This window comes from Neopelma chrysocephalum, unplaced genomic scaffold, assembly GCF_003984885.1.
Source record: "Neopelma chrysocephalum unplaced genomic scaffold, ASM398488v2 Primary Assembly neopelma1_61b, whole genome shotgun sequence".
NCBI classification, from domain to species: Eukaryota; Metazoa; Chordata; class Aves; order Passeriformes; family Pipridae; genus Neopelma; species Neopelma chrysocephalum.
In genome coordinates this window covers 8,061,612-8,304,323 of record NW_020897717.1, presented here as the reverse complement: position 1 = coordinate 8,304,323, position 242,712 = coordinate 8,061,612, and the positions used below count along the sequence as shown (strand labels likewise).

Genomic DNA, 242,712 nt, shown 5'->3' with positions numbered 1-242,712 from the left:
GTTGGCTTGTTTGCTTGCTGGAGTCCTAAGTCATATAAACTATGTTGAAAATAGAATTAAAACCACAACTCAACATGTGCCTTGCCTCTGTTTAGTTTTTGTGCCTAGTCTGAAACCTAGAATAGCCCATATTACTTGTGATTTCCAAAATGACCTCTGAAAATAAGCAATGGAACTTAACAGTCCTTCTAGGTTTGTCTTGGCATTTTTACTTGTCCAGTTAATCAATACAAGTAAATCTTTGTTGAATCAGCTAGGTGTTACTTGATTTACCTGAAACACACAGGTTTGTGCTATAACTCTCAAAATAGAAGCAAATGTCTAATTTAAATTTGAACAAAGAATCATTATCAAGGAACCTTCTGATGTGCTATAAACTGGACCCATCTTACTTTGCCATAACAAGTTTAGCTATTCTTTCAGCTTTGGACAACATTTCCATAGAACTATGGGGGCTGGCTATAACCAGATTCCATTCTTTGTACTTATCCTGCCAGTTATGAATTGGTCTCCATCAAAAGCACAAAGCTTTAATTTATGTTTCTCAGTTTTCATCATCCTTCTTCTAATCTTCAAGGATTTGAGTATCAAGCTTCCCGGTTTCGAATAACAAATCAAATTACTATTTACAGTATTAAAGCTCAGAATAATTCTACAGGTTTGTCGTGATGTTGTTCAAGAATGATTTGACAGCGATACCTGGCAAGTTGGTGAGCGCTAGGAGCACTGAAGCCGGGGTGAGTCCTGGCCAGGGGAGCTGCCCGCTTGCTGCTGTCAGAAGAGGGAGACCTTGCCCTCTCTTCCCTGCTCGTGGAGCTGGTGGTTCAGCTCATCAAGCCAGAAAACTATTCCCTCTCTGGGTTAATTTCCTGCCATATTGGTGAGCTCCCTGGGAAGTCAGCTGGGTGCCAGGGGCAGCTCAAAGGGAGCTGAGGGGAATGTGGGACGGGCAGGGCCTGCGAAGCCCTGCAGGAAACTAGCAGGGTGGCTCAGCTGCCTCCTGAAGCGTCCCACCACTTAAAACAATGGCAAAGCAGCAAAAGTCGCTCTGTCAGAATTTTGTTAGCAACTAATGCATTTTTATTTTTTTTCTAAGCAGGGGTGTTTTAGAAATGAATTACAGAAGTTTAGAAGGTCTCTGATCATCCTCCTGGTTTATTCCTTTCCAACACAGAATTGCTGTGTCATCATCTTCCCAAATGCCTTAGTTTTTATTAGAAGGCTTTGCCTTGAATTTGTAGGCTTTCCAAGAAAGACAATGCTGAAGAAAACATAGTATGGCTGTGGTAGGAGGCAACATACCTTTCTTCAACAGCTGGAGTCATTAAAATAAAACTACTTAAGACACCTTAATAAATCACATTTATGCAAGTATCTTACTGCTCAAAGTCACAGCAGCCAAAGTATGGATATCCGTCCTATTTCTTGGGTTTGGATGCCTGTTTCCGTGTTGAAGTTTTAATTGTGGATGTTATCTTAAAAAAAATAACCAGACCTTAATTATCCAAGTCCATTGGACAAAACCAATGACAGACTTAGTTTTGTTTTAATGTGGAGTGGTTGAGCCATACAGTGTACTGACATAGGATTTAGGTTTAAAAGCAAGTTCAGTCTCAGAATCCGATATCCAACATAATGTGGACTGTAGTATTTGTAACTGAGGTTATAACCTACTTAGTTAAAGTTTATTTTCCAGGAAAAATAAAAAGTCATTATGGATATTTCAAGAAATGGCAAATATGGCCTTTGCTACCTGTTGTTCTGGTGTAATTACTGATCGTCCCCTGGTTAAATGTTTGACCTTGATTTTTCATTTCAGTTTATGAGTTTTCCAGCTTGACATTGCTGGTTCTTTCCCTTCTAAATTAGTTTGGTATCATCAGAATCCCTTGGCTTTTACCAAGTCATTACCTTTGTCTCTTTCCTGTTGAATGTATAAGACACATTGGGGTCTTACAGGAGTGACACTAGCAGAGTCAGAATAGTTAAAAATCCAAACATGTTTTCTGCTATCACATTCCCTGTGCATCGAAAGGGAAGTAGCCACAGCATCCCACATACCTGAACACAAAGAAAATTAAATTACAGTTGGTGATGGGCTTGCTCAGAGATCAGCAAGTGCATCATTCCAGGTTGTCCCTGTGCTCAAGAAACCGTATCTCTGCTTTGTTTGAAGGTAGTGTTAGCACCTCTGCTCTCGCCTTGGTGCTCCTTGCCTTCATGTATGTTTGAGTATGGTGTTTCTCCCTTTTAGGTCCTCTCACCAGGAAGCTCAGGACACAGAGAGCTTCCAGGATAAAACAGCTTGTGCTCTTTGGTGTCGCTTCTGACCGCATCCATTGTGAATTAGGAAAAATGGCCGAGGTTGAAATGGAGTTTAAAAAATTAAAATGATTTTTCATTGAAATGCATCAGGACCCCAGCTACTGTGAACTACCCTTTGGCCGCTCCTGCCTGGGTGAGAAGAAGGCCTGTGTCAGGCAAGCAGCATCCCACCCTTGCTGGTCCAAGTTGGCTTTTGTCCAGTGAAGTGGCTGCTCTGATCGAAGATGTGAGGTGAAGTCACGGATTTCACCAGCAGACTAATCTGATCTCAGACTGTGCCGCCAACATTTGAAACCTAATCCTGGAAGTAAAACTTTTTCATTTTCTTCTTCTCTTTCAGCCAGATTGGTTTGCTGATTGCATAGCATAAGGAATGGTGCAGGAAATGTGCCGAGGAGAGAAGAGGATGAAAGCATACTGCTGTCACTCAGACTGCTGGTAAAAGCCTTGCCCACAGGGCCCCTCACTCCAAAAAAGGCATTGAGGTCCTGGCATCTGTCCAGAGAAAGGCTACAGAGCTGGTGAAGGGTCTGGAACACAAGTCTTATGAGGAGCAGCTGAGGAAACAGGGGCTGTTTAGCCTGGCGAAAAGGAGGCTCATGGGAGACCTCATTGCTCTACATGATTACCTGAAAGGAGATTGTAGCAAGGTGGGGGTTGTTATCTTCTCTCAAGTAACAAGCAGTGGAGCTAGAGGAAATGGCCTCAAGTTGCACCAGGAGAGGTTTATAATGGGTATTAGGATAAATTTCTTTACAGAAAGGGTTGTCAAGCATTGGCACAGGCTGCTCAGGGAAGTGGTAGAGTTACCATTCCTGCAGGGATTTAAAAGATGTACAGATGTGGTGCTTAGGGACAGTGGTAGTGTTAGTTTAATGGTTGGACTCAATGATCTTAAGGGTCTTTTACAACCTAAATGATTCTATGATTTTTTTCCATGAAGGCTAAAATAAGTGAATTGCGATGGCTAGGGTCCTGCTGTCCCTTCTGCAAGTTATTGCCTCCAGCTGCATGGTTTTGCCTCCTGTTTGCACCCGATGCTGACACTCACGCTACCCAGGTGAGCCAGATCACCTCCCAGTGCTGGCAGAAATGTCCTGTCATTTTTCACATGGGTTGCCTCATTGAATCAGCCAAGCAAATAACAGAAAAGGAGGAAGGAGTGTGTGCCCAAAAGTGGGATTTGCATCCACACAAGTTTGAATTACCTCTAATTGTCACGAAGCCACAGCTGCTATCTCATCTGGAGGATAAGATGCTCGTTAAGATAGTCAGTCCAGGACAAAAAAAAAACAAAACAGGAAAACTGAACCCGCATAGCTGTTTGCACCATGGGCAGCTCTAGGAGTCCACAAGCACTAGTTTTCTCTCAACTCGAACCCTGTCAGTCACTGAGCCACTGAGTTGCTTCTTTGGTGCAGCCTGCAGTAGCTGCTGAACCCCTGGGGCTCTGGCCCAGTGCTGATAGAGATGAGTGGTGATGGATGAGGGATCCTCCTGACAGCTCGTGGTGGGATGTGGCCTTGACTTCTCTGCATTGCTTTGCAGTTGGGAGTGTGGGACCTGTGACACCGCTTTGCAGGATGCCCTGACACAAATCGAAGTCTGTAAAGTGCTTAGGAATGTTTTGGTAAAGAAATTACAGATAGGCAAGTGAGAAATAGTGATGACTTGGAGGTTTTTTTTAGTGACACTATTACTGTTTTGCGACCATGCATGAGCCCTGCAGAGGAAAATGAGCTAGAGACATTCTTGCTTCATTTTGTTTGTGCCAGTTACCATTCCTCTTGGAACAGTCACTTATACTATCATGCTGTCAGGAATAATCTGTGATCATGTATATGTGCGCGCAAGAGATACAGTGACATGGACCGTCTTGTGTGATCATGTCCTAGTGAGCAACGCTCCAGTTTGTGTGGCTTTTTCACATGCCAAAAATGAGGAAATGTTTTATTTTATACAATACACTGATGTATGAAATTATATTACATACATTTGTAAATTATGAATGTGTAAACATGTAAAATTCTTGTATCTTTATAAAACTAACATGAGTGAAAATAGCTTCTTTTAAAAATAATTTCCAGATTTTAAGTTGATGGAGTGGTTTGAGCTATTTTACACTTTAAAACCACTCACTCTGTTACAGCTTTGATCTGAGATGGTCTTACAGTTCGGGGCCAGTAATATGTAACCATTTTACAGATGGGTAAATTAGGGAACAGAGGTGGTCCAATGTAATCCAGGAAAGTAGCTGCAGAGGTAAAGTATGAAAACAAATCTCCTAAGTCATTGCACTTTGTTATATCTTGAAGAGAGATCAGTGTTTTGCAAGTAGATCGTATGCCCAGTTTGCAATGTTTGGAGGTTTGACTGACATGCAAGAAGTTTTATCCTGCTGGCTTTATATGCACTCCCAGTGGTAACAACTGAAAAGTGCTCTATGAAGAAGCACACCTTATTCTAAATGTGCTGCTGTTGTACTACCAGATAGAAATACTGAGTCCTGTTTGCAGACAAGGATTTAATTCAATTACACTATTTAATGGAAATTGCCTTTACAGGGACACTGTCAACTTGAAATCCATTGAAATGCAGTGATAGATTTAAGGTAGTGTCTCCCACAATTTTTGTTGAATGCCCCAACCAATCTTCCTGTATTATTTTCTCTTGGCTTTAAAAATTTGTTATGTAGTAAAATTGATATATACAAAAAAAAAGGCTCTAGGATGGCTTGTTACAGACAGCTGTACTAATTTCTAATGGGTTTGCTGAAAAAGAGAAATCATACTTTTGAGTTCGGGAAGGAAAAATGAAGCTGATTACAGTCAAAACTTTTCTAAAGATAAAAGGTAAACAGTTATGGAAAAGATGTGTGATGAGAATAGAAAGAAGCCTGGAATATTAACTTTAAGTTACAGTTAATCTAAATAGTTTTCTATAACAGAAGGATGATATCTAAATACAGATATGATTAAATCAGTGTAGTTCCCTACCACAACATGTAACATGTCTAAGTTCACACTGACAACTGAGATCAAGATTAAAGTTTTCCAATGTATGCAGTGAATTTCAGTGCAATGTCAGCTGTGTTACTTTTTCAGAATTTTGTCCATTGGAAGTGGATGCAATATTGGCAATAGTACACCACATATTGTGTGGAAGCCATCTCTGATTGGAACTTTGCCAGTCATCGTATCACCCTACTTTCAGCAGTTTCTGTTTTCTATTTCATATTCCTCAGCACAGAAGCAAATTATTACACTGATTGCAGCAAAGCTGAATGTACAAGGGTTTGTTGAAGGAGTTTAAAACAACCATCCACATCTTCTGCTCTGAACTTTCCCATTCAGAACTGTAACCTGAATTTTTATACAAGTCTTTTATAGTCATTTATACTAGTTACTTCAAGGTCTCACTGTGTCTTACTTGTTTGTTTCTTACATATATGACAGTGGGCAGATATGCATTTAAACTGTAAGGATACAGCTGTCAAGATTTAAAAATGCTATTAACCAACATGGCTAGACTCACACTGTATATCCAATATATATACAGTATATTCTGTTTACAGTGATGTAAGGCACTTTACATCATCAAATTGAAATAAGCTGTATTGTTTCACATTTTTACAGTGATGGAAATGCACTTACAGTAGAAGACAAGATCCTTTACATTTCTGTGTTAGTGGTTTTGTTTGATGGCCCCAAAACACTTGAGGAGGTGAGAGCTGCACTAAAGAACAGAAAGCAGAAAATGCAATGGAGTTACTGTAAAACTGCAGTGAGACAGGGAACTGCAAGAGACCCATATAAAGCAGGCTAACAATAGTAGAGGGAAACCAATTTGCTCTATAGCTGAGAGTTTTGCCAGCAGCAGCTGAAGGGCAGCAGATGACAAGTAAATCCAGGAATACCTAAGTATGTGAGGTCTTTCTGATGGACAAATTTTGCTTCTAGAGATGAAGAAACTATCTCTATTGCATTTAAATGGCCTGTGAGTCTCCAAACAAATATGGAAGATGGGAAATTAGGGGACCCCCAAAAATTATCCTGTAGTGCTCCAGATGCAAGTTTAGGTCTGTGAGACCAAAGGTCTCAGACTTTTGGGTCTGTTCTGTTGAGAAGAGACATAATGGTGCAAATTTGGCATGCGATTGTTTTCAGATGTGAAAAAGGAGAGACTTTCTTCTGGGTCACTAAAGTGTGGAATTTTCATATAAAAGCTCTCCAAAGTTTTCTTTAAACCATGGGTAGTACCAACTTGTTCTTCCATATCGGAGAGCTCCCTGTGAACCCATCAATGATGGCTTGATAACCTAGGGACCAGAAGACTCATCTCTTAGTCTGCAGTACCTGCAGCATTGCCAGCTTGCTAGAAAAGCTTGATGAAATACGAGGAGGGAAAAGAGGTTTCTCAAATTGCTTTAGTTGATGTGTTGGTCTGCAGAATCCATTTAACTTTATTCAGAAATTCTAACAATGACAAGGCATGCATTTGTGTTTCTCTGGGTATACATTTTACAGCTTATGTGTCCTTTTATCACGCCAGCATCTCCTCTAAACACCCTTGGGAGGACAAGTACAGCTCCATGGATTTTTTTTTTGAGTCCCACACCATCTGACTAATCTAGCAGAAGACTGAGGCACTGATAATTCCTCTGCACCCCAGAGAGGGGCAAAGGAGCTAATTATATATCAATTGAATATCAGTTGAGGAAATCCCCAGATGAGGAGTTGTGGGTGTATTTCACTTTCTTTGCACTACTTGAATGATGTGCTGGGAACAAAGGAGGACAAAAAAATATATTCAGCCCTAATTACTCATACTGAACTTGTGGCCTTCTTAAAATATGCTCAACCCAGGAAGCAAACCCAGGCTTCTTCCAGACTTGTTTTAAGACTGCGCCATTAGAGGCCGTTCTCTCTGAAGTGTCTGCCAAAAACCTCTTGAGTCTGTGTTTAAGGAGCAGTCCTGCGTGGAGGTCCTTCCCTAGTGGTGTGCCAGTGTTTTCCCTTCCTATTAGAAGACTATCTGAAGATCTTGGACTTGTTCCACACTTAAGCTCCAAGCATCTTTATTGTCTATCTGTCTTTGCAATATGATAGGCCAGAAACTTTTACTGTCTGGCCTTTTTTAAGGCTTGTTTCACAATCTGGGTAACATAGATTTCTCTGTTTCCCACTTCTGTAATGTTTGTTATATTCAATTGTATGTCTGGCTTGGTGTTTATTTCTGCGGCTCCTACCTACATTTCATGCAGTTCTTCATCTTATCTGCAATTGCTATCTCCACTCTCAGTCAGCACATCTCTCTTTATTAGTAATAGATCCAGTCAGTTCACGTTTGCATACACTCTAGCACGGTAATGTTTTGTCTTGCCAGCAGACAGAGATTTTAAAGTTGTGATAACCTATATGCTTGTTTGAGGGATGTGAAAATAGTGTTATGAATGTTGTTTGTGAAAACTGGGGTTTGCAGGTCCTCAGTTGTTTTCACATACTGTAGTTGACTGTCATCAGAGAAGTGACAAGCACAACAGACAGCATTGCAAGCCCATTGTTCACATCTGGTCGTAACTAATTGACCACAAAAATCCTCATCATTTTCCCTCAGTTATCTCTGTGTAGATACCACTTTGAGGACAGTTTTCTTTAAATCACCCTACAGTTTCTTTGCTCCATTTTAAACTTTGATTATACCTTATTTCCTCTTCCTAATTTTTTCTTCTACTGACCTTGCACTATGCATAAATATTCTTCATAGGGAAATCAGTGAGCTATTTGTTGTTAATTTTTTATGTCTTAGATTTTGTGCCCAGTACATAACGATCCAGTTACATCTCCATTTGCATGCAGTAACCCCTGCTTTCCACTTCTCTCTGCTGCCAACAAAGCAAGTTTCTTTTCTAATACCTTAAAGTACCTCCTTTTATCCTTAACTCTCTACAGATGCTTCCCTCTCTCTTTTTTGTTAATTAAGTCAGTTTCTAAGGATCCTCTGCCTAGGATTGTGCTTATCTCCTTCTGTGCCATGTTCTGCTCTGAGAGGGAGGGTGAGAGGTAGCTGCTTCTGTCCCCCTCCCATTCCTGAGCATGGCAGTAAAAAGATGCCAGCTTGCCTAAAAGGAGCTCTCGGCCAGTTTTCAAGCAAGTGTTTTGAAAACTAGTTAGGCAGTTTTCCCACTGTAGACAGGCTTATAGAAGGACCATTAATTACTCAGTGCAGGCTTAACCGTGGGCAGAAAAAGGGGGCTTTTGTGTGATTGTCAAACCCTCACCATTATTTGTACATGTTGGTTTTGTATTTAATAGGATTACATGACTTCTTTGCTCTATATGCCAAAATGGATGGTTCCTTTCAGTAATAAAACAAAGCCAATAACCTGAAAGGAACCACGACTCAAAAGCACAAACTTGACCTCTGAGTGACCTTGACATTTACAGACTAAAAAGAACTTTTCTTTGAACAGACAGAAGAAGTCAGGGAGCCAGCAAGAATCAGGAGAAAATGGTTTTGTTGCTTTCTGATTACATTGTTTAAACCAACATACTACATGGTTTACAATACTTCATTACAATGTATTAGGGCCTGGAGGTGATTTAATGTCTGTTTATAACTGAGACTAATCTCGAAATAAACAAATGAATGTTTGGAAAATGGATGAAGCTGTTCTGCCGGAGACAGCGTTAAATGCATCTCTGAAGAGTAAATCACGGCTGTACAGCACTGAAACGCTTTTTATTTCTACCTCCAGTTGTATTTCAGTAGTTTTATCTAACAAAATTAATCATGGTGCAGTAAAAAATTTCTAATTGGGTAGGACTGTCTAGCAGACATACATTCTATAACAAATCCACAATTTAAAAACTGTTTAGCCCTTTAGAATCAGGGAAAAAGATAAACTAGAAAATGCTGTAGCATTATACTAGGCACCATGGTGATCTAAATTAAATCTGTTACAACCTGTTCTAATTTAAAATTTCTCCGTTGTGTGAATGAAGGGGAAAAGAAGAGTTAGTTCACTTGTTCAAAGCATTTTCATATTCCCAGATAAATCTTTCATCCTCCCTGCTTTTCCTTGTGGCTGTACGTTCCTGTTTCCTTTGTGCATCCCTTGTGTAACTGCACGTAAATGTGGCTTCAGACAGAGCCAAGAACTCTTCCTCCAGAGTTTGGTATCAGTTCTGGTTTCTATCAGCAGAGAACAAGGAATGTCATTGAGTGTCACCATCGGGGTGCCCAGCTGCTCATGACACCCAGAAGCTCCTCTGCAGTGCTGTAAGCAGGGCCTTCCTAGAGGAGGTTGCTCCAGTTTCTTCTGCCAGAGGAAGACTGCAGCACTCATCCTACCATCCATCTCTGCGGGCGACTCCTTCGCCGCTTGTGCTTCTCTCCCTCTCCTGCCTCCCCTACCACCCAAAGCCCTATCCATGGCCCCCAGGCTTCTAACACCTGACTCATTCAAAAAATGTCTTGAATTTCCTTAAGTACCAGCCACTAAGCAGTTAAAGCCTTATTTGAGAGGGGAAAAAAAGAAAAGTGAAGTCGCATGGCTCCTCCCGTCCCACGCCCCCCCCCCTCCCTTCCGGTTGCACACTGGAGGGAGTGGGAGCTGGGAAGGCTGGAGTGGAAGCGGCGGGAGAGACTTCTGCACCGCCGTGCCCGCGCGGCGTGCCGCCACCCAGCGCTGAGAACAGGGAACAGCAAGGAAAAACAAGGCTCCGGCAGGCAGCCACCAGAGCGGGCATGGCTCAGGAGGACTGCTTAACCTGCCTAATTCACCACATCCTACACCCGCTGTAACAGGTTGGAGTCTCCGAACTTTGACAGTGCACTTCCTTGTGCTGCCGTTCATGCCAAATACCCTGACTGCGCTTTCTTAGTGCAGGGGTTTTAAAGGTCTGGTCCTACAGCAACACAGCATCAATAATTACAGTTCATATGTGTGGTTGCCTCTCTTTATACTCCCCTTCCTGTCACTTTGTTTGCCGCACAAACATAAGTGGCAGAAGTCTCAAGAGTAATTAAGTTTGTTCAAGCCTGAAAAATAGTCAACCACATGAAAGTAAGGCCTGCAAAGGGGAAGGTTGCAACAGAAGCCTATATGTTCATCGGCATCAGTAAGTAAGTGAGGCGGAAGGGCGTTAGCTGCAGCATAAATTTCAAGTGGTGCTTGTACTTTCCTAGGTGTCAAAGCTGACCACCCCTGTGTCAAAAGCATAGGCTTTCTTGGTACCAGCTTACCAATCTCTTTGTATCATAAAATCATAGAATGGTTTGGGTTGGAAGGCACATTTAAGATCATTTAGTTCAAACCCCCCTGCCATAGACAGGGACACCTTCCACTAGACCAGGTTGTTCAGAGCTCCATCCAACTTGGCCCTAAACACTTCCAGGGATGGGACATCCACAACATCTCTGGGCAACCTCTTCCAGTGCCTCACCACCCTCACAGTAAAAAGTTTCTTCTTAATATCTAATCTAAACCTACTCTCAGTTTAAAGCCATTCCCCCTTGTCCTATCACTACATGCCCTTGTAAAAAGTCCCTCTCCATCTTTCTTGTAGTTTCCCTTCAGGTACTGGAAGGCTGCAATTAGGTCACCCCGAAACCTTCTCTTCCAGGCTGAACAAACCAAATTTTCTCAGCCTTTCCTCATAGGAGAGGTGCTCCATCCCCCTAATCATCTTGGTGGCCTTCTCTGGACTCCATCCAACAGGTCTATATCCTTCCTGTGCTGGGGAACCCAGAGCTGGATGCAGTGCAGTGCTCAAAGTGCAGTCTCACCAGAGCAGAGTAGAGGAGCAGAATCCCCTCCCTCACCCTGCTAGCCACACTACTTTTCAGCCCAGGACATGACTGGCTTTCTGGGCTGCCAGTGCACATTGCTGGGTCATGTTCAGCCTCTCATCCACCAGCACCCCCAAGTCCTTCTTGGCAGGGCTGCTCTCAATCTGTTTATCCCCTGGCCTGTATTAACTGCTATGTCTAAATACACACTAGCAGTGTTCTGAATTTACAGTGAAAACAGATGAGATCAGACACATTTTTGTGCATGTGGTTTTTTTCCTTTGCTCCCATGTTAATTTTTCCCCCCCGTGCAACTCATTACAGACTATTATCTTAGCTCCTGGTAAATCTCTTTTAGAAGTTGGCATTTTAACTTACCAGCTTGAGCTCTAGACTGTTGACATATTACAATGCAGAAAAGAGTGAAATTAGCATGGACTGAGTTGGCACTGTATTTTTTCTAAGGCATTGCGTGATGAGAATAAATCATTGTTGTCACCCTGACATGATCCACTAATGAAGATGCACATCCTCTTGCCCTGCTTTCTTACTGGATGTTAAGAGAGGACCCTTCCTCTGTCTTTTTTCTTCATTTCCACTGTGGAAGAAGCTTTCTAATCCTGCACATTGGTTTGCTTAGCAATATTGCTGTTGCCTAATGCAATAAAAATCAGTTATGTAACTGCCTTTGCTAGACTTGCAGAGAGCATTCACCAGACGGGAAGATGGCCACAGTATCTTTATGCTTTCATTATGCCTCCTGCGTTCACTGTTATTATGCAATATGCTCTGCTTTACGTATCTTCTTTTTAAATAATTTTCCTTGACATCATGTTTAGAATATTATACACCTATAATCTAAGATCATGCAAAGACAAAGCAGGGAAAAGAAATAAGCTTAATCTGATTTATTGCTAAAAGGGCTGATATTATAGCACTAGTGCCTCAGAGGAACAAAGAATTGCCTACAGTTTGTCAGATAGTATTTTTAATACTCTAATTCTGAACCAAATTCCTAAAATAATCTGTGTTTGCAGATTACCGTGTGCTCTTTTGTTCTGAATAATGTCTTGCTTAGTGAACTATGTCTTATCAATCCACCAAGTACTGGGTGTCATTGTTCACCTCATTCACAATTCATCTTTTAATTAACATTATCACAGGCAAAATTCTATTTTGGTCAGCGTAATTTGTCATTGGAACTGGCAGTACAGAAATAAAAGAATTACCATCTGAATTTATCTTAAGACAATGAAGGAGATGGTAACTACAAACCTACCTCATCCGGCACTGAAGAGGAAGGGAGGGAAACCATGTAAATGATAATGGCTTTAAAAATTATATTTGCTATGTAAAAATCACTACTTTGGCCATTCTGTATCTGCTAAGCAAACAGTTCTATCAAAATTACTGTTACTGAAAATATAAACCTGAATCCTGCACTTAGATACATGCTTTATTTGGTGGATAGGGTTGCTGACTTAGGGAAGATTTAAGAGATAACAAATGTCTTTGCAAAGGGATGATTTTAAATACAGATATGTAATATCAACTTCATGCAGCAAAATGCTGATCATTTGCTTTAATAGTTAAACCTCAAAATTAAGTTACAAGTGCAGCATTGTTTTAGGGAACAGACAAGGAAATGAGTGTTTTTTAAATTTTTTTTAACTGTACTAGATGAACCTTTCACAGAGAATAGAAACATCCTTCTCACAAGACTCACCTTTCATAATGATTGCCAGAAAACTGTTGATGTGGGGAAAATTAAATAGCATTTTATTTTTCTGAGTCTATAAAGAAGACATCTATCCCTGCATTCTAGATATGCAATGTTTTTCTATTTACATTCAAATTAATACAGTGATGTCAAATCGACTGCATCTAAGGTACAGTGAACGTGCCAGCAAACCGGCCACTAAAAATTCACCCTAACATCCTTTTACCTTACGATTTCATCCATTCCTAGTTGCAAATGGAACAGGCCCTGAAGATGATCACATTCAAGCAGTACTCAGCCAAGATGACAATAGTTACTGTAAGCCGAGCACCTCTTTCAAGCATGCTCTGTTTGGAGGTCCTTCCTGTATCAAAACAGTCAGGCTTCAGCTTGGCTGCCACAGGTGACTTCTGTTGCATCAAGAAGAAGTCTTCTAGTGGATGATCCATTAGTACCTTCTGAAACAGTTTTTAAAACAAAGCAATCAGTCTCCGCTGTGAGAATTAATATTTTCTCAGTTGTGCCTATTGTGCTGGTTTTGGCTGGGGTAGTCTTCACTTCACAGTGACTAGTATGGGGCTGTTTTGGATTTGTGCTGAACACAGGGTTGATAATATAGAGATAGTTTTGTTATTGCTGAGCAGGGCTTATGCAGAGTCCAGGGCTTTTCTGCTTTTTGCACTGCCATGCTTGAGGGTGCATGGGAAGCTGGGAATAGACACAGCCGGGACAGGTGACCACAGCTGACCAAAGGGATATTCCAGACTACATGACATCACGCTCCATATATAAAGCTGGGATGAAGAAGCAAGAAGGAGGAACATTTGGAATAATGACATATGTCTTCCCAAGTAACCATTATGTGTGATGGAGCCCTGCTCTCCTGGGAATGGCTGAACGCCTGACTGCCCATGGGAAGCAGTGAATTAATTCCTTGGTTTTCTTTGTTTGTGTGCATGGCTTTTGCTTTCCTATTAAACCGTCTTTATCTGAACCCATTTATCTAGCTTTTACCTCCCTGACTGTGCTGGTGGGGGAGCAAGTGAGTGGCGGTGTGGGGCTTGACTGGTGGCTGGGGTTAAACCACAACACATATTTACATTGTGTTCTTAATGGATGCAGCATTTATTAAAAATACTGGACCTTGATTTAGTTAATTGATCTCCAGTCAAAGTACCAAATTTGGTTTCTTTTTATTTTCTTTTTTTTTCTTTTAATGGCAGAGGCAAGCAGTGCTTAAACAGACAAGTCAGGAGGTGAAAGAGATATAAATGACATATGCATCTTTCATAACCATAGTCTGTAGCATTCTGTGGGCTATCTTGTGTGTTTGAAAGCAAGGTGTTTGAAAGCAAGGTGAGATCCAGAAACCTCTCAGCTAGAGCAGAAAAATGCTATGAAGATTTAATATTAACCCTGCTGAAACATTAAATTCTCTAAATTTCTTTTCTTCAATTTCTATCTGATAATAAACCTGGGAAGAGTTAGACTTTTGGCAGAAGATAAAGACAGTCTCCTCAACCCTAATTATTATTCATGAATTTGAATAATATCTTTGCTTATGAAGTTGACAGCACAGGCTAAAAGTTACAGAAAATTCTACCACAAGTTGTAAAAAAAGATACCCAGGAAGTTGTTATGCTCATATTGAAATAATGGCTTTGCAGTCTAATTTCTGTTTGGGTTGCCCACTTCTCTAAGGTAAAATAAGATGCCTTTCACATTACTAAATCCCAGAATTTTCCTAACATTTTCTTCATGCAGCCCAGAAAGAGAAACAATTAAGTCATACAGCCTTCTTTCACCCTGTGCCATGTTCCAAAGAAGCGCCGTGTTCTGTATTCCTTAGGCATCAACAGCGCATGAATGAGAAGCAGCGTGGGCTTTACTGATCTTCTAAGGAATATATAATTATTTTCTGTGTTTTAAGAACGATTACTTAAAAAGTGACAAACGAGATAAAAATAAATACAGTAAAAATATGTACCCTGCATATAGTAAGGGTACATACAAAAGGAAATTATCCTTATTCTTAGAATATTAGAAGGTGAAATTAATATTCTCAAGGCTATCCTTTTACCATTCTGTGATTCCCTCACAGCACTGGCTAACCCCACCTTTTTTCAGTTCTTGCAATGTCTTTCCAGAAGTATATGTGTTTCCATCATCCCAGAATTCCCCAAAACTCCCAAACCCAGTGTGTAAGTCAATGCGATGATTTATAAACCCTTGAGGTTTCATAAACAAGTGCTTACATGGTGTGAGTAACACAGGAGTGCAGGGTGCTGCCCTCTAATGCACTGAACTTTCAGTCTTCCCAAGAGTAGCCAGGAGATGGCACACAGCCCATCCCCCTTCTTATATCAGTGTATGGCCATAGATGTTTTGTTACTGCTTGGACAGATATAAGGTATCTCCCTTGGGAAACTCAATATGTCAATTATTATTTGAGGGGAGAATGAGGAGAAGGAAGAAGAAAGGAGATGAAAAAGGGAAAAAGCAACTATGCAACTCACTATGAGAATTAAAAATTGTTAAGGAATATAAGACAAGGAGTGGAACTCTCTTTCAATGCAGAGTTTTGCTGTAACTTAGTACTGTTTGGCAAAGGTAACATTTATGGCCGCCTTTGGCTAGTACTGCAGGCAGTTATAATTTGGTTTGGCTTTCCTGCCTCTTTATTCCTCTCTCATGCATTGTCTAGTTTTGGAAGTGTAAATTCTCTGGAGCAGAGACTTCCTCAACAGGATTTGTTGAGGTAGGCTCCTGCTGGGTGGGTCCTTATCCCAGCCGTGAAGGCTGACAGGGGATGCGAGGTGGAAATGGTATTTAGTTTGTGCATGACACTTAGGTCCACACAGAAGTTGCCAGCAAGCAAAGGAAGGTATGTTTTTAAACCTCAGCATGGCTCCAGCCGCCACTCAGGTGCCCCATGGCTGCACACACGGTCAGACACGTCTGCTCGGTTTGGGCTCAGCTGTAATTACAGAGATGCAAGGCAAGCCCGTGGGTATCGCAGTGGTACAACAGGTTTTCGGAAAGGCCTTGTAAGATGCCAAGCCTGTACGAGCTGAAATGGAGGTACAGAGGATGGCTGCTGGGTTTGGTGGTGGTGACTTAAGTCTCAGACCTGGATTCCTACTTGACTGAGGAAGTGACGCTACAGCTTGAGTGGCCCTGTGGGAGCCAGGGCAGGGGCTCGTCTGAGCAACAAAATTTATAGCTTTTGGTGTTTAGTTACATTTGTCCTAAAGCTGTAGTTGCCAGATTGATGTAATTTACTGATATACTTTCTTTACATCTGTGCACAGGGCATGGGGGCCTCCCGGGAAGCCCTTGCCACCCCCTCACCCACGGGCAGTGCTGACACAGGCACTTCAGTTGTGAGGGGCACCCAGCTTTGCCAGCTGGATCAAAGATGCCCCCAGTCCCAGCCATTGCTTTGCAGTGGGGAAGGCTAAGGGGATAACAAGCTGGGGGCCCTGGTGTACAACAAGCTGTCCACAAGCCAGCAGTGTGCCCCTGTGGCCAGGAAGGCCAGTGGTATACTGGGATGCATCAGGAAGAGCACTGCCAGCAAGTTGAGAAAGGTAATCCGTCCCTCTACTCAGTCCTAGTGAGGCCTCACCTAGAGTACGGTGTACTCAGTCCTAGTGAGGCCTCACCTAGAGTACGGTGTCCAGTTCTGGGCTCCTCAGTACAAGAGGGACATGGAGCTCCTGGAGCCAGTCCAGCAGAGGGCTACAAAGATGATTAAGGGTCTGGAGCATCCCTCATGAGGAAGGGCTGAGGAGATGGGCCTGTTCAGCCTCAAGAGAAGATGACTGAGAAGGGACCTCATCAATCTACATTATCTGAAGGGACGGTGCTAGGCTCTTCTCAGTGGTGCTAAGCAATAGGACAAGAGGCAACAGGGAGAAACTGATGCACAGGAAGTTCCACCTGAACATGAGGAAGAACTTCTTTACTGTATGGGTGGCCAAGCACTGGAACAGATTGCCCAGAGAGGTTGTGGAGTCTCCCTCACCGGAGATACTCAATAAATGCAATCCTGTGCCATGTGCTCCAGGATGCCCCTGCTTGAGCAGGGATGTTGGTCCAGATGACCCACTGTGGACCTTTTCAGCCTGACTCCTGTGATTCTGCGAGGCGAGCGGGTCAGGCGGTCCCGCTCAGGCTGGGCGCCGTGTCCCGGCGGAGCGCCGCCGGGGCAGGACCGCGGCCCCCAGAACGCGGGGCAAGACCGCGGCTCCCAGAACACGGGGCAGGACTGCAGCCCCCAGAACGCGGCGCGGCGGGCGGTGACGCGGGGGGCGGGGCGGAAGTGTGTGTTCCCCGGGCTGGGCGGCCGCCCGGGCCCCGTTCCGGCTGTCCCGGCCTCGGCCTCGGCGGCGCGGGGCAGGGGCAGCAGCGAGGAGAAGATGGCGGCGGAGCTGGAGGCGGAGGTGCAGGCCATTGACAAGAGCCTGCTGGAGTGCTCCGCCGAGGAGATCGCCGTGGTGAGGCGGCGGGCCCGGCGCGGGGAGGGAGCGGGGGCTGGGAGGCCGCGGGAGGCACCGGCCTTGGGGGGGGCCATTCCCGAGGCCGGGGCGAGGCCGCTCCCGGGGGCGAGCAGGCTCTCCGAGGGGGGGTGTCCCTGCCCAGGCTGGCTGTGCGGGCACCCCCGGCTGGCAGCGGCGTCCTGCTGTGCCCTCAGCCCGCTGTTGTCGCCGGCGTCGCTATTGCAGCAGCCGAAATCCATGGCAGCGAGCAGCCAGCTTTTCCTGTTGTGCCGGCTGGCGCAGGTGGCTCCCTGGAAGCTGCCTGGCCGTGGCCATCCCCTGCCGGGGGCAACCGGGCATCTCGCCCCTTCCTTCACCTCTTCCTCAAGTTCCTTTCCTCCGCCTCCTTTGCTGCCCTTTCTCCTCTCTCGCCCGGAGATTGTCCTCCGTCGCTGTTAATTTAGGTGCATGTCTGACCCCAAAAGGCTTTACAGCGTTGAGAAGTCATTACAGGATTCTTCCTTCCTCCCTCCCGGTATTTAAGACAGTTCTGGCAAAATCTTGAAGTGGTTAATCTTAGGACCATTAGAATGGGATGTTTGTAGAGAAAATGTTAGAAAAATTAGTGTAGCTTTTCATGGAATCATAGAATATGCTGAGTTGGCAGCAATCTACTTCTGTTGATATACTTTTCCTGCTTTTACGAGGAGTAGTTAAAAGGGAAGAGAAATGCAGTCTCAAGGGTAAAGTTTTCAGAGAAACTTTTGTTTCTGGCATAAATGTCTGTTCATATAGACACTTGTGCATTTGAGGAACTGGACATAGATATTAAAATACAGAGACTGCTCATGTGCATATCTGTAGGCTAAAACCCTGAAGAGCTGTCTGTGTGTATTTCAATGGGAATTACATTGGCTGCTTTCCAAATGAAAATAAAAGACTGTTATAATTCAGATTATCCTCAGATTATGCTGGTATATCTACAGCGCAGACACAGGTATGATTAGATGAGCAAATGTGCACAGTTAGCTATATCCTAGCTAGTTTAGCTCCAGGATTGGTCTTCCTTCCCAAACCAAATAATTCCATCAGGCATTTACGAAGTAGTGCAAATTAAGGCCAAACTACCTTGCCTGTGTGAATAGCAGATGTTTTTTTGGGTCACACTGTAGTTAAACCCAAGCCAAATGTGCACCAAGTGGAATACATCTAGGAATTCACTCTAGTTACAAGTGTCAGCTTAAATATAGTCAGTTCTTTCTCATTTTTATTCTGTCATCACCAGCACAAGCTCCAATTCTGAGATCTATCACTCAAATCTATGATGTGGTTTTAACATTGTTTTTCTGCCTCCTTTGCTGATTGCATTACTTACCTGATAGCCCACTGTTAACAAAACAATACCAGCCCCAAGCAATAGTTGCAGCACTTAAGGCTTTAGTTTTTCCTTGCAACAACTTAATGATAAACTTCCAAAGAACAGCGATCAAAAAAATGCATTGTTTGTAACAGAACATGACGCTACATTGCAAGGATTTGTTTGTGTAGCTAAGAAAAACATAAATTGTTCCTTTTAGCTTTTGAATCAGCGACCTGAGTTTTTTGTGTCTTATTTGTATTATATGTTTTGTTCTGCTAGTATCTCTTACCTAGAGATACTATGATACTTGTGGATTTAATAGAAAAGCTGATGGACCATTAGGTATTTACTTACATAAAATGTTGTTTTATTAGTGCTTTTCGGTTTTTTTTTTTCTGGGGCAGTTAAAAATTGCTGTAGGACAGTAAGTCTGAGGAGGGAGGAAGTGAGGAGGAATACAGTTCCCTTTTTAATAAAAACCTCTCTTCTCTCGGGTAGAACATTACCTTTTCTTGCATGTGACTTCAGGCTAGAAGACAGACAAATAAATACTAATTGAAAACTTGCCTAACTGCAAAATGCTTTTGTTAAAGAACAGATTCCAAAGTTTTGAGTAGTTTTTCTGGAGTTCAGCGTTTCTCAGGTAGCGATTTAGAAAGGCAGTGCAACATAGCTGGGCATATGTATTTATTTCTCTTAACAGTTTTATATGCACAACAGCACTGTGAGTTGCCTTCCTGGTAGCTCTTGGAGTGCCATCTGTTTCCTTGTCCTAGTAGCCTGGATTTCCTTCTAATATTATTTCAGCCAGGTTGTGATTTTCAAAACTGTATGCTTAGTTATGCGTATGGAACTGGTCCACAAAGAGATTTGGGTGTGATGACGTTCAGTGTTGCCACACCTAACTTTCAGACACTACTCCCAGAATTTTTGGGATGGGAAAGCCATTTACTCGAGGAACAAGAATTTTCTCTGGCTAGGTATGTGTCTGAGCTTGTAGTGCAGCTAATATGCACTGTATTTTCTAGATAGAAATTAGTAATGTACTGCTGAATTAAAAGGCTGAAGTTAAAGATATTTTGCTGAAAAAAATGCAGATGTAATAACTAGTATATGCCGAAAAAAGTAATCTAAAAATGAACTTATTAAATGAAAATCATGGAAAAAACTAAGTCATTGCTAGTGTGATTGGGTCAGTTCCTGATGGTAGTAGATATTTGGCACAACTGATGAAAGTTGAGGAAAAGATTAATGAGTTGGGGGAAAAAAGTCAAATTCTTAGTAATGAAAACTTTACTTTTTTTTTTTCTCTTTTTTTTCTGTGTGGAGTTCTCGGAATCCTGGTGGAAATGGTGAGATTATCTGTAAACTTCTAGATTGTTGCCTGTGGCTTTTTGGCAACCTTTTCCCATGTATTTCCTTGGAAAAAATCTGGGCTTTGACCTTCAAAGCTGGATGAATATAGAAAGATTTAGCAGATCAATTATGATTTTAGGAGGTCAAACTTAGGAAAAGAGAAGTGAGGAAAGCACCCTGACAAATTAGGGGTTTTTTAGCTATGGAGTTCTACTTTAGAAAATGTACCTAGTAATTGAAAATACTATAATATATTAAAACAAAGGCAAAAATTCAACCACCCTGCAATGGCACAGATGCTCTGCTGACTCTGTGTGTCTGTATCCTGAAGAACTTCCTACCACTGTGTTGTCTCAAACATAAGTTCTTTAGAGTAAGATATAAATAATTCAGAGTAAATCAAGCTGTAACATTGGATCACTAAACCCATTTATTTTGGTATAATTAATTCTTGGTTTTCATCTACAGTTTTAGGTTGATTCTGAATTCTTTTCCTAAAGTTGCTAGGGGGCATCTGCTTGTCATATTTACAATGAGAAATGGCACACTAAGGCTGTTTATGTAACACAGGATTTAATCAGTGGACACTTGCAGTATGTGCTTACTCCCATTTGTTTATTATAAAAACCTTGCTGTCTTAATTTACATTTTAAACCTTTCCAAATTTGTAATCCACAAGGCAGAAATAAAACAAATGTTGTCCTAGAGGATTTTTTTTTACTCTGTGTGTATATACAAGAGAAAAAGAAACTAGGAGGAGCTGTGAGTTTTTCAGTGGCTTGGGACAGTTCAGTAGTTTGATACCTTTTAAAAACTGTCAACGTTGGTTTTGTACAATTGATTGACTAAGAGACTTGTGGTGGATTGACCCTGGCTGGACCCTAGGTGCCAACCAAAGCCACTCTCACTCCCCTCCTCAGGTGGACTTCTGGGTCAAGATAAGGATAGCAGAGATCACTCACCAGTTACTGTCATGGGCAAAACAGACTCATCACCAGTCAAGTCAGAGTGAGGTTATAAGAGATAAAACCAAATCTTAATAACACCTTTCCCCCATCCCTCCCTTCTTCCCAGGCTCAACTTCATCCACTTTTTCCCTACCTTCTCCCACCCAGCAGTGCAGGGGGACTGGGAATGGGGGTTGTGGTCAGTTCACAAGTTGTTTGTCACCCCTTCCTCCTCAGGGGGAAGACTCCTCACATTCTTTCCCTGCTCCAGTGTGGGGTCCCTCCCACGGGAGACAGTCCTCCACAAACTTTTCCAGCATGAGTCCTTTTCCATGGGGAGCAGTCCTTCATTTCCAGTCCCCTGTGGGGTCACAAGTCCTGCCAGCAAACCTGCTCCAGCATGGGCTCCTCTCTCATGGGTTCACAGGTTCTACCAGGAGCCTGCTCCAGTGTTGGCTTCCCATGGGGTCACAGCCTCCTTTGGGCATCAGCTGCTCTGATGTGTGGTCCCTCAGGGGCTGCAGGTGGATATCAGCTCCACCACAGACCTCCATGCTCTGGAGGGGCACAGCTGCCTCACCATGGCCTTCCCCATGGGCTGCAGGGCAATCTCTGGTGCCTGGAGCACCTCCTCTGCCTCCTTCTGTACTGACCTTGGGGTCTGCAGAGCTGTTGCTTTCCCATATTCCTACTCACATCTCCTAGCTGCTATTGCTCTTTCCCACCTCCCCCTGCCTTAAATATGTCATCCCAGAAGTACTACCACCATCTCGGATGGGCTCAGCCTTGGCCAGCAGTGGGTCCATCTTGGTATTGGTCCATCTGGTATTGGCTCTGTTGGACGTGAGGGAGGCCACTGGCAGCTTCTCAGAGAAGCCACCCCTGTAGCTCCCTTGCTAACAAAACCTTGCCACGCAAACTCAGTGCAAGAATTCATGGATCTAGCATCACACTTGAAATACGAATTCCGATAAGTTATTTTGGAACTAGGAGAAACCAAAACTCCCTCATTTTCACAGGTAATTTGTTGAAATTAAATGAGAAATGGACTCTTACCTGATGCTGTGTTTGTTATTCTTTGTGTACTTTTTGTCTCTGTCTGTTCCTTGCCAACTGAGGCTTCTGCTGATCCTCTGTATCCCCAAATGGCAGCATCTGTCTGCACTCCAGAGAAATGCAACCAACGTAGTCTAGGCCATATCCCAGAAGTCACTGCTAATGTTGGGACATTTTACTGGTTGTGCATCCTGGAAGAAAATTTTTATGATTTTTTTTCTCTTAAATTCTGTATTTTTGAAAAGAATTTTGTATGTGATAAGGATAAAACGTGCAAGCAGGGAAACAAATTATTCCTTTCCTAATGCCTGCCTTTTGTGATCATCTAGATTTAACATTTTGAAGGAAGCATGGCTTTCTAGTTTTGCAATGCCGTTTTAGATTTTTGATTTAGAAATAAAATAATCTAGATGGATATAACTATTCTTGGTATTTTTATTAATGAAGAATTTGTGTTCTCATTCCTTTTAATTTAAAAGAAATGGCTGCAAGCAAATGACCTTCAGAAAGAAGTATACCAGCATCTGGCCTATTATGTACCAAAAATTTACTGCAGGGGTCCTAACCCTGCCCCTCAGAGAGAAGACATGCTGGCACAACATGTTTTGCTGGGACCAATGGAATGGTATCTTTGTGGAGAAGATCCTGCATTTGGTTTTCCGAAGCTGGAGCAAGCAAACAAACCTTCCCATCTCTGTGGTCGCGTTTTTAAAGTGGGAGAACCTACATACTCTTGCAGGTAGTTCAGCTTAACATTGTGAAGTCATGGAACGTTTTTCAGTAAGAATATACTGTCTTAATGAAAAGTTAACACCCCAAATGTATTTTTAAAGTAACCTTGCAGTGTTTCATTCAAGTGGGATCAGGGGAAAATTAACACACTACAGATTTGTAAATGGAACAATATTAATTAGTGTAATGTAGAGTGTTTTCTGAACAAAACAAATGGATGGTTAAGAAAGTAGTTGAGGTGACCTGTCAGGGTGATTTGAGGGCATTAATCACAAGTAAGTGGGCAGGTGTATGTACATGTATTTTGGGTGTTTAATATCAGCTGTTAATGTCAATGATGTATTTTAGACTCTTTCCATGACCTGTTAAACCAATCTATTGGATGCTAAAACAGGCATACCAGCTTCTAGTTCCTTCCCTACCTCTAGCTCTAGATCTCTCTAAAAATACTTTTATTGAAAGAGAACAGGAATTTACTAGCCAACTACAAGTATTTAAAAACATCTTCAGTTTTAAGCCATTGTATTACTAGCTGGAGGTGTGTTCTCATCTTCTCTTTTCTGAACTGTTTGTAGGTTAAGTGTAGTTTGTACCCTCTCTGTCATAGATTTCTCCCATTTTCTATGGTTTCTACCGCTCACTGGGACGCTTGAACACTTGATGGGGTGATGTGGGGGGGGAATTTCTCTTATTTCATGGATTTATTTGTCTGTGTTTCCATCCCCTTCGTTTACAAGGGCAGAATGATTGTGGAAGAATTCTATCTTCTAGTGCTATCATCTTCTAGAAACATAATATCTGACTGGCCTTTTGGGTTTGAAAATGTTTTGAGACCTCTTTATCCTGAGATGGATGAGATTAAACTGATGGGTACTTTACATGCTTTTGACCACTAAGAAAACTCCATCTCCTCTCAGCTGTGCTTAAGTTCTTCCTTCACCCTGTGAAAAAGTAGAGAAATCTGAGTAGAGAGGATGAAGACTATCAGAGGCTATAAATAGAGTTTCCACAGTTACTTCAGTGCCTTTTCACGAAATCTTGTCCCAAAGAACTAAAAATCCAAACGTCAGAACTAGTATTTTAATACAAGTCAAATTGCATTACAACCTAGAAGTAGCATGTTAATGATCAAATACTGTACATATGGACTAATGAAAACTTTGGGAATTCTGTAATTTTCTTCTAAATACTTGCTTTTTCAAGACCAGCAACTCAATATGTAAAGTATTTCCTTGAGAATGCTGTCAGATATGATGAAAATATAAAATAAGTCAATCCATTGGTAGAATTCAGAGAATGAGTGACTGTGCTGTTCGTACCCAGGGTCTCTGTTTAAGGAGAGAAGTTATATAAATGCAGCAGATCATAATGTCATTCAGGTTAAAAAGGGTGTCTGGGTAGGCCAGCTTGTCCAGTCTTCTGCTCAAGTCACAGTCATCAGTGAGTACAGACTTATTTTTTGCTGTTGTGGCTATCAGGATGGAATCTCTGTCATCTTCTTTCAATCAGGAAACATTTGTTTCCTATTGTGTGTTAATTTTCTTTAACTTATAGCTGGTAATGAAGAGTAATGAGAGTTTAATTTAAGCTTTTGTGGAACACGGCAAAGAACTGTTTTCCAAGTCCACAAAATACATTAAAAGCAGTGGATTTTCTGTCCAGTTGTGCAGCTTACAAGTCTGTCTCTGCTTTAGGTGTAAGCACACTTACTTGTTTTAGAAATTACTTGGCAAATAGTACTGAGTTGGTAAGTACACTGCCACAAGTTTACCATTCTGAAAAATCAACACCCAATATTGCAGAACGGATCTCCCAAATCCTGTAGGCACATTGTTGCATTAAGTGGGTTTCTAATATTTTTTTTTTTAATTTTTAAAATTTTATATATATGTATATATAGAGAAGTTTTTAAAATAAAAAATAATGCCATAAACATAAACTATTTGAAAGCTAGAAGACCTTTGTATAATTTTACTTTGACATTTTCACCTTCAGTAGCTCCTCTGGAGAAAAACAAATGCGAAAATGATGCTTTTTGCATAGTAAGTCATGGTTGCCTGATTATCTTTTCATCATTTATTTGATTAAATGAAATGAAAAGAATTTTTGATAACATTTCATGTGATCTCTGGTGTTTTCTATTAAACAAAATAAGTTGTTTCTCTGAATTCTTGTTTTGATAATAATCATCATAAGACAGACGTTCTCTTGGTAGTTATTTTTACATTGCAAGACCTGAGTTCCTTCATCTTGAGGTGCCTTGAAGTCAGTTGCACTACATAAGTTCATGTATTTTCAGTGGTTTTTTCAGGAGTACAGTTAAATGTAGTGCATAATTGTCTCTTTCATTTGTTTACCCTCTTTTGCTAGAAATATTACTTCTGTCTAATAGTGCAATGCTTGTAGACAGGACCTTATTATGGTCTCTGATCTCCTGGTTTAGGACACTGCATCCTCACACCTCTTCAGTGAGCTTGTAAGGCTGAACTTGGAAGCAGAGGTTTGATCTAATCTGTTGTGTGCTGTTTTTCTTTCCAGTGTTCGGTGAAAAAATGTCTTCTCTGGTTGCTGGAGATCATTAATGCTTGTACTGTGTACTTGAGAGAACATGCTTGGGTTTATCCTGTTTGCCTGTCCTGTGTTATGTAATTCATCTGTTTACTTATGTGCTTATCTCACCTCTTAAAGGCAATGTCTATATTACCCAACTAGACATACTACCCACACGATATTTTAAAGCCACTTCTGTTGTAAGAACAGATTTTTTTTTCTAGTTTATTTGTTTCCCTCTCTTTGGAAACCATCGCTTCACTTTTTCAGAATAATATATACGTTAGTCAGAAGGTTCATATTGGTGATATTTGAAAATTACCTGTTGTAAAATGTATAATCAAAGGCAAACCCAAATGTTTAATGCTTTTTTTGTTCTTTCTGTTGTTGCTGTTTTCAGAGACTGCGCAGTTGACCCAACTTGTGTGTTATGCATGGAGTGCTTTCTTGGAAGTATTCATAGAGAGCACAGATACAGGGTTAGTAATACTGCTGGAATATATGACATAGCCATTAGTAATTTTGTATGTGTATGAAACTCCTTGTTTCGAGTTTAAAAATGTATACATAATTTCAAAATGTTGCATGAATACAAAGTTTGAAATTATGTCTGCAGTAATCTTACAAGAATTGTAGTGTTTTGATCTGAGTGTAAGTTCTGGAAGTTAACATTTTGAAATACAGAGCAATTAAAATTTATGCACAACCGTTAAGTTTACAAATTTATGGTTTTTTAACACATACCCTTTAGTGAATTTTACAGCATTAGAGTTAGTTTTCAACTTGCTTTGGCTTTTATGTTTCTCTATTTTTTAAAGCTATTGAAAAACCTTTATTAAGAGACCACTTCTGTTTAATACTTTTTCTTTAAACATCTGAATTGTTATCAAATTATGTACAATACTAGGACCTTTATTTGTTTTTAAACGTAAAGTTAAAATAGAAAACTAAATCTGAAGGTGCTGTTTATTTTAGTGATATACTACTATTAGTAGTACAGATTAGTTAAAAAACCCCATACAAACAAAGCCAAGAAGTCCTTGATGTGTTTTTAAACTAAGAAGTTAAGTGAAAACTACCAGTGCAGCTTTTCTGTAAATCTGTTTTTGACAATACTGCACTGCTGTTAACGTAAATTTAATCACTGCCTGCTTACACTGAGCACTAGGATTCAGAAAAAACCCCAAGTACAACAACTTGGCTCAAGAAACCTAGCCAGATTTGCTGATATCATATCACTTCTATGTAGGTTTTTAGTGTGCAAGCCTAGTGAATTAACAAGTCTAGGTAACATCAAAAAGTGTAAGCAAATGTTCTTTTAAATATTGATTTAATATTGTTGATACTGTAGGAGGTACCTGTATGTATAGAATATACCAGTATGTCAAAAATAGATGGAAGAAGAATTCTTCTGTAAATTGGTTAATAGTTGTGATGCAAAAAGAATATTATTACACTTATTAACTTGAGGTGGTCTTAGCTTTAAAGTAAAATTTATTTTAATTTATATAATAAAATCTATCTATATTTTATATACTATAATGATAATGATTGTATTTTTATTTATTATTTATTATAAAACAGTGTAAATCTATCATTACAATTTTCAAATACCTTTTTTCCCTGCTTACTAAAACTTATGTGAACAATGTAAGTTTTGTCTCTCAATTCCTTTTACCATAAAGCCCATCTTTTACTCACTGTGTAATAGCACTGTGTGAAACGATTTAGCTTTGTTCAAACTAAAAATGTGAGAATTGGGAATAGTACGGATGCCATTGCAAGTAATAGATTCAGAACATCTGAAAACCAGGAAAAATCCATAGCCTTCAGGCAGGGCAGAATGGAGGTCTTTGAAGGTGTTTTGTTGTTTAGGTTTTTTTTTTGACATAGGCACACTGATGAAGTAGGCAAGCTTTCAGCTGTCATAGAAGTAGACATGGTTTCACTGCTATTTTAACAGGGTACTGTCTAAAGCTATCAGATGTTGTGATCATGCTTTCGTAGTTTAGCTGTGACTACTCCTTTCTTAATGTGCATATATGTATATACATATTCACATGAACTGCTTTGTTTTTAAATAATTTTAGATGACAACATCAGGTGGAGGAGGTTTCTGTGACTGTGGTGATACAGAAGCTTGGAAGGAAGGTCCTTACTGTCAAAAGCATGAACTTAACACTTCAGAGACTGCAGAAGAAGAGGTAATTACAAGAGAGGCATCATGTTTCAAAACATGAACTGTGTATATGTATGTGTATATATATAAATCCTTCATATGAGGTTATTTTTAGTCTTGTATACTATGCATGAGAGATGGTAGGAACTTTACTCTTTGAACCACACTGTTAGACAAAAATTAATGTCTAACTTAAGAAGTTAATTAGAATTACGTTTTCTACTTAAAGGCTTCATTTTGTATGTTCTTAGTCATCTGTGCAGCTTTAGTTCTGCTGCTTTGTTTTTCTCTATATTCTGACAGGTGAAGGGATTCTGCCACATGCAGAAAATATCTGTGTGTAATCGTGCACCAAGAAGCCAAATTAAGCTATCTGTGCAACATATGTTCTGATTCTTACTGAAGTACACAGATTTTTAAAATCAAAGGAACTTGCTTTTACAGGAAAGTCATGATGGAGATGTAAAACAGAGGCCTCTAAAAGCTTTTTTGGTATGGAGAAGGTAAATAGAGAACGTGTCTTCACCACAGAATCATAGAATAACAACTTGGACATATTAAATGCAAAAAGACATGCCACTTCTTACAGTATGAATTCAAGCTGTTGGACTAACTGTTGCAAAAAACCATTGTTGTTAAAAGTTTATGTGTGTTCAAAAGGAAATTTATCATGGTTATGGAGGGAAAAATTATCAATGGCCATTTAAAATCTCAGATACCATCTTTGGTGTGTGAAGTATTAGTGTCTTAAGCTACTGGAGACTAGGAAGCATTCTGTCTTCTGCTTATACTCTTTGTAACTCTTATTATATCTCAGGAGTGAGTGTGGCTAATTGGGCTTCTGGTCTAGCCACTCACATGTGTTCTTACATAGCATAAGTACCGTGAGATTTTTCTAAAGGGAAAATATAAGGCAAAGTTTTCAGTAATTTTGCTGATCTGATGGTTTAAATGAAGCAACTGTAATTGTATTTTCAGTGATAGTGGTCCTTCTAAAGTCTGTTCACTTTATCTCAACCCTAAGACTCCAGCACTGCTGCTGGACTCACCACTTGGTCTAAATGCCAGCTTACATTAGTTGGCAGCCTTAGGAAACTCTTGTTCTGAAATCTTGGGTGCACTGCAACTTCTGTGTCCAAAGATACTCACACAGTGAGTGTGACAGAAAAATTAAGGTACCGCTCAGCCTTTGTATTTCTTCCCCATGAGCAACGTGGATTGAGATCTCTTATGTTATGCAGTTATGCTTGAGGTAAATTAAGGATCATTTGTTGAGCATTATTGGAGCCTGTTTTCTACCTTGCCCAGACACATGTCTTTGTTGCAAGTGCTGGGAATGGAGGGAGTACTGCTGATTATGGTTTGCCTTTGCTTTTGGTGACTGATAGTTCTCCATACTCTGTATAAAGTTTTAAATGAAGGGGGAAAAAAAAAAGAGGAATGGTAATTGTTAGCTGTCCTGGAAAGCTTCCAGATAATCCCAAAGAGTCTTGGGGGGTAGGGGATAACCTTTACTAGTATAGGTGAATTACTGTCTGTTAAGAGCCTCCTGAAGATAATGCAGACATAAGTTCTGAAAAGATTATTGTGGCCATTTTTATAAACATAAGCTGTAGTGGAACACAGAATTTGGTATTAGGTAATCTTAAAACAGAAATCGGGCCACTGTTAAATATTTTAGTTGGCTAACAGTTACATATACTTCAAAATACCAAATGATGAATTGAGTCTGTGACCCAATGTATAGCATATGTCCAGGCGACCTGCAGGGCACACAATGTTCCCTTTCAAGCTTTGTAGAAGAGGAACTAGTTGTTCTCAAAAATTTGAAATAGTAGAAGACAACTCCCTTCAGAGAAGAGTTTTTTAGTATTTTTTATTCACAATCCTTGAAATGGATTGAAGGGAAATGACAGCGGTACCAGCACTACCTCATTCAGAGTTGGCAGTGGTTCTCATTTGCTGCTCCAAAAAGCAGTCCGTTCAACTTGGCAGACTGAGGCAGCACTCCTCTTCCTCCCCTTCCTCATTTCTGTTCCTCCACCTGCAGCAGCAGCCATTCTGCTCTGGCACAGAGAGGAGGACGAGTTTGTAGTGACTACTGCAGTTGTTAAATGGAGAGCACAGAATGGCCACTAATGGATGCATGGTCCACAGACAAAAGGGGAACAGCTCTCTGTGAGCAAGACTGAGACATGGACTGATCATTATGAAACACCTCATTACATTTCAGCATTTAATTATTTATATACCACAGCATATGAGAGATGTCCATCATAAATCATGATGCCAGTGTGCTGCATGTTGTATAAGCTGGGATGGATAAGACTGGTCCCTTTAAATAACAGGACAATAGATGAATCGTCATTTGTACTCTGCAGTTTTCTAATATTGTTAAGTGGAACAAAAGATACAGTGATTTGAAATCACGTTTTTGAAGGCATAGCAGAAGAAACAGATTTTATACAGCTGAGGTTAAAACTTTTTCAGAAGAACTATCTTGGAAGGTATGCTGGAGTGAGAACAGGGAGTGAAAACGGAGAACTGTTGTAAATGTCAGTGTGTGAAAATGTCTCCGTAAATCAAAGACAAGTTAGCACTCAGGTATGGTTGTCAGATTAGAGCTTTGGTGATCATCAGTGTAGAACTGGAAAAAGAAAACAGGATGATTATTGACTCTGTTCCTTTCAAAGGAAAAGTCGTTTAAAGAAAGACATCATTAAAAATGCTTACATCATCTTTGATAAAACAGAGGTGCAAATTGGAGAGTTTGTTTTGAATGTTATTTAATTTCTCCTTTGCTATTTATATTTATTTTCCAGGATCCTCTTGTGCACTTACCCGAAGATATGGTAGCTAGAGCTTATAATATTTTTGCCATCACATTTAAATATGCAGTAGATATATTAACATGGGAAAAGGAAAATGAATTGCCTGGACTAGAAATGATGTAAGTATCATATTTGTCTTCTGCCTTTTAAAGGCTTGCAGATATTTACAGTTGAAAGTGCAAATTCTGATTTTAAGTATTTTTTCTGCCTTTCCTAAAATTGTCAGAAGTATTTTGTAGACAATGGGCTACAATAGTTGTAATACATTTATATTTCTCGTAGTTTTTACTTTTGTGATTGTAAAGCATATTTTTCTTCATAGCAATGATGGAACAATTTCTTTCCCATATGTTAATTTTCTTAGTATTGAAAAGGGTCTTTTGATCAAAGTTACTGAAATTCTGGTGGCAAAGGTATTTTGTACTTTTGGTGATCCACTTATTATAAATTTTGAAGTGTTACAGAATGCTTAAGTGTATTGTAGCATCATAGCTCTTATGGATTAACTTCTGACATTTTGTTAGTATCTGCTTTTACTTTGTGTTTTATGAGCAAGAATGCTGTGTAAATAAATGATGTGAATCAACAGATTGAACTGAATCTGTGAGCTTAATAAGTTGTTGTTTGAGGACTGTGGAGTTTGGTTTTTTAAGAGACTGCCAAGTTTTTGTTGTCTAATAGACCTTTATGCAATGTCAGGAAAACAGGTGTGGCAAAATAATGCCAAGACTGCTGAAATCTCTAAGCAGCTATGGGGGAATGTAATGAGCACATCTGCACTGGAAGGAAATGCATTCTCTTTAGTAGGAAACTGTCAATTCATAATCAACAAATGTTCAAAAATAAAACTCAGACTGAAATATTGTCTTGAGATTTTGCTAATTTTGGACTTAATTTGGCAGGAAAGATGCACATTCCTATAGAGGACAGGAGTTACCCTTTTCAAATAATTTGTTGAGATATGTTCCAGTGTAGCAAAGGAAGCCCAAGCTTGGGTTGTCTGTTTGGTGGAAAACTTTGTTAAACTAGAAGATTTTTTTAAATTACATTGCTTTGAATGATATAAATTAAATCCTTGCTTTGAAGTGAGAAGAGTGACACTTACTACTGTATGCTGTTTAATGATGAAGTCCATACCTACGAACAAGTTATTTATACTCTTCAGAAGGCTGTCAACTGCACGCAGAAGGAAGCCATTGGTTTTGCAACAACAGTAGATAGAGATGTAAGTAAATTAATTGCTAGAACTTTTAATTACCTTACCCTAATGTTTATTTTATATGACTACAGTTTGTTTTCCCAAAACATGTGGTTAATGTGATTGAGTCCTATGTGTCACACCACCCTAAAATGTCTTGACTCATTGGCCAATCCAAACCAGACCTGACACTGAATATATGTTTCAATGTAAATGTTTTCCCGTGAGTCTTGTAAGTGTGGATAGCAGGATGTTTCTCACTCCTCTGTCAAGGACAGGCAGCAGCTTTGGCCCATCCCTTACTGTACACCGGGGAGCTGATGTTGAAAGAGCCCCTGTATGTGCTCCAAGTGTAGGAAATGCTTCTCAGAGTAACACCAGTTAACTGTGAGGGTTAAAATCCATAATTGAATGCTTTTGTTCTGGTGCTCATGGAACTATTTGTGGTTTGTGAGGTTTTGTTTTATTAATTTAATTTAATTTTTCATAATTTTCGGATTGTAATGGCAGGAAGAGGTGAAGCATTTCATATAATATTAAGAAAGAACAATGAGTTTAGATTCACTATATGCTGAATATAATTTTAACTAGTACGTCGATTTCAGAAGCTGTGTTTGTGTTGTGGCTCCTGTGTATTTTTTTAAGAAAGGGATGCTTTGTAGGACAACTGCATCCTATTATTTGTGCAATGAGCCTATATGCAGTTGCCATGAAAATGAGTGTCCTTTTCTCTTGGTTTGTTACCTTGTGCTTTTTTTGCTGGGGTGGCATGAGGAGGAAATCTCTTCCAAAATGGCAATATGAATGTGATTTTGGGTGCTTAAAGTGCTTCAAGGTCAGTGGAGAAGGAAATATAACCACTTTATATTACTGACCACTGAACTAGATTTTGGTTTTGTATTATCAGTACTTTATTTTTTAGTGATACCAGTAACCAAAAGATTCCCTAAATATGTGCTGACCTCATACTGTGCATCATAGGATGCACTTAGGTTTTTCCCTGCTGTTAATCCCGTCCTACTTTTAAATACATACAGGAATGCATATATACATGTGCATGTATGTGAAAGAAATGAGAATATTATGCCTGAAGCAGTGATTTGTCATCAGGCCAGATCTAAAATATCAGTAAGCTGTTCTGTGTATAATACATTATAAATTCAATCAACTATCTATTTTGATGTGTGTATTGACAGTACAGAAAGACTGAAAAGCTTCCTTTTGAAATAATGTAAGTACTTTAGTTGTACGTTTAAAAGACCATTGGCTTTAATATCTGCTTTTTAAAGGGCACTGAAATGTCTGAAATATCTTCAAATTCTACCAAAACTGATTGATGCATTCATACTAAAGATAAGTTTTCAGTATTTTAAAATTAAAAAGTATGATGGTTACATCTTAAAAACAATGCCATACACAGAAAATTTAGTATGACAGATGACTGCATATAATTTTATTTTCTTTTAAAAAGTACAGGATGCATTTTGGAAATCCAAGTATGTAACATATACAGTACTTTAACAGTGAAAATAGCATGAAAGAAGGAGTGGTTAATGTGCATCTGAAACTTTTACTGTGTATTTTATATTAATGTAAAACACAGCACTGGAACTTCTTGTTTCGAAGCTGGTGGTAATGATACGTCTTTATGAATTCGCAGGGACGTAGGTCTGTTCGATATGGAGACTTCCAGTACTGTGACCAAGCAAAATCAGTAATAGTGGTAAGTAATGGTGGTAAGTGATATTATCTACTGATTTGCCTCATCTTAAGCAAAAAGAGGCTTTGCTACACAGTTTTCTGATACTGTTATCATAATGAATCTTTATATTTTAATAATACAAAATGTTGGAGATACTATTTACAATATGCACAGAAGGGATATCAAAATACAGATTTATGTTTGGAGGTTTTTTTTTCTTTTTTTTCCCTAGTATGGCCTACCTTGCACCCAAGATAATTTTCTGAAATGAAGTTGGTAGACAACTTTTTCCCTCAGAAAACACAATGTGATCAGGAACTTTAAATGTAATCTTTTAGAATTACATGCCAGTTCAGATCAGTGAAGTTAAACTACTTTAGTTTTTTTCCTATAGAATGAAGTCGTGTCTTTCAAAGCCACAATTATGGAAATTGTTACGGATCGAATCCCAGTTGAATTATGAAACTACAAATACAATTTCATTTTGCTTTTCTGCATTTATAATATCTCTATGTTGCAAGGTTCCTCCATGTAAGAACATGGGAATAATGTTTTCTGTTTAATTTTTCTTAAACTGCTGCAGTGCACTACTTAATCACATGTAATAAATTGTTTATGTGTAATACTGCTACCACTGAAAAACAAATGCTGCAACTGGATTTACTGATCTTAAATGATTTAAGGTATTTTGAAAGAATTAACCTATTTTTAAAGATAAAGTTGTGCAGTATTTTAAACTTAGTGCCCGTGCAGTCAAAGCACAAATGGCTCTTATGTCTAACATCTAACTATTACGGTTTCTAACACAGAGATGAGGGTAAATACTTTCTTTCTTGTTCTAACTCAGTGTGTTTAATTTGTATTTTTGAAAACAGTCAGTTTCCTTGGTGGGCTGCTGTGTGACTTGCATGTCATGTTGGGAAGAACAAACACGTATGGCGGTCTCAGGTTGTGCGTGGGATTGCTTATCAGTAATATGCAGCAGATCAGTGTGTATATTGATAAGAGGCCAAGGGTGGAAAATGGATTGACCTACATATGTTGATATTACATAATAAGGTCCTTCAAATATTAATAGGGTAAACAAATGTCAGGCTTTTTTGTTTTTTTTATAATCACAATATGTATTAATATTATAAATGATTTAAATAATCATAGGAATGCTGTGTTTCTGTATAGAAATATATGCCAGTCCTCACATAAATATGCATTGCCTCCTTTTTCCTTTTCTTTTTAAGAGAAATACCAGTCGTCAGACAAAGCCATTGAAAGTACAAGTTATGCATTCATCTATTGTTGCCCATCAGAGCTTTGGTCTGAAGCTCCTAACTTGGCTTGGAAGTGTTATTGGATATTCAGGTGGGCAAACTTGAACTTTTTTGAGTAAGTTAGAGAATATTTATGAGACAAGCTGATTTTCTGAAGCAATTTTGTCCACTTAGTGCAGATATGTAATGTATAAGGCAAAGCTATTAATAACTTGTCAGACTTCATTCTATTTTCTCTTGCTGGAGTGCTGTTCTGAATTCTAACTTCCATGTGAAAGTGCTACCAGTCTTGGGTAGTCTTTTCTGTTTAGTTGCTGTTGAACAGAAGCTGAGACTCGCTGTCAGATGCAATATGCCAAGAAGCTATTTTTCGGTCCCTGCATTTTTAAATGAATGCAGTAAGCTGAAAATAACCTGTCTGATTAGATAAAACAAAATTATTCAGAAGTAATTTGATGAATGATGATGAAAGTGATTGCTTCAGATTTTTTGCTAAGTAGAACAACAGAGAAAATGCAAGGATGTGTGGAGGGTTTTGGTAAGTATAGAAGCCAACAAAGTATTAATCAGATTTTTGGAAGAGTTTTCTTAAAGGAATCAAGATGCACTGTATCAGTTCTTATGGAACTACTCTGTGCTTGTTTTGACTTGGTTCTTCCTTTGTCCTGGTAAATCTTAAGGTTGTGAAGATAAGAGGGGTATGAGGGGAAATAAAAAGGAAAAGTGTCAAACTGCTGATATGTAGAAGTGTAGATACAGTCCCCCATGCATTTTATGTTCTGTGCATCTGAAAATGTTAGCAAGAAGTATTAGCAAAGCACATGCAGCTGTAATATTGCATATATGTTCTGTGTAGATGCAAGATTTCTTCAGAGACTGTATCTTTTATTACACTGGTAATTGGAAGGCTAGTCAAGATTTTAGGCACAGGGCCTCTACCATGTTCTTGTTTTTGTAAGATAAGTGGTTTATGTTTGTATAAGTTAATTTTTAAATATACATAAATCAAGCATTTGAACAAAAGTTATGGTTGCGGTTTGTTCAACTATTTGCCAATGTTGCTGGGAAACAATAGGCATTAATAAAAAGGAGTTATGAAGATATTTGATTTCTAAGATAAATTTTCCTTTTGGTGAAACACGTAGGCAGGCACTGTCTTTCTAAGTTTTCTTAAGCCCAGTTTTGTGCCATGTCATTTGTGCCAGGTGATACAGTCACTAATTTTCAGCACTAAATGACAGTTGCAAAAAAGTAACTTGAATATGTTAATGATGTCTCAAATTACAGAAGAAAGTATTGAATTTATTTTGACTTGTGTGTGTAGTGTTTCTGAAGTTTGAAGAGTTCACCTCATTAAATGCTGTGTTCTTTATTATTCAGAAGGGCAATAAGCATGTTTGATGCTAAACAGCACACATACGTTCTGTGTGTGACCTGTGCCCTCAAGTACTTGAACTGCCTTACACATCGTGGGATGCAGGATTGCAATGTGCTCCTGAGTCTGGGGTTTTTTTAGCTTTTTAACAAACACACCCAAACAAGTAAATTCTGCTCAAGCTTTCCTGTAACATGAGGTGATAGAGTTGCACTGCTGAAGTGGTTACACTTATATGTCTCTGAACAAAGGGCGAGAGCAAGTAAGGGATCTCCTGCTTTGCCACGGAATTAGGTTGGATGATTGCTGTGAAAGGAATGTTAAATTCTTGTCATGAAAAAACGGGAAAATACCTTTCTATGGAACTTCATCAGAAGTTTGACTTCTACATCCTTCCTAGCAAATGTCAGTTCTTCAGGAGTGTCTGTTTTATAATTGTTGAACAATGCAGTGGTTTCCCTTAATTTGTTATCTTCTATAACACTAGTTGGATTTGAACTTGGTAAGGCAAAAGGGAATAACCCCAAACTGCTCTAGGGGTTCTCAGACTATAGAACTGTACCATGGTATGGTATACACAGCACTAAGCCACTGCACACTCTACCTAAGAAACTGAGAAGGCCAAGCAGCATGTGGAAATAAGGGCTCTGTAAGCCACATAGTTCTTAGGGAATATGCATTATCTGCAGTGCAAAGCCAGGTTGAATGTTCTTAATATGAGCATGTCTGGGTTGTTCTCTGTTGCAGATGCAGGCTCGTCTGCAAGCATATTATAACTTACATGTTTATATAATAACAATTATTACTGCTTTCTGTTAGGAAAAAATACGTAGAGAAGGTTTGAAATGATAGCAGCTCCTAAGTGTAAACAAAAAAGTCATATATGAGTAATTTCATTTATGAATTATATTTTCCTTTTGATAGGGCACTAAACAGGAAAATAAAACCTAGAAAATTAGCCTCCTATATAACTCTTTTTTATATAATAGTAAGTCAACAGCACTTTTAAGGAAACGCGTTTTTATTTGATAACTTTGAAACCGATCATTGTGTTTGGCAATTTTCACAATGTTCCTTATGTTCCATAAAAGACTAGTGTGAAACTTGCAAGGTATGAAATATTTGTGTGTCTACCAGCAAAATATGAGTGGTGTTATTCACTTGTCAGGGAAAAGAAGGATGTGTGATAACTTCTGTGTTTTATGAAAATTTCAGTATGTCAAAATAACATATGTTTGTGTTTAAGCTATGACTAACTTGTATCATTTCTCTTCATTAAGATGGCCTTCGTCGAATATTGTGTCAGGTTGGTTTACAAGAAGGGCCAGATGGTGAAAATTCCTCTCTTGTGGATAAGTTGATGCTGTATGATTCTAAACTGTGGAAAGGTGAGTTTTCTCAAACTTCTGGAAAATGCTAAAGATTGCTGTGCATAAGTTTTCCCTTTGCTATATCCGCTAATGTTTAATCAGTTTTATATAATGGCCAGTCTTCGCGAATGAAGATTTGGGGAAAGGTCTTTTTACCTTTCCAGCCTGCGCAATGGATTTTTTAGGTGAGACACAGCCTGCGCTGAACTGAGCCCACCCTTTAATCCTAAGGTTCATCTGCCGGGGCCAAGCAAGCTTGGACAATGGCAGTGAGGTCCTCAGGACGTAGGTTTGTTTAGAGTGACCTTCTCATAGATGGATGGCCTCACAGGGCTAACGGGCTCCATCTGCCCGGGGGACTGGCTGGGATTCGAACCTGGGTCGCAGAGGTGAGAGTCCTGCATGCTAACCACTAGGCCACCAGGGGTCCCCTAATCAGTTTTACTGCAGTGTGTTATAGATAAATTTGCCTGATTTGTTATAATCCATCTGTCCCTTCATGATACACTCCCAAGTATATTTCAGAACATAGACCATTTGGAGATGAGGTCGGTTTTAGATCTAATTTTTCAAAGTGGTCTGAAATGAAGGCTGACTTGAATATGCAGATGACAGCAATAGTTAAGGGAAACTGAGTGAAAAATAGAGCATTTGGGGGTTTGTCTGCTTTATAAGATCTCAGCATCTGTATCATATCTACCAAAATGCTTCTTTTTAAGAAATAGGGCAGTGGTTTTCTGCTTTGACTTGTGTTCATGAGGTATTTTTAAGTGTTCTGAGAACATTCAGTGAAAACTACTGTTCTGTTATATTAGAGCCCTTGAAAATTTAAAAGCCTGACTGATAAAATGGGATTGGCTAGAAAAGTTGTAATTTTGAGGAAGGGGGGGTAGTGAATTTCTTTTTCCTCATGGATTCTGTGTCTGTTTTGATATCCTGAAAGGGCATGTAGGGCCAGGTGTAAGAAAGAGAAGCACAGAGAAGGTAGAGAATGATGCAATATGTCTGTCTCGGGAACTTCTTGGAGTAGCAATAAAATAAGTGAAAAATAAAGTGAATAATGTATGTAATATAGAGAAAATTATTATTTTAGGTTTTGTTTCTCTAATCTCTTTGTCTTGAGAATGAATTCCTGACACTGCAAATTTTGTGAGTTGAAAGATACTGCTTTTGTGGAGCATTACAACATTTTAAACACAGAGTTTGTTAGGATAATGTCTTTCATGGAAGAAGGAGTAACTCTTGCATTTCTATTTCAACATCTATATTTCTCTACTTTTTCTTGTATTCCATAATACCTCTGCTTTAAGGAAATAGTGTAATAGCTTTTGACTTAAAAGTGACCTACAGAAGGAAATGGTGCATATGTGCATTTGTGTCCATGCTACATACAGAAAAATCACATTCGTATTGATAATATTTTCTGGCATTCTATTCAGACAGACTAGAAATTCAGAGACAGATAAGCTGATTATTTTATGGAGATGTTCACAACTAGCAAAATTTATTGCACACTTCTCATAATAGTGTGCTCTTCTTTTCCCTGGGCCATCCAAATCCCCTGTTTATCCTGAGGAGGAACAGAGTTCTGTTCTTGCTTTGCTGACTTCACTTATATTTGAAGATTTATGTTCCCATTCAACAGTGTTATCTTATACAGGAGTAATAAATAATGCCTCTTGAAGAATTTTGGTTTATGTATTCTTCATCCTTTGCTACCACCTGACAGACTTAATCAAAGCAGCTTCTACTCTGAAATGAACACTTGCCTGGTTCTGTAGATGCTTACTTTTCTAAATGTTTCCATAATATGTTGATAGAATATAGTAACATGCAATATTTCATTCATTTTTCTTGACAGGAGCTAGAAGTGTGTATCACCAGTTATTCATGAGCAGTCTGCTTATGGATTTGAAGTACAAGAAACTTTTCGCTATCCGCTTTGCAAGAGTAAGTATCTTTCTTAAAAAGAGCCATTAAATGCCTAAACTGTCCAGTGAAGAGAGTTTAGTTAGCATACAGTACTTCAAATGAACTGTTACCCGATTTTTTTTCCCTTTTTTGGAAGTGAGAAGTTGAAATGAAATGCTGACAACTTTATTTTAGGTCTTCAAAATATTAGTTATAATGGCATCTCATCTTCTGGGAAGGAAGTGAACTTTCAGACTTCCCAATACTAAAGCAGTTTAGATGTTTTTGTCTTCACCATCAACTGTGCAGACTATCACTTCTTAAGAGCTAATCGCTTCCCAGTGTTGAGGTGTAAGCTGTTACAGTACTGTCAGAAACAGTGCTTACATTTAGTTATGCTGATTAGTATTTCTGCAATAACTAGTATTTGAAATGCTTTAAATCAGCACTGCAAAATTCTGCTCACTCTGCTGCAGACAAATAATTATTTTGAGCAGAAAATAAAATGCTAGCCTTTATTGTGAAAATGAGAGTGAGTAGATCTTACATGTGAGCAGATTAAGTTGTCATATTCTTTGTACAGAATATCCATATAATAATCCTTAAGAGCTACTCTTCTCTTTATCATGGCATTAGAGTTTCCCAGAGCAGACATTTAAATTAAAACATCAGGTCAGTGTGGATTAGAGGTGAATCTCCCCTTGTTGTTTAGAATTACCGGCAGTTGCAGAGAGATTATATGGAGGATGATCACGAACGGGCAGTATCGGTGGCTGCTCTGTCTGTCCAACTCTTCACTGTACCTACTCTGGTGAGTAGTGCCTGTCTTTCTTTTAAAAACTGATAGTTGGCACTCCTTGCCTTTTTTTGCCTCCTTCTTAATAGAACTATGAGCGATTGCAGAGTGATTTTATGAAAGATGACCACGACAGAGAGTTCTCAATTGCTGACCTCTCGATACAGATATTCACAGTGCCTTCTCTTGTAAGTACTAAAAGACCAAAAAAGGAAATCTTTATTTGTTAAAAGCCACTCAAGGTTCATAAATCAAGGCTTCAGATTTCTTTCATGTTACTGTGGAAATGCAGAGCAGTCAGACTGTTTACATACATTGCTATGGGTTTAGAAGTTAAAGCATTAAGCATTGCAGAGTTTGAGTCTAGCTTCCCAGAGTGAGCTGGGTGGTTTTGGTTTTTCTTTTTATGTTTTACTTTTTTTAGAAAGGTACTTTCATGTTTATTTAGAAACATACACACATAACATTTAAATTCCTCATCATACTGAGCCACAGTTACTGTTTGTAGAAATCTATATTATGGTTTGCATATCATGGTTTCAGAGCACCATTCTGGTGCAGTTTTATAAATGATCCACTTTATGTTTTCCAATCTACACAAGTGCAAGTAAGAATTGTCTCGTGATATTCCCTGCTTCCTTTGGTACTTTGAGACTCAGACAATGCCTTCTTTCAGGTTTCCAGGTAATTTTTGTTGCAGTGCTTCAAGCGTTGTGACTTCTCTCAGCTCTGCTGGTCTTTCACCAGCTTAGGCTTGTTTGGGAAGCTTTTTTTTTTTCTGCTCCAGTCTCCAAATAAGTCTGTCTTTTATGAATTAGACAAATTAAACTGTGGAGCTGTACTGGAAATAAAAGCCTGATTTTCATACCCAGAATTGTTTAAAAAATCAATGCTTCTGAATCCTCCCAAATTTAATCAGCTTAATTGAGCTCTAAAATTCAATAGTAGCATGGCAGTCACAATGCTGAGAAAAGTTGTTCCTCAGTCTCCTAGTGGCAGATGTTATTCCTGGGAATTCAACAGGACCTCAGGATTTTGTTCCCATGGTTCAGGGCAATAATATGTTGCCTCTTTTAACTTTGGTGCTTTCAGTAAGAGTTATTCAGACTTAGACTTAACAAACTATTATTATTCAGATGGTTATGATGGTATTTTTTCCTTTGGCAGATGGGTTGGTACAGTATGTGAATCAATACATATTTTTTAAAAAAGTAGTTTCAAACATTTCCTGAAGCGGAATGATTGCAGTGTCCCTTTTACATGAGTTTTATTTTAAAAGCATGCAAAAAAAGTAAAGCAAATGGTTTTTGACTCTTTTTTGAAATGAAAGTAATTATGATAAATTCCTATCATATGAATTAAGTATTATTTTTATATGTTTAGAGCCATTCATTCTTAAGTAAGTTGAAGAATGTAAACCACCCCACTACCCTCCAGTAACATTTTCAAAATGGTCTTAGTGCTTTAACTGAGATTTTTTGGCTTGAGGCTAGATGGGCAGCGGTGTTGGTGATGACTTTTTTGGGGGAAATGTTAATCACTAGATTTTTTTTTCCCGCTGCAGTAGCATTTTAGAAAATATTTCCAAGTATTGTTAGCAACTGTAGAACCCAGAAGCTCTAGCCAAGAACTGCAGTGTCATTGGAGTAGAACAAAGTGGCCAGTCTTCAACAAGCTACCAGCCAGATCCAAGAACTGCAAGGCTCACCCCATTTAACCTGGAGAACCAACAGAATGGGAGAGTTCTGGAAGTGTTCACAAGTAGGAGCAGGCAGTGCCTACTTAGTGCCCCCTCCTTTGTTGTGGAGTTGGGTTAGTTTAGGCTGGGTGTGGGAAGACAATCTTCCTCAGACTTTGCCCGTTGATTTGTTTCATACAACACATGGAAATATGCAGTAGCCCTTGAGGGGAATTACAGGGAATTTCATGTAATTTCCATGTGGAAATTGCACTGTACAGTTCCTTAGCAGTTCAGAAGATGCTCTGTTCACCACAGCTCTTGACAGTTTGTAAACAGAAAACAAAAGAGCTCTCCCTCCCCTAAAGGGCTCATACTTAAATTATATGAGAGGAGACAACGCATACTTAAAGGGAGGTACAAGTTAATTATAAGACACATAATAACATGTGTCATAATTATATAGGTTAACAGGAGCCTTTCCGTAGACAAACTTCTGTACAGAAGGGATCTGAAAAAAGATCTGGATTCTGATAATTTTTGGCTAGCTTACTTTTTCTTTTCCTTCTGTGATTCTCTGAAAAGATTGCCTTTAAATGTTCTGGTTTTATTATTGATATAGCTATTTTGGATAAAAAATAATATATTTTATAAACTTCATGGTGCAGTGTGAAAATCTTGTTAGCTGCGTCTGTTAATTACAGCAAATTTCAATGTACTTTGGCATAGGCTCGAATGCTAATAACAGAAGAAAATCTCATGACCACTATCATCAGAACTTTCATGGACCACTTAAGGCACCGTGACATCCAAGGCAGGTTTCAGTTTGAACGTTACACTGCTCTGCAGGCTTTCAAATTCAGACGTGTTCAGAGCCTTATTTTGGATCTCAAGTAAGTATATTAACTATGTGCTGATTTGATAAATGGAGCTTAAAAAAAAAATCTAAAATTAACGCTTGCATCTTACTCATCTACGCAGGTATGTGTTGATAAGTAAGCCAGCTGAGTGGTCAGATGACTTGAGACGCAAGTTCCTGGAGGGTTTTGATGCCTTCTTAGAATTACTCAAATGTATGCAGGTATGTAAATCTGTGAATTACAAAATTTTGCAAGATTAAAGCAGGAAGTTAGCTATCATGATGTAAAAATGGAAGAAATTTAATATACTTCTCATTTTATAATTTCAGTTCAGTATAACTTTTGGAGTCATGTTGTCCTGAAACATAACATCTACCTCACTTTTTAAAATTTAGTTTGTGGTAGAGGGCAGTAAAGTGGAAGAGCAGTTCAAAAAGAAGTGTAATTTGGGGCGTATTTTGCAGTTGTAGAGGCAGACAAGGCATTTAATTGTGTGAGCAAAATCTGGTCCATCTTAAGTGTCAGCAGAGTTCCTCCTTATGTATTGAGGAATATATTGTTCAAGACACAAACAGACCTCTTCACTTTGTTTTTTTTCCACAGCCTTTTCATGTACTTATCTTAGGAGGAACATTTTAAAAACAATGCAGCTTTTACAAGGGCAAATTGACTGTATGATCAGTAAGGTGTAAGTCAGAATCACTCCCGTTTTTCAGTACTTCAGTAGCATACCTTTCTCAGTACTTAGCTTTCATTAGTTGGTTTTTGATAGTCAATTGAAAATTTTGTAATCCTCAGATAATGCTGGGTTTTTTTCTTCTTATGCTAAGAGCTGATTATGTATTATAGTACCCAGTATTTAATTAGTACATAATTGCATGTAATAGCACAACCCTAGAAAGTGTATTCAGAAACCAAAATGTGTATGTAAGATATTGTATGTATGCAAACATTGTTGGACTGCTCATAATACTGAAATCTCTACATTTGTTAATAATAAACACAGCTCATATCCAAAACCTTTCTTGATATAGTATTCTACTCTCCCAAATCCCATTTAATTTTCTTGTTATTACTTTGATGTGTTTCATTCCCTTTCAGATGGTGTCAAGTTTCTTTTTACCTGTTGCAGCAACAATATGCTTATCAGAGTAGCTAACCACTGTCTCACACTCATGCTAATTTTGTCAACATATTTCAGCGATACATTGTTGAGATGCATACTTCTTTTTGTTTTAGGGTATGGATCCAATAACTCGTCAAGTAGGACAACACATTGAAATGGAACCAGAGTGGGAAGCGGCCTTTACATTGCAGATGAAATTAACACTTGTTATTTCAATGATGCAGGACTGGTGTGCATTAGATGTAAGTTCCTTCTGAATTGTTCTTCTGTGTGAAGGGAGATAAAACTCAAATATTAATACATGTAACAGTTGAGCTAAACACATAAATTCACCATAAGCCAGGAACATCTTCTCTGAGTGACTGCAAATCTTTTCTGTATTTAGGCACATCTTTTATGGCTTGTACTGACCAATTCATGAGAATGTGGTTAAGCCTTTTACAAAATATTTCAGAGAGTTTTGTCACACATCTGATAGTTGTGATCATCACAACACTGTCAGGTTATAATTTTCAGAGAAGAGGAATAGAGGAGGAGACCCTGGATCTACCACATACTGGAGATTATAGAACATGTTTCTACTCCATAAGTATTTCGAATTTTAGGAGTACAGAACTTGAACATTGTAAAATATTACTGTGGAGTAAGTGATCCTAGAATATTTGAACATTCAGGCTGGCTTTAATCTCTTGCTGTTATTTAATGTTCAGGTTTTATCAGCCTAGCCTTATCATTGCTCAGAAAGTTACTAGAACCCAAACCCAAACAACATACTAGTGGGTATTTTTCTAATCAGACATACCAGTATGAGTTTTACAGTCTGTGCCCCCCTTAATTTGACTCTTTTGTTGGATTCCTTATCTTAATTTTGCAGGACTGTTGTTAAAGGTAAAAACTGCCAATCCTTCAGTCTTTTTTACGTTGACTGTATTATTTTTCGCAGCTCTGTTTTTTTCATAATCTCTGTAAACTCCAATCTTTCTTTTAGGAAAAAGTGTTGATTGAAGCTTACAAGAAATGCCTGACTGTGTTGATGCAGTGTCATAGTGGGTTTACTGACGGAGAACAGCCTATTGTTCTCAGTATGTGTGGACATTCAGTTGAGACCATCAGATACTGCGTTTCTCAGGAAAAAGTTAGCATTCATCTCCCAGTTTCTCGTTTACTTGCAGGTATGAACTGGTTTAAAAATATTTCAGGAGATAAAAAACATTGTATAAATGTTATTTGTATTTGTGTGTACATGAAGAACAACGCAACTGTTGCTTAAGGCCTGAATAGGCTTCATTTTGGCCATTTTCTAGCTGTTTGGTAGCCTGTAGGCCAAATGTTCCCAAGCACTGGAGGACTTATCGTTTCAGGCCTGGTGGAGATTGTCTTATGCCTCTGGATTTGTATTGTAGGCAGGTACTGCTGCTTTTGCCACTTGAGCGATGCAAAAGAACTGCAACAAAATATGCACTGTGATTGAATGTTTTGGAATACGTTTAGCTGTTAGAGTGAATAGACTAATCAATATTCTGTTAGAGAATAGATTTATCAAGCAGATGTGTCACCAAAAAATTAAACTATGCCTTTCTCCTTATATTGTGCCTATCTTGTTCAACAGTTGTGTTGAAAAACACTTTTATGAATTTTAGTTTACAGAATCAGCCATATGATAAAACAAAATTCACAAGTAATGAAGTGAAATAGGTAATTCTTAGGTTAAATGCTGTGCAGCTCAGGATCAAATAACTTTGAATATTTGAATCTTTGAGCTAAGTCCTTGTAACTGTAAAACAAAGCAAAGCAGAAAACCCTCATGTATTTTGTAGGAGCCACATTCTAGTTCCTGAGGTATTTTATGAGGTATTTTATCTAAGAATTGATAAAAAGAATGAGGTATCTGTTGTTGATTGTCCTGATAGACCCAGGACTCTTGGCTGAGGGGGTATGACAGAATCAAAAGAAAGGCAAAAATCTTACTTGTACTGCAAGTTTTATACAGATACAATGGGAAAACTTTAATTCTCTCAGAATGTATGCTTTTAACATGTTTCTTCATGAAATAGCTGTGTGGCTCCACGGTGATAACTCTGCAGACTTGTAGGTGTGTCCAGAAAATGGTCTGAGCAAATTAGATGACCTTTTTTGTCCTATTAGAATTATATAAAATATTGTCTGTAATATTCTATATTTTTTTTCCCATGTATTTATGTAGGTTTGCATGTTTTGCTGAGTAAAACTGAGGTGGCATATAAGTTTCCAGAGCTGCTACCCCTGGTATGTAATTAAATGTAGCATATTCATTAAATATAATTAATACTGAACGTGGAATTGGTTATGTAAATGTAGGATATTATTAAATAAAACAAAGGATCTTTTTACCCTAAATCCTACTCAGATTCTCTTTAGCACATGAAATTGTCTCTTAAAAGATTAGTATCTAGATGTTCATGACTGGAGCATAGGCAATCAGTGTTGCTTTCTTAAGTAACTAAGACTCAGGTTTAAGGCTTGTATTTTGTTCTTCATGCATAACTTTCTTTTTGTAGTAGAAACTGTTTTTAGGAACTTTAGGCAGGATCTGATTCCTTTTCGTTGGCCTGGGTTCTAATTTTCTTCCCTAGGTGTTTCTTGCTTCCCTCATGTTCTTCCTGATATACTGTTTCTTTAGGGGAAGTTTAAAAAAGTAGGATAAAAGAGGATAAAACCTAACTGGGAGAAGAATTTCATTGTCTTCTTAAATAAGTAGTACTTAACCTTTGAATGAAAGATAGTGTTGACGTTTTAAAATATGAAACCTACTGTCTTTAGGAATAAACTAAAGCCCTTGTGCAGTACTTTTGTGAGGCAAAGAGAATGTAAGGGTAACATTTGACTGGATAGACTGGGGATAGGCTCATCAAGTTTTCCTGTTGGATTTGCTTCTCTTTTGTATTGCTGAAATATTTTAATTATCACAAATACCATCCTTCTTCATTTCAGTCCCATTTTCTTTTATTTTCTCTGTATATATCAAAATATTGCATTTCCTTAATGCAGAGCGAACTTAGCCCGCCTATGTTAATAGAACATCCCCTACGATGCCTAGTCCTATGTGCCCAAGTGCACGCAGGGATGTGGAGAAGGAATGGGTTCTCCCTTGTTAATCAGGTGAGTACATAGTACCTGCAGAATCACTGTTTTCTGGTAAGTCCCCCAGGATAATTTCAGACCTCAAAACCTTCCCTTTCTGTATTGATGCCAAATGTTACTTATGTAAATCTTACGGCAGTGCGAAGTAGGTGTTTACATCAGCACGCACATCATTTGAATATTTATGCTTTTAGTCTGATCTTTGATTTTCTTTAGTCAGAAGTTGCTTTTTTGTCTCAGGGCTGCTACAGGGCTCAGTGACCTTAGTGCTCTGCATGTAAAGGAGTTTTAGTATAATGCAGTTAATGACTCCTAGCCTTTTTATGGTATAATGTCCAAAAGTAGTATAAAGTGCAGAATTCAATCTGTGCGTCTTCAGTAGTGCATTCATCACCTCCACATAAAAATGTCTCAGATATAAAAATATGCAGCATTAAGATATTATGGCTATTTATATTTATGAAGTAATTGAAATCCTAAGACCCCACAGAAACATTAAAACCAGTGTAGAACTGAGTGTTTCTTGGCTTCTAGCTCTCATACTTATTTTATACTTCTGGAGACTAGCTCCTTTCATCTCTAAACTTATGTTCTCTGTGTTTGTATGAATTAGATGTTTCAAGCATAACAACTATAAAATGGGTACTGTGGTGTCAGTACCACCCACCAGGGTGATCGTCTAAAGTGATTTTCTTAGCGAGACTTACATTACAACAGGAACATGATTTAATTCTGGGAGGTGTTAGCTTGATCTATTTGCAAGAAAATTCTTTCAGTCCCACTAGCCCTCATATTCATTAGATAATTCAGTCTCCTAGTACACATGCACTGCAATTAAGCTGTTGAAACATACTGTATTCTGACACTTCTTGACTCTTAAACGATCTTCTTATAGGGATGTCCTTTATTGTCATTATTAAAACAAAAAGAGCTCTAGTTATGTAAAATTATAGCAGTGCCCATATTGCTGAAGACACACATCAAATCTGGAATTTCAGTGTAGCTTTTGGTGGTAAAAAACACCTCTGTGTTGATTTCCCCTCATTGTCACTATCTTGAAATTAAGAGCATCGTCTGGTTTAGATAATAAGGTTCCCAGAGTCAGCAAGTCCTTCCTCTTTCCTATGGGTATAAGAGCTCATGTTCAGCCAGCTTCTTTTGCGTATTTTGCCAGACAATAGGAATGGGCATCTCTTTGTGTGGATTATTAGGATGGGGAAGAAAGGGAAGGCATGCCTAGTTGTCTTCCATGTAATTCTGGTGAGAAATGGTGTGTCTCTAGAGGAAAGATTGACATGCTGAAGATTGCTCCTGGTGCTAGGTAAAAACTTGTTAGCCCTATTTATTTTTCCTTAATTGTGGTAGAACTAAACTTTCCCACATTTCAGTGCCATGCAGTGTTTGCAGTGTTGCTGCTGCTTGGCTCAGTAGTGTTGAGTTCATTCTCAGGATGGTTTGGGTTAAGTCTAGTTCCATCACAATATTAACATTTTGCTGACACTGGCAATTCCTGAAAGATTGTATCTCAAATAATCAAAGAGCAATTCATGAAATGAAGAAGAAACATTTCTCTAACTGCAAGGGCTTTCTCTCCTGTCAATTTCAAACAGTTAATTGCTAAACAAATAGATACATTAATTCATAAGCCAAGGAGGTCAAAAATATTTTCCTTCCAAGTTTACACAGTCCAGGCATCAGATCAATACAATGCAGCCAGCAACTATTTTGTGCTATATAAAAAAGCTTTTTGCATACAGATACAATTGTATCATTTTTTCAAATCACAGGTTCATTTTTTGTTCACTAACACTGTATAGCAAAGTTAATTTTTTTCAGAATTAAAATCATTTTAGATTAAATATGATCTTTGTTAATGATTGTGGTGTTTGGTTTTGTTTTTCAGATTTATTACTATCATAATGTGAAGTGCAGGAGGGAGATGTTTGACAAGGACATAGTAATGCTTCAGGTAATCACATACCAGTTTGCATTTTTATCAAGCATTTGCAGGATGTGTGTGTGTTTGTTATTAGCTCCATCAGAACCTTTCAATGACAAGGGAAAAAGTCAATTTTTTGTGGAAAGACTTCAATTTTCTTATTGTATCTTTATCATTATGGGATAATTTGTAAAGGAAATAACGATTGTTGTAATCCTTGTTTTTTAACTATACTTTGGAAAGTGCAGAATTTTCTATGTAATGCATATATAATGCTACTACTTCAAGAATGTAATATTTTAACTAGTGGGTTGTGCTGTAGTAGCACTTGTGTGAGTCTGCATGTCTTCAGTCATGTACTCAGTGTATGCATTGGCTCTTCTCCCTCCCTTCAAAGTTGGTGTCTAAAATACTGGGCAGAAAGTGAAACCCCCATGATTTATTTTTTGTCCTTCAGGAGAGATTTTGCAAATCTGCCAGTCTATTTAGCTCTGACACAGATTCAATAAGTCTGTGCTGAGAGCAATGTAAGCTAACATTTGCAGCTCGGGGTGCACAGTTCACATGGACAGCAAAATATTTTCTCAGGAAGTTCCTCAAATCTTACCTAGAGTTAGCAATACCCAGTAGGATACATATGCCGCAAGTTACTTCTGCTTTCAGACGTATTTCACTGAGGCTTGATCTGCCACTAATTTGTAATAATCATCTGCAGCTGCCCATTTGGATAGATATCCTTTAGCTGTGTTGGAAGTTATTGTGTCTTAAAGATGGTCCCATTAGCAATAGTGAACTAAAGCAAATTTTTATAATTGGCTAACTTAGATATCTTGTTTAATAAACAGAAAAAACTTTAGCCAGTAGTTTTCAGAAATGGAAGTCAGTGTTTGTGCTGCATTAAAACATTAATATTTTTCTTTCCAAGAAGGTTTAGGAAGTTTTGCTATAAAATCTTCAGCCATTCTTTTGAGGATTGGAATTTGTTTATAAAATCTTCAGTGCTATATACTAAGTGATATTATGCCTTAAGTTGAGCCAGCAGGAACATGATTGGAGAGAAAAAAACAAACAAGTGTTTCACTGAATTTTATTTAGACTGTTTCAGATAGAAGGAATAACCCTGAGTATTTTTCATGATGCCTTTAAAAGGCCATCGAGAATTATTGATAAAGCATAGGATTCAGCTTGTCAAGTGTGCTGACACTTCTTGTTTTGGAGTCCTGAGAGTGAAAAATTTAAGTAATTAAGTCTTCATGCCCAAGATTGAGAAAGGAATGAATTTCATAAGGAATATGCTGTGGACATCATATATAAATATACAAACACGCTATAATAACATTAAATCTATTTTCTATTTATAATCTTCTTTTCTTTTAATAGACAGGTGTGTCTATGATGGATCCAAATCACTTCTTGATGATAATGCTGAGTCGCTTTGAACTTTATCAGATATTTAGTACTCCAGACTATGGGAAAAGATTTAGCTCAGAAAATACTAACAAGGTATTTTATGTATTACTGCTATAGAAAACCTACAGCTTTGCTTTTCAAAGTGTATCAGATGCTGTTGTGCTGAGACTGAGCAATTTCTTGTTAAAAAAGCAAAACCTGTAGTATTTTAATTTCATTTGGCTAGTTTGAAATATATGTAAATATTTTTACCTGTCAAACTGGTAAATGTCAGAAAGTATTGCATAATTTTTGCACTTATGATTGCAGTTCAGCATAGATTAATTTGGGAGTGCTAAGGGTGAAAACAAGCAATGTTTTGAATCACTGAAAAAGTATTTTCAGTATATGGAATAATTCTTTTAATTGAAAATTGTAAATTCTTTTTTTGATTGTTTCAGGATGTTGTTCAACAAAATAATACTCTTATAGAAGAGATGCTATACCTCATTATAATGATTGTTGGTAAGTTCAGAATGTATTTAATTAATTTTTAAAATTTAGTCCCTTTAATGGTCTGGAGTGAACATTCATCGTTTCCATCTCAAGTTTAGTTCTGTTGTGAACTTCATGTAGTTCTGACTTCTTTCCTAGGAGAAAAGCCTCAAAACTAGCTTAGATTAATGTAATGAACTTTTGAACCCTGGTGTATGAACACAAGATTCCACAGAAGGTGGCCTATTTTCCAGCCTTTAACTTGCAGAAAAAGAGAAAAGAGTGTTTAAAATCCTGAAAAAAATTATGTATTTTATTTCTACAGGTGAAAGATTCAGTCCGGGAATAGGACAGGTAAATGCAACAGATGAAATCAAACGAGAGATCATCCATCAGCTGAGCATCAGGCCAATGGCTCACAGTGAATTGGTGAAAGCATTACCTGAAGATGTAAGTAACTTGGCCTGGAGGAGGGAAGCAACTTTACTTTTTAAGGCTGATTGCTGAAAATTTTCCTTATGCAAGTTCATTTCACTTAATGTGGAATAGATGGAATGGGAGCAGCATGATTGTGCTCAGAGCAAGGTTAGCATGAGTACAGAGCAATAATTCTCCTGGAGAGGGTAGGAAAGAGATAAGGAAGGAATAACATATGAAAAAGGCAGGAACCTGAGAGCTTCTTCAGCTCCATTCTCTTTTTAATACTGTTCCTTATCTGGCCATCTGGCCGGCTGTCTCTGCAGGCTGCTTGTAAACCCTGAATTAGATGTATGGAAGTGGGTTGTTAGAACTGTCCAAAAATATAAGCTGTTATATTTTAATGCCTAACAATAAGTGAAAAGACATGGAATCAGACACAGCATTATGACTTGTGTAACATAAATGGTTCATTTGCATGAACAGAAGCATTTATGTGAATTCTATTAGGAGTGCTTTTGTAGGATAGCAGAGCTTCCTTTTTAATATTTTTGAAGCAATCTTTTAAACATGATTTCTGAAGACAGTCAGAATTCAATAGTTTATTTAACTGTACAGGTAGATTGTGAAATACTTTTCTTTGTTCGAAATATCTTATAGAATTTGAAAAGTTAAATTTTAAAATTATTTAAAAATAATTTAAGGTTGGATGAAAGAGCAAACTGGGATTTAACTTAGAGTTCCAAACTGTATTGTCAGTCTTTTTTCCTTTGCTTGTTAACTGCTGTGAATATGTATTGCATGAAGGGGATGGGAATAGTAAAAGGCAATTTGTGTATGAAGTAGCGTTACATATTTGAGCTAATGTCTCCTGCTGCCTTTTGTGGTTGTTTTATCATTTTTCAGTAACTTGTTTTTTCAGCTTTCCTATATTTATTTCAATTTAAAGGCCTAGAAACCAGAAATACTGACTGTGTATTTGAAAGATAAGCTCAGTATGCTAGCTTCAGGTTTTCTTCTGCTACTGTTACATCCAAGTTCATTATGACAGGGAAAAGCAATAAAAATTAAGCACTGAGAATGGCATGACTTGTTAAAAATGTAAATGCAGAGATGATATTCCTGAATGTATTTTCATGTTCTGTGCTTTAGTGTTCTCTTGGGTGCCAGTAAAATGACTTTGCACTACATTCATTTTGCATGCTTACTGTAGTATTGTATGATATTTGAACGTGTTTAATCCAAGAACTACAGTAACACAGTCTTGCCTTTTCACTCAATTGTAGGAGAACAGAGAGACAGGAATGGAAAGTGTGATTGAAGAAGTGGCATGTTTCAAGTATGTTTCCCTCTATTCTAATATTTCAGCTTTAGAAATGGAATGGCTAAATTAGTGAAAATGAGAGAATAAAAGAAAGGGGGCTGGGTTGAGGCAATTTCTCATGGCTTTATTCACATGCAGAATTCTTAATCCTGTTACTTACTTGTTTTCTGGAATGCCTATTGAGCAGTGTTTTTTAGCTGTTCTACTTAACTGTTTATTCTCAGATGTTAATAACCAATGGACATAAGGTGTTTGGTTTGGTTTTTGGTAGGAAACCTGGATTAACAGGCAGAGGGCTGTATGAGTTAAAACCAGAATGTGCCAAGAACTTCAATCTGTATTTCTATCACTTTTCAAGGGCAGAGCAATCAAAGGTAACTAGTAATTTAATTTTCTGGGGTTTATTTTGTATCTTTTTTTTGTTTGCCTTTTTCCAAAGCTTAGTTTTGGGAAGAAGTGTTATCAGCTACATATTTGAGAATGTTAACAAAATTTGCCAAAGATTTTGCTGTGCCACTGGATTCTGTGCCCTATACAGAGCTATTGAAATCAGTGGGCCTTCAGGAGCTTGTCTGTGGCTTCTCTTACATCTTATGTTACTGAAAGTATTTAAAACAATCTGTATTTTCCCTTAGATTTATGGAAATTGCCACTTTAGCTCAGAGTTGTCTTACAATCTTATGCTAGAAAAAGAGTCCAGGCTGGCTCAGGATGAAAGATTAATTTTGAAGCTGCATGGCCTACTTTACAAGTAGAACATAAATTGAAAAGACATAAAAGCTTTCATGTTTATTTAAGGCTGGGAAAAAGGAGAAAAACCAGTAACAATGGAGTAAAGCATGAATGCTTTTTTTATTAGTTTTATATTTGTACAGGTTTTGAGTAATGCTGGCATTGTTCTTCTATTTCAGGCAGAGGAAGCACAAAGAAAGCTGAAAAGACAAAACAGAGAAGATACAGGTATTTTTTTTGAGAGAAGATGGTAGAAGAAGGAATCACATATTGAGCTGTGTATTGCCCTGAAACTTAAGACTAACAGCCTGTTCCTGGGCTAGAGTAGAAATTGGTCGAAAATGTAGCAATTTCCCTTATGTCTCCCTGGCTAAAGATGGGGATCTCATCTGTCATGGAACCTGCCTTCTGGAGAGCTTATCCCTTTGGCTTTTCTGTTACATGCAAGCCACATGGAATGTTATAGCCTGTTATCAGTAATACTGTTAATCAAGCAATTGTATTCTGCCTTAGGATCATAGAATGGTTTGGGTTGGAAGGAACCTTAAAGATCATGTAGTTCCTATTCCCCTGCCTTGGGTTAAGCTGTTCAGTCAGACATTTTATATGGGTGTTGCAAATCTTGGAGAAATCTCAAATGCACAAATTTCCCTTTCAGCACTTCCACCGCCAGCTCTTCCTCCTTTCTGCCCACTTTTTGCCAGTCTGGTTAATATTCTGCAGTCTGATGTGATGCTGTGCATTATGGGAACTATACTGCAGTGGGCGGTAGAACACAATGGCTATGCCTGGTCAGAGTCCATGCTGCAAAGGGTATGGGTTTTTTGTTTAAAATAATGCTTATGCTAATGAATTAATATTTATTTTAGCATTTTAACGTGGTTTTATGGATAAAAGTTGTTTACTTGGTATCTGAAATATACAGAATACTCTGAACGAGAAATGGAGGGTGTTTGCTGACATACAGAACTAGGGAAACCCCTCTGGCTTCAATGCAATTTATTTTTAAAAGTGAATAGAAGACCCAGGTAAATTTCTAATGTGATGCACACAAGAGGAAAGAATTCTACTTGAATCAGTTGAAATAATGTTTATTGTGGTAGAGAAGCAGTTTATCTGAGTTATTGCATATTAAGTAGACATTGATTTTTTTTCTTGATGTTCATTTGCTTATTTCAGTTTAAGCTAAATCACTTTAAAAAATTCATAGAAGTGCACAAAAGAGTTTTCTAACTTGAAAATGTATCAGCTTTGGGAAACTTGACTTATTTTTCTCAAGGCAACTACTCTTGTCTTGGAAGATCATGCAAAGGTTGATATGAGACATCTGCAAGAGGAAATGGCCCATATCTAATGAGACCTTGTTAAATAGATGTGATAGACTGAGGAAAAATTGACTGTGTAATTAAATTTTAAAAACTTCAAGACTTTCATCAGGTTTTACCAGTTTTTCTGTAGATGCTTAGACTGTTGCGTTCCAGTTCTGTTACAAATTTTCAGGTGATTATCCTTTCCTTACATGGATTTCAGTGTTGATTCCAGGCATTCAGTAATGCTTTATGTGTGGAGAATCCTGCCAATTTGCATAGGGTTGCAAAATGGCTGATTCAGTATGACGGAGTTCACTACCAAGATTGAAGTGTTTCAGCTTTAAAATACCATTCGGACTATTATAGTGCTAAATAGGGAAATTCCGTTCTTTAAGTGGGAAATTCCATTCTTTAAGTGCAAGGGGATTACAGCTTTTCACTGACATAAAAATTAGCATTATTTAAAAATGTGTTTCTAGAGAGAATTCTGTTTAAAATGTTTAAATTTTTGTCAGTAAATTTTGTATGTAAAAAGGATTTAAAGTGTGCATTGTGCTTCGGTCCATAGACTTGAGATAATAACAAGCCATTGCAGGGAGAAAGCTAAGAAACACTGACTTCTCCCTCACTAGTCAGGACAGCAAACAGAAAGATACAAGTAGTACAATGTTGGTTTTATGTGGTAAAGTTCCAAACAAACACTATTGCTCCTGTGTAGCTTTGGAATTCTGTATATAGAAATAACTGCAAATATATTCTTATTATATAATTGTATTGTATGACTTCCCTGCCTCTTCATTAATTACCCAAACTATATAACTAGATTATATGAACTATTTAAGGAAAGAACTAAAATTCATAATTTTTACCTAGGTTTTGCATTTAATTGGAATGGCTCTACAAGAAGAAAAACAGCATCTGGAGAATCTCAGTGAGGAGAATGTTGTAACATTTACCTTCACTCAGAAAATATCAAGTATGCTTTTCTTTTCAAATTTATAGCAAATCTGAAATAACTGAAAATGCCAGAATCTCGTATATTATTCTTCTGAAACGGCATTTACCAGAAGAGTATATTTATTTATCCATCAAAATGTTACCAAGTTAACTATAGGTCCATGCTGTAGATTCTATGATGGTAGCAATACTAAAGGCATTTTCTGGAGAAGAAATCCGGAAGTTGAATAATTCCTACTAAACCTAATTCTTAATATCTTTAAGCAGCATCTCAACAAAGATTGCTGTACAGAATTAGATGCAATTGCAGAAACAATAGTGGCATTCTTAAAGATTCTTTTAATCTTGACTCTCCTTTGTATCTTCTGACTAATAATAATGGCCCATCTTCGCGAACGAAGATTTGGGGAAAGGTCTTTTTACCTTTCCAGCCTGCGCAATGGATTTTTTAGGTGAGACACAGCCTGCGCTGAACTGAGCCCACCCTTTAATCCTAAGGTTCATCTGCCGGGGCCAAGTAAGCTTGGACAATGGCAGTGAGGTCCTCAGGACGTAGGTTTGTTTAGAGTGTCCTTCTCATAGATGGATGGCCACACAGGGCTAACGACCTCCATCAGGCCAGGAGACCGGGGACTCGAACCCGTGGTCGCAGCAGTGAAAGTCCTGCACGCTAACCACTAGGCCACCAGGGGTCTCATCTTCTGACTAGAGCCTCTAGTTTTGCTAACATACGAAAGTTGCTAAGACTCTTCCATTTAAAATAGCGGGAAATAAAATACTGGAAGTTCTCCATAGCAGCTCCCAAGATGAAAACAGCAAGGAAGCACATACAGTGCATTTCTCTTGTAAGAAAATATAGTCCATAAGCAAGACTTTCATGATTTAGAGGTTTCCTCTAACTTTTCAGGATTTAGAGGTTATTCATGAAAATGTTTGCAATGGGGGGAGTTAAAAGTTATATTGTACCTGTTTGCTGAAGGAATTCTTCAGCTACTGAACAAGTGTTGATGATTTTTGTTTGTAATGTTAAGGAATGAATAATTTGTCGGGTAATGGTATAATCAGTTGTCATTGTAATATTTGTCTCAGAACCAGGAGAGGCACCCAGTAATTCCCCTAGCATACTAGCTATGCTAGAAACACTGCAAAACGCACCTCATCTGGAAGTGCACAAGGACATGATCAGATGGATATTGAAGGTAAATGTACTCTATATTACTCCCGAAATTATGGGAGTAAGATTTTTGCAACTTTCCTAATTATATTGTGATGATTTCCTTATTTCCAATGTTGATTTGTTGTAGCTACATTTTTCCTCTTCTGGAATCCAACATTGCACGTTATCTGGACAGCATTGTATTATACACAGTTACATTCTCATGTCACAAACAAATTAAATGTTGTGTTCTTTCTTACAGACTTTTAATACTATTAAAAAGCTAAGAGAAAGCTCTTCTTCAAGTCCTGTGGCCGAAACAGAAGGAAACATTATGGAGGAGGTAAAAACTGTAACAATTAGCTGATCTAGAAACATGTCTGGGTTCTGACTAGCAAAGAACTGTATTTCTAATTGTAGCTCTAAATCAAAGATGGGAAACATCAATGATTTCTGAAATTCTGTCTCACAGCTCAAACCCATTTGTTTGAAAGGCCTGTTGGTAGAGTTCCTGGGCTGGTTTTGTTTGTTTTATATATTGTAGTCTCCAAATCTTCTGCAAGTTTACCCCTTAGAATTATTTGTATTACTCATCAGAGCATGAAATGTTTCTACTCTTCCCATAATCTCAAACTCCATGGGAAGTTGCTAAAAGAAATGGTATCTATGTACTTTTACCATGCAGGTTATTCCAGATAAGCTCTGCCCATTTGTTTAGCTCAACATGACACTCTAGATACTACACAAAGACCTTAGTTAGGAATACAGGTAGTGTGGAGGGAGAGTAACACTAGAGATGAGACAAGACCTGTCACTTTCTTACCTTCTTATGAATGACTAAAGGGAAGAGAAATACAAAATATAGTTAAATGTTGAGGGGAGGAGGTTACCCTTCTGAATCTGCAGTTCTGCCTGGCAATGAACATGAGCTAAAGAAAAGAGGGCACAAAATAACTCTTTGGTAGACTTTTCTTGTGTCTTTTTATGAGATTTTCATTGTTTGGAGATTAGTACAAGTTACACATAGCAGTAGCTAAAATTTGGAGGTTAGTCCATTACACCAAGCAGTAACTAAAATAACTTACCTCTTGCAACAAGATTTTAAAAATGGCTGAATGAACAATACAATTTCAGAGTTCACGTGATAAAGACAAAGCTGAAAGGAAGCGAAAAGCTGAGATTGCCAGATTGCGCAGGGAAAAGATCATGGCTCAGATGTCCGAGATGCAGCGGCACTTCATCAATGAAAACAAAGAACTCTTCCAGCAAACTTTGGATGAGCTAGACACGTCAACCTCCGGAGTACATGAAAATAGGTAAAGGAATCTCATTTAAATTTTTTCCCCCATTGACTTTAACATCAAATTGTCCCATTGTTACTGCTTTAGAAAGCTCTTTTTTTTTTTTTTTTTTGTCTGGATGAAAAACTATTCATAAGTTTTTGAGACAAGAACACAGTAGTAAATAGAATGCTTTCTTCCCCTTCTTTATCAAGATGGTGGGATAAATATTGATTCCTCCCTTGTCGCATCCTCATAGTGCTCAGCATAAACAGGCAAATAATTCTTTGTACAAAATCATCCAGTAAATAATTAATGATACCAAAGAGACTATGCTATTAAACATAGTAAATTGGAAATAGCTGATTATATGTTGGTTGAAGATCTGGAAGAAAATCTGCTTGTAGCTGGAAATATGAACTGAAGTATGCTAATGATTTGTGGGGAAGTGGAAAGTGTTTTCAAAATTCGTGTCAGACACTTAAGGGATGGGGATGACAAGAGGGCTGCACATTTAATTTCTGTGTTAAACTGGAGTGGGTTATACTATTGGGAGGGTGTGAATTTTTTCTGGAAAGTATGTGCTAATTCTGGGAACATAGGAATTGTTTTATAAATGCCAAAACTGTTTTTTGTCAGCATTTATCATAAATCCAGAAAACTCATTCATCACACTTAAATCATGATCTGAATTGGAACGTTTTTCAAATAATTTGCTTACTAATATTCTTTCCATATTCTAGCCCTGTAATTTCAGATGCAAAACTCACAGCCTTGGGACCAGAGCAAACTAGAGTAGCCGAACCCAGGCAGGTTGTTATGTGTATATTGTGTCAGGAGGAGCAAGAAGTTAAAGTGGACAGCAGGGCTATGGTCTTGGCAGCATTTATCCAGCGATCAACTGTGTTGTCTAAAAATAGAAACAAAATTACTCCAGACCCTGGTAAGTACTGTTCATAGTTGTCTTTAATGTTAAAGAATGTTGGAGTCCCTGTGACAACCTCATGTGTTCCTTTGAGACAGTGACATAGCCTTCTTATGTTAACTGTGTGTTTGTGGAAGGCTTCTTTGTAATCAGTAGCAAAACTCCCCATCTTTTTAGTGAGGTAGAAATGTCTGTTCTAAACAATGTAAATCACTGCAAAGCATGATTTAAGTGTTCTGCCATTCATTTGTGACAAATTATTTATAACTGTTAAAAAAACCCTTAAAATCAGAAGTGTTTGTTCTTAAACGATGCCTGTAACATTAGAGAGAGAGGAGGTGTTGATGTAATGCTGTAAAAGCACAAGATGTACGTTTTTTTCCTCTCAGTTATATCCTCTGAAATGCCTCTTAGCAATAATGAAAAGATCGTGGATTTAGGTACTTTGTAAAACAGATCACAGTGAGCAATAGAGTTGTTAGAAAGGCTTCTCTGGATTATGTATGTGTAAACACATAGAAAAATCTCTGCCCTGAATTGTTTTGCACTCTCACTCTGAAAATTAATGTTCTTGGACTCATTATGTGGTGGTACCGAACCACCAAAACTGCAGATAAATCTTGGGAGTTTTATCAAGGCCTCCAAAAGCTTGGTTTGAAGTCTTAAGTACAGCACACACACACACTCAAAACAAAATTACATGATACTTGTAAATGATCTAAATAGTTTTAAGTTGTTGTGGATTACCAATGTGTTCTGTGCTTCATCAAATGAGTTACAATTCTGTGATAAAGTTAAATAATAATGTGATTGTGGTAACATCAATCTGCAGTTAAGTCGTTTGATAAATGTTTATTTCAAAGTTGTTTTGTTTTGTTTTGTTTTAAATACAGAAAAGTATGACCCATTATTCATGCACCCAGATCTGTCATGTGGAACGCACACGGGTAGCTGTGGGCATATTATGCACGCTCATTGTTGGCAAAGGTAAAAGGCTGTATTTAAGTTTTTAGTCCAAACAGCATGTTTGTTACATTATCAGTTTGCCTAATGGCACTAATTTTAATGGCAAAATTACTACCATGTAGTAAACGTAAAAAGTAATTGCATAAAGTGATTAAAACAACTTTCTATTGGAAAAAAGAAGTAGAAATCAAATGCTGTAAATATGTTCAAAATAATTTTCATTTGCTGTCTGTCATCTCGGTAAAGAAGAATCTGAAGCCATACGTGGCAGCTTTCATTCCATTTGCTTGTTTATCTCAATGCATAATTCCCTGTGGTGCACATGTATCTGAACACTGAAGCTCAGATTGCTTGGGGTTTTTTTTGCAGTTCACTGATAGACATGTTTTTGCTGCTTCTTTTGCTCTCTACTGGAGTTTTAAATGACAATGCATCTCTTGCACTCTTAATTCCTCCAATATGTTTAATTTGAAGTAGAAACATCTGCAACCTACTTCAAGTTCATCTTCAACATAAACTCAATTTTGTCCTTTGTTCTTAGTTTTTAATAAAGCTTTTTCCAGTTATTTTTATTCTTTGATTTTTGGAGGTGTATAAACATGCTTTGTGCTGTGTGGGGCCAGTGCCATGTGACAAATGCAAACCATTCAAGCCTCTGACTTTGGTGAGGCTCTTGCTTTGGTCCTTGGCATGGCTTCTGAAGTGCCTAATTTCAAATTCTGCCTTGTGTGTGAAGAGTGTTAGGAGCTCACAGAGATTCTGTGGCTATAACCACACACTGGTTTCATTTGTGGTGTTTGATATCACTGCTCACAGTCCTATGTGGGTTCCATTATCTCCTTAGAGGCCTGTATTCAGATCATTTGGGAGTCATTGTTTGGCATGGTTTAAACCACATCATAGGCTTCTGGAATAGCAGTTGCATTTAGCAAAGCAGTGAATTCAGTTTCTTTTCCATAGAGGATTCAGCCGCCAGTTTTTCCAGTTGCTCCTCTGTTTTGGTTGTGGCCTGTAATGGAATATGCCCACAGATAATGCTCGTGCTCCCTAAACATTTTATGTAAAAACGAGGCTTTTTTTTTTCTTTTAATCCTTCAACCTTCTCTCTACCTTTTCCTCTGGAAATTGCTTAAGTCTTAAACATGATTTTAACAGCCCAGTGAACTTCAGCACTTTGGGGGATTTTGGCACCCAAAAACTGGGGATAGCTGGAGATAGTAATACTTTATCAGTCAGAGGGTAGAGCTTTTTCCTTCAGATAATTCTCTTATTTATATCTGGGAAAAGGCAAAACTGTGTCTTCCTGAGAATTCTTGAATTTTTATGTAAAAGTAATGTTTTATAATTTGCCATTAATGTCTTGCTGTTTTCTAAAGGTATTTTGATGCAGTCCAAGCGAAAGAGCAACGAAGACAACAAAGATTGCGAGTACACACAAGTTACGATGTAGAAAATGGTGAATTCCTTTGCCCACTTTGTGAATGCTTAAGCAATACCGTTATTCCTCTGCTTCCTCCACCAAGAGTGTTGTTCAACAGGTCTGTTTGCTTTATGAATGTCCTTAATAAATGTAAAAAACAAGGTCCCAAACAAGCTACACCCCAGAAAACCCTCCTGAATGTTTATTATCCTCTGTTTTGATAAACTCAAATGGATTGCCTGCCTGCTTATTTTGGTTTATGGATTTTACTTTGTTATTGTGTATTACGGAATTTAGAGCATGAAAGGACAGGAAAGCATAGGACCTGCAGAAAAAGAACTGAATGTAGAAAAATACCTGGGCAGCAGGGAAAAGAGCCTGTTGAGAAACAGAAGAACATGGAATGCCTCTAAAATACTAATTCTGTATATAATTTGTCTTTAATTGTTTGTTGGGATTTTTTTTGACAGGTTAGACTTTTCAGGCCAACCAAACCTAACTCAGTGGATCAAAACCGTATCCCAGCAAATAAAAGCACTGCATTTGCTTCGAAATGAAGACTCTGCAAGTAAGTCTGAAGAAATCTGTATATTTATATGTGAAAATGTTATAATATTCATGGAAAAGAAGCGAGCATATCTGTTCTACCAGAATGGAGTTCAGAGATGATGGCATAAGTGGCAAGAACAGCTTGGAATTTCAGTTTCTGATGTTGTGCTTCTTTACCTTTCTATAATGTAAAAATCATGTATAGGTGAATAATCAGTGATTTACTACTTTTTGTTTGTACAGGTCATTCTGGTCATTCAGAAAAAATGGATCAGCTACAATTACCTGAAGGATTTAGACCAGATTTCAAACTGAAGTATGTATTTATGTCTTAATAAATCATTAAAAATTCATCATGAAATGTTAACATGAAAATAGAATGTAACTTCTGTGCTAGGTCTCAATAATTAAGGCAAATATATGAATTTTGCTTTTATTAGAAAAATTAATTATATTATTATGATGGTATTGAAATTCAACCCACAAGTCCGAAGTAGTGCAGTAGAATTTGAAGAGGTAGATGTGGTAAGTGGTTGTGCAGAGAACATGCTGCACTTTTTTTTCTAGCATGAAGAAAGACTATGAAATGGAGAGTATGCTAATATGTAATTTCAGCTGTTATGGTGTGCTTGTATTTGGTTCTACCCTTTCTTGACTTGAAGAGAAAGTAATAAAACTCATTATGTGGTACAGACAATTGTCTGCCAGGTGCACACAAAGATGTGAGGCATCTGTCCCTGTTGACAACAGATTTAGCTTTCAGTCACACATATTTCTTGTAATTTAGCCTTAACTATATAATCTTTGAAGACTAAATATACTTAACACTAAAAAATGAGATTGGTTCCAATCAAATAATAAAAAGAATAATTAGGAATGTATCCGTCACAAAAAAAGAGGTTACTGAATACCAGATCCAAAGAAGGATATTGGAGTTGTCACTTAAATTTTAAAAATCCAGTATGGGATGAATGCTTATTATTAAAGTACTATGCTGCCAGTGGAGAAAATAATGAATTAGTAATATTGTTTTCTTTGTTTTAGGAATCCTTATTCTGAGAGCATAAAAGAGATGCTGACAACTTTTGGCACGGCAACATACAAAGTAGGCTTGAAGGTTCATCCAAATGAAGAAGATCCCCGTGTACCTATAATGTGCTGGGGAAGCTGTGCTTACACGATACAGACTATAGGTACTGATGTATTCCTTTTGCTCCTTGTTACGACCCGCCCCAGGAAAAGGGGAGGGGGGGTAACTCAGGTTTTTATCAATAATTCCCTTGGGGTGGATTAAAGTGAAACGACACTAAATAATCGGTGTCTGAAAACGTATATTGGTACGGTTTATTTTAACAATCTTGTATCAACAGGTATGTTAGCATTTTGGGATAGGGATAACTTCGGGGGGGAAAATGCATAAGGGAGAGAAAGGAAGGAAAGGAAGGACAGGGTAAGGGTAAGGGAGAGTAAGGGAAAGAAAATATTAGAGTGGAAAGATGCATATAGTCACCGCCCACAGGGTCCAGCGATGACACCTGGCAGTTGCCGCTTCCATGCTGGGGGCAAAGGAGGGAAGCCCCCACACTCCAAGAAGTTATGAGTTATTATATCCATGGATGGTGTCCTGGGCCATGTCTCGAGCCTCCAACCTCTCCCTGGGCCTGCGCAGAATTTCTGAGTCTGGCCTGTTTCCCGCCTTTCAAGATTGGCAGAGGGGGGGGATGGGCCCAATTGCCCATCAGAGGTATAAGGCAAAAGTCAAAAGCCTGCAAACTCCTGGAATGCATAAATCATTAACCATTTCAGTCTCTGACACTCCTTTCTAGGTGATTTTCAAATTTAGTTAAACTCACAAGATTGAATTTTTTTTTTTTTACAGAACGAATTTTAGCTGATGAAGATAAACCATTATTTGGTCATTTACCTTGTCGACAGGTAAGGATCAAATAGCAATTCCTCTTTGAATTGGAAAAAAGAGGGAATTGTGTTTCACTAGTGAAATTTTAAGTTACAGTTATTTGATAGTTTTATTTGTTGGATCCTACTGGTGAGTCGATCTGTACCTGATTTATTAATCTATTTAAAAATCAAATCTAGAAAAACTGTTACTTTTTTTTTCTATAAACACATAATTTAGTAAGGTTGTGGTTTCTCATGGTAACAGTCAAAATAATAATACTGAAAGGAACTTGTGTGTATCTGCATAAAATAAGTATCTGTCATACACTTACACAGTCCAACTGCCCCCATAAACTACAGTTGAGGAGCCTGAAAAAAATGCAGTAAGTCAAAAGGCCTTTCTTTTCATGTTGATGAACTTGGTTGACTGTGTCTCTTATTTTTTTGTTTTTAAAGGACGACTGCCTTACGTCACTAACAAGATTTGCCGCAGCTCACTGGACAGTTTCATCTCTTTCAGCAGTGCAGGGTCACTTTTGTACTCTATTAGCATGTAAGTTCATCACCTTATGCTGGTTTTTTTGCAAAGATACAGATACAAAAAAATGCTTTCAGAATGACTGTTAGTATTGATTAGAAAATTATTTTATGTACCGGTTTTAAGGAATAGACCAAGAGCTGGTATTTCCACCTATACGTACTATGTCATACCATGGAAAAAAGAAAAGAGACATTTCTTTTGGTCTGCAACTGCAAGATACGTTTCAAGGGAAGCATGGATATTTTGCTGTGAAGGATTTCTGTTGATTCCTCCTAGAGCAAAGGAGAAGGAAGTGTGGCCCTTCACGAAAGGGATGCACTGGAAATCTAAATATGAAGAAATTAAGATTGATGTAGTGTGGAAAGGAAATAGGATATTTGCAGAGGTCTGTAATATATCTGCAAAATTTTCTGTCTTTGAAAAGTAGGATCTGTGGGAAGACAGGACTTAGTATGTAATGTCATATGTTCATTGTGAATTTTAATGAGAAGAGCCAAAATGTTCCAAACTTGAAGCATTAGTAGATACAGACAAGCAGTCTGAAGTTCAACCTAATGCAGTAATTGTCCATGAGAGGAGTATTCTGAAAGGGTGTTATAAAATGGGTTAAGTTTAATATTTCCAGTCAGTAGAGCGGGGAAGCTTTTAAAATGCATTCATATACTGAAATTATGGGTAGATGGATACCACCTACTTCAGCAAACAGTTGGCAGCTTTATGGGGAAAAACTTAATCGTCATCAGTTCATGGCAGTAATGGTTGAGCCGTTTTCTAAGTGAAGCAGGGCAGAAGATGCTGCTAGCTATTTGACTGGAACTTAGTGGTGTATGGTGTTTTGCGTGGTTTGGGTGTTCTTGAAAACTTGAATCAATGTTTCTTCAAAGCTCTCCTTCCTTCCTACTGACAGAAGCAACTGTACTGCTTTGATTTGTGTGAAGGAAAAAAGTTTCTGCTATTTTATTTTTCAAGGCTAGGAATAAGGAAAATTATTAGCCTTTGATCTGTCAGTATTCTATAAACTATACATAAAGATGACTTCCTGAAAAGAAATTTGGTTTAGTAAATCCCTTGCTCTGGTCACGTTTTTGATAGAAACATTTATTACACTTTTGGGTTGAGTTCTGTGGCTACATGCTTACAAAAGAAAAACATTTAAAATCTGAGTAGTGATGAAATGTTTAGTAATAGAAATAGATTCAAAATGTCACATCTTCAACTAATTAATTTTTTGGCCAGCACAGCAGTAGTCTTCAACTGAAGTATTTTTAAGTTCTTATGATGAGACTATTTTTTACTGTAGTAGTGTTTTTAAACTTGGCAGCTTAATGCTTATAGCTGCATTGTAAAGCTATACCCATAGCTACAATTGAAACTCTTTTATTATAAATCAGATTTTACTGCTTGGAGCAAAGAAGTCTGCAACTGTTCCTTGATTGTTACTTAAAATATGTAGTAACATTTTCAAAACAATTTATATTGTTTGCTTTTAGATGGAGGTGCTTGGAATTAATTGTGTGTGAATTTTTGTTGTCAGATGGAGTGCTTTAGTTAATAATTTGTGGTTATTGTGAATACTACAGAGTTGGAGAGACCAACATCTCGCTCTTTCTTAATTAGAGATAAAATAATGTATGTATATTTTTGAGTCCAGAAGGCAAATTATTTATGTAGGGCAAGTTCACTGAATCTTGTCAAGTTAAGCAAATTGCATCCTTTGAGCAGCTGTCTAGCAACAATTAGTGGTCCTATTTAATCACTAGTGTTTGAGCTTATTTCTGGGTCAGAGCAGAGTTTTAGATACTGTCTCATTTTATCTCCCACTGGAAACCCAAGAAATGAAACAAAGTTACTATGGGAGTAGCAAATGGCTACTTCGTTTCATTTCAATAGAGTAAAATAGGCAGGAGTCTTTTCCAATAGTGTTGAACAACTCTTGAATTGATTCCTTTCTGTCCAAAACAAGTACATTTGTATTTTTTTAAGCATGTACGTGAAGGAGATGGCTCTCATTTTGTAACTGAAGTACACTAAAATCTTTTCATATATAAATGTTCAATTAATTTTTTTTTCCTCTCCAAAATATTTAGCACTGGTGCCTAATGAAAAAAATGGAAATCTTCCTTGCATACTTGATATTGACATGTTTCATTTATTGGTATGTATTCCATAATATGTATTAATAATGTTTTGATCAAGTAGGCACTATGTAAAAATTATTGAAAACTTTTTCTTTAAGTTAGGAACCTTTCAAAATGTTCAGGTTTTTAATATTTTTTTCACTACTTAATAAATTTTAAAGACTTCTTTAGTTTCAAGTATTTCTATATATATATAAAAAAGGGGTAGAATGAGGCGGAATATATGGTCTTTGGCTGTTAAAAACACCCCCAAAATAAATGAAAACCAACCCCTCCAACAACCCACAAACAAAAAATAGGGGCAAAAAAGATCCCCCAACCAAACAACGAACCCAAAAAAACCAAACGTATTCAAAACTCTCCTGATAGTTAATCATTGTTCTCTTAAATAATGTCTGTGTAATTAGCTTCAAAATTAGCCTTAAGTGTGCCTTCAAAGGGTATAGTTGCAGCATGAGCAGAGAAAAGGGGAAGATTCCAAAGGAGAAGGAATGTACCGGCTTTCTTGTTTTCTTTTACAGGTAAGCTTGGTGCTCTCTTTCCCTGCCATACATTGTCAGGATTTTTCAGGGGTTAGTCTTGGCACTGGAGATCTTCACCTGTTTCATCTTGTCACTATGGCACACATAATACAAATTTTACTTACCTCATCAACAGGTAATGCCACTTTCTTTCAACTTTTATTGAAATGATTCCTCAAGTCTGTACTTAAAAAAAAAGCTACGATGCTGCTGGTAAATGTGTGCAGTTTATGGTTGCAAAACACAGTTGTTGGTGCTCTGTCTTTCTGTCCACAGAGAGTATCTATAAATTGTACTTACGCAAGTTCAGTCATCTTGTCTTTATTGCTCAACACTGGAGGTTGCTTGGAGCATAGCTAGTCATGAATCCTAGCTTTCCAGCCAGTATGTGGAAGTGTTTATGGCAGAGACTTGGCTTAGGCATTACATGATGAATAAGTTGCAGTTAGCAAACTAAGGCATCAATGTATCTTCTGGCAAGAGGAGCTGGATAAGGCATGGTATGCCAAAACCAAGGAACTCCAAGCAAGTACATTGGGAACCCAGCCAATTGAAGAAGTAAATCAACACCTCACTGGAGCTGACAATAGCATAAACTTACCAAATAGGATGTGCAGCAGAAAACTTTTTTCTAGTACATCCTATTCCATTCCAGTGGAATATTTCACTTAGTTTGGGCATTTTTTATCAAAACTTGAACAAATGCATTCTTGTTGTATAATCATGTATATATGAAACAGCTTGCTTATTTATTTATTTCTTCTTCAGAAGAGAATGGCATGGATCAAGAAAACACTAACAGTGAAGAGGAAGTAGCTGTGCTTACACTGTATAAATTTCTCTGCCAGTGTACAGGAAGGTAAAAGAGAAAATTTTCTGATATTTTTCTCCCTCCTCGACTCAACATTAATTACTGACTGAATTCTATGTAATAATGTGGTCAAAGATGACGCTTTTCACTTGGGAGCTCTTGTATCTTGTTTCTTATCCAGTACCTCTAGATTCACTTAACTAACTATTCCTATAAATTTCTCTGTGATCATGAAGATACTTGCTCATGAAGGTTGTTCTCTGGAACAATTTTTTCTTTAGTTAGTTTGCAGAATCTGGAATTGGCAGTGTCTGAGTACAGAAAATTTGTTGGGATAGGAATGGCTTCAAAATGGAAGAGAATAGGTTTAGATTAGTTATTAGGAAAAAATTCTTTACTGTGAAGGTGGTGAGGCACTGGAATAGGTTGCCCAGAGAAGCTGTGGATGCCCATCCTTGGAAGTGTTCAAAGCCAGGTTGGATGGAGCTCGGAGCAACCTGGTCTAATGGAAGGTGTCCCTGCCCATGGCAGTGGAGTTGAAACTAGATAATCTCTAAGGTCCCTTCCAACCCAAACCATTTTATGATTCTATGATCTGAAATGTTCATGCAAAATTATCCTTAATGTACTGTCCCTGTTGGTTACATTTTTATGAATCTCTAGTTTATTGTTTTTCTTGAAGTTTTCTTTGAAATAAACACTTTGCATAATGATTGTTTCAACTGAAGTCAGTAATTTAATATGCAATATGGCTGAAGACTTACTAAATATAGCTCTCAAACTGAAATGATTAAATAAAAGCAAACTTTTTTTAATTGTATTCTCTTAAGTGCCTTGAAAGAAATTTCCTCAGGCTGGCACCTGTGGAAGAATCTAAAAGCTGGAATCATGCCTTTCCTGAGATGTTCTGCTTTGTTTTTTCATTACTTAAATGGAGTCCCGGCACCCTCAGAAATTCAAGGTACTGTCTGCTTTGTATTAAATCAAATATTTAATAAGCTTTTCAAGACATAAACATTAATGATCAAAATAAATTACATTTAAACTCTCTTTTCTGAAGGAACTGATTGAATGAATGTGGACTTGTTACCAGTGCAGAATCATATCAAATCATAACAAAAAAGACAAAAAAAAATAATTTGCTTGTTTTAAAAATGTGTTTTTAATATAGAAGTAAACACTGTTCTAGATTACTTAAATCGGAAATTGATGCTCTTCTGTTAATAAGGGAAATTTTGATTATTTCAAAGCTCCTATAGATTACTATTTTCAAATGAGACCTTTTCCTTGCATTGATTTCATTCAATCAGCATCCGCTAATAGTTAGTATCAAGGCCAGGCTGGATGGGAGTTTGAGCAACCTGGTCATCTGGTCTAGTGGAAGGTGTCCCTCTTCTTGGCAGGGAGGTTGGAAGTAAATTGTCTTTAAGGTCCCTTCCAACCCAGACCATTCTGTGATCTCACTGTGTTATGTTACACCCCAAATAATTGATGTTAGTAACATACTTCACTGCCCTCCACATATGGCAGGGACAGAATGTAAATCTTAAGATGTTAATAATAAGTAGGTTCACAGCACATCAGGACTGCCATGTTTAAAACAAAGTCTTATACTTGGTGCTGAGCTGACATAAGAACAGTGGTTGTCTCTTGTCATGGGTGTGTTTGTGATTTCGTAGTTTCAGAATGTTTCCTTGACAAGTTGTTTGTAAATTGTAGATTTTTTTATTGGTTTTTTTGTTTAACCAATCACAATACTTCATCAGTTACGCCAAAAGAAAGAAACCTCTTTTCCTGAACTTTTGTTTTCTGTAACAAGGTTTCTCAAGTTCATAGTCTGGACCAGTAGAGATCACTTGAGTTCTTTGTTTTATGGTTACTTTAAGGTACAAAGTGCAGATGTACTTCCAGACAGTAGGTCTTTGGGCCTTTAAAGACTGTGTTGTAAGAGAGCAAAAAAGAAAGGCTTTGCTTCACTTCTGTTTTACAATCCTCAAGGCCCTGCAGTTTTCCACCTGTGAGACGTTCTGTTCTGGCAGTGTCCCGTGACACTGGGTGTTTTGTGTTCCTTTCCCACTCCCCTGCTCCTGGATCCATGGATCCCACAACTGGCTTATATTCCTTTTCTCTGGTGTTTTACTGAGGGTTGCAAAACAGAAATTACTTGGACAGGAGAGAGAAGTGAGTGCAGCTTTTATTCTAATTCTCTTCCCTCCTCTATTCAGGAGCTAAAGAGGCTGTTCCCCAGAAGAGGTACTGGTATGCTTTTTCCTGAAAGTTGGGAGAGCAGAGGCCAGGAGAGTCAAACCAGTAGACTAGTGTGATTATGGCAGTCTGGGGCTATGTCCTAGATATTTTAGTAAAGTTTGGCATTGCAGCATTTGCAATTCCTGTATTTCTTCCTAAGGCTGTGGTATGCTGCCTGTCACTGACCGCCTGTCTTGATTCATGTCACAAGAAGCATGAAGTAGCCATTTATTGGGTGGCATTGAAACAAAGACATATTAAGTTGTAAAGGCTGTTCAGCTCTCAGTTGTGGTTCTTATATGACTATGCTTGAAACATGCTTAGAGAGGAAATTTTAGGAAAGGTGCTTTTCTTTATTGGCAGTTTTCCAGCATAGCTGTCTGGTGCCTTTAACACTTTCAATCCTCATGCCATGTTTTGGGTGCTGGAGAATACAGTTTTGAAAAAAAGGAAAAGGATAGCTGTCCCATTACTTAGAGCTGTGTTTAATTTATTGTAGTTAATGTCATTTTTGAAAACATAGTTATGAGAATTACACTTTTTTCTTTTTCAGTAAATGGAGCAAACCAGTTTGAACACTTATGTAGCTATCTTTCCTTGCCAAACAACCTCACTTGCCTTTTTCAAGAAAACAGTGAGATTCTGAACACTTTAATAGAAAGGTAAGTTGTGTTTTTATGCTTAGTTTAAATATAATGAGTCCTGCACAAGATAGTAGTATAAGTATTCTCCCAGGAATGCATATATGGAAGTGAATCGTAGATTTTGAAAAGTGTTTGCAAAATAAGTGTTTTGAAAGAAATAATTCTGGTTGTAGGGTTATTTAATATATGTATTGTGGATTTTTTTCTTACTTGTTTTTTTATCATCCATTGAAGTTAAAATCCAGGTTTTTTCTTTCTTGTAGTTGGTGCAGTAACAATGAAGTAAAAAGGTATCTGGAAGGCAAGAGACAAGCTATCAGGTAAAAATGGGCATATTTCAAGGAGAGACAGGGGAAAAAACTTTAATGTTGCTATTTTCTTTAAATTTTTTTTTGTAAAGGGTGTTTATAACAACATAGCATCAGTTCTGATGAAAATATTATGGGATAAGCAAAGAGATTTTGGGAATTTCATGACAAAAGTAAATATTGCTAAAATTAGTAGATTTTAAAACTGTAATATTTAACTTTGCCTTTGTTTAGACTGACCCACAGTAATCAGAGGCCATAAAATTTCTTCTCACATTTCCTGTTACTTTGTACCTTCCAATTCAAAAGATATGCTGTTGCTATAAGACATACATAACCTTCATTTAAAAATACAGGCATTGAAGAGGTTTTTAATTATCTTCTTAAAGAATCCAGTTCCTTCAGTGAAACCAACACTGAGTCAGTTGCTAAAAACAGAATTCACTTTTCATAAATCTTTTCTTGCTAAGCAATTATTTTGAATTCAAATCATATTTATTACTTTGTGGGTGTAGAAAAGCATTTTGGGTGTTGTTCTTTCTGAAGGCTGGGTAAAAATAGTGGTTAACAATTATTCAGATAGTTATAAATGAATGTGAGTTTCACAGTGCAGTGATTGTAAACATATCCCTGCATTTTAATCTCCTGTGCTAAATACGTAAAGTTAATCTTTCAACATTGTATACAGAACAAGCCTAAGTGACAAAAATAAAAATTAATCACTTCATCTGTTAAACACCAGACTATTAACAGAATCTTATACAATAAGAGTACTGTGGCTGTGTAATTGATTTCCTGCTACTTGTGATTGTTGGGATTTTTTCCATGTTTTACTTTTGCTGATTCTTAACTGCTCTTCCCAAGATTATGTCTGACTTGATAGTGACTTTTTTCCCTCTCAGTATGTTCTTGTACATTGTTTCTGTTACAAACCTCTGTTTACGTTTCATAGACTAATTTATATTATTCCTAGACTTGAAGATTATTAAAATTAAGTGTATAGTATCTGTTATTTTTAAATATATAAATATTTGGTATTAAATAGATCCTTTTCATTGCATGAATGTTTCATTCGCTGCAAGATACAAGTTCTCTGAACTTGAGAGTCAGACTATTTTCCGTTCAGTATTAGTGACTAAAGGAAAATACAAAGCAAACTGATAAGGGAGAACAAATATTTAGTTAAACCTGTAGAGACCTCATAATGAGGTTTTGCTGAAAGTATACATATGACATGTATTTTTCTGACTTTCTGGCTCTTTTTGTCAAATTCATAAAAAATGTGACAAAACAGGAGGTGGCTTAGTTGAGAGACGTGAGTTCCTTTTTAATGTGTTCCCATTTCACTCTGAATGGCAGAGGAAAACTTTAAAAATTTAGTTATTCACAGATGCTGTTTAGATGGATCAGGAAAAGACGAATGAGTTTGAATTCACTTATGTATTATTCGCTTGTGTATTATTCATTGAGATTTGAGTGGTTGATTTGTTTGTTTTATTCTAGCTATGCAAGAGAATCCAACAAATTAATAGACCTTCCGGATGACTACAGCTGCCTCATTAACCAAGCATCCAATTTCTCGTAAGTTGAATGCAATTACAGCGAGGACCCTGAAGTCTTCTGCTCCTTTTAATGAACTGGGAAACCTCTAACCTGAAAGTTAAACCTCTCAGAAAGTTGCATGGAGAATCATAAAGTTAATGGCACATAGCATTTGTCAGCAGAACTGCCCTGTATTTCAGTGAAGTAGAAATTGCAACTGTTAACTTCTGAATCTTTTTACCATCTAGAGTTAATATATACAGTGAATTTTTTTTTGTTTTGTTTTGGTTTTTTTGCTTAACAAAAGGTGTCCGAAATCGGGTGGTGATAAAAGCAGAGCCCCAACATTGTGCCTTGTGTGTGGGACCATGCTGTGTTCTCAGAGTTACTGCTGTCAGACTGAATTAGAAGGGGAAGATGTTGGAGCCTGTACTGCACATACGTACACTTGTGGTTCTGGAGTGGGCATATTCCTTAGGTAAGGAGCTGAATGCCTCTACCCATACTGCTGGGTTAGGTAGTGTGTGTAGTCATGAAATTATTAGTTCTATAAATGTGATTGCAGGGGTGGTTTGGAAAGGTAGTGTTTTGGTAACAATAGGGTTCCCTAAAACTAGCATGTATTCATCTTCCTATGCTTTGGTATAAGATTAAAAGGCTGTTTCTTTGAAGTTAAATTTCATAGAAAATCTGAATTTCATTTTCAAGTGAATTTGTTTTGTCTGTGCATTTATTTCTACGTAAGTATTACAGAATGATGAAGGTAAATACTTTAATTTTGTTATTGCTGCTGCTGCTGTTAAAACCATGAAAATTCACTTTAGCTGTCTTGTTGCATACAAGAAAAGATTAGATAATGTCTATTTTCACTTTGGCAAAGATTAGTGAGAAGTGAAATTGTTTTTTTTCTGGCTGTGTTTTTGTTGAGTATTTTACACAGACTGCAAATAATATGACATGAAACTACCTTGGTTTTAACCGCTATGGAGAAGTTATAACAGGAAGAGAATGAGATCTTTAGTTTAAAAAAAAAAGTACCTTTAAAAATCTGTACATGCACATTATACAGAATGAAAGTAGGTAAGAACTGGAAAAACAGTGTTTATGGAAGTATAGGAAACTAATAATCTAAAAACCAATACCTAAAAACTTCTCTGTGGTTTTTCTCTAGGGTAAGAGAGTGTCAGGTGCTATTTTTAGCTGGGAAAACAAAGGGCTGCTTTTATCCTCCTCCTTATCTTGATGACTATGGAGAGACAGACCAGGGACTCAGGTAAATATTAAATAAATGCATCCTTTAAAGACAGGAATTCTGAAACTATCTGGTTTCTAAAATACACTTTTTATGTTACCACTTTATTTTAATTATATAGGTAACGTTATATTTTGACGTTCCTGCTGCATCTAATATCTTCAAACATCTTAATGCTGACGTGTTTTTACGTCAAAAATATTTAATGGAAGACCTTTTCCAGGTTATAAATGGTTGTCTTGAAGTGTAAAAAATTTAAATCTTTGTAGCATCTGTAAAGTTGCCTAGAAACTAAGGCTGAAAATTATACTTGTATCTAGTGCATTTGTGTGGATAACCTGTGTTAATTTAATACCCAGTAAAAATACTATGGGATTGTTTTATTTAATGAGGTAGTTCTTTGTCTTAACTTCTGTCTCTGCTTCCTATGAGAGGATAATTTGGGGACATGATAATGTTAATGCTTGCTACTTTTGAAACTGGTCAAAAGCAGAAAATGTGAACTGGTTCAGCCTGGAAAGATTGCTGAAAACAAACATTCCGAGGTCTGTGGGCTTTACAGGAGGTTCCCAAAGGCTGGAGGGAACTGTTGAGCTGTAAGGGTGGGACACCAGACAAGGTAGCACCACAGTTTACTAATCGAAATATCTTGATTTGCTCTGATAAGAGAATGATGTTAAAGGGTTATCTAAATATTTTAGTATTTTAAGGGGTATTATCTAATACTTAATATATCACACCTGAGTGTTTGTGCTTAACTGCAGTGTTTTATCATTCCTGATAAGTGTTGTCTCCTTTTCAGACGTGGGAATCCCTTACATCTGTGCAAAGAGCGATTTAAAAAGATTCAAAAACTCTGGCAGCAGCACAGTATCACAGAGGAAATTGGACATGCACAAGAAGCAAATCAAACACTAGTTGGCATTGATTGGCAGCATTTATAATGGTTATCTGCTGAAGACTGGAACTTTATTCAAGATTTTTGTAATTCAGTAAGCTTTTCAAAGGCGGGATGAGGAAAAAAGTCTGAGGAAAAAACCCCAACAAGCTCAAACCTGTTATTTAATCTTTGTTTTACAATGTATTTCATAAAGATACCAGTTAGCATTAATCAAGTAAACTTCTTTCTATGTAAGCAAGTTTTATTAGTCCTATAATTTGCACTGTGCTTCCTTCACAGAAATGTCTTGGGTTATAAACCTGGGCAAATGAACTTGAGTTTCTGATAAAAAAAGAATGACTCTTTTTGGAAGTCTGACTATGATTTTTCTTATAAACTGCAAGAGAAAAAGACTGCTGAAACAGAAACGAGATAGAGCACAATTATGGATTGTGTTTTGCCCCATGCTAGTAATCTGAGCCGGTTTATTTATTATTCTGCATTTTAATACTTAGCTGTGTGTACATGCAATGGAATGAAGTAAGGAAGCAAATAATGTAGCAAATGGATGTTTCTCTCTGCATCAGTGGATAATTCACTCTTTCACTGTAAAACGATTTTGTCATTTGTACTCTTGCAGCTTTCTTGCTTCCAGTTGTTTTTTAACTAAAAAAACTAACACTAGCTTTACAAGTAAAATAATTTAAAGCCTTCTCCAGAGCATTGCACTCCTTAGAATTATGTGGGGTTTAATTTGAATTTAGCTAGGAAACCCTTTCACTTTCAATTAGGTGATTGGTTATTGGTATTCAAGGGTTGACATTGTGCTTTAGAAGTTATTTTAAGATAACAACACATGTAAGTCACAAAAGCTAATTTTATGTTAATTTGCAGAATTGCAGAGGATATTTTCTTCATTTTTGTTAACAGTCAACTTTTAAGGTGCAAATCCCATCTCCTTTTTGTTGCAGACAAAAGGAATAGTTTCCTCTGGCTTTGAAGGGCCACAATCACACTGCCCACATTTTTGCATTGATTCTTTTTTTTTTCTGTTGTCCCATCAAGTATATTTACTTTTGGCTTGATTTAAAGCTCTGTAAAGATGTTTGCATATAGTATATTTTATAAATATATTCTATAACTGCGCAGATTTGCACTTGATATGAGGGTGCCTGAAGGCAGTGAGTTTTCTAGTTGTATGTAATTAGACCTCCAACGTGTCTCTAAAACATCACATTATGCTTACTGATTTAAAATAAAATTCATTACTTTTATCTCTCCTATCTTCTGACAAATTAGTAAAATCTTAATTTACATAGTTCTGTTTCCTTAATAATCTGTGGGGTTTTAGTTAAGTCTTAATTTCTGACTACGTCTTCAGCCCAGATAAGCAATTCCCTTTACTGTCTGCCAGGTCTTCAGTTACACTTGGTCTGACTGAATTGTTCCTATTTTTACAGATTTAATGCTTCAGATAAATTTTGTATATTCATGGTGTACAGGACAATTTTTCAAACATTCAGTAACAGTATTGAGTGAAGATGTGAAGTATGAAATAAAGAAACTTGGCGAATGTGCAGACTACTTTTGTCTCTACTACCTGTTGTAGATTGAATCATTTATATATTGCTGTCACTTCTTATGAAGAGACATGCAGAAATTGCAGGAGCAAAGGATATTAATGCTTTATCTCTGGTTACCCCTACTTAAGCTGGTTGACATATCAACAATTTTCTGTGCATGGTACTTAGAAATCCCACTTTTTTGGTGACGTTACTATTCCTTTGCAGAGAGTCTTGCTTTTTGAACTATGTGCCACAGTTTCAAATAATGTGTAACTGCATTGAAAAACTTTTCCTGTAAGCATAACATTAAAAAGATAATTGATGATACTGATAATTGATTCTCTGTGCAAAGCAAAATATTGACAGTGAGAAGGATTTTTTTTCCCTCTGGGATCAGAGTTGGAGACTGCAACCACAAATAATTGCAAAGTACACAATTTATGATTTTTTTGCAGTTTGGTCATTCTTTACTCAAGACTTCTATTTTCTGATTTATTTTGCATGTATTTATATTAATGTAGAAATATTTATATATAACATTGTTTCAGTATCAGGGAAATAATATCTGTAATAAATTGGCTATAACTTTAATATTTATGAATTATGTGTACAATCTAGAATGTATTATGTGTTTGGGGGGAGGAAAAAAAAAAGAACAGCAAAACCACACAAAATTCCTGAACGTAAAACCATCATAACAGAATACAAAACAAAGCTGAAAGCATCAAGTAAGTGCTTTTCATGTCAGCATTCAATAGGTACTTTCTAAATGTTGTTTTTAGAATTTTGCTGAGCTTGTTCCTTCAAGTGTGCACCTTGTTAATCACAAGCTGACAGAAATACCTGGATGTGCAACATCTGCAGTTCCCTGGCTATAAATGTAAGATGATTATATTATTAGTGTCACTTGCTTCAGTCAGCTAAACCTTTCTTGACCTCTACCAAAAAGTCTAATCGTCTTTTTAAAGGATTGTAACTTATATTTTGTAAAGGGACGAGGGTTGAGGTTCACATCAGTAATGTTTTTTACTCTGTTTGTACTTGAAGATAAACACTTCTTACTCTCCCCAGTCTGCCACAGGAGGCTCTTTCTTATTCTGCTGGAAATACATAACCAAGATAACAAAAACCTGATGCCTTCTGACTTGTGCCAAGAGCCAGTGCTCCCCACAGCTCTCTAACCACTTCATCTGTAATGTCACCAGGAGTTCGTTGGCTGAGATGAAGTACTTGTGGATTCTCAGACTGTTGACATTTAAAGCTCTCCTCTGCTTCTCTACAGCTTCCTCCCATGTCCCTCAAACTAGTCTTCAATGCTGATGACTAAGCAAGTAAATTTCAGGCCTTCCTACTGTAGCCCTGGGAACAACCTGGACTGGAAGGGTTCAATGTGTTCGTTGCACTATACAGTTCAGTTCTTTCCCTGGGACAGTGGTCATGGCACATGCAGACACACAGACCCTTTTCTGTCCTTTTGCATTCAACATTAGGCCCTACCAGCTCTCATGCTCCAGCCCTGGCATCTCGTCTTGGGTGCATTTTATTTTATACTAAATGACTTGGTGTTTTGTTTAGAAGCTCCATCGTTGTGAGAATTTTCCCTATGACCTGAATGTGTAGAGGAGAAACTGGATGCTCAACCTACTGTGCAAGTACCTTTAGCATTAAATCCCAGCTGTTTTCCTTTCTGGAGGATTAAATTGCAGAAGGGAAGTTGCATCTCAAATCTCATGACAATAGTGTCGTGTTGTGATCAACTGAGTTTGCAATCTGCCTCCATTCTGCCCTGGACTCTCCTCTGCTCCTTTGTAGGAATTGCCTTCAGCAGGAAGTGGTGACTTTATATTTCCATACTGCTGTTGAGATTATTGATTTTAGAAGTCAAATATGACTGTCTGAAACAGTTTTGGCTTGAATATCAGCCAGTGGGGAATTCCCTTGTAACTGGTTGGCTTCCAACTGTTCATTGCCACCCTCTGAACCTAAAAATCCAGCCAGGATTCTGTCCACTTTGCGGTTTGCCTAGTTTGCATCTCCCCAAATTGGTTATGAGGATGTTGTCTGAAATCATATTGAAAGTTTTTCTAAAGTAAGACATCTGCTGTACAGAAAAAGTGCTTTACAATAGAAAATGTACAGATATACACAGGGAGGCCACCTCTGGTAACAGCAAGAGATACTGGGTTCATCTTTGTAGGGTTTCTATGGATCTTGTGATCTTAGTATTTTTGCATTACAATCTGCTTGGCTTTTGATGAGCCAGGACCACTACCTGGCCAATCCTGCATCATAGTGGGAGTAGGATGGTGCTTTTCAAATCTTAAATGGTATTAAAGGAAAACTTGGGTAGGGAGGCATCTACTTACATTAGCTGTTCAGTTCCTCAGCTCCTTGCGGTGATTGTCCCAGAGTCCTACTTCGTGCTGCACAGAGAAGGTTGTAGATTTAATAAGAACAACACTGGATTCAGTTATTATCAAGGCTTACCTTCTGCAGGAATGCTTCCAGGTGCTCAAGGAATGATGAAAGGCAGGGAACCTGCCAGCCACACCTCTGTGTGCACAGCTAACACACTGCCATTTGTCTGCTTTCTCTGGGTAACTGGTTCAGGCTGTATGAAACAGCTTCTGTGTATCCTTGGGGACGGGCACAGAGAAAGGTTGCTTAGCAGTGATGGGAAGTCTTACAAACTGTCTTTAGGGAAATGTTTCTCCTTACCATGATTTTTTTTTTTTAATCTTGGGATTTAAATGTTGAGGAATTGGGAAGAGTTGGCTTTTCCTTTTGGGCTATGTTCATGCAAAGGTGGGAAGAGTCTCACAGGAAGAACCTTGCTAATAGGTATTGCTGAAACCAAAACTCCATCTTTTGGTGCCTCATGGAAGCCACGTGGATACATGGATGGCACATTTTCATCTCCAGTTGCTGATAACTTCCAGTTACCATTAAGCAGCTTCACCTTGTTGGGAATGTCATTTGTTGGTTTGGGGAACCAGCAGTAACTGATGGAGGGGCATCACTGTAAGCCTGGGATAACTAAGCAGCCGCGAGCGCGCACGCCGCAGGCAGCTCTGGAGCATGGAGTCATGACCAGGGGGAGCTGGAGCCTCTCTGCCTCTCCTTGCTGCTAGCCAGAGTGCTCACGCAGTCTGGGGTTTTGCTGTCGAGGAAGTTTAAACTGTTGGGCCAGGGACAGGGAAGAACTCCATGTCAGGGGGGTGGTTGGAGATCCCAGGCTTGGCTGAGACTCTTGACCTCTCAGTGCTTTCTCCCAAACCACGCTCTGGAAGCTCATCCACTGGAAAACTCTTAGAGGCCAGACTAAAAGTCCTGCAGAGCTGTGCTTTTCAGACAGTTAAGCAGCTTTTTCCAGTAAGGGGAAGAAGGGGTTTCATTATTTATTTTATTCCAAGGCTAAGGGTTAGGAGAAATAGTTTCCTGGTTCTGTTCTGGGAGTCATCTCACTGTCTGAGGGCTAATTCAGGAGTGACTTTTTTACAACAGTACTGAGCTTGTTTTGTTGATAGTATTTTTCACCTCATATTAGTCAATGTGTACTTTGTTAAACATGTTACAGGTTGATAGAGGAATATAAGCTGCAGTAAAATAGTTCAGGTTTTTACAAAGCAGGGCCCTTGAATACCACACGTTGGATGTGCACTGTACCCGTCTGATCATGTTGGGAGTGTTTTGATGCTGTTCAGTGCCCCTTCTCACCAGCTGGCCCTGAGAAGTAGCTGAGTATTTATGATAATGTGTGAAAGCTTTGTCCTAAAACATCCCCTCACTTCAGCTTGAGACCCTATAGAAGGCCATGGTGATTTCATCTTGTATAAGTTCACTGTATCCACCCACACGCTTGATCCCACAGGCACCAATATGTGTGTCCAAGCAGTCTGGCCAGGACTGTGTGCTACAGAGGACAGGAGCAATGGCTGCTGAGTCCTCCCTTACATTCTGCTTGCTTGGTGATAGCAAGCTGGCTTTTGGATACCTCTTTTGTACCCTTAGGGATTCAGCAGGACCTATGGTCCTGTGTTTTGTCTCAGTATCCTGCTTCACCCTTCATAAATCTTAAATAAGGTTGCCTGTTGTCTTTTCCTGGTTTGGGGTGCCTTGGCTGATATAACGTGAAGAGGAATGGCACACACCACATTGTCCCTCGTGCTACCAAAGTGCAGGTCTGCTGCTGAGAAGGCAACTGTACCATGGCCATTTGGAGCTCAGGCTTCCTGGGCTGGGCGGAAACAACACATTTCTCAATATCTTCCCACTTCTTTGCTGTCAGTCACATCCCTCTTTATCCATATGTGCTGCTCTTTAAAGGCTTGCTCAGTTATTTCTTCTGCTGTTTTATACATGTATGTTTCTATTCATACTTCATTTGTAGCAGTTTTCACATTTCTTCTACCAATCTTTGTTCCACATATAAAAACTGCTTTGCATATTCTTATCTTGAGGCTTTTGCATATTCATCCTCTATTTTTTCCTCATCTTCTGCCACCTTTCCCCCTCTCCTGGCATGCAAACAGTAGATGACCAAGTCTTATATCTTTGATGGAGAGATTTGTCAAATGCTCTTTTGGAGGAAAAAAGAAGAGGGAGAGTATGAGGCATTTCGCAGTGCATCAGGTGTAGGAGCTACGAAATGGCAAGTACTGATCTTGGTCTCCATGACAGCAATGATTAAATGTTACTTTTTCATCAGTTTGTGAATATATATTTTCACAGTCTCTTTTCAGACAGCGTGAGCTCGGAGGTGGTAAGTTTTCCAGCTTGTCCTTTGCGTAGGATCCTGGAAGGAAAGCCAGACTGGGTAGTCAGCCCCGGGCAGGGTGGGACAGCTGAGCTCGGGTTAGGGATGGCATCTGTGCAGACCACTGCGGAATGTTTTAGTGACTTTTAAAACCAGGGTGTTGATTTGAAATCAGCCATGTATTTGAAGAACAATGTGTGAAACATATTTCTGTACTTGCAGCATTCTAAATGTGGAGGATGGTAAAGTGTGTTAATGAATTGGAGAAAAGATTATATAAAAATAACAAATGTGAGGGGATCAGCAATATGTTCACTGATGTCATTCACTGGTGTCCTATAACCAGAGATGTCTGCATTAGAGAGGTAGTGTTTGCTTTTGCTCCCCATAAAGACAGCTCCAAGGAGCCTACATTTTCTTGCAATGATTATAATCAGAGTCCTTTAGAATGAATGTGCAATTCGGCAGAAACTACACTAGAAGAAAAAAAACCTGCAGTAATTGCTGGGCATCTATTTAATGCTGTTGAACTAGTTAGGCATCTCATCTGTGTATATAAATCTTTCCAGGTCAGGTTTTGGTAATTCATAAAGTGGTCCAGTACCTGAAAGCTTGGGACACGGCATGAACTCTGAAACAAAATACTTCATGTTGTATTTTCTTTTTCTGTGTACTACTTTGTAATGTAGGCTTTAAACTCTGCTCTGTCTTTGCTGTCAGCTTGAACAGGATGGAACTGAAAATAAGGAATTTTGAGTTGTTTTTTTTTAACAGAGTGGTAAATGCTCTACGCTAGCAATGTGTGTCACTGGGAGCATGCAGAAGCCCAGGGCACTCATCTGGGAGGCTGCAGGTGACTGCTGCTCATGCCAACATGTGTGAGACACTTAAACATTTCTGTGTGACTAGCATTTCAAATTGTTGGGTGGGTGTGCAGTAACAGTTATTCAGGGCGTTGAAAGGTGTCATGTCCAAGGCAGCAAACCCAAGAGCCAGTGTGGTGGCTTCACTGCACTGGAGCAAAGCGGGTGCTCAGGGCGGGCAGCCCTGTTCCAGGCATGGCGAGGGAGGTGCATGTGGTTTCCCAGGGCTGCAGTAGCAGTGGTTGTAGTGAAAGGAGGATGGGATTGAATCCTGCTCTCAAGAGCTTCAGAATCCACTTGTAAGCCTTCACCAGTGACAGAGGCCTAGCTGTGAAATATTTGAGGAGGGTATGTGGCACTGGGAATGTCTCCCTGTGTGAGCAGCACTCCTGGTTGAGTGCCACCTGCAAACAGGGAGGGGACAGAAAGTTGTTTTATCCCACTGGAGTCAGGGATATGCTGTGGTAGTAATTATTTGTAATCTAGACATACCACTGTGAGTTTTTTCCTGAACAAAATGCTTCCTGAAATGCACTTAATCCATTTTTAACATTAAGTAATCTCAAGAATAATCTAAAGTACTCTAAAAAAAAAAATTAGACAAATAGAGAAAAATTTTGAATTTTAGGTTCTATTACATTTAAAATTCTGGGGTGAAAACAAGAAATGCTGTCATAATTTACTTAAAATATGCCTACAGCAACATTACAGAATCACTTTTACTTCTACTCTTGATTAATTTATGTAATTAATGCAGGATTCATTCATATGAATTTATGAATTCACCTTGCCCTCATTTGTATTTTCCCCCGTGGTTTTTTTGTATCTTTAACCTTAGTCTGTTATTTGTGTCTGAGAAAATGTGTGTGTTAATGGGAAAACTCACATCCATTTGAAAAAGTGTCTAAGGCAGAGCTGTGCTGCCCTCTGAACAGTTACTTGGGCAGGAAGGGGATTTGTAAAAGGAAAACTTTGTGTTTAGGGACTGATGAATGCAGTGAGCATCTCCTTCCAGCTTGTGTATACTGACACTGCCTGGCTGGAGAGTGGGAGGCACACACAGCTGGGAGGGACAGTGGTTCTTGGATGCTGCTGTTAAATTCTGTATTGTCAGATATTTCAAAGTGACTCCTATGGGGCTTTTGTCAAGAATTAAACTTCATTTTCACCCTATTAACAAGACGGTCAGTCTGTGGAATTGTGTGCCTCAGAGTTAGTGCTTTGGTCTCCTCCTTTCGTCGCCCCTCGAGCTGCAGTTGTGCCTTATCACGTTTCACATGCCCAAGTCTCCCCATTTCTGATTTGCGATGCTTGACCCTCCTGCCCGAGAATGTGACGTACAATGCCTGGAGGTTTGGTTGCCTGGTGTGCATCAGTCTGAAGGCAGGCTGCAGACCTGCCCTTTGGTCCTTGTTTTGCTGCTTGACTGGTCCCTCTGATTCCCACGCTGCCCTTTGCTCTGGAAAGGTTTGAGAACAAGCCATGGAAATGCAGTTCATCATGAAGTTAGTAGTTGTTTCATATTTATGGGCTATCCTTCTTTTTACTAGAAACAGGTTAATCAGGCAAGACTAGTTCTGCTAGTTCTGTGTGCTTTGGGAGGAGCTGCTGGGATGGGAGGTGGGAGTCCTGCTCAGCCCTTCATCTGGCAACACACGTGAGGGGAGGACTGCAAAACAGAGGTGTGTTCCCCAGGGAAAGGTGCTGCCAAGACGGTGCAGGTAATGGAGAGCCCACAAAGCTGAGCCAGCGTTTCCCACCTCACAAATGTGCTTTGGATCCAAATTCAGTAACACCTGTGAAATTACATGAGAACAGCAAATGCATCTGCTTTGAGAGAGACATTTATCTACTTCAGTGTTTCAGTCAGTCACTGAACATTATAGGTCTGACATAACTCAGAAAAAGTTCCACATACGCATTACTTCAGATTTGAGATAGCTGCATTGCTGTTGCCAGAAATAAATTTGCCTAAGCTTGTGTCTTCCCCACAGGGGGCTGTTATCACATGGTTCCATTCTATTTTTCTGGCCTTATCTCTTAATTAACTAATCTCTAATAATGCTCTTTCTTTTTTTTTTTTTTTAATAAGCATTTGTGATCTGTCCCCATTTTCCATTGATTATGCTATGAGAAGTGTTGTCTTTTTTTACAAACCAAGCAAGTCGGGTGTAAATAAGTAACTGTTTTGCTGGGATCCTTTTTTCTTTATATCTGCCTTTAAAATCTCCCCAGGCCATTAGCTAGGAAGTACGTGTGGTGCCTGTGAGCCCGATATAGCATTCCCATGCGCTTTGCTAAGCTGCACACATGTATTTGTGTGGTATTACAAAATGCCCAAGCTCATGTAATGCATGGAGGCTAATCTTATCAATTGTATTAAGGCTACTTAAGAACTAATAGCTTTAAGGAAGCTGTTTATATTTCCTCCTTTAAAGAACTTTAGTCAATGTTCTGTGTCCCTTCAAATAAATGTCACCAGTAAAATAGTGTACTTTTTGTCATTTCTTTAAAAAGTGATGTTTCTTAGGAGTTGACACTTCAAGGCCTTGGGCTGGCTCTCAGATCTGTGTACTTGGATTTAAGCTGGTAATCCATATGGAGGTACCTAAAAAGAAGTGGCCTGGTTTGCATGAATTAAGTTCACATCCTTCTGAAGTTTATTAGTTTGAAAATCAGGGCATGGCTCTGGAAGTCGTCGGATTGCTGCAGGCAGATTTGACTGTGGGAGCTTTAGACTTAAATTTAAAATAAGAACAATGTGTTCTTTTGAATGTTCATTGCAAGTTTGATTTAAATGGGGGGCGGAGGGAGGAAAGAGGCTATAAACCCAGCTTAGCTGATTGTCAAAGGTCCTGAGATTGCCAGTGGTTTCACTGGTGGAGCATGACCAGAAGACCATCTCCATGGCTGTGAAGATGTTTTAATTCCTATGTACTACAGAAGGATGCTATTAAAATAGTACAGCAAATTCTGTTTCTAGTAAGAGGCGGGTGATTTAGGAGTCCATTTGCACATCCTGACCTTAGCTGGGTACATGAAAAGAGGAAGGTTTGCTTTCTCTCAGAGCATTATATGGAGGCAGGGAAAACCTTCCCACCCACAGGAACACATAAAACAGGTCCAAAAAATGAATTCAGAAGGAAAAAGTCAGTAGTAATGCAAATTAGAGAAATCTGTATTAAACTGTATATATTTAAACATTTTCTTTAAAGAGATCTTTACTTGCCATACAATTTTAATACCTAAATTTACATTTGCAGTCAGCAGAAATATCTTTATCTAGAACAGCATTTGCAGTGTCACAAGAAAGTATATGTAAGATTGGATGAGTGATATATTACATGATATATTTTACAAAGCAGTCGTATTACAGTCTTGTGGTAATCATGTTACAAAGATCTTCACCAACCAGGAGGCTTTATTTTAGACAGAATTAGCATATACACTGTTTTTTCCCTGGTTCCAGTACTGTTCTTCATAAACCTGTCTCAGATGGTCTCTTTACCTGACTAATACCATTGCTCTGGGAACTGGCTTCTCAGTGCGGTGTTGAAAGAATAATTTGACAATTTGTTATGTTGCTGTAGCAGCAAACTGAAAAAAATAGAGACCACAAATAACTGGGGAGTCCTGTCTAAATTAATGACCTAAACCAGATTTCTAGGGCAGCAATAAATCTAGATCTCTTTAAAAAATCAGATGTCTAGTCAAATAACTGGTATAGATCACAGCATGCTGAAGTCTCACAAGGAGAAACTGTAATTAATCCTTGTAACGCAGCTCCTATCCACACGTGACTCCTCTGAAAAGCTCTTCTCTGATACATGTGGGCCACATTGTGTGCCATCCACAATCCTGCTCTTCTCTAATGGCCCAGCTTGGAGGGCCAGCTGGCCATAGCAACGCCTGACTGAGAAGGAAGGAGTTGCTCTGGTTCGTACGGTTCTGCCATGCAGTGTCCCTCAGCAAAACAAGAGATGATAGGCTGTGGTGAGTAGCAAATTGGCTTTTGTCGGTGCCCATGTTCTAGACAGTCTTATGCACAAAAGAAGAGAGTGACTTTAATTTATTGTAACTAAATTCATTATCATAAGTTTAAAGCTTTGGCCAGCTTTGAAAAAGTGAAAGGACACCACAAATACCTGTCAAAATCAAACCTTGCATGCAGATGGCCTGAAACAGCCTGGCCACTGAGATAGAAACTGTGGCTTGATGTACAGACACGTCCTTACCTGTCCTGCCTTGAACTGGTCTGTCCATCCTGGAAGGAGTTTGACCAAAAGCCAGAGAAGCTGAGCACAGCTGGGGCAAGTGCACAAGTGATTAAGAACGAAAACCAGTGGGCTGTGCAATGATTAGGCAGCTGCAAACATGACTTACTTTGAAGACCAGCCACCAGTCAGATGGAAGGGACCCACTGAGAAACCTCTCTGAGGTACACCCCAGAGCAGTAGAGGGTTTTCCCATCCAGAGTGAAAATAAGTGTGGTGCCTGGCTTGCAGCAGAGAGACTGAGGTGTCTGCAATAATTTGTGCATGACTGGGGCTTGTTCTCTTGGGTTTCTTTGCCTTTAGCTGAAGTAATCTGGCAGCTGAAGAAAAACTCAAGATGATGCTCTGTTGCCTTACTAGAGGGTGCGCACCACAGCAAACCCTTTCCATGCTTTATTCCAACACAGTATAATGAGAACAGGATCCTCCAGCTATGAGAGTATGTTTAGAGAGATGCAGACTCAAAATGTGCCTTCCCATTGATTTAAAAAATATAATGACAGGTACCCTATCACTGATAGAAAAGTAAAATTTGTAAAATTTGCACACTGAGGATTGATTTAAACTTAGTTTTCCCCGGCCTGAAAGTTTGAGGCTTGATGTACTTGTGGATCAATGGTATCCATTTTCTAGGACCCTGAAAAACATTTAAAGTGTGAGTTCCAAGGGGCCTTTTTGGTTTTGGGTTTCTTTTCTTTTCTTGCCTTAAAAATAGTTGGGCTTGAATATTCTGGAGCAAGCTATGAGGTTACATACTCTGTAAAATGTCCAGAGTAACAGTAACTGGCACATGCTCATAGCACGGATTTGACCCACTACAGAAAGAATCTTCTAAGCTTCTATGTAGAATTTAAATACAAGGTGCAGCATAAGTCTACAACACATGCATTCAAGATATACAGCCTGCAGAAACCCCTGAGAAACAAACCCCATGAATCTTACCTTAATGTTGTTTTCATGATGCTTGGCTGCTTCATTAAGTTAGAATTTTTTCTTAGTATATGAATTCTCAGCATAAGTTTGCATTTGTTCTATGTATATCTTAAGAATACAGCAGAAAATACCATTGCTTAGCACATTAACAAAAATCACATTATATGAGAGGTTTGTCAAAATACCTGTATGCTAAGTTATATACAATTCTAGAAATCCTCCTTCCTTTCAATTCTAACGTTACTCTCCAGAAACCCAATCTGTTTGTCTTTAAAAGCTGAAATATAGAAATTGTACTGATAAAACATCTTGAGTGAAAAATATTAACTTTTCAAATTTCACTTTTAATTTCAAAACAAGGTGGAATGGATCACTGTGTGATGCCAGCAATTTTTTTTTTTTTTTAATTTTTAAACTAACTTTCCCTGATACGAGAACACGTGAATATTGTGAGTCCTAGTTGGGGTCGTATCCCCAAAAAGATATGGATATGGTGTACTCACATTGTGGATAAGAGTATTATCCCAAGGTGCACTATGTTGTATGCTCCCATATACAAAAAAGAACATGCACAGAAATGTGTATTCTGATGGTTGATACATAACTTTTAAAATGTAGATATTCACAATTCTCAGTTTGTTTTATTTTTCTCTGAGAAAAAGTCCACATCAATTAGCAGCTCAACTGACCGTTGTGATGGCTGGTGTCTTCCCTCCTTCCTCTCCTTCAGCCCCTTCGGCTCCTGCTTCCACCTGATTGAACTTACCAAGCTTTTTCAAATTCTCCAGTGCGGATTTAAAAGTGTCCTTCAGGCTGTTCTCCAGGACCCACCCTTCACTTTCACATTCAGGGTCTTCGGGGTTGGGAATGCTTTCCAAAGAGGTGTGTAGAAGGCGCAAGCCAATCATCACCGATATCTGTGCCAGGCAATGGAAGACAGAGAGTGTCAGCCAAACATGGATACTCCTCCCACATCCTCACTGTCCTCTGCTATCAGCACTAGCCCTGGCTGGTGGTGTGAACCAAATGCCAAAGGCACCAACTTGCCACAGCTTAAGGGTCATGGGAATCCTCTGCACAAGAGGAGATCCTGAGCAGACTTCCCCCTTGAGATGCCCAGGAGGAAAATGTCCCTTCAAGAGTAGAAAAGAAGGTGGAGTTCTGAAATGGGTGAGCACCATGGGAAGCATGACACTCAGTCAGCAATGAGTGGAGGTATCACCTTATGAAGGAAGTACATGCTGGCTGCTGTGGAACAGCACCTTTGAGGGGCCACGTGCACAAGGGACCATTCTACATGGCCCATCACAGGGTCAGTGCCTCCTGGGAGGTTTTAGTGCAACCCCTGCTCCTCTACACTAGATATCCATAAAGCAGTTTTTATGTGGAACAACATCCTTTGCCACCATCCACTTAATTTTAACTCTAAATGTTTTTACTTTGCATTGACCTTAATATGTTTGGTGAGTATATTAAGCTGATCAAGGAAATATTCATGAATCAGCATCTCTGCAGAACAGAGCAGCATTAGGATTTGAGCCATCACTTTGTCTACTTCAAATTCCGGTTTTGTTTTTATATAGGGATGTGCATATAAGGAAATTAAGGCAGCAGGGGTATCTCTCACTGGTTCCATCTAAAACTCATATCTATTTCCAATTAAATATTACCAAGTCCCAGCAGCCCTGAATAAGGGTTTTTTTCTACTGTATTATGCTGGTGTAACACCCCTGACACTGGCAACACCCCACACCTGCCTCCAGAGAGAAAGAGTGGTTTTAACCAGTCTCCTCCTTTCTAACACTGTTCAGAACAATCTGACCTCCACCGTTGTGGTGCTTATGAAGAAAAGAAATCAATCAGATTGAAATAGAGAAAGAGAAAGAAAAGGCAGTGCCCAGAAGAGCCAGCCTGGTGACGTGGTAGAGCAGGTGGTCAGGACAGGACAGCAGTAAGATTAGTTAGTCTTTCACATGCTGGGTAAAGCTAAGATTGAGAACATTTAATGTTGTCCATGACCTCATAGGATTTGTTCTGTAAGGGAAGTACAATGCCCCCGTTACCCTATCCAAATTACCACAGAACTGATTACTTCTGGTCCTCCTAAACCCTAATGGCTAAAGAGGGCAGCAGATTTGAAGTTGGGATTCAGGCACATAGCATGGCCAATGGCAGTATTCACATCTGGCCTTTGGACTCGAGGGACTGCTCAAGCACGTGCTTCCATGGACCATTCATTAGCCCGTCTACTGTGGTCATCCTAGTTGTGTAGAATCAGTGTCTCCAAACTCTTGGAAGACTAAACTACACTTGGTTACTCTCAAAATTTGCAGATGTTTGTATTTCTCTGCCTTCATTCAAGATCAGAAAGAGAAAAACATTGGTCAAACAAACAAGCTTCATCAAATACTTCCATATCCAAAGGCAAATTTTCATACTTTTTAATATAATGCATGACTTGCCACACGCTGGTCCTCAAGGAAGTTTCTAGTGGCCCTCACTCTGGAAATAATCTTATCTAGCCAATACTATGATGATTTGAATTAGTTGAAGCACTATTCTATAAAAGTCATCAGAATTGACAAATCCCGTCACATTAGTCTTGAGATTTAAAGTCTTTGACATCTTCCTTCTTCTCTGAGTCACAGTTTTCCTGTTCTCAGTCACAGGACTGATATCTTCGAACTTAAATGCTGTTGCCAGTACAAAATAATAGGGCTGGATGCAGAAGGCGGCCTCCATGTTGCTCTCTACTTGTGCTGCCTCACTACATGTCAGCAGGAGCTTTGTTTTGTGATTGACTTGCCAAGTCCCACTATTTGACAGCTGAAGTAGCTGTTCTTGCAGGCTTCCTGGCTGGCTCTAAGTCACTAAATATGGTCCTGCTTTATAAAAGGAATGTGCCTGTGCAGCAGGGAGCAACTGACCAGCCTTCAGATGAGATTTTGTGACATTTTCTCTCTGTTTAAGACATTGTTTTCTTAAAAATCTTACTTAGAAAGATTTGGGGTCCCTGAAGTTGAGATTCCTTAAAAGCAGTGCAAAACGTTTGGGCTCTTGTCACCTCCACTGACCCGAGCCTGCCTTCTCTGCCAGAGAAGAATAGAATCCAGGAAGTTTGAGACAAGTATCTGGTAAATTTTTTTGTCTCCTATATGATCACACAGAGACTTGGACCACCAGTTTTGCTGAAGTCTTGCACCAGGGAAGGCATAACTTGATGCACCAGTATATGCTGGGGGTGACTGGCTGAAAGCAGCTTGGCAGCAAAGGACCTTGGGGTCCTGGGGGACACCAAGTTGTCCATGAGCCAGCAGTGTGCCCTTGTGGCAAGTGGGCAAATGGTATCCTGGGCTGCTTTAGACAGAGAATTGCCAGCAGGTTGAGGAATGTGATATTTCTCCTCTACTCAACCCTGGTGAGGCCACAGTTAGACCTCCAGCCTTAACCAGTCTGTAACTCTGAGCTATAAAGCTGAGCTTAACTGCAATCCAGCAGAGAAGGCTGGGGCATCAGGGCCCCAGCACTAGTCCAGTCTTGCTGAGTGATGATTTCCCTGGCCAACAGACAAACTGTCATGGAAACTCTTGTCATTTTACATCAACTTTAAAGCAGCAGGAAGAACACAGTCACAGTGTTTCTCCAGGGCTAGGGATGGACAGGTCGGGCTGGTGTCTCCCCTGCACCACAGCAGGCTCAGCCCCTCAGTCTGGGCCAACAGAGCGAACTGTGTCCATCTGGAGTGTCCCTGCTACCCGTGGCCTGGTTTTGAAGATTACCAGTTCACTCTCCAGCACAGGACGTGTAATGTGCCTCCTGCTCATGTGTAATGTGCTCTCCTGGAGCTCAGTGCTGGGCTCCCCCTGTGGCACCACATGGGAGGTGAATTGCAGGGTCTTGGCCTTTGCAATAGCTGTGACCTATTGCAACCCATGTGTTTGTACAGGTGAAGGACCTGGAGCATCTCAGGAACGAGCCTCACTCTATTCCTTTTGAAATGCTCTATTCAGGGCACCCTTGAACCCCTCATTTCCTCTTTGCTGGCTGAGATGGGTCGAGAAGACATCCAGGCTTGCTCTGCTTGACCTTCTGCAGCGAAGCCCATCTGTTTGCCAGGGTTTAGCCTGAGGCGCTTAGCTAGAGCAGGGTGTGATCTTTTTTTGTCACCCTCATGACCAGTTGTCACTCACGGGAAGCCTACAGCTTTTGTTAGTAAAAGCAGCATCTAGATAATATATTATCATTCTTTTCAAATAGAAGTTTTGATATTCCCAAACAGGTTCATTCTTTCTTGCCCTTAATATAGAAAGGTTAAACCTGAATGGCCTTCCCTGAAGTCCCTACACGTTTGGCACATTATGTTTTCCTACAACTCAAAATAACAGCTGTGATTAGTGTTTCCCTCCACGCTCTGCCTCCCTCCCCACACCGCAATACCAACAACCCTGCTGGAAGAGTTCTCTGCGGCCCTCAGAAGGGCTTTGCTGGTCTGAATTCACAGTGGCTCCAGGTACAAAGCAAACCCCAGGATGCTCCTTTGCTTCTGCACTTTTCTGTAACTTCTCAGAAAGTCAGTCCAAGGGGAAATGAAAAGCACAGAGCCAGCACAATCACTGCCCACTGGGCACACCCTGCTCAGATCCAAACTTACCTTGGCCAGGATTTGGGACCTCTGCTGCCCTCCTACTCAGTATAAAATTGTTTCCTATCCCAACTGGAATGTAAAGGAAGTGGTAATATTTCAAGGAGAACTAAATTAATGTCTGCTTCCTGCTTGGCTTCCTCCCTTCAGTTTCCCTTAAAAGCAGAGGGAGTTTGAGACCCAAATCTGGACCCTTTATGGAAGACTATCAGGCAAGTCATAAATATTTAGGAGGGCAAGTTATTATAACCCAGGATTGTGTTGTTTCTTTAAAGCTTTGCCCTGAGAGTCCTCTGATTGCCTGGAAAAAAGTCTCATTTACTATTTTGAAAAAGATGAAGAAGATATCTTATTTCTCATTATGCCACAGGTTGAAAAAAATACCCAGATGTATTTTGAAGAGTTACACATAAAATACTGCATTTTTATCACTGCTATTAATGTTAACATATCACTGTCATTAACCTCTTACAACTGAGCAGAGGTATGTTACAGGTGCCTAGTCAAGACTTTTTGCAGCTGGCATTAGTATTTTTGTGCATTTTTCCCCTGAGTTTTTGAATTTCTTCATGATTTTCATATATACCTGAAATACCCTTCTCTTAAAGAACTCTGGCTTTGAATCTGGATTGAAATATGAGCTTCTCTTTTTTTTCTTACCAGGATAACAGCATTACAGGGAGGTAGTGCAGTTCTCTGCCATTCAGAATAGTTATTTTTAAAACAACACAACACAGAGTAACTTTATGATTTTTTTTTCAATTTACAGATTATCTGGGTAGGTGTTTATTTTCTTAAAAAGAATCTCCATTCCTGAAAGGCTGTGGGCCAGTGCTTGTATCAAAACATAGTGCATCTTTTTTCAATTTGCATGTATCTAAATTTTTTAAAAGCCAGCTGAATCATTTAAAATTGGCAATGCCACTTGCAGCAGCCACTTCAAGGATTGGAAAGGGTCTGCTGCACTCTGTGTCGCACAGTGAGCTGTACCCTCACCTCTGTCCTCTGGTCCGGCCTTACCTCCGCATCCAGCACCTCACATGCCAGCTCTTGTGCCACTGCCAGCCCACGCTCCCTGAGTATTAGTATTGATTAAACCCCAGCTAGAAAACTGGCCACCTCCCAGAGGCAGGAGGGCATGTTTTCCTCACACTGAATGAATAGTATTTCAGAAGCAAAGCTGCACTTTGGGTTATGGTGCCCACAGACACCAGCAGTGCCTGCAGACACCAGCAGTATCGGCAGCCGTTTGCATATGCATAGTGGTTTTGAGAAGCAGAATAAAATAAATTTAATCCACCTGCTCTGCCTAAACCACTTTTTCTGCCCAAAAACCTTGGTGGATCTGATGAAAGACCTTAAACCAAATGCTGCCCTGAAGCTGGACACTGTGCATGGCTTTAGGTCTTATTTTCGTCAGCAAGTGAACCCACTGATTGCACTTTCTGTTCCACAAATTACTGCCAACATTTTGTGTATTTGTCATTCCCCACAAATGGTGACACGTGAAATTAATGCATCTGGACAGCAGAGCCCTCACAGTCTCTCCCCTGCTCAGCACCTTCCATTTGGCAGAAAATCAGTCCCTTTTTCCCTCTTGCTGTGGGATGCTTGAGGCTCTGGCCCCTTGCTCTGCAATCCCACACCCACTCCATGCTTCCCAGCTCTGTCTCCAGCCTGAGACCTTTTGGGCCTTACGCAGATGTTCACTATTAGATGTTCACTATTAGAAGTTTTCTTAGCTGGTGATTTATTTTAAATAGATTTGACCTTTAACTGAAAAGTCCACACTGAAAAACACTCTGCTCCGCCAGAGCTGGTGCTTCAGCGAAGTGGGGCTGAGAGGAGAGGGTTACCTCAAAAAGCCAGACGAGGAGGGTGACGGCACCCATGGAGCTCATCATGCCGCTGTAGTAGTTCAGGAGGGCTTCCCGACAGCCACGGTTCCACAGGTTGAGCTCCTCCGTTTGGTAGTCGTAGCTGTAGTGAGCTGAGTTGTTGGTGACCTGGTACTGGATGCAGGGTCTTGGGGAGCTCGGGTTGCAGCAGCTAAAGGGGACGCCATCCACTAAGTACCTTCCATCCACGTTGCTTTTGATCCGACTATGGGCAAGGGCAGAAGGAAGCGTGAATACACACATACAACACACACACCATACAAAGATATACAGGAGCAAACTTGCACGAAGAAGGAAAGCAGAGACAAGGAGAATTTTCCACTGTGCCTCCTGACCATGCCATTCCTTCACATCCCCTGTTCACATGGTGGTGTTTGTCCTGGGTATTTTTCCTCTCTGAAATCCTTTTCTATGTGAAGGCTACACTGAGTCTATAAATAACTCCTCATGATGGAAACGCGTGTTCTTGGGTCACTTCTTCAAAGAAATTAATTTTTAACAAAAGTAAACGGCAGAGAGAAATTGTAGGAGGGGCAGTTAGAAAAGAGTGATCACAGCATAGTTAATGTGGAATGGAGATGCTGGAAGTGACCTGACAGCCTTAGGACCCACCATATCCAGCTAGACCATTGATCCAGCAAAGCTAATAGCTTCTCTTTGATGATAGTAGCTCCAGGGAAGGGTTATGCATTTATTCTTGGCTTGGGAAGACAGCCAGTATTTGAAACATGAAATGTGCTTCAGCAACACGACGTTGCAAAATTTCCCAAAGGCCTTGCAGGAGCTTCCCAGCTATTGTCTATTTGACACTGTGGTTGTTCTGCATAAAGAGTCATTCAGTCTGGTGCCTTAGAAGGTGTTTAGATAAGGGATACCTTAGAAGGCAAATAGTTCCACTGGCACTACAAAAAAAGGCTATAATAAGAGAACTGCAACTCTAACACACACCATTTTCCTTAGGAAATGACAGAATGGAAAGCTCCAGTGATCTAGAAAGGTGAAAAAAATCTGAGTGTTACTTGTAGCTTTCTATATGGATAATATAAAATTGTGTCAGAGAGAGAGTGATGATTCCAACAGTTCAATGAAGGAAAATTCCACTTTGCAGTCATGACCCAAATATATCTAAACATATGCAATTGAAGTTTTATCTCTAGATGGAAAGTGTGCTCTGAATTAGGTCTAATTCACATTCATGTGTAAATGCTGCACCAGTTGCAGAGGGATTGGATCAGGCCTTCACTCTACAAATAATATAAAGATCACATTGTGGGGGACAGACTCCCACCTTCTCTGGAATTAAGGAGCACTTTGCTATTGATTTCAAAGTGGTGGGACTATCCCACCAGGAGTGTGAGCAGAGATTGTGTACCACCACACAGTACAAATCTTGAATTCACTGACATCCATTTGTAGATTTTTAATGCCCTACTTCCTGCCCCAGTAGTACAAAGAAATTACCTTGAGTCTCAGTCCCAAACAAGGTATCAATTATTAAGGACAGTATAACCTTGTTTTCCCTCTGTGCATTGCCCTTCCACTGCTGCTGGATTAAGTTACAGCTCTCAAATCTCCATATAATGCTGGCAAGTTTTTTTCAAGGAGTTATTTATACCCATGGGCGTATCTTCGCAATGGAAATGCTCTGTTATTAAATAGCGAATGTATTTGTTACAACCCTGCAGTGCAATGGGTTAAGTCTGTAACAGTTTTCACTATAAAGTCCTCCCTCAGAATTGCAAAAAAAAAACAGACCACCCAACAAGTCAAAACAACATGCAGAAAGACACACAAGTGAAATACCATTTACACAGTCAGGCCTAGATCCCAAGAGATACACTAAGCTTTTTTTAAAATTAATTCAGACATTTTTGATGCAGGCAGTACATTTAAAAGGCACATTGCTTCCAGTTTACAGGACCCATTGTGCAATCATAGAGTATGAATGTTACAAATAATGTTCCCAAGAACCTTGAGTAACCATCTCTTTCTTTGATGCTTAATTTTTTAGAAGGTTGTGGGTATTTATGCCCAATGCTAATTTTTTAATTTCAAAGGTGCATTTTGTTCTCGTGTTTATTTTCTGCTTGAGCTTACTGCACCTAACCTGATTTTGGGATTACAGCCTCTTTGGGCAGTGACATCAAAGCCATTAAGGTGTTTCTGATCAACAATCTGCTCTGGTTTGTATAGAGGAAATAAGTGCTGGTTTCATGTGAGGTTTTAAAAAATCAGGCACAGGAGAGAACTCAAAATGCATCTGGCTACAAGGGCCACTGTGTAAAGCTAGGAACATCAATAGGTGTTGATGCTCAGTATTATCACAGTGCTGAAGCAATCCATCAAATTAATATAAAAATAAAATTCTAAATATTAAGGATTTAAAACACATAAATTATTGGTAAACTGTTACTGCTTCTATTTATTTCCACTAGACGGCTTCATTGCCAATATCTAAGTGGAGTTTTAGAAGTGGTATCAACAGTACATATTGAGGGAATTCTTTTTTTAGGAAGTTAACAAATCACATTGAAATCTGCCTTAGGACTAGTGAACTTCTGATACTTTCCTATTCATTTTGAGAGTTGGCTCAACGTAATGGCTTTATAATGATGCAAAAGACAGTAAAAAATATTAAGTCTGTTTACATTGCGCTGAGTAAGAATATGTTTTATATTTTATGTTCTGGATAACTTTAGAGGAATTTGTCAGGGGAGGAGGCAATCTAGCTGATCACTTGGGATGCTTTATTATGCAACAGCAGAGAAAGACCTCATTTCATACAACCCCCCCTCCAGTCAGTGCCGGTTGGGACATATATTTCTTGAGGATAATACTGATCAAATAACGATGCTATGTGATACAAACCCAACTAAATCACTTACTCTTTCACTTCTTTGGAGCTGAAGTCCAGATATCTGTTGCTGATCCACTGAATTTCGAACCAATCTTTGTAGCCGTTGTTCCCACAGCATTTGAACTCAATTTGGAGCATGTCAATGGTCTTCTTCATGAAGCATCTTCCAGGGGTGTCTGTGTCCCGGTAGAACTTCATGCCATTCTTGAGCCCTTGGGCCAGTGTGCTGTCCAGAGAGCCCCGCATGAGAAAGCAAATCAGAGCAACGAAGAAAACGAGGATGTTAAAGACGAAGCATAGTGCCAGGTAAGGTTTCAGCATAGGCTTCCACTTGGCAAATTTAGCGGGATCCAGAGAATCGTAACAAATCTTTCCAGCAAAACCATTGAAGGCGCAGGATAATATACCCATCAATATCAAAGAATTGGGCACAAAGTGGCTTTCAGAATTGTCCATCACTTCGCTTCGCTTCCGGAGTTCAATTTTGAGGAACAATCCCATGCTAAAAACAAGGATTCCAGCAAACACCGAAAACCAGTTCATGAGCCATAGTCCCTGCGCTAGTTTTACCCTTTTCTTCTGATTGAATTTGACTTTCAGCAGTGCCATCTTTGTAATGGGAGGTGTTGGAAGATTTCACAGCCTGGACCCCTCTTCTCAGCGTAAGCAACTTGAGGAAGAACCATTCAGGCGTTGGAAGAGACCCCAAACGGCACATCAGTAAGCGAGCCACTGCAGAGTCCTTCCATCTTGAACTCCCCCGGTCAGGATTCAAGCAAGTAAAATATTCAAAGGTCCCAATTAACAATTTCACATTAGTGAGAATAATGGGCAATTAGCACCTACAACTATTTCTGGTGGTTTCTTCCAAGTAAAGGAGAAACGGTCTCAAGGTTTCAAATGATTTGATCTGGATCTGCAAGACGTCATTCTAATACCTTTAATCATTTGATCCAATTTGGAGAAATGTCTGTCAACAGATGAGTGGAAGTAATCCCTCATTTTACTATTTAGTAGATTTGTGCTCTCTTACGATAGGCTGGGCAGAATATGAAAACCCAAGATATAAAAAGATCTTTGTTGCCAGAATATGGATCCTTTGAAGAAAGAGGAAGAAGGCTCTGGGTTAAAAAAGAGCCCTTAAAAAAGGCTGGTCGTATACAAACATATACTCCCCCAACATGATCCTGATTTATTCATATCTACAGCCAGAAACAACTTTCTAGTCCTTATCCTTCTGTGTTGACTTGAAATGACATCCTGTGGCTTATGTGTTCTGAAAGCAGATAAGCGTGTAGTTTACGGTGACCTAAAAAAACTAAGCTTGGCATTTTCTTATACCATCTTGGGTTGTACCATCTCTGGGTCTCGGCAGGAGAGGAGGAGAAAGGAAAAGTGCAGAGAAACTCAATAAATAAATCCTGGGCTGAAATCTAGAGGTGCTTTTATAAAAAGTGAGCTGGTACGAGCAGCTTACTGGATAATCACCAGGCCAGAGAGAAGAGCAGGGATGGCCAAGGAGACCCCCCTGGGAGCTTACACCAGGGAGGAATTCAACTCAGCAGCTGGAGAGGGACCCTTGGGATGTTGTGTCTAGCCAGTCAGTCCAAGGGAGACACCTCAGGGGTCCTTGGGGTCTGCTGAGGCACTTGAAGCCTGGCTCCACTTTCACACTGTAGTGGGCAGAAAAGGATAGGTGCAATCCTCTTCTTCGGCAGTGGCCTTCCTCCTTGTAACATACAGCTGTTTCCGATAAGCAGAGATGCTGGGCTTTCACTCTCCCATTGCTTGAGGAGTTTTCCTCGATTTGAAATATCATCTCCCACTCGCCCCTCGCCCCACAGATGTTCAGAGCTACTGGGAAAATCCTGAGGCTGGCTCACCTCCTGCCACCACAAAGCAAAATTAACCTCAGGCAACCTCCAACAATGGAAAATTAACCTGCAGGTGTGTGAGGACATGGGCGCTAATGCCGCAGGGGAGAAAGGAGCAGCCCAAGGAGGATTGGGAGGTTTTGCTCCAGCCCTTCCACCAGACCTGCTGATGCCACAACCAAATACCCTGGGGGCATCCTCTAGTGGCTGCCAGCAGTATGGCCACCAGCCTTCAAGAAGAGACAGGGGAAGGGGACCTGCCCAGGAGGAAGGCAAGTGTGAAAAATAATAGTAATAATTAAAAAACTCAAGCACTGAAGAATAGTATTTTGATGTCTGCTGCTGTGTGGTACTATGGATGCTGCTCAGTTACCACTTGAGATCCTGGAATGCTCAAAGTCCTTTCAACAAGGACAAAAGCTAGGAAGCTGCTACTTCTTCCTATGCTAACAGAAGGTTTTTGTGGTGGACCTTTCCTGGCCCATCCTGGTGCTATTGGTGAGACCTGCAGAGCAGCTGGTAACTGGCATTCTTCTAAAGCAAGCCTGGTTGTTCACATTGCTGCTGCCCTTGCTGGTGAGCGGTGAGCGTGTAAGGGAAAGGAGGAAGGTGATTATCCATTGAGGCTATTCTCTCTGCTTGCTGTGAAATGAATGAGAAGTGCTGTTTCTTGAGAAAGCCCATTAAATGTTTTTGAGCAGTAAGCCATAGTGCTGAAATAACATCTCTCCTGACTTCTTGGCAAAATATCCCACAACCATGCAGCACATGTTACGTTTTACTGACTTTTCAGGGCTCAGCTAAGAAACTTGAGATAGTTGGAATGTGTATTTATCTGACAGCCTAAAGTTAATTCGAGATAAAGGAACTCGAAACCATTTCCTTTCTTGTCAGTGATGACATAATGAAACTGTAATTAAAAGTGGAAAGAATTTTCTATCAGGTCTGTGGATCATGAGGATACACAGTGAAATATGTCCTACAGGACAAAAAGTATTAAACCTGCCCACAGCTAATATAAGCTTGGTGCTGCTCCGGATATGGGTAATTTGGTATTCAGGAGCACAGATGACAGCCTGAATACCCCCTACCTTAATGATTTAACATTCAGATATCCATGATATGTATGATGCAGCAAAGTCATCTAATTGTATAACTATGGTGTTTCCTATTAATTCAGGAATAAAATATTTAAATAGAACAAGCAGCATATGCTTCAGGCCTCACTCTTCCCTTTACTCTTCTGCTTTAAACAAAGGTAGTGGGAGTGGTCCTAATAAAGCAGTCCTAAATAGTTAGTGTCATCTGGGAGATGATCAGTAATTCACCTGATGTTTAGGAAGGAACACTCAGGGCTTTAAGACTTCGGGTGGTACCTTTAAAGTCATCACAGAGCAATCAGCACAACTAAAACAACCCAGATGAGCTAAAGTGCTGTTTATTTAAGTAGTTTCAATAGTCCAATACCAGCTGGAGATTCAGAGTGGCAAAAACTACCCCACCCATCAAGTTAACTCATCATGCTTGGAAATTTAAGGGGATTGGTGGCAGTAAATCATGTGTAATACTCTGACACTTCGTTCAAAAAATGAAGTTAACACTTTTTAAATTGGGAGTTAATGCTTCCCCACTATCTCAGTCACGGGATAAACCCATGTGCAAGCTTCAGCACAAACCGATCAGCCGAGGGCTGTCTCTGGCAGCACAACCAACCTAAGACACAGGAAGGCTACAGGGGATCACGGAGACGAGGTTTGGGCAGTTTAAAAAAGAAAACTGCTTTTGCCTTGCATCTGCTTTTTTTACAAAAATTTATCTTGGCTGTGGTTCACCTTTAATTTGGCACTTACTGCGGCTTTCTACTTCAAACAGAAAATACTGAAACTGATCCATAGCAGATAAAAGCTAATTGCTGTAAGAGTGTTTGAGTTAATGGTCTCCTCAGCGGTTGCCTATTAAACTCAAATGCATAATTCATATCCCATTTTGGAGAAAAAGAGGTAGAATAAGTTATTTAAATTATTATTGATCTCACCATGACTGTGTTCAAATTCAAAATATTAGTAAAAATTGTAATGTCTATATATAACAATATAATATTGATGCCTTTCAAAAAAGCTATGCCTGCTAACCTAAATATAAACCACAAAATTATCAGTGAAGAGAGAGGAAAAAGTTGATTTTAATGCAGACAATTTAATCTGGTATTTGTTAAACAGTCTGCTGCTCAATCCTGGGCCAATCTTAATCTTTCCATCTTCAGGAACATGAGATATAAAATACATATATGCTTAAACTATGGATATGCCCTTAGCTGATTAAATAATTTCCTGGCCCAAACTGTCTTTCACACTGCTCTGTGATACAAAATGTGCCTTTCTGAGGCTTTTTTTCCTTTTTTTTCCTTAGGAGTGGTGAGGTTTCACTGCAAGAACAACTATACCTGGTTTTACCTATGATGGGCAGCTACTGCGTCGAGAGGTGTGCTCAGGCAACCTAGCTTATAGTTTTGCTTTCATTTGTAACTATGTGGTGTGTACAGGGAAACTCCTGAGGAAAAATGTGATAAAATTGATGCACCACACTATATGACACACAGGCGGAGAAAAAAAGTCTGATTTATGACTTGTTTTTTCCTCCTTACAGGTAACGTGGTAGGCTCCTATTTTTGTGGCATATGAGGTAACTGCAGGTTCTGAGGCTGGAAATAGAGGCAAGTTGGTCAATTCACTGCTGGGACTGTTGTAAACCCTGGGAAGAGTGATTTGGCTCACTGCACCCTGTGGCTCCTAAACTTCACTGGGGCACGCTGTGGAGGTTTTAGGGTGGTTCTGGTCTGGGTAGTTCCCAGCACTTCAGCCATCAATATGCACGTGGTGTGTAACATGTTCAGAAAACACAGCTTTTCTCTGACCTCTGAGATGTTAATTTTGAGCATTTATTTGTATGATTGTGATGGGCTATAGTCTTCACTGCTGAAAGAGTAGGAGTTAGAAATCAGTTTGTACTTGCAGAAACAGGAAAGAAATATGTTGGGAATTGAAATCTTACAAAAGGCTCATGATGTCATTACTGTTGGAAAACATCTCAGCATAACAGGTGGGTCCCCAAGTCAGTCAGATAAATCAGATTACGACATGAATGGAAATGCTGAAATTCCACAAGTTGCAGAGATTCTTTTCTTGGTATTCCTATCTGTCCTTGTATGTGATAAAACTGGCTGTTTAGTAAAACCTGAAGAAATTCCAGGTAAAGCAACTAAGATTTGATCCTTCTCTACATACAGCTATTGCTTAAGTAAGAAGAAACTTAAAAAAAAAAAAATCCAAGCCCTCAAAAATATAATGTATAAAACTGTGTAAGAAATTGTGTTATGTATGTATATTGTACCTGTCTTTTTACACAGTAATTTGGCTGGAGTCCCACCAAAATCTATTTAAATGAAAGAGGGTTGGATAAAGAAAGAAGGCAAATAACTCTGGTTTTGTTCCTGATATTCAGAGAAGCAGGGGCAGACAGAGGGAAATGCCTGGACTCCAGCAGGGGGTATATATTTAGAACTAGAAATCACATTTAGGTATTTGTCTGACCAAAAATTTTCAATCTTGCTGTTCTCAGATTGAATATCCTTGTTTCCTGCTGTGCTTGAGACCAAGAGTCAGTTACCTGTTTTGTATTACAAAGGTAATGATGAATCTTTAAGGGAAAGTAATTGTCTGGAACAGTCTGGAGTCATGTTCCTGAAGAGTACTACCTATTAATTTTGGTTTGACAAAAGTCAGATACTTGGACGAAAGAAAACATTATGAACTGGGATGTTAATAACTTGACTTCTGAAAAACGTCTGAAAAAGGAAGCCACTTCAGAGCGAAATTGAAGCCTAAACTTCCTTGTTTTGACTCATGCTCTGTTTATTCAGGCAATACCGCATGCTATGGACCAACAGCTAATTCAGAACTGCACTTACATGCCAGTGTGAACCGCACTGAGAAGCCTCTGTACCTCTCTGGTATCAGCCTGGCAGGATCTCTCCACTTCCAGATCTGCCAGTGTCCATCCCCACAGTAAGCAAGTGTGAATATTTAGAGCTTTGGGCGAGCAGAACAAAAGTGTTACTGTAGTTCTCACAGGCTGACCAATTTGCAATCCCAAGACCAGAGGATGCTAAAGGGATTTATCTGTCACTACCAGGATCTGTGGAGAAGAATGATAGAATACTAAATCAGGTTCTGTACTAGGATGGATGTGTTAAAACCAAGTTCCCTGAGAGCCTCAACTGATCATATCCCTTTAACAAAGGATATTAATTATGTACATTAAACCAAGATTAAGGGTGTATTCTTTACATCACTTTATGATGTTGTCGTGCAAAGAATGCAGTAAAGGGACAAGTGAAACAATTCTAAACAAATATATTTGAAATGCAAAACTCAATTCAGTCAAAAAGTATATATTAACAGAAGTAAACAAAACAAAGTTGTGAAGAATATAAAAAAAAATCCCTTTCCCCCTCCCCTTTTAAATTAAATATCCTGAAAACAACTTAGATAAAAGGTTTTTCTGCTCAAAACCTGTCACGTGAAGTTTCGGATACTTCTCATGGCAGCAATGCAGTTTTTGATGGTTCAGCTAGCATTTACTGTCTGTTAGAGGCACATTTATGATGGCAGAGCAGCAAAAATATTTTGCAGTTTTAAAATAAAGCTTTATGCAGATTCTAAGGCAAGATAAACAATTACGTCTTGCAGAATGTCACAAGATAAGGAGGGGTTTTAGAAACATAGAACTGCAGTGTATACTTTATGTATGGAGAGTGGCCACTTCACCACCACTAGCAGGGCACTGTAAAGACATTGTATTCCATAATGCTGCTACCTTTTTATTATTATTTAGCAGGAGTGAAGAAGTGGGACTCAAGTCACTGTGCACTTTGTGCAAGATAACATGAAATTCTGGAACTGGAATATAGCACCTCTACTTTAGTGATTCCCTGTCACCACTGTATTTGGGCAGTAGCAGAGTGCTGTAAATTAGGGTCACAGCACACAAAGCCTTTTGTCTGGTAGACAGATGGAACAACTAGTGGGACATACTTGAACATCTCTGCCCTTTAGTTTCAGACTGCAGAGGAGCAGTTTACCTAAATTCTGTGATGTTAATCTACACTTGCTGTAAATGACCCTGAAAGCATACTCAAAGACTCATTTCAAGCTGTTTAGGTAAGATGCATCCTTTCACATAACATTTTCAGATAGTGAAGGTTTAGTATTTATACAGCCTCTACAGATTTGTTGATTTCAAACAATCATTAATATATTAGGAAAGCATTCAATGTTTATTAGAATGCTTTTTTTCTTTTGGCTTATCTCATTTAAAATAAAAGCCTAAAGACAACTTAGACTTAAAACATAACAAGAGAAAATGGCTCATCATTATATCACAGTCTAGGATTCATCTCAGTCTGCTTACACTGTGCAGTTACAAACTCCTCCTTTAAATTAACCTTTTGTTCCCATTACCTCATGGAATTATTCTCTTGCACTCCCCATGTGCCATAGTGTATAGTTGTCTGCAACTTGAGAACAACAAAAATATGAAAAATCTGGTTATTTGATCTTTCCATTCCAGGACAGCTTGCACTACTTGCAGCCAACGCAGATTCTGCCTGGTAGAGTGAAAGCAGCACTACAGCTGCAATAGAGGCTCACCGTTGTTTTACATCAGTGGCCCTTGCTCCACCTTAATTAGGAAAACCTCATCAATGAGGTACTGCAGAACTTGGCAAATCTCACTATGATATATAAAGATTATAGCAGCAGCTTGTGTAGACAAGTAAACTCTGTTTGACTGGTATTCTTCAATTAAAAAAATCCAGTCATACACTGCAATTCACAACTTAAATACCAAACCGAATCATTTAATGGCATAGCGGGGATCAAGTCCCGCAGTTTGTGAATCAATGCGTTTACACCAGGATCTCTTCCACAGCACAGAGCTGCCTCCGCGGTCAGTCCCAGCAAGTGATTCTTTCCTGCTCGGGGATCAGGCTCCAGTTGGGCGAAGGCTTGTCAGTCGCCAGCCAGTCAAAGTCATCCACCAGGTTCCAGTTGTTACTGTCTCTGTCCAGCCCAGACGACTCGAAATCCCTCTCGATACCCGGGTAGCTCCAGTAGTAGGGGGCGAAGGAGACCTCAGAGCAGCCCTCGATGACGGCCCGGCTGGTCACCTGCACGTAGAAGCGGCAGCCGCTGGTGCGGTGTGTGCGGAGCTGCTGGCAGGCCAGCGTCAGCAGGCAGTCGCTGCAGCCGTCCACCAGCACGGAGGTAGACACGGGCCCGCAGAGCACGGTGCAGCCACGGCAGTCGCGCACCCGCAGCGTGTTGGGGTTGCCGCGGAGCCGCACCCGGCAGCCGCGCAGCTCCGACAACAGCACGTCCCGTTGCCGCAGCTCCGCGGGGCCGAGCTCCAGCTCCGCGTCCTGGGCGCCGCTGAACCCGCACAGCGGCTCCCCGCCCGGCTCCCCCTCGGCCAGGCCGGGCCCGGGCGCGGCGGGGGTTGGCGGGGCGGGCTCGGCGAGGCGCGGGGCGCTGCCCGGGGCCGCTTCTTTCTTGAGGGCACGGAAGGCGAATTTCTTCTTGGGCTGCAGCTGCTGCCTCCGAGCCGCCAAGTCCCCCTGCAGCCGCGCAACGGCCTCCTGTCCCTGCCGCACCTCGTAGGGCGCAAGGAACCGCACGCTGCCCGTCAGCAGCTTCTGCAGCGCCTGCAGGCGGCCGGCCGCCTCCTCCAGCGCCCCCGCCGCCAGCAGCTCCTCCACGGCCTCCCGCTCCCGGGCGAAGGCAGCCAGGAAGAACTCGCTCTGCTCCTCCTTCACCACCTGCGCCTCCTTCTTCTGCCGCTGCCGCTCCACGCCCTGCTGCCGCTCCGCTTCCCGCCGCTGCAGCCGCTCCGGCAGCACCACGGCGGCGGAGCCCGCGGCCACTTCAGGCTGTGACAGAGCCCCCGCGCCCGCCGCCTCTCCCGGCGCCGCCATCTTGCCCGCTCACCTCCCCTGCGGTCACTAAGCCACGCGCCGATTGGCTACCGGCAGCCCCGGCTGCGTCGCCGCCGCCGATTGGCGGGCCGGGGGGCTCGCGGCGGGAGAGGGCGGGAGGGCCGGGGGGAGGGGTCTCCCGCGGTCTTAAAGGGGCCGCCGCCTCTCCGCGGGATGGGGTGAGTGTTCGTGGCAGGTGCTGCGCGCCGTGGGTTATCCCGCTTCCCAAATTAGCGCCCGGGATATAAATAACCCCCTGCCCTGCTCCCCGCCGTGCGAGTGCGTAACTGCCCGCTTCTTCCCGCCTTTCTGCTGCCTTCCCCCCGGCCGCCTCCTTCCCCCCCCCCGCCGCTCTCAGGCCGCGCCCGCGATGGGGAGCGGGGCCGGCCCCGGGCTTGGGGCTCCCGCGGGCGGGGGGCGCGGGGAAGGGGCGGCTCGGAGCAGGGGCGGGCGGAAGGGCCCTGCTCAGCGCTCCACCTGCTGCCCTGAGCCGCCCCTGTGCCCGGGAGGTGTCGGGCGGTCCCGGCCCCTGCCCGGGTGGGGTCCCTGGGCAGCTTCACAGGGCCAGCGCCTTCGGGGGGTTGCGTAAGCGCGATGTGTTAATAGACCTTCCCTGTTGTTCCCCTCTCTCGCAGGGAAGGGGCTGTAGAAAAGGCTGCTAATCCTTGCAGGTAACTGCAAAGGTGCTGCCGGGTGCATCGTTTACTTCTTAGCGGCTTGTTTGTTTTCTGGAGTGTTTTGTTTCAGAAAAGACTCAGTTCTTGAGGGGGAACGTGGGAGCAAGTGCCTATGGATTACTGTGCTCCCGAGGGAGGACTGTGTGAGCAATCCACAGAGGCCTATATGGAAACACAGGAAGGAAGACTTTGAGTGTCTTTTATAATTGGTAGATGTGCTTTAAGTAAATTTGCAGCAGGGACCAGAAATGAAGTACACCTAGCTACAAAGTAAAAACAGTGACCATCATTCTGCTGTATTCATTTGAGAACTGCTCTTCTATTTACTGGAACGTTAACTTTTGCAAAGAAAGTTAACACAAAGCACTCTTTTTTAAACGTATGAAAAAAAATTTAACTCCTGTCCATTTCTACAAATACCATCTCCCTTCCCTGGTCATTTCAAAGTTACAAATTAACATAGGACCTAAAACTATCAATTGAAACGAAAAGGTGGTAAACCTAAAGTAGATAATCTGAATTTCAGTTACTGTCCTCTGTTTGGTAACAGCATGAATTTTTTGCTTAATGTTCTTGTTTGGAAGTATAGGTTGTTATGCCCTTTAAGGTTAGCATTTGGAGGTAGCCTTAGCCTTAGATTGAAAGTAGACATTTTCTATTTCCTGAGAAATGTGGTTAAACACAATACTGTTAGAACGTATGGAGTACCTGAACCTTATATGTGATAGTATCAGCCCAGTTAGGATGACTGAAGAAAACCAGTGAAATGCCTTTAATCCTTTCAATGCATGAAGGACTTGCCCTAAAATAGAGAATATTCCTTCCTTAACACTGTTAAAATATAAAATAAGGAGATTGAAAGGAATTGTTGTGTCACAGTAGCACTTTGGAGCAGGTTGGACGGGCACTACGATGGGTAACTTTGTGGCAGATGCACTACAGCGCTTACAACATTACATCTGTCACAACACTGCAATGTTAATGGGTCCAGAATTTTGCTTACCTTGCAGAAGGGGAGTGCTCAATCATGAAAAAGGAAGGGTATCTTGAGATATTGTTGCTTGATTTTTTTTTTTCCCTACCAATGTGTTTATATGAAACTTTTACTAAGTCTTAGGCATTTTTTTCTAATAAAGTCATATCTGCTCCTGCAGTAATTGCAGCGATGTTCCATTAGACAGGCATATGGTGCAATTAATTCACTGTAATAAAAAAAATAATTCCTTATTTCCATGGTGTTTTGTCAGAAAGATGTGCAAGTTTCATTTTACCCAGCAGGCTTTTTTTGCCTCTATGCTTCCATGAGACTAGGTAATACAGGTGGTATCAGTGATGTAAGTGCTTATCCCATAGAATATTATTATAGAATTATTATTATCCCATATAATTAATATTATTATTTACTCCATAAATAAGCATATTGACAGAAAAAGACTTTTGCTGTTTCTCACTATGCATGAATGCTCCTGGAATATGGCTTTGGTATTGTTACACTGATGTGACCCAGTAGATGAAATGCAGTGGGTAAGACAACTTTATATATGGGGAGATTGCAAGCAAACACTGGTGTACGCACCACAAAATAAATGTTAAGTATTTTATGCTGTAGTATAATAACTTCTTATTTTACTTGGGCACTTAGAAAGCTAGGCATTCTGAATTGGTCTTTTTATAGGTGATTGGAGGATTAATGAGGACCAGATACCCTTGTAAATAGGAGCTTCTGGGAGCGACTGGAATCTTTTCACCTTACTAATGTGCACAAAAAAACCCCAGACATAAGAAGGTGAAACATATGACCATAATGAAAAATTAAAAAGGGAGCAGTAACATTCTTCCAACTGCTTCATCTTGATTTTCCAAAATTACTTTCCACACTTACAATTTGAGGTTTTGGTATAATTGATATTGGCATGTATATATCTTTATATATTTTTTGTGGTCATACAAAGACTCAATTTTCTTCCTGACTTTGCTAGCAGTAACCTCTATGTTTTCAGACTGCATAGTGTGCTCCATTAAAAGCCATAGGGAACAGAAGACTTACGCTTTCCCAAACAGTAACCACATGAATAAAATGTAAGCCTTGTAGCTCAGGCTTGGACTCATTTGGGTAAGCTGCAACAAACAGTTTGGCTGTTTGAGGGTATTAGATAAAAGTAAGGTACAAAATTCTCTGTGTTATACATTTTTCCGTTTTTTTGTCCCTTCTTGGATCTGCTCTTGTTCCTCTCTGGTTTACAAGTAGGTAGTAGTCATTTCAGTAAGGCCTTTTGCCATTGTTTGGACTGTACAGTGTTTGTTTTATGTGAAGTTGCAGGTTGCACTTGCTTACTTTGATGTAGCACTGTGAAACACCAAAATGTAAGCTCCATTATGTGTGCTTCCATGTTTAAATCTGTGTCCCATGGTTGTCACTCTTGACTGCTATCTACCTGAAATATTTCGTACTGATTTAATGTAGCTCAACAGTATTAACTTATGGCCTTTTCAAGTGAGATGTATTGTGTAGTTCAGGTGAAGGTTCAAGATCTTGTCTTGTTCCAGCATTATTTTAAGAAGAGTGGGGAGTAAAAGCAAGATCCGCAAAGGCAACTGGGTGTCTGGCCTCATAATAATGAATTTTTACACCTGAAGTTCCTGAGCTTGTAAAAGTCCAGAATCCCATAGTTGTGGTGTAATCTTGAGATGTGGATTTGGACTCTCTCAAGCAGAGGAAGTCAGTAGAGTTATTCCTTATCATCTGTATGTATTCCCAGCACAGACAACTTTATTCCAAAGTGTGTAATGCATGTGTTGCACCGTTACACACACAGAAAATGCTGTTTTGTCTTTTAGCTGTGTTTTCAAGAAAAGCAGCAGGCTCTGTGCCTTGCATGGAGCTCTTATCTGATAGATGCGATCTCTGCCTGTTAGATTGAGTTTCTGCAGAAGAGATTAGCAGGGTAACGCAATTACTTCTGGCTACAAAGTAGGTACTTCAGTGGCTTGCACAACCACGGTATTCTACTGATGGTTTTAGTAAGGGCTCTTTGAACTTCTCTGGCGCTGTGATCAGGCATTAAAGATGTAAGCCATATTATGATTCATTTAAGATACTAGGCTGCACATTTTTCACAGTGGAATAGGGCTTCATTAAAAGTGAATGTTGAGTCACTGTATCTCTGTTCTTTTGGAAAAGAAATAGATTCCTTTAACGTTATGTCTGGCATACTGGTTGTTTCTTAAAAAGCTTTTGTTTGCATTGAAATGTTGTGCTTTATATCTTTGGCCATGTGGAAAGGCAAGACAATGTAAAATACATGTGTTTTTAAATCACTAATTAGAGAGACCTAAAACTATAAAACTTATTTGGTGCAACTTAATTGCTGTGAGTAATGCAAAAGCTTTGAAATGTAATCCTTGGGAATGCTTATGATACTAATTATATTCTGACCAGTCAAGGTGCACTTGTTTTGAAACTAGTCTGAGCTGGTCCTTTCTGAGAACCTGGTATTTCCAATGCCAAAGGTAGAGAAACAGTAATTTATACAAAAATGAGTTATCCTTCAAAACCAGGGACAGACTTCAAAGCATAATATTTTATGACAACAGGCACTTCCAGATGAACAAAGCAAGGCCCAAATATGCTAAACACAAAAGCTCAGGAGCAGAAAATCACTTAGGTTTGGTCCAGACCTAGCTGCTGACTGCTATTTAGAATCCTAACTTGCTAATTGACTGTAGATAAATTCTGAAGACCTAGTATGTAAGCTACAGATGCTGTTTTATGGACTCTCCTTTTGAGGCAATTCTATTAGTTATAGAGTTTCTAAGAGATTTTTTTCAGTGCCTCACTTTACACTTCAGATGCTTTTACAATTATTTCTTTTTAATGCATTTCAAAAAACTAAGATTATTGGAGTAGGCAGTTCAATGGACCACCGAGGTTCAACAGCATATCAAAATTTTCCATTTGGAAATTGTGAATCTTAATTGCAAACATATTCCATTTCTTTTTCTGAATAATTTAAGTAGAATTTACTTCAAGTCATTGTATTCAAGTTTTTCTATTCATTCTTCTGTAGTATATTCCTTAATGGATAAAACTAAACTTGTATTCTTTTGCCATTTATTCATCTTACGAAAAAGTCTGTCAGCTATCACTTTGAATGAGGGATTCCTCCTCCTATTATTAGCATTTGTTCTTCAGTCTAAATCTGAGCATAAATTCCAGTCATATTGATACACTTTCTAGTGATAATACAAAGACTTCTTTTACATCAGTCTTCATTCTTATGCAAACCTTAGCCAGTTGGTTTCATTGTAGGGACTCAGAAATGTCCAAGTAAAACTGTTCTGTCTCAAAAGCTGTGACTTAGGTGGTGCTTTATTCATAATGTCCCTTCCGTTCCTCCATTTTGTCTTGTCCTTATACAAGTATAGCTTAGCATGTTTGCGTTTCTTTCATGAACACAAATGCTTTTTGGCTCTTCCACTGTGTTTCTGTATCCCTGTAATGCCTCATATCATGTTTTAGGTATCCCTTTTTTTGCTTAGGTTCCTTCTATTATTATTTATTTGATTTTTAATTTTTTTTTTCATCATCTACAACACCACAGTTGTATCAGGAATGGTTCTTTTGTTACTTTCATTGCCTGGGTGCTGTTTTTAATAACTATTAGTTTTAATAACAAAAAAAACCAACCAACCAACCTTGTGCCCATCTATTCATTAGCATACTCCTTTGTATTTCAGTATCCTTGCCCGTTTTCTTCCTCATTCATCTATGCTAGCCAAAGTAACTATGAATATTATAGAAGGTTCTCCCAATTTCTGCCATCATTTTTATTTCAAATTCTTCTAAAAATTTTGGTGGTGTTAGTTGTGGAAGATTATTTCTCCAGGAAAAGATCTGTCTCTAGAGGTGTTTTTTTTTCCCTGATACTTTTTAATGGCTGAATATCTTAAGATTATTCTAACTTGAAAGTGAGAGCTATTAATCTTTCAGCTTAATTCTCCTTTTTAAGGTATTCTAAGCTGAAGAATATGAGACTCTATTTAAATAACCTAGAGCATGATATAGTTATTCTTGATCTGTTCCAGTAAAAATTTTGAATTGGCATTTGTTTCAATGGGAGCTCCAGTCACCATATTTTCTCTCATTTTACTTAACTGTCTTCCATATGTCAGATCCCCATTTCAAAGAAGCACAGTTCTCCAAAATCTGTTCTTTAAATTCACCACAGAACAGCCCTGTTGGCCTTCACCCAATCTCCAGTCACAGAAACCTGTCTGTCTTCTGGTGTTGGTGTACATCTCTTGTTCTGAGGTTCATTCCTTGTTACCTCGTCTTACTACTTACATATTAAACAATCACCCCTTAAGATATGTATTGGTTACATCTGTCTTTGGTAGGATGATTGATACTGGAGTCATACAGCTTTACAAGTTACATCATGAAATTATGACCCAGGTTTTGTAAGTACTGTTTTGTGTTCGCAAGGCGTGGTATCAAGCTGAACATTTTAACGTTTAGATAATTTTTACTGGTGAGTCATCAAAATATTGGTGGCAATTGTCCAAAATTTGCTACAGATGTTGAACTTAATTTTTCATGTGGATTGATACATTTATATTCCAAGTTAAAATCCTTCATGCCACTGTATTTGGGTGCCCTACTTTTCAAGTGTCACCTCTGCATCTCTATTGCTTGTACCCTTTAATGATGACCTATTTGTTCCTGTGCCTTCAAGCTTAGAGTTATTTATTCTTATCTAAGTTAGTAATTAATAAAGCAGTATGTAGATAGATAAACGGTGTGACTGGTGATAAGCTGATACAAGAAACATGTTAAGGGATGGAGAGATAAAGAAGCATGGGAGGAACAAGTGCCATCAATAGAGCTGAAGCACTCAGTCTGAGGAAGCAAGGCTGCAGTGGAGTAAATGGTGTTCTTTTCTGTCCAATATACCTCATAAAGGATGCAGCAAGTATGCATGCAAGAATTTTTGGGATAACTGTGGAATTAATTCCACTAATGTACTAGCTTAGTTCTTAAATTCTTCATTATGAATCTACTGCTGCTTAATCTTCTTTTGGGGTACTAATTTATGATTGCACAAGAACTGGAATGTGTGTGATGCAGACCTGGAAAAATGGGCTGAATAACAATAAAGTGACTTGATCTAGGAGAAACTTGGAGACAGAATGAATGAAGGTGTTCTGTACCCCCTTATTTACTCCCTGTCAATATCTAAGTGTAGTTTTCACTTCTTCACACTCTTTCACTTAAGGGTGATTTATCTCAGATCACTCCAAATGTCATTTGCTGTCTTTATACACCTATGAGAGTGGTATTTGCCAAATAGCATGGTCACAGTTTGACAGGTCATGTCAAAATACAGCCAAATAGTAAGTTGTGTGACGGGTGCACATGACGTTCCTGGGAGCTGCTATTAGACCAACGTCTGTCTTCTAAAGATTTCTCTTACTCCTTTTGACACTGGTCTTGCCTTTCTTCTCATGCTTATTTCCCCTTACTCCTTATGAAGCTGCTATAGGAAAATGAATTCATGTGATTGTGGAAGAGAGAGCAACCGATTGTGCATTATATGTAATTTGGAGAACAGGACTCTGGTTGAAGATGACAGTTCTGAGCAGATAACCTTGGGGCAGAAGAATTCTGACGTATAAGGGTCTCTTCTATTAATGCAGTAAGGCAGTGAGAAGAGGGGCAATCTCTTGGGGCAATGACACCCAGTTCAGAAACACCAAATGATCCTCTTAAAAAAGTGTGGTATCTCACACCAAAAAGAGTATTTCTTTACAAACATGATCTGGGAAAATCTGTAGTACATCAGAAAGGGATACAATTACAGCTGATGACTGTATTCAGACCTTTTAGTATCAAAGGTGACATTAAATGCATATTTCAATGCACTTAATGCATTGTTTCTACCTAAGCCAATTTTGTTTCTGAACAGATATAGCAAATATAGAAACACATGCAAATTTACTTTATAGACTGTACAGTGTGTTCTGGTTTGGTTTTGTCCACTCAGGGGCAATGTAAAGGGTTTCCATTCTTTCCAGTCACCGACTTGTGTGAATCTGGAGAAATCTGGTTGCTGCAAGGTGCTTTATTGTATAGATGATATTAGCTCTCCTTCCCTTTTTGTACTGTACCTGCTTAGTAACATTATTGTCAATGCTGCTTTGAAGCATCCTTCAACGAAAGTAAGTGTAAACTATGGTACCATCATGGAAAATTTATGTAAGATCCTTTTGTGTTTCTTATGATAAGAGAATGTATTCAAAATCATTTGTCCTCCTTTCTCCAGTTCCTTCTTTGTATCGTATTGCCTACTTCCTGTTGTGGTTTCTGTAGGACTGGGAGAATAATAATAACAACATACTGATCAGATGTTCTGCCAAAGTCCCTTCCTGTAAATCAGATCAGAAGAATGCTTGTGGTGTCCCTCCAGCTCACAAATTCTCACTTGAGCAATATTTCTAAAGCCAGTGATGCTGAGTAGGCTTGAATTCAGGACAGAGTTTGACCCCTTGAAACACATTTGCTGAAGTTGGGGATCTTGAAGTTTGGCTTTTTTAATTTTCTAATGCTGGTGTCAGGAGTAGAGGCTTACAGCTCTTAGGGAGCTCTTTGACATGGGGTGTTTACATCCATATTGTTGGCTATTCATGTCCTTGCTGTATTCATGAAAAGGGAAGTTAATACACTGGCTGATGGACTGGGCACTGCCATGTACGTGTTCTGCATGTCTGGGCTGCATAAAGGATCTGTTGGAGTTGTGCTAAGACTTGTTTGCTTGGCCCAACCCTTCCATTTAGGGAGTGATTTGTAACTTCACCTCAGTTTGCTACTGTGGGCATGCATATAAACAAGATAACTTAAAAATATAATATAACCAGATTCTAACTGAAAAACAATGATGAGGTGCTGAGTTTTGGTTTTTTTTTTAATATAAGAAGTTTGGCCAACTTCTTTAAGAAGGTCCACTTAGCACCCTGCCCACAACCATTTTCATATAGTTGTATTTAAAAACCAAAAACTGTGGGTTTTTTGAGCTGTAAAGCTAATAAGAAGGATGTGCTACTAAATAAAGTCTTAAAATCCTTGTCTCTAAGGAGTTTTAACAAAGTTACTTAGGAATAAAATAGAAAAGTCCTTTGGAATTATAACTACTAGCAGAAAAATGGTCTTAGAGAATTTTTTTGTTGTTTTAAAAGCATTTCCATACATATCTCTGCACACTAAGAATCTTCGCAATCAGGATTTTTTTTTAATAAACCAGGCTTCTCTGAATTATCCGAATAATTATTTTTAGAATTATTTAAATGGATTTTAATGAATGAAGTGAATAGTTTCAATTTAATTAGTTTTCTATAACCAAAAAGCTTTGAAAAAAAATTATTAATGCTTTTAGATGAAGTAAACTGTTCAACAGCAACAATGAACTCTCAGTGCTATAAACTCTGACTTCAAATTAACATTTTTAGGTTACCTAAAACTTTTTTTTTTAAGGAGTTGAAATTAATGTAATTTGTTTCCAGCAAGGCTGGTGAGAATGTAGCTAAAAATACTCAAAATATTGCAGCTTGTAAGGGGATCAAATCTTATCTTTTTCAAGGTGACCTTGCGTTTATTTTTCTGGGGATCCCCCACCCTTGCATTTATTTTTCTGGGGATCTACCTGCACACCAACGTGTCGAGGTTTACAGCTTTAATATGAAGAAAGTCAACCAACTTGTTTAAATTAATGTTCATTTTAATAGGAGAAAAACTTTATTTCACTTTCCTGTAACCCCAAACACACCCCAACTTTTAACCCAAAGCCAGCAGCTAAAGGCTAGGTCGCCAGACCTACGGCTTTCTCAAAAACAAAACAAAAAAAAGAGGAGCTAAACTTTTTAAAGGGCCTGTCTGTAAAAACGCGGAGCGAGGATCGCGCTGGAGCCGGGGACTCATCATGCCAGGGCGGCGGTGCGTGTGCCGGGGCGCCGGTCTGCGGCAGTGTCCCGGCGGAGCTGCGCCGTGCCGGGCCCCGCCGGTGCGGTGCCGGGGCCGGGGCTGTTGCCGGTGCGGGTGCGGAGCGGAGCCGAGCGGTGCCGCGCTCTCCTCCCGCTCGCTTTCTCTTTCCCCCTCTCTCGCTCGCTCCCTCTCCCGCTCGCTCTCCCCCCTCCCTCCCTCGCTCTCTCGCTCTCCCTCTCTCTCTCCTACACTGCCAGCCCCTGATGTGATGGCGAAGAAACCCCGTTGACAAGGCACTGCTTTTTCATGACGGTGAGTTTCCCTTTGAGTGTATTATAATTTTGTGATAAAAATTTCAAGGAAAAAAAAAACACACAACCTCCTTCCTCCCTTCCTTCGGGGAGGGAAAAGAGAGGGGGGAAATCTATCTCCAGACAGACAGAAAAGAAAGAGGAGCAAATTAACAACCAGGAGTTGCCAAAACCAGGATATTAGGTTTCAGCCCAGAGAGCTATTGGCTCTGGGGCTATGTATATAAATATATATCTAGAGAGAGAGCGAGCGAGAGGGGAGACGAGGAGGAAGAAGAGGGATATTTTGTGGGTGGCTGTTGTTTGGGCAGATGTGGATTCACATGGAAATGAACTATATATATTATTTTTTTTTTTCCGCGAGGCTGGTGGTGGTGACTGCTGAGGGCACTTAAAAAAAAGTTGTTTCTTAAAATATAGGCGGCGGGGGGGGGTTGAAGGGAGAGATAAGGTTTCAGGTCCAGGCTGATAGCTGCAGAGAGGGGAGAGGTTTGGGGTGGGTTTTTTTTTTTTCTTGCTGATGCCATGCAAATTCAGGAGAGGAGGGAAGAAAAATCTCTTTTAATGACTCATTGATTGAGCCGGTTTAAAATTAGTTGTTGTTGTTGTCTTTTTTTTTTTTTTTATTTTCCGCCCCCTTGATGGCCATCAAGAGAGGAATGGAAAGAGGAGAGGAGGGAGTGTGTGTGTGTGTGTGTGTGTGTGTGTATGTGTGAGTGTGAGAGAGAGAGTGAGAGGGAGAGAGGGGGATAGAGAGAGTATGTGAGGGAGAAAGAAAAATAATCTTTTCAAATCTCCTCCCTCTTTTTTTTCCCCCCTCGTTTCTTTGCTTTTCTCTAAAGCTCTGTGGTCTGTGAAACACTCTTTTCTTCCTCCTCGTCGGGAAAATGGAGACACTTCGTCTCTCTCCTGGCTGTGCAGCTGGGAAGGATTTTTCTTTTCTTTTTTCCTTTTTCACTCACGGCTCGATTTTTTCCTTTACCCCGTCCACTCGCCACCACCCTAATCTTGTCTTTTCTTTGAGCTTGTGTCTCAGATTTGTACCTTCTGGGGATTTATTTTTCAGTCGTTTCCTCGTTTTCGGTGTCGCCATTAGATTTGATTTGATTTGTTTGGTTCTTTATTTGCAATTTCCTCCGAATCGCTCCGTGCCTCCTGCTTTTAACCGAGGAATGGAAACGGTGCCGCTTTTTGTGGGTGCGCGAAATGCTCGGGCGGTAGGTTTGGGCTAATGCGCTTTTTTCACCTTTTCGGGACTAAGTTTTCCGATGTGCCTTGCATTTTTATTTTTTTTTAATTATTATTTTCCTTTTGGAGAGAGAATATTTAACTGTAATGCCTCTTTAAAACACAACAATAAAGCGTCTCTTTCTGGAGTGACCCGTTTGGCTTCGCTGTAGAGGGGATGTGAATCCGATCCTTTGTGCTGCTGGGATTATTTTCCGTAAAAGAAACAATGTTTTATAAATAATTTTTTTATTTGTGCCTTAAAGCAGTAGTCGGTCGTGGAGGCGGTTTTCTGAAATGCTCACTGTTCACATTCATTGATTTATGGGTGGGATTCAGTGTGTCAATTGTATTTTGCTTTTGGTATTAATTGCAAAATTCAGTTACAGATGATGTCAGAAAGCAGATGTAGAGATTACAAATACCGGGCAAAATCGAGCGACGTATAGAGGGCACGTTTATATTCACTCAGAGCTGTTCCTAATCACTGTGGGGAGGAAGGAGATATGGAGGCCTTTGCTTTTCCCCATTCTCTCTGCTCCTCGCTCCTTTCCTCCTCGGGGCTCGGCAGCGCGGGATGGGAGAAGGATTGAAGGAGAGAGGGGAGAGCGGCTCCGGAGGCGGCCCGGGCTCGCCGGGCAGCGCATGCGGCGCATTCTCGGGGGCGAGTGGGAGCGGAGGAGTGTGGGGAAGATGGCGCTGCCTGGCTCCCTGCCAGCGTTTGTTGCGCAGTTTCACCCGCTCTCCTCCCCCACGGGCGCCATTTTAAGGTCCTTTCTGCTGTCGCCGCGCCGTGTGGGGCGGTGCCGTCGCGCCCCGCTCGAGCCGTATTTGTGTGTCTGTCTCGGAAGCGTTACTGTTGTGGGCTTTGGGAGCCTCTCCCCCCAATCCTAAAAGCCTTTCTTCCCTCCCTGTACCCACCCCCTTCTTTCTTAGTCCTGTGTCACTGACTTGAGGGGGGTTAAACAGGCTTGGTTCACAGGGGCCCGTGCTCCCAGCCGAAAACCCGTCAACATCCCTTAAAAGCTTGTTTTCTTACCTCTGAAATACGTGTTTCGTGACATTCAAAGTATAGGAAGGAAAAAAGATTTCAAAGAACCTCTTTTGAACGATGACCAGAAAAATAAAACATGACATTAAAAAAAATACACCTTTAAAGAAATGCACTAGGGCATTTGGTCGAGGTAATCTTTGAAAAGCCTTTGGTTCCTTTAAAAGTGCTCGCAGAAATACCAGGGCAGGGAACTTATTGTTGGGTGGGTAGGTAACTCATTTTGTTGCTGTTACTGTCTTGGTAATTTTTTTTTGGTGTGGGGACACACTAGCATTTTTTCAAATTTTTATCACTCCTCTATATCTCACAGGAAGCGGTGCTTTTTGCAAATTACTCGATTTAGCAACTCTACCTTAATATACTTTTAAAGTTTTGGGTTGGTGCTGTTTTTAGGGGGAGTGTTGAAAATAGCTTGTTTAAAATTAAAACCACCTTTTGTTTGTTATTACATTTCTGTATAATCTGTGCAGTGCTCATGAGGCTTGAGTTTAATACGAACAACATCTGTACTCAGGAAGAGCAAGTATGCTGCCAGAACAACTCATGCTGTGCCCACTAAGGAGTGTGGAGTGCTTGTTTAGTTCTTCAGTTTATGTTTTTTGACACATCAGAGGAAGGCTTCCCTGTGCTCTTTGTTCATTCCTGAAGGAAGTGGGAGATTTTTTTAAATTGCAGATTAATTTTACGGGTGTTTAAATTCTTTGCCTGTTGGCATTGAAAGGTTTCAAACATTTCTGTGAAATACACGCATTCGTTGCTTGGAACATACTAAAAGAAGTGTGTGTATATAAACTGTTTTTCTAAAGACTTTCACAACCTTTTTTACATTTTAGCTTTAAAAAAATATACTAGCTATAAAACTTTGTTCACAAATCTTTTGAATGTGGAGCACAGTATTTGTTCATGTATTTTAGAAATCTTGTTTCATGGAAGTCACTGTTTCTTGAGGTGATTATTTAACATTTTTTGTTCACAGTAGTCTTGGGATCAAGATAATGAATTCTTTTTTTAATGGTAGTGTATTTTTATATAATAAAATTTCTTTATTATGCCCTAATGTCTGGCAGACTGTGTGTGTTTTTTTTTCATTAATTAGTGAAAATAGTGAAGATGTGGCAGGAATGGTGTGATACTCATGTATTTGGCTGTGTTCTTATTTTGTGCACACTTTAAGTGCTTACTTTCTATGTTATACCTGTATTCTTGAGTTGATGACATGCTCAGTATGTGTATGGACTTAGCTGAGGTCACTGTACTACTGTAGCTGAGTATTTACATCACCTTAGAGAAGTGCAGTTTTCCTGCCCCAACCCCTCCATGTGTCCTTTTCCAGTAGAGTTCATATATTTAGTTTAATTGTACTGAGGGGAAACCCCCAAAGTTCTGCTAGCATAAGGTGCATTTTCATTTTCCGCCAAGGACCCTTTTTGTATCTGTAAAGTTTTGCTGCAGAGGTAAGTCCATAGTCTAGAGCTGGAAGAGCTTTGGAGGCATGAATGCTAGGTATTCTGCTTGCTGCATTTCCACAGTTTTGCTGGCATACTTCCAGATGTGTCCCAGAAAAGTTGTATCTGTATAACTGCAGTTAGGTTTTACAGTGTGACTCTAATGGTCAATGATTGTGCCTTTTCAAGCTGCATTAAGCTTGTGGTAAATCTAATGACAGGTGCATTTTAGCATAAATACTGCAGTGAGAGTGTGAAAGTGTGTCATTCCTGTCTGAATAGTAGCTACAGTCCAGGTGTAAGAGCCTCTTTGATGATGTAGTTCATGTTCAGAGAGTTGGCATAATTTCTTACAGTAGTTCTGCTGGAAAAAGCTGCGTCTGTGCTTGAAAAGTTTTTTGTGGTGACATACCTAGTCTACCATAAGACATGGCATTTGTCTATAAAAACAAGTGTGTTTTGCTTTCTTAGGGTAGAGGAAAAGCAGCAAGATTAATAAACTGTTCGGACATTCGTTGTGACCTGCCACTTTTTAGTTTGAAAGTCAGAGTGAACAGTTTCACTAAGGCCCTTGTTGCACCAACATAAATGCATAAGCACCAACTTGATGTTTTTTCAAGGTCATCACATAGTTAAATTAATCTGTGTATCTTTTTTTTCAAATGTTCATTTGCTCCTGCTTTCCTCATTGAAAAGAAACAACTGCTGTGTCTATGTTCTTTTTGCTTTATATAAGAATTGTTGAGGTTTTAGACAGAATAAAAATTAACACGATTAACTAGCACAAATAGACTATCAAGGTTTTTAATTGCTTTATTTTCTTGTACTAGTGTTAAAATGTTCTAGAGCTACTTCCACTGTTACACTGACTTAAGGGAAACCTTACCAAAAGGAATAGAGAGAAAGCAGGCAAATCACTGTCAAAATATAGTGCAGTATCTTTTGTTTAATTGAAAGTATAAAGAAAGGGTGGTGAAGTGAAGAGAGGGGAGGTCTGGGGAGAAAGTCTTAGCTTCATTGAAAGAAACTGATCATTTTTGTAAGGTTTGATTTTATGCTTCCACTTGATCAGGTGGAACTTGCAGTAGTTTTACTGTGAACTCGATACAAGTGTGGAATTTCAGTATTTGGTGTTGAAGCTCGATTTTGTTATAAGTCAACTACAGAAAATATCTTGACCTCAATGAAGTCACGTTCAGATGACAAAATCTCCTTCAGCATTGACAGGATTGGTAGTGTGGAGGATTTTCATTCTGGTTTTGGGGGTGTTGATATGGACCACACTGCTGAATTAGTTACACATCTGCCAATTCATCATATTCAAATTTCAGTTGATAGCTAGAACATAATAACTAAGAGTAGTATAAATCACTGTTCAGCTTTAATTATTGGTAATTGTTAGCAGACACTAGCTTGTGTGAACCATGCTTGAAGCAAGGTAATTAGGTTTTGTTTGTTTGGTTTTTTTTAAACTAGTATGGACTAGAGTGGCAATGAAAAAGTATTAATTTGGCATTGCTTTATAGATCAATTGAGAAATTATCAGTTCATAAGGAAATTACATTCTTCGATTGCAAAATTGGTTGTTCAGAATCTTTGAAAACTGTATGCACAGAATGAGAAGTATGATACTTGGTATTCTCTAGTAGAAGCAAGGTAGAAACATCTGAAGAACTGACTCGACATTCCCTGTTGCACAAAATAACATATGCTAATAGTCTGCATTATTGCATACAGTAGTTTCTAGAAATGCTTAAGAGCATCTAATATCCTTTGGGCAGGCAAATATTTCTTTCCTAAGGAATTGATGAGATTTCACCTCCTTCTTTGCCTCTTTTGGGATGAAACCAGGACCTTTTAAAATGTTTTACGAATATTGAAATTCCTGAGGAATTGTGTATGCAGTGGAGCAGCTTGGAAGACAGAGCCCAAACCAGGACATAGCATAGTGTTGAGGATAGTCACCGCTGGGGAAATGGGCTCAGCCCCCTCAGCCTGGGGAATCCCGTGGGGTAGGTAAGCATCCTGACCTCCAGGCTGAGGTCACTCTGGTTTTTCTCAATGTGATTTAAAAAATCTGTTTCCTGATGAAAGTCTTGTCAAGATTTTGGTGTTGCCAAGAACAGCTGTGGATGCACTAGGAAAAAATTGTGTTGAATAAATTAGAAATTCCATGCTGAACTGTGTGTCTGAGGGAAACCAGATTGTAGACAGCCACACTGAGGGTTCACACGTGTACTTAGTCTGTTGGCTGTAGCTGGATTGGCCTTTACTATCATACATACTGTTAATTGAAATGCACATTTTTGGTTTTTTCTTAACATAATAAAATATCGCTGTAGTATTTTGAAGTTTGTTAAGTTACCACATTTGCCAAACTCAAATCAATAATTTTTTTAATGGTTTATTAAGGTGAAATAGAATATAAGAGTTGGATAAACAGCTTATTTTAGGTTCTCTGTGCTTTAGTGTGTGGTTTTTACTTGCCCTTCTGTGTGTGGAGCTGGTACTTCACAATTATATAAAGACCCTGCCTGCCCCGTCTTTTACCTGTTCATCTCCTGCCAGGTCTTAGAAACCATAAAGATGCATAGCATTGTGCCTAGCACTTTTGTATTCCTTTTCTTGTTGCTGTTTATCTGACTCCTGAATAGTTCCTATTTTTTTGACTAGTTTTCACTAGAAAGATTTTGCGTCATTCTTCCGAATATTTAAAATTACCAGTTTCTTCTTGTACTCTGTTGCATACAGATAGATATCTTTGAAGTGTTTCAAACACTGTAAGTTCATCTTAAAAGTACTACTCAGACTTGCAATCCTGCAATTAAAGCATGTTTGTTTATTTAGTAAGTTAATGCTTGCATATTCCACTGTGTTACCAAGTTAGAATCACAGATTTCTTACTTTATTAGCTCTTTTTTAGAGCACAATTCCTGGTAGATTTTGCAACAGTACAGTAGTTGCTTTTTGTTGATTGGAAGAAAAAACTCAAAAGGAATAATTCTGTATTGTAGAATATAAGCACAGCATGGTTTATAAGTGAGTAGTTAAATCCTTGTGTTTTACGAAGTACCTTTTAAAATTGATTTTGTGTCCTTACTGCTGTTGTCCGGAAATGACAACTATTTGATAATTATGCCTTTGGATTTTTTAATGAGTAAAATTGAGAGTGAGATTTTAATTTGCAGTGAAGTTTTTGAATATTTACCTCTTTTCCATCAAATACTGTGTCATTATTCTGCAGCACATAATTTCTTACAGTAATGAGGGGGGAAGTGGAAATACCTCTTAATATTAACTTTTTTATTCTATCCATGTAAAAATCAATTTCTTGAAAATTGAGGGCTTGACTTGGTGAGCAGCTCTCAAGTTGATCGTAAGACACAAGCTTTGTTAGTTACAAGAATCTGAAATTGTTCAGTTTGCAAGATAATAGATTGTTTAAAAGTAGTATGGACTTGGAATTTAAGAATAAACTATATGGTAATAAGACTTTGAGTTTATACTCCTTTCTTGCACTCCTGTGTTGCAGAGAATGCAAATGGTTGTTCCTGTATGGGAAAGTTTCCTTCAATGAATCCAAGGCTGCCTGTTTGATAGGAACTTGAGAGAGAGCTAGCAGTGTAAGGCAGGCAGTAGTTACAGCACCTTAGCAACCTGAAGGGCATCCTGCTGAAGTGATACACGTTGCCTAATGTGAGATAAAATGGCTTTTTTCTCCCCGGTTCAGAAGAACTTTGAGCAAAATACTAGGACTGTGAAAATTAATGAGAGTTGTGGTGGAAATTTGTGTGAGAGAAGGACTTCAATTCTGGGCATTTGACCTCTGCAGTCAGTGTGGAATCACTTAATGCTGCTGCAATCCTTGGATGTACTTTTAACAAGGGATGAATGCTTGTATTGGGTTAATAGAGTTATGTTACATCCATGTTCAGAAAGGTTGTGAGGGATGAAAATGCCACAAATTTGATGTAACATACTCAGTTCACTACTATACTGTTCTCTGAGTGACTTACAGTTACTGATCTCTTCTGGTTTTGGTGATTATTATTACAGTGACAAGTATTTCTTCAGCTATTTCATAGTGATGTTGCTATTAATGTTGGAATTGTAGATTAAAATTCTGGATGGAGAATGGTAGAGCAACAGAACAATATAGAAGATTTGATAGGTCAGGTTCATTATGAAACATGAGATAGATCTTGTCAGAATTCCTGCTGACAGGATGTGTACAACGTCTTACTGAACTTGTGAGGATTAGTGGGCGTATATCATAACTCAAACAGTAGTTGCTTTAGGTGCTACGTATGTTACTGTACACAAGTTTGATTATCTCCTACTATAAAGGTTTAAGTGCAGCAGTCATTACCTTGCTCCAAAGTGCTGATTTCCAAAGGTCAGTGTTCACTCTCAGAAGTCATGTGCTAGCATGCTGCCAGACAGGAATGGATTCCATGTATTGGCACAAAACCTACAAGTCTGTAGATTTTCCCAACAGTTTTGTAGATCAGTTTATTTACTTGTAGCTTACCAAGTTTTGATGTTGATTGTATAACACTTTTTGAAGTTACTGCTCTAAATGTTGCTTTTCTAAGCTAGCCACTATCTTGGGCTTTTTACAGAGTGTGAAAATAATATTTTATTGCTTTGTATCTGAAGTCATGTATTATGGTTGTAGGAAATTGTAAATGACTCTGAGAAAGGGAAATAATTCTTTTGTGGCGAGCTTGAATATAATTTGAGTGAATTTAAAATCCAGTGTTTATAGCAGTTTAAATACATTTTTCAAGTTACAAAAATCACATATGGTATATGAAGCATGTGTGAAAAGTTGAACCATTTCCGGACAAATCTAGTTTTAATGACACTGCAGATCATAGACCCTACATGAGTTGCATGATGCTGTGGATTGTGTAGGATGGTGATTAAAATTTAGGCTGGTAAGGACCACTGGAGCTTACCTGGCCCTGCCCCCTGCTATAAGCAGAATAAGCTTCACTGTTAGGACAGGCTGGTCAGGGCTATTTGAGTTTTGAAAATTTCCAGAGATGGCGATTCCACCCTCTTGCTTGAACATTCTTGTTTGTGAACTTCTTTCTTCCTTGCATTGGGTTGGGATTTTCTATGTTGCATGTTTTGGCTGTTGCCTCATGTCTTGCTGTGTATTGATGAGCTGAGGCTGTCTTGGCTCATCTGAGTGCGTCTTTCAGTTTGTGGCAGGCTGCAGGTAGCACCTGGGTTTGCCTTCTGTTGTCCAAGCTGAAGAAAAGTAGTTTCCTCATGTGCCTCTAGGATTTTATTTGCACTCTGTTGTACTCCTTCAAGTTGTTTTGTATTTATTTTAAGAGGGGTGTGTGCAGCAAAACTGAACACAGATTTAAGCTGGGAGCTCACAAATACTAAGTAGAAGGGAATTATCACTTTCATGGAACTGTTGCCTGCACTGCGGCTGCTGTGAGGGCCGTGGTTGTATTAACATGTGTGGCTGCAGCCCCACAGGTGCTTTAAGCTGACTGAAGCACTGCTGCCTTCCGCCCCTATTGAACTACCTGGCTCCCTCATTCCTATTCGTGTTCTCTTGTGCTGGCACTAGCACTATTGTAGCCCTGTGGCAAGCCAGGACCAAATTGAGAAGCTAATCTAAGTTGAAACAGATTGATGTATTTTATCAGATCAATTTTCTGTTCCGGGTGACAGTTCAAAGCCTTGAGCTGGAAAGTGGGTGAGTGGAGGGCAGGACTGCTCTATTCGTCTTTTGTTGGTCTTTTTTGCACTGTAGTAGGTCAGAGTGTTGAAATGAAGGTAGAGGCTTTAAGGCCAAGTAATAACAGTCTCCCAGAGGACTGGCTTTCATAGTTGGGATTTTCTTGTCAGTTTTATTACTTTCAACTTTTCTTGTATTCTGTTTGGGAGTGTGCGATAAAGGGCACTCTGGTTATTTCCCGAAACGGGTAGGCAGTGCTGCTTGCACAAGTACACGTGACACAAGTTGAAGTATATACTGGATTCACCAGGGCAGTAGCAAAGATGAAATAAAACAGTAGAGGCCTTCCTAGTAAGCTACAGGGAATATCTGTGCTGGGTTATGACTAATTAGTGAGGATTGCCCCTTGTAAATGATTTGGATGCACCCCACTTTGAAGACCACTGGTCTAGGGTACATAACTCTTAATTCCATTAATTGTGGTAAGATTTATTTTCAAACTGTCCTGATTTATAATATGGTTTATACCCATTTCATACATCAATCATTGCTTTGGCCCACTGTACGTTACAAACAGTAAGGAGGACAGAAAACTTGAAGAGATAGTTGGCAAGAAAAGTGGCAAGCTTTTCCACCACTTGTGCTGTAGAAATTGCGTTTGGAAAATTCCACAGGACAAGCTTGCTTTTACTAACACACTTTTGAATGATCATTTGTGTCAAGGTCATGTGTTACTCAAATTTCTAAGTAGACTGAATAACTAGTTGCTTTTAGGTGTGCAGGTACTCTGTCTGATTGTTCACCTCCACTGTTGCTCTCCTGATATTAACAGGACACTAATCGTTTGCTAATCGTTGTTGAAAATAGGCATCAGTTAAAAAGATTTAAACCTGCAGTGTCCTGGTTTCGGCTGGGATAAAGTTGATTTTCATCCTAGTGGCTGGTACAGTGCTGTGTTTTGGATTTAGGATGAGAATAATGTTGATAACAGATGATGTTTTAATTGTTCCTGAGCAGTGCTTGCACTAAGCCAAGGACTTTTCACCTTCTCATACTGCCCCGCCAGCAAGGGAACTGATTTGTGTTTGCAAGAAGTAACAAACACCATGACCAGGACTGGAAGGGCCCTGCCTCCAGCCAGGTGGAGGAAGGGGGACTACTAGGTTTATTGGACTGTGTGCATTTGGTGGTCTGGCACATCAAAGCCACAGGAGATAACACTCTGGTGGGCAGTGGCGCACAGTGTACCCTTAATGCCATCACGTTACAAAGGGACAGAACCTATCTGTATTCATCTGGAGTGACACTGAAGAACATCAGCCAACAGGTACAACAGGCTGCTAAGATTGAAGTGGCTCAGGTGGATCTGCACTGGCAATGTAAGGGTGAATTATTTATAGCTTGGTGAGCCCATGACAGTTTAGGCCAGCAAGTAAGAGATACAACATATAGGTGGGCTTGTGATCGCAGGGTGAACCTGACCACGGATACTGTTGTACAGGTTATCCATGAATGTGACACATGGACTGCAGTCAAGCAAGCCAAGTGGCTAAAGCCCCTCTGGCATGGAGGACAGCGGCTGAAATGGGCAAAGAGCATGGCACTGAGTTGGGTGTATCACCTTCCCTGTCCTGCATGAGCCTCTAGGAAAATCAAATGATACAATGGACTGTTAAAGGTCACATTGAGAGCAAGGGGTACTGGGACATTCAAACATTTTGATACACATTTAGCAAAAGCCATCTGATTAGTTTACACTAGGGGATTTGCTAATTGGGCTGGCCCTGCCCAATCAACACTTTTACATACTGTAGAAGGGGCTAAAGTTCCTATAGTGCACATAGAAAAATATGCTGGGGAAGCCAGTCTGGGTTATTCCTGTTTCAGGCAAAGGCAAACCCATCCATGGGATTGCATTTACTCAGGGTCTTGGGTGTACTTAGTGGTTAATGCAGAAGGATGGGGAAGGCCTATATGAACCTCAAGGGAATTTGATTTTTTGTGAGAACAACCAATGATTTGAATTGTATGATTTAGGATGAGAATGATGTTGATAACACACTGATGTTTTAGTTGTTGCTGGGTAGTGATTGCTCCTAAGCCAAGGACTTTCCACCTTCTCACATCACTCCACCAGTGAGGAGACTGGAGGTGGGCAAGAAGCTGGGAGGGGACACAGCCGGCAGAGCTGACCCCAGCTGACCAAAACAATATCCCATTCCATGTGGCATCATGCAGAACAATAAAACTGAAGGGAATTGGCCGGTGGGTGATGGCCTGCTGCTTAGATTGAGCTGGACATCAGTCAGCAGGTGGTGAGCATTGTGCATCTCTTGTTTTGCATATTCTTTTATCATTGCTATTATTTTCTGGTTGGGTTTTTTTCTGTCATATTAAGCCATTTTTATCTCAACCCCTGAGTGTGACCTTTTTTTCCCTGATTCCCTCCCCCATTCTGTTTTTGGGAAGCAAGCAAGGTGGCTGTGTGGTGCTTAGCTGCCTGCCAGGTTAAACCACAACATGCAGTTCCATGGTTTGTGTCAATTTTGAGTATATGTGGTGAAATAGGAACAGAATTTAGTCTAAATAGATAGGTTTCTGGCTTGGCTGTGATCTTGATTGTTCTTTCACAGACCGCATACCCCTGTGAGTGCTGTTCAAATTGCATGTTGGTCCTGTGGTACTTTACAAAAGCACTGCCATGCAGCACCTTGTTAGTGCCATGATTTGTGGGGATAGCAAGGCGGTAGTGATCTATCTGTGCTTTATTTGCAGTTTTCGAGGTGTGGGAGCGTGTAGCCCCTCGTGCAGTGAATGCTAATTGGAATGACTTCTGAATGTAGCAAGGGCTGTGTATGATAAGTGGCTCTGTGATGTACAGTGATCAGCTGTATGAAAACTTGGAGATGGTTTTATACAGGTTAGCTCATTGGTAAACTAGCCTTAAAAATGAAAAGGTGACATATTTCTTTTTCATGTGTGACAGAATTCTGCTAGTGATGACAAGAATGTTGTTAAAGCTTGTTAGAAAGTTGCACTTCAGGAGGGAACTGGTTGTGATTCTTGGTGTTCATAAAAAATGCAGCTGTTTTCTTTGGGGCTTATTGTCTATCATAAACTGGTAGGCTTTTAGAGTATGTTGGGTAAATCTTTCTTGTATCATGTTTATCTAATAAAGCCAACTGTATGTTCAGCTAAAGGGCATAATAGTGAAGAATATGTATTACCATTAAGATCTTCTCTCATCAGTGCTTTCATGCATTTTATTTTCCTTCTGATCATTATATGCGAGTTTTGAAGAATTCAGTGAAATTACCAAATTTCTCTGAATTTGTGTTAGTTGTTTTAATACTCACGGGAGTATCGATTGAACAAAGTTCTATGTTGCCACTTTTGCTAATGGTGAAGCCTTATTATAATATAATCACAGAGAATATTTAATTAGGTAAAGCAAAGACATTTTATTGTATTTAAATAATGCTGTCAGTATTGCCATAGACACATGGGATGGGATATTCAAAAGCAGTGTGAAAACAAAGATAATTTTGACTTTTGATAGATTTTTACTTTTGGTTAGCTAGGAGTCTTTGGAACCTTGCTCTTGAGAGATGGGTGTGCTTTCAGCTGTTAGAGGAAATAACAGCTTTCTGTAAGTAGTACTAGCAGTACAGTTAAAGCAGAATGCTAATCACTTAATGCTAATCGCTTATTAATTTGTTCTTAGTAATGCATATTTACATTAAATTTTGTGACATGGTACAATGTCATGCCATTTACTGAGAATTAAATTGCAAGATCAGTGCTCAAGCTGGTGGCTCTATGCAACAGTAAGCAGATGTAATACTGAATCATGGGAGAAATTACTTTTCTTAAGATGCATAATCACCTCACGAATGCTGATTTTGAGGTGGTTTTCGGTAGCCATGCTTTGTTTTCCTGTTCTCCCAGAGAGGTGATACTGAATGATCCTTATAGTGATGTGTGCTCTGTTTCTGCTTCACCCTCCTGTAAGCGTAAAACACAGCTAAAGAAAAAACTCAAATAAGGCTATAGAGTATAGAGGACACAGTACCCTCTGCTAGTCTGCAGGATAAACTATTTTCAGAATCAGTGGAGTTGAGAAAAATTTCAAGAAAGAGGCTACAGGGTCACAGGACAGCTGAGGTGGGAAAGGATGTCTGCAGATAACCTCATCCCCTGTCCTGCTCACAGCAGGCTCAGCCAGAGCAGGCAGGTCAAGGCTGTGGTCCAACTGGGTTCTGTATATCTCCAAGGATAGAGTTTCCATAACCTTGCTGGAAAACCTGAGCCCAGTATTTGACTACCCTCAGAGTTTTTAAAAGAAATAGAAGTTTTTTCTTATGTTTAAGTAGACTTTTTTGGTTTATATTTTTTTGATTTGTGCCCCTTGCCTCTTGTTTGTTCACTGGATGCCAGTAAGAAGAGTTTGGCTCAATACTCTTAACATCTTTCCACCAGGTATTTATACACATGGCTAAGATCTTTCCATAGCCTTTTGTTTCTCAGGCAGAATGGTCCTGGTGCTCTCAGCCTCTTATATAGCAGGTTCTCCAGTCCCTTCATTATCTGAATCCTTATGGAGAGCTGTATGAGAGACAACCTGAAGAACGATTCACGTGAATCTCTGGTCAGGGACAGTAAGCTTCTGTTTGGCAAGAAGTAAGAGAGAGCAAAATGAATTAAAGCCAAAACTGTATTAATACATTTAGGTGATCAGTATGATAGCAGAATTTTTAAGGGAAGTTTAGAAAAAAACAAGCACAGAATGCACTGATCAACTTGAGGTGATTAAAAAATACTGTAAAGATGAGATAGGAGAACCAGGGTACCAAGAGGTTTCGGAAACGCAAGCATCAGTTGATAATTGAACTGGTGGGTTAGATGGGATGGTCTTGAGAGTTACTGACGTGGAAAAAGGAGAAGGTACAGTCTCAGATGATATTCTGAGAGTTACGGTGAACGGGAGAGCCCAGGAGAATCAAACAGAAGCTTGAAGGAACAGCGATCGGAGGAGAGAGTTATGGAATACGTTTGGTACAGGCAGCACCTGACGGACTCGGCAGTGCATAAGAGGGTTGGTGGTCATGATACGGTGAAGCTAAAAGTGCTCTGCACACAGTAAGTGGATAGTTGCCCTCAGGTTACCCTCAGGTGCCAAGGAATTCCCTCCCCACCTGTTGTTAAAAGGACTGTCAGAACACTATTGTTAATCACAAGTTCATTGAAGTACACTTCTGAATATTGCTGAGGAGAAACTGGAAGTGGCCACAGTGTCACTTAGCTATTGCTAAGAAAGATCTGTTAGAAAATAGTGTTCTTTTTAATGTTTTGTCATGTCTCGGCTGTAGTTTTGGTTCTAGACTATAGCAGCTCCCTCATGATACTGCCCTTAATTTGTTTACCTTTTTGGCTGCTCAGTATTATAGCCACTAATTTGTAACAGCCTTTGTAGGTTCTGTGTGTTTGGTTATTCCCTCACTGGTATTAGCTGGGAATAAAGTCCTATAGAAGCATTTTAACTGGAGTCTTAGATTGCATTCAGTGTCAATGTTTTTACTACCTTAACTCATAGAAGTTCTGTTTAATGAGTTTGGTGAATCATTTGTCTTTCGCTGGTTTAAAATTATAAAAAACCCCTGAAGGGTAAAACATTGCACGGGATTTTGTGAGTCTTTGAATGTGACTGAATTTGATTTTGAGATAAATCAGCAGATGTCTGTAAAAGTGCAGATTTATTTAAGAACTTTGCCAGTAGTAAAAAACTGTCAGCTTCATAAATTGTTTTATAAAAAATACTGACATATTCTAAATTGAATTTGTTGTTGAAAGCAAACTGTTATGTGATACATATCAAATATCCATCCTCTCCTTCTTCGTTCTAGTTGTCATGGATGATGACGATGATGAATCCTGTCTCCTTGATCTTATTGGGTAAGTTTTCCATAAGCAATTATTGCAGAAAAGTTGGAAATAATAATTTTGCAAAATCATCTTCTAGAAGGTGATTATATCTCAGTATTGTCTAAGGATGAGGTGACTGGCAAATGAAATGGGCAGATATGATTCATTTCTTCCATGTGGAGATCTGTGTATCACAAAGCCTTCAATCCCAGTGCATACTAGCTAACACTTCACTTGCTGACATTCTCCTCAGGAGGGGCTAGGGAATGTGTCTTCATGGAGTTTGGATTCTGTTCTCAGCTACTGGTAATGTCAGATCAGTGTTGAAGCACATTACTAGGGATGTTGTTACAAACTTCATTGCAATTAACTATTTTTTTAAAATGAAAATCTAAAGATCTCAGGGTTTTTTGAGTAGTGGAACTACTACTATTTTATTAATACTATGCTTGTGTTTTAAAGGGAAAGGTGAAATGATTTTTTTCATATTTATAAATACACATTTGTATGTAAATGTTAGAAAAAAAAGAATTGCTCCCTGTACTTTAAAGTGTTCACAACGAACAAGAATTTATCAACATTTTGCTCAAAGATACTTGATTTTAGTAAAATTGAGGATTTTAAATGGTCCTGTGGGTTGGTGTTTTTTTTTCCCTGTGTGTGGTCTCCCCCTGCCCCCCATTACATCCATAACAGATTTATTTGGAGTTTTATAATTCTATATGGGAATCTAAAAAAATAAAGATAGCTGAGTCTTGAGCAAGTTTTTTGTGGATTTTATATGTGACAAGTTACCTTCCTTTAGCTACCATGCACGTCAGTACTCAGGAACAGATAATATGCTATAATACATAGCAGAAGAAAATTGAGTTTTTCATACATGATATTTTGTTCAAACTCTGCCAGAAGTTACTCTGACATCAGTCTTGTAGCAGTTGCTAAATGATCATTTCCAGCTCACACAAGAAGTTTTTTACTGTTTTAAGTGTAGTAACTTAATAGGCTTTTTACCTTTCTTACACACGGAAAGCTTCCAGTGAAACCAGTGAGAGCTTTAACTTCAGAAAAAACAAAATGCCACTGCAGTGGCTGCTGTAGTTTGAGGGTTGCTCTGTTGAGAGTTGCTCTGTGGATGCTGTTGCAAAAGCACTGCTGTGCAGCGTACTGTTGCACAAGGTTACTGATTGTGGCAATATGAAAACACTTCCCGCTTGAAACATAAAGATGATCCTGGGATAATTAAGTGCTCTGGCATGAGGGTGAATCGTGAGGATCCTGGTACAAGATCGCAGGTGGTCCAGAGAATGAAGTGCTCTCTATACAGATGAGTGTTTGTGTGAAAAATTACAGTGTTCTTCCTGCTGCTGGCAGAAATAATTGTCTTAAGCACCTAGAAGAATGGAAAACACGTTTCCTTTTTTCCGTCTGATCTATGATTTGGTAAGTGCCTTTTAAAATTCCTTCCTTACTAAAGACAATATTTAAGGTGATGAAGTGTTCTTAATTTTTAATTGCATTTTTCATGATTGAAAGACAGTGAGGGTAATTAGTACTAAATGGCCTGGTTATTTTACTGATAAAACATGTAATCATGATAGAGCCCCATATGAGACCATGAGTTTTGTGCTGCTTAATTCTTGAAATTCAGTGTAATCTACTGTGAAAATGACATTTTCATTTTACAATATGTGTAACCACTTCAGTGTTGTAAGCATAATATACCATAAGGTCTCTGCCAAGTACTATCTAATACCTCTTTTGTAAACAACTTTTGTGAAAAAAGAGGAGTAAACGTATGTTTTGCTTTTAGAAGAGTAGTTGTAAACCTGAAAGATCTTTAACTTGTTCCCTTTTTATTTTCTAGGATGATCAAGCAAGAAGGAGATGCTTTCAGTGCTTCTAAAAAATGTTGTATCATTATGTGTTAATCAATAAACGTGTTTTAAAATAAAAAAAATCTGTCAGTTTAGTCTTTATGCTAATGGACATGTTAAGAAATGCTGCATAATTGTTGCAGTTGAATAATCCCATGTAACACAGCCTTTTACTGTTTTTACTTGGTCTATATATGTCTATTAATGTATTTTTTATTTGTTTGAATTCCCAGTACTCATTCTGTCAGACCAGAATTTTCATCTGAGTTTTAATCAGCAGTAGTGCTAAGTTAATGAAATACACTGAAAGTTGTAATATTTAGCCAGTTATTTCTATGGTTGATGTCACTTGGAAAAGGTGCCACATTTTCTCCATGAGGGGACTGTTACTCTGGCAATCATAAGTTTTTATTAATATATGTTAAGGGCAGCAGAAAACATGTCAAAGATTCAGGTTTGTAAATACCCCATTATTAGATATGAGCTAAACAAGGCATTATAGTTTAGCTGTAGAAGAGGTGGTACCTGTTTTAGTTCTCATGTTATTTGGTGGTAGTACATTCCTTAGGTTTTGTACTGTGTCTTGTCATAAAATACCATTTGTTTTAAGAGCGTATGAGTAATCCTCATAAAGGGAAGTAGAGTGCAACTAAGATTTTGTGATCAGCATAGCTTATTGCTTGAAATGCCTTGTTACAGTGGCAGCAAATACAATTAACATCTGAAAATTGTGCTGATACAGAAACACAGATCCTCAGATGATATAAAGTTTCAGCTTTGCATTGGATTCAGTGAAAGAAGTGTGTTTTTACTATCAACCTGATTTATATGAATACAGCATGTGCCTTTGTTAAATTAGTCTCATTAGTAGAACTTCCAAAAAGTGCTAACTTCTTTATTGTTTTTCCCCCTTAAGGGACCCACAGGCACTGAATTATTTTCTACATGGACCTAGTAGTAAATCTGTAAGTAGCATTCCTGTGTATTAGATATAGAAAGCTTCATTGAGTATATTATTTCTAAAGTTATTTCTGTCTTTTACCAGAGCAATGAAGACTTGACCAACGCAGAATATTCTGTAGCCAACTCAAATTCAATTTTCGCCAACTCCAATGTAAGTGGTCAGAAGAGAAATTATATTTATTGAGATTGCATGCTTCTGTGTGGCTTTACTTGGCCTTCATAAAACTGAATGAAGTAGATGGGGGTTTTGACCCTTTTCCTATGAAAATTCTGAATGCTAACGTAGAACTGCCCCCCCATGCTGTTAGTATTTTAAGTATTTTGGTGGGAAATTAATTAAAAATACTACACTGTTGGGACACGTTTTGTAAATATGTAAACCAGCTTGCTGAGCAGTGAAAATACTCTATGGTGTAGCTCCCTCCAGTAAACTGACCTTGCAACTTTAGTGATTGTAGATTTAGTAGTGCTCAAATATAGACCTTAAGAGTTAGTCATGCATACATTTCCTGTGTATATTAGGATGGTTTTTTTTCTTATTTTAAGTAGATTCTGAGCTGGCAATTTTTTGAAATTAATGATTATTTTTTTCCCTTTTTTTATTTTGGACTGAATAGCTGGCTTGGGTTGTTTCCTTCCTGTAACTTCTGTGTTAGGGAAGTCACTTTAAATTCATTAGGTGTTGCAAGGAGTCTTCAATGTTTTTTCTTGCCAGAAATGTATTACAGCCCTGGACCAAGTGTCACACAATGAGGTTGTGGAATCCCAACCCTTGGTGATAAAGCCAAGGCTGATCTGCTCTAGTGTTGGCGGAGTCTTGCTTTGAGTAGAAGTTTGGACTGGATGACTTAGGGAGATCCCTTCTGACCTACATTTCTTTGATTTCATTGCTTTGTCTTTAAAAAAAACCAACAACTGAGTTCTTAATCCCACAATTAAGTTATTTGAATACATAGAGTAGGATTTTCTTTCTAATTCCTCTTTCTGTTGTACTATTATCTTGACTCTTGTGTGTTTGTCCCATGTTCATAACAGATACATGGATAATACTTGTAGGTGTGTAGGGACCTTAAATAATTGGCATAAGTAAATTCTAAAAACTGTGTATCTGTGTGTGGAGAACTAGTGACTTTCCTGTAGGTGCAGTATTGGAATGTGAAGTGTTTGCTCTTCCCCTTTCAACATCATTATTAAATATTGTAAAAGAAATATACGTTGAGTGACAGTTCTTTCTCCAGACGAGCTGGTTGAGATAATGGTGATGGAGTAGAGTACCAACTGTAATAGGGTGTGCCCAATTTTCAGTTCACCAGGAGCTGTGGTTTCAACTTGGTAACAGGCTTGCCATTAGCAGACAGCAGCTCCCTGTAGGCATCATTGGCAGAGGTGGGTTTTGAGGACTCATCCTAAGAAAAACAAGGTTTGGGGAGAAGAGGGTGACATATGACATGCATTTGTCATTGCCTAGACTTCCTAGTTCTTTGTAGACATTCATCTGATAAGCATGTGTGGGTGTGCAAGAGTCAGGTGTTTCTGGTGTATTTTCAGAAAGTGAGTTTTTGGAGTAATTTTGAGAGGAAGTGGGAGATTCCGCATAAGGTGGATTTGTTGCATAGGAAGTAGCAGTTGGAGGAAACAAAAATATTTGGTGAAAGCCAAGAGCTTTCTGGTATATGAAATTAGGGGGTTGGTAATCTAGAAAGCAGGTAGTCAGAGGAGCAGAGATTGCTAGTGTATGTTCCTAGGATGACACACTACATTTTCATTCTCGGCACTTGTTCCTCTCCTGCTCTGTCCTCGTCCTTTTATATCTTCGTAATGAATACCAATGCCATCTTCTCTTCCCTCCTTCCTGTGAGAGCCCTGTGCTGACCTAAGTGATGAACAACTTGATTACAAATAGAGATTCTTACAAGTTGCAAATAGAGAGTGCCTTGTGAAGGAACAAGTATTATCTAAAATATAAATATAAACAGACTTCACAGTCCTATCATATGGGATACCCAAAAAGTTAAAAGGCTTCTGAATTTTTTTGTCATTAAAGTTTTTGCAGATACTGAAAGTTCTGTCTTTGTATGTATTCAGAATTGCTACCATGAAGTAGGATTGACTGTCTTGATGCCCGTCTCATGCCTTTCAGTGGCAGAGTTTACAAATTCAGTATCAAGGGTTCAGTGCCTCAGCGGGTAAGCATGCTCAGCCAACACCTAACACAAGCAAGATGCAGTTCCTCCTGCCTGAAGGACAAGAAAGCACTGTCCACTTTTCCCACACCCTTACACTACCCCCACCCCCATCCTCTCCTTCCCCAAGTTGAATGATTCCATACCAGCTCTGCTGATTGCAGGTTGGTTTCCTGTGGCAGTTGGCAGTGTCTGTTACAACCCTTCTGAGAGGGTTCCTTAGCCATTGCCCTATTACCTGGGTTGTACTGGGTGACTGCTTCCATTATCCTGTTACAGTATAGTAGGACAGTGTAAGAGAGCAGAATATTCATGGAGACAGCGAGAATAAGACTTGTTGGTAAGCAGATTCATGAAGTTGCTTAATTTCTTGCTGCAATTAGCCTGGTGTTCTGCATGGCTTTTCTGAATCTGGACAGCAAGTGATTCAGATGCTAACTTTGAGGGCTCTTGTTCCAATTTGTGCACATAAAATTGTTTTGGGACATTAAACAGTCGTGGGTGCAGGAAATGAAACTTGGGAGTCTCTATTCCAATGAGAAAGTTTCAAGCTGCTAATCTTGATTGCATGTAGTACTATTTATTATTGTTATTATTGGTGGTAGTAATAATTGTATTGTTAATGCAACTAACTGGAACTTTTTAAGTTACACGGTCATTAAAGATTTCAGATCGGTCATTGTACCTGCAGACAAATTACAGATGCAATAGAGAATTCTCCTCAAGAACCTGACAGTTATGAGTCTTAGTAATTCCCTAGTGATTCCTTTTTTGCTTTGCCCAATGGTAGCTAGGTACAGTACAGGATCTGAGCTTTAGGTGTTCATGAGATGCAGGCATTGAGACATTTAAGCACTACTTTAGTTCCTCTGGTAGTTTTATAGTTGTAATCTGAAAATATTATATTTAATCTTAATAACAATCCCTTAATATTTCAAAACATGACCAAAGTGTCAAAAAACACACAGGATGTTTTAGAAACAGATTGGGTAAAATTCTGAATAAATATACTTGGGGAACTGAAGTTAGGGTGGGGACGTTGTTGCATGTGATAATTATGGCTTGCAGCATCTTCACACTGTTTACATGAGGTGAAAACAAGCGTCTATGACCTTCAAGGAGTGAAGGCTCAGAGTATGAATGTGACTGATAATTGCACACCCACAGTTTGCATTTATCCTGACCTAAAAAGCCACTGGATGTTGTTTTTGAACAGCTGAGATATAATTATGCAAGGTAGAAAGATGTACTCTGCCTAACTTGAAACTGTTGCAAGTATTATTATGCGTTTAAATTGTCATTTCATCTGCAGAAATCTGATACTCGTGTTGTCTAGAGTTTCTGGACAGAATTTTGTTTTAGGAAAATCTTAGACACAGTTGTGCTGGTTTAAAGGTAAACCGGCAGGAGAAATGAACTCAACTCAAGAGATTATAAGTCAGAGTTATAATTTAATAAAAAATAATACAATAATACAATTATATGGACAAACAATTGGTTTTAACCCACAAAACTCAGATGTATAACCCAGCACCCTGAGACATGAACAGAATGGTGTTCGTTGGCCCCTCTGCTGAGCCCCACGTGGTCCCCCTGAGTCCAAAGTAAAAGGGGAGGAAAACCTGTTGGTGCGAGTGCTGGTCGCAGTCTGGGCAAGAGTGGTGGCTGCAGTCCGGTTGAAGTTCTGATCCTCCTCTGGATCCGACGAGTGGTACCAGAAGTCCCAAGACCCCAAAATTATATACACTCAGGTTCCAGTGGGAATGCCCAGTACCTCCCCCAGGGCGGGGAATTCCACAAGGGGTGATTGTGAGTCGTGAGATATTTTTGGAGTTCTTGTTGGCCCATTAGCAGATATGACCCCTCAGGCTGGGTGTGGAGGTGCTAATGACTCCCCGGAGGGGAGTTATCACACCTGAATCATTGGTGTGAGGATAGGAATATCTTCCTATCTCACAGGCTTTTTAACACCCGGCTTATAGCCTGAGGGGTCAGGTGTGCTCTGGGCAGCTGCTGCAAGTGGTCTATTGTTAACAGTTCCTGGGAAATGTCATAGAGGGTGTAGAATACACAGTTTGGGTTACACCCAGACAGTGATGAACTGGTTCTGGCTGCTCTAACTAGGACAACAGTAGACAAGAGTAAATAGGTTCTCATTTTCTTTATCACAGTGTTTATGGATGTAGATTTGAAGGATTTTTTTCATTAAACCCACTTAATATTTGTGGTAGTTTCAATGTTTATAGTTCTCAGTAATCTTTTTAGTAGTGTAAACCACAAAGTCTGTAGCATTGCTTTTCTTACTGCTTTGTTTCTAAAATTTTTGTTAAAGAATTAGAATAATTCCTTCTTAACTTTATGAAACGGTCACTTGTTTACACTAAGTGATTATAGAAATGCTGATAGGATTTTGGAGAGGGATGTCATTTGCTAGAAGTCAGTGAAAGAGAAGCTTTCTCCTTCCTTTTCCCTGCTACTACCGCTGCTACTGAAGCCTTGCCTGAAATTGAATTGCAGCGGAGGTGTTTTCACTCCTCCTTTCTTTTGTCCTTTTGTCTGTCCAGTGCTCAGATTGAGGAAGGGAAAATGGTACTTAAAGAGCATTTCAAATCCTCTTGAAACAGTGCAGCTGCAGAGCTAGGTGCTGTGGAATTGGGAGATTTGAGATGGGAAATGAGAGTAGTGCTCCAGCAGTCTGTTTGAGGGCACGAGTGAGATGTCAGTGATATATGTGTTTGTGCTGGCCTGCTGTATGGGATGAATGTCACCTTATATGTGCGATGTGAAGAGTGGAATTTTGTGTAGAAAATTTACTTGCATGAAGAAAAATGAGAAAACAAGGTAGATGTTGAAGTTTATGAAAATTATTTCTTGTTTTGCATTTCAGAGCACTGATCCTAAGTCGTCTGTAAAAGGTGTAAGCGGTCAGCTTGGAGAGGGGCCTAGTGATGGACTGCAGCTGTCCAGTAGCCTTCAGTTTCTTGAAGATGAACTTGTATCGTCTCCTTTGCCTGATCTTACTGAGGATCAGCCTTTTGATATTCTTCAGAAGTCCTTGCAGGAGGCCAATATTACTGAACAGACTTTGGCAGAAGAGGCATATTTGGATGCCAGTGTAGGTTCTAGCCAACAGTTTGCACAAGCTCAGCTTCATCCTTCTTCATCAGCATCCTTTACTCAGGCTTCTAATGTTTCTAATTACTCAGGTCAGACGTTGCAACCTATAGGAGTTACTCAAGTGGTACAGCAACCTGTTGGAGCATCTTTTGCAAGCAATACAGTCGGTGTGCAACATGGCTTTATGCAACATGTCGGAATTAGTGTTCCCAGCCAGCATTTGTCTAATAGCAGCCAGATCAGTGGTTCTGGGCAGATACAGCTAATTGGTTCATTTAGTAATCAACCTTCCATGATGACCATTAATAACCTCGATGGATCTCAGATAATACTGAAAGGCAATGGTCAGCAAACACCTGCAAACATGAGTAGTGGGCTCTTGGTTCACAGACAAACTCCAAATGGGAACTCGCTGTTCAGTAACTCAAATTCAAGTCCAGTAGCACAACCCGTAACTGTTCCATTTAACAGCACAAATTTTCAGACTTCATTGCCTGTCCATAATATCATCATTCAAAGGGGTTTGGCACCAAACTCTAACAAAGTTCCTATTAATATCCAACCAAAGCCGATTCAGATGGGTCAGCAGACTGCTTACAATGTGAATAACTTGGGAATACAGCAACATCATGTACAGCAAGGGATTCCCTTTGCTTCTGCAAACTCACCTCAAAGCTCAGTAGTTGGTCCTCATATGTCTGTTAATATTGTTAATCAACAAAATACAAGAAAATCAGTTACACCTCAGACAGTTAGCAATGCTGGAGGTAGTATTGTTATCCATTCTCCTATGGGACAGCCTCACGCATCTCAAAACCAGTTTCTCATACCTACAAGTTTGTCTGTTAATTCTAATTCAGTTCATCATGTCCAGGCCATAAATGGACAGCTTCTTCAGACTCAGCCTTCCCAGCTGGTCCCTGGCCAAGTGTCTGCTGAGCATGTAATGCTCAACAGGAACTCTACAAACATGCTAAGAGCCAACCAGTCGTATTCAGGACAGATGCTGAATAATCAGAACACAGCTGTTCAGCTTGTTTCTGGCCAGACATTCACAGCTCCTGGAAACCAAGTTATAGTAAACCATGGAACTTCACAAATTGTTGGTGGGCAGGTGCCAATGCAGCAGGCATCACCAACGGTGTTGCATTTGTCACCCAGTCAAGCTAATGTTTCTCAAGGTAGATCGAGTTTCACTGCGATGTCACCCGGGCAGTCCACAGTCTCAAATATGTCAGCTTCTAACAGATTTGCTGTTGCAAGTTCTTCTGGTTCAGTACATCCTAGCTTGGGACCATCAGTTCAGTCTGTCGCATCAGGAGGAAACTTTACAGGAGATCAGCTCATACAGAACAGATCTCAAGTTTCTGTCAGTGCATCGCATCGTCTTCCAGCGTCCTCTTCCAAATCCGTCAGCACCTTCAGTCACACATCTGGTGGAGTAACACAACAGCAGTTTGCCTTTGGTCAGGTATGAAAGCTGCTTGAGAGTGTGGCCAAAGAAATGCTTCTAAGCTGTGCTAAAAGCTGGTTAGCAAAGTTTAATGTTGCTGCTAGCACAGAGAACATTAATTTTGCTGGTTTGTATTGTTCCAGATATTGTGGAACTGCTGAAAACTACTGTAACCCAGAGACATCCTTTCACTTGGTATTTTCTAAATCTGTCACTGAATGAATGACTCTGTCAGTTTGATTAATTCCGAAGACTTGGTGATTTGTAGTAATATTTTCAGAAGTGCTTAGCATTGATCTATTTCTGCTCCTGTTTAAAGGAATGGGCACTGTAAGTTTATACAATTGTGAGCTCTCCTGAAAACCTTACCATAGGCTACGTGTAAAGGCTCGGGTATATTCTTAGCACTTAAAAGTTGTTTGACCTCACTAAAACCTATGTGTTTTTCAAGGTTTGACCTCTTCAAGTTAGAGATGAAAAGGTGTCTTGGGCTTTTTTTTTTTTTTTTATTTGCTGTATTGGGATTTTGCCCACTGTGTTGTGTGTCTGGAGCAGTTAGAAGCTTTCAAATTTGAAGCAAAGACAAGAAATGTTTCTGAGAATCCTAGAAAGAAAAATCTTTTAAAGCAGTTTGTAAAAGCATAACATGTAAAAAAATTTACTTTAAGAAGTCTACTTAGTAATAGTTTAAAAAAAATCTGAATTTACTTTTAGGGTGAGAAGTGGTCTGTTTTTTCCAGTAGATAAAGCTGCAGTATATATTCAACTCAAATTCTTGTGTCTTCATAAGAGAGCTTCCAAACTGTCAAAGGTTTAAAAACAAAAACGAAAAGGTTCTAAAGTCAACTGCCAGTATTTAATTCAGGGACTTCTCACACGATTAGCAATGAGTTATTCCACCTCTGTCCTTTTTTTTTTTATTTTGTTTGTTTGTTCTTGGTCACTTTAAAATATTGATAACTGTCTGAGAATGCATTTGCACTAATTATTTTACTTCTTTTTCTTTTTCCAAAGGTCTAATAGTTCTTTTTTTAAACAAACTCAAAATTTGCAATGAAATAATGTCTTAGAAAATAATGTGTATTTAAAAAATAAGGACAAACATGTTGTAGAACCACATTTGTAATCTTTGCCAAAACTGCTAGTGCAGGTTGTTGCATTTTGTAGTTTGAGTAATTTGAGGCCTCTCTGACTTTCTCTTCATGTGTCTACATCTTCCTGTTTGTAGGTTATGTGCTGGGTCAGTGAGTTTCAGCAGTTATAAAAGCGTAATATTTCTTATTGCTAAAAAGTTCATTTTGCTTTCGTGCTGAAATTTCAGAGCTGAAAATGGGAACTACAGAGAACAAATGCCACTGTTTGCCAGAATCTTTTTAGTTTGTTTGTACTTCCGTTTTAAACATTGTATGATAAACCATTTATCATTTTAGTTGCTGAACAGTGGATGGTTTGTTCCACTGTGTGGTTTTTTTGTTGTGAAAGCAACTTTGTTATCTCGCAGTTTTGGGACTCTTGTAGTGGCAAATCAGAGGTTTTGTAGAGTGTAACTGGTATATATTTGTACTGTTAGTGTAATTTCTATTCCTCTTTGATTTACTTTATGAAATTCTTGATCTTGGAGAAATTGAGATGTCTGAAATTTCACCACTGATGAGTTTGAGGTTAAAAAAGTATACACAGAGATGAATTTTAGATACCTTTTCCTTCTGTTTCTTAAAGCTTCCAGTAAATATTTCACTGTGATTTTTAAAATATTTTTTAATTTATTTTATGTATGTGGCACAGAAAAAGGCTGTGAACCAGACATCGCCAGTTTCTGCATCGAAGACACAGGATAATTTGAGACAGCCTCAGCTAACAAATCTTCTGAGCAACACATTATCAGGTCAACTAAGGTCTTTTTAACATAATTTTTTTAATTTTCTCCAGCAAGAGAGATTCGTTCTTCAGTGTGTCAGACTTACACTGATGGATCACGCTGATAGGGTTCTAAAGGTTGTTGGAATTTAATTTTTAGAAGAATGCAAGCTATTTTTTTCAGTATTGAATGCGTGCTTTGATTTTTTTCACAACCATGGTACTTTATTTCCTAGAGTGAAAAGCTGAATCTCCACAATTAGCAATTATTTCTCCCCTCTATAAAATCCAAAATTGTACCTTCTTTAATTTTTCTTTTTTTTCAGCTTAGGAAAGTAGAAATAAGTAATTTTCAAAATACAGACATCTGCTAAAAATCTCTGAAACTTCTAGATTCTCTGTTGTGGTGGCTACTTCTTATACAGAGGGAAGAAAAATAGTGATTACAACGTTTTGTGCAGGCTGTCATCACTCACTTTGTTTTTTAATGTGCCACTTTCAGTTAGAATAGTTAATGCATTGTCCATGGCAAAATACTGGGCTTTTCAAGCAGCACCATGCTACTGAAAGAACAATACCAGTATATTCAAGTCAAATAGAAAAATTCAGTAACCTTCCTGTTCTCTCTGTACATATATAACTGTTTTGAATAAGGTCCTATACTCTACCTTGCTTTTTTTCTATTCCTTGTGTACTGTTATGTGTAAGCTGCCCAGCAATTCTTTGCAATTACCACGGTATGTTGAGTGGTTTTTTCGGGAAAAAACCCAATAAATTCCTATTTGTTTGGGTTGTAACATAGCATGACTGATAAGATGCTATTTGAATTATGGAGCAAGGCAGTTGGAGGAAGTCTGCCTACCTAAAAAATGTAGGGGGTAAAAAAATATACTTGCTGTTTAAATACTTTCATGAGCTCTAGAAAAATTGGGTTTATATGCTTGAGGGAGGGTTAGTATTGAAAATATGAAAAAATTTACTGTATAATTTTCAGTAAATTGTTGGGACACTAAACTTAGGGTACTTGAATTTCTTCTTACCTTGCAGTACTATGGTAGGGTGTGATTTATGTCTGAGGATTTTTGTAGTTTGCTGCACAAAATATCAGTCCTGTTTCATTTGTGTGAACCGGTTTCTCCACAGGTTAGTTACACTAATGCTTTTAAGCATGTAAGACATATCCTTCCTAAAAACTCAAGTAAAATTATCAGGATAGGTACATGAAATTATTCTCTTCTTGCTTAGGGTGACAGAGTCTTTTTAACATTTTATTATAGGACAGGACTCTGGAGGAAAAATCATACCGCAATCTCTAGGAACAGCACAGCCACAAGAAAAAGTGATAGGATCAGCATCAGTTCAACAGAGTATACAGGTAGAGAATACTTTCATTTATGTGTTTCCCTGTCTGTCCTGATCTCAGTTGGGATAGAGTTAATTTTCTTCTTAGTAGTGGGTATAGTGCTGTGTTTTGGATTTAGGATGAGAATAATGTTGATACCACACCGATGTTTTAGTTGTTGAGCAGTGCTTACTCAATAAGTGAAGGACTTTTCAGTGTCCTGTGCGGTGCCAGTGAGGAGGTGCACAAGAAGCTGGGAGGGTGCAGAGGCAGGACAACTGACCCAAACTGGCCAAAAGGATATTCTGTGCTGTAGAACATCATGTTCAATATAAAAATGAGGGAATTGGCTGTGAGCCGCCGATCACTGCTTGGGGGCGGGATGGACATCAGTGAGAGTGCTGAGCAATTGTATTGTGCATCACTTGTTTCTCCTGGGTTTAATTCCCCTCTCTTTCTCTTTTTCATTACAATTTTATAGTAATTATTATTTTACTTTGTTTCCATTATTAAACTGTTCTTCTCAACCCACAAGGTTTACTGTGGTGGGGGGAGGGAACGAGCAAACAAGCTGGGAATCCTTGCAAGGATTTTTTTGGAGTATATGAATATAATCTTCTGAGAAATGCAGAGACAGTTTGTGAGAGCAAATTTATTTTGAAAAATTTTTAGTTGTACCTTTCCTCCTTTTCATCTGCTAAATTTGGTAATCTCTTTCCTAGTGAAGCACATATATGCACTACAGTGGAATTTACCTACAAATAGCATTTCAGACCTTTGATTTATGTGACTTTGCTAATTTGTTGATGCAGTGTCCTATTAAAAGAGGAGATAGTTGAAAGTGTTTATGCTTATGTGGTGGTTACAGTTAGTGTTGGTGATAAATGACAGAAACAAATACTGATAGGCTTTACAAAGGAGGGGATATATTGTAATTTGTCTTTTATTTTGAACTTAGGTGGATGGTCATTTAGTTGGACAGAAAAGGCCTGCTGCTAAACAGTTAACTAAAGGAGCTTTGTAAGTCATTCTTCCTTTGTAATTTTATTGCAGAAACCTAAATTTTTTAGTTTTTGTCAATGTAAAAACTTCTGTATGTAACTTGTTAATTATATATCATTAATTTTTGTTGTAGTATTCTACAACAATTGCAGAAGGATCAGGTACATGCCGTGACACCAGATAAAAGTCGGTTCAGATCATTAAATGATGCAGTTCAAAGACTCCTTTCATACCACGTGTGCCAGGGATCACTGCCAACAGAGGAGGACTTAAGAAAAGGTAATTTTCTTTTTAAAAATTGGCAGTAATTTTGTAATCAGTGTATTGAGAGGATTCTTAATGTAAGTAAGACCAATAAGAAAAGGAATATTTTAAAATTTGTGCAGGTTACTGAAGAACAGTGTTTGAAAGTATACTTTGTCTTTTTAGTGGACAGTGAATTTGAATCTGTAGCCACACAGCTTCTGAAGAGGACACAAGCTATGCTGAACAAATACAGATGTTTGCTAATAGAAGATGCAATGGTAAGGTGTATAACCCAGGTACACTTCATGTTTACTGGATGTAATTCAGTTTGTTAAAAAAATATACACCTACAGGAAGGTGAGAACTAATATTACAATTTGTTCTGTTGATACTGTTTATCACCTTATGAAGATGATAAATATATTGTAAAGGTTTTGGAGGTGCATGTATAACCAGTGTACTTATTATTGCACCAGCAAGCTCAGTGGAGCCAACCTGCATTTTTCAGTGTCTGCACACATCTTAAAGTCAGTGAAATGAGTTTGTATTTCACATACTGCCTAAGCAAGGGTGCTGTTAACTGGTAAGTTCCATAGGCATTGAAGGCACGTGAGCCTCTACTCGCTGCTTCTGCTTTGCTCTTGCACTGAACAGACAGTGATAGTCAGGAAGGTGATTTCTGTGCATTTTTGTCGCTGTGAAATAATGTTGAAAATGTCTATTTAGAGGCCTCCAGCCATGTTATAATTGGAGCCAAATCATATTCCAATTTAGGTAATCATTGTTTGTCCTTAGAAGCTAGATGGAATCTCATATTTTCATCAGAAGTGCTTCTGATTCAGGTGCTTTCACAATCCCAGATATGAGGTAAAATAAAATGGACAAAGTTACTTTAAGAATGTATTTTACAAGGACCAGGAAATGTCATTGTGGCCTCAGACATGCTAGTTTTTGAGCCTGGAAAAGTTTTGAGTTTGAGTATAATAGACATATCACTCTGCTTTAGAGTCAGGAATGCAGACTATAAGTGTTAGAATAAGTACGGTTTTGGAATCTATCAGTTCCTTAAAAAAGATCCTAACCATCAAATATTTGCAGGTGCAAAGAGGGGAAGGAGTTTGAAATTTGTTCTTTTAGCATCTGGTATGTTGTATGGCAAATACTGTTCAGTAATTTTGAAGGGGTTATTTCACATATCATTCAGGTTTGAAACTAGTTGCCCATGTTGTGACTTAGTGCAGTGAACTTTCTTCCATGATGGATGGATCCAACTGGCTTGAAGGCACTGTCAGCAAAATGAAACCCAACACCAACTAGTTATAAGGATGGAAGAGAAGTGTAGGGAAGATGATAGGGTGATCCCATTGCAAGATTTTTGCTGGTTGTCTCTCTAAAAGAGAAAGATACTGTATGATGTAAAAAAAATTGTGGTATACAGTAGTAAATGTACTCAGTCCTGAAAAAGTACAGTTGTTATGATTGAAATAGTAATTCCCTGGTTTAAAATCTTTACCAAATAAAATTTGCTGTAAAGTGTGAGTAACACGTTATGATTAAGTTTCAGTAGTGGTTGGGTCAGAGTGAAGATTCTTGAATTGTGAATATTCATCATAAATATCTAATGAAAGAAATTTCTTTTTCTCTGAAGAGTAACTAATAAATGTTTTGATTTCGTACCAATATATGAGTCACTACAGAGATGTATTTTTTTTTTTCCTTTTCCTGCAGCGGATAAATCCCTCTGCAGAAATGGTTATGATTGATAGGATGTTTAACCAGGAGGAAAGGGCATCTCTGACCCGGGATAAGCGTCTTGCACTTGTGGATCCTGGTAAGTAATGCTTAACTTCTAAATTAAGTGTGGAGTGTTTAAAAATAGTTGTGACCACAGTGGGGCACTGATTGCTGTGGATTCCAGTAATCAAAATAGTGAATAAGCAGTTGCAAGATAACTTTTCATAACTCCAAAATCCAACAATCTAGAGACAGTGTAAGGTTGAAGCAGTTATTTTTGGAAAAAAAATATATTTGACCTGTTTGGCAGAAATATTTTTGAGTTTCTTTTGAAAATAGTCATGACTTCTGCATGATGTCAGTTCTAGCAGGGAAGAATCTGTGAGTTTCTTGCTGCTAGAAAGAACACCACTATATGAAGCATGGATGTTCTTGTTCATCTTAATGAAGTGTTGCTTTTGGAGTATCATGGCCACTTAAACGGCAGCCTTTTTTAACCAGAATGTTGTCCAATGTAGCACCTAGAAACACATTATTTGTGTAAGATAACAGCTACTCTTTGTTTAAAAGTTCTACATATTTTAAAAGATACTCACAGGATGTATTGTAGAAAGTATTAGTCTTCCAGAGACCATATTTGCATATTGAGAATGCTGGGAAGAACCCTTAATCTGGTTTTAAAGTGCACATACGTGCCTGGTGTGCTGGTTAATTTAGTGATAATCTCTTGCACTGTATGCAGCAGAACACTTAAGTTTATGAACATCTCCTGAAGACCCAAATCTGTAAGCGTGGATGTTATTTGAATTTCAATACTCAGAAGCTATATTGGAATGTCAGTTATTTTTGTGTGTAGATAACTTTAGTAAAATGTTGCTACTTAATTTTCAGATGGTTATCAGGCTGATTTTTGTTGTTCTGCCAAACAACTGGAGAAAACAGCTGAAGAAGCACAGACCAGCAAAAGTGACCATCAGTCTAGCAAAACATTACCTTCTCGAAGTCAGAGTACCAAAACCCAAGCAAGAGACCGACCAAAATCCAGCTCAGCAGAGTCCACAAATCACAGTAAACTTCCTCTAGTGCCTAACAACATTCTGACCCCACAAGAAGGAAAAGCTTCTACTAAAAAATCGGAGAGCCTCACTAAAGCTTTAAAGTTTGAAAAAGCTAATTGTTCTTCTGAGAGCCAATATGTGGCCCTTTCTGAAGAAAGGATGACTGGGAAAGATCTTGCCAAGTCCACTGAGAATTCTTTGAGTTCTGAAGACTTGTCAAAAGCTGTGTCAAGAGGCAGTCATGGGACACAGAATAAGATATCAAGGAACACAGTTCAATCTTTCTCAAAGGTAACGTGTAATAATTCTCTTCAAGACAAAACTCTGAGGAGCTCTCCAAAGAATGAGGTTTTGCATCCTGATAACAGGAAAGGCTCTGGTGAAACCCAGCAAGACTTACTGCTCAATAAGAGTTTAGAAACTACGTTTAAAAACATCTTGGAACTTAAAAAAGCTGGGAGGCAGCCACAAAATGAGGCGGCAAGTAGTGGCTCCGTTGAATTAGAATTTCCCAATTTTTCACCTATTGCTTCACAAGAGAACTGCCTGGAAAAATTTATTCCAGACCACAGTGAAAGTGTTGTAGAAACTGACTCTATTTTAGAAGCAGCTGTAAATAGTATCTTAGAGTGTTAATAGTTACAGTACCATGGACAAGTTATGTTTCTCTTGACAGAAGCAAATGTGAATGACACCACAAGTACAGCCTGACATGCATTTAAGGTTAACCTTTCTAAACTAGATTCTGTTCTGTGTTTGAGAGCAATACTCATTGTGGTTACAGTGAGATATCCAAGTAAAGTTAATCCTTGTTAGAATGCAGTCTGTTAGGGCCTTACTGTTTCAAGTATTATTATGATAGCGCTTTTAATTGAGCAATGCTGCAACATAACAAGGTTGCAGGTCGTTAGGCCCTATATAATACGGTAATATACTGACAATCACAGTCATTTGAAAGGATATATTTATTAAGAAAATGTTTTTAAAGAGTGATGGAAGCAACAATTCTCCCCTACCCTCTCTTCCACAAATCATCAAATTTTTAATTTTTCTGGAAAACCCACTGTACCTCTATTCAGAAGTGATTATTTGCTTTGTTGATGAATCTGTATTCTAGGATTCTTGAGTTGGAAGGAAATCATCAGTGTGTTTACAAGGCTTCATAATTTAAACTTTAAGTGCTTTTCTATTGCTTTCTGAGCAGAAACTAGTACTTGATATATTTGTAGTGGGTAACTTTAGTCTGTGGGATGATATTTTATGATCTTAGTCACAGTGGCATGATATGAAGTAATAAATGCTTGACTAAGGAAGGTAGAATGGAAGCCAGTAAATGGCAAAGTGTACAGGATGAGGCCATGAGAGAGCCATGAATTTATATATATAATACATATATATGTTAACTCTTGAGGAAAAGATTTTGCATTTTATAATTGGATGTAGTCAGCCTTGAGTCTTTCTGAAGTGGTATAAATGTTTGTTTTTTTTTTATTTGTTGTTTGTTTTTTTTTTTAGACCAAGTGTCAAAAGCACTTTTATTTGAAAACTGTATTTGTAGCTTATATTTTAAGAGGACGTTAGCCTTACTCTGATTAAATTTAAAGGCCAGTGTTTATTTTTTATTTTTTTGCTGTTTTGCTGTCAGAGAATGTTAAATCATCCACCGTAGCAGTCATAATTATCAAGATATGTACAGACCAAAGTTGATCAGCGATCCCATTGTTTAAACATATCAAAAAATGTGTAATTATTAATTCATATTGTAGAGCCAAGTGAAACCATTGCATGGTTTGTATCTGGCTTGCTGTCATGTTATTAAGATAGAATCTTATTATTTTATTTATTTATTTTAATCTATGACTTTTTTTTTTTTTTTTTTGCTGCCCATGCTGCTTTGTCCTAGTTTACTTTGGTCATGAGTGCTTTTATGCACATAAGCGCGCTGACATTGGTCACGTGCGTGCAGTACATATGTCTGCTCAGGAGGATATAGCTTTTGTGGTTTTTAAGGTATGCTCATGTTTTTCCCCAGAACTTCTCCACAATTTCTTAGAAAAATTACCAACCATTTTTCAGACTTGCTGATTATGATTTTCATGAGATAGAGGCTCGTTGTGACAAGCTGTGGTTGTCAGTCAGATTGCCAGGAGAGAAAACAAAAGGTTTTGCTATTGTGTAATTCAGTCCGTCTGAATAGCGCAGAAGAAAGCAGAATTAGATCCTTGTGATAGTAGAACATTACAGTGCAACTCAGTATTGAACTACAGTCCACTGTCTGACCACTAAAGGAAACCAAATCTAGAAAGCAATGTGAGAAAGATGAACTTCCTTAAAATTAATTTCCCCTTCAACATGAATGGAAATACTGTTTTTTGTATGTTACTAATTGCCATTTAAAAAAAATTGTGCCAATTATAAAGTACCTGTTTGTAAAACCCAACATTCCCAAGTGTTGTATAACATATTCAATATAATAAGAAGTATTGCCAGTTTTAAATTTTTAGTTGGGTGTCCATAGAATAGACTCTCAAGCAGTTAGTTGTTTTCTTATTGGCAAAACTGACAATATAGTCTTCACCTATTGCCTTTTTAGATTTAATAATATGCTCATGGCTGTGTATCCTGATGCATATTTTATTTTATCATTTTGGAAATTTAACCATTCTAAACTATCTTGGAAGGAGAGCAGTAAGTTTCACAGCTGTATGTTAACCAGTTAAATTTTTCTTTTATAGAGAAGAAAAAAAAGTGAAGTTGCACATTCATTAATCCCCTTGCTTTTTGTACCACCTCAAAATGGATATGGGGTTTCCAGCCTCTCTACAGCAAATACATAATTGAAGTATCAGGCTATGTGTCTTCTATTGGATCTCATTTGGGGAGGGGGGGAAATGGTATATAAAAAAGGACAAATTACAAAAAGTAATTGTGATTGATTTGGTCAGACACATTTCTCTGAACTGCTTGTGAGAGGAACCCATTGAACAATCCTAGCAAAATTGATCTTAGTTTGTTAATGTCCTGTTGTTCACTCCTTTGAATTCAATTCTAAAGGAATTCTGGTACGTGATGAAGCAGTAAATGAAAGAATTGTATTTTTGTGGTGCTTAAAAAAAAAGTTTATTAATCATATGGGCTCAAGTCCAGCAAAGTATTGTGAATGTGCATGACTTTAAACATGTTTTCATTATTTTGCTGGATCAGCATTGTGATTTCAATGTTATTTAATACTGCCTAATAGTAAAACAAATTTTAAACTGGCAATTAAGAAAACTATGTTCATTTTGAAGATTTTAGTATAATTTATCTGTTAGAGTAGGGAGGCCTTACAGACTGACTTCACTTAAAGAGGATGTGTCACTTATTGTCAGTGTGGTATGGACTTTATTTGCTTAAATACCTTCATTTGTAAAGTATGTCTCACTTGAAATTGCTTTGTATACATTTTGTAAAAATATTTATAAAATGTTTTGTAAAAAAAAAAAGTATAACAAATTGCAGTTTATTTTGTTATGTTGGATAAATACTGTTAAAAGACACAAGTCAGTAAATATATTGTTAATCCATGGATAGGAAATGTTTAGTTGGAGATTACAAATTGAAACAACCATTGCAATACAGCCAAAGATTTGGGAAAAAATGTCTATCTGTGATTGTCTTGATTTAACCAAGTTGAGTATTTACATTTGCAAAAGAGAATTGTTCTCAGTTTTAAGTAACATGATTGCAAAATATTCCTCTGCTTTTTATAATGCAAATTATAAAATACTCAATAGGCCAACTTTCCATACTCCTTATGCATCTTTCTGAACATACACTATTAGGATTTGTTTCTTGTAGCATTGTGACTACATACAGTAACGTTAATCTTCAAATTACAAGAGAGCCAATGGTCCTGCCTTGTTGGAACTCTTGCCCTGGTGAGGTTGTTGAGACATTCTCTCCTCCACTGTTTTTTCACAAGGCAGACACATCATTTTCCTGATACCTCGGGGAGACAGAAGAAAAGAGTGGGCTTTTGTTAGGCAGCTGCTGCATCCGTGCTACAGGATTCAGAGTTGAGTACATTGTATTTCATTATAGATACTTGTGTTGCAATATTTCCAGTTCCTTTTGGCTGTGAGAAGATACTGCAATTGCAGGTGATACAATGAATCTTCCTACTATTTTTTTAGAGGGGTGATGAACCTTTTGTTACTGTGATTGAATTTTTCAGAAATCATGCTGAGATTCTAATGTAGTAAAGCTCTTATGCCTGGAACTTCAGCACTTTATTTTTGGATGCTGTGGAAACAGAACATTGGTGAAGTGCACTGCCTCTCAACTTGGAGTAGGGCCTGCAGTGTTGAAAGGTAGAAATCTTCATGGTTAGTATTTGTTATTTTGCCAATGAGACAAAATAAATGTGCCTTTTGAATACTTCCCACATTGATTCAGACAGTAAGAAAATTAATAAAATCACTTGTATATTATTTTAATCTCTATTTGGGTTAGGATGGCTAAGCATCTTTTTTTTTTTTCTTTTTGTCATATCCCTGTAGAATTACCAGGCAAACTTTTTGTGTTGGTGAACATTTTATGTACAGTTTACTGTGCAACTGTCTTCACTTTAGAACATTTTTTTGTTACAGGAACATGGTGTATTTTTTAATTGCCTTTCAGTAGCATTTTTATGATAGGAGTTGTTATATTTATTCCAACTTTCATGGCAGAATTTCTGAAGATTTGGGTACGTATGTTAATGTGCAGCTTATTTGAGAAAGTCAGAACATCTTTTATTTTAAGGATCTGAACAAAGAAAAAAATTTCCAGAATAAGCTTGGCAAATAAGTGATTTTAAACCTTAGAGAAATCCCTTTTGTCTTCAGGAAGTGTTGAACCACTTGAATTTTTTCTTTAAAATGATACACTCTTTTTCTTGGCATTTTCACAACAATGCATTTGTTAGACAGCTTCAAGAAATGCAAGAAGTCTTCATGACAACCTGGGGGGAGTCAGCTGGGACTTTGGTTAAAGAAAGTCATTGCCAAAAATAAGTTCCAGTGAAGACCTGCTCAGCAAGGGAGCTGCTGCACAGATGCAATGCACTGTGTGTATTTGTCTGCTTGTGATACTAGTCTTGCAACTGGTCACTGTATAGGAAATGGAAAAAATGTGTAAATAATAACGAGTTGCAATAGGGAAACACCAAGCAAGCTTGAGGGAGCTTCCTGTACTAGGGAAGAAAACCATCAAAGGACACAAAGTGTTCAGTTAAACCAATATTTTTGTTGTAAAAGCAAAAACCTCTTAAGTTGCCCTGTTGTGTGCTGAGCATAAAACCCTATTTTATTTTTTTCTGGATTTTATATCATATTGGTTTGTGGGGAAAAATGTTTTACAAATGGAGGAACAGGCTAAATCAGAATTTAAAGCTCTTTTGTATTATTTATGTGTAGCTGGGGGTCGGCCTTTTCTCCCAGGCAGCTAGTGACAGGAGAAGAGGATGTGGCCTCAAGCTGTGCCAGGGAAGGTTCAAGCTGGACAGTAGGAGGAAGTTCTTCACAGAAGGGGTTGTTAAACACTAGAGTAGACTGTCCAGGAAGTGGAGTCACTGTCGGTGGAAACGTGCTGTGGTTCGTCTCACTGTGTGATATTGCTGGGTGTATCTGAGGCTGACAAATGGCCCACAGGATAGAAATGCATGTGGTTAATATTAGTGAGGTTGGATAATTGAATTTCACCTTACTTCCATGGGAAAACTAATCAGGGATTTTGAAGGCCCCTGTTAACAAGGGCAAATAGCAGACTATAGTCTGCTATGTCTATGGAAGGCTGGATGCCGAGTGCTCAGGAACAGGGACTTGGAAAGCTTTATGTATGGAGAAGGAAATTCAGATGAGGCTGAAGGAGACGAGGCTCTAGAGTTTGGAAGAGATGAGCGGGAAGGTGGGTAGGTGTGTGTTTGGGATGGATTTTGTGGGGACATTTGAGTTTTAAATGACTAAAACTTGATTTTAAAAACATAGGATGTAATATACACACAGGGAGTTGTATACTAGTGTATCCATTTATGTAGTAGATAATATGATTAACATACTTAAAAATATTAAACATACTGCCTTTTTTTTTCCCCCTTGCACCTCTGTGAAAATACTTGGATGTCACTGGGTGAAGAATGAATTTAGTGAATATTATATTCAGATGGGGATTTGTATGTCTTAATAGTTGCAAGGATGGGTTCAGCACACAGTTTGAAAGCTGTTTGTGAAAGAATACACCAAATATGCATGGTCTGATTTTAAATTGAGCAAGAACATTACTAAAAACTGTGAGTCAATTCCAAAATATTGTGGAATTTGGGGAGGTGTTTTCATGATACTGAATGAACATCATTGACAACATAGTCTTTGGGAGGTTTGGAATCTATTTGCTACTACACTGGTTTTTTCTGAGGTTAAATTTTCCCCATCGATTAGAGTATATTTTGAGTTTTTAATGAAACATATACAATTTTATGACACCTCTAGTAATTAGTATTCCCTTTATGAAAATGGATCATGTTACTCTCATCTATTAAGGAGAGCAATTTTAATTCTGTGACAGCCACTCTGAGAGTTAAAACTTACCTCCTAGAGAGTTGAAGACTTGCGTTTTTTAAAAGTTGAATTATACCACATTTGATTTTGTTGAAGCCACAAGGGAGATGCCACCCCACTCTGATTTTGTTTTCTTTCGTTTCATTTTGGCAATAAATTTGAAGCTCCTAAGTAAGTAATAAAGTATTCTCAGACACTTCTAGCCTTAAGTCACTTTGACATGCTTCTACAGCACTGTCAGAGGCTGCCTGGTTTGTTTCAGAGCCATTGTGATCAAGCAAGATCCTAGAAATAATCATCACTTTTTATCTGTGCTCCCATTTTCCATAAGTGAGATGTATTAACTTTTGGAGGATTTCAGGCTTATGTTTTCAATTCGTAAACTCTCTAGCTAAGACCTTCTGCTATTTGTATGCAGATGTGTTTGGCATCTACCTCAAGAGAAGTGAAGGTATTTTCTTTCTTACCTGGTTAGCTTGGTAGAAATAAATACTAGTCCAGATATCAGGGTGAAATGATGGGTGACAGAGAAAACTGGATTTATTTCCCTTTTTTTTCCATCTGCCAATGCTCTTTCAGTCCAAAAAGTTAGTTAATAGTAGTTTTATGGCTATGATACCAGGGTCCAGGCATTGAAAGAATTTGAGACTGAAGGTTGGAGTAAACCATGCCACCACAGATGGTGTGACTAGGTTAAAGAAGCCTCAAAACCTTGTGCTCAAATATAGATCTGTTTGTTTGTGCTGCAATCTGAAGGCAATATTTGACTCAAAATCCAGTTTTGTCGTGTGTATGGGAGAGGAAGAGGAGAAGCAGCAGATGGAAGTTTTTAAAGGTCCATTAGTTTTTAGAACAGCAAAAAAAAAAAAAAAGGATTTTTGTTTGCTTCCTCTTCCCCTTCATTTATTTAACAAGGCTACAAAAGCTTTCTGTAAAAGCTTTATAAAAAGAAAAGGAGGATGGAAAGCAGAATATGCAGCTCTATTTGTCTGTTCCAGAGGTAGCTCAGTAACATCAGGTTCTGTGCAAATAAACAGTAGGTTTCAATTATCTGCTGCTAATTATCACCCAAATTTGATTTGCACGCTCTTCAAAGGGACTCATATCTTTCCATTTAGTTATTTGTTTCAGTGCGATGAATCTTTAATTCAAACCAAACGTGGGTCAATTTCCAATTGGAAAAAAAAATGCAAGGAATGTGTTTATCCACAGTCGTATCAGTTTAATTTTAGTTTCGTGTATGTGTTGATTCATGGCCTCACTGGGGAGGTGAATTTTTGTCAATCTGTGAATTGGCTTTGCCTGTTTGGCGAGTTTGTAAAGGGCTTTGTCAGTTGTAGAAAATCTTAAATAATTGTGCCAAATAGGATGGTTCTGGTGGGCTTTGAGTAATGAGGGGCAGTTTTAACATTATACAGATGTAACCAAATCCCATTGTGAGGAATTTTTTCCCCCCAGATATTGTTTCCCTTACACAACATCAGGTCAGTCCTTCGCACAGACATTTGTTCTACTCCAGTAATTATCCTTTTAATCTTTATATGCAGACTATATTTGCTGTCTGTGGTGATGCAGCCTACGGTCTCTGAGGGCCTTGAAATAATGATCTCATACCTTTCCTCCACCAAAAGCATCTATAAAAAACTGTAGGCCTATAATGAAGAAATAAGGCAATTTAAGACATGTCTGATGGAGTGATTGACTAAGTAGATGTCAAGCACTGCCCTGGATATTCTGCAGTACTGTGTCACGTGGACAGTGTCCTGGGAAGCCTGCTCTAGGTGACCCTGCTTGAGCAGGGACCTTAGACCTTCAGAGGTCCCTTACGTCTTTAATGATTCTGTGCTAGTAATATTCAGTAGATTTTGTGTAGAAAGCTTATTTAAGTGTGCAGTCCTAAAAGTAACTTTGGTTTCACTGACTGCAGTTTTGAATTGAACTTTTTGGGGTCACACAGGTGATGGGGTGTATTGAAAAATACATGAATTTCAGTTCTTTATGACCTAGAAAGAGAATATTGTCAGAAACATGTTAAGAGATTGTTACCAATCAAATGGTTAGTGTTTTAGAGAAAAACAGAATTGCAGGTGCAGTAGCAATTTGGACTATTTATCCTGCTTAAGGGAGCATATTTTTTAATTTCTGTGCTCTTACAGATTAAGTGCTGAGAACATGTTAACACTGCTGTGTGCACGTGGTCATACAGTGCATTCATGTGTTTACATACATTCACCACATTCTGACCTTTTGGACCTGTGATTATCCTTGACTATCAGACAGCTTTTTAATTACATGAATGCCTGCTCTTCTTCCATGGATGCCTCTCTCCATACACAGCACAAGTATCTTGTACTTTAGTCAGGTATATCTGAAGGCTTATCTGTGTGCTATATGAAGTTTCACCAAGCCTGATGAGGCAGAAGCCCCATCTGAACAGCATCTGCCTTTCTTAGGTCTGTCCCCTAGGAAAAAGCTTAGCATCAATTCCTACTTCCTCAACCTCCTCCAAAAGCCAGATTTCCTCATCTGACTCTGCTGGGAAGAGAGCACCCACCTCCCAGATTCCTGGGCACTCCCAGTACCAGTCTTTGTGAAGCCAAAATAACAACTATCAGTAAAGTAGGTATCATCTTTAGCAGAGCTGTCTCTTAAATATTTACCAAATGCCAACAGCTACTCTGTTGGGGAGTCTCCTATGTTCTGTAGCTTGTAACTCCAGGCAGTCATTCATAAGGTGCTCATTGGATGCGGTGAATGCTCTTCATTTTAACAGGCCTTGTCTCTTTTAACCATTAGAAATACTCTATGTCTGTCCTCATCCACAATCTCTGTTAAATTGTCTGTTATCCACTGCAGTAGCTGGCAGCTCCCGCCTTGAGAACAGTCTTGATCTATTCCTTCAGCTCATGGTGAAAAGAGTGCTGGCAACTGCTCTCTGAGCACAGATGGCAAACTTAGATTGGCCTTGTTCAGACATTTGAGCCTCTGCTTTTTCTCTACCTTGAAATCAGTCTTTGCGGCAAAAACATTATTATTTGTTTAGTGCCTTTGTGCTATAATGGAACCAGCCAAGGAGCCATCTGCCATCCGGCTGGCCAGGTACTTAACAGCCACAGCAGGGAAAAGGGTAAATCTGATCGGGGAACTGCTGCCTGTAGAGGTGGTAGTGAAGTTGTTAGCTAGCCCTGCTAATTGGTAACAGCTATTTCCAGTGGCATTTAGTTTTGGTACAGATTATTGCAAAAAATTGTATTCAGGATTGTGCGGTCCTGTTTCCTCTTTTGCTCATAGGAATGTATAGAACCTTCAGGGGCAGGATGCTCACAGATCAGGGGCGTGTGGTGCCAGCTGGGTGAGGATGTTAGAGCTGCCTTAGCTGTTGGGGATGCATGACTGTGCTGAGCCTGTGCAGGGGTCTGGCCTCCTTTGCCCTCAGCCAGGTGACTGTGTTTAGGCTGAAATACCTTGTACCTCTGGCTAACGAGTTTTTAGGAGTGTGGATTTTTTTTTTTGATTGGGTTCTTTTAAATTTTTGTTTTCCCAAGAGAAGGAAGAAGGAACTGGGGGCAGGTAAACACTAGAGTCTGGGTAAAAGCTGAAATTTGCTCTGCAGGCCGTTTTTATCCTGCATTTTGATGACTTTTCAGAAAGAAATAGCCTGTATAGATTCTCTAAGCAGTACTGCAAAGTGTGAATTTCTCCCAGCTGTCTTAATGGAGTGTTGATTTTAAAACCTAATTTCACTGCTGCTTTCTATGCAATTAGCACACAGTTAATACATTTGCTTAGTTCAGCTGTGTGGTACAATACTTCGTGTTGAGGTGGGCGTCAATACCGACACTTCAGTCAAAACATCCGTATAAGGTAAGTGAGCAGTCAAATAGCAAACAAAATCTGAGGCTATGGAGGCAAGAATAAGCCAGGAAAAGTTGTTAATATTGTAATTCTATTAAAATTACTTTGAATGAAGTGTTAATTTCTGCTATGCAAAACCCCAAAACAAACAAAGGCAAACAAACAAACAAAACCTCCCAAAACCCAACAACCCCCCCCAAAACCAGCAAAGAAAACAAAACCAAAAAACAACATAGCAAAAAGAGAGTTGAGAGACAGGAAATTCTAAACCCACAGGAACAATTTTTAAAGGTGCCAGGTAAAGTGGAACCTGACAAAACAGTAGCTGATGAAGAGAAGATAAATCCAATACTCTCATGTAAACTTGAAAGGAGAACAAGACAGCTGATGAAACAAAGATAAGCATCAAGTGAGGTAAAACCACTTTTATTAAGAATATAACTGTTGTAGAATAATAACAGAGTTATTGTCTTGTGTAATAACAATGGTATTTACTGGTACAAACTCTTGAAACCCAGAGCGAAGTGAGATGAAAAAACCCCACCTTTTTTGGGTGATTGATTGAGGAGACTGTCCCTACTTTTTAATGATAAAACACTTCCAAGGTAGTTTAAGATCTGATCATTCCTTTTCCATAGTGATCTCTAAGGTGCTTCTCTGAATCTCTTGGTTATTTAATGGCATTCTATACTAATAAAACAGAAGGAAGTTTTTAAGCACTTATGATAGACCAGATGGAGGGGTAAATTATTTCCAGAAATTCTGAGCTTTCTGAGCTGGGGAAGGGGTATTTTTCTGGATTTAAATGTTCTGTATTTTATCAGATCTTGGTGGCTGCGGTTTGCAGATCAGTTTCCTGATTCTCCACGAGGTGGAGGAAGCAGCTTATGCTTCGGGCTGCGGCATGGGGAAGGGGCTGCGGGGCGGCTTGTAGGGTTCCTGCTGCCCTGCTTTCCCCACGCCAACCCCTGCACCCTCGGACTACATGGAGGGAGGCCGCAAAAACGGGCTCTGAAGCGTTTCTTGCTGGTTTGCTCCTTTTAAGAACGATAGTGGAGATTTCAATATTATGATTCATCAGAAGGACTGCATAAAATAATAGAAGTCGGAGGGGACCCACAAGGATCGTTGAGTCCAACTCCTGGCCCTGCACAGGACAGCCCCAAGAATCACACCATGTTTCTGAGAGCACTGTCCAAGCATGAAGGATGCTGACATGATCGTGTCTACTTCTCCATTAGAGAAACTTAGTCCCACAGCTGTGTGCTGCCTGTCCTGTGGTCATACTGCAAGGGGCTGGCAGATAAACCTGGTTCTCTGAGATTCAGTGTGCTGCAGTGTATTCAGTCCCAGAGGTCTATTTCACTATAAACCTGGTATTTTTGTAGAACAGCTAGTGTCTCTACTTAAAAATATTATAACTTGTATTAGATTTCTGCTAAGGATTCAGATTTGTGAACAGTGTTTCAGGTTTTCTGTTGACTGTGGTGGGATTTGGAATGACTTACCTTGCAAAATTATCCCTAAGCTTGTCTGTCTCAGAGTCCTCTGTTTTTAGTCTTTGCAACTCCTAAAAATCAAACTGCATTTAATTTGCAATTTCCTTTCCTTGTCTTAAACCCCATCACCTGATTGATTTTTATTTTTGCCTGTCCTGAAGCAGGCCAGCCCAAAATAGAAAATATTGGTTAGTTTTGAAGTTCAATTCAGTGCATTTCTGTTAAAAAAATAAAATCTCTGTTAATACTCGTATGAATTACACAACGCTGCTACTGTTTTAGCTGATTGTCTTAAGGCAGATCATGTGAGTTACTTTTCAAGGTGTTAAAGTGTGTCTGCAGGGGTGCTAAGGTTGTTTCAGCGTTGCACAGGGCTAACTCAATTGTATCAAGATAAAAAGCCATTGGAATGGGATGTTAGTAAAGTGATTTTCAATAAGTGAACACAGGAGTAGAATTGAAGACTGAAATAGTGAATTGCTTGGAAAGAAGGCTGGACAGACGTTTTGAGGAGCCATTTCATCCTCAATACGTGATCGTCTGTGCCTATACTGTTCTTGGCAGAAGTCTGTCCTAGTTTACCATTGTGAGCTTACACAAAAGGTTGTTTTGCTTCTCTTTAGCCTGAACATTTTCTGTGAGCTTCTTGTTTCTGTTCCCACAAGCATCGTGTTGCAATAAATGAAACATCTATGAGCTGCAGTGTGAGGTTAAAAAGAAGTGGGAGGTGAGGAAGGTGCAGACTTCATAAATGGTGTTGCATCAGGAAAAATGTCCATGAACGTGTTCTAAAATGTACAAAGGAGTGTATTTTTTTTATTTTATTTTTTTCTTTTATTTTCTTTTATTTTTTGGGGGCAGGGGCAGATGTTTGGTTAGTTTAGTTGATGCTTGCTTTTTTTTTGTTTTTGTTTTCTCCCTTTATTGGTATCATTTGTGCCAGTTCCTTTTCCCTGCCCATGGCAGGGGGATTGGAACTATATAATCTTTAAGGTCCCTTCCAAACTTTAACATTCTATAATAACAGTATTTTTTTGGCCAAAATACATGAGGGCTGCTTCCAGCATAGCTTCATCAGTTAAAGCCATAATTTCTTCTTGCTTCTGAGAGATATACCTATAATAGTAGCTCATCTAGCTTATAGCCAGGACTTTGAAATTTCTAACAGCTTGGATATGTGATCTGTGCTTCAGGTGAGGTTTGGTCTCTCCTCCTTTACATATTTTAGCTTGGGACAAGCTAAATAACGTTAACATAAACTTTTCTGAAAGAGGTTCACAGGAGTCAAGCTTTGCCAGCTTCTGTGACAGCTAAAAGAATATATTCAGTTGATTAGTGGCAATCTGTTAGTGCGGTAAATCAATCAGATGACCAAACCCCAATTCCTCTTGAGAGCCTTAGAATTCAGGTGACCATAGGTATGATTAATAGAATCTTAGCTTTAACAGAAATAATTCTGCTTTGGTAATACAGAAATGTGCTTTCTCTGGGTGGAGGGTTAAGTATATGGGAACACCCTCCAAACTACTTGAAGAAAAACACATTTATTCTGAAGTACGTAAACTTGGCCAGAGATAGTTTATCTCTGGAGCTGTGCTAAATTATGTGAGTTATCTGTCCTCAAATGGGCAAAACTTACCTCCAGAGTCCTGAAAGCATATGTTGGCTTTGCTGGTTTATTATTGATACAGGACTCAAGAATACCTATATGGGAGGCAGGTCACATTTAGCAAGGTGGGACAGCAGTCTCCTTAAAGCTTCACTTTGTTTTCTGTCTGGGTGAGAAGGAGAGGGACTGCCTCAAATTCTCTGGCAATATCAGGTTCAGAGCAAAACCCAATGGAGAGGTGCAAAGACAGCTGTGTGGCTTCACTGCTCAGATTAGAGCAAGGACCAGACCCACGGGCTCTCTTTGGATGGGGATGGCCCCTTGCTGGTCCATGCCTAGGGCTGAGAACACCAACAGTCTCTCTCAGCAGGTGCCCTTGATGCTTCTTAAAACTGCCCAGCAGCCTCCAGCATGAATGACCCAGGATGCTGCTCTCTCTCCCTAGACCTGCATGGGAGAGGTGTTACCTTCTCTGCTGCACTAATGACCATCCCTACATCCCTGTTGTCATGGAATATTGCTATACAATGAGACAATAATAATCTATAGGAATCAAATTTTACTGTCATAGATCATAACTCCAGCAGATAAAAGTGGGTGTGAAATGAACACTGTCTCCTCCTTTTGGAGTAATGGCTTTAGCAGCTCAGACTGGGACCTGTCTCCTGATACAGGGAGATCTGTGTCTTAAAGCTTGAAACAGCATTTTTTTTCCTGTGGAATTCATTAACCTGATTTCTAGTTCCTTTCATGACAAAGATTCTGTAATTTCTAATACTTTAAAAATCTTTATCAGCCTCCTTCTATTTGCCAGTGGCTCAAGCTGACTGAAAAAAAAAAATCTATAAAACATGTGGTGAAGTGAAAAATACACCAAAATTTCACTTCAGTGCTCTGGCCAAATCTGTCTTATGGGAGTTGCTACTCTAGCCTGCTCTGTGTTGCAGAGACATTTTTCTCATCTTCACTTGTGCTGCAAAATTGTGCTTTCTCTTATGCTGAGGCCAAACACATCCTGAGAAAAAACTGCTTGGTTTGCCAAACATGCAGCTGATGACACGTGTATTTATGCTCCCTGGCAAACTAAGTTAAACAAACAGGGACTAAGTTGGGCAGATGTTATAGGAGGTAATACTTCATTATAACTTGACTGTGAGCTGCTTATTCTTCTCTCCAATTATGGCATCCCTATGCATCACTTTCCCAAGAGAGGAGTATTTCGGGGGAAAACAAATTACGACATATAAAGCCTTGAAAGCACAGTAACTGAACAGAAAGGGACAGTAGCTAGAGTGAAGGGTCTGAGCATGTGTAGATTTGTCTCTTTTTGTTAAAAGCATGGTTGTTTCTACCTCAGATATTAAACTGTTAAATTAATTCCTGAAAACTTGGTTCACAGTTGTGCCTGAATTCAAGCCATGTTTCAGTAACATCAGGTTCCGTGCAAATAAACAGTAGGTTTCAATTGTCTGCTGCTAATTATCACCCAAATTTGATTTGCACGCTCTTCAAAGGGACTCATATCTTTCCATTTAGTTATTTGTTTCAGTGCGATGAATCTTTAATTCAAACCAAACGTGGGTCAATTTCCAACTGGAAAAAAATGCGAGGAATGTGTTTATCCATGGTCATATCAGTGTCTCTCTTTAGTTTAATATATGTGGTGATTCAAGGCCTCACTAGGGAGGTGAATTTTTGTCAATCCGTGAATTGGCTTTGCCTGTTCGGAAAGTTTGTAAAGTCAGTTGTAGAAGATCTTTAATAATTTCACCTGATGGAATGATTCTGGTGGGCTTTACAATAAGGAGTGCAAGTTTGAAGTTACACAGGCACAGAAAAATCTTGTTAGACTTCGATTCCCATCCTACCTATAAAAAGATATGTCTGTGAGGATGAAATGGAGAGATGGGATAACGTGATCTAGACTCTTTGCTGCTGCTTAACATATACGTTATATTTTACACAGGCTCCTTTGTTGTCGCCTTGACCCTCTGCCATGTGCACAGCCATGAAATTTCAGTCACAGAACTGAAAAATTCTGGACATTTTTCTTTTTAAAATAAACAAAAAGCACAAAATGCAAGCAAGAGAGCTACAGCAACAAGAAAATTTCATTGTAATAAATACCACATGTGATCACGATTTACGAAGCAGACAATAAAGACTAATTTAAAGGAGAAATCCTTCTATTCTCTTTCATGTGGCTAAAGGCAGCATAATTTCTGTCTGTCTTTACTGGAGATTTATTCAGAGATTTAACACCCCCTTCTGTTTTTCTTCTCCTGGAAGCTCAGAGGAGGATACTTTATTAACTTGCTATTCTTGAGATTCACATCTGACCTCTATTTTCTTTTAAAATGGAGGTAGTTGGTAGGAGTTTTTAATTTTTTTTTATTTAAAGAAGACTTTCAAGATACTTCTGTAATATTTTGTAGCATTTCCTGTATTTCTAAATTTTTTTTCTAGTGACTGGAGTAAATAGCCATATTTTAGATAAGTCCATGAATACCAAAAAACCCCTACTCAAATTCTCTATGTGGCCTTTTGATACTTTAAAGATAGGCTATGTAATGTCTCAGCAAAAGAAGAACATATTTTGATTTGATTCTCAAACAGTTGGCTAAGTCTGGTTACAGTTAAGTTACAGGCTAAGTCTGGCTAAGACAGTTACACTGTCTGGTGACAGTGTAAAAATGTTTGCTGCCTGCAGTGGAGGAAAGAGTTTGACTTTATGACAAGTATTTCTTACACCTCCCTGTTTTGGACTTCTGTCAGTCACAGTTAAAACCAGGGTCCTTCTGAAGTGGAGCTGTAATTACAAAATGAATATCATATGTGTTTTTACTGTAGCTGTATCTATAAGGTGCATCTCAACAAGGTTGGATACAGGGAATTATTCTTCATCAAATGGAAACTTTTCTGACTGGATCAGTGTTTCTGTATTTTAGTGCTGTGTGACTGGTTAATCTCTGTAGTATTTTTATAGTTTATTTTCAGTCCTGCCAAATCCAATCCAAATAGTTGTATGTTTTGTTCCTACAATGGAGGTAGAATTGGTACAGCATGCAAGACACGTTAGGATTTATAGGACAGATGTTTTATGTTTGGGTTGTCTCAACATTTGTTGACAAAGGTGGGGAATCTTACTTATATAACAAAACCAAAACTAATAATAGACTTGGGAACAAGTACCTGCCTGTCACAATAGGAGTAGAATAAATCTTCAGGTAGGGAGACTTAGATTCATAGATGTATTTAATGTAAGTTCAGTGTGTCTTTTGTGTGAGGTTTGGTTGTGATGTATGTAGGCACCTCTTGCTCCCTAATATCTGTGGCTGTTCTGCCTCGGTGATGATCAGCAACATGAGAAAGGCTCTGCCTTTCCATGTTTTTGGGGCTTTCAGATAATATGTTAAAATTATTTGTCTCTTTTAAAGTGAAACCCTGAAGAAATGATCACCTCTGTGCAGAGATTTTGAGAGTGAATGGTAGTGGGCTCTGTTAAGTTCTTCAATGGTTTAACCATAATTTTTGTGGAGTTGGAGCTCTCTTCAGTAGAATCTGACCGTTCACCTTTTTAAGGAGCTTCTATCTGCAGGCTTGCTGCCTGGAACAATGTTTACACCATATGAAGCATGATACCATTGCTAAAATATCTTGGAATCATGCTGTTTTGTGGGACGTTCTCTGTTCCTATTCTCATTCCTCCAAAGACTCCAGGCTGAGACTCCAGGAACTTGTGAATATGATTGATACTGTTTAACATCACCAGTTTTGAATGAACACATTTGCTTTCTCTTGAGCCATTGCATAGTAATAACTGGTATCCTTCAGGATTTGCCTTATACACTCTTGTTTCACAGTTCTCTGTGTCTAGAATTTCCCTTTGAATTGAACATTCCAAGAAGAAAAGGACTTGAAAATGGGCTCCAACTCATATTCCTTTCAAGACAAGGGAAAAACATGGGAGAACCCCCTAATCATGATTTTCTGACTTTCAGATCATCTCTTTGCTGTGTATCTGGCTCTATGTGCAACCATTTCTGTGGGAACAATTCGGAACCTTGTTTTTTCATTTTTCTTCCTTCCAAGAGGAGGAGAGTGACCTAAAGTTCCCTTCTAGCCAAGTAGTATAGAGTAAATGGCTTTTAAAGTAAAGATACATTTTTGCAGATATGATTACTTTACAAATATCTTGCTTCAGAAAGAAGTTGTTTGTTTTTTTTTTTCAAGATACCAAACTGCTTGAATTTTCCTTATGGTTGCTGTTTGTAATATCATGGAGAAGGAATTTTTCGCACTCCTTAATCTTTCACTCACTCTTTCTGTCAGTCTGTCTCCCTAGATAGCTTCTCTGACCCCTTTCTCTTAGAAAGTTTTTTAACTGAAGTGGTCTTCTGATGTCTAGTTTTTTCGCCAGCTTTGTTTCTTTGGCCAGGAGCCTTATGTTGTTGACTCATCACTTATGAAGAAGATACTTAGCTGCAAACACCCTAATGCATTCTTGGTAATTCAGCACAGAGCTTGTTATTTACATAGATCAGTTCAGTCACAGAGGAAGTTGTTATAGTTTTCCAGAGTGAACAGGAAACTAGAATTATTATTTACTTTGCATATCTGGTAACTTCAGTTCATTGACTAGTTTGCTCAAGAATAGTTTGCATCCTGACTGCATGTTATTTCTCATAAGTTGGTAACAGAGAGAGTCTGTGAGTGCCAGAGCTTGTGTCCCAGCTTTGTTCTGGATGTTTGTACCTGGACTATCAGAGACTCAAGTTACCCTTATGTATGTAGTAATCTACTCAACAGTATTTGTTTATTTCTGCTTTTGATCCAGCAAGCCTGTTGGAACCAAGGGAAGTATTTAGATTCTTCTCTAGCCCCAAAGTAGTTTGAATTGTTTGTGTAATTACAGTCAGAAAGTAAGTAACAAAATAAGAAATGTGGAGAAAATCAGCTCAACTATATATGACTTTAAATAGGTTTTTAAAAAAGTAGTAGTTGATAGAGCTCAGTCCTGAATTGAGAATGTGGAAAAATTAACTGAGTAAACCTTCAGTGGGGCACGGCAGAAATATGTTCTATGGAGAACAGACATTTTAGCCACTAAAATTTCTCCAGTATATCCTAGCTAATCTTCATACCTGAGGATTTTTGAGGCTGATGTGACCCCACACACTGCTTTCACACCTAGGTAACTTCATTACTTTCATCAGGGGGAGGTCAGGAAATGCCCAAAGCACAGACCAGCTCCATAATCAATCTTTTATAAGGGCTCCAAGATTAGTGGTGTCAAGGGCATAAAAACATTTTGAGAAAAGTCTTTGACAAAATGTCCGTGTCTTTTCCCCCTTATGTTACTATAAAGAAAAATGGGGCTTTTATGTCCCGTGGAGGAACCTTGTCACAGTTATCCATGCCTTTGACACCTTGACGCTGGATTATGTTTATCACCACACACTGCATATGGAGTTGTGTGCTGAGACCCTTGGAAACTGGAGCTGGTGCACAATGTGGAGCTCCATGCCAAGAACACTTTAGATCAGCTCTGCTGGTTGTTAATATGTTCCTGGGCAGAATTCAAGGTGTTAGTTTGAACCTATAAAGCCCCAAATGCTTACCCAGGAGGCTGCTTCCCTTCCTGCAGCACAGCGCTTGTAACTGGGATCAGCCAGAGACACTCAACCTCAGCTTTGGAATTGACTTCCCAAATCCATCCACCTGGGCTGGGGTCTGTCAGAAGTTAGTGTGTGCTGCAAGCTCAGCTTGTCATGCCTGATTACCTGGTAGGGGATTGTGTGATGTACTGGGGGTTTGCTTTATGCTGGGGGTGGTGTGTAATTTTACCTCTTGGTGAGTGTTTTTTTTTTTTTTCTTTATGCTAGAGAGAACAGTATATTGTTTTGTGAAATGAAACTATAGCTACAGTTTATACCAGCAATCATGTGGCTGGAACCAAAGCATTGCCAACTGCCTTTTAATTAATTACATTTCTGGTTCCACTGAAATCAGTGGGTGTATGCAACTCATTCTGTGGTACTAGGATTTATTTCCCCGAGCAAAACATTTGAGATGAGATAAGAATCTGTAAAGGAGTTCTATATAAAGATGGATGAGATCAGGAAACCCTGACTGATAACAGGGCTTCTCTTTAAAGCTGAGATCAGTGATGGTCCATTATAGAGCAGAAATGTCAGCTGGAGAAAGCAAAGCAAAGACAAGCAACAGTATAAGGGGAGACAAAATCTGTGTTGGTGTTTGTCATGAAATCTGTTTTATTCTTAGCTCATTAAATGAGATGCAGAAGAGGGGAAGCTGCAAGAGGATGGGATATGCTTGACCTTGACTTCTGATGAAGAGAGGTAGGATGTACTGTTACAGTTCTGCAGTGCAGAAAACACAACGTGCAAGCTTAGCTGACTCTTGTTCAGAGCAGATTGTATGAGGTGCCACAATGTGGTCTCACAGGGTGCATTAGGGAAATTAAATGGGATACCAAACCTGGGATACTTGGGTATCTAGGTAATTCTGCATGGCTGTGCTGTGTCCTTTGAGAAAGTGCCTGTAACAACATTTTGGGATCTATAATAGTGTAGTTCATGAAGAGGAAGAAATGATGACAAATTAATTTGGTGTGTTTAGCAACAGAAATAATAATACAAATAATAATATATAGCTGTTTTAAATGGAGAAGTCCAGTAACTTGATGGGAGAAAGATCTGTTGCTTCTCTATTTCACCTGGAACTGTCAGGAGAGGGAGGATAAAGTGTTAGAAAGCTGAGAGTATATATAAATCCAAAGGCTGAAGTGTTTTATTCACCAGTGGCTCATCCCTAATATTGTTTGGCTATAGACCAAAGTTCCTATCTGACAAGACAGGATGTAAAACTGTGAGTAATCCATCAACCAAACAGCACAAGCCAGATTTTTCTGGTTTTCTATGTATAAACAGTTTGTCCCGGCATTTTTATTCCCATTTGTTTAGACAGATCCCAAATTTAGGTGTTGCACTATGTGGTTATCCACAGGTGAGAGGCACTGTATCCCCAGTGAACTCTGTGGGCCTCCCACCCACAGACCCCCAAAAGCACCAGGTCCCTGTGCAGCACATTCCTTCATAGAGAAAATATGTCAGCTGCTTGATCAGCCCAAAGTTAATCCTTTTCTGCTTTCAGCCTCCCAACTATGGGGATATAGCTGTTTTAGGCAACCTTGAAACCTGCCTCTCCTTATTAAAACTGCTAAATATTCACAGAGTGAACGAGCCCCAGACATCTGTCATGACAAAACGCTTTTCTTCAGAGGTTGAGCCATTGAGCCATCCCTGTGTAATCACGATTTTTCTAAATTGTGCATTCATTGCTAGTTAAGAATTTTTTTTCCCTAGGAAAAGACCACGTCCCAGCTCTAGTAAGTTTATTTGTAAGTCTGACTGACATATGATGGGACAAAGTTAGACTGACAGTGAGTGTTTCATTGATGTGAAATTTTACACCGTATCTGGACATAGTATATACTCGGTTTATGATCCAGCTGGGCATGCTTGTTAGTTATTGTTGAGGTCAATCAAAGTGTAATTGTAACATAGGGAAAGACGGTCCCAGGGCTACAAAGATTTGCTTCCAACAGCTGCTATTCATTATTCATTAAACTCTACCTTCTGTTTTTGAAATTAATAACCCTTGGCCTTCTAACAAGGCATCAGACTTGAAGAATATAGACTTAAAAATTAAAGATGCACTGGTTTCATCCCCAAACAAGTGAGAGCATGAAGCACTTTAGCTAGCAATAGTAGTTGGAAGCAGAACTTAGTATTTCTGTTTGTTGAAAACCAGATGTGAGTTAATTAACCTGACATTTTTGGGCACTGTATGCTGGATGTGAGAGACCGGTGTACAATAAACCCTAAACTTATGGAAGTCAGGGGGAACACTCAAAACTTCAGTTAAATAAAATTTCATAAAAATTAAGGCAAAGTACAGTATCACAAGTCTACAATGGGGGAATATCAGATGAAACAGAGTTCATTCAAATTGGCACTTGCACCTCCATTAAATCAGCTATTTTCCAACATCCATTCACCAGTTTGTTTGAAGTGTAGCCCAGGCTTTGGCTCAGGACAAGGGCTGATGGAGGCATGTGATGTTTCTGTCCCATGCATCCCATTCCTGCATCCCTGTGAATGTTGCTTGACTGAGATGGCACATGGAAAAGGTCTCAGGAGAACTTTGGAGCATGACTGGGGACAGGGACTGCTTCACTGCTAAGTGCTTCAAGTACTGCCTAGCTCCCATGCAGCTTCGTGTGGTGCTGCTGAAGAGCAGCTACAGGGGACCTGGAAATTGTGAATGCAGTCCTACTGAGCTTATTTGACAAACTGATATTTTTCTGTAGCTGGGTGAGGGCTGTGTGTTTTGGTTCCATGAACCACAGAAATTAAATAACAGTATCAATGAGTAATTTGTTTGAATGAAAGCTGTAATTTTTGATTTGCAATATTAATTGTCTTGTTCATAGCAAATTTCTAAACTCTACAAGAGTTAGTAACTACTGCTTCCACTGCTCTCAGAACAAAAGCAGTCCAATGTATAGCTACCAGTGGTATTATGGGATTAAAAATATTTGTATAATTAGCCACAAGGAAACTTCGTGACAGGCCTATACCCACATATTTGCAAAGAATTTACCAAAAAAAACCACGTCACTTTCAGTAGAAATATCTCAGCCTTTTTGTGGTGTGAGTGCCATTGTGGGATCCAGCACCCTAAAAACAAGTTAGAGAGGGGAAGATATTCTCTTTGAATTCTATTGTACCAAACCTTAACTGAAACAGACGTTTTCTAGAGTCCACTACTAGATCCCACCATCTCTGTTGAGAAATCTACTGATGTGAGATACACACTTCCTTGAAGAATGGTGCTCTTCCACTGTCACATCCCTCTTATGGATTGGTGGTGGTGACTGTGGTAGGACTCTATGCTCTCTGAGGTGTCCTGCCTTCCAGACGTGTTCCATACCATCACTGCATAGTGGAGTTTTAAATCTGCACATAGGAATGGGCCCTTTGTCTCTTTCTCCAAAACTTTGGACTATTCTGTATTGGCATGAAACAAACTCGCGCTACCTACAATTCCTCTCCAACAAGTTATTACAGGTTTTAACAAATTCTGAAAATGAGCGCCTCAAATTGTGCTTGTGTTTCTTCTGAAGTTTTATGTCAAAATCTGTTTCAATTGACTTCAGAGGACACTGGGTCTATCCCAGGTAGGTCCAGGCACATTTTTCCCATTTCATAGTTTTGTCATCACAAAGGGCTCATACACTGTGGTGGAAATATGTACAAGATATTGTCCTGAGGCTGAGTGTCTCAGTGCAAGCCATCTATGGGAAATATGATTAACTGTGATGCATGATCATAAGACCAGTAACTATGGTATCATAAAGTTAATTAAAATTGGTCTAAGGGTGTAAACAAGCTATCTTCTCTACTTTCCAAATCAGTCTTTGATATCCTTCTCTTTCCTGTGTAAATTCCACTATTTATTCACATGGGGTGATTTAAACCATCACTAAATGTTACATTTATGACATGTGTCTAAGTAAACAGTGGAATATCCATTGCCCATGAGCATGTTTCCTCAGCTCTGCTGGCCTTGTTGGGTAGCTTAGCTACTGTTCTCCCTACGTCTGACCTTTCATGTTTAGTTACTTTAAAGACACTAGAAAACCAACTATCTACTCAATTTCCTTGTAGCTTGGGGGTAAGGTTAAAATACCATGTAGCTACTGTACGTTTGACATTATACAGCCACAAGTGATAAGCAAATATTTTCTTTTTAAATACACAGTACATTTTGCAAGAGTACATAACAAGCATTCTCATTTTTACTCTTTGTCCTGGAGAAGGACTAATGTTGTTAAATATAAAAAATTGCCACTGGTGTTTATCTTGCTAAATCTGCTCACATCAATTGGTTCTGCCTACCCCATATTTCAAAGCAAAATGATGGGGAAAGGTCATATAGATTGCCCTTCTCTTCACTTCTCAGCTTAAGGGTGTCCTGTTTGTAATTAAGGAACAATTTCTTTTGTGTAGTCAAGAAATCTTTTTTTCTTTTCCCTCTTTCTCATTTTTTCACAAAATATTTGGAAAAGTATGTGAAAGCCAGAGAACAGTTAATGCAGTTGGAAGATTTGTCATCACAGAGGTAATTTGCTTTACTTTTTTTCTGAAAAACATCTGAAACAGCTTCTGTATTGTGTATTCAAATTCAAATCCAAAGACTATCAGCAGTGAATCTGGAGGTGACAGGCTGAATGGGAAGGTTTTGATTGCAAGACCATCTGGCATTGTTATGAGAAATGTTCTTGAATGTTTAAAAGAAACCTAAACCACGTTGCTCAATAGGTGCTGACTCCAATGAAATTGAACCATCTTAATGCAGGTTTGCTGTCTGAGTGTTGGAGAGAGTGTGGGAAAATCAGCTATTTCTATACTGATGAAGTGGCTGTGGCTGAGAATCATGACTTTAAGGGAAAAAATCTGAAATGGAATGTCTGGCATGTTGAAGCAAAATGTTTTAAAATTGTAACTATTTTTTCTTTAACTTCCTGCAAGATTCATGCAAGAAGTACCTTTTTAGAAGGTCAGAAGAGATAACGAATATCTTGTTTCTTCAATCTGGTCTTAGAGAGAGAGAGACTGAAGAAAGACAAAATCTATCACAGAATGGTCTGAAAGTGTTGGAGCAATACAGAAAAATATGCTTCTGGAGAATATGGAGACTATTACTTGGGTTGATTTCCTGAAGTCTCTGCTTTTAGATTTCTATGAAACGTGATTTGTTTGCCTGCTTTTCTTAAAAGTTCATGTGCTGTGTTTTCTACAGGGTTTACTGCTTGGATGGAACCAAAGGGATTAGAGATGGGATGTAAGGGCTTTTCAATCTAGGTCAGATTGGATTTAGCACTGACTGAAAATGACACCAGTTGATTAGTATTCTGGATCAAATGTACAGTGGCCAGATTCATAGCAGGCTAGGTCATCTGAGGTCATAGTGCAGCTAAAGTTGAGAAAACATAGCCAAAGCTGAAGCAGCATTTTAAGACTGCTAAGCAGGGCAAAACAGCACCAACTATTCCCACACAATGTTTCCTTAGTATGTATTTCCTCTTCCTTTTTGAGGCTGAACACTTTATTCCTAGATGCCACATGTAATGCATTTATGAGCTAGGAAAGCCTGCATCAGGCCAGGCATAAATCTAGTACATTATTTTTAGTTTGAATTCTTAGGTCTGAAATACTTTGTCACTACTATGAATCAAAAATCTGTTTCTGAGCCTGTCAGCAGGTTCAAAAGGTGCTCCTTTAGGATTTGAGAGGGGAAAAGATACTCTTTATTTTTCACTTTGTACAAGATTTTTTCAAAGTAGAACAGTTAGGAATGAAAAGTCTAAATATCCCATTCAAAATGTGGATATAGAGATCACTTCAAATTACTTTATTTCACCTTTAACTCCATGAGTTCAATTCCACAGACAATATCAGTTTTAGTGGCAAGGAGGTTCCCTGGACTTTACACGATTTGATGCTGAAGCTCCTGCTTGTCCACCTGAGGGGCTGTGGTGCCAGCAAACAGCCAGTGAGGAAAAGATAGGGATGATGGAGTCAATGACACAGTAATCTTCTTTGTGAGTGTTTCTACCCTTTCCTTTGCTCAGTGGGGAAAGGAATGGGAAAGTAAGAGGAACTGGTTTCTGCTTTAGCACTGAAGACCTGCCTGCACAGCAGTCTGGTGGCTTGTGAAAGGCAAACACTGTTTGCCCAGGTCTCCTTATGGCCAAGCTGGGTTACTTCTGTTATGCCTGTGGGAGGAGGTTCAAGCTGGAATGCAATGGGTGACAGCAAATGGCCAAAAATCAAAAGAATGAGGGTTTAAATTTTGTTACCTGCCTTCTGCATACCAAGCGCAGGGTATCCACCATGCTTGTTGCTGTGGCATCTAAGAAATACAATTCATTTATTGTTTGCAATAGTGGAGCCCTGGTTCAAGACCTTAGTTTTATATTGGTGAAGCAGTTCAGCCATGTAAAAATTAGACTTCTAAGATGTATAAATTTGCCAAAGTGTGAGACCCTCTCTGTGACTGAGATCTTTCTCATGTCAGTGGGCAGTGAGCTCCAGTGACTTTGCAGTTGCAGATATGTGGAGCTGTGTTGGTAGAATATTTCATGTTTTAGGCACACAAGATTTTGTAAATCTTCATCCTCTATGTAATAAATTGTGTGTTAATGAAGATAGACCTTGCTTTGATAGGAAACCAGGTTAAAATTCTTCTGATGAGACAAATCCAGAGATAGTGAAAATAGCAAATTAGGATACAGGAGAAATGATGAATCCTGAAGAGGAATTTTTGTGTGCACAATGACAAGTTCTGTACAGTTATACTTGAATATTTTTAACATTTGAGTTAAGATCTAAAGAGTGCATTTACAAACTACTAGAACAGATAATTACTGAAAAATTTGGTGCTGAGTTTTGGGCACAAGATGTATTTTCCTATGAGTACACCTCCTCTGTTCCCATAAAACACAGCCTGTCTCTGTATGTATAGTTCATCTTGCCTTATTCCACAAAAAGGGTCTGCGAATGAGTAACTAAATGGCAGAAGGGATAATTTGCCCAAAATGCTGTCTGAAGGGTTTGCTTTGATGCATTCACGTATCTCACGTGCAGCATGTCAGGAAATGAACCCTCGTATGGGTTGATTGGTTTTTCCTTGGTTTGACTCACCGCTGCATTATTCCAGTTTTATATTGATGTATCACCGTGGGAGTGACCTCTGAGCTTTTTATCTCTGTGTCTCATCAAGGTATTTATTAAGCATACTTAACTGAGTTCCCTTCAATCCTGTGCATAAGGCTGGCAACTCTAACAAGGGCACAGTGTGCGTTGCTACTGTATATCTGCCATGTCTTCAGGACAAAATCACTCAGAGCTTGGTGTTATATAGAAAAATCTCTTGATACCTGCAGATGTCCTAGCACAAAGCATGCTGAAATCACTAGGGACTTTACTACAGACTAAAAGGTTACCTTCAGTAACAATTATTCCCTTTTTACAGCTCACCTTCAGTCAGAATCAGGCTGCACATTTTGTGTTGCTTTCCTTTCTCCAACTGATATTGGATGTTTTAAGGAAGCAAACTCTGGCCTCGTCTATCATGCTGTCAAATGATGAACATCAGATCTGTACTTGAATTATCAGTTGCATGTGGATTATGTTACCTGTCTCTGTTCTGATCGGTTTCTGTTTTCCATATGATACAGCTGGTGTAGGGGTTTTTATCATATAAAAGCTATAACCTGGAAGAACCAACGTTAATTTCCTCTGGAGCCTTATGAAAAGTATCAAGGGTGCACCTGACTTGTGGTGACAGAGCTTTTCAGCATATTCTGAGAAAGAACTGCTTCTGGGCACACATGGCAGCCAGATATAACTTACACACAACGGTGTACACATAATACTAGTTAATTAACTTTCCATCCATGACTATACTAACCAGATACTTTACTAGCACTTTTAATGTACCATCACATGTCTGGGATAAGATACTAGTAACACCCAGCTGCAGATCAGGTTGAGTTTCCATAAGACCACAAACAGTAGTGATAAGGTGAAAGCTTAATACCTGTAGAGTCTCACGAACCCTCTGTCTCATATGTTACATCAGGCATTCATGAAAGGACAGACAGAATAAATTAGTCAATGTAAAATGTATCTGAAAGCCGGAGATAATCCTATAATTCCCAGTATTATCCCTAATAATGTGACCGTAGAATCAGTGATGAAATGGAGCAACAAGGTCATTGCATGTCAGGGTTCAGATAAGATCTTCTTTGGATTCTTTCCTGTAAGAAAAGAAGTTGAAAGTAATTTAAAAAGAACTCTTTAAAGTAGTCTACTCTGAAGGGATTAGGAGCCCACAGATGAATATGATGTTCCTCAATCTCCCTGGAAAAAAAAAAGCTTTGCTAGGACAGCCCCAAATCACTGCAAAGAAATAATTAGAATTCAGAACTCAACTCCCAGGCACAATGCAGCATATATTTGGTATGATTAAGGAATGGTGCAAGGGTACTTTAAATGGATCCTACATGGACAGCTGATTGAGAAAGCTTCTGGAAGGGTCATGTTTCTGGGAGAAGGAGAGCAGCTTTTGGAGTTACCCATCTTCTGCTCGGAGTTGCAGCACAGGCAATAAAGGTGTGTGGTGGTTCTCAGGGAAGGGATCACAGCTGTGCAGTGGTCCTTGGCTGGAGCACCCTGGCCTGAGGAGTCACCTGCTTGTGGCTGCTGTGTCCTCTGGCCCGTGTGGTGTCAGCTCTGCAGTGGTGGCTTCTTGATGACTGCACTATCTTTTTGGTTTTGTGTCAGACAGGTACCCACTAGCAGGAGCTGATGGATGAAAAGGGATCGGGGGAAGTGGTTGATGTGAAGGCTCAGCTGACATTTGACCGGTCCTGTGTCCACAACTGTGTATTGAGATTATGGGTGCCTGTGGCCCTCTGGTTGTTGGGGTGGCAGTAGCAGAGGTGCCATCAGCTGGGACAAGAACATCTGATGGGCAGGTCACCAAAAGTGCGGTGGTGCATATCCTGAGCTGAGAGGGGAGTCTGAAACAAAGAAAATACTTGTTTTCTTTTCTTTTTGCAGAGAAAAGGTAGCAGAATGTAACTGACTCCAAGACATCTGCTTATAAATTATTGGTGCTGGTGATGTCTGGGGCTTAGTACCACATAGCTTCTTAAAACCACTCCCTGTTCATTCTTCCCATAGGATCCTAGGAGAAAGGGTAAGCAAGAATTTCTTGTTCCCACTGGAGTAGACTATGAATGCAGGATGACTTTCCATGATTTTCTTGGGAAAGGAATTGTGGTTGGAACATATGGTCTTCTAATTTGGAAAAATCTTATATTTTCCAGGGTGCTTGCCATAAGTCAGGGAGAGCTTGGGCTCACAGCAAAGATGGGTGGGTGGAAAAACTTTTTTTTTTTATTTTACTTTTTTATTTCTCCAGTTTGGGCTCTGCAACAGAATGTTTCACTCTGTTGTTTGAGATTTTGCCACTAAAACCTTGGGAAGAAAGGAACCTTCTTCCCCATTGCAAGGCTGGTATTGTTTGGGATACCCTGCTGGGCGTCTGAAGAGAAGTGATGACAGACGCCCTGCAACAGACATAAAAACCAGCTCTGGAATCTGAACAGCAAATCAAGCATGTGAGCAAAAGCTACTCTGACTTGTGTGTGTCTTCATCATTGCCTGCCAGTTTCAAAACAGGCTGTATCAGTGTAGCATTTTAAATGCTTCTTGGGAGAACTGATTGCTTTGAATAACCAAAAAGAAATGTGAAAGTTAACTTACAACTATGAAATGTATAGTACAGTTTCTGGAGAAACAATGCAATGTAGGAATATGGAGATCTGAGCTGTAAAAGCCTGTAAGTCAGATAAACCACCAGGGATTCACTTGTACAAGACTGAGAAGATTCCTAGTCCTCAGTACAGATGTGAGACATCTACGCTCAATGAGAAAGAGCTGAGCCCCTCAAACAATTATAATTGGATCATTAAATTGAAATGTCAGACTGTATCTTTAGATTGCAACAATAAAAGGGTAGTGAGAACCTCCAGTAAAAGAGTCACAAGATGTACTATTCCCAACCTGTGATTCCCATGGATCATGGGTAAAGGTGCAGCCAACACACAGCATAGTTCCCATGTGAACAGATCTGAAACAGACACAAGACTTTCAATGAGGTGAGCTCTAGTCCAGTTTGGATTGATGGCAGAAAGTGATTCCTGCGCATAAACATTTCCACTGCTGCGGGGTCTGAGGATGTCGTGCGCTGACCTTACCTCACCTGAGAGAAAAAGAATGAAGATGAACAAATAGCTGCATTCATGGTGACAGAAGAGTGGGAGCAGAGAAACAGTGCAGGCTGACGTGGTTAACCCAGGCTTGGTTAGTCAAGGGCTGTCTGGGGTATAGAGACAGCTTTCAGCCAGGGAGGGTGGCAGTAGCAGCTTTCACTCCCCATAGCAAATGTAGCTGTGTCTGCTAAATCTATCCATACTGACACAAGAGGAACCTTAGGCTGGTATGCCTCTTCAGGTCAAACAGTAAAATCAGTCACTTGGCACACCTGAAATTGCTTGTTGAAATGTTTTTTTCCTGTTTTTCTGCTTCTATGTTGATAACCATATATACTTACAGACTTATAAATTTTACAGGAGTTAATTCATTGGGACTACCTTGGGGATAGAAATATTTGGAAACACTGGAATTCCTGTTTCTCCAAGTGTGAGTGGATGTTATCTGTTCATGTCTGACTGTGTCTTTGATATCTTCAGATGGAAGGTGATGGTGACGCCCCAAGCCATTTCATGCCAGCCATATATCACCGTTCTGGCACCAGTCCTCCTTTGACATCTGACCTGAGTACTATCAGTTGCAGAACATTCAGTTGCCTACAAAAGCCAGCTTTTGCTGTAGGGAATAGCATTTCCTGTAGCTCCTGGCAGACCTGAGAGGCCAGAGAAATCAGTGTGCAGAGCTCTTTCCTCGAGACTGTCCAAAATGCCTGTTTCCACTGTAGAAGAGGCCCTGTCTACCCATACATAGCTTGCACCTTAGAGGATTGCTTAGCCTTGCACAGAGGACAGGATGGACAGCACTCACTACATGAATGAACAGTTATTCAGCATTTCACTTCATTATTCCATGTTTTTTGCCAGATCTTTTGGGTCATGTGTGTTTCCAAAGTATTGTTTTTTATAAAACTCTCTCTTTTTGTGGGCATTTCTACAGTGCTGACAGTGAAGTTACCTGAGACTTTGATATCAATGCATTAATTTTTACTCTGTCCCTGTGAGGTGTGGAAATGGTGCAAACCAGTGGTAGAGGGGGGCAATAGGGATGTTGAGAGTCTCCAATAATTTCAGCTGGTTTTATGAGAGATTATGTCTGTAGACAAATGTGGTTCAGACTTTCATCCCAAGGTGAGACACCCAGAACTGGTGACATGTTTGGGGAGCTGGCAGTACCCAAGCTGCCTAGAGCCACCTGAAAGCATTGCCCACTGCAAGAGTAAACTTGAATTGCCGAGAGCAGCTTTCATGTGCAGGAGCCATGAAAGTGGATCTCCCTGCACTCACTTTGCACCTTCCAGTCTTCCCAGAAAAAAGGCAGAATGAGGAAAAAAGGAACAGAGGTGTAAAAATCTGTGAATGGTAAACAGATAGTTTATCTCTGTGGTTTCTATTTATTTATTTATTTATTGTTTGTCTGTTTGTTTTTAAATCTCCCCCAGCGGTGTTGATATTCAACAGAATCCCTGTGTCAAACCTATTGGCCAAATCCAGGTAATTTTGTGCACCAAAACACTCTGAGTGCTCCAGTTGAGAGCCTTAATGCTCTGCCTTTTTTTTTCTTTCAATGTTTTTAGTGTGAGTCCTGGGAATCTTTGCACAAAATCCTTCTCCCTAAGCATGTATAAGACTTCCATGTGATCAGTTAGTAGATCTGAACTGTTGAAGCCAAGCACAAGCCTGACTCATGTGGGAGAATATGCTGTCAAACTAACCATAGTCTTTCTGGAAACCTGGGAGAGACTCCCTGAGAGCACCAAACTGGCAGAAAAGTCAGTACAGGAGATTCCATCAATAGCTGTAGCTGAAAATTTCCTTTTGCCAATGGGCTTCCCAGTTAAATGGAAACAGAGGAGGGCTTGTAACTCCTGACTGAGGTTTAGTGGCATAGGAGAGAGGGATATTTCTTTCAATATGATTCTGACAATAACATCTACTAAGCCCCATTTGGCAAGATTCACAAAATAACCTCTGCCAGTTGATATCACCTGGACCACTGAATTTTTTCCCCTACATTTTATAATTAAATATTCACTGTATTTTTTTATTTTTGAAAATTGTAGAATTATTCTAGTTTTGTTCATATTAAGGATTATAAAGCCATAAGGACAACTTTGCTTTTTTTCCAGAAATTTAATCTTTCCAGTTATTTAATGCAAACAGTTTTGTCTATCTGAGAACAACACTTCCACCAAGGTCTAGTAACTGAATTCTGACTTTGCTTTTAAGCTGTGTTTCATCTGCTGTTGGGAGGGAGCATACTTCTTTCCTGCTCTGTAGTTAGAGCTCATAAAGAAAAAAGACCAAACTTTTCTTGCTGACAGAGTACTTTGGAAATTTAGGTTTGGAGTTTTATATTTTTAATATTACCATGCCTTGAAAGGAAATAGATAATTAGGACTTCTTTTTTTTTTTAACAACAGAAAAGTGGAAGGAGAAGATAAGAGAGAGGTCCAGATCTCTGTCTGACAACATCAGTCTTTTGAAACCAGCACTGTGGTGGGCACTTTCAGTATGGTGATTTGTTTGGTGTATTATAAAATCTTTTCTACCAGTGTGTAGCTACCACCCACTTATATTTATTATGCAGCTTTATTTTTGCTTGGTAATATTTTTCTTGTGTTTATTTTAAAAGGTCTACATTTTGTGGTGACAGTCTCACATTTTCCAAATTAACTGCTAGCAGATGTTGCTGTGTGGTGTGAAGCACACACAGCAGCTGAAACCACCAGGGTCTGGATACTGGCTTAGGAAAAAAAAAAATCTTTGTGTTATTCAAGCAAGTTTCAGGAGTGTCTATAAAGTGCTTATGTAGAATCTTATTCAGAAAATAAATTACTGTTGTTTTTATAGCTTTTAGCTGGTTTTAGTGCTTGGAATTACTGCTGAAACCTCACATGTCTGTACCATGTTTAAGAAATGAAATATCATTTGGGCAGTGTTATTTAGGAAAGGATTAGCTGCTGATACATTATATAAAGACAAATGCAGGTAAGTCCTACTTGGAGCTACAGCTGCCTGGTTTTGTCCTTTATAAAATCCCTGCCACTGTTGCACATGTGTGCTCAATCTTAGCTTGTGGATCGAAAAACTTCAGTGTAAGCAGAGCACTTTGAGTAGGCTATTTTTGAAACTGTTGCTGAAAATGAGATTGAGAATTGGGGATTGTGCTTTTCCTTATTGAATAAAGTATTGCAATTTTGCTGGTCATTAGGTATGCCTTTTTTTGTTTGTTTGGTTTGGTTGTGTTTTTTTTTTCTTTCTGGTTTGTTTTTTTTTTTTTAGTTTTTTTTTTTGTCGCATCTATGAAATTTCACCCAATTTTGGACAAACCATACATTTGTGAGAAGGTGAGGATGCGTGCGTTGCAGAGTTGACTGGCTAGGCAGTAACTAACTTGCCTGCACCATTTATATATCATGCTACTACAATTGCTCATCCAGCTTATAACTAGGTAAGTTATAAGCACTCACTGTTCCCCATGTCTGCCGTGAGTAGGACAAGGGGGGAAAGAAGGAGTGTCATAGTGCAGAAAGTAATTCACTGCCCAGCTTGTTGCTGGAGTGCTCAGTAGGAAGCATGGTTAGTGTGGCTGTGGCTCCATTATAAAAGGGTTTTAAGATGTGTTTCTGTGAGTGTTCTTTAGAAACAAAGCAGGTATTAGAGAAATATGGAATGGCCTTGATTGGGAGGGACCTTGAAGATCATTTAGTTTCAACCCTCTGCCATGAGCAGGGACACCGTCTACTAGACCAGGTTGCTCAAAGCCCCATCCAGCCTAGCCTTGAGTGCTTCCAGGGATGGGGCATCCACAGTTCCTCTGGGCGAACTTATTCCTGTGTCTCACTACCTTCATAGTGATTCTTCTTCCTAATGTGTAATTTAAACCTGCTCTCAGTTTAAAGCCATTACCCTTTACTTATCACTATCATATGTCCTAGTTGGTTCTGCGTTAGAGCAGGGAGATAGACTAGAAAACCTTTAAAGTTTCCTTTTAAATCTACTATTCTCTGTCTGAGCCTTGCTCTGTAGACTCTCTCAAAGAAGTTGGAAAGTTAACCGGGTTTACCCCATTAGATACACGACTGTAGAAGAGCTGCCCACTAGATGTCACTGGCACTTCACTGAAATAAGATTTAAAAAGCCTTTTCTGGTAGGTAGTTAAAAAGAGATGATGTACAGGTGAGCGTCACCCCTGTTCTTGCACCTCTCTTGGTGCCACTCCTGTGCCCAGGCTTGCAATGCTTCTCACTCTACAGGACATCCTGTGTTGACCCAAGGAACGGAGCCATCCTGGCTTACACAAGTTTAAGATTAGAAAATTGGACTGTGTTATATGTAAGGTTTTGAAGAGCCTGTGGATGGGTACCGTAATGCTTTTTGGGGTTAGCACTGTGCAAGCACATTTGGGCAAATGCCTCTCTTGTTATGAAGGTATTTCAACAGTGCTCTATTCACTAGGAATGCTGAGGATTTTATTTTCTTATCTTTCAAATGCAACAGCTAATTCTATATTTGATTCTAAGATAAAGCTCCATGCTGATATGGAATATGCAGACTTTCATCTGTAAAGAGGATTTGAATGTACAATAATCTTGTTAAAGAAGGGTTGTCACAAATATGGCAGATACACAGTAGCTGGTCTTCAATAGTGTTTTTAATGCAGAAGTTGAACAAATTATATCTGCTTTATTTCACTTGACCTACTAGAGGTCCCTCCAATTAAATCACCTGTAGTTGGCCTACAATTGACCCTTTTCTTTGACTTATTTAGTCATCTGCCTAGTTTTCACAATAAGTTATGAGCATTCAGACTTAAATCAATCCTTGAAAAGGTCCTGTCACTGAGCAGTGAGGCTCATACCTGATAATCTGCCCGTCACATAATATGAGCACAGATGACAATCACTTACCTCTTTTATGTCATGATATAAGGCTGAAATTGTCTAAAATGAGGAAGAAAGCCATTATTTAATCAATGGAATTGCGTCAATTGAGTAAAATTTGTCTCTAGTGTAAACAAATGGAATGTCTTTGCGCTCTGTGAAAACAAGACTAAATTACTTGCAGATCTCGCAGATAGAAAAACATAGGAAGTGGACTTGTAGGCTGACACATTCGGGGTTTTAAAATAATTATCCAGATTACACTGGATTACTTAATATATTTTTTGCATCATGCATATGCATATTTAGTTTTAAAACAATGAAAGCAATATTAGTCTTTTTTTCAGTCACGTTTGATTATTTGATAAATTCCTTAGAACAATGTGGGACTATTACCAATAAACGTACTAATTAAATAAGAAAATGTCCAAAACAAGCTTTAACTTTTGCAGGTGGGTTGAAGAGTATTCCTTAGTGTGTCCTAGGACAGAGGAAGTTTTGGTACATGATGTGAGAAAATGATCTTTTATAAAAAAAACCCAAACCCAAATCCCCAAGTTTCCCTCTTGTAGCCCCATACCTATACAAATAACAGAACACAGTAAAGAATTTAGCAATATCTATATCCATGCTTTTAACCAATTGCCCCTTTTTAGTACTATGAACACTCAATATTTAGTGACTACATCCTGAAGATCAGTCTGAATGTGGAAAAAACAGAAGCTGCATGGGCTATTGGGATATTGGACTGCAGGAATTTTACATATACTTAATTTTTCCACGGGTTCAATGGAAGAAAATGTGAGTGTGTTAAAGATGTATGTTTCTAATCTGTAGAAATTCTTACTTGCTAAAGTAAATTTTGTTTGTGCTTTTATAACAGGTCTAAAGTGACCAGCTGAAGTACGATCAATTGTGTGCTTGATCTGATGACTCTAGAATGCAAAATATGCCTATGTAAGTCTTCCTCACTGATTCATTTGCTCTGCAGAGAACTTCGTAGGAAGAAGCTAGTCTGGGAACCAGATATTCAATATTTTCTCTTTTTTTAAAGGTCCTGTTGTGGCCTTTTGAAGACAATGTTGGATGATTGGGAGAAACACCGTGGGAAAGGTGATAAACTGTGTGTTTAAATCTTGATTCAAGAGGCTTCCAGCACAGTCCCTTTACTCAATCAATGCCTGAACCAAGCTGAAAGATATTTAATAATCTCAGCATTTCACAGAGTCGGTCCTTAACTGTGACAACTGGTGGCTGAGAGGCAAAAAGTAGAGAGGGGTGGGCAAGATTTCAGCACCAAAGATCACAGAAATGGTATAGTAAATATGCAAGGTGTTAGTCCTCCCCTCCCTCTTGAGTTCTCTAGAGTTGTGAAATGTAATGATTTTGAAGGGGTAGGAAGGACTTTTCAACCAAACAGGTCTGCACCTCACTACGACGTTGTTCTCCTCTGTCATGGTCTGACCAGGCTCTGGTGAGGAAGCTGACTGCCTGCTCCCACATTAGCTGTGTGCACAAGGTCCTGTCAGCCAGATTCATCCATGCAATGGTGGGACTGTCTGCCTACGGTCTTCATCATTTGTCAAGGTATGCACCATGGAAGAGAGCATTTGAAAGATGCTGTGTTGCATCTTTCCCCGAGTTGTGGTTAGGTAATAGCAGTTTTGGTGGTGTTTTATTCATTTTCAGGAAGATAAAAGGAGATAGAAATGGCACCTTGGCAAAGCTGGAGATTTGGAGTCAGAGCTCTTGGTTCTGTCCTTGATTCTGCCAATATAGCAGTACAAATTATGAACCAAAGTTATGGAAGAAACTGGTGTTTCTTGCTGCCCCAAAGTGTTTGGTCTGGATTTCTGGCAACAGTCGGTAAGGGAGCTTGGCACTGTGCAATGCCTTAAGATCTCCTCTTCTTGAGTGCTAGTAGCTCCCATGCGCTCTCCCCGAGCCATGGAGGTTAACTCTCCATAGGGGGATGTGAAATTGAAGGTTCTTTGGTTTATTTGAACATATGACATCTACAGCTCTCTCTTCATGACCAGCCCTAAAGTTGCAATCTGAGTAAACACCAGTCAGCAAGTTTGTTGCCAATGGAGTTCCTGTACAGCATTTCCCTGGTGTTAGCTTTAACTGGACCAGACCTCAAACTCCATAGATGGCCTCTTGCAATAGGGTGTGTTTCTCATTTTATGGTGCTCGTCCTTTCTGCAGGCAAATTCTATGGGGAAAGGTATGGGTGGGGAGGATTTGGGTAGGAGAGTCTGTAAATCCTGTGGGTTCATATTAGTCTGGGTTTTGAGAAATTAGTAGGAAGGTGACTGCCAGCTCCAGTTTCATCAGGGTGATGCTCCCTGAAACACCCTTGGCAGCTGGCTTTGTTTATAGGTCAGTATAATGACGAAGTTCACTTCCTTCCATTGCAGGAGTTGCTTTGGATATCTGAATATATTTATTCAGAAATGCCTGACATAGTAGCTGATACAGAAAACACTATACTAGATCTTAGTAAAATAAATGAATCTAGTAGCCAATAAGCAGAGTGACATCTCTGTATTTGTCTGAGAATCTGATTCCTACAACTTCTAATTTCATGGTTTAGGGTCTTGTTTCTCTTCTTTTGTCATTTAAGATAATTTGTTACCTTTTAACTGAATTTAAAAAAAGCTCTTTATTGTTACGCTCCGCATAGTAAAGCATACTTAAGCAGCAAGGTAGAGAAATCTGTACCTTGAGAGAGTATCATGTTGTGCTGAGACTTCTGAGAGATTAGCTTTTGAAGAACCTCTTTGTTTTTATTCTGAATATGATCCAGTCCTGGGAATTTAATTTGCTTCTTCAGATCATTATGTTTGCATGTTTTCTTATCAAAGGAGGCATAAGTTTAGGGCATGAGCCTGTAAATCTGTTTTCACATAATTTATTAAAAGTCACATGGTACTGGTGCTGTTGAAGGGAAAGATGCTGTTTATCTTTTAATTCTACAGTGAATCTAGTCCTTTCAACATGGTTTTCATCTTTAGAGGTCAGTGCATATTCTGACTTCCTACACCATGATTTTCCGGTATTGGTAGGTTTGTGAAAAAAACTCAAGTAAATTTTGTTTTCTTTCTGCATAGTCTCTCTCCCCCTTCCATATCTCCTTACAGGGCCCATCATCCAATGAAGTCAAGTTACCTTTAGTAATGCAGGATTGGCTTTTTGCTGGATAGTCTTGTCTGGACAGAGGAGCAGAAGTTTAGCAGGATCTTTGAAGTTGTTTGGTTTTCTTTCAAGTTTGCCAGCCTCCTATGTTCAGAGGCCAGATTGTTATGCTTTTGTTCAAAAGACTGTTCTTGTCCATTTCCCACAAAACTCAGAAGAGTTAATTGTTTCTGTGTTGTGATCCCTTATCAGTTGTTGAGGTTTGTGAGTGACTTTTTCTACAATGTGTGAAAATGCTATGGAATACTTTGTGGAATTTGCAGAAAAAAGTTTCTGATTTCCTCCTCCTTCCTTCCATTAACACTCTGAATGTCCCAGGTAGTGAGTAAGAACCGATAGTGTGCTGGTGTGTTTTGTCAGCCAGGCACAGTATGACCATGAGGAATTGCCCCACATGTGCCATGTATGAAGCAGGCTACTCATGGCTAGGGCTGGTCCTCTCTTTGTGGGGACAGACAAACAGCCTGATTCTGCTTGTACAAGCTGAAGCCACTTTTGACTCTAAAGCTGGTGGAGGGAACAGGACCATTCAGTTTTGAAAGTGAATTTGAAAGCCGCATCTAGTTAACTTAGATGTCCTTCTGTTTAGGGCCTTGAGCCTTAGGGGATGGGATCTGGAATGATCCTTTAAGGTCTTCAGCTTCCACATCCATCTCCTGTTGATATTAATGGGGAATGAGGTCATAAGACAAAGACAGTAAATGTGGCCTCCAAGGGTAAGTACAGTTGTGGTTTCCCAAGGATTTGTATCCTACCTTCAGAAAAAAGGCAAAAAAGTTTCCCATTGCCAAAGGTTCAAATACTGTATTTAAAAGGGGCTTCCTCCAGGTTTCTAAAGGCAGCTGATCAAAGTGTGGTTTTGTGCAGAGAGCACAATACACTTCACATGTAGCCAAATTAAGTTGCTCCCCTGTGGCAGCAGCAACATGGCTGAGTGCTAGCCTGTGCTTCCCTGTGAGCCCGCTCACCATGTCGCTCCTCTTTTCCAATCAAGCAGCTCTCTGCAGGCAGCTGCTCTCTAGGCAGGTTGCTTTTAGGTAAGCTTAGTACAAAGAATGGGATTACGTTATAACTGTGAGGAGTTAAGTGTCAGGGTTTTTTGAGTGCTCGTAATGCTAAGTTGTAAATTTAGTTGTAGCAGGCTCCAAAGACTGCAAAATTGTGACCTATCAGTCCAGAGGCTGGAACTCCTGTTTGACATTGTCTACTCAGCTTTGACCTAAGCGTGCAAATATCTTGCTTGGAGCAGACGGGCTGTGCTCCAAAGACAGCTTTTGGGCTGGGTCTGAAACTCTAATATTCATAGATCTGAAGCAGTCACAGTTCCTGCTAGAATTGACAGGAGATGCAGGTGCCAATATTGCTGCATAGCAAGACTTGATTCAAATTGGATACTCTTGGTTTCAAGTTGGCAGTTGAAAATGGTGCTTCTAGTGTCTATGAATGTCTTCTGAGGGTGTGGGATGCTGTCAGGCTTGGCTGGCTGGCTGATATTTGCCAGTGTTAAGACACTCATAAGTTTAAACAACTGTACATTACTGTTGTTATAACAACCTTAAGGTATTTATTTTATTATGACTTGGGCAGTATTTCATTCAGAGCAGCTCAACTCATCTTCTAATATCTGTGAATTATGATTTGGTTCTTTGCCAGTCAATTCTCCAAAAACTTGTTGCTCTTGATTTTACTTTGCTCTGCTGGCTTTGGGAGAAGTGGATGTAAACATGTGACCTTTCATCTTACAAATGGCATCATGTTTACAGGATCTGGTTCACCTCTGTGTTTCAGATTATGCTGCCATTACCCCATTTATTTCAACACAACTGATCTGCAATAGTGCAGCTGAAAGACAGAAAAGTTAACAAAAATGCCTGTGGACCACTACAAATAGTTAAAAGTAATACAGCAATCCGACTCAGCCTCTCAGATGGCAAAAATTCCTCAGCTGCATTCAAGTTAGGTGACCAGGATACCGGGATCCATCTTCATTACTTTATTATTTATTGTGTTTAAAATGATGATTATGGGAAAGTTTGAGAGGAAGGTAGAAAATACAGAATGCTTGAATTATTAAGAGACAAAGGAGATTCATTAAAACGTGCTTCATAACCCCAGACCAGTTCCTTACCTATTCTGTAGAAACACAAGCTGCAGGTTCTTTTTAAATCCACTGCCAAGAAAACAAAATGTTGCTTTCTTTCGCTTTCCCCCCCATACTTTCACTCTCTGATTAGTCCTGTTATTTCTGTATGAATAAACCTGACTGCACGTCCATTCTCAAACATTTTTGTGCCTTGTTCACCAAATGGATGCTGTTTAATATTTTCTTATTTCTTTTCCTGGTCAACCTCTTCATTACCTGTGTTGTTACAGACACAATTCAGTTCAAGCTTATTTTCTAGTTTCTTTTCAAAATAGAATCGAGATGATGTTTTCTTACTTGTATGATGTTAGGCCCAGAAGTCCTTTCCTGGGCTTTTACTCAGCTGTTCCAGGAGCTGTATAAAACCAGAACAAAGGCAATGTATGTGCTATTGCATACTTCTAAACTGATTATTCTAGAAAGGCAGGATTTCTCCTTAACAGTGAGACAAATTCTTTTCTGCTCAACTTGATTAGCTGTATGCCAGGACTGAAAAATCTGACCATTATCATTTAACAGTAGATGCTCTTCATGCTGTCCTTGAAAACTTCAGTGGTAAGAATGAATAGCCTGTTGCAAGAGACTGCATTTCAGAGGATAACTTGATATTTAATTTTTCTTGAAAATGACATCATGTCTTAATTATTTCCCTTGTAGGAAATTCTGGTTCCTCAAAGCCTGATGTGCTGCTTAGGTAAGTTCACATTTCACAACAGTATGAAACACTGAGCACTGGGATGCCACAAGAAGATTTTTCAGGGGCTTAATGTAGCATAAGCCAATTTATCAAATATCTTTTGTATTTATTTTTCTCCCCTAGCTTTCTAAGGCATAATTAATTTTTAGTCTAACTGGTTTCTAGGGGTTCTTACTCGTAGAGAACTTCCCAGTTATTTGGAAGCTTTTTCTTTAATTGATAATCTTCATGCCAATATGTAAAAACAAATACTAGAAGACAGCAGAGCTCCTAGAAAGCCATCTTGCTTATATAGCTGTTCCTTCCCTGGGTATCTGCCACTGCCTCTAGGGAGCAGGATGCAATGAAACTGTAGACACTCCTTTGAGGGATTCTCACTGAGCTGTTGACAAGTTCTTCATGGGCTGTGGACAATATACCACTATGCACTCGTGTCACACCACAGGGCCTCCCATTGACGCTTATCCTTTTCATTTGGCCTCTGACCTCCACTGCTTGCCACTTAGTGAAGCAGCAGTTCAGAAAAGAAAGCAAAAGTCAGACCAAAGTAGCTTTCATCTACTTTCCATAGCCTACCTTGTACTTCTTGCTGTTTTTTAAATTGCTAATAATTAATAGAGATCCTTTATATTTTTCTCCATTTTGAAATGAAATCCATTCTTGAGTATAAATGGTCAAAATAGCATTGTTCCACTGTTACCCAGATGTGTGAATTTTCACCCTGACATCATTATTTTCCTTTTTCTTTTTTTTATTTTTCTCAATACATATCAGAGGTAATCCAGAACTAACCCCAGAGAGTTAAAAAATGTACAAATGCAAATTTACACATTTGGTGCCTCTGCAGTTTCTGACTTTCACACATGTTAGTGATCTGTGCTTGGGCTTACTGAACTGAAGGCAAAATGTTATGTTTAAGTACAGTTTAGCCAATCCATGCAACAATGATTTTCAATGTGAGCAGCTCATTCATCTGGGTAATTAAAACACTCCATTACAATTGTTCACTATATCAATGCCAACATTTGAAGTCTGGAATGGAAGAAATTGTATTACTCTGGATCTATGACTGTAGAGCTACAGCAACCCAACTCTTCACACTGTGATGCCAAAGAATAACTTCAGTGGCCTTCAAGTCTGTTAATTGAATTACAGAAACACTGAAAACCCTCTGTCTTTAACCAGGGTTCTGTGGTGTCGAGGTGTTGTATAAAATCAGAATGAAAAATCACCTCACATGACACATGGGTTGGAAGACAATCCAAGAAGCCTCCTCCATTCCTCTGCTTGATGGCCAGTAGTGGTTGAACACTACCTTCCCCCTCCCACTGGTTTTGGAAATGGTCATCAAATGAAAGGGTAGAGCTAGAGGGAGGGAAGATGGTAATTTAATTAGAGATCTGAGGGGTCATTTTTTTCCCTCCCAGCATGTAGTATTGTTGTAAGTCAGCACTTATTGATGTGTCATGATTACAGACAGCCAAGAAACTGGCCTGCACATACACTCTTCCAACGGCAGACACAGGACCCTTTGATAGTAAGAATGAACAGTTAACCCTCTTTGTTTACAGTTAAACTGATCTAGAGGAAAGATTCAGTGAAAATAAAAGTAGATGATATATATAGGAAGGACAATTTGAAGAACAAAGCAAATGTGAAAAATTGAGAGGGTCATTTACAACACAGGCAAAGATTTGTTGAAATATGTTCAAGAGATTTAGGAGCAGAGATTTTATTGAAAGGATTTATGTTCTAAACCCGATGTAGAATTTGAAATATTTTCTCTGGTATTTGTGCTTCAGTTTAGCAAAGATAAAATTAATTTAAAATGTTTAGTTTTGTATTTTAAGATGCTGAACTTTGGAAAATGACTGATTTAGTTTTAAAGATGTTTACTTGCTAAATCTTCAGTTTTGATCAGAGGTTTCACAGTTTTACCTAGTGCTGTGGAATTCAGAGTATTACTTGCAAAACTATGCTTTCTTTCATTCATTCAAAAGAGAAAATAAGATTCTAACCCTTAGCAGGTTGGAAGAACTCATGATTTAAAAAGCTATCTTGTATATGAGGGTGGAGAGATATCTGACATATGAATTTAAGAATATTTTTTAATATTGCTTTTGGTAGAAGCATTAAAAAAGGGACAATCAAAACAAAAATTTCTTAGTGATGATTAAAAATCAACACAGTAGGGGTGAAAGGAAGCTGCTGAAATTAATGCTGTAATCAAATTACCTTCATTTGCTCCTTCATTTCATGAGGATAGAAGAGTGGATCACAGCAGAGTGTTTAATCCTTTTCCATGCCTCACAATGAACTAAGAAGGTGGTCCATGCTTAAAATAGGTAGACAATCATCAGACCACTAAGGCAGACGATTGTAGCTTCATTCACACTGGCGCTCCATGGATGCCAAGAGTTTGCAGGATCGAGGCCAGTATTTATAACTCCATAGTTATAATGAGCATAGTTCTTTTTCAGTTCTTGATTCTTAACAGGTGCTCTCCCCCTGCCCAGTGCTCTGCAGAGTGTGAAAGCAATTGAAGGTATTATGGTTAGACACTAAATACATCATGAAGATTAACTTGATAAATGATCAATTCTGGCCTCATGCTTGCAATTTAAGTCAATTGTCTGGATGAAATGTGTAAATCCCTGTATAACAGACATTTATCTCTCTCCAGACTTTTCAGTGCTCTGCACAAGATGAAAGCCAGCAAGTAGACAATCTTTTCTGGAGATGATGCTGTATTTTTTTTTCTTCCACTAGGAATAATTTCCTGGGATGTGATGTCCAGCTGCGTGCATGCAATATATACCAAAAAGACACAGGTACTTTGGAGAGTGTTTCCACTGGTGACATTCTGAATAGCCTAAGGTCTGATAGACATCCCAAGTAGAAAATGGGATCTTGCCTTCCAAGCATTCTCCCCAGCGTCCAGCAAGTCACACCCCTGTTTTTGGGGCTTGACCCTGACAAGAGTGATGGGAGTACTTATTCTCCCTAATAGCCTTCAGGCATTGTGCTGCATATGCTTTAGTGGGAATATTTTCTTTTTCTCTTACATCTTTCCCTTCCTCTTGCTTCTGATCCTACCTTCTCCCCTTCTTTTACCTTTTCTGGATGGATTGTACATTTTCAAAGTTTAACATTTTCTTATTTTCTTTTTTTTCCCTAAGTGGCACGGCTGAAGTGTTACAGGCAGGTCATCAAACACCTCTAAAAAGGGAATTGTCAGGAACTCACATATGTTTGAACTGTATGTCTTTGCATAGTCATTTTCAAGGGTTAAAAGGGAATTGTCAGGAACTCAGATATGTTTGAACTATGTATTTTTGCACAGTAATTTTCAAGGGTTATCAGAGGAAAATATGAGTTGCTTTGACAGTGGTCCCATCACAAGCTCTTACCTTCAGGAATTCAACCTCCTACTTTTACAGCCTATTCATAGTCCCTTTGGAAATTTTAAACACAGCATGTTAGGATGTTGGTTAACAGCAAATAAGGCTGTGTGCTGACCTGCCCATGTGCTAATAATAAGTCATGAGTCTGTTTTTTAAGAAACTCTGTCACGAATGGTGGTTGAAAAAATAAATGAATGACTGAATTCTTACAGATAAGACCATCCAGATGGAACTGCTGGGGGATAGGTTAATGAGTTGGTTCTGTAGCCTTGACAGTCTCCTTTCAAAAAAGGAGCACGTGTTGTTCAGACAAGCCCATGGGCTCTGTTTTCCAAAGGTGAAATTTACCATGGAGTGAAGGGCCAGCAAAAGGTCTCTGCCTTGATCTTTCATGTGATTGGAAGGACAGATAAGGTTTGTGCCAGCGAACTTCATTTTTAGGGAGTAAACTATCCCTTTTGGTGAGTTTCTGAAAAGTAATCAAGCATAGACGTGAACGTTTTGTACACTCCTGGTCCTTAAGAATTTGTAAAGAGTTATGCATTTATAGGTGGGACAGGGAAATACATTATTATCTTGCTTATACCCTCATATGAGTTGCATAAAGACTGCCTATGTGGGAAACATGCCATCATTTTTTGCAAGAATTGGATGGCTTTAATTTTTTACTTTGTTTTTTGTTATATCACTAGAGTAATTAGTTCCACTTTTCCATAATACTAATCAGTTCAGCATATTCTGAAAGGACTTTTTGTATTGCAGAAATTACTTCCATTTGCATGGAATGTTGGATTTGCTTAATATAAGAAATTATGGTTTTGGCTGGTAGACACCCTAGATATTGGGTATCTTTTCTGGGGGGGTGGGAGGTGACTGAAGGGTAACACCAGTAGAAAAAGCAACAATTTACAGCTATTATCTCTGTTGCAACAGCATTTCAGTTTCTGGGTGTACATGGTGACTCTGTTCCTTTATTTCTTGGACAAAAACGTAGCATTGATAGCAACAACTAAACTCCTTGGTCTTGTGAGTTACTTCCTCTTCTGGCTGACGGACAATTTGCAGAGTTAGTTCCATGATTTCTGGTGTCTCAAGAGTGCATTAGAGTTTCACAGCAGGAGATTTGTAAAAGGGAAAGGAATGGTGTACAGGGAATTAAAAGGTCTGTAAAACTAGAGTCTTGCTCTCCTGTGAGGAGTGATCTTGTCTAAATCAATAAACGTCCATGGTCTGTGTTTTTCAGCTGTGATTGTTAGGATTGTGTGTTCAGTCAGTGCATGCTGAGCAGAGCCGATATTGGCTTAATAACACCAAAAAATGTATTTGCAGCTATTTGTCCAAATGCTGAATAACTGCTCCTTTTGTTCTCTGTCCTTTGCTATTCCCAAACCATAATGCAAACAGATTTTGGCTCTGAGTCCAGTGAAGTATTTCTAAGCATGCTTAACTCCAGGCGCATGACTACTCCAGTTAACATTTGTAAGACTTTCTACAGGCTTAAAGGTAAGCACGCACTTAAATGGTTTGCTAACTTCGAGTCTCATTTTTCCTGAGTATTTAGAAGAACAATATTTTTAATGACTGTGCCATACACAGCAAAAGATGTTCTTGAATAAAGATCATTACCGCCTCTCATTCATTTTCCATTATTCTGTATTCTGTATATGTTTCTGCTGAGCTGTTTGTTTTGAATCAAAAACTGTAGTAAAGGGGCATCCATGAAAAGCTGCACTGTGATATAACAGGTAGTCAAAACCAATGACTGGGCAAAAAAGTCTTAGAAGTCCAAGATTTCTTTTTGCAGAAATACTATGTAAACATATGGGGGAAAAAAAAGGAAATATTGCTAAGGAGTATGAAAGCAGGAATGAAGTGTACATGTGTATATTTTTACTGCAAAAGGGTATCTTTTTTACTGCAGCTTAACTGGTACTTGCTAAGTCTTACCCTGTGAGGTCCTACAGACATTACAGATTTCTACCATATGGCAGCTAAGCAGGCTTAACTCTCACACTCGGTAGTGACTAACTTTGCCTACTCCAATCTCTTAGAAAAACTGTAGTGCTTAGCTTCTGTTAAGTGGGATAGCTAACATTTAATTTGTAAAATTATACAATTACCACAGCAATTACCAGAGTAGTATTGACAGTGAAGGAGAAACCTCTTTTAATTTATAATAATTATTACATTCTAGTTCTAGTTCCAGGGTAGCAGTTAGAGAAATGAAATTCAGAGGTATTAGGCAAAAATAGGGTCACAGTTGAATTCTTAAAAGTTAGAACATGAAAATGAAAACGAACTAGCTTGTTATGAGGAGGACATGTTGTTTATGAGCTGTTCGCTTACATTTTCTGAAGTTCCATCTGCCTGTGGAAATCCTTTGCCATCCCTTATAGACTAAAATATCATTCTGAAGATAGAGGCAGGATTCAAGCAGTAACAGTCTCCCCAGATATCTTCTGATGAGGTGTCAGCTTCCTTTTGGCAGAGTCTGAAGGATAGATAAGGGACTGTGGTTATAGGCACAAAGGGCTTTTATGACAAGGTGAGAAAGAGAAAGTTTCAGATTAGCAGGAATTTGTATCTTTATTGTGCTTTTAACTTCAGTTTCAAATCTTAAAACAGATTTTTGCTGATACATGAACTCAGTGAACTAATGTCCTCTAGCATTTTAATTTCTTCACTCTGACTCTCTCACTTCAAAGCCTGCTCCAAGTCTAGAGAAAAGTCTGCAATCCACTTGGTTTGGCTGCAGAAATGTGGGTTTCTCGTATGTGGTCACAAAACAGGGGGAGCTCTTGAAATACATCAGCGAAGAATAAAAAAGACTACTGTATATTTTGAAAGATCCATTGTATTTGAACCTGGGTAAAGAATACTCTTTACTGTTAAAGTAAGGACTACTAATTTTTAAGGAAAGAAATAGAAGAAGCCTCAGAGGTAGACTAACTGAAAATAAAATTAAGTACATCAGTAAAACAAATATAAAAATATAGGCAGGATGTAGTTCTTTCTTTTCCCTAACTGTCTCCTATAATTGTCTTATCCTCTGTTTTTATTCATGTCTTTAGATTTGCAAATCTCTTTCACAAATTCATGTTTTGGAGCTTTAAAATTGTGACCTGTCAAAGTTCACTCTAAGCCTGAGGGATACATCACATTCCATAAAATTGTTAATATGATCCATCAGATCAGATGGAATTCTAATAAGTGCAGTAGTATCTCACCACTTAGGAAAATGCTCAGCATTTTGTATGGCCATCCTTTGAGATAAAAGTCAGTGGTGTGTGAATTCAATTATTTCACATGCATAAAACTTTCCAAATCACTCTCGAGTTCACATGTTTTAGGTATACCCATATTTGTTATGTTACTTCAGGGAGAGTCAAGTGTACTTTGACTTTGTGGGAAATGAGATCAAAAAGAAGCAAGATTTGGTTCATTGGAAAAGGACAGTTAGAGGGAGTGTAGCTGGTGAAAATTCAGGAGGAGGTTTTAAATTCTCTACATGGTTGAAATAATCCATGTAGACTGAGAAAATGGTGTTATTTCTGCCACTGCAGTATTTAGAAACTGCAGAGCAGAAATCAGCAAAGAATATTAAGACCCCAGATTTTGGCCTGAACATTTTTCAGAAGTGATAAGAAACTCAAGTCACTGTTATCTTTACTAGAAACTGGATATGTCCAAATGTAGCACCTGATTCAGGTTATAAGCCAGGTGCAAATATTATTCTTGTGGTGGTCCATCAGATTTATCAGTCTATTCTCATTTGCAGTGGGACTCTCAGTCCAGTAACCATAATTTGGCCTTTGGTGCTTTGGGACAACTTCCTCAACAAGGCAAGTAGTGGCCAATACTGAACATACCTGAACTCGGGTTCTGGATATGCGTGTCAGTCAACAGACCTGTCTTCATCAGAATCTGCAAAGGTAGATCAGTGGTCTAATGCTGAAAATAGCCACTTTTCTTTGTGGTTCAGGGTAACTGCTAGGTACTCAAATGTTTTTCAAAGTAGAACATTTCAAATCATAAAAATAGATGCAGTGCCTAACTCTAGGGGCTTACTTCAAAAGTCCTGGTAGTCCATATTTGAGCAAAGCAAATGTCAACATCTTTGCAGTTTTTATGGTGTGAAGGCTCCTGGATAGGCATGTGACTATTTTCCATTTACTCAAAAGCAATTTGTTTATATCTGCTGTATCTAACTGTATATGGCAGATGAGTATATAAACAATCCTAGGTTGGTCTAAAAAAGCAGCATCTATCAAGATTCTGGCCCTGTTTGCTCACTGGTGTTATCTGAATTTCTTACTTTTCCTTTTCTGTGTACTACATAAAGTCTCTCCTCTTTTCGTATCTGTACAAGGAGATTTATTTGGCAGTAAAAATGTCCACTTAAATTGAAAGTTCAGTTATTTACTATGTAGAAGTGAATAACCTTCAATAAATCAGTCTTTCTTTCTCCTTCCTATTATTATTTATTGTTTACATTACTGTAACAGACATATCTCCTGTAAAGCCTTTCAGCTTTAATCCACCAAAGCAAGGAAAACATGATGTTGAAGTACAACTAATGCAAAGGAGCAGCAGGCCCTCTGAATTTTATTTCCCGCTGATGGATGAAGGGCTGCTCCGTGTGATGTCATGTATTGGAAAAAAGCAATTTTCACTTGCTTTCTGAGGCAAGAATTATTGTCTCTTTTTATGAGTTCTGAGGGCCTAGAAGAGAAAGACAAGGGTCTTCGAGAGGGATGTGTGGATGCCGCCACAGAGGGAATGGCAGAAAGTAGACAGTGTGCTGCAGTAAAAATGCTGTATAAACTTCATAGACAGTAGGAATAGCTTGTGTAAAAACTCAGATGCCCATCTGTAACCCTAGACACCTATGTGTTTTAAAAACATGAAGTATCTTCTGGAAGGAAGATTGAGGTCCTTGGTCACAGCTGAATACCCTGTACCTTGGAGTGCTCTATCGTAGTGCGGGGATGATGAATTCTGTCAACTCAGTAAGGGTTTGTTTCTCCAAGACAGAACATAGATTATATTCATTTTGTACGATTTCTGATTTGTACATTGGAGGTGGTAACTGTGCACCAATACAGACATTTATGATGTGATTAAAGGGCATTCTTATTTAACCCTGTTAATGCTTTGTGTCACTTCATCCTTTCTGTAGATGTTTCACCTCTTTGTCTACACTTATTTACTGCTTGTACTTCTGAAAATCATTCAAGTGCACCAGTGACTGAAAGAGCCTGACTAAATGTTTTCTAAAGAAAAGCAGGACAAGCCTGTAAAATTGTTTGCAAAATGTACTTATCAGCGTGTGCTGTGGTACGGTATGTACTCTGTGTCACATGTGGCAAGAATCCCTGGTCTGTCACTGCAGCTCTTCCTTATGCTGAAATTGTTTTCAACCCCAATGTTATTTGTGCCTTTATTTTTGGCAGCAGGGTTAGCAAGTTTAAATTTTGAAAGTCAGGGAATGAGAGAGATACAGAACTGCTTAGTGAAGGGGTCAGAAAGGACAGGCTAGCTGGAAGCAGTCGGGACTGCTTGTGGGGCAGAGGAAGGTAAAATCCTACATGGAGCCCAGATGTCCCTCCCCCACGCTTTCATCTCACCCACCCTATAAGCTTCGTGTCAAAGCCGACTTCTTCCTGTTGGAGACGACTGAATGCGATCCCTTTCAGAGGCTGTCAGCGCTTCTCCTGTAACTGCCCTGTGGAGATGCTGTTGAGTGACATGAAACACTTTTTCTCCTGACAGGATTAGTGAGCCATCTCTCCACACTGCCCAGCTTCCCCCTCTGCCTCCACCAGCTCTCTCTATGTGGCCAAAAAGGTATGCTTGTGTCTTGGATAACAAAATAGCATTGCATCACTTCTCCTGTGTTTGCTACTGACAGAGGAACTCTGTTGTTAAAAGAAAACTTTCACTCTTCACACAGATCCATTTTTGGAACAAGAACAGGAATTGTTAGTCTACATCCATTTCTTTTATGCCTCTCCATTTATGTCTTGTGGAAGCATAGGGAATGTCCAGTGTTATGCCCAGTCTTCAGTCCTGCCAGATGCGTTCCTGGTCTGTCCCTAGTCTTCTCATCAGGTGTTCTGCAGGAGGGAAAAGATGACAGTGGTGGTTAGCCTGTCCCAGCGGAAATGCCATGACTAATCTCTGATAATTGAAAACTTCCCTCTTTCTGGGAAGATATATGATAAAACCTTGCTAATGGAACTTCCAGAATGAGGATTTTTATCCTGGGTATTCATTTTGACTCCTCAAGTAACAGTGTAAGATAGGGAGCTGTTTTTTAGACACTCTAGTGGTGATCAGTCTAGCAAGTTTCTGGGGGGAATCAAGAAATAGGTACTAACTTGCCTCTCCCAAGTCGATGCCTGGTTATCCTGTCTGTTTCTTCATTGTCCCCCTGACAAGCTTGTCTATATTGGGGTACTCAAGCAGATCTTCTCTTTCATTTGACTGCTTCCCCTCCATCAAAAAGTTGTTGTGTCTTTTTTTGAATAACTGTGCTTCTATTAACTTATGCTAACTAAAGCATGCCAGCCAGGTCTTCAAAGACCAGTCAGTCTTTCCTTGAATTTAAATGTATACTTTTCTTATTGTGAAAATATAGATGCAAATGTGTATGAAAAAATACATTTGTTACATGATTACATATAATAAAGAGGAAAAAAGAGCACAATTTTTTTTCATTCCATATGTTCATTCCATATATTCATCTAAGTAGGCATTCAATTATTCATTGAGATTGGAGTAAGCATGTGTATTGAGATCAATGTTGGTCTACTTATGGGCTGAATCTGGCTCTGCAAATTCACAATATTATGTTACTACATTACAATATGCTGTCATGTTCAAACCTTTGAATTTATTAAGAAGGATGTAATGTGCCAGATCTTTACAAATTTCTCAGTGTCTTAATACTGGATGTTGGCAGTCTTATCATTAACACAGCAAGCCAAATGACCCTTGAACTAGATTTTCCAAGCGGATGTCAATGCAAGAAACTAATCTCAGTTTATCTTAAATTATTGTACTTTCAGATGGTTATTCAATCTGTGAAGTATGGGACGATCCATATTCACATTATCCCAAGGGAAGCTCTTTGAAAGAACCGTGACCTCTTTGCACTTGAAGGTTAGAGGAAAGCATTTTCTTCCAACTCTTTACAATTCCATTTCCATATGTTGCCAACTGTACTAATCTTTTTGCCAAGGAAAACCAGCCCTTTCTGTCCTATTCCACCTTTAATTTGTCTTGTTCATGTTTATTTCTGGAGAAGAGGATTTGTTCTCTAAAGCACTCTTTTCTTGCAACAACCACTCAAGTATTATGGTCTTACCATGACCTGGCCTTTTTGGAAACACTGTAATTTGAAAAGGGGGACTTGGATGCTATGGTGATGAGCAGGCTTAAAAACACTTAGGTAGACTAAAACAACTGAGTTGCTGAGTTTTGTGGCTTCTATTTAGATTTTTTGTTTCATTTAACCTGTAGTGTCAACAGAGCCAAAACTCTGAAAGGCACACCAGACAGAAAAGCCAGTTGGGAAATGACCTGAAACGGTTGTGGGCACCACACTTTGAAAACGAGTCTTTTTATTGTCTGCAAAGCAGTGGTTGCAGACAACTATAGTTGTGTTATTATTAGCTGGTGAAATGCTGAGGACATCTACTGAATAGTGGCATTTCACGTACAACTAGAAAATCCAAGAAAACTAATTTCAGACTTGAAGTTTTGGTTTTCCAATGGCAGGAATTTTTCTTCGCTGGATTTTGAAGCCAAAGAAAAACTGTGTCACAGGGCCTGACTGTTCATCAGACACTTGAAATCAATTATGAGGCATGCTGAAGAGACTTCATGTGCCTCAGAGAATCCTCATTATTTTCCTGACACAAGCTTCCCGTATTGCCTAACCAGCATCACTAAGAAAGACAAAGTGGTTGTCTGCTATGCAACAATTAGGCCATAAAAAGAAAAGAAAAAAAGAATGAGAAAGGCAAAGGCATTATAAAACTACAAAGGAAACCTCATATACAGTGACCTATCTTAATCTTTACTATCAAGGCACCAAGTATGTGTTTCTTAATGTCCAAATCTAGCTAAATTTAATCTATACACTGTCTACCATATTCCCTCCAGGGAATGCAATGCCAAACGAGCACACAGTGTTCTCACATTAAAATCTCCCATCAGCATTGCTGTGGGTTGTGGGGGATAAGAAGTCAAGCACTCTCCTTGCTGCTCTAGCCTGAAAAAGAGGCCAAAGTTCAACAGTTTCATTAATTCATTCAGGAAGAGAGGAAAGTAAAAACAAACCACGTATTTTCATTGGTCGTCCATGTTTCATTGATTGTCCAAACATCCAACTCACTTGGCTGTCTCTTTTTCTCCTTTCCCCCTTTTCTCCTTCTAGAAATCAAGGGGTTATAGAATTTTAATGTCAGCAATGAAGATACTTAAACAAATCATTCCATCATAGTCAAGTTTTTGCTTCAAACTTCTTTTGCTTCATTAGTTTATCAGTCTGATAGTAATTTTTAAGCATAAGCTCTTTATTTGATTATGGTTCTTTATCCAGCGAAATTTTACTTATTTCCTTTTCCTACTAGTTACTGAACAAAGTCTGCGTTTCAAGAATGCTGGCTGGTTTGCAGAGCCCTGGCTGTATGAGATAGCTCCTTCTCCCTCTAAAAATGCAACCTCACGTTGCATAGAGCCATTAAACTGTTGGGAAATCTGAGAAACCCTGTGGTCACAGGAGATGCAATCCTACATTGACTGCAAAACTCCCTGCCAGATGAAATAAAAATAGCTATTAATTTCACCATGTTACAAGCTAAGAGCGCATACAGGAGCCAAGCTCAAAAGCCATCCCTTTGTACAGGCTTTCCCCCAAATGTAAATGCAGTCATGCTGTCAAATAAAAACAGAGGCAACAATATTTATACAAGACACTGCTGTTGCACTTGTAAAATCTGAAAAAAAAAACTTCATCTGCGACTGATGTGTACCAGTTTGACAATCCCACTGGAAACTCAGAGATCATATTCACTGTGCTAATACATATTTCACCCTTACAAATGTACCAAAGCTACAGCACCAAGACCAAAGAAATGAAAGAAGGTCCAGAAGTATGGAGAAAAGCAATAGATTACCTTGGTTAACTTGGTAGTTCAGGAGTTCATGAGAAGTTTGTGACTGCTGTTCTTTGTTTTTCTTCTGCAGAGCAATTTCCCCTGTCCTCTTCCGCCTCTTTCATGTTATTTATTTTCTGGTAACGCTGACCTTCTGCATCAAAAAAGAGTTTCCTCGTCAAAGAGGGACTCCTCTATGTGAAAAGATTTTTCTTGAATATGAGTTCACATTTTGTAAATATATTTTCTTGCTGTTTTTTCTGTCTTGTACATAAAACTTTATTTTAGATTTTAGGTAAATTCTTTAAAAGTGCATTATTTGGAAACCTACATTCCCTGGTTTTCATTAAGATCTGAATTGGTCTTTTAATTCAGATTTGAAAATAAAGCTGAGGCTCATAAGTCACTTAGGTACTCTTCAGACTTTCAGGGTAAATCCTGATAGCAATTTCTTCCCTGTGTGTTGTTTACAGTGGTAGTCTAATGTTTAGCCAATGCTTGGCTGTGGAACAATAGAGAGTTGTAAGATGACCAAGCTCATTTCCTGAGTTGCATCTTTTTGTTTTCATAAGAAGACTTTATTTAACATTTCATTTAACAAGCCTTGTGGACTATCTCTTGATTAGATTCTGCCTTTCTTGCCACTCGCATGAACTGAGAAATGTAACCTTAAAGCCAGAGCCAACATAAATATTTTTTCATAGAGTGATGTAACAACCAGCTTTCTGTTTCGTGAAATTCAGACTTACTAGAAACTCTAATACTTTCCTCCATTTTTGGTCTGTCCTGAAAAATCATTTCAGTTGGTCGCTTATAAAAGTGAAGAAGCTGGGGATTTAGCATTGTAGGAAACTGCTGCAGAGTCACTATGAGGAAAAAAAATAGTTAAATTTTCAGAAGGAAGATTGTGGTATCAGTGTTCTTAGCATTAAATTAAAAAGTGGCATAGGATAACCTGTGTGCACTTCATTTACCTGTGTGTAAAGTGAGAGCCCTTTTGTATTATTTGTTCACTCTTTCGTATATTCAATGCTAGGCAGACAAGTTATAAAAATCTTCATCTAATTTGCCTTGCAGTCAAAATCAGCTAAAACTTTTCCTCCCTGAGTAATTCCTGGATTTAATTGCTGATTTGTGGGACTAACTTTGTAGGCCCATAGTCTGCTCTTATGTTTCATAGTGGAAACCTGGTTTGACTTCAGCTGAGTGAGGTTACTCTGCAAAAGCATTGTGTGGAGACCAGCAGCTAGTCCAGAAGCAAAGTGTCATGGTAGGTATTTCTGGAGAGTATGGATAAGAAATTGTGGATGATGGTAGCATCTAGGCCAAGAGGAAATGGAAATTTGTGCTATAGGCATAGTTTTGGAGAAGAGACCATCTGAGATAGTCAAGACTAATGATTGTCACCATGGGATATGCCCCTGAGAGGTTCAGCCAAAGGACTTGAATGTTGGAAGTTTTTCAGGTTTTTTTCTTCCCCCCTCCATGTAAGATTAATTTATAATGTTTGGGCAGGGGGGAAGTTGGGGGATGGGGTCAGGTTGATGGCAAGATGCCAAAATCTGCTTAACTTCTTTATCAAAAGAAAAATAAACTTTAATCTGCTTTTCTGATGTCTTTGAGTGTGAAAATGGGCGTGTTGCAAAACGAACGCAAAAGCTACTCTGCAGCAATGAATTTCAAATTCTTAAAGTTTATGGGACGTTATTAAACCTGTAGTTATGGTGGTATGTTAACCATTGCCAAGTTTTACTAGATTTACTTGAGTTCACTTTAAAAAAAAAGAAACATCTCAGAGAATTGCTGCTGCTCTTAGTTTCCAATGGTCAATGTTCAATTGCTGCTTGGACTTCTCTGCTGATTGTTTTGATTTGCTGCTCAAAGGCCAACATGTAATTCACTCAATCTGGTTCCTGAGTCCGATTATGATTTTTATAGTGCCATCTCCCAGTCTCAGTCTTTATAGGTTTTTTTGATTGGTGTAGGGCCATCGCAGCTTGGTTTTCTATTGTGAACTTTCAGTGAGATGTGCCAGGTCTGCAAGACGGTATTATTTTTTTCCCCTTCTGTCTGATTGTTGTGAAACTACACTTATTCAAGGATGCCAAAGCTCCCCAAATATTCTAATTTACTCTTTGGTATCCCAACTAATATGGTCTTAATAAGTTCTCCAGTTATTGAGTTTGCCTGGCTCTTCTGTCCATTGTCATAAAACTATTCTTATAAGACCCTGTTAAATAAGACCCTATTTTTAGTCACTTTAGGTTTGCCAGACTTTAACTGTTAGGTTTAAATTTTGTCAGGTGTCTGCATCAAGCAGAGTGTGTTTCCTTGGACGAAAAATACAACACCATATTCTAGCATTTTTCAGAGTAATACAAAGGAAAAAAATACTCAATTTCATTTATATTTTAACTTTTAAGTATTGAAAAGATAAAAAAAGTATTTGTAGCCACATGCTTTGAATCAGATACCAGAAGCCAGAGGTTTGAGTATTTGGGCCAGAAATATGTTTTTTGAGGTATCTACCCTAAAGAATCTTACCTTATTTGATGAAACTACCACCTTTTTAAGAAATCTGAATTTAAAATTTTTTTGGAAATATTTTAGTTTATAAAGTCTGAATTATACAAGGCATTGACATTTCCTGGGTGTTGAAAATTTCAGTTTTGCTCAGCTGTTACCAAGGTAATTTCTTCTTTAATTCTATATGGTAAAATGCTTTCAGATATCGTATTTTGGAACTACTAGTGCTAAGAAGCTAACTCCCAATTCTGATATCTGAAAGATTTTAAGTAAGGATGGTAAAAAAGAAAAAAAATGTCCTTTGTCATATGAAGATGCTTTCTCTTCATTCATGGTTAAATACTCATAGTGGTTATGGCAGGTTTTGGTGGTGAAGGATGCCTACAGACAGGCAGTTGAAGGTCCTGTCATGTAACAAGTACACTGGAAAAGGCTGAATTAGAACACTGGAAAGGGACAGATAAGGATTTTCCTAAATGTTAAGTTTGTCATGGGTAAAGAAGCTTTGACTTGGGGAATTTTACTTATATTAATTTATTGCCAATTAAACTTTAATTACCGATTCAATTATTGAGCTCCACCAATGGGCTTTAGTTCAGAGGTGCTCATAGTTGTGTTGGAATCAGCAGGACCTTGTGGTCACCAGCCCTGGACCTCCTCCACACAGAGTCGCTGCATTCCCGGGATACCCACACCCTGCCCTTTAGGTCCAGTGGAAATTTAGGAACATTTCCTAACTTAGAGTGTAGGTGAGCATACCCTGAAATCTAAGTCTTGGAGAAGGCATTCAGATTTGGTACACTGGGTATGGAACTGAATCTTGTGTTTTGCTATTCCATAGTATTTTGCTTTACTGGATTTTCAGTGCTTTTCTGCAAAAACTACAATTAAAGTTTTGAAGAGGAAAAGCGATGTCAAATAGATTTTCCAATATTTTCGGGTTCTGGGACTGAAAAGCCACTGCAGCTAATTTATCCCTCTAAACATTAGGCACTGCTATTGAAAATGTGTGGAGAAAAATAGGATAGAAGTGTCCAATAAAAATATGAGTTTAATGGAAGATTTAAGAATACAGGACTGGCAGAAACAAGGCTGAATATTATAATGTTTTCATCCTACAACATTGTTATGTTGATTTTTAAATACAGTTCTGATGAAAATAGTATCCCTGCTTATAGTTGAACTGCAGTCAGCTCCCTTTGTGCAAAACACCAACGGATATGAATGAGTTATATCAGCAAGAAATAAAGATAGAATATGTTATTTAAAAGCCATGTTTGTCAGACAAAAGGGAGAATAAATTATTATGTACCTTTGGAAAAAAATACATTAAAAATACAGTGAAGAGAAAAGCATTGAGTGAAGAAATATAGTAAAAAGAGCACATCTGTTTCAAATTCTTATTTGGGGCAAAACATCCTCACATATGTTTTTATTTTAAATTTGCATGTGTGTTGTTATCCTTGTGTAAACTATTAGGTAAATAAATGTATTGAGAACCCATTTTTCAGTGAAGTTCAGTTAGGAATATTTGTACACACTCTGCAAGAGATAATTTGAAAGCTAATTGAAGCTTTGTGAGGAACCAATTGCCCGCAGGTCCCTTAATTAAAAATACCTGCCTTTTGTGTACTAGTATTGACCAAAAGCATTTATTTATTTTGAAAATGAATAATTTCCCCCTTTAGTATGCATTTTTGACATGCCTTACTACAGTACAGCATAACACAGAACCTCGTCACAGTTATAGCTGTAGCAAGAACTGAACTGTAGAGGAAAACTCATTTAGTTTTGGTTAATGAGAAACGTATTCAGCCATGATTGGTTTAGATAGTGCTTTTAGATACACTCTTGTAAAGTTAATAAATTTTCTACTGAATAGATAGGGGGATCACATGCTAATAAACCTAACAGTTTGGACATAAGGAGGAGAAATTTCGGTGCCACTGAAATATTTGGTAAAAACTCTTATCGGTTTCCTTCAGTGGAACTTGAGTTTTACCTCACAGCCCTTGTACGAGTCTCCCAGTCTCAGTCTGCACTTTTGCAAAGACTTGTGGTGAAAAAGTATTCACTTTACATTGCAAGGTCCCTGACATTAGAAAAAATAGTTGCATGAGCAGAAGATCCTGTTCTGCTTTTGTCATCAAATTAAAGTGCCTAAATTAGGAGCCTTGACCCTTTCCAAGGTCGGTGAAGGGAAAGGGCGCAGTGATCCTGGTGGAATCTGATTCATCCTCTGGATGTGACTCAGGAGGGAACTGCCTTGCACTATGCACAAGTGGGAGAAGCCTGGCTGTGGAGCTGCCCATTACTTCTACGCTTCCCTGGAGAGCATGAGATCCTTGGGTGGTCCAGGGAATATTGATAAGCTCTATTGCAGGCACTATGAGGAACAGTTGCTGGAATATCACAAAATAGAAGTCAAGGTGGAACTTTTGGATTTACTCCCCAGGTAGATGGGCAATAAGAGCTCACCTTCTGATGTTGACTGGGAGAGCACACAGGTGAGAAAGAATTTTTACTGTGTTTTGCACGAGCTAGAAACACGTTGGGTACTGGTCTTTGAATGAAAATAACTTTAAGGACTCATTATGCTCTCTTCTTCACTGCAGAAAAGTTAGTGATTCAATATTGTTACCTCTGCCACTTTATTGGTCCAAGAAATAGTCATAAAAAGCAGCAATAGAGTCATTAGAGAACTCTATTAAAGCCATCACTGTGCCTCTAACTACTGCAAGTAAAGAAAAAGGCTTCTGGGCCAAAGTTTTCTGTCCAAGATTTTTGCTCTCTGTAGAGACGAAGGAGACTAAAAAAGAAATCCCTGTCTGTAGTTCTTGCCAAATAGGCATGGCTTCAGTGTTTGGAGAGTCCCTCTTGGGAGATCAGGAATGGTTCAATGTAGAGAGATTTACAGAGACTTAAAACTTATAATGAAACAGTTATCTTTGCTCTCTCTCCTCTTTCTAAATCATATGAAGTCAGGTGGTATGTTCTCACAGTAGTATTAGTAACTGTCAAGTCAGACATAAAGCAAAAAAAATATTCCTGACTTGGGTAACAGTTAGAGCTGAGGATGAAAAATGTCAGTGGAGAAGTGATTTTTGCGTTGTCTCCAATAGTAAGGTGTTGCTTTTGCAAATCATTCTCTATAAGATGATCTGGTGCCAAGTCTCATTAATTTCAGCAGAAGCTTCGTGAGAGTCTGGGGATCCTGCCTTTCAGAGCAATTTATGTGACTGAGGCTGAGATGTAGAAAGAGCTTTGTGTGTTGGAGGGCAAGGTGGGGAGCTGCTGGCAGGGGGAACTAAGGAGGGAGGGAGCGAGGGGGAACTAGAAGGGTAGTAATGCCATTACAATCAGAAGAGTTTTCTTGAGTTAAAATCCAGCTGAAATACATTCTCTGTTCTACTTATAAAAATACAGGCCTAATAATCTTGGATTGCCAGGGATCAATCCGGTCTCCACTGAGAGCACTGAAGTCTGTTGGTTGGTTTTACAAGCCTGGGGTTTCAGTCCCTGTCAGATCATTCACATACATATATTTCTGACTTGCACAAGGTTGCCAGAGCACTGCGGGGTTGGTTTATACCCTCCCTCATTTTAATGCTAAAATGGAAACATTTTGAAACCCAACTTGGGAAAAGTGAAATTTTGAAAGAAAACACAGAAGTCTCTGTTAAATACTCTGGAGCTCATGTTGCATTATAAAATTCTCCAAAGCTAGCTTGATAAATGTGGGAGATTGAGGATACATCACCCTATCTGTTTTTAGACTTTCCGCTCCTTTAGCCATCAAAAAATTGCTGCTGTGGTAATCATTGCAACTGATGCTCTTAGGAGTAGAAACTCAATTTGTCATACTGAGGTATACAGAGGAAAAAGGTGAGAATATACATTGAAAAACACACTTTCCCTTTTCTCCCTGTATTTTCTTGTACAGGACAATTTTTTCTTGGGCTTTTGCTTGTTTGGTTGGTTTTCTTTTTTTTTCTTACCCTGTTTAAGATCCTCAGTTAAAAAGTTGGTATGCTTACTTTTGGGACTAGTTTGCTAACCTCCTCCCCAGCCCAGTCCTGTGTTCTCTTTCACAGAGGTCAGCACCACCCATGAACCAGAGAAGGTTTCACGAGTCGCTGAGATACGTGCTGCTGAAAAACCTGTCTTTGGGGTAAGTTTCTCCTTTCACCTTCTTTTAATAAAAGTTTTGCTGATGTGATGAAGTCTGAACACTTGTCATTATTAATAATTAAAAAATAGTATCTACAAGTTCCTGAAAATAGGAATATATGTGATTTTTGTGCATTCGGAGTTAACACCTAATCTACTTGTGCTGTACGAAGTATAATATAAATTTGTTTCAAATAACTTTATTGCCTTCAGAGACTTCTATCCTTGCCCCTGACCCCCAGTCTCTAAACACTTTTAACCTCCCTTTTCTAAATTTTATTCTATGCTCCATATGTATGAGATCTTACTTTGAACACTTATTGTTAATTTTTATGAGTGGTGTAAAAGAGAAGCATGGAATCCAGGTCAGTTGGACTGAATCCATGGGAAAATGCCCCTAAAAATTAATTTATGATGGATGAGATTGATGCTGAAAAGGCTGACTTAATTTGTTTCATTATGTTTGAAAAATGAATCTGAAGGCTTGACAGCACTTAATTGGTACTGGGTACAGTAAAGCCAATTTCTTGGCAATCTTCACTCATAGCTTTGTCCATGCATCTCTTTAATGATAACTAATATGCTGATCTTTGGCAGCTTATAAACAAAATCCTGAATTAATTTTACACCCAGGGGAGAGTACAAATCATCAGAGTGATGCTGTTGATGGTGTTTATTTTCCAGAAACTTCAGTGGTGCAAAGAGATGGTTCTGAAACATAGACTGGTGAAGGGAGGAGCAGGAGAAATAAGGTAGTCAGAGTAAGAAAAGAGGGTATTTCTTATCACTGTGTTCAAGTAAGAATGGAGATGGAGTGTTGAAGACTGGGTACTGCTCAACCTGTGGAAAGCACAAGTCCTTAGCAGGGATTTGTACTTCTGCATACACCACAACTGTTTTGTGCTTAGTGAGCAATGGTCTGCTGGTAACAAAAAGATGTCAGCAAGTTAACTTCTCTTTGGAAACACAATCATCTTAAAGCTTCTGAGATGACATGATTTCTCTTGTTTGCCTCCATTGAATCAGATTAAATACTGAGCATATTTTTTTTTAACTTTAATATCAGAATAGCTCTCAAATATGGTATTGTGAGAACTTCTGTCATGAACAGAAATATTAAGTGCTGCCCCTTCTCATTTGACTAATGAAGGAAATGATTAATGAATCAAAAGTGCAAGAGTTCACATATAATTTCCTTCTATTTGAATTTGAAAATGCTGGGTTACAAAAATGTTAAGAATTTCCATTTGCAGAAGAAAGATAACTATTAGAACAGAGCTCCTACCTCAAGCTTACTGCAGTGTTTTTCTTTAGCATTGCTTCTTTTGTTGCAGGAAAATGTAGAGATTCTGAAAATATTTTTCAGTTTTAAACAAAGGGAGCTGTGTTTCTGGGTTAGTCAGTGCTGGTGCTCTCTGTGCCTTCATATGTGATATTGACACTCTGGATCTATCACATGAAAAGCTGAGGGGTTTGCATTTGATTAATAATGATAGGAATCTACCTCTGACACTACGGATCTATCACTAGGAAAGTTGAGGGTTTGGCATCTGATTAATAATGATGGGAATCTACCTTTGTCACCAAAATTCATTTTGGGGAAAATTCAATTGTCTTTTAAAAGAATATATTTAAGCCCACTTATAGATCAAGCCAAATCTGAGAAGTAAAGGCAGGAGTAACTGCTAGCACCTTGTGGTACATCCGACAGCAGGGCTGTAAGCTGCTGTTACCTGTGCAAATGGTGTTTCTATATGCAAAAATGGAGAAGCCTATGGCCACTTAGGTGTTTACAAGCACACAATGTGTGCATGTTTATGGCTGTGCACAGGCACACGGACTTTGGCTGTGGAAATGTTGTCAATAAAGTGCAAAACCATAGATGTATACATAAGCACATTCCCTGCTTATTAGCAACCTGCTATAAACCCCTGTTGACACAGCTATTGGTTGTGCGTAATCATCGTGCACATTTTTAACTATCACATTAAGATTCCCAGTTTCTTGTAAAATCAGTCACTACAGTATTTTCTTTTTTTTATTAATACCTGTGTGTATGAGGTGTCTGACAGAGTTATTATCCACTTTGGTGATGAAAAACTCCTGCTGAGGTCGGGGAGAACAGGATTGCAAAGACCAGCACGATGTCTGTCTTATAAAGCGCTCATTCTTCTGACTGACCATCTGTGTGTGAAAAAGGACTGCTCTTACGCAGCAGTAGTTTTGTTGAGTTTGGCCTTGATTTCTTTTTTCCAGATTCTGCCTAGCAAAAAGGGAGGGAGAGAAGGAAAAAACCAAATTTCATTGGGGAATGGAGGAGGTGGGGGTGGAGGGAAGGAGGGTTGAAAGCTTAAAAAATGAGTGACTAGTAGAAGAGTACAGTAAAGTCAGTGAATAATTTTACTGTCCTGGTCTAGCAGCTTGGGAATGTGCCATGTTAAACAATAACATCTTCCAAGTGAGAAAGACAGAGAGGGAGGGGAAGGTTGGGGTGAAGTGAAGGGAGGGGACTGGAGGTGAGAGAGGGATTGGATCCTTGAGTACAGTCACTGCCAGTCCTTGGATCAGCTACTTTTTCTTTTTCTTTTTTTTTTTTTTCATTAAATATTTGACACTGAGTCAATTCCCAGGATATAAAAATCTGTACTAGTCTGTTACCATTGCTTGACAAATAACATTACAGGTAGGCCGCTGTCTTTAGGTTTTATCCAAATAAATGAAATCATTATTGCTTCTTTGGAGCCTTATGGACCTCACTTCTCTAAAATCAATGTACTGCACTGAAGGCGATCCAGAGGCATGGGTCCAGCAAAGATGTAGGGCTGCCATGCAACTTGGCCTAGGTCTTTTTTCATTTCTTTCCATTTGCCTACTGAAAATGTTATCCAGAGGCTTTTGAAGGCTTCACAGATGTATCCATGTTTTCCAATTGCCTCGTAGGCTTTGTCATTGAGACACCTGCTGCCAGTTTGCTCTTAGCCAGGACTGCAGTGCACCTCTGGGATTTTGGCACAGAGGGTATCTTGGTCAGCATGCTGTGCTGCTAGGAAAACTTAAGGTACCTATGCATATATTGCACAGTTACTGGGTGCCTTGGAAAGAAGTGTGCTGCTTTGGAAAGCTTTGGGTGAGCCCAACAGAGCATTTCCTGCTCTGTTCCAGGAGGTTTTCTATACCTGGTTAGCAGCAGTGTCGTGCTGCAGGAGTATTGATTTCAGGTGTGCCACACAGAATAGAGGGGACTTTCAGGGCATGGTGGCCCTGAACAAAGGGGCTGTCAGTTTGCTGAGGGAGAAGACTTGTCCTGACAGAGATGGTATATGAGCTTGGGCAGTGGCCACCCTCAACCTGGGTTTGGGCTCGCATAAATGCAATTTTTGTGGTGTCTTGCAGGTTTTTTAGGAGGGTGTGAAATTGTAGCAGGCTCTAGGTTTGTTGTGCAGGAGGAGAGACAGGATGAAAAACCTCAGAACATCTCTGGGATACTGGATAATTTCAGGCATTTAAGCCAATGGTGGTAGGAGGCAAGCCTCTGATAAACACTGAACTGGTCTGAGAAAAACCCTCAAAACCAAAACGCAAATCAAAAAGCCTACCAAGAAAAACAAAATGTATATAGGAAGCTGAGCTTCTTATATCAGATTATTTCTTACAGAGCTAATATGTATCATAGCATTGATGGAGACACAGCAAGGAGGTAGGAAGAGAAACATGTTGCAGATGCTATTAAGATGTTGAATGACTGAATCTCTTCTCAGGTTATTTCCTTAATTCAGGTTATATCTTAATAAAGGAAGAGTGGCAAGACTAGTATAAATTATATATATGCCGTTACTAGGAGGACATAGCCATTTCCCCCGGGGGGGGACACCTCAGGTGTCATTATGGCTATCTCTGAGAATATCACCTCAAAATGATGGCAGAGTCATCTAGAATGCTAGGAGTTGGTAGGAAGGGAATGGAAATCATACAGATCAAGAGCATCCTGCCACAGATCATTTGCACCTGATCTTCTGTGTGAAACTCTGGAAACACTGTATTTTAAAAATTCTAAGGATTTTAAGAAAAACAAAGAGATGGATGATGTGGAATGACTTCTACATGACAAACAGCTTGATGGACTGCCTAGGCTGGGAAAGACTGACTGTGAGGGAAAGATTATTGTTGTCTTTAAAAGCCATAAGGGTGAATGAAAAAGGATAGAGAAGGTAAATAAAGGACTAAACAAGGACTATGAACACTTAAATTCTCAGATAGCTGATTTTAAACAAGCAAAAGGAATTGCAATGAAGTTGTGAATCTCATTGGCACACGTTGTCCTGGACAAAAGCATAAGCAGGTTCAGAAAGTGATTAGGCAAATTAGAGGAGGATGGGTTTATGAGTACCTAGTAAACATGACAGTGCAGGTGCAAACTCTCAGTTCAGGAAGACTCTAAGCTAGTACCTTCCTGGGAGCTGGATGGATACAGTAGGGAAAGAATTACTCTGTATATACCCCTTTTCTTATAGCTGTTGTTACACTGGACTATGTACACCTTTGGCTAAGTCTGGTAGTGCTAGATTATGAATTATGTCTTTTCCCCTCTTAGTAGCATGAGAAATGGCTTCTTGTCGGTCTGGTACAAATGGCACAACACATCACAGAGAGAATGGAGAGGGTGTTTTGTGATGAGGTGGTCTCTGCACAGCACATGAGAACCATGCTTGTGGCAAGGGTACCCACATTCCTCTCTGGCTTTACCAGTGGAGGGGATGATGGAAAGTACTACAAAGCAACGTGCTCTTCATTTTATACAGATCATATGTCCTAAGTGATTGAAAACACATTTTTACAACAGAGAAAATAAATGGCCACAGTTAATTTAGTAGATGGGAATCTGCTCTGGGAAAGTGAACAACAGCTGATCAGAGGGTCATGTTCTCTTGCTGATAGTGTGGCTGCTGATGTTTTTTCCATATCGGTGTTAAAGAGGGAAACCAGCAGCTCATATGCCAATGGAAGGGCTATCTGTTACGAGTGTCAGCACTTTGTAAACTACTTCACTATACTCCCTCTCTTCTCTTTACCTCTTAGCCTCTGCTTTAATAAATATTTTAGATGGAGAGATATTCTTCACACGACCCAAATGTGCTGTGTAGATGTACTGTAAATGTGTAGAAGAACAGAACCTCCTTTTACCACCTGCTCTGGGTTCCACTCACAAAAATCTGATGGTAGAATGAGCAGAACAGACTGAGAGAAGTCATGTGAAACAATAAACATGCTCCAATTCAGTCATAAAAGCTGATATTAAAAAAAAAATTAGTCAAAACACTTGATAAATCTATGTGGGTAGATGCTGATTTTTAGAATGCAACTTAAATGAGTTGTGCTGCAGTTCTGCAATATTTAGTTCATGTTGTGGGGTTTTTTTTCCTTTTTTTTTTCCCCACGTCTGATTTTTGTCCAAAACTAGAAGTGCAGGAAATCCCTCAAGAAAGGCAGTTCTGGAGATTTCCAGCTTATTTTGGGGCTCTAGAGATTCAGATAGTTTGGGTAAACCTGTGAACTTTTGGATGTTTATCTGAACTGAACCTGAACTCTAAATCTTCTAGGGTTCACCCAGCTAAGTCACAGGGAGGAAGGCCTATAATGATAATTTTAATGTTATTTTCTCATTCATCCGTGGGTATGACCCTCCCCAGCCTCCTGAGAATTTCTTTGTGCTGCATGAAACAAAGAGAAAGCTAAATAGTGTGCATTACATATGCACAATTAAACATTGTACGCACCATTACAGTTTCAGCTGCTATACATCCTAGTTGCTGATCTTTACAGGAGGATTTAGTTAGAAAACAGATGACTGTTTCCAACCTGGCACCCCTCTAATGACATCTTTCACGCTACATGAAGATAACTTAGAGAAAATGTACCAGAGACAAAATTACTGAATTATAGTAGGCAAAGCAATAAAAAGAAAAAAAAGCTCTTAAAAAACACATACGTGAATGTGTAGTGTTCATTCTGTCAAGCTTTAAGAAGTGACTATAATCACTTTTTCCTTGTCTGACTGTATAATCACAGCATCTGAGTTCTTGATGTTTATCTATGGAGACCTCTGGGAAACAGGGGAGCAGTTTATAATCTCTATTCTGTAGAAAAGAATTTTCTGTAATACCAAAGATAACATCATACCTTTCCTGATGTCAAAGGCAAAGAACTAGCTGATTTTTCTTGCTGTGAGATTTTCCTCGTAGAAGTTAATGTAAGAAATCCACAGCAGAGTGAGGAATGGAGTCATGATTTCCTTCTACTTTGTCAAACTATCCACACATACCCCATCATCCACAACAGCTATCACTAGGTCATATTCGTACTCCTGTATTATGTGTAAGGAAGCCATGATATGTTCTCTGAGGGTTCTCTGGTTTGAAAACACACAGAAGTGCTACACTGGCCTAGCTCTTGTGTCTTCTGTTCTTTTGAGACTGTATCAGGAATAAGAGTGCTCTTGCACACTTTGACACACAGGTGTGGTGAAAACGTAGTGTATATAGTGTTACAGTGTCCTTCTAGACACAAGAAAATGAATTGCTAGAAAAGAATGTGACTAAATTTCCTTACGTGTACCAGCAGATAAGAGTTTTGGTCACAAGTCTAGAGAGGCAGTGCGCTTTGCTCTAAAGCTTACTTCACAAATGCCTTCCCAAGTTGTACTTCTAATGTTTATGAAATCACTGTGACTGTATTACCACATCAGCAATCATTTATGGCTTTGGAGCTGCCTGTCACTCTAGGGGATATTCGGAAGAGCTCATTTTATTTTCAAAGGAATTTGGAAACCATCAGCGCTCTGTGTGAGCTCCTGGGTTTCCCACAGAACTTGGCATTCAGCAGGGCTATGCTGCTCTCATCAGCTTTTCTCCATGGGAGCAGCTGCATGTTGAGACCTCTTCAAAACTTTAAGGACTGCTGTTAGATCCTTTAGGCATATGAAGCGTCTGTTGCAAAGTGCAGACTAGACTTGATTTTTGACAGGACTCTCAAACAAATTACAGTTACTTTATACTTTTGAACAGGAACTGTGTGGGATTCAGTAATTTTGTGGGATTTCCAGATTTTTGAAATTTGGCTAGCTTTCTGTTTTCTTCTGAGTGTGGATCCATGCAGGCATGAAGTTCACAGATATAAAACTCCAAAAGCTGTAGCTTAAGGAATGATTTTCACCAGTCTTTGTAAATGGAGTTTCCCAGCCTGGCATACCTATATTGCACACTGTACTTCACATTACACTCAGTCTTTCTAAAATATCACTTCCTGAAGAGTATGCTTGAATCAAAATACTCTCTAAGCTTATTCAGCTTCTAGAAATATCCTACTGGAAAAGTTCATGTTTTTTTCTCCTATTGAAGCCAATGCATTGGGACAAAGAGGGGGAGAAAGGTATTAATGAACAAATCCTCTAGAGGCAATGGCTTAGAAACGTCCATGCCAGTAGGATGCAGGAATACCTCCTAGATATACTTAACTTTGTATGTGCAACTATGTTTGCATAGCAGATCAAAGAAGATTAGCTTCTATACACAAGGTCCCAGGAGATCTGAACCAGGGGAATTATACTTACTTGAAGGATACGACAAGGTGAATTTTTTTTATGATCAAAGACTGCTTTGGGGCTTTTCCCACAGAACAAACTCTTAGCCTTAGCTTGAGATTTAGATATAAAATTGATTCAAATGTTCACTGTCTGAAACCTTCCTAGTTTATCTATATATGCATTGTTTCTCTACTTTTGTCTTAGTATTTATATTTATTTTGTCATCCAAAGAATGGTTATGACTTTCTTTTGAAACCAAAGTATTGGATGAAAGTTTACAAAAAACTCTTGCAAAAAAATACTTAGAATGGTGAGACTTGCAATGTCTTTTACTCTGAAAATATTTTACAGAGAAGTCCCACTGAAAGCAGGTCACAATCAGCAGTAAGATTCTAGCGCTGATGTGGATTTATCTTGGAGGGAGAAAAACCAGGCAATAAAATGGGATTATCAGTGGAAATGAAAACATTCAAAGGAGTGAAGCATAAGAATAAGCAGGCTATTTCACATGCCCTCAAAAGAGAATCTTTCAACTGCGGCTTCAAATAAGGAAACATTTCCACTAGAGGTGCAATTAGGAGAAATAATTGGGTTGGTTGAACTCTGGGTGAGTTGAGCCCCAACCTCATTGTGGCTCAGGTCTGATTCTGCCCTGATCAGAATACATACTCTTTGCGGAGACCAGATTCATCCCTTTCTGAGTCTCAGTGCCACAAGTTGAAGCACTAACTCTTAATAATGTCAAACAGTCAGGCAGCTAAGATCTCAGTCCTGATGGGGATCTATGCAGCATGGTTTGGATTCCCTTTATACCTAGGGCACTGTAGTGTGCTATGACACTTTCGATTTCCCTTGTTGCACTTATTTATTTGTGAGTCATACAATTCTATCAGCTCACAGTCCAGTTTCTTTTCTTCTGATGAAGTCTGAGAATGGTGATCAATGTCTTATGTTTTGTTGTGCCATGAGTTGCCATGGAAATGAGCTTGAGATTGCAAATCTTATAAGTATCCTATATTGTGGAACAAAGAAGAGCAGGAAGTGATGACACTGTGGGCAAGAAGCTTTATGTGAAAGTCTGTTGCCTGAGATGAGTATGGGTCAACCTGACTGTTGTGGTAGTGCCTATTTTGTGTTTTAGCACATCAGGAGATCGTACTGCAACTTCCTCTGATGAGGAGTAAGTCGTTACATAAGTATGGATTTTAGAGCCTCATTTTCTATATGCTTTCTAAAATAATAGGTATGAAATTCTTGTTGCTTACTAGATGAAAGTTTTTTAGTTGCAAAAAAGGGAAGAAAATATGACCAAAAGCAAAAATTCAAGAATGGCTACGAAAAATGCGAAGGCCCTCCATTCTAGCCCACGATACAGTGCTCAGTGAATGTACTGAGGAGATGTGTAGTATCAGAGCAATGTTAGACGATGCCTCCATTGTTAAACTGTCAAAACAGCTGTTAATCTGCAGTGTAGGGACTTCCCGGGGCAGGCATTGTGTCTTGACCTTTGTGTTTTATAGTCAGTTGTCCTTACTTCCTTCACCTCTAATATGCTTCAAAATCATACAGGATTTTACAGACCGAAAGAAACATAAAGTTATTAGAAGGGGTGGTGCAAGCTCTGAACAGCTAGTATTATTGTTTCCTAGTCAGTGATACTGCCAAGTGTGTAGGAAGCTGAATTCTTCCTGTACAAGTATTTTTCATAATTTGTACCTTAATTTTTACTATGCTAGCTAAAATCACTTCCTTTCCTGGGGTGGGCTTTTTTCTCTTTGGGCACGTGAAAAGGCTGGAAAATTATAGGGATAATGCAGTTGCTCAGTGCTATCCTTTTTCAGAACTATGGTACATGCAGCATTCAGGATTGTGCTGGGAATTTCTCTCCTTGTGCTTGAGTCCTGCCTACGATTTATAGGAGAAGGATGGAAGTACTGACATTTGGAAGACAGCAATGCCTATTGCTTATTTCCCAGTAGAACTTTCAACTTAAAAGATTTAGATGCTTTTCTTTATTAAATGGAGTGAATACTTCAGTGTTTTCCACTCAAAGCCCATCAGCATATCTCCATATTCTGTCAAGGGGCCCAGCTGCCAATTCTCAGTGGAAGTGCTGTTAGCAGTGGTGGTAATCCAGCATGGTGGTCTAAGAAGAGGATAGGAGCCAGACATTTGTGCTCAGGCTCCAGTTTTCTCTCTTGTATTTGGCTACAGTCACTGAAACCAAACCTTTAAAAAAAGACTCTGGTTTGTGATAAACAAGGTGGTCACCCCAGAGTCAGGACTTGCCCCCCCTTGTTTTTGAAAATGTTATCTCATGCCTTTGTACCTCTGTTTCTTGATCTGTCAGCTCTTAATGATGCTATATTTCTTAAAACAGAGTGGGCTCTTTGTAGTGCAGTGGTTAAATCTAAAAAAATAAATGTGCTGATGGTAGACTAGGTTGTTAATTTTGGTCTGTAACTGCAAGCTGAGAATAGAGTAGGAAAAGTCATGCAAAACAGGATTATATATTTGAAACTTTAATCTCTGCTATTAAATCTCTATCTCTCTGTGTCTCTTTCTCTCCCTCTATTATGTACACACGTCCCCAGGCCTCATACTCTGGCTCCCAGCTCATCCCCGCTGTCATCACAGTGGCATTTGGCAGCCTCTGAGGTGAGAGAGGGAGCTGAAAGCGTGCTGTATGGTGTCCTGCAGCTCTGCCCTGATACAAAACACATTTCCCACCTCTAGGACACTTTTTCATGTCTCCCCTTTCTGAGCATTCCCTCTTCCCCTACCCCCACAGGACAGCACTCCCTTTCCTTTAAGCAAAGTTTTATATGCAGATTACTAATTTTAACCTGATTATTGTTTGAGAAACCAATAATTGGAAGAAGTCAGTTGTTGCTTAACAGCTTTAGTGGTAAATCGGTTCCAGCAGCTTGCTGGGCTGCTGCTAGCATGAATCCACGTGCTTCTCAGCTAGACGCTCTCGTCCCTCTCTCCTCCCCTCTCTCTTTCTCTGAGATCCTTTGCTGGGTCCATGTGGGATTGAGGATGTAAGCACTTCAGAGGAGTGTTTCAATATATGGTTATGATTCCAATTTTTGGCATCAGCTTTTTATTACAAGTTGTTGCCTGGCTGGAGGCGTGAGAGAGTGGGAGCAGGGAGGGTTCTCGACCATGTGTGAAGCAAGGAGACAGCAGTAGCAGAAATAGTACAATAACTTTTCTCTGGAGCATGAAAATGGGGTCTGGGGCGATCCCCTTGGCCCCTAATCTCTTGCTAATTGATATCTGTTGCTAGCTCTGGGGTTTATAGCATGGACTGTGACAGTTTTGCTGCAAGGAAGGGTCAGGATTTCAACCACAATAAAAATTACAGCTCAAGTTAGTAGCATGTAAAGTATTTTTGTCTAGCAAAAAAAAGGGCACTTGAAGTATGAAATCCAAACCTCTATTTTAAAATAATATGTATTCTAGGTAGCGATGCTCATTTTCAGTACTGTTTTGTGTTGTGAGTCTAAAAATGTAATAAAAATGTAATGTGTCCCTATGATAATACAGAATAAGCTCCTGAAATGCAGCAACTTGGTTTTTATTTTATGTAAGGCAGAAGTTGATTCTTTATAAATAAGAACAGTAAATGCAACCTCATTTCCAAACGAAACCAGTAATGATTATAAGAGATTGTACAAAATCGTTAGTAAATGGCAAATACATGGAGTAATATCCTCTGATTATCAATTACAAAACCCAGAGATGGAAAGCTAAAACTAATCTCAAAAATAAACGAAAATATGTCATCGGCAGATATGCCCATGTTCAGGCTCTATCCTGTGAAGTAATCTTGTGTAGCTGACTCATGATCAGACATTATTACTGTGTGTGCAGTACCACACACAGCTCTCCCTAATGGAGCACTGATGTACCACGGTTGATGGGAAAACCAGAATAACACAGATTCCTTATGGCACAAAGGGAGCAAAAGTAGTAGACTGACCTAGCGTGGAGCCAGGTCTGATCCAGCTAAAATTCTTGACTCCTGTCTGACAGGAGCCCTGCTAAGCATAACCTGGTCACTTTGTGATTATGAGGTTCCCTGTATACCATGTTTCCTTGTGCTCTGGGTTGTGCTGGTCTTATAAAATAATAAGAACCAGAGCAGCCTTTTTGAGCCACCTGAGGGCTGGATTTGCTGGACTGTACCATGCTGAAGCAGCTGGATCAATGGTCCTGAGGGGCAATACTGAAGATCGGAGGTTTCCAGTGAGGTGCAGGTACTAGGTGTGTGTGGGTTTTGTGCTTTAATCTCGGGTGCTTTTACCTCCTCACAAACTACACAGGTAACTGAGGTACCTAAATGAGCCAGAGATCCCACTTAAGAGTCAGAAGTGAGGTGGATTGCATGATCTCTACTGTGCTTGCCTATAAGAGAAAGTTTTGTGGTCTGTTGTATTTTGGATGAGTTTTGGGCCTTCCAGAAAGTACTTAGGGAACAAATGAATGTACAGAGTCTGTCTGAAAGAGAAAAGGATGAGATTATTCCATGGAGACATATTAAAGTCAATCCAAAGTGAACTGATGACTTTACAACCCTCAAGCAAATTACCCCAGATCATTTTTTAGTGCAACAGGATTGTGTATGAAATATGAAAATGTGAATATGACCTTCTTTTAAATGGCTGTGATTTATTGCTGCCAGAACCACGAGGGAATCAAAATGAGTTTATGGAGAAATCAATGTTATGTGGGATTGCAAAATGATGCTGGGTCTGATGAATCCTTTCTGAAACCCTTTAACCACATGAAATCAGCTTCTTTACTCAGATGTTGCAGGATGGATATCTCATCCACTCTGATTCCAAAAAACTTCAGGTCTCTAAATGATTTTCAGGATGGTGATGTTTGCTTTTTCTTTGTCATTGTTGTTGTTCTGTGCAATTTTCTGCATGCACCTATGTTTTGTTATAATCGTGTTTTTAATTTGAATGATACTGTTTTTATTTTCTTTGGCTGCATAAAACAACCCTATTTACCTTTTTCAGATTATTCAGCAACCTTTTTTTCCCCTCGCTCTGCTAAATATGCTTTAGTATTTGATATATGATTTTCCCATTTTCCCCATGCTTCTCAATACCTTCATTCTGCAGTTGCTGTCTTCAGGTGATAGTTCTGAAGCAGGCAGCAGAATAACAGGGAGAACCAAAAAGTTTTGTTTGTTTTCTTCAGAAGACACTCTTACTTCTCAGAAGAAATAAAATTCTTTGAGCTGAAAAAATGGGACAGCACAGCCTTCAAATCATAACAGAATTACTTGTGTTTGGGAAGGTACTGTGGCATGACTTAGAATTTTCTTTGCCTCTTGATGTTTTCTACAGTATAGGAGTAGATATATCTCATGTTTAAAACTAGGTTTTTATTCTCCTTTTCTCTGTGTGCTTTTGTGAACAACTAGTGCAAAATCAAATAGCATGCCTAGAATAGGCAGAATTTCCTCTGCTTCTGGTAGGAAATAGGCAAGAGTAGTATGTATGACAGGGCTATGTGCTGTATGGATTACATTAATTCTGTATGCATCTCACCTTGAGGTAAGTCTGACTTCACTCATCATTACTTTGTGGTTGCGTATGAAAGAATGGGATTTCTTTTTCTCCCCCCCCCCAACTTTTTCATTAGAAAAACTTTGTGCTCAGACAAGATTAGCCATTTTAGTCAGTTTCCCATGTTTTCATGAAGAATCATATCCTGTAATATTTATTTTATTATTATTGCCATGTGTTATTGTTATTACCATTGTTTTCAGTCAAAGATGTGAATTTGTTTCAATTTTCTTTTCAGAAGCACATTTTTTGGGGAGTGGTGGTGTCTGATTTGGTAATATACTGTCCTTCAATAGGGATGAAATCAGCTCAGGAAGGGCTTGGTTCATGTGTTAAGGATACAGATTTTGGGACTGACCTTAGATTAGAGGATTAACTTGACAGGTTGCTTTGTTTCTTCTCCCTCTACTCCCACATTTTGCTTTTGTGAACAGAGCAATTGGTACTGAGGGACTGGCGTCTGCATGAAGCGTGTTTCAGATGCGCTGTCTTGAACTGTTTTTAACTGCAGACTCATATCCATAACTTGTGGGGGTGCAGTAAGTGTGCAGCTGGAGTGGATCTTCCAGTTTAGTTTCATAACCCAGTTTGTGAGCCCTAAGGCTTTTTGAAGTGCAAACTAAAGTACGGTAAGTGGGATGACGAGGACACTTCCTTGAAAACCTTGTTCTGATTTGAAACAGAAAGTTAGTGGAATCAAGTGCTAGCTTGATTTCTTGTGCTCAGTGACTCCTGACACATTGCTCTCTATGTGAATATCCCTTGCACGGTTAAATCTTCAGAGATGCAGCTGTGATCTTATGCTAACTTAAGCATTTTGGACCTTTACATGGTTAAAACAAACAAACAAACAAACCAACCCCACAAGTCAAAACCCAAGTACTGTAAGAAGTCCTCTGCAATGTGCATTAAAACTGTGTGAATGAAACACCCAGTGTTTCAGATCACTTATAAGGCATCTGGAGCAAGTATCTTGCATGCAATTTTCATCAGTTCAAAATGTGGACTAGTTTTTCCATATCAAATAGCCTTCATCAGTAAGTTTTTCAAAGCCTCATGCTATCTACAGTGTCAGCTACTCTTTTTACCTGGCCTGGATTCTCTTTGACTTGCATTGCACCTCTATTTCTACATACATTCTATTTTTGCCCAGTTTTGTCTTACCATCTGTAAAATATCCACTTGCCATCTGAGACAAAAGCATAGTTGATAACGGTGCTGTGTCTATTCATCTCAGCCCAACTTAAATTTGGGAGCATAAGGTATCCTATTAAATTCAGAGTTATCTTCATCTATCACCCACCGGTGTAAGGAGAGCTACAAATCCAAAGAAAGTAGTTCTGTATTAGCCATATTTTTCTACATATATATGTTTATAAGAAAACTATAATCTAATGTGCTTGCATGTTTCTAGTATGTTAAATATATACAACAAACAACAACTAACGAGTTTTAAAACTGTGATGCTTATTCAGTCCACTCAGTGCTCTTGAATGTGAGCCAACATTAATTCAAGCTCAGTTGATCCTAATAAGTAACTAAGACCCCATTTCATAAACATGCAATTCTAGCTTGTTATTTCTGGCACTACCATTAAGCAAAAGTCTCTACCCTCAGAATGACAGAATTAAGGGATTAGGGATAAACTGAAAATCGTGAATAATTCACAATTTCTTCCCTTCTCTCCTTCCTGCCAAAGGCAGCTCGAGAGGGGTTCAATAATTGCTCTCAGTTATGCACCTTTTCTTCTGGGAGTTATGCGCAGGAGTGTGATCTACCAGTGCAATGGGATTTGCCCACATGAGTGGAGTCTGTAGTATCAGATCTAATATCTGATACTTTCTATTGTCATCATAGGGTCACTAGAACAAAGCACCAATGCCTGCACTAAAAAGTACTACTTATACTTATCCATCCTGAACGGGGATCCTTAGCATCTCCTTAATGTGTTGTCCCAACAATATGTATGATTTCTCAAAAGAAATCTATGACATTTTTTACTAAGATTCAATCAGGGTCATTTCTTACACTGGTCCTTCAGATAATGTAGAACATGGGGTATACTTGTTCCTGAAATACACTTTCTTTTCAACTTCACTGATTTTGCAGAAAGATATTTTATGAAGATCTTGTCAAATAGAAGAAGCTTTGCAGCAAATTCTCAGAAGATGTATTTTATTACAGAAAATCCACTAATGTAGGATTTCACATTAAAGCAACATAGATTGAACAACAACGTATTTCTCAGTACAGACATTTCTTACTCAACTTTTATCTCTGCCATGCCACTGGATTTCATGCAGCTGTTGAAGCCTTAGAGCTGTAGCATATATGTTTAGAACTGTCCTTTTATGTGCTTGTATGGTGCCCAGTCACTGGTGTCTTTGGCTCTCTGAACCTGTAGGCATTACAGTGATATGGAAGAGAGTAAGAAGTAAGGATACATACACTTTTTCTCTCTCCTACAGCAAGAATTACTTGCATTCATAAGGTCTGTGTGTTGCTAACATACTCTTTTGCTCAAAGGCTGAGAATTCTTGCAGATGCTACAGTGTTTGTTTCATGCTGCTGTATTGTTGCAGCATTGTGCCAAAATAATAATAAAAAAATCAGTTAAATTTAAAATTGGGATACTAATGGCCTCATAGACTTCTGAGTCACTTCTGAGTGACATTCAGTGTCAGTGAATGGCTCTGCTGTTCAGCAGCACTCATTAGTCTTTCTCAAGCAGTTGCTGTTGTCATTATTATTCTGGGTTTTCTTTTTTCTTCATGTGCAATTGTTATTTTTATCAAAGTATGTGGGGAGAATGGTGTGCACACAGCTGTGTGAGGAACAAATTCAGAAAAGCCCAAATCAGTTTGTAACAGAAATCAGGTGTATTGCCATCAAGTTTTGGGTCAGTAGCAGGGCACCAAGTGACTTTGGATTTCTTAAAAAGCAGACTAAGGCTTTTAATTTCTGAACAGAACAGGGGAATGCAAGCAACCCACAGAGACTGGAGTCTCTCCAGGCCTATCTAACGTAATGAGAGAATTCTTTGTGAAATGCATAAAACGATGACATTCTAGTGGTGAGTGAAATATTTGATTACTTTTTCCATAACCTAAAATAGTTGGAATGTTCTTTTGCAATCCCATTCCTGGTGAGGACTAAGGATGTAGAACCTCACCATACATATTCCTGAGACATCTCCAGGACAATGTGTGGTGATATGGAAAAATGGGTTGAAAAATCTTTTTTAAGCCCCAAGGAAAAGTTAAAGGCATGCTCATCTGAGGAAACAGCCAGAAGATAAATTCAGTCATGGTCACAAGTCTAAGGAGAGAAAAGTTGGACTGGTTGAAGTTTGGTGAGTGCTGTGGTGGGCAGTAAGATAAGGATGAGTGCCTGACTTAGTGTGGCTTGTCTACGTGGCTGTTTGCAGAAGGGGAGAAGGGACACACTTCTGGCTAGCACCTTGGGACAGGGCAACACAACCATGGTCCAAGGGAGCAATATTTGGTGCCATTCTAGAGGGACGAACTGCCAAAAAGACAGCTGGGCCCTGAGTGCCTCTTTGTCCCCTTTCAGCACACACTGCTCTCTGCCACCATCCTGGGGTCCATATCCATGCCGACCTCTCCTGGGGCTGGTGTAATTTCTCCTCAAGTTTGTACATGGTGGTCTCAGTCCTGTGTGTGACAGGCAAAGTCTGGCTGTGCCAGCTCAGAACTGGGGCCTTGTGGCCTTACTAGGTTCATCCTAAAAGGATGGTTTATTTCCAAGGAGTTTTACACTGAAGGATGGACAAACAGAAAGGAATAAAGTTGCATTCACTCCTGACTGAGGGCTGAAATGGCTACAAGACACCGAGTTCTGACAATCTTTAGTATTTATGTGTGTGTGAGGATTAGATGAATTCTCGTGAGGAGATTTTGGCACTTTGCAACATTTTTAACATCCTGTAATATCTCTGACCATCATGGCTGGTGGGTTAGAGTGATCCTTCACAGAAAAGCTTATCTAGCACACTGATAAGCAGGATTTAGCATTTCAGCAGCAGTAAAGAAAAATTAAAATCTATTAAATTGGCCCTTGGCATTGAGGACATGTACTCCTAGGTACTGTGTTAGGGGCTTGTTTTTGATGCATGGACAGTGAACAGCTGTGTCACAGTTTAGCATCATGCTGACACAAGCCATAGCCAACCACAGAAGAAAACGGTAGTCTTTGCCCTATGGAAATGGCAACCGGACATTCAGGAGGAATCTCATGGATTGAGATTCCTGGTACACAGAGAACTGCATTGTCATATAAAACAGGAATAGACAGGCATTTGGTGATATCTCTTTGAACTGCTTGGGGTTGCTTTAAAAGTAGACCCAATCTTTCTCTTCCCATTAACATCATATTCCTGGTAGCAGAGGATTATGTGTATTTAGTCACTGAGGATGGACTGTACGTTGTTCAGCATGGCTGTTTTATCAGGCTCAATGGATAGTTTTTCATATTTTATGTTGTCTGAATACAGAAAGACAGTTTATCAAAAGCTAGTTTGCAATTGGACTGTGTTGACACAGCATTTTGTGGGGACACAGAACATCCAGAATGGCTGTTTCTAATGTAAAAAACATCAAACCATTTTAAACTGGACCAGTTTCATTGGACCATATTCATTGCACCATGAATAGTCTGGTGCAAAGGAGATTGAAAGACTGGAAAGGGCTGGTAGAAGTTATATATTGACAGAAGATGAGCCAGGCTACATCTTGCCTGTTCTCCAAATTAATTATTTGTTTCAATATTTATAAAAGTGAATAGGAAACAGATGGTAGAACTGAAGATGCTTGTTAGGTTTCTGTAATGGAGAAAGGAGAAAGAGTGAGAGGAAATCAGAATCCCACCGTAAGAGAGGAACAGGAAATTAAAATGTCAGACAACTGACAAAACTGCAGAACCACACACAAATATAAAGAGGTTTCTCATAGGATCTCCAAAGCATTTTAAATTTAAGTCTTCTCTCTTTTGCCACCCAGAAATCTAAATAAAGTTTTTTTTAAAGAAAAGAAGAGGAAAGTCCAAACGCACACCCTCAACCGAGCTGTTAGAATAGAGGAAAGTCAAAACTTATTTGGAAATATGTATGACTAGTTTGGAAAAGTCTTATGTGATATCTAGTGAGAAGACATAAAGGAGCAGAGACAGGAGTTCCTGACTCGTGTATGGAGTATCCATATCCTTGTCCTTGGGCCTAAGAATCCATGGTCTTTATTCTACAAAGACTAGTGATGTGGCAGACAAAGGTCTTGCAGACTATGATTATCAGAGAACCTGGGTTGTGTTTGTCCTCTGCAGTCATTCTGAGCACCCAGGGCTTATGGTTTGTCCTTGCATTTGACTGAGTTTCTGCTAATTACCCCTGAGGTGCAAGATGTGAGAGATGTGGGCAAGGCAGTCTGTGGGTAGAAGGGTAGCCTTACAGTATACACCTAGAATGTCAGAGTGAGGAGGGTGGAGTGGGTGTGAAAATAAGAAGGTAGAAGGATGGGAAGCCTTCATGTTGAATAAATTCAGTGGAATTGTGCCAGTTGTATTAAGTGAAGGTCAGGATCTTCAATTTATGTGGGATTCTGATAGTCCACCTGCAGCCAGCACACGACAATGTATTCTCCACACATGTCAGTAGAAGACAGAACTGGAAAAGCCACGTTGAACTTAACAAAAATCTGTTTGAGCTGCATCATTATCTGAACTAGCTGGATTTGGAAAGAGGTTGAGAATCCAGATAGGGTTACTGGTCTCTTCCCCTCTCAGAACTGCTTCTAGCTTTGGAGGCACAGGGAGATATGTGCTTTGTCCAGTACCCTTCCCAGCTGGGAAGGGTTTGCTGTCGCTCTAATAATCTCTACTTCTTTAGTTGTCCCTTGCTTACGTCTCTTCATATTCAGCATCATCACTGAGTAAGGTCTGTCTGCTGACCTTTCCTTCAACAGTAAATTCTGAGCCAACTCTGCTGCTCTGCTGAGATAGGGATGTTTTTCTTTCTTTCCATCTTTTTTTTTTCCTGTCTTGTGGTAGGGTTTTGTATATCTCACTTTGACTTTGGCCAAGTGCCTTACAAGCTATGGACTCTGAATGTCTGCCTTATTTGGAGAAAAAGTAGGCTTTTCAGTTGGCTTGACCTCCCAGTAAGTTTCCTACTCTCCTTTGACCTGCTTCTGCCTTGCCACTCTTTGTATTGTTTTTTTCTCTCTTTCACATGTAAGAGTTCACTGATCCTTCTTCCTTTCCCCCAAAGGAGATGAAAAAAATTTAGTAGCTGCAGCTAATTGTTCCCCAGTCCTTCTGCTGGTGTTTGATGTTCACCCCAGGAATAAGACATTTGCAAGTTCACATTCACACCAGGTCAGCAGATGCTACTGCTAAGGATTATACCGTAACTTGTAAAATAGCTTACTTGAATCATGAGTATGGACAGGTTTGCCTCATAGACCTATTGCCCACTGCATTTTAGCATAGACTGGCAAATTCATCCCTTTGCAAGTAGGCTCTATAGTCAGCCCCTGAGAAATAGTCTGTTCTATCTTTATATTCCAAGAGTAGGCTGTTTAGGTCAGTATTGCTGAAGATAACTATAATTTTAGACGTAAATTCTGATCCCTCAGTTGGACCAATGAGATAAGGGTTAAGCCTTTAAGCCTTTTAGATCAACTGCAGACCATGGTCTACCAGAAAAATGACTTTGTCTGCAGCCAGTTCTTCCTATAGTTAACAACTGGTGAACCAAACAAAGTGAGTAGCAGAACTTGGCATGGTGAGGTCCTTGGTCAATGACAATAAGATGCCTGCAAAAAAGATGAATCTTGTGATTTCCCTTGTATTTGCTTTCAGGAAGCAATGGAAGGAGAGGAGAAATAATGCAAATCAACGGTGCAGCAGTCCAGAATGAAGCAGAGAGTCAGATGCATTCATTCTTTATTTGTCTGGTGGTCTATAACAGCAGTTTTTCATAAGTTCATGGTTTTACGTGGCACTTGTTGTATGCAGGTACTATGGGAGCAGCAAGTAGATTTGGTTTTAGCTGGGTGCCAAAAGGAGGAGTTAGTGCTTTTGCCTTTTGCATTTCTGCCTTCCTCCAAACACGAGCTTCACATGGCAGATAGGTATTTCATGAACCTGGTGTTTCCAAAAGATCTGAACTGAGGTTGTCTGAACTTATCAACTTGTCTGAAGTTATCATTTACTGACCATGCAAAGAAATCAGGGATGTTCAGGTGAGGGACATTAGGAAGGAGTGTCTTTGCTGATCACTGAGTAAGATGAGACTCACCTGTGAAGCAGAGTACAAAGGAGTTTTTTGTACAATTTTCATCCACTTTTCTTCTGACACTGTTCCTGATACAGCCAGATCTAAATTCATCCCAGTGGCTACTCCAAAGATAAGTTGTATTTGGTCCATTGAATTTGTGACTTAAAGGCTAAAAGAAGACATACGTATTACAGAAGTGTTGCCTGTGACTGATTGAAGAGAAAAAAGAATTCAGTCCCTTGTCCCAGCCTGTTCATCTCTGTGGGCTTTTCTTCCTTGTCAGAGAATCACAGAATGGGTAAGGTTGTAAGGGACCAGAGTAGGTCATCTGGTCCAACCTCCCTGCTCAAGTAGCGTCGTCCTTATGCACAGTACACAAAACTGCATCCAAATTTATTTTTTTCAAGGATCTAGCTAAAGGAAATGGGCAGCCTGGAATAAATCTTAAAGATATTTTCTTCCCATCCTCTCCACTTAACTGAAGCCTGAAATGTGTTTCCCTGGCATTCTTCCTGCCTGTCTCCCCCATTGTGCTCTCACAGGGCTGTTGTTACACACAGAACGTTGTCATTGTGATGGACAGGAGTGACTTGCACAGGAGTGACTTTGTAAGGCTCAGTCCTGTGTGGAGAAATGTACTGTTAGACATGGAAGGAAAAGGATCAGCATCAGCACAATATCCAAGGAACCGATGTCTTTTTCAGAGTTATACTTGTCCGAACTCTCAAAGCATGCCTTTCATAGAGCTTCTTTCACCTGCAAGCCTTGCAAACCCCAGCTCCTGGTGGGCTGCCTCCCTTTGCATCAGTCCCCATTTTACCACACAGCCACTGCTGTCTGTGTGGTCTTTGAAATTCGCACGGCTTGGTGGCAACCAGTAGGGAGGGAAAATAACGTGTTTTATTTATTTAGAGTCAAGCACAGTTTAAACTCCATTCTAAATAAATAAAAACTCCTAGCCAGATTTATATAAATAAAAAAGCAGATTTTCCCCTCTCTTTTGGCTGCTGTTGAACAGCATCAGTTTCAAGACCACACAAGGAGCTGTGTCGACATCTCAGAAATGCGCAGTAGAAGCAAAGGTAGGAGGGGTAGGAAGGATCTTGATAACTTGCTTTGGGAGTCTAATCCATGGAGGTTTCCTGTGGACATAAAGGAGTAGTCCTGACATTGTGGTGAGCTAAAAAGTTAGAAAACTGTGAGCATCTTAGGTCTGTAACGCAGGAATATTTCTATAAAAGACCAGTTTTATTTCAGATGGTTCATCCACTCAACCAAGTCATCTATGCAAATTGTAGGATTAGTTGGCAGAGGTGAGCACTATTATTTCAATCTATTAGTATGGCCTAGAGGTGATGGAGCAGCCATAAAAAGCAGTGATTTGAGGAAGAAACATTTTAGTCCTAGGAGGTTGGTCACATTTGTCTTTTGGGGCTTGAGTCTGGATTACACAAAGGTTCCCAGTTTCCATCAAATGGTGCTCCCACACAGGTGCTGACAGTGCCATGTCTCCTGTTACAACCATCACTTAGGGAAACTCCAAGCATGGTTTCATTTTCTTGTGAGTGAAATGTATTATGTCTGCACAAGGTTTCAGATCTCTCCTCACTTGCAGACCTGCCAAGCTATCAGGAAGAGTGACAAGCAGCTGCTATGTGGAGCACCTGGGTTTTGTTACTCCAGATGAGAGATTATAACAGGCCTTAAATAGATATCTACTTTAAGTGGGTTCTCCTTGTGGCAGCATTTACTGTGTTACTCGTGGATGAGGATGGGCTGGAGAACACGATTCTGCTGGTTGCAAGATTAGGCCGAGAACAAAAATAGCCCAGTTAATGATTGTTATTTTGTGACTGGTCAGAGGCCACTACAATTTTGATAAAAAAATAAAAATCAAAGAAACACTCTTGCAAAGCAAAGCTTTTCTCACAGTTCATTACCTCTTTCATATTCTGAACTTCCTTGGGCTGGCGGACAAAATGATCAACAGATGTTAGTCCCATTGAGGAAAAATTTCAAAGAATAATTTTTAAAACATGTCCTTTTATAGCTTGCTTTTCCCATTTTATATATTGTATTTAAAGTTATGTATGGTCATATATCCCACAATACTTTGGGTTGTCTTGTTTTGTTAGTAAAACACCAACTCACTTTTCTCTTCCCAGTTAATGACACAGCCAGGGTCACAGCTTGTCATAGGCAATGGTGTTGGAACTCCTAAACATCTTCCCTAAATCCTTCTCCTGAAGGTAGTACATCTCAAGGCTGTATTGCTCTATGGTCCAGTTAGCAGTAAAATGCCATTTTTCTTTGCACAGATGAAGTAATTACCTACTTCTACTCGTGCTGGGACAACCTGCAGATGATTGCTTCAGCTACCAGAAACTTTAGATATTGCAAATGGTCTTTGTCCCAGCCCTCTCAACCCAGAGACATGAAGAGTTTCCCTCCTGGTTCTAGCTAGCAGTGGTTCAGTGAGTCTTTTTCCTTGAGAACACTCCTTGCCTCACTAGAAAGAACATACACTTTGAAAATGCTACTTAAGAGTAATTATTCTATTTAGTTCTTATTATTTATATGAGTTAAGCAAAAATTCTTACTAATTCTTAGTAACTTTGAAGGTGGGCACTTGGTGGTGGACTTGGCAGTGCTGGGTTAATGTTGGACACAATGAGGTCTTTTACAACCTAAATGATTCTGTGGTTCCATGATGCATGAAGACAGGTAGTGTGGCATAGACTCACACTGCCTGCCTGCATGAATTTCAGGGCCCCTCAGGTTGTTCCATGCGTAGGGGAATGGATTCCATTTTTATGTGTGCCTATTATTATTTCAAAAAGAGATGCTGCAAATTGAAAACCTTAATGTAGGAAGCTAAGACAGATAGCGCAAAATACTTTCAAACCTGAATTATATTGATTTTTTAAAAAAAATTTCCTTCTTAAAAAAAACAGTTATTTAATGCTTTCTGCTATGAGTAATGTTAGTGGCAATGGACTGTATGTGCAATAAACAGCTTTTTGTGGTTATTAAACACTCAGGTCTTGCCTTGCAATTTAACCAGCCAGAAGGTCATTTATTGCATTGTATGCTGAGTTGCCATGAAGGGTATCACTTACTTATCACGGTGGTCTAAGTAACCACAACAGAGACTATTCATTTTCACAACACAAACCAAAAATTATTTACCTGATTTTACCTCTCAATAGTAATGTGAGATATTTAAGGCCTTAAAGATAATTTAATGTATGAGTTTTAAATAATTTCTAAAAAAGATAGCTGAGCCATTAGAACTGAACCAGAATGCAGGTGGTTCTATACCTTTTTTGTTGGTGACTATGATACTATCTGGCAAGAACGGGCTCCTGGAGAAATTCTGTACAAGTTTGCGTAAAACGATCAACAGATCCAGGTCTTGGGATTCTCAGGGAGGTGGAGCTGCTCTTCCATTTTAATTATTTTAATGGATTTCAGTGTAAATATTCTGAAACATCAAAAAAATTCTAAGAAATAAAAACTGAAATCCTGCAGGAGGCTATGTTTGAGGAGAATAAGCATAATCAGCTGTGTAACTGTAGGCAGGCTAATCTGGTACTGATTCAGAACAACAAAAAAATCATTAAAATCTTCTTAGGACATACAATTAGCTAAAGATTGAAAAGTAATTGCTGTCAATGAAGATACCTCTATTTAAATCTGCTCTTGCCAAATAACTGGATTAGATTTCAAATATTGTGGGCAAAGTTAAATGTGATGACAAGCTGCTCACTTAATAAATTAGATTAAGATAATTACCAGGACATAAAAGCACTCCATACTGCAAGGATTAAAAATATTTTGTAAGAAGTATCTATAAAAAGGTTATCATCATCATAAGGGTAGAAAAGAGTTTTTGTTCAGGAAATCAGTCAGGCTTATTGCTAGTCCACTGCTATTCATTTGACTCTTTTCTTTATTTGTAAATAATTATGAAGCTATTGCTAAAAAAATATTTTGATGGAATCTCATTTTGTTCTGGTAGGACCTTTTTGCTAACCGGGGGTACTGTTTGATAAGAGTATGTTTGGAAGAACAGAAATTTTATCACAGACAAGTGTGAGCCCAAAGGTCTGTATTTAAGAGAAAGAAGGCCTCCCATGTAAGATTTCTGATTGCTAGAAATTGGTGATCCTGGAAGTTTTAGAGCACATGGCGGTCACCTAAGCTAACATGAGCTTTTAGGCTGCTTTTAGGAGCATGACTGCAGTATTGTGTGAGCAGGTGGGAGAATATTGTGTAGGACTGGAGAAGTGATTATTATTGTAGATAGGACCAATGAGCTCTTTATTAGATAAGCAGGTTAATTTCTGGTGTCTCCTAGCAAAGAGGATGATAAACCAAGAAAATATGGGTTAAAAAACTGCAGGAATGCTCTAAGGGTCTATTGATACTACAGATCTTTAAGACTCTCAAATGCAGTTTATAACTTTCATGTATAGCACACAATAGATATCAATATATCTGGTGTTATAATTTTATCTATAAATATATAAGCATTTGTATAAAGAAGGATGTATATATGTGTACCTGTAAGCTTGGGAGGTTTGTGGTAATACACCTTCTTCTCAATTACAATAGCATCCATGTAAAAATCTTAGCCACTTAAAAGAACAAATTAATTCTGTTATTAAGTTGTTGTAATTAAACTTGCTTTACCTCATGCAATATTTTTGTGCTTAAAATGCAGCAGTATCTGGTGTGACTAGTATTGTGTATACAACTATAGCTCCAGACAAACTTCATTGATCTCAGTGGCATAGCGAACAGCAGTACTTGGCCCTCTAAAATTTAACATGTCAATCCTAAAATAATTTAAAAAGGAATTTCTATTATCTCCTCCTCCTCCACACTGTTTGTAACCTGAGAGCATCCATGTGGCTAAAATACAGACTTGTCTTCTCTAGGTTGAAGACATTCTGCTCATATCAGTGGAGAAACAAACTACAAAATAAGGCCACCAGATGTTTAAAAATGTTTAAAGTTCCCTTTTTGGAAAGGTAGAAAATTAAATGTTAAATAAACATTAAAATGCTATTTTTTCTATATAACTATTCATTTTAATGACACCCTAAGAGTTCATCCAAGGGTCTCTGGGTCACTAGGGAGAAAGTACAGTATATTTTGGCTTCACAGCCTTCAACTTGCTACAAAGAGCTAATTCTTCCAATTAATGAAATAAATGTTGCTGATGTAGATGGATTGACAAATTAGTTTAAAGGCTAGTTTATTGAAGCAGATAGCTAGTCTGATATGGCTAGAATGCTGTAAGAGGCCTCCCCTGGCAGGAAACACTATTAATGACTATTCACACCCAGTTTACTCCTTTGGACACTTTCTGTCCACAGTAGAACTGCAACAAAACTAGGAAGTGTGAAGGCTTTTTGTCATGTAAAGCTTTCAATAGGGCTTTCTGTTTAGGGCAAAAGAAACCTATTGGGACAAGATACTCAGATAAGCTGAGGTAGCTGTAGGTCTGGTATTTCCTGTTGGGCATACTAAAGTTTGATGGAGTATTTACTAGAAAAGCAGGTTAATTTATGGTGTCTGTTAGGAAAGGTGATCATAAACCAAGAAAACATGAGAAAATAATTTCAGGGAATGCTCTGAAGTTTATAGTACTTGTTCTATGATCAGATGCTGAAAAGCTAAATAGAGCAAGGAAGCTTAAGGGAGAATTTCAAGGCTACAAGTCTTTTTATGTGGGTAAAAGACTCTTGGAAACAGTATGCTTTCCTTTCAAAAATACATTCCTCTCCTTGGGACAGCATCCTGAAATAGCTACATTTTAATTCAGTTTGCAACAGTTTATGAGAGCGGATGTATTGCAGTGTTGGTATTTCAGGAGTGGATCAGCTCCATGGATTAATGCATTTACATGCTTCAGTAATGGTGGAGGTGGGTTACTGCACACCTGAGACTCTCTGTAGGGCATATTGATGTCTGGCTGCAATTTTTGGGCTTTACAACTTTTAGCTAACTAATGTGATAGCCTCTCTGTTTCCAGACAGGAAATAACACTCGCTGTCAGCTGTACTGTATGTAGTGATGGAAGGTGTGTTCTGCCTTGATACCTAAAGACATAAAAGGGGTTTGCAGAGAAAAGTCTGAGGCTTTCAGCTGGTACCCATCAGTGTAACGTCAGAGGGCTGTAAGGTGATACAGGATTTTGCACACTGCAGTAATCTGGATATACCAGAACTGGCTTTAAATCTGCTACTTGATGGACCACAGTCAGACCTCCTACAGCACAGTGCTCAGCCAGGTCTTTGCCAGAGCACAAAGGTGTATATAGCAAATACAGGGATCCATGTTGCTGTAGCTAAGCTGCTTTTCTTCCCCCATGTGTTTGCTTGTTTGGAGCCTGGTCAGCTATGTGCTGTGCTTTGCTAGATACCAAAGAAATGCCACAACTGGGCAGAAAGCAGTAGTGGAATTATCATTCACGGTCTCTGAGTCCAACTCAATGAGAATAACAACTTCAAGACGTGGAATTTAATTTCTTTGCTACTGTATAAGCTTCAGTGTTAATTAGCTCTGTGAGCAGACACCTGTGCAGACCTAGCTAAAGCTCCAAATCCTGACTGGACATTACTCTATGGGGAAAAAACTTGCTTATCATTTATGTTCTGGTAGTAGCTTAGTCATAAAAACAGTTGTATTTCTGATACATGTGGATAACCTCTTATTGTTTAGAGAGCCCAGGAGAGAAACCTACGCAACATGCCAACACAAGAATTTTGTTATCCCTTCTCTTGGGAGAAAAGTATGCAAAGAAAATAATTAATTTGTTGTTTTAAGAAGAATATATTTACCTTCCAAGAATTACATATCACAGATTGGTTTGATTGGTATCATTAGCCTATCTGCTGCTGCACTGTTTGCTTCGTTTCTTAAAGAGAAAAAAAATGTGGTGGTATATCTCAAACACCTGGGATATGAAGAGTATGGATTCGTATTAAAAAGGCTGTTTTTTTTTTTAATTTTGAAGACTGAATAAAACATAATCTCCACATTTTCCAGCTGTGCTCTGTCTACAGATTGCTCCAGAATTTCTGTGCCTTCAACCTCATCTCTCTCTTTTTAATTTTTTCCCCTCCAAACACTTCCAAGAGCCAAGAGGATAGTTGCTGTTGTGTGATGAAAGCTCTGAAAGGAAAAGAATAAATTAACATCAAATGGGTTTCTCCTCCTCCCACTCTGACTACAGAATGTCTTAAGGAGACCATAGCACAGTATCAGTAATGCCTTCCTACATATTCTGTATCCCAAGAACCCCTCTGATTCCTTTGCAACCTCCAACAGCTTCACTCAAAACAAAAACTCCTAGTTTTTTCTTTCTTCTGTGAAATTATTGCTGGTGTCTTCTGGAAGGTGCAAATTGATGAATTCTCTCAGTCTGAAAGAACTGGGATTGTCAAATACTTTTCAGAGGCTACAGAAGGACACCCTGCTTTAATTAATATCCAATTGGATTCAGATAATGGTATCTTGTGTTTCACACTGTTAAAAAAACTGGTATATGCCTGAGGTCACCTGCCTTCAAGGGTACCCCACTGATGTTGTTTCTATCTAGCCTACATACTAAAGAAAGAGTGTAAGTAAAATGTCAGCACTTACTGACATTTTTGTTGTAACTTACTGACAGCATTGTTGTTTCAGTTAATAATCTTTACCAAATCAAAGGCTTATGGTTACCTTACATGTCTTGGTTCAGGCAACAGAGGTGAGGACTGACTTGTGGAAGAACACTTTCCTGGGCAGGGCAGCACCCCTGGTTGTAGCTGACTTGTGGGTCCTTCCTCAGCTTTACAGAGACCTATGAGATACAAAAAGCTGACAAAAAGGTGAATGTAAAGTTCACTGCACAAAGATGAGTTTATTTCTGAACTTTGAAGTGAAAGCTTGTTTTGCCAATCATTAACAAGGGAAAAAAACCTCTGATGTTCGTGGTAAGAGAATATGGCTGAGAGAATGGAGGGATGGCACTGTGCTAATCTTTGTAGCTTTCCTTTGTCTTTTATGAGAGAAAATAACCATGTTTAGAGCTCATTGAAAGCGGCCAGAAAACTCTTGTCACTACATTGTATTAGCTTTGATCTGGTGTACTTGATTACGTATCTTTTGTTTATTACAGGCTCTCAATTTTGATTCTTTGCTCTAAAAACTATACTCAGAGTATTGAATCACTTTTCTCCATATCAGCGTATCTGCTTATTGACATCCTGTTAGAGGCCTTTGCAAATAGTCTTCAAAAAGGAATAAATGAAAGACACTGGTGAAAAGTGAAGTTTGACCAGAGGGCAAAGTTCTGTCAAAAAGACTTTATCTTTCTTTGTTACTGAGACATGACCAGGTGTTTGTTTATAACAAAATGCCTGCATTGGGATTTTTGAAAGCCCAGATGAAGAAAACTATCTAATTGCTTCTAGGAATGCAGTCATGTCCTAGCTGCAACCTGGGTTGATGTACCTTAAAATACTATATCTGGAGATTCTGCGAGTGGAATAAAAGTGTATACATTTTTGCTGAAAGGAGATAGGGCTGTTAGTTCAGACACACACTGAACATCTGCTCTGCCTGAGCCTTGTGGTTTGACTAAATTAAAATGCCACATTAAAATGATCATCAGTCAATCAGAATGCTTCCTCACTCCGAGAGACATCACGCTCGGTGCTGCAGTTTCCAGAGAAGTCAATGTGTTATGCTGAGAAAAACAAATCAGAACAGTGAAATGTTTCACAACTGTGGTTTGTTTGACTTGTGTGACATCACAGACTAATGTTTAACCCAGGATCAAACAACTTGGATTTTGTTGTCTCAAATGATTTTAAATCTAGTTAATTATTTTGATTATAAATTTTGATTATTTTAATCTTGGCTATTAGCTCTAGTTAGCAAAATGAAATGTAATTAATATTCTAACTTTTGGAGAGTTTCCAATCAATAAAGCTGTAGCACAGACCACAAATTTGTGTTGTTTCAGTGGCACAGAGATAATTTTCCTTTTATTTAAACCACTGGATAGCTATTTAAGACTATCAGACTACAGGTCTTATGAATTATAGAAGCAGAAATTGCCAGAGAAGCTCTGTTTTATTAATAAAAAGAAAGGCATTACTAAAAGAAAACCCAATTCTGCCAGAAAAATTAAGATAACCCCCTTTCACTTAGCATTTAGCTGTAAGTTGTCCATGGCAAAAGATTATTTCTATAAGCACAATACAATTTGCTAAAAATTAAGTAAACATTTGTCTGAAATACCTTATGCAATGACTTGCAAGGCCTTTTGCTGTATAAATTTTGAATTACTTAGAATTAAAAACCTTCTTGCATTTATTAAAGCATTTAACAAGTTCAGTTTTAGTTTTTTAATGAAGTAGAGGTGTATTTTCTTTTGCACAGTGCATGTAACAATGTAATTTCTCAAGTCTATTTAATGTAGACTAGTCATAAAATGTATTCAGCACTATCAAAGTACTGTGTTAATAAAAAAATTTTCCTCAAATCAACACGCAGCAAGCTGATGTCCCCTTTCAGAAATGCACACTGCATGTTGAGGAAGCATCTGGTGCAATTTGGATGGGTTTTTGTCAATTAATTCAATAGCCAAATGTGAAAAAGAGCTTACTGCAAATATTTCAAAATTCTTGCTGATGGAAGTTACAGACATGAATTGAGAGACTGGAATCAAGGGACAGATTATGCCCATTTGGAGCCTGAAGTACATTATAGCATATGGACCCTGTGTACTTCTCCTGCCCCCCTTCTCATTCCTTCCCTCACACACTCCTGGAACTGCAATGGGAGGAATTCTTCCTTCTGTGGAAACATCAGTGATCCTTTTCCTTTGCAGACAGAGGATTTCTTGGAAGACCAGACAGCTATGCTTTGGAGGCTTGGCCTGCCTGCTGTACCTTTCCCTGGGTAGTATTTGACCACTCCTTTATCGGAGGGATGCTGAAATAGACCTTGCAGTGATAGATCTCACTGAGTAGAAAAAAATGCATTCGTACTGCAGACCTTAAAAAGACCTCACTACATGTTGTTGACCATGTTGTCAACCTTTTTATAAAAAAAATATTTGAGTGCTAGACTCGTTTGAAAAATTAAAAAATTAACTAAGAATCCAGTATTATCAGATGATCCTATTATTAGAGATGGTAAGGTATAACATTTAGGTGTCTGCATGTTAAACTCTCCTACCTGAAGCTGATCCAAAAAGTCACATTTGCAGGCAACAATGTAGTTCTGTGTAAAGTTCTAAGGAAGAAAGCTCTGTTCCTTAAAGGGAAGATGATAGTGGCAGAACAAACCAGTGATACCTCAAAATGAGGTAGTCATTACTTTCTCATCTTGGATATTTTCTTTCTATTGATAACTGACCATGTCAGATTGCTGATGTCATGTCCACATATCCCAGCTCCTTTCTCATTGTAACTTTTACCGTCTTCCAAAGGAAAAAATACTGTAGGAGTAATGAGCAGCTTCTTGATAAAACAAGTAAGGTTCTTGTTATTGAGGGAAGCATTTTCTGTCATTTAGGCTGTGATCACCATGTGTCCAGGATGAGTGCACCTGGTCAAGGGTAACAGTGCATAGCCTGTCAGCTCTTCTCTGCCTGCCCTATCACATGCTCCCAGCTCCCATATTTCCGCTGAAGGGTAAATCAGACACAGCTATGCATGATGCTCACTGCAAAGTCAGTTATCATGAGAGCAGTTAATGCACTGTAAAGTTACTCCTGAGCTTGCCTTGTGGTATCTTCTCTATGCTGTCATGCCTTGTTCAGTATTTTACTGACACTTGAGAATTTCAGAAAGCATAAAGTAATCACAGTGTATTATTGCCATCTGCATTTCTCATGCATAGCTTATCATAAAAGGTTTCTTAAACAATTTCTTGGTTTTTTTTCCTTTAAGTGTTGCTGCAAATGACATCATTTGTGTGTGAGCTACAATTGGATATGGTAACACCTTGTAGAGTACTTTAACATGACAGAAATACTTAAATAACATTTGGGTTTGGTTTCAAAGATCTTCCCTTCAGGATGCTGCAGTAAATTCAGTCCCAAGATTGACACCCTTTTCTCTGTATAAATTTACTTTTTGGGGGCCAACATTTCTTCATGGTGCAACTTAATTTTTTTAAAAGGAAAAGTTACAATAGTGCTCTATATCTACATTGGCTGTCTCTAGCCTTTAGAAAGAACACGGATTTACAATTAAGCATCAGGGATGCTCTATTTGGGTTTGTTAAATCCATTAACAAGCAATAAAATCTCTGGTATTCAGTCTTTCTCACTATTCATATCTTTTTTTCATCCCACCTTTTCACCCTTGGCTTTGATTTCTTTCATTTTTGTCAGTTTATTTACAATCACTAAATAAAAGTGATGCCACTCCTGCTTCACAGCTCAGCAGACAGGGAACACTGTGTTGGGCCATGTCTATTCAGCCTCTGCTGCTTGTGTGGTTTGTTATAACTGAGCTTTTTCCATTATACCTCTAAAGCCCCTCTGAATGAAGTCAATCTAGTAAGGCCAGGCTCTTAAAATGGATGTGAGTACTACAGGTTCTTTGCAGTTCTCTGTATTCAGCCATTACAGCACAACTGTTTTTCACAATATTCTTCTTTAACCCAATATACTCCTGCACTCTCCAGCCTATGTAATCATTCAAGTCCTCAACAGGACCTAGGATTCCAAGAGATTCACTGAGATGTCAGAGTATTTTCAAGCCCCAAAAGGAGCCTTTGTTTTTATAAAATTAAAATAATTTAAAAAAAAAAGAAAGAAGAAGATGCTAGAACAGAACAGATTCTGTGAACACAGTTCAGAAGTATATGTATGGAATACAACACTCCTAACTAAAAGTCTTCATCATTTCTTCTCCCCAGATTCTGACTAACCCTGGATGGAATAACATACATAACACAGGGGTGTCTCATGAGAGCAAGGCACATTTATCCTCAATAGGAAAGAAAGGAAAAGGACCTCACCCTGTTAGTCACTCTGGTGATTAGAACATTTATTGGTTATGGGGAATGATGGCCTTTGCCACAGCCCATCTGTAATGGGTAAAGTTAGTTTGCAGTTAGTTAGAAACTACTCTCTGGAATGAAGCAAACCTCTAACAATATCTTCTTTGCCCTGAGCAATTGCAGGTGACATCCACATTGATACTGAGGAGAAAAAGCTGAAAGAGAAACAGCAGGCTGAAAGAGGTCTTAGGGAAGCATTCCAGTTTGCTGGGCAGAATTCAGAAGGAAATTTCTAGAGAGAAAAACAGGATGCCTGTGTGGATATTTTGGTGAATCTAAAATCTTACAAAGAAAAGGCAGAAAATCCCAAGAGAGGTGAAGCCCAAAGACTGTCATTTGGTTTTTTTGACACTCTTGAGTCCTGATGATGCCTGGCATTTGGAAGGAGGGGTAGGAATGAGAGAAAATAATCATCACTTGGAGGGAATTTGGAAGTGTTCATGGAGAGTGCACAGCATGCAGGAGAGGGAGTGATAAAAGTGCCACTCAACAGGGGGAGTTCCTCAGGGGAGCACTGAACACTAGCACAGCAGATAAATAATTCTGGAAACACTTTGCTAGCTGTTGGCTGGGGGTATAGCCAAGGCAAGGACTGAATACAGAGGCAAGACCTGTTATTCAGCCAAACTGTGTAGCTGCACAAAACATGATGCAGAAGCCTCCTCTGAGTCTGAAGCAGGTACAAAACTTCTACACAAAGCAGAATACAGGTTGAAAAATACCACACTGTGTTTAACTTACACTTTCCTGCATGGCAGTTTTGGAGGACTGGAACACTTTTAGTTTAGATGTAGGCAGTGTGTTGATGGGATCAGTATACTGGAGTTTCAGGAAAAGCTGGAGGCAGCAACAGGTGAAATGTAAACAAAAATATTTACAAATAGGAGTTTCTCAGCATATATGAATACAAAAGCTTCTGCTGATAAAATTTGCAAATGTATTTGGGGGAAAAATATCCTTTACTAGACCAAAATCTTGTCGACCACATCAAGAGGGTATTCTTACTGGAAATACAGAGGACTTACCCCACTAAAGCCTTTAAACTCGTCTTTCAGGTAACAGGGATGTTTACAACAGGTTAAGAAGTGATCTGAGGAATGGGTTTGTCTCCAGAAGACTTCCTTTGCTATTAGGTTGCTCGTAGACCAAGTAGGTAAACTGTGGTGTCATGGTGAGAAATTTGGGTTCCACTGGCTAGGGAAATGGAATACTCAGGCTTAACTTGCTAGCATGGGGTGAGGGTTTCTGAGGTCCAGCCTTGCCCTCAGAGGACTGCTCCTGAGAGCTGAGCAGGTCTTTTAGGCCTTTACATGAGCTTGGCTTCACCTGCTGAACTGCTGCTGGCACTGCAGTGCTCCCACAAAGAAACATTGCCTGACACCCCCTCCACTGCTCATTTGGTGGGACCTGCAGCCTGGTCCCTGCGGGAAGCGATGTGGCGTGTCTGACCACAGTGGAGCAGCTGGCCTAGCTGGCCTCTCTCTTTCCCTCTCTCCCTCCTGCATTGCAGGGCGTGCAGCACATGCTGGCATTGGCTCACCTGCAGAGCAACCTCAGCCTTCGGGCCTGTGACTTTTCAGGTTACAGTAAGTTCAGTTAGAGTTAAGGTTCACTCCAAGCTGCTGATGAACTGGCAACTGCTGCCTTGATGATCTGTGATTATCCCACTGAGGATTTAATTTAGTTTTATTTTTGCCTGTTGATATTTGCTGTACGAGGGACCAGGCATTGCATTGCAACATTATGGTTGCTTTTCAAATGTATATATAGAGACAAGTTATTTCTCTCAAATCTCTAGCTATTAGGACTCATTTTTAGTGCTACATACATTTACTACAAATCCCTTGGTTTTGGAAGCCTCTGTTTCTGTTCTCAAATCTTAATCTCTATTTAAAAGTAATATTAGAGTTGATTAACTGTAAGGAAAATAAATACTTGCTGACTAAAGCAATGCCCCTAAACACAGCAGATAGATTATTTTCAATGATGGATTCAAACACCTTCAGGAACTGCTTGGTCTTTCTGTTTACTATTATCAGTGCTGTAATTTTTTTATCAAGACTGGCAGTTTCTTCTCACAGAAAAACTTTATTGCAAGGCTGACCTGTCTAATACCTCCCTATTAGTAACAGAAACAAATAAGAGTTGATTGTTCAGCTGCTGTCATTTAAAAAGACTAAATCAACCTGCCACAAAAGAATAATTCCCTCTGGTAACTTTATCCATTTGCCCTTGGTGGTGACACTGTGGATACCACCCTGGTTGAACTATATATTAGTTCCTAGGGAAGCACTTTGAAATATATAGCTCTGCACAATGTTGTAATTGAAAAAAATTCAATAGCCATGCATGGCTCAGTAATCTGAAAAGAATGCAAAGGTTCAGTTCTAATTGCTTTGCACAATTTAGTACCATTTTTTCTGTGCTTTCCAAATGAATTTATTCTGTTCTATGTATATCTATTATATGATTTGGCAGCACTGCCTATATACAGGCAGCTCTGTTTTTTAAAAACATGTATCAGTATTTTTATTTTATGTTTTGACCACATTTTAAAAAGACTTACCTAACCAAATGACTCACTCTGGGTGTTTGCTCTTCCATCAAGAAGGGTATCTGCTCCTCTAGAGTTCTGCAGAGGATTTGGTAACCTGTCAAATGAGTTAAGAGCCTGATTTTAAGATTATCCATTAAAGCAGTCTTTCTTTTATCATGTGTTGGAATTGAGTCTCTACATTCTCTTTGGATGGGGGAAGCTTTAAAAGCAGCCATGAAATATGTACTTTATAGCATCCACTCAGATTGACTTTTATTTATTTTGCATACAATTCTTTGGTGTTTCTAGATATTAAACCTTGTGGAGAGCAGCTATTCAGAAATCTAAGGAAAAATGATTCTGGACAGACAGTCATCAGACTGGAACTTCAGCTTTATCTTAAAATTGCTCTTTTATTTTAAACAATTGACATCATTTTATTGTCATATTTTGCTCTTAGTGCATTCCTCACATAAATCCTACATATAGTATGACCATACTATGACCAAACTTTTTTTTTAAAAAAAGTTTATCTAAAGAACTGTTAATAATATTAATATCTATAAATACCCCTGAGACTAAATCACCTTGCTTTTTTCAAGGCAAATTATCATACTGCTGATAGGGATGTAATAAAAGTTAGTTAAGATGTAATTCAGAATATCTATGTCTGTATCTATATCTATATCTATATCTATATCTATATCTATATCTATATCTATATCTATATCTATATCTATATCTATATCTATATCTATATCTATATCTA

At 39.1% G+C, this 242,712-nt stretch overlaps 4 protein-coding genes and 1 long non-coding RNA gene across 9 annotated transcripts; 2 read left to right on the top strand and 3 right to left on the bottom strand.

Moving 5' to 3' along the window:
- Window positions 1-17,169: 17,169 nt before the first annotated feature.
- Window positions 17,170-76,532, top strand: UBR2 (ubiquitin protein ligase E3 component n-recognin 2). 3 transcript variants are annotated; one of them, XM_027682020.1, is made up of 47 exons: window positions 17,175-17,337; window positions 22,518-22,777; window positions 25,721-25,799; window positions 27,411-27,524; window positions 30,322-30,449; window positions 31,417-31,555; window positions 33,189-33,251; window positions 34,469-34,589; window positions 37,154-37,261; window positions 39,105-39,193; window positions 40,040-40,138; window positions 42,358-42,521; window positions 42,610-42,709; window positions 43,728-43,856; window positions 44,603-44,786; window positions 45,818-45,879; window positions 46,642-46,752; window positions 48,638-48,703; window positions 50,054-50,176; window positions 50,524-50,587; window positions 50,883-51,007; window positions 52,261-52,313; window positions 52,570-52,672; window positions 53,210-53,258; window positions 53,689-53,843; window positions 55,214-55,316; window positions 56,387-56,496; window positions 56,716-56,796; window positions 57,588-57,769; window positions 58,477-58,676; window positions 59,552-59,645; window positions 61,001-61,162; window positions 61,515-61,612; window positions 61,837-61,909; window positions 62,638-62,786; window positions 63,473-63,528; window positions 63,949-64,045; window positions 66,121-66,188; window positions 66,693-66,828; window positions 67,461-67,551; window positions 68,334-68,464; window positions 70,304-70,412; window positions 70,658-70,714; window positions 72,206-72,283; window positions 72,552-72,722; window positions 73,416-73,517; window positions 74,299-76,532. In XM_027682020.1, exons 1-47 carry the CDS (start codon window positions 17,260-17,262, stop codon window positions 74,438-74,440), a joined length of 5,256 nt encoding a protein of 1,751 aa, XP_027537821.1. In that variant the 5' UTR covers window positions 17,175-17,259; the 3' UTR covers window positions 74,441-76,532. The 3 variants fall into 3 exon arrangements, with proteins under 3 accessions (XP_027537824.1, XP_027537821.1, XP_027537823.1); XM_027682022.1 differs by lacking the exon at window positions 40,040-40,138 and adding an exon at window positions 39,867-39,965; XM_027682023.1 differs by lacking the exons at window positions 43,728-43,856; window positions 44,603-44,786; window positions 45,818-45,879; ... (29 more) ...; window positions 73,416-73,517; window positions 74,299-76,532 and adding an exon at window positions 43,092-43,178 and having other exon boundaries at window positions 17,170-17,337.
- An 8,238-nt stretch (window positions 76,533-84,770) lies between these two features.
- Window positions 84,771-97,187, bottom strand: PRPH2 (peripherin 2). Its single transcript, XM_027682027.1, has 3 exons — window positions 96,193-97,187; window positions 93,266-93,512; window positions 84,771-87,684 (listed from the first exon to the last, which is right to left on the bottom strand). Exons 1-3 carry the CDS (start codon window positions 96,771-96,773, stop codon window positions 87,448-87,450), a joined length of 1,065 nt encoding a protein of 354 aa, XP_027537828.1. The 5' UTR covers window positions 96,774-97,187; the 3' UTR covers window positions 84,771-87,447.
- A 5,245-nt stretch (window positions 97,188-102,432) lies between these two features.
- TBCC (tubulin folding cofactor C) lies at window positions 102,433-105,388 on the bottom strand. Its single transcript, XM_027682028.1, has one exon. It carries the CDS (start codon window positions 105,066-105,068, stop codon window positions 104,046-104,048), a length of 1,023 nt encoding a protein of 340 aa, XP_027537829.1. The 5' UTR covers window positions 105,069-105,388; the 3' UTR covers window positions 102,433-104,045.
- Window positions 105,389-114,079: 8,691 nt separating this feature from the next.
- On the top strand, window positions 114,080-150,851 carry BICRAL (BRD4 interacting chromatin remodeling complex associated protein like). Of its 3 annotated transcripts, none has more exons than XM_027682024.1 (12): window positions 114,080-115,031; window positions 130,364-130,412; window positions 133,173-133,221; window positions 133,302-133,370; window positions 138,290-139,990; window positions 141,758-141,857; window positions 143,107-143,204; window positions 144,130-144,191; window positions 144,307-144,452; window positions 144,603-144,697; window positions 146,148-146,250; window positions 147,045-150,851. In XM_027682024.1, exons 2-12 carry the CDS (start codon window positions 130,369-130,371, stop codon window positions 147,845-147,847), a joined length of 3,270 nt encoding a protein of 1,089 aa, XP_027537825.1. In that variant the 5' UTR covers window positions 114,080-115,031; window positions 130,364-130,368; the 3' UTR covers window positions 147,848-150,851. The 3 variants fall into 3 exon arrangements, with proteins under 3 accessions (XP_027537825.1, XP_027537826.1, XP_027537827.1); XM_027682025.1 differs by lacking the exon at window positions 114,080-115,031 and adding an exon at window positions 127,028-128,109; XM_027682026.1 differs by lacking the exon at window positions 114,080-115,031 and adding an exon at window positions 128,152-129,777.
- Window positions 150,852-222,710: 71,859 nt separating this feature from the next.
- On the bottom strand, window positions 222,711-237,261 carry LOC113966858. Its single transcript, XR_003533980.1, has 3 exons — window positions 237,037-237,261; window positions 227,351-227,498; window positions 222,711-223,356 (listed from the first exon to the last, which is right to left on the bottom strand). It is a non-coding gene; the product is annotated as an uncharacterized LOC113966858 (long non-coding RNA).
- Window positions 237,262-242,712: the final 5,451 nt, after the last annotated feature.

Bases quoted from the DNA above. Each gene is read 5' to 3' on its own strand.
- UBR2 (XM_027682020.1), top strand. From the start codon at position 17,260: ATGGCGGCGGAGCTGGAGGCGGAGGTGCAGGCCATTGACAAGAGCCTG. The intron at 57,770-58,476 runs GTAAAGGAATCT...TCCATATTCTAG, and splicing joins TCCGGAGTACATGAAAATAG to CCCTGTAATTTCAGATGCAA. The intron at 61,613-61,836 runs GTAAGTCTGAAG...TTGTTTGTACAG, and splicing joins TCGAAATGAAGACTCTGCAA to GTCATTCTGGTCATTCAGAA.
- PRPH2 (XM_027682027.1), bottom strand. From the start codon at position 96,773: ATGGCACTGCTGAAAGTCAAATTCAATCAGAAGAAAAGGGTAAAACTA. The intron at 93,513-96,192 runs GTAAGTGATTTA...CCTTGCCCATAG, and splicing joins AGCTCCAAAGAAGTGAAAGA to TCGGATCAAAAGCAACGTGG. The intron at 87,685-93,265 runs GTAACCCTCTCC...TGCCTGGCACAG, and splicing joins TCCTCGTCTGGCTTTTTGAG to ATATCGGTGATGATTGGCTT.
- TBCC (XM_027682028.1), bottom strand. From the start codon at position 105,068: ATGGCGGCGCCGGGAGAGGCGGCGGGCGCGGGGGCTCTGTCACAGCCT.
- BICRAL (XM_027682024.1), top strand. From the start codon at position 130,369: ATGGATGATGACGATGATGAATCCTGTCTCCTTGATCTTATTGG. The intron at 133,222-133,301 runs GTAAGTAGCATT...GTCTTTTACCAG, and splicing joins ATGGACCTAGTAGTAAATCT to AGCAATGAAGACTTGACCAA. The intron at 139,991-141,757 runs GTATGAAAGCTG...TATGTGGCACAG, and splicing joins AGCAGTTTGCCTTTGGTCAG to AAAAAGGCTGTGAACCAGAC.